The 280,402-nt window shown below is 40.6% G+C and overlaps 2 protein-coding genes and 1 long non-coding RNA gene across 4 annotated transcripts; all 3 read right to left on the bottom strand.

The window, feature by feature from the left end:
• Positions 1 to 15,242: 15,242 nt before the first annotated feature.
• On the bottom strand, positions 15,243 to 102,306 carry EPC2 (enhancer of polycomb homolog 2). Its single transcript, XM_065413208.1, has 14 exons — positions 102,154 to 102,306; positions 71,465 to 71,624; positions 58,868 to 59,013; positions 53,857 to 54,063; positions 51,148 to 51,296; positions 50,724 to 50,856; positions 46,600 to 46,791; positions 45,527 to 45,616; positions 42,009 to 42,154; positions 41,548 to 41,891; positions 24,232 to 24,368; positions 21,682 to 21,841; positions 19,420 to 19,753; positions 15,243 to 16,503 (listed from the first exon to the last, which is right to left on the bottom strand). Exons 1-14 carry the CDS (start codon positions 102,304 to 102,306, stop codon positions 16,431 to 16,433), a joined length of 2,424 nt encoding a protein of 807 aa, XP_065269280.1. The 3' UTR covers positions 15,243 to 16,430.
• A 56,405-nt stretch (positions 102,307 to 158,711) lies between these two features.
• Positions 158,712 to 236,832, bottom strand: MBD5 (methyl-CpG binding domain protein 5). 2 transcript variants are annotated; one of them, XM_065413627.1, is made up of 10 exons: positions 236,720 to 236,832; positions 231,022 to 231,124; positions 229,383 to 229,563; positions 221,837 to 223,972; positions 200,889 to 201,914; positions 198,982 to 199,193; positions 195,246 to 196,454; positions 181,276 to 181,349; positions 161,343 to 161,418; positions 158,712 to 158,964 (listed from the first exon to the last, which is right to left on the bottom strand). In XM_065413627.1, the coding sequence occupies exons 1-10, from the start codon at positions 236,830 to 236,832 to the stop codon at positions 158,893 to 158,895; spliced, it is 5,202 nt and encodes a 1,733-aa protein (XP_065269699.1). In that variant the 3' UTR covers positions 158,712 to 158,892. The 2 variants fall into 2 exon arrangements, with proteins under 2 accessions (XP_065269699.1, XP_065269701.1); XM_065413629.1 differs by having other exon boundaries at positions 201,588 to 201,914.
• A 433-nt stretch (positions 236,833 to 237,265) lies between these two features.
• Positions 237,266 to 271,239, bottom strand: LOC135885492 (uncharacterized). The gene is made up of 4 exons (XR_010561755.1): positions 271,122 to 271,239; positions 263,098 to 263,290; positions 257,001 to 257,058; positions 237,266 to 237,403 (listed from the first exon to the last, which is right to left on the bottom strand). It is a non-coding gene; the product is annotated as an uncharacterized LOC135885492 (long non-coding RNA).
• Positions 271,240 to 280,402: the final 9,163 nt, after the last annotated feature.

Here is a 280,402-nt window from a genome sequence, read left to right as displayed (position 1 = left end):
CGAGGGCAAAATTAGGCCCCAAGGAAGAGGAAGGCGGTGGGAGGCTTAAATGAAATATCTGTGCTAATGTTGGATGCCCGTATGTAACTGAGAGAATATTGATAAGCCTGGTCATTTGCTGTTTAAACAACAGGGCCGCCCAGAGGGGGGGGGACAAGTGGGGCAATTTGCCCCAGGCCCTGCAGGGGCCCCGCGAGCTCTGGCCCGGCGGCGGTCTGGGTCTTCGGCAGGGGGTCCTTCAGTGCTGCTGAAGACGCGGAGTGAGTGAAAGGCCCCCCGCCGCCGAAATGCCCCGCGAGCCCTGGCCCGGTGGCAGTCCAGGTCTTCAGCAGCATTTCGGTGACGGGGGGCCCTTCAGTCGCTCCGGGTCTTCGGCGGCATTTCGGCGGTGGGTCCTTCAGTGCTGCCGAAGACGCGGAGCAACTGAAGGGCCCCCCGCCGCCCAAATGCCGCCGAAGACCGGACCACCGCCGGGTGAGTACAAGCACTGCAGCTCCCCCGCTTTGCCCCAGGCCCCCTGAATCCTCTGGGCGGCCCTGTTAAACAATACTGACAGGGAAGCACCCTTAGGCAATCAGAAAAGGTAAACGAAGCTCAACTTGACAGGGAATGTGTATGGTTACAAAGGCTGGCATTTCAGGCTCTGCCACCTTCAATCTTAGAAAAGCAAACAAGCTTTACAATAATTACAAGCTAAGCAACTTTCTTATACTCAACACCCCACAAAAGGAGCTCGTCATGGCCGCTGAATGCTGTGAGCAAGAATCATTCTTGTCAGCTGGTAAGTAGAAACTGTTACCTAAACCTGTGCATGGACTCTCAACCTCTGCGGTCAGTTTCCTTCAAACAGAATTCCTACCAGATTGCATTAGTGTGAGGCTGAGTCACACTCATGCAAACAGGGAGATGGGGGGTGAAGAGGGACAGTTCATTTGCATTTCCTAGGAGATTCCTCTTCATTTCTCTCTTTAGATGGTGGTAACCTCATTATGGTGGGCTGACATCAACTCAGCAGGCAATTTAGGGTGGGTTCCCATACACTTCTGAGAAAAAGCAACTATATCAAAGGTAGTTAGCAATGTTTAGTGTGTGGTAGACTATTACTGTATAGTGTGATTTGTTCCTACAGATTATCAACTAATTAACATGCCTCCCCATATACTTCAAGCTTTTCACTAACCTCAGACTGCATATTTACAATTCATGATGAGTGGGTGATGTCTTATGAAAAACTGTTCTAATTTATATTTCCAGTTTCTTCATTACTAAGGAACTATTTTTGAGCAAATTAGGACAGTGTTTAGTTTCTCATTAGGATGGTTGTAGTTCCTACCCCATAATAAGACACACACTCTTCTGAAAACTTTTGTACTATAAAGCTTCCCCACCCTTTACCTTCCCTTTATATAGTATTGTCACAAAACAGCCAGAGTCCTTGCTAAATCTTACTTCAACATAGTCTCAACAATTTTATTTTCTCCCATGTTCCTACTAGGAAAAAAAATTAGGTAAATGGAAGCAGGCCAAACATTTACCCCTGCAGAACCAATATAGTGCTCTACATTGCTCTAGAACACAAAGCCTGCTATATTCTCCTTTGAACTGCAAACACCCTTAGGAGGATTAGACAGAGCCCCATCTTACAGCATGGGTGCGACCTGTTCTTTCTCTTTTTGTGGGGTATATAAGGGGTTGCTGATACTTATGTTCAATAAGGAGAACAAAGGACTAATCTTGGTATTAGAGAGAGATTGAGCTGTCCCAGCTCACTGTTCCATAAGAAGGGAGCAGCCCAGTCCCTGTTCTGTCACTTCTCACTAAGGCTCAGATCCTGCAGTGAGCTCCACATTGGTAGCCCCATGCAGCTCCATTCAGTTAGGCTCTGTATGGGGGCAGGGATTTACCCAAATAGATCATCTCACACTGACATGCTTGTCATCTGTCCTACTGGCTTCAGTGGGACTATCAGGGCACATGCCCAATTGTTTGCAGAATCAATTGGCCTACGCCATCAGCAGGAAGGCAGAGCAGTGGTGGTTCTCTGCAGGCAAATCACCGCAGCCACCTTGATAAAGAAGTTCACTGGGGAGGCCTGCTGAGGCCACATGCTTGGATCAGCTTAGAGAGTCAGGGCAAAAGATTGTTCTGCAAGCTGGGGCATGGTTGGTAATAGGTCAGTCTCAATTTGTTTTAAACTTTCTTTTATTGTCGGTGGCTATTATGGGCATCTTTCTCCCCCTAGAAGAGCTTTATCTCGGCTGATGCTGATGCTTGCCAGCAGAGAGCCTTGGCTGCTCCAGGTGCAGCTAGTGCGGGCCAAGCTCTCGCTGCTGCAGGCCCTGCCCTAGCAAAGCACATAGTCCCACACTGACATCAATGGGATTGCACCTATGAGTGAAATTAAGCATATAGTAAAACCTTAGCATTACAAACACCAGAGTTACAAACTGTCATGGGCAGTGCATCGCATAGGCTGGGGCAGTCTCTGCCTCCCCACAGAGCCCAGCATGGCCCTGCCCACACTCCTGCCCCAAGCCCTCTCCTGCTTGCCCTTCCCCCTTGGCCCCAGCCCAGGCAGGCTGCTCCTCTTCAGGGAAGTGGGCTGGGGCTGGGGATAGGGCAGCCAGGACTTGAGGTGGCTGGGGCTGCCCAGCGCTGGGGAGCCCCCAGGTGTGTGTGTGGGGGCATACCCCCTGACACTGGGGAGGGGACTGGAGGCGCTGGGGCTGCCTGCCCTGTGCTTGCGGGGGATGGGAGTGCTGTGGGGGGCCTGCACCACCCATCCAGTCTAAACTCTGAGTCTGGGGGAGCTGTGCACTGCCTGCCCGCCCACCCTGAGCTCAGGGGAGGCCACGCATCACCCACCTGCTCAGCAGTCTGAGGTGGGGGGGGGGGACTCTAGCAGGGGAAGGGGTTGGATCCACGGGTGAGGGCAGGGCTGACCAGGGGCTAGCCTCCCCCAACCAGTGGTTCACCTGCTGCCCATGCAAACTGACCAGTTAACCACACACCTCATTTGGAACCAGAAGTACGCAATCAGGCAACAGCCAAGCCAAGAAAGCAAATACTGTACAGTATTGTGTTCAAGGTAAACTACTAAAAAAATAAAGGGAAAGTTTAAAAAAAAGATGACAAGGAAGGAAACTGTTTCTGTGCTTGTTTCATTTAAATTAAGGTGGTTAAAAGCAGCATTTTTCTTCTGCATAGTAAAGTTTCAAAGCTGTATTAAGTCAATGTTCAGTTGTAAACTTTTGAAAGAACCACCATAATGTTTTGTTCAGAATTACAAACATTTCAATTATGAACAACCTCCATTCCCAAGGTGTTAATAACGTTCAGGTTCCACTGTATGTGTAAGTAGTTCAGAATTGGGGGCTATGGAACCTAATCCTGCAATTTGTTCCATGGAGGGAGACCCCTGACCCATGTGGTTTAATGAGGCTGCCTGCAGGCATAGAGGGCTAGCCCTGAATAATATGTTGCAGAACTGATCTATGTTAGGTCAGCTTGTTTTTTACATTCATTTCTGCTCCCCCATGTCCCCTCTTCCCCCCCTTCCCTTGTCTTTGCATGTTATGGTGACTAAAATTAAAGTACAACACATTTATCCAAGCCCCGAAAAAAGCCCACAGTCCCTTTGGTGGCCATATGAAAATAAATACAAACAATGTTCCTTTCCATTCTCACAGAGAGGTGCTGCTAGCTGTTCCCGAAAGCATTTCATACGAGGGGGTGTGAGGCCAATTTGTTTCTCTTTAGTGTATTTCAGAGAGAGGTTTAGTTGAAACAGCCTGGACCCTGCAATTCAGGGCACTGTATCTTAGTAAGAACACTTTCTGTGGTCAAGCATCATGAGCTTGGGCTTCTGCATTAACTATTTAGCAGAAGACTGGATCATGTGCACATGTAAAGGGTAGGCCTGCGCTCATTCCATAGGCTCCATTCCCACATAGAGTATGGCTTTCACGCTAGGTGATAACCCTTTATTTTTATTTCTTTTCTGACATTATGGCCTTTTCTCAGAGCTCCTATAGTGTAGCTCCAAGAAGCACCTTGACCTCCTGGGAGTTACAATACAGCTAGACCATACTTAGCTTGACTGAGGGAGGAAGCAACAGCATCTTCCTTCCACTAGCATGCTTAGGCCACTCCATGGCTCAGGGCAGGAGTGAGAGAAGGAGGTGGCCCTTGACTTCATTCCTTCCGGTCCCCACTGGAGTAATACGTTTCTGCAGTGACATATGGAGAGAGACGTCTCTGGCCCTTGGGGTATGCCACACACCCCCACCCAGGCCCCTGCAAACTTCCTCACCAAAAACCCACATAAGTCTCAGTCTGTTTATACAGTGTCTTAATGCCATTTGCTGTATTATTGTGACAGACTGTATCCCGATGTTTACCTTGTTTCAAGACTATGATAAATTTTGTACAAAGTATGCCTTGTGAGGTATCATTAGAAAACTCATAATTTACTGAGTATTGCCCTGGTAAAATATGTGTGGCAACATTGAATGTAAGGTTATAAAATTCTACTGTATGAGCTTGCTGAAACATACGCCAAATTTAGAAAAGCAGGCACAAACCCGTTCCTCAGAGACAAAAGGCAAACTAGCACTTCAGCCACGTGTCAACAAAATCAAATGGACTATCACCGGGTTAAGTGGCTATTCTTTGGCAGAAAAAAGGGTTTGAGTGAGAAATTTATATCTTCGCAAAGAAAACAGCTGCAAGTTCCCATCCCACAGACTTTGTCACCTACATCCCAGCTGGAGCTGAGTCTCAAAGAAGAGAATTGCTATAAGAAATGGGGCAAACTCCCTAGATTACCTCCCCCTTCATTTCTACTCACAGCATCAACAACAGCTGAAGGACAAAGGAAGCCTCACTGCACTGGGGAGGGATCCTGGCGGAAAGGATCAGCCAGTAAGACTGCTAGAACATGTGGTGAGAGAGACCCTTTTGCTTTAAAAGTTCACTTAGCTTGTTAAGGTAGGTATTAGTTTGTGTTTTATCTTTTATTCCTCATTACTTGTAATCACTTAAAATCTATCTGTAATTAATAAACTTTGAAGTGTTTGGGAAACTTCATTTGGGATAACAAGATTTGTGCATATCATTTTCTATTCATGAAATAATGGACTTCATAGGAACTTGTGTTGTCCAGGGGTGGGCTGGGCAGTACAAGACACACATTTCTGGGGGAAAGCCTGGGACTGGGAGTTTGCTGGTGTTGCCCACCGTGTAATTCATGAGTGGCTGGACATAGCACTCAGCTGGGATGATTTACATGCTGGAGGCTGTGTGGGCAGACCAGGAGTGGTTGCTTTCACAGCAAAGCAGTGTAAAAGGCAGCACCAGGTTGGAGAATTGAAGGGCCACAGCTGTTCATCAGTCTGGATTGTACCCTATGTAAAGTCACAATTATATATCTGGCTCTGGTACATGCTTCCAGAGATTCATTTTGGGGCCAAGCATGGAGCATTTCAAGTACTTTATCTGAGAATCTAACAAGCACGTGAAAGGGGGGAGAAGAAGTGGAATATAAATTGGAATTCAGCTTTTCCTTGAAATATGCACCCCTTGTTCCCATTTCACCAGAGCATGCCTGACAATTCCCCGGTCTAGGAGCTTGTGTACACTGAGCAGATGAGTGGTGCTTTAAAACATGTTGGTAATTAATAGGTTATTTTAATAACACTGTGCACCGAGGGCAGAGACAGACATTTGGCCAAGATCAGTTGGATCATTTCAGGTATTTCTACATTCAATAAAATAATAAATCTGCGCCATTTTTATACTTGGTAATTTCATTTATTTACTTTTTATTTTTGCATTTAAACAGTTACTAACAAACCATAAAATAGATTTATGCTGAAACGGGTAATTGTTTGTGTTGGGCTATCTTCCCCAAGTGCCAATGATTTACTACAGTTTATCTCAACAAAGGTTAGTATTGTAGTGGCATTTATCTATCTATTGAGAATACTTCTACATAGTTAACTGGCACTGGAAAAAATATTATTTGCATGGATATTCATATGCAATACATGAATAGTGCAATATATGATTTCAGGTGTGTGGTTTCCACTTTATTGTTCTAATACTATTTTTCAACAGTTACTATCAAATGCAAATGTAATTAGAGGATAAAATACTAACAAATACATATTTCATGTGCCTAAGTTTACCAAAATTATACATTTCTGATAAATTTAGTGAAGTGTTTCTCATCTCACTGTAGTCAGCAGGAGTTTGGTGAATTAAGAAACACTTAATTTTTAAAAATCTCCCATATTTCACCTAGAAACCAGACAACATGCTAACATAAGCCCTGATTCTGTAAACCCTTAGGTTAGCTTTACTACCGTGAGTAGTACCATTGATTTCAATTGTAGTAAAGTTAAGTGTGTCTCTGAGTGTTTGCAGGATCAGAGCCATGATTAGCACAGAATCATGTTTAGTTATTCTTCCAAGGCCCAATCCTGTGAGGTGAGCCACACCCTCAACTTTCTCTTATTTCACTGGGACTGGAGGATGCTCAGCTTTTCTCAGGATGATGTTTGAAAGCAGAACAATGGCTAGTTTCAAAAGAGAAATATATAATAAACCCAATTATTGGGGGGGGAGTGAAGTCTGCTGGGTCAACAGTTTTTGTATTAGTTTAAATTATTAATTAACATGAATAAACATTCTCTTAAGACATCTTTATGGGCTAGATGTTGGACAAAACATGCATTTTGAAAATTCCTACCTATTTTGTATGCTTCCTTCAGAGTTAAGGCAGAAGCTCTGTCCCTAACTCACTCCATTGTTCCTGCCCACTATAGTTGATCACTAACAGAGCTCTCAAGAAATGGGAGAGCTGCCATACCTATGATCTGCAATAGTTGTGTGCAGTAGAGTGAGTTAATGACAATTTTATCCGTTACTCCTAATTTCCTGGATTATATCAATTTAAACTAGGGAGTAGTTATGTTAATGTAATGCCAGTCCTGGGATCAATACTGCTTTTAGTGATAAACCACTTACTCCCTAGCCTCCCTTCCAGATTCCTGCCTTTCCATGGAGGAGGGCTGCATGCTGCTCTTTCCGAAGTCTGAGAACATTGTTGGATGTGTTTATTATTTACAGAACACCATAAGCATATGTGGCATTTAACAAAGAAAAAAGACCTTGCCCTGAGGCACTTACAGTCTAACATTAGCATTACACACACAATGAACACAAGGTGCTCCATCCCCCAGGGCAGAGCACATCCAATCCCAGGTCCTCCAAGTTAACAAAAAACCAACCTGGGTCTTGAACTCGAAATTTACCATACTGGATCAAAACAGTGGCCCTTTTAATCCAGTATCTTGCCTCTGTCTATGGCAAGTGCTTTCAGAGTAACGTGTGAGTTAACACAGCAGTAAGTAGTTGTGAAATAACCTGCTCACAGGAAAAATTTCTGCCTAACCACATAAGGTGTTGCTGTGTTGTTTACTTTTTTGTTTCTGAAAGAAGGGTGATAGGTTAGAATTTATCTCTATATCCGAATCACAGGGCGTTTTGATTTGGCTAATACAAAATACTTTAGTTATGTTTAAAACTGTAATCCCATGGAAGGCATAGAGCTGTGCAAGAACCATAACTTGTTTGGCAGGACATCCCAATGATTTTTACACTTCTTTTTGCTCCAAATTGGAATACAACCAAAAAAATTTCCTGAAAAACAAAATTTGCACACAAAAAATAAAATAAAATAAAATAAAAGGTTCAAATAAAAGTTTGGGTCCACTGAAACATCCCACTTCAATAAAATTGAAATATTTAATTCAAATTTTGACTTTACTATATTATAGTATATAAAATAAAAAATGGAAAAAGTAGTTTCAAAACAAAAAAAAATCAAAAATTCTGTTCCAAAATGCTTCATGTCAATTTTTTAAAAGAACAAAATGTCATTGAAATCTGTAAAAAGTCAAAGTTTAGATTTCAACAAAATGGAATTTTCCAAAAGAAAAATGTTCAGTGAGAAAATTTTTGAGCAGTTCTACTAAGAAACAAGTTAAGAAAAGCTACTTTTGGCCGATTTAGAAAAAAAAAAACCATGCAAGCATGTGCTTAACTTCAAGTTTGAATAAACCCATAAGCAAAGCACTTAACTATATGCATAAGCCATATTGAATTCAATGGGATTAGCCATGTGTTTAAAATTAAGCATGGCCATATGAGTTTTGCTGAAGTGAGGTTTGGTTATGTTGCATCTGCAAATGTGATTGTGCTTATTAAACACAACTGAGTTAGTTTAATTTTACTACTACTCAATCATTTTAGGATAAAACCCATTTAAAAAGTACAAATTTAAGTAATTTCATAAGCACCCCTAATACAATTTTCTTTTAGAGAAGATCTAGAACAGTGGCTCTCAACATTTCCAGACTACTATACCTCTTTCAGGAGTCTGATATATAATTATAAAATAAATCAACTGGAATATAAATATTGTACTTACATTTCAGTGTATATTATATAGAGCAGTATAAACGTGATTGTATGAAATTATAGTGTGTGCTGACATTGCTAGTGCTTTTTATGTAGCCTGTTGTAAAACTAGGCAGATGTCTAGTTAAGTTGATGTAACCCCTGGAAGACATCTGCGTTATCCCAGGCTACATGTATCCCTGGTTGAGAACCACTGACCTAGGAGGTACGAAAGAAGGCTGCCTCCTTTAATTTTCTTTCTAAACTATTCCAAAAATTTTCAACGATTATGCAAAATCTCCTGAGTTTTACTGTGTGGCAAAGTAACACTCTTGTTGGTTTTAAAAAGCAAAGCAAAATCCTTTTGGAGTAATGTCTACAGAGTGAAATACCATTGCGGGTTTATGGTGCCATCTTCTGGTGTCATTTACAAAGCTGCCTCGCCTAGTCACATATTTGTCATGCAAGTGCGTGGGATGATGGGTATTTAAAGGCATTTTACACTGAAAGCAACTTTCAGTGAAAAAAATATGAATTCAGGAATATTCATTCTATTATGGATAATGATAGTGAGAATCAAGCACTAGTGTTTGTGACTTTTCAAGTATTTATCCACAGTGAAACTGTTATTGGGGAAAAAAGAGGGGGAGAGAGAGAGAGAGACACTGTAGTCCAGTGGCTAGGGAACTCACATGGAAGACCCTGAGTCCAGTCTCCCTGCTCTAACCACTCTCTTGTTACTTATCCTGCCTGGTTATATGGTTTTAACCATAGTTTGAGGATGCACATGCAACTTTTTAATTAACATCTTAAACCCAAATTAACCTTCATCCCATACAAAGCTAATATTTGCATGTATACCATCATTGGTTCATGTGAGAAATGTTGTGTCATTAAGTGCATTTACTGGGTGCATTATAAATACCTAGATAATTTGATGTGCTAAAGAAACAAAGCCCATCTCCTATTATTTTGTATGGTATCCCTGCTCGAGTGTCTTTGTCCTACATTTTAAAGACCAGTTGGGTCGTAACAGCTTGTCAACTATATTGCCAGATCTGCTGCATGTGTTTCCTTTCCCACTTAGACAAATTTGTTTTACTATTAATTGCTATCTAGGAAGAAGGAAAAGGAAGGAGCAGGCTTGCTTTTGCTCACGAGGGCTTCTGAAATAGGAAGAGATGTATTTTCCTTCATAACTTTGAGAGTGGAGCTAAGAATATCTCCAAACAGTCTTGGGCCTATGAATGGAAGAAGCAGGAGTCTACATTTTGAAGACATGCCTCCCCTCCAAGGCTGAACCCAGAGAGCTGGAGATATGGCTGCTCTGGATAAATAGAACCTGTAGTCTTCTGTAGTTATTGGAATGTTTCCTTGGTCAAAGATCCTCCTTATAGCACCTTCCACCATGGGGCTGAGCACGTCCTTCTGAATAATACTGGAATCTAGAAGGGGGTCAGATGGTTTTGAATGGGAGGCCACTGCTGAGCCCACTTTGGAGTAGGCAAGTCACAACTCTTGGAAGGCAGCATCTAGTTGGCAGATATTTCTAGCAAACTGAGAGCCATGTCAGGAATTCATCTTGGAGAATGAGATAGGAGACACCCTTGATGTTCTCTACTAACTCTAGCACAGATGGCAGGGGAAGGGACAACCAGAGTAGAAGGCTCAGAGTCAGAGTTCTCTTCTCCTTCCAAAGTGGTCTTCTCTCCTGCAAAGGAAGGAAGGAACAAACCAAAACAAAGAAAGGATTGAGGAAGAGGGCTCATTAAGTGGAAGGAATAGAGCACTGGTTAAATTGTTTTTTGGGTCGGCAGGAAGAGAAAACGCCTACACCAGGAGAAAGAAGTAAGGTCGCATAGCCTTGTCCAACTGAGATGGGGGAGGGGGCCAAAGAAAGACTGGAAATCTCTTAACTGTTTCAGCTTGGAATCAGTCGAGGGGAATCTCTTGTCTGGCTCCACTGATCCAGGGTCAATTCCTGGCCTTTCTGCACAGCAGGGCAGGGACATGCAGTGTGATCACCTTTCAACCCAGTAGTACTTCCACTGCCAGCCAGCTGTTGAGGGCACTCAGTGTAAACAGGCCCCACAACAGGTAGCTGAAGTGGGTTGGAGCAGGAGAAGAAGAGCCTCTTCCTGGTTTCTTCTGCTGCTGCTCCATAAAAAATTAGTGACCATCTGAAGCAAAGGAAAAAGGTCTCAGGGAAGCAGGAAAATCTGGGTAACAAAGTCTGGGAAGAGTTATGAGAAAGGTTTGGCACCCAGACTTCCTTGATTTGCATACCTTCTTTTCTAAGAAAAAAGAGGAACTTCCACTGTTTGCTCTGGCTTCCCTACCCTGGAATATCTAAGTCAAATACCCACTTAGCTAGTAAATTTCTAGTTTAGTTTATATTATTAAACAGTTGGGATCTTGAAATTTCTGTTCTAAAATCAGGAATATTGGGACAATTGTCCTCATGATCCATTATGAAACTGATTATACTGAGATTCTGATTTGTTAGGTTTTGTTCATGAATCAGCATTTGGTTTGTGGTAGCTATAATCTGTTTCTCACAATGGGATACTTATCCACTGTGAAACTAAAGATCAGGAGGAAAGTCATGACCAGTGTACTTCGTATTATGCATGAGAGAGAGGTTCACAATACATCTCAACCTTATGTGAACATCTGACAAAACAGGTCAGGATCCCGTGTTTGTTTTCACTGTTATCGTCTGTGTCGGTTTTGATCTGCTTTTATTTATTTTTAATTCTCAAGTATAAAGTGGAGGATGCAGAACAGAATCTTTGAAAAAAACCACAAAAGTAGTGAGAATGGGTGGAACATTGCCCTCAGTTGAACAGATGCAGCTCCAGTGAAACTGGCACGTAACTGAGGGTGGAATTTAGCCCATTATGTTTAGGTGGTATTCCTCAAACTCCCATACACTACATTTGACATTTTTTGCTGATATGCTCCTTTACCACCTCTCCCTCCTGTCAGAATGAACACATGACTGATTTAGTACAAGTCCTTATTTATAATCTAATTGCTTGCCCCACTATTAGACTCAATTATTTGACAAATCTCATAACGCAGTTTGTGGGGTCAATTTCTGATCATCTTGAACCCAATTTTCAAAAATGATTATTTGGTGCAATTTTAGGGAATGGAATTTTGTCATGGAGCACAGGTAGTAATTTGAAAGAAATTAACATTAAAATGTATCAAACTAATATATCAATCAGTCAGTCAGTCCTACAGTACTTAACATATATGGATGGATCTTTAGATTGTGTTCAAAACCCAAAGGAAAAACCTGAAGTTGAATTACATTTGAACTATTTTTTGTTGCCAGACCACATCTTCCTTAATAATTAGTAACCATTAAAGCACAGAGTTATGCTGAGGATATGTCTTTATGTTCACAATAGATGTCAGAGGTAAGACAGATATTGTATCATTAACACACACTAGATTGCCATCACAGAAATATAACCCAGTCGGTAATCCCTGCTCCATTTAGGCATAAAGAGAAATTAAGAATAGTTTCTGACTAGAGTTCTGATTTAACTTTTTTGTAGATGCATGCTGGAATTCAATATTATTCGTCATTTCTTTTCTTTTTCCAATACTATTTAAAAGACAATGAAAGGGATGAAAATTAACCAAGTCTTCCCCCCCCCCCATGATTCATCAACATGGTTTTAAACAATTAATATGCATACTACATATTGATTATGAATGGAGTAATCAATTTCATAATTCTTGGATAGTTTGTTGGCTGCATGTGCTCATATTGGAAAATATTGTAGTATTTAGACTTATATATTTAAAAAGTAATATGCCTAGCTGCTGTACAGTTATCTACATGGTCAATTAGTTGAATACTAATTAAACTGACATCCAGAGGACAGTAGAATTTTTCTGGTTACTTTACAATGGACAAAGTGGCTATTAACCCCATTAGTTCCACTGCATGCTTTTAAAAAATTACATTGTTCCTGCAAAATCTAGAAGCATGTCAAAATGACGTTATAACCTTGTCTATACGATGTCAACTACAGTAGTAGATATTTGGCCTCTGGGTCAAGTTAAACATCTGTGATACCATAGAAATGGTTCTCTCAAATGTCTGAACAAAGGCATAAGGATGAGGACTTTCAGTAAAATTGACAGCAGTTTCAGATGGGACTGGAAGATACTGAATTCTGTTTGGCATTTAATGCCACAGCAATTTATGAGCCGTCAGTGAACAGGCTTTTTTTGGTAGGCTTCTCTTTCACTGTTGGGTGCTAAACCAAAGATAAATGTATTTGTGGGTCCTCTAAGAAGTTTATGGTTGACCTCACAGCAAACTGAAATAAAATTTCATTTTTAACACAGCTCAGGCTATAGCCCTAATAAGCCCTAATAGACTGTATAGCAAGAGTGGCATCTGAGTCAGACAGTTAAAATAATTTAATTATTCACTGCAAACTGTTAACAAGAATAGTGTGATCAGTTCTATTTTACAGTAAAAATAAGTTACATTACTGCTAATCCTACATGGAACAAACTCCAAAGTGTATAGTATTGCTTATCAAATAGCCTTTGGAGAATATAAAGATGCCCTCTTCGCCACCCCACCAAACACATTTGGCCATAATGCATTCTAGGTAAAGCTCCAGTCAGAGTTTTTTCAAGTAACTAAAGACCAACTCTTCTCTAGAAAGCCACAAAGGGTGACTGCTAGGTAACCAACACATTCTCAGTCTAATTTACCATGAAAATGGTCTAAATTAGTCATTTAAAATAGTTTGAACTAAATATCTTAGTTGTAATCTGCTAAATACAATACTTTCAATCTTCAGCAGGATGGCTTTCATGTGCTCACAATGCCCTGACATTTTTATGAACAAAAGAAGGCCTCTTGGGCTATCTAGACTAGACATAGAGGTAGAAATGATAGAATTCTCTGTTAGCTATGTACAAAACAGAAGACAAATGGTTCTGCAATATGCTCTCTAATAATCTGACCAATAACTCAAGTGATAAATTTAGCATTTGTACTTCAGACCACATAAGCTGTCTAGCTATTTACAAAAGTAACTCTAGTTCTACACAAAATCCAAAATAATTGTCAAAGGGTATGTATATGTAAAGAACAATTTATCAATCATGCAGGGCACTATGGCAGATGACTGCTAAGGGTGCAAGGTGAATGCTAAGGGTGAATACCCTGTGCATTGCCTACCCAAATCCCACATTCATCCTTTACCCATTACCATATCCAGTGGTACAGGGTTTCCAGGGTCTGTGGAGGAAATGCTCCTTGAAACCCCCCCAAAACCTACCTCTCTCTTCTTATGGCCCTTATAACTTTTTTAAAAGAGAAAAATGGTACTAGTTATCAGTAACAACAGGGAATACTTCTAGATTGCCTACAGCATCTCAGGCTGCTGGGTAGCTCTGTTATAATAGCTGGAAAATACTTCAAAACAATATCTACTGAATTACCTGTAACAGAATAAAACAGCTAACGGGAGGGAAAAGTGTCTTTGAAGACAAACAATATATCTTTATGAAACAGCTAAAAAAAAAAGGCATAAATTGATATCATGGCACACAGGAAGAATGACACGTAGACCTTGTTGAAGGAGAAAGCACTATTACCTTGTGTGTGTGTGTTTCTGTGCAAACCTGCAATATGAACTGAAGAACTAATTAAAACCAACCCTGAAAGCAAGGCAGAAGTCTAAGTTCTCATTTTACCTGCTGCTCTACATGCTGGCACTTCAATACACTTCAGCTTCAGAGAGAGAGTTATAAAACATCCATGAACTTAGAATAAACTAGATTTAATTGCAGGGCTTAACTGTGGATGTCACCCAATCACTCACCTGATGTAGTAGTACATTTCCAGTAAAATGGTTCTACACAAGTAGGTATGAAGCAACTCTTGCAACACATTAGATGGGAATTATTTCTGGGATTTCTAGTATACTCAAGTCTATGTAACGTATGTACAGCAGAACCCCAGAGTTACAAACACCTCGGGAATGGAGGTTGTTCGTAACTCTGCCATGTTTGTAACTCTGAACAAAATGTTATGGTTGTTCTTTCAAAAATTTATAACTGAACATTGACTTAATATAACTGAAACTTTACTACGCAGAAGAAAAATGCGGCTTTTAACCATCTTAATTTAAATGAAACAAGCACAGAAACTGTTTCCTTATCTTGTCAAATCTTTTTCTTAACAAAAAAAAAAAGTTTAAGTAATTTATGTTTAACACAGTACTGCTCAGTATTTGCTTTATTGGTTTCTGCTGCCTGATTGCGTATTTCTGGTTCCAAATGAGGTATGTGGTTGACTGGTCAGTTTGTAATTCTGAGGCTCTACTGTATATGGTTCCCATTACTCCAGCATTGGAGCACTTCACAATTTTTAATTTAATTCTCCTACTATTACCACCCCTGTGAGATAGTGAAGTGCTATTATCCCCATTTTACAGATGGGGAACTGAGACACAGAAAGAATAAGTGACTTGCACAAGGTCACACAAGAAGTTCTGTGGTGGAAACCCAACAGATTGAACCTGGGTCTCTTGAGTTCCACCACTGGACTAGTGTTTCTCTCCTGTTGTACTACAAATACATTAAAGTCAGGAAACAATCTCTTTCTCATAAAAGTGGCAGTTTTAGTGAATATACTTGGATTAAAAACATCTCCGAAGACTACCAGTACCACCTTAACATTCAAATTGTTTTCACATTGTGAAATAAACACATATGCAACATGTCCATGTTTTGATATGTATTTTTATTTCCCTGCAGTTTTCACTTATCAAGAACAAGTAACAGGGAAAGTTGTCTGAACTAGTGCATAAACAAACATTCTGAAACACCACTACACGTATCTAATTTACAAGAACCATATAAAAAAAGTCACTAAAACACTACACTACGAAGGTGTCCAACGCTTACAGTCAGACTTTTTCCAACCCGTTACTTGCCTTGTAGCCACAGGAAAACTCTCCAAAATTGAAAAGACAATCTTGCCACAACCCTCCCCCCTCCCACCACCTGGGATGGCTCGATATCTAGACATCCAATAATTATTGCAATGATATATAATGCAATACATACCTGGTAAAATATCCTTTACGTGGTGTGTTACAGTTTTAAAGCCGGTTAAAATATGCAGTCTTCAGATAAAATGTAATCAGTTGAAAATTTTTCATATCTGCACAGTTTAATGTGTGCTAGATGCATAATTTTTCCTAGTCAGTTTTTTCTGTGTAATTATCTTTTATAAACTGGTATTATAAATAGAAATATACATTCAAAATATATGGAAAAGTGAGTTACTACATTAAATTTGCATGTATCGATCCATCCCTTTCCCCTGCACAGTAATAGAAAATACTATTTTGCCTTGAACTTCATATTTGACAGTGAAATGCCACTAAAGTATTTACCAAAAAGTCCATCTAGTCAAATTGTGAAACAAAATGAACCAAGTGAAAACTTTACATTTCCTTTAGAAAAAAATTACAAGAATTTCATTTCCTAGCTATGAATCTTTTAACTTTTTTTTAGACACAAAGTTGGATTTATTTGTACAAGATACAAAATGTAAACATGGCAAAATAAATAGTTAAAACAAGTGATGCAGGATCTCATTTCATGCTCATGATCCCATTAAAGAATTATTTTTTAAATCCATTCAGTTGCAAATTCAAGTGCAAAAGCATGATGATGAATATCTACTATTCAAGTAACAGAAATAATATTGATGATACAAATAAACTATTTTACAAGGTAGTGATTTTCCCAATTTTACAAAATGTACATTATATATCGACTTAATATACGATATAATGATAGTCCATTTAGGTCCGTTTCAGTTCCCTGTGATCCACAGAGTGTTGTATTTTGCATTCAGTTGGAATATAAATGACTACACCACCAGCACAGGTTAAGCCACTGGTTTGAGGTTATGTCACTTCCATTGCTACTGTTGTCTCTGCTATGCCATTTAAACCAAGTCGTTCTGGTTCGTGGTTCTCTCTGTAATAAAATGGAATATGGAATAGTTAAAAGTAGGACATTAATATTTCTGTATAAGATTTCACAGTATTTTTGTTGATATAAGTGTTTCTGCACAGATCTCTTATTCGGGGTATGGAAAGACCATTAAACACATCAAACAAACAGGTAGGAACAGGGAAAGTTCTGCTTGAACTTGACCAGACTTCTGCTTGAAAACCAAATATTGTCTTTAGTCCACCAATACCATGATCCTATTCATGCGCTGCCGCATTAATAAAGTACTAACAGCTAACTTTGCTGAAGTTGAAAACCTATTGATGATTTCCTATAAGACAGTACTAAAGCAGTGATGGGCAACCTGCGGCCCACGAGCTGCATGCAGCCCATCAGGGTAAGCTGACTGCGGGCTGTAAGACATTTTGTGGATGTTGACCGTCTGCAGGCATGGCCCCCTGCAGCTCCTAGTGGCCGCTGTTCGCCGTTCCTTGCCAACGGGAGCTGCGAGAAGCACAACTGTTCCATGCATACTGGTGCACAAATTACTGTTCTAACATAGCCCATCTTTTTATCAGTTTAGTTAAATACTTTTCAGCACTAGCATAAAGAATTTTAAATTTTGTATCAGTCTTTATAAGAACATAAGAAAGGCCGTACCGGGTCAGACCAAAGGTCCATCTAGCCCAGTATCCTGTCTACCGACAGTGGCCAATGCCAGGTGCCCCAGAGGGAGTGAACCTAACAGGCAATGATCAAGTGATCTCTCTCCTGCCATCCATCTCCACCCTCTGACAGACAGAGGCTAGGGGACACCATTCCTTACCCGTCCTGGCTAATAGCCATTAATGGACTTAACCTCCATGAATTTATCCAGTTCTCTTTTAAACTCTGTTATAGTCCTAGCCTTCTCAACCTCCTCAGGTAAGGAGTTCCACAAGTTGACTGTGTGCTGCGTGAAGAAGAACTTCCTTTTATTTGTTTTAAACCTGCTGCCTATTAATTTCATTTGATGACCCCTAGTTCTTGTATTATGGGAATAAGTAAATAACTTTTCCTTATCCACTTTTTCCACATCACTCATGATTTTATATACCTCTATCATATCCCCCCTTAGTCTCTTTTCCAAGCTGAAGAGTCCTAGCCTCTTTAATCTCTCCTCATATGGGACCCGTTCCAAACCCTTAATCATATTAGTTGCCCTTTTCTGAACCTTTTCTAGTGCCAGTATATCTTTTTTGAGATGAGGAGACCACATCTGTACGCAGTATTCGAGATGAGGGCGTACCATCGATTTATATAAGGGCAATAATATATTCTCAGTCTTATTCTCTATCCCCTTTTTAATGATTCCTAACATCCTGTTTGCTTTTTTGACCGCCTCTGCACAGTGCGTGGACATTTTCAGAGAACTATCCACGATGACTCCAAGATCTTTTTCCTGACTTGTTGTAGCTAAATTAGCCCCCATCATATTGTATGTATAGTTGGGGTTATTTTTTCCAATGTGCATTACTTTACATTTATCCACATTAAATTTCATTTGCCATTTTGTTGCCCAATCACTTAGTTTTGTGAGATCTTTTTGAAGTTCTTCACAGTCTGCTTTGGACTTAACTATCTTTAGCAGTTTAGTATCATCTGCAAACTTTGCCACCTCACTGTTTACCCCTTTCTCCAGATCATTTATGAATAAGTTGAATAGGATCGGTCCGAGGACTGACCCTTGGGGAACACCACTAGTTACCCCTCTCCATTCTGAGAATTTACCATTAATTCCTACCCTTTGTTCCCTGTCTTTTAACCAGTTCTCAATCCATGAAAGGACCTTCCCTTTTATCCCATGGCAGCTTAATTTACATAAGAGCCTTTGGTGAGGGACCTTGTCAAAGGCTTTCTGGAAATCTAAGTACACTATGTCCACTGGATCCCTCTTGTCCACATGTTTGTTGACCCCTTCAAAGAATTCTAATAGATTAGTAAGACACGATTTCCCTTTACAGAAACCATGTTGACTATTGCTCAACAGTTTATGTTTTTCTATGTGTCGGACAATTTTATTCTTAACTATTGTTTCGACTAATTTGCCCGGTACAGACGTTAGACTTACCGGTCTGTAATTGCCGGGATCACCTCTAGAGCCCTTTTTAAATATTGGCGTTACATTAGCTAACTTCCAGTCATTGGGTACAGAAGCCGATTTAAAGCACAGGTTACAAACCTTAGTTAACAGTTCCGCAACTTCACATTTGAGTTCCTTCAGAACTCTTGGGTGAATGCCATCTGGTCCCGGTGACTTGTTAATGTTAAGTTTATCAATTAATTCCAAAACCTCCTCTCGTGACACTTCAATCCGTGACAGTTCCTCAGATTTGTCACCTACAAAAGCCAGCTCAGGTTTGGGAATCTCCCTAACATCCTCAGCCGTGAAGACTGAAGCAAAGAATCCATTTAGTTTCTCCGCAATGACTTTATCGTCTTTAAGCGCTCCTTTTGTATCTCAATCATCATCTTATATACTGCTCTTTGGGATTTTGCACCTGTTAGAACCATAAGGCTTCTCTAGAGTAGGAATAAAGGTGCTTTTTAAGAGTTAGCTAACATAACTTGAAACAGCTGAGCACCCTAAACTTTCAAAGGGGTGTTTCTAGGATGTTGGGGTTTTGTTGTTGTTGTTGTTTTTGGTTAAAATACCTTTTCTCTAGTCTAGACATACTTTGACCTATATCCAGTTTTATTTATTAAAAAACAAAAACAAGTAAGGAAGTAAAGGTGTGCAGGTGGGGATCCCTTTGTAGGACCAAAGTCATAGATTTTGAGATCTTTGAAAAAGGGACTATGTCTTACTTAACACTCTACTGAGCCAGGTACATTTATGGAACTATTCATATAATAATACCGGAATTTAAGAAATTCTGCCCCAATATACTTTATACACACCTTGCTATACTGCTGATGGCACTGCTGGGAGTAACCTTTGGCACCCTGTCCATACTGGCAGCAACTGTGGCAAGTTTTAAGGCTGTTGGCGATGGTGCTGAAGTCCTTGCATTGATATGTACATTGACTGGAGAAACAACACTGACATTGTTTAGATGCACTGCATTAGTCAGGCAAGAATTGTTCATGGGAAGTGTTTGAGGGCTGCTTGTGCACAAAGCTGGAATTAAGTGGTTTGTGGTGCTGTGGCCAACTGTCCTTACAAGTTGTACAGCTGAAATCCCTGGGCTGGATGATAAAGCCATGTTGGTGGAGTACAGAGTTTTAGAGGTTCCTGTTAGAAACAAAACATTTCAGTAAAAATTACACAATAAAAACACATGTAATTGTTTAGTTGCAAAACAGAAGTTTAAACATAAGCTTAAGTATAAGGCTGTAATTATCAATAGCAATAATTATCCCATAATCCCACTGCCTAAGTTACAGCTTGGGAACAAAATTACTAAAGTTTATTTGCAGTCACAACTTTTACAGTCTTTTCTGTTCAATGAAGAGGAAAAAAAGTTTGCCTCCAAGTCCCAGTTAGTGTAGGCTCCTCAGAGCATTGCCCTTTCTCTTGTATAACGTGCTAAGGAATGACCTGATTTACCACAACTGGGCTGAGCCACATTTCTCTCCTGGATCAGTTCCAGCATATTGATTTACTATATATTAACTCTCTTCCTCCCCACCAGTGCACAGGTTCTATAAACCCCATTACACCATTAGCTGTTAAACAAAAAACACCATAAAACCCCTCTGATTTATTATCTAAGACAAATCCTAATGTACTTTTGTCTCCACCAGTAAAGCAATAATCCAACCTGTCTGATTTTGTCATGATTGGTTTCTGATAAGTGGAGTTTCACAGAAAAATTGCCAATTTCAGATACATTAGGGCTTTGCAGCTAGGTTCTCTGGAAAAACTGCTCTAGTCTGTGCCAGTATGTACATTTAGGACTTATTCAGAAAATAATTTAAGCACATACTTAACTTTGGGTACATACTTACATCAGTGATGTCAATGGGATAAAGATAAGCATATATGTTCTATCCTGATTTGGGGCTACAGTACTAATTAAAGAATGAAATTTCATAAGACCGTAGAACCAATTATGGATTTGAAAGTTTTAAACACCAACTCCCTCCCCATAAAATCATCCAGAAGATCACGAGACACTGAATAATGGCTGTGACAAAGTTCCTCCTCTATCTTGGTGGGTCCTGCGCTTATTGGCGGATTTGTTCGCCTCAGAGATTCACCATGTGGGTCAGGGAACAGCCCAGAGACCATCCCCTCTGTTAGAACCCACAGTCTAGGTCAATTCCTCCTGTGTCTGATCAGGAGTTGGGAGGTTTGGGGGGGAACCACCCTCTACTCCGGGTTCCAGCCCAGGCCCTGTGGACTGCAGCTGTCTAGAGTGTCTCCTGGAACAGCTGCGCGACAGCTACAACTCCCTGGGCTACTTCCCCATGGCCTCCTCCCAACACCTTCTTTATCCTCACCACAGGACCTTTCTCCTGGTGTCTGATAATACTTGTACTCTTCAATCCTCCAGCAATATGCCTTCCCATTCCCAGCTACTCATATGCACACTGAAGTGAGGTCCTTTTTAAACTCAGGTGCCCTGATTAACCAGCCTGTCCTAATTGATTCTAGCAGTTTCTTCTTAATTGGCTCCAGGTGTCCTAATTAGCCTGCCTGCCTTAATTGGTTCCAGCAAGTTCCTTCTTGTTCTGGAACTGCCCATGTTACCTTACCCAAGGAAAAGGGATCTACTTAATCTGGGACTAATATATCTGCCTTCGAACACTCTCCTGTAGCCATCTGGCCTGACCCTGTCACATGGCATTTTAAAAAAATTGTGTGAATAGAGTGATAGACTGCACCAATCATAACCAATCCATACTTTACAAAGAGTTTTTATTACTTTGAAAAGAAAATGGAAAAGTTACTGAATTAGTGTTCATGATTTAAAGATAGGAAATTTTTGTTCTGAAGACGCTGTTAGATCTTCAACATTATCCAAATATAGTTTGTAGTTTACTAACATATCAACATTAGATAAGGCCAGGCCATTGTACAAAACTGTATAATTAAAAGAGTAATAATTAAAATCAGCACTGTTATTTATTCAACTCAAATATATTTTAGAAACTAGAAGTCCTTTGTTCAAAGATTCTGAACTCTCCATTAGACAGCTAACATTAAGAAATCATCACCTGAAGGCTGGACAACACCATTTATATTGTTGTGGCTGGTGTTCTGTTCCTTTGTTACCTCACTGCGACTGGGAGCAGGTGCACTGACCACTGCAGATGCAGCAAAGTGGGCGCTGGCTGAGTCAAGTGTTTTGGACATACAGTCAGAGGTGCTTGAGCCCTATGGAATTAACCAAATAGTGTTTATAATTCTGCCAGTACTAGCTGACAAAACACATTAAGACAATAACAACAGTACATACCTACTAGTGAATTAAGGGGAAGCATCTTTTGAACCAACATTATAACATGAAATATTTAAAGGTCATGAATCTAGTTTTATGAATCCCTCCCAACAACGGTCGATCTAGACAATTATAAAGAAAGTGGACAGGCTGCATAGGGGAGCTTCTTCAATCTTCAACTGTAAAAGGTCTCATTAAACTGATACACATAAAATTCATAGCGTGTTTGACAAGTCTTTTGTATCACAGACTTTGGGAGGCTTTTTGAAATCCTGAAGGTATTTTATTTATTTATTTTACGCATATACATGTGTGTCTAGGCAAGGTCCAAAACGTTATTCTGTCAGGGATTAATTTGCCTCATAGGGATCTTGCCTACTGAGCTCTGGAAGAATGTTTCTTCTACTAATCCAGCCACCTTGGAGACATGATAAGTACTAATATTCATTTTTTCAGCACTTGCCATCTACCCTTTGATACAGTACCCTATTGGTTGTATATGGCAGGGGTTCTCAACCTTTTTCTTTCTGAGGCCTCCCCCCCCAAACACACACCATGCTATAAAAACTCCACAGCCCACCTCTGCCACAACCGTTTTTCTGCATATAAAAGCCAGGACTGGCATTACAGGGTAGCAAGCAGGGTAACTGCCCAGAGCCCCGTGCCACAGGGGGCCCCACAAAGCTAAGTGGCTTAGGCTTCGGCTTCAGCCCCAGGTGGCAGGCTTCGGAGTCCTGGGCTTCACCTTTCTGCCCTGGGCCCCACCAAGTCTAATGCTGGCCCTGCTTGGCGAACCCCCTAAAACCGTCTCATAGCCCCTATGGGGCCCCAGGTCCCTAGTTGAGAACCACTGGTATATGGCTGCATATTTAATACACTAACTTTTCAATATCTAAACCATCAAATATCATTTTCTCCTCCTAATTAGAATCACCATTCCATATTTTATGGAAATAGACCAAAAAAACTTTGCAACCAATAATATATACAGGAAGATTATGATGAATAAATACAAAAAATGGTTGGGGGGTAGAAAGGAACACTGGTGTTCATGTACACCCTGCTCACAATAATATAGGGAAAAGGTTTTTCTAGTAATGTTTAATAAGATTTTTATAAATAAATAAATTAATGGAGATATCCTATCTCCTAGAACTGGAAGGGACCTTGAAAGGTCATCAAGTCCAGCGTCCAGCCCCCTGCCTTTACTAGCAAGACCAAGTACTGATTTTTGCCCTAGATCCCTAAGTGGCCCCCTCAAGGATTGAACTCACAACCCTGGGTTTAGCAGGCCTATATTTTTCTTATTATTTAGCAAAATACTGGCTATGTAAACCTGACAGTAAGTGCATCCTTTGCCCACAGTGGATATTACACTGGAAAAATTAAATTCTCGCAAAAAAATTCAGAACATAACACATTTAAAAGCTGTTTTTAACTCAACAATTACCAAAGGACTAAGTTGTTCCACTCTTACTCACACTACCCTACTCCAAAATAAGTCACACTGATTTCAACTAGACTACTCACACAGTAAGGTACGACTCAATGACAGTACAGGTGGCAAATTCTAACCCTAAACAAAGTGTATTTAATTTCTAAGAAATTTAAATACGAAAAAGAGAACAGATAATTGTGCAGGCAGTAAGACATCAAACATTTTCATATTCTATTACAGGAATACTTGTTAAGCAAATTTGCTTTAAAATCCAGTTTTGTTGTGTTTGGGGTTTTTTTGCTTTCCAAAAAAAAAAAAAAAAAAAAAGACAACAGCCAAGACCAACAGAAATGCTTTTTAGAGACAGTATAACAATATTTTTCTCCAATAAAAAAATCCCCAGCAATGTTTGCAATCCAAATAGTGCAGCATTGTGCATGAAACCCTGAGTGAAATTGGCAAACTGAAAGTGAAACTGGTTATTCTGTTGCCTAAGTGTTAAAAGTAAAACAAACATAAAAATAGTGAAACTATATTTTTAAAACAAACCATTTGCAACGTAAGTAAGAACATTCATACTTTCAAAATACGCACTCATTTAGCAGTGTCCCTTCAAAGTTTATAAGAAATACCACATTCTGAATTACAAGAAAAAATAAAAGCAAAAAAGTTATGGTACCTAGAGAGTTGTTCAGTTTTCCAACGCCACACAGAGAAATTTAAAAGGATTTTGGTCAAAATAATTTAAATGCATTTCACACAATCAGTACATTAACAAAAGGTTATCTTAACTTGTGACAAAGACTTAAAAAAAGTGAGCAAGTAGGAGGGGGAACCTACTGTGGAAGACGATCTTGGCACATCAAAAAGATTTTAAAGGAGTATTACCTGTGCTTTTGGATGCGTCTGTTGTGAGGAATGCTGAGACTGCTGTTTCTGCTGAAGCTGAGCAAGTTGCTGTCTTTGCATTTGAACTAATTGCTGTTGATGTGTCTGAAACTGCTCCTCTGTAATACCCCCTGTTACTGTGGAAGAGAAAAACGAAGCCAGAGTTTCACGTACTTGAAGAAAACAAATGTTTCTAGAACAAAAGTGAAGTACAAAGCAAACTGACATGGGACAATGAAATGTGAAAACAAGACGCATGAAAGGAGGGTACTGAACACTTGCACAGACCTCAATATATCTATGTCTGTAAAGGTGAAACCACCAGTGTAAATGCGTACCACTGGCCAATTCCCTTTGAGTATAAAGTCACCTATGATAAGGATCTGATCGTTCAGAAACAACAGCTTCTTACTAGCACTGAAAAGTGCCTTCAATGTGTTTATTCTCAGTAGCTCTGGCTATTGTACTAGGTAGGCTACTTTTTGGTAGGCAAATTAAACTGAAACTACATCATAGCCACACCCACTAAATGACATCCTTTATGAAGCTACAGCATTTCCCAACCAATGGAATCATAAAGAATTTTTTCTCCTGGCTTCTGGGAAATGAGGAGGGTCTCCCATATCATGGCTGGGACAGGGGAATGGCTAATTCACTTTTCTTTCACTATAACCACTCTCAGCTACTACCCTCTATAGTAGCCTCCTTCTACCTTTCTTCCCTCTGAGATGTGGAGACGTGTTCAGAAGGAGAGCCCCCTGGTAGTTCCAGCACCACCTAGTATTTGTGCTATGTGATCAGATCTCCACTCTACCGATATGTATTAGGCAATGTGAGTGGAGCACCATTCAGTGCACTTAAGCAGCAGGTTTAGAGGTGCACCGAAATCTTGAAGACCAAGGAACTGGAGTAGGATGAGAAAAACTGGCTCCCCAGGTCTAAAATCTAGCATATAGCTCCAATAATTTCATGAAGGATCACAGTCAGTGTTTAAGGTTAATAAGCAATTTCTATCCTGTGATTTTTGAACGCTCCTGTTATTTCATCCCCTCTTGTTATTTTTTAAAGAGTGTTGAAGGAGGACTTGAGCAGCATTTTCTGCAACTAGATAGTATTACATCAAGGCCTCATTAATGGGGGGGGGGGGGGGGAAAAGAGATTTCAAGTGAGATTAAAGAGTTTGCTGACTAGTAAGAAACACATTGAGGCAAACCTGAAGGATATCACCTTCTCACAGGGCATTAGGAAGGGAAGTGCTGTTTGCCCTAATGTCCATATCTACAAAATGAGGATGGTGGTGGCTATCTTCTTTTTATAATGTGCTTTGAGATGAGTGGGTGAAAACTGCTAGAAAAATAACTAAAACTCCCCACATGCTGTTGAATAAAGGCAGGGTGCAGGCCGTCATTATTCCTGAGGTTTTGATGCAGCCATAGGAATAATAATTAACCCAGTGATCAGTTTAATCCAGGGAGAGAAAACAGTTATAAAGGCCATCACCACCCCACTGATTTACTTTCCCCACTGGCTGCTATGACAGCTGCTACCTGTGTACTCATTCAGCCACAAAAGCAAATAAAGATGACATTCCTTATGCTGTTCCCATGGTGGGGAAGGATATGTCCCTCAAGACAGACAGCACCTGCACTGGCCCAGCCTCAGCACAATACAACAAAGTGTCATTAATTCTCAATTTAATGAACTCCAAACCTGAAAGTAAAATTTTAGCACAGGATTACATTTAGTGAAGTGCAAGACTGAAGAGGTTCTACTGTACTACAATGCCCACTGACGCAACATAATTGTTAGAAAATCTTAGTGCTTCGGAAAGGTTGTCAGTTTTCTTGTAGGTTACCATAACGAAAATATCAGTAGCCCTATGTTATAAAAAATGAATTGAAATGACCATAATGAATAGCAAGTTTTTACATTATATCAGCTTTTCACAAGGAGAAAAAACCTCCAACGAGTCTGTTGGGGGAACACATCTTACATTTGTAAAGGAATGGACTTTAATTCTCTCCCATATCCAATTACTGTATATGATCCTATGGCAACAACTATTGTCTACTTTATTCTCTGAAGACTCATGTAAACAGCTGCATATACAGTAAAAAGCTGTGTTATCCGGTACTTTATCAACTGGAAAGCTCTATTAACCGGCATTTCTGATATCTCCCAATACAAATCTTCAATCTAGTAACCGGGACTAGTATACTGCCCAGGAGGTTATGCAATTGCACATTCTGCACTCTACTTTTATGCAAAAGAGGCAGAAGACAAGTAAGCAAGCGGATATCAGGGATTTATTCAAAAAAGCAGCTTCCAGAGTGTCTCATCGGGTCATTACAGATTCAGCCCAATCTCCTACACCTTCTACAGCTACAATGATAATTGATAATGATGACTGTGAGGCACTGCACAATCCTGAAGTGCCTTCTGAATCATCAAAGATTAATTTATGTTCAGTATAGTTTTAGTGTTAAGTGTATTTTTAGTGATCTGGTGACCATTTAGTGACCATGCGCTGCCCATAGTGATATGTAGTGTCATAAGATAACCTACTGTATAGAAAACGTTACCTGTATACACTTAAGTGCTTCAAGAAACCAACCACTCTGCAGTGCAGTACTACTATTGGATTTGTGAGTACCCGTATACTATTATATACTTTATTCATTTTATTGATTCTAATTCTTTGAAAATTGGTATTCCGTTGGTAAGTATAACTCTTAGTTAACCGGAATTTTTGATTGAACAGCACCCCCTAATCCCCGAACGTGCCGGATAACAAAGCTTTTATTGTAAATCTGCACTGAACTGAAAGTTTTGTTAAGCATTTCATCTGAAATAGTGTTTCAATGCCAAGATATTTTTCTTCAAACCATAATAAGCAGAATTCAACACTCTGAAGGAAAACATAGAGCATACTGAAAGCTAAAAAAATGTAGGAAACATTGGTGTTTAAAGCAAAACTGAGAGGTCAATACAGAATTATAGATATGGGTGGGAATGGGAGAGAAACAGGGCAGAATGAACTCTCCCTTATTTCTCCTTCCCGTGCAACTCACACACATATAAACTGAAGATCATTCAAAAGAAGTCAGAGGCCAGAATCTAAGCTATGATTGCAGTAATAACCACATCAGAATTAACACAGCGTGAGGTGCATGTAGAATACTAGCTATTCCTAGGATAACAAAGCAAAACGATGCAAGACTATGCTTATTCTTGGTCATTTACTGGTTCATAGCTATGACAAATATACCAACCACCATTACAAACACTGAATCTATCTCCCCATGTAAGTATTCTCACACTTCTTATCAAACTGTCTGTACTGGGCTATCTTGATTATCACTTCTCTTACTTAATTGGCCTCTCAGAGTTGGTAAGACAACTCCCACCTTTTCATGCTCTCTGTATGTGTATATATATCTCCTCAATATATGTTCCATTCTATGCATCTGAAGAAGTGGCCTGTAGCCCACGAAAGCTTATGCTCAAATAAATTTGTTAGTCTCTAAGGTGCCACAAGTACTCCAGTTCTTTTTGCCACCAACTGCGTTACCCTTATCTATTGTTTCCCATATCTAATTTAGACAGAATCCTTATTTCCTCAACCAAATTAATTTAAAATACTGTTAACAGCTTAATGCTACCTGGATTTTATTCAGTCATAGAATTAAGTTCTTTTAAGTGCTGACAAAGAGCGGATTCGATATCCAAAGTTCCTGTTCACTAAACCTTGCAGCATCTCATTCTCAACTATAATTACATATACTCAATGGTATTGCAACCCCAACTTATATCTAGAATCTACATGAATAGTATCTGCTGAATGAAAAAACACCACGCTAACAATTAAAATATTAACCATTCTACACTTTCAGTGTTGGCTCTAGTTCATCTGCTACTTACATTTTAAGTAAGCAATGGAAGGAGGACTTTAGTTACAGTCAAGTCAGACCATACTCAGAAACCAATATGCAAATATTTTCTCATAGCGCTCTCTAATTAAGTGGGCTTCCAACATCCCAGGAAAACCGACTTTTCGAGTTAGGTACTAGTGCAATAGTAATTCTTTATGTATTGTTTAGAGGGATGCTGCAGGAAATAGCTGAAACAGGACTATACACAAGAGTAGAATAGTTCATTCTGACTGGTCTTTCTTACTACCCACTCTCAGAACACAGATGCTGGATCATCAGACTAGTAGTTTTTTTTTTAAACCAAGATTTTCTTTACATTTACTTCTAATGGCGCTAATCTGAGTAAGCAAGCAAAATAAATCTTTAGCCAGTTTATTTATTTTTCCCTGGAATGAAATAAAACACCCGTAGTTAAAATATAATGAGTACCGATGTTCACAATTAAATCTTGTTAAATTTGCTACACAAAATATTACCCATTTCACAGCAAAATCCTTTTCAAACTACGTGTTGTGTGTGTGTGTGTCTGTGGTTTAAAAAAAAAAGCTCCTTATTAATCTATAGGCATACACTTTATTGAGCTATGCCACCTTCTATAAAGATTGCTAAATCTGACTCAGGTATTCCAGTATACCACTTTCTTATGTTTATTTTTTTATTTGTAAAAGTGTCCCTATTAGTTTACATCCACACGTACACTCTTAAAACACAGTAATAAAGCAAATTAATTCAGTTATACATCCATAGACATTGCAGTTAGCTTTTTGGTGCTTTACCAACCTTTCCAACATGGTTTTAAAAAAAACTCTACAGTGGTAGTTTATGTTTTTATTTCTGCATGGTTTCTTTTCTCTTTGATTTCCTAAATTCCATACCTTGACTGAATTACTGTTGAAAAGGTATGCACAACAGGTTCAGTCAGTGAACAAAACTTTGGGTGAGAATCAATCACCTCACAACAGTCTTCTAAAATTAGCATAAATGAGGACAGTAAGGCCCAGTAAGGAACTGGGAAGATAAACCTATTGTTTTGTTCTTAAAATTTGGCAGAGTATGATTGTTATTGCCTGATTTTTTTTTTAAAATAAACCTAAATGATGCATAATACCTACTTAATTATAATTTATTTTTATTATATGTATTGCAGTAACTCAGGCTCCAATCAAGAAACAGAGCTGCATCTCGCTAGACACTGTACATACATGTTGTAAAAGACAGTCCCTGCCCCAGAGAGCTCACAAATTAGTTAAGTGTTGACCCATATATCAGTTGCACAAATATTTCCAGACAGATTTTTTTAATTACGTTTGACACATTGTTACAAATATGAAATATTTCAAGGTATGTAGGAGACTACAGAACCTAGGATTTTAGTAACAACAAACATTCTTAACTATGTCACTGGTATGAATCCTAGCAACATCCGTAGCTATCACCTAATGACTTTTTAGTGGTCAATCTGAAATTAGCTGGTGGTCTTAATCTGATGGTCACATCAAAAGTCACCATCATCTTTAGTATCCTTGTCAGTCTTAGAGCCCAAGAACTGAATGATGTTGCATTGTCACTCTCCGCATCGTGGTTAAAGCAAATTAAGGGGAAATGTGGAAGTTTGCAAAGTTTTAACGATTCCATTGTTTGAGGATTTTAACCTGTAGTGTTGCTATCTATTTTAGGATTTTCTAGGGCTGCCATCACGGTAGCATTTGAGTGCACATATAAATTAAATGTGCAGAGAAAGGTCCACAGTGAAATTAATGGTATCTTCTGCTTTTCTCCCTTCCTCAGTAATAATAATCTCTGCATTAGAGAATGTTATATATCATTCCTGCTATGGTGAGAAAGCTTATCATTATCTAATAAGAGGATTTTTCAGATTGCCCTAAAGATGGGTAAACTTTTCATTAGTCTAACTGCTTCATTCCACAGCCAAATCACTCATATGAGTGTGCTTATCTATGACTCTTACATCTTTCATTAGAATCATTGTCCCAGAGAAACACAACTAGTGGGGCGGGGGAGGAGAGGAGATGGATTGCAGTGCAGTTACTGATGTTCACTGAGTCCTGACTCACTCGTAATTTTAAAGATCAGGCCCAAGGAACTTGAACTAGCAATGAAAGTGGACTGGGAGCCAAGAGCAACCTACCCTGTCCTGCTCAAGAGGTGGACTGCTATACTATGCATAAACTAAAGCCTTTGCATGGCTTCCACCTTCAGCCCCACAAATAAGAACTTGCAGTTCACCATACATTTATCATCCCTAGACTGGATAAGTTGCCTCATAGTATCTAGCTACACATACCTATTTCTGTTACCCTCATTCAAACATTTCTTCCAATTGTCTGTTATACCAACACTGTTGTATCTTGCCTGAAAGTAGACTAAGTTCTTCAGGGCAAAGGTTGTCTTTCAACATAGGTCTGCACAGCACTGACCACAACCAGACCTCTGGATGCTACAGTGATCATAAATGACAATGGAAACTGCAGGAAGTGGTCACATTTCCTAGCAAACTTGAGGTAGAAGATATTTGTCACCAGCAATGTAACCTAATTGTCTAGGCTTAGCAATGGGTCCAGAAGGGCAATGAAAGTTTGCACCACTTTGATCTGAAGGGGCAGATTGCTTCAGTGGAAAACGTCTATGCTAATTCTTCAAACCACTTCCCCCTTTCCAACTGACATAACACGAAAAAGAAAGAAAAAATTAGTTTGAACCAACTGTTCTTTATTCATATGCTGATCTGGCACCTTTTACGAGCACTAGATTCACATATTTATTCTCTTAAAATCAAGTGCTTAGGAACAGACACCCCTCTTCACATATTTGTAAAGTAGCTAGAACATTTTGGGCACCATTGTAATACAAATAAAGCAATGTTATTAATAAAGCAGTAATATTAATAAATAAAATTGTGAGTACAAGGCAGGAGGGTTTTTTTTTTTTTTTTTTTTTTTTTTTTTTTACAGATTTCTTATGCACTGAAGATCACAGCAGGTAACCTTAAGACTTATTTTCAGTTAAGACAATAACCTTTCCAAAAATGGATCTTTACAGGTACTTCATTGTCAGCTCTTTAATGGTAGATTTGTGGTGCAAGTTAAACTCATGCTGTCACACCAACTTGGCTGACAATTATCTCCTGAATGGAACCACGAACCATGTGGTCCCTGTACACAATACTGATCGTAAATATGTGGTTTTATTTTTCAAATTCATATATTAGTAATTCTTGTCATTTTATAGATCTACAATAAATAAATCAAGTGCCTACTTCTGTGCTCTATACATTGCAAAATTAAAAATACCATCAGAAACATATTAGGTCAAATGTTTTTTAAAAAATTAGACTCCAGATTTGCTACATTGCAAATTCAGCAAATGTTATTTGGCAAGTGACACAACTGAGAGGTTAAAAAAAATTTCTACATATCACAAGCTGATGTTTCATTTTTAACAACAAGCGCAAGTAGTCTTCGTCCTTGTCTACACTTGGGTTTTTCACACCAGCATAAATGTACGGGTGCAAACCCCTTGAGTAGACACAATGCTCTGGTGTAACAAGTAACTTGCAATAGCGGTTTCTTTTTCTTTTACACTGTGTTGTCTCCTCCTCATTAGCAGTCAATCATTCTTCTGTTATCTATCAAATTTAGGGTCCAATCCTACACATCCTTGCTAGTGAGGAAGCACGTAATACCTTGAGTTGTCCCATGGGCACTGTGTACTACACTTAGTAGTAAGGGATTGCAGAACTGGGATCTTACATTTTAAAAATTATTCAGACCAGGACTATCTGGTTTAAAAAGTCTCACGTGCCAGGAAAGCCTGTGACACTATCAATACATACAAAAAGTTGTATTAGTACAATGTTAAAGTTGCAATGTTAAATTTATGAAGTCAGAAAATGTAAAAGTTAAGGTTCCTACAGCAACTTTAACTGGGTTGCATTGTACATATGTATGGTCTTTTCAGAGAGAAAGCAAAAAGCTTTGTGATTTATCCTAAGCTTCCATTATTAAAGGTTATTTCATATCTGCATAAGGAAAAGAACATTTTACAAAAATATAACCAATCTTTGTACACTTTAAGTGATAAATAAAATGGAATTTAGATCTAAAAACACTGTCACAGGTAATGCTGTGTATACAATCTTGTATTACAACTATAAAACATTAAATATGAAATTTAGAACATTTAATAAATATATTAACAATAAATCTTAAAATTGCAAGTACATAAGAATCCTCATCACTTTCATCTTTAGAGAAAATAATTTGTTTCATAAGTATTTGGCAAATAGTAAACGGTCTTAAAATAAAGAAATCCTTCAGTTGTAGTTATTATATGCACAAACTGGAGATTAAGTCCTGAATTTTGAAGTTGCTATAAATTTACATATAAGACAACAGACAGATACTAGGGGAGTACAAGGAAACAATGAGCCAATGCTGTTCAGCATGACAGGCAGTGGTTCCAGAACACCAGCAGCCCTACATCAAGATCTGTGTAAACATCACGGCAAAGGAAGTTTTAAGTAGGGATTTGAAGGAGGATAATGAAATAGCTTTGCAAATGTTTATCTATAGGCATATACTTTATTGGGCTATGCCTATAGATGGAGAACTCCTCCCAAGCATGAGGGGCAACATGGGAGAAAGCATGAAAGTGCTTGTTTGAAAATTTAACAAATGGAGACTGACGTAATTGGCAGACTGGAGGCGACAGAGTCAACATTTTGATACTGAATGGGAGGTAGGGTGGGGTTTGGCTGTCAAGAGCTGTGAAAGAAGACCAGCAGCTTTTCTTTGAGCAAATAAAAGAGAGGTGGGGTAGTTGAGGAATTTAAAATAGGTGACATGGTTAAAGCAATGGGCTCAGAGAACAATCTTTGCAGCAGCATTTTGAATGGACATGAGCAAGCAAGATTGCATTTGTCAAGGTCAGAGAAAAGGATGTTGCAGTAATTGAGATGAGAGCCTGAACAGGAATTCTGACTGTGTGGATGGATAGGAATGGTCATATCTTAGAGATGTTATGCAGAAAGAATCTGCAAGACTTAGACTATGTCTACAGGACCACTTATGTCGGCAAAACTTATGTCATTCAGGGGTGTGACCCCCCCCCCCCCCGAGGATATCAGTTTCGCCGACATAAGTAGTAGTGTGCACAGCACTGTGTTGGCTGGAGAGCTTCTCCTGAGGACATAGCTATCACTGCTCCTTGAGGTGGTTATATTATGTTGATGGGAGAACTCTCTCCAGTCAGCATAGAGAGGCTATACGAGCTGTGCCCCAGTAAGATCACTAATATAGACATGGCCTTAGTCTGGATTTGATGACCTAGAGAGTAGTCAGAGCTGAAGACGACATTCAGGCCCAATGGTGGTGTGTTGCCCAGAATGATCAAAAGAGGAAGAGGGGGAAAGGTCAAGTGCTGTGTTTTAGACACACTGAACACGAGCTGACGACTAGACACCCAGGAAAAAATGTCAGAGTGGGGCTAAGATTTTAGTTTAGATAGAAGGAAACTGATTTAGAGAAAAGAGGTAGATCGATGAATCATCAGTGTAGAAATAGTTGTTGAATTTATGCTTGTGGATGAGATTACTCAGAGATACAGAAGAGAAGGGGACCAAGGACTAAGCCCTTTGGAACCCCCTCAGAAAGTTGAAAGGGGGCATGCTGAAGAAGTGATTACAAAGGAAGGAGCAGAACTAGGAAAGGACAGTCATGGATAAGGTTGGACAAGATTGAGTATTGTTGGTGTCGAAGGCTGTTGACACGTCAAGGAGAATGCAGATGGAGTACTGTTTCTAAGGTTGGCTAGGAAGACTTTGGCAAGAGCGGTTTCAGTGGAGTGCAAGGGATAGAAGCCAGACTGGAAAGGGTCTAGGATGGACTTGGAGGAGAGGAACTCCAGAAAGCAATTACAGACAGTGCATTCAATGAGCTCACAGATGGAACATTCGCTGGAGAAGCAAGTAAGGTCACACGTGGGATTTTTTGTTTTGCTTGTTTTTTTTAAAGATGGAACAGACTAAAGCATACGTGGATTGAGAGGGGAAAAGGGCCAGACGAGAGTGAAGAATAGTAAGTGAGAGGATGAGAATGGGTGCAAGGGAGATCAGGAGGTGGCATGCAGTCACTGGGGCAAGTGGAGGGGTTAGAGGAGAACAGCAGATGAGAAACTTCTGCATCTGTGACAGTGGAGAAGGAGAAGAGTTGTAGGGGGGAAGGGAAGGCCATTTGGTCAATCTTCTCTTGGAAGAAATTGGCGAAGTGAATGATGGGGATGAGTCAGGGCTGATCTTGTAATGAGAGTTAAAAGTGGAGGACAGTGATGCAAGGAGAGCAGCGTAGTCAATGGCCCTTTAATGAGTGGGACAACTGGCAAGAGGTGCAGGTCAAATGAAGAGTTGAGGCCAAGGAAATATGCAGCTAAGGTGTCAGATGGGTCATGAATGTGGAAGCTGAATATGAGGAGATATGTGGGAGATTGTGAAGAGAGTAAGAGAGAGAGCCAAAAGTCAAAATGAGAGGGAAAGACGGATGGGGAAGAGTTAGGTGAATGGTAGTTGTCAGCAACTTGGAAGGGGCAGAGAGAGGACAGTCAGATGCAGAGCTATTCAAACAAGGAGATAGAATGGGAAGAGGGGAATGTTGGAAGCAGCCCAACACCCTCACCCCAGTCTGATCCAATGTGGAGAGCATGAGACGAGAGGCCTCCGTAAGAAAGGGCAGCTGCAGAGGCAGCTTCAGCCAAAGGAATCCAGATCTCTGGAAGAGCCATGAGCTGGAAGGAGTGAGATGTGTCTAGATTGTGATCTTAATAAAGATGAAGTGGTTGTTCCAAAGACAGAAAGAAAAAGGGAGAAGGGATAGGAGGAAAAAAGGGATGGGTGTGAAGTTAGGAATGGTGACATAAAAGGGGCAGAGATGATGACAGCAATGTGGGTAGGATGAGGAGAGTGTGGGCATGGAGGGAGGACCAAAATTAGGGTAAATGTCACCAGAGGTGAGGAGGATGTGCGACCTGGATTTGAGCTGGTGGGAAGTGGGGGGAGAGTGGGATGGAGAGAGGAAGAAAAAGTAGCAGGCAGAGCTAGTTGAAATAGAGAGCTAGTTGAATTAGAGATGAGTGGCAGATGGACAAGATTACAAAGGTTTTCTCCTGGCCCTGGGGCCAAGTCCTTGCCATCTGGGAAGGGTCCCCTGCTTTGTGCAAAGCTTCCCAATGCAGAGTCGCAGTTGATGGTGAGGGGCCACTCTAGGCTGTTTAATTACCATCAGCAGGTTGCTCTATGTTGTTACTTTACAGATCTCAGCTATTGATACATTTCTGAAAAAGACAGAAGATGCTGCCAGTATCTTGGTGGAGTATGCCTTAATGTTTGGAGATAGAAGTTCACCAGCTAACTGATAGCAGGTGGAGATACAATGTATGATTCAATTAGACGAGATGGCTTGGCTTTTCAACAAGCCTGATACAGCCACAAAGAGGCAGGGAGACTGTCTGAAAGGTAATAAAGCCAGGCTCTGGAAACATCCAAAGTAAGTAGCTTCTTCCCTCCCATCGAGGGTAGTATCAGGAAGAAGACTGGCAGGTTGATTGAAGTGAAACTCCAAGATTATCTTAGGGATGAGTTTAGGGTGCAGTCTGAGAATCACTCTGTCCCTATGAAATGAGATACAAGGAGATCCAGACATAAGAGTTTAGAGCTTGCTGACCCTCCACGCTGAGGTAATAGCTCCCAGAAAGCACATCTTAAGGGCAAGGTGATGATGCAGCTATCTGATAACAGCTTGAATGGAGGTTTCAGGAGGATGGTGTTAAGATCCCATGCAGGAGTCAGGTCTCTAATACGTGTGTATGTATGCATGCAGGAGGTCCTTGAAAAATCTGGATACTGTTGGATGACTGAAGACCAAGTAAGACTGCATCAGAGTGTGACATGTTGATATTGCTGCAAGGTGGACTTTGCGAGAACTAAGAGTCAATCCAGCCTGTTTCAAGTGTGGCATGTAGTCAACGATTTCTGGTATTAACTGGAATTAATTTATGCTGGATTCCCCATAGGAGAACCATTTCCATTTGGAGGGGTAGATTTTCTGGTAGACGATTTCCGGCTTTGTATGGGGTTTTCTTGAACCTGTCAAAAACAGTCTCTGTCAATAGAGCTCAACCAGCCTACACCCAAGCTGCCACATGCAACAACTATAGGGATGGGTGCAATATTTGATAGTGGTTCTGAGATATCTGGCACATGAGATTGCTAGTCCAGCAGCGAGGATTTTTAATACCTCTATCTACTTGATGGTAGCACCATGTGCCTGAAGGATAGCTAACGTCATACCTATACTTAAGAAAGGGAAAAAAGAGATCCAGGCAATTACAGATTGGTTAATCTGATCTCAGTAGTATACACAAACTTAAAACAAATTGTGATAGAAAGAATAATTAAATTCATGGAAGTAAATAGAAAAGATGATGTAATGCAACATGGATTTACCAAAGATAGATCATTCTTTAAGAAAATAACTTTTTCTAGGTAAGGGAAGTGTAGTAGTGCTAATATACTTGGACTTCAGTAAAGCATTTGACCTGGTAGTTTATGGGAAATTATTAGTTGAAGGGGAGGGGGGGGAGGAGGGGAGGAGGATCGGTACAAGAATTATAAGGTGGATAAGGAACTGGATAAAGGGGAGAAGGCAATGAGATGTGATGAAAGGTGATCTATCAGACTGGAAGGAGGTTACTAGTGGAGTTGCTCTTGGGACCAATCGTATTTAATATTTTTATTAATGACCTTGGCACAGAAAGTAGGAGCATGCTAATGAAGTTTACTGATACAAACCTGGGAGGCAGCATCAATACAGAGGAGGATTGGAACATTATACAAGATCTAGTTTACCCTGAAGGCTGGAATGACAGAAATGGGATGAAATTCAATAGTACAAAGTGCAAGGTCATGCACTCAGGGTCTAATAAGAATTTTTGCTAGAAGCTGCAGGGTCATAAGTAAGACACAACGGAGGAGGAGAGAGACTTGGGTATGTGGGTCAATCACAGGATGATTCTGAGCCATCCGTGTGATGCAGCTGTGAAAAAGGCAAATGTGATGTTAGAATGCATCAGGTCCGGCAATTCTAGTGGAGACAGAGAAGTGTTAATGCCATTCGACAAGGCACTGATAAAACCTCATTTGGAATACTGTGTACAATTCTGGTTCCCCAGGTTCAAGAAAGATTAATTCAGCCTGGAACCAATGCAGAGAACAGCTACTAGGATGATTAAGGGATGGAAGACACTGGAGAAGCTTGGCTTGTTTAGTCTAGCAAAAAGAAGAGAGGGGATAGGACTCCTCTCTATAAAATACATTAAGGGGGTAATACCAGGGATAGTGAAGAGCGATTGAAGCAAAAGGACAATGTTGGTACAACAACAAATGGATATAAACTGGCCATGAACATATTCAGACTGGAAACTAGAAGGTGGTTTCTAACCATCAGTGGGGTGAGGTTCTGGAACAGCCTCCCAGTAGGAGTTGTGAGGGCAAACAAACTTAAAACTTACTAAGAGCGAGCTAGACAAACATATGAGTGTGTCTATATGACTGGGTACCTTGTGGTGGTAGAGGGTGGACTCAGCTGCCCTGGGGCTCACTTCCAGTTTACATCTTTTCGTAATAAAAGCTCATGCTTCATGGTTTTAGCTGGCCACCTGCAGGGGTCAGAAAGAGACTCCTCTCCACAATATATTCTGTTTTTTGCTTTTATTTTAAAATCTCCTTCCTCTGAAGCATGTTATGGAAATGGGAGATTGGACAGGAAGGACCAGGGCTCTGAGGTGGCAGCTAGAATTCTCTCTCTCTCTCTCTCTCTCTCTCTCAGGTGGCTGTTTCTTGCTCAGGGGTCTAACTGATCACCATATGTGGAGACGGACGGAATTTTCCCTCATACCAGACTGGCAGTGACTTCACTGGGGGGCTTTCACCTTCCTCAGCACCATATGGATGCAGGTCACTTGCCAGGATTATGTGTGTGTATATATCTCATTTAATCATCTCCCTGCCACTGCACGGGGCTTGGGCACGAATATACCTCTGTCCTTTCTATCCTCAGCTTGTGGCAGATTATTAGTCTAGTCTAGTCTCCTGTGGGTGGAAATACTTTGGTCTAATTGTGGTTGCTGGGTTTAGTGTGCATGTGCTGGGTGGTGTTGGGGGTCAGACTAGATGATTTGATGGTCCCTTCTGGCTTTAAACTGACTCTGTATCATGTCCGAGAAGATGGGGGAAAAAGACAGGAGATGGAATAAATACATACAGGAAGTCTGACACCAAAAATTTCCTCTGCCAGTAGGGAGCTATTAGGATCAAGATGGCTTTGTCCAGGCTGATTTCTGAGATCACCTTCAGGATCAGGAACACTGGGGTGGAGGGGAGGGAAGATCTGCAGACCACTGTAGCAGGAAGATGTCCGGAAAGGAGTCTGAGCTAATACCTTCCCTGGAGCGGAAGTCTGGGCACTTGCTGTTGCCCTCTGCGATGAACAGATCTATTGTGGGAGTTCCCCACTGGTGCAATACGATAGACGTCTGCATTGACCATTCACGGTTGGTTACTGTATGCCTGCTTAAGAAATCCACCAGATTGTAACTGGTTCCAGGAAAGTGTAAATCCAGAGGGGTTATCCAGTGACACAAGGTCCACAGCCTGATGACCTCCTGGTAGAGGGGTTATGACCGAGCACTCCTATCTTGTTTATATAATGCACTGTTGATGCATTGTCTGTCGAAATCTGTGCTATGCAAGTTGAGACAAACCAAATCTTGATCTCGAAGACATGGAAAGATGGGAGGCAAGCATTACCACCTTCAACCTAAGATGGCGTAAGTACTTGCTGAGTCTTCTCAGGTCTAGGATAGGACAAAGACCGCCCTTTTCTTCTTCAGGATTAAGAAACTCCAGGAATACAGGCCTCTTCCCCTGAATTCTGGTGGCACCTTCTCTATGGCTCCTAGGCAAAGCAACAAGGCCACCTCTGCTTTTTACAGGCTCTTGTGCAAAGGGTCCCTGATAGGGAAAGGAGGGTGGATACAGGTAAAAAGTAGAATTGGCTGGGTAGCCATGGGCAATGATCTCCAACATCCATCTGTCCAACATTATGGCAGGCCACACCCATGGGGTGAGGTGGCTGCTGAAGTTCATGCTCTCTGGACTAGATGTGATGTGGCTCCCAAACATCCTGTCAAATTTGCTGAAATGCTGTAGAAGCACGATGCATTGCCAGGCATGGTACTCAAGTTGCTAGGAATGACAGGCTGGCACATGTTGTCTTGATGGGGGTTGAGGGTGATACAGCTTATTGTACAGGGTTGGGATGTAAAACCCAGGGAGTGCAGGATGGCCTTTGAGTCTCTGAAAGAGTGCAAAGCACTGTCCATTCACTCACTAAGAAGTTCCATGCCCTCAAAAGGTAAGTCCTGGATTGTGACCTGAATCTCCCTAGGGATGCCCAATGCTTTGAGCCAGGATTCTCTGCTCATCGTCACTGCTGTGACCATAGATCTGCCTGTGGTGTTGACAACATCCACAGGAGCCTGTATGGCCATCTTGGTCAGCAACTGGCCTTCCCTGATTATTTCTGAGCCTCTCCCAGTTGTCATGTGGGAGTTTTGAGAGAAAGGGTGTCGCTCTACCCCTGGTCAAAAAGTCATATCTGGACAGTAGGGACTGGCAATTTGCCACTCACAGTTGTAATGAGGCAGATTCTTCTCCATGATGCCATGTCCTTACTTGGCTTTGTCTTCTCCACTCTTGTCTTTGATGTCACCTATCTGCTAGACAGTGTGTCAGATGAAGCTAGCTTTTAATCTCCTCTGGGTTTGAAGAGACCCCTATATGTTGCTCCAGAAGATGAAGTTTCAATCGGGCGTCTCATAACTTACATATTCTTGCAGAAAATGGTAGGCACACCAACATATGGGATTCTCCTTAACAGAAGACGTACCTATGGGTGTCTATCTTTCAATGGAAATCAGTCCATCATAAGACAGGCAGGGCTTGAAGCCCACAGTTTTCAAATCTGCCATGTTGAGGAGCCCAATACAGGAAAGTGTGTGCAGGGGGGAATCCGTTCATCAATAGTCAGCACAGATGGGTAAGTATTATTCATGGTGGTCATATGTAAGTGAATCAGAAGAGTACTGAAGATTTTTTGAAGAATTTAAGATAATTTAGCCCAAGTTAAAAGCTAGTAGGTCAGACGCTCACCATGTTCTGTCTTGCTGTCACAGGCAACAAGACAGAACTGAGGGAGGGTCAGAGTTGCCCCACCCTTTATGCTGCCCTTGTAAGGTAGCATAAGGAGGCACAGGACACTTGCGCAGCTCTGACAGACTCTGTTATTCAAATGACTTGTGCTTGAGGTGCACTGGCACCTACACAGAAGGATCTGGATGACAACTCAAAAAACTAAAAGTTACATCTAGGTACTGGATGCCATTTATACATGTTAAAGTTTTTTTTGGGGGGGGGGGAGGTAGGGGGGGATTTAAAACAGAAGAAAGAATTCCTAAATAGTCAATAATTGCACACAGAATGTCCCATCAAAGACTACTTCACCAAAGTTAGTTATACAAAATGATGACCTTCCAAAAAAGCCATAAACAAACTGTCGCTTCATGGGAGGAAAATAATGCATCTGTTACTCATGACTATCATCAAGATACCACTGACAACTCTTCTCCTGTAGCTAGTGAGTGACAGTCACACTCTGGTACATGTAGATATATTATACTTCAAGAACTGGTATTCCCTCAAACAAACTTCCCACTACACATATACATTAATGGAGTCAATACACACACATAAAAATAGTTATTGCACTGCCAGTGCTTTATATCAACATATTTTTGCTGCTTTCTCTCTCCTTCAGCAGGATATGAAAGCCAAATGAATAAGCCCTTTAAAATAAATGCTGTTTTGCACTTACAAGGAGTATTTTTCCTTCCTTACACAGTGGTTCAGCTAACAAGATACGTTCAAAACTCTCAATCTCAGCAACTGGAAGCGTAGCACAGCAGCACTGAAACACAGGTAATTCCTGACTTTTTGATCCATGAATACCCAAATCTGCATTATCTAACACATTATCTGGCCTTTATCTACCCAAATTTTTTTTTTTTTTTTTTTTTTTACAGAAACTTGAAGTTGGTTTTTGTGAAGATTTTGTGCATCTCAAACCTTCAAAATGACTAGTTTTTACCTGTACTTGTTTGGTCACATATCCCCACTGATGACGTTGTCAGCCCAATCCCAGGGATAACATAGGAGATGTAAATGTCAAGTTCCACAACAATTCAAATCCTTGCCTACCTGATATGCCATTCTTGCTGGTGTTCAATAAAGCTACAGATGCTGCAGAAACTCTTTTATTATTCACAGTCTGCCCTGGTTTCCTTGAGGTACATTCTTCACTATCACTGTCCTGTAAATTTAGTAGCCTTGGCTGGAAACACTGCAGTCGACATGATCTGATATTGCTTAGTATTTCAGAAAGGGACAGTCTGTTTTCACAATGTTTATTGGAAGCATTGGTCCGTGAGAAATTAGAAGAAAAGTCTACAGTTTGGGAAGAGCTTGTAAAACTATTTAGCATTTCAGGGTCTATCTGTTTCAGGACAGGATCGTGTTCTGTAGATATTCGGTCCATTATAACCCTGATTTAAAAAGAAAAAAAAAACAAAAAACAATTTAATAGACATTAGTTATGTGATCTCTTTTTAAAGGATGGGAAGGTTAAAAGGGCCAAAAGAATCAACGCAATGCCACTCTACCTTCCTCCCCTGCCAATTCGCCTTCTTGCAAATCCTATGCATCTTCTTGGGACCGTAAGGGTTGTGAGGCAATGCCTGTACCTCAGCTTGTCCAATTCTGCCAGTTCCGAATTCTCACATGAATAATTAGTTTGGTCCAAACGAGGCTGCGGAGGAGAAGAAAATTCAATTTTGTACAAATTTATGGCATATGTTTGGGTCAAGAAAACTATGAATGTATAATACCATTTCTTAAAAGTATCTTACAACATTACCTATGACTGACACAGGGAGGAATGCTCTCAGTATAACTGGGTTCAAAAAAGAACTAGGTAAGTTCATGGAGGATAGGTCCATCAATCACTATTAGCCAAGATGGTCAGGGATGCAACTCCATGCTTGGGGCGACCGTAAACCCCTTACTACCAGAAGCTGGGAATGGAAGACAGGGCTGGATCATTTCATAATTGCCTTGTTCAGTACATCCCCCCTGACACTCTAGTACAGGCCACTGTCAGAGACAGGATACTGGGTAAGATGAACCACGGTCTGACCCACTTTGTCAACTCTTGTGTTTTCAAACTAGCAAAAGTTCAGATCACAAAACTAAGGGGTCAGACAACTCTTTCTGCGGGGGGAAAAAGTATGCCTGTGTGACAAGGAGGTGGGAATTTTGTTGGGGGGGGAGGAGTGCCCACAATATATCCCCTTTCTTGATTGCACCAGAAAAAAAAAGTGTCATCAAAAATCATTCATTTTGCTGTTGGAAGAGCTGAGGAGGAGGAAGCTGCAGCTAAATCTCTAGGGCTGAGTGGATCTAATGACTAAATTAGTGGCCAACCAGGGATGGCACTTGCTGCCAGCACTCAGAAAATTCAGCAAAACTGAAGAACAAAAACTAGGGAACCGGAGCTGGATGCAAATGTACAAGCCAACAGCCTGATCAATGGTAAGTATCTGCAAAGTAGAAGAGCACTAGAGTAATAACATCTGATAAGCCGTAGGAACCTGGAAATCACTAAGATACACCTGAGGCTACAGACCCATAAGATGCACTTAAGAAAACCTATGGGAGAAAAAGAGGAACAAATACAGAAAGCTTCATGACCCACAGTGTCCAAAGAAGGAACCAAGTCACTTGGGAGACTGCTGGGAGACTTGCAGACAAGACAGCACATCTGATCTACTTAGTCGAGACCTAAGATCCTCCAGTAGACTTTTAAAGGAGTACATATTCTACATTCTGGGTATTGTATAAAAACTTTTTTGTCCTCTTTTGTCCACCCACCAACCTAGTTCATTACAGGGAAGTTAATGTGATTAAAAATGATGTTTTTTAATTAAATATGTCGTCTTTTAAATACTTATTGTATTTTAAGATTAAGCTTACAAAAAGTGTGTCACTACCCAGCCTCTTATGTCTCAGTGCAGCAAGCAAAGAGAATGGATCACTCTGAATGTATGGTAACAGCTTGCCTGTGGGGTTCTCTGCAGTAGACACCTCACCAATGTTTGAGCAGCTGTTTGGTGAGTTCTCAATGCCACTGGATCTAAGACGATATGGCACTACAGGGTTAGTCTCAATCCAGTTCCACTATATGCATTCATGGCTGATTTTGAGAGTGTTAAGCATCTACAGCTACCACTGATTTCAAAAAGGAGTTTTAGGTGATCAACACTTATGACCAATGAAGCTATCAGTGTCAGGTAAACTGAGAGGACTAAAGATCTCCCCCACTGCCACAGTTTCAAAACCAAGACATCTGTCTCAAGCTCAGAGGACTGTCAGCCAGTTTCCAAATCACACTGGCCTCACATTTTCCCTCTGTGATGCAGCAGCCTGTGCACAGAGCAGGAAGAAAAGTGCAAAAAATTTCAGAGTAAAGCTTACTTCTTAAGATTGACAAAAGCATACAGAGCTTATGTAAAATAAATGCTTTCATATGTTAAGGATCAGGTTTTTCTTTTCTTGATATTTCAAGCCAATAAAAGCATAACAGAATTGTATTATCTTACTAATGTCCTTACTAAAATCCAGACTATCTAGAAAATCACAGAAGTATGCTTTGATAAAAGATATGCTATACAAAACAAGTGAATTTCTGTAGGCAAAGAAGAATTTCAGGACCTGAAAAATAAAATATATTTTAGCAGACGCTTCTTTAGTTTGTGCTGATGAGTATTTTAAATTCTAATTATGTCACTTATTTCTTCTTCTCCCATCCCTACACTATTGAGGTGGTATGGCAACACTTATGGTTGGACATTTTGCTAAACTGCTTCAAGTTTGAAGGCTGAAGCACTACCTGTGTCTGCGAGGTTATATTACACCTTCAAAGAATTTTGTACTCTTTAAGAATCTGGATTATCTCAAAGGATATTCACTAGGTATTAATACATTTTGCTGTAACACAAGAATGTACAAAAGGCATTTTTATAAACATATAAAAATGAATAAGTGTCTTTCTTGGGATGATAATTTTTCTGATGAATTTCACTTAATTTTTTTAAATAGTCCTCTTACAGCTCATTTGATGTGAGCCCCTCGAGGATGGGGAGAGAAAGACTGTAATTTAAGCTTGCCCAGTTACTGGATCATTCTGGGTGATCAAGAATTTGAGGCATAGTAATCTTCCTCTAAGTAAATTATCTGGTGCCTGAACTGAGCCAATTTTCACACTGTTTATTCTAAACAGTTAAGAGATCTTTTACATAAAGTTTTTGATATTTCCGTTTAGAATGTACATCAAAGACCTTTCAAAGGTAGTCTAGTTGCCTTCTGTATTTTAAAATTAAATTATTTCAAGCAAAAAAAAAAAAAAAAGAGCATAATTGATGAAACTGCACATACAGATTTTATATTAGCATTCAAGAAAGACCTCTGGTATAAAGGCAAAGTACTCTATTTTAAGTACTCAATGTAATCTATTTAAGCAGCATCTTGATATAAAAAAATAAATCTCTATTAACCCTAAGTTCTTTGACTCAAGAAGTATATTTATATAGCAGTTACAACAAATATCATTCTTTTTAGTAACTTCTGCATTTTACACTTAGATGACTCTCCATGGTTTCAGTTTAAATCTCTTTAGTTGTCCTAAATACTAATAGATCTAACCCACTGTTTCTTGGGGCTTGTCTACACAAACATTTAAGTGGTATTTGAAACAGGTCTAGACCAAAACACATTAACTATCAGTGCACATCAGCAGGGTCCACATGGACAGTTAGAACACAGCAGGCTACTACAAGATAGATTCACATCCCACCTTGTTTGTGCAGACAAGCACTTAATTAAATCATCATATTACATATCCAGGTTTATGTGCCACCTTAGAACCCTTGTTATTTGTGCCAGAACATGAAGGCTGAGAGGAAAAAGGAGCTGGGAGAACTAGAAAAGCAGTACTCCCTGTTTCCTAGCAGTGATGGTTGATTTGACTAGCTGGAAGTGCTATAGATTATCTTGAAGCACTCACTCCTCTTAAAATTAGCATGCTGCCAGTACGCTATTAAAAAACAGCAACAAAAATACTTACAGCATAATACTGGCATCCCGCTCTTCTTCTGAAAGCGCAAGGTCCATCGGGATCATTTTCTTCTTCAGGTTCCGATACTGGTGAGGGTACCTAAAGCACAAGCAAATTCACTCTCAATAATCATACTATCCACAATTTAGAGATACTTCACGGCCTCTTTAAAGCCACTAATAATTAAATATAGGTCATAAGCAATTAACTCTTTTTGACTGTATACTGAGTAATGCTACTCTGCATTTATGTAGTGCTTTGTATTCAGAGATTTTCAAATAGCTTACAAAGATGGATAAAAAATTGTAACTTTTTTTGGGGGGGGGGGGGGGGGAGGAAATGAAGCACAGAAAGGTAAAGTAACATCCCCAGGGTCATACAATAAATCAGTGGGAGAATCAGCAATAAAACCAGATCTCCTGACTCCCAGTCTTGTGCTTAATCCACTGAACCACAGCTGTCGAAACTGCCATCCCAAGTTATCTATTTAACACTTAAAATTGAGAAAATCATACCAGAAATATCGGGGGGGGGGGGGGGGAAATCTAGGACTGATGAGAAAGCGTTTCCAATATAATTTATAATATGCTATTTTGGTAGAAGCATTTGTCAGAGAAACAGATGGTGGAAGACGGTCCTCTAAAATGCAGGTGTACAAACACCCACATCGATTTCACTAAAATGCAGTGTATTTGAGATAAAAACTTGATGGCCACATAAGGCATTCACATACTTGGCATTTATACAGCTTTTCTTCAATGGATCTCAGAGCTCTTTAGAAAGTTGGGTAAGCATTATTAATCTATTTTACAAACAGCGTCAGGAATATAACCTCTATCTACCTCCCAGCCCCCTCCTCTAATTGCTAGGCCCCTCTATCTTTGTCAAAATAACAGAACCAACCTCAATTATTTTACATGACTATGCTATATAAGCGTTTGTCTCAACCCAACTATTCAACATCTCTTATCAGGAGAACCATATACCCACTTTTGAGGTTAGATCACCTAAACTCAAGTCAATTTTGATTTTTTCCCCCAGTTATAAGTAACTACTTGTATTTTATTTTAGTTAAAAATTACCTGTGGGAATTCGTCTTCATCTGAACTGTGGAAGTCATACTGTTTAATGTCACTCTTACTGATAACAGGTAATGGCTCAGTAGTGGGCTGCTGAGGAGTTATTACACTCTCTATTTTAGGCTTCTTTGGATACTTCTTCTTTTGACGGACAACGTCTGGCACGTCTTCCTTTAGAGATGGGTGGTGAGGATGCTGTTTGTAAAGAAGGGTTTTTTGGACAAGAGAAAGAAAACTTAATATTCCTTAATTCATTAAAACTACTCTCCTCTTTTCCTGAAACATATATTTGGGAAGCCATTATTGTTTGCAATCTCAGAGCTAAACAAAAGGAACACTGAAATATCTTTTATATTGAACAAATATCTTTTTTAGACTACAGAGGGAGTTGTGGTTTTTTGGACCAATCAATTCAATATCCTGTAGCTGAAAAACCCATTCTGGTTATTTTCAAAACTCAGTTTCCTAAGCCACAAGACGTGCAATTCTCTTAAATGTTTTAAATTTGCTTGGGATATGGAATGAAGAACGATGATTTGGGTTTATTCCATTTATTTCTCATTTCATCACTTTTCATTTTGTTTAGAATCCAGTGCTAATGGTTATTACTATTTCATCTTAGTAGCTTACTTCAGCAAGATTAATCTACAGTATGAAGCCTGATTAGAATTAAATCAAAAACTTTACTCAAGAATAAATGCTTATCAGCAACAGTTAAGCTTCAAAACTCTCAAGATACTTTAAAACTTTAACGGATGCTTATCCTCACTCTACTTTTCTGTTACAAGTAAGACACAGTTTGGCTGCTGAGGAAACTACAAGTTTTTCTAAGAATTTAACTTGTCAGCACCAATGTTGGATTGTAGCTAATGCAAGAAACGGAAGTAATTTTAATAACTGATAATACACAGTACAACGGATAGGTATTTAGAAATTTGGTCACCCCTTCTAGAATGCTCAGGAGGGCACCCTAGCTAGAAAAACAGAATCGTTAGCCAGGATCTTTGAATAATTAACCTGATCCTACGCAAGTAAAAGATGTACTATGTTTATGTTTTACTGTAACTTTGCCTTAATTAAAAAAACAAACAACACACACACACACACACACACAGTACAAGGCAAGTAAGTTCTTGTAACAGAATAAAGGTAACTGCCTGCAACTAACTTACCTAACCAGTAGGTGTCACCAGTGTTAAATAAAAACTGTAATTCATAGTCATAATGCTATAAAATCATATTCTGGAATGAATCTAGGAAGCAAAAGGGCAAACAACTTACAAATATCATATAAGTTCCTGCAATATGCTTTTGTCAATTCAATTTTTAAATGCTGTTTCATTATTATAAAATTGAAGTGTGCCCATGACCTATATACTTTTACAAAAGCAGGGTCTCTCTGACAGACATATTTCTTTCTTAACAGAAAAAAAACAGTTAAATGGTGGCAGCAATCTACCCCCCTTAGTCTCCTCCCCACACTTAAAAAAACCCTGAAAACAGATGTTGTATTCTACTATATTTTCAATGTGTGGATTCTGATGTCTGCCACTGCTTAATTTTTCTCTTTCTTGATGTGTCATTTCCTCTCAGAGCTCAGCAAAAGGAGAACCATCTGTCCAAATAACATTCAGCGCACAGTTCTGATTCTGTTTTGTCCCAAGTGGAAACAATAAAGCAAAAAGGAATTCCCATTTCCTTCCTCCCTCTGCTTTCACCTCTTTTCTTTCCCTGGCTTTGACTGAGGCTCCTCATAGAGGCCAACCACAGTTTCAGGAATTCAGAGTTGCTCCTGTTACAATGATTGTTTTGTTGTTGTTTTTTAAATCAGGCACATAGGCAATAGAAATCCCACGGTCCTTCCCTGCTTTTTTATACTGATCTTTATACTTTACTGTATTTAATTCTGTGCTTCACAATCATTAACAGTGATTTGGGACCAGAAGGACTTCTGGATTAAGAGGAAATATTAACACCCTCATCCTCTCCTGCATTACAATGGTGTGCTTCATGCGAAGACTGTCCCCAAGAGAACTGAGAATTGTTTAGCTTGGTTAAGTGGGAAGAGGTAAAGACATAACCATATACAATTATTTGAAGGGTGTGAGCATCAAGAAGGGACAAATTATTTAGGAACTGTTTTACCTCTTGATGAGATCCATTAGGTTCTGGAACAGACTCCCAATGGTGGAAGTCCCATCACATGGTAAGTTTAAAACTAGACTAGACAAACCATTCAAAACCTACAGTACATACTGTGGAGCATACTGACCTAATTGCCATTTCAATTTAAGTTAGAGTTATAGATGCTCAGCACCAATCAGCATTTGACACAGGACAAGGGGGGGGGGGGACTTAATTTTTTTCTCATCGGAAAACAAGGATAGCACTCTTTTCTTGAAGTAGTAAGACAACATTGTGCAGGAATATCTGAATCTCTCATTCTATTCATGGAGTAGCCCTGAGGAACTGTGTTTACTTTAGGTCCTTCTGTACTAAGTATTTTACTTCTATTGTGCACAAAAGGTCAAAACTATCCTCTAATGGAATATTCAGATAATTATTCTACAATCTTTTGGGGTTTTTTGAATACCTAATTTTTATTCATCTATTTTGAGCAATCCAATACAAAGGAGAGAGAGATCTCTACAGGATTTTTTTTCCTTGTTTTTTGAGCTCTGAGAATGTATTTTTCAGGAAACACTAAGGAAAAGGGAAGGATAAAGGTACGCACTAGGTAAAAAATGATCAGTGTAGGATGGATGTTTGGATCTAACTCCACTACCTCTTAGGCAATTTTGATTTGATGATCTGGCTAGATTACACCTGGACTCTTGATACGTTTCTTCTCTTCTGATGTATCTGGACCAGGAGTTTTAAAATGTTTATTTGTTAGAGAGCATTTATTTGGTGGAGCTTCTCCCACTAATGATTTAAATAGAGAGATCTCAAAAAGATTAATTATTTTATCTATTGCCTAAGTTTACAAAAAACTGTGCAGTGTGACCAGTTTGAAGGTGTCCAAAATGTCTAGCTATGGATGTTTCTAGCTATGTAACATCTACTTTTCTGATGTTACAAACACTCCCAAGTTCAGTAGGTATAAAAATAAAACTAGACTAACTGTGGTTCAGCACAGACAGAAGGAAGTTAAGGAACAACACTCTTCTGCAAATAAAGGATAACATTTCACAAAATTTGGCAGCCCACAGCTCTCCCGATCTCAGCCTGTCAAAATAATTAACGTGCACATGACAAATAGAGTAAATCTTCCAGATCTCTCCCTCCTGGTAGCTTGTGGTGCCTATGTAGAATTAAAAGGCTCACACCTTGTCTGCATTGTTTTCCACTAACAACACACAGTTTCTGATTCTATCACACTGTCAATAGAGGGAGGAAATCAGAATCACTGCTAGTTGATATCGATAATGCACAGCTCTCAATAATGTCAGACTACTGACACACAACCCAAGGAGTTTCCTGAAAATTTTGGTCGCTCAGTTTTTATTAAGCGTTGACATAATACAAAATAAATAGTAAAGCTTGTATTCTTGAGCTAGCTAGCTGCCTGGAAATGTTAACGGGCCTTGATCTCTGATGCATAATCCCTAGTTTATGCCAACCCCTAGAATTCTGTAGCTCTTTCATTGCCTTTTACTGACACCCCACATATCCCTAATATTCTCATCTTTGTGTCGTGGAATGATTCTGTCCAAAGCTATCAGTATTCCTGGACTGTGCTGCTGAAAAAAGTTCAAAGCTCTACTCCCCAAAGGAAGGCAAGAGAAGTAGTTCACTATATGTCTCAGTATATGGTATAGGCCCTTACATTCACATTTAAGTGTTTACGTATGTATCTCCTTACAACTAAAAGAGAGGGTAGTGAGAAAGATAGGAATGAAGAATACTATATTATTCTTATTTAAAGAAAAAACTGTGATGTCAGGTGTCACTGATACCTAGACATCTGAACCATGTTAGACTATAAGCTTTTCAGGCAAGGGAGAGTCTTTTACTCTCTTTCCCAACCCATGCACCTGCTCTGCACATTAGATTGACTAGCCAACCCAACTACAAGAGCTGTTCAAAGCAACAAAATGTCTCATTGTGGACAAAAACAAGTTTACCTTAACTTTACATTCTTGAACTTTGTGGTGGTTTCCATTATGAAGAGTTGCTGGAGTGGTGCTCATCTCTTTGTCAGGTCTATTAAGCTTGACTTCATTAAGGATTTCACCTCCATAATCACCCAAGTGGTACCTGAAAGTTATAAAAGGGGAACATTATACATTTTAATGGGAACACCATATTATCAAAAAAATAAGCTGTACAAACACACACAATTTTCAGTTTTATGAAGTTTACAGTGAGATTTAAGCCTTCAACTAAGCAAAAAAGTTCAAAAGTCATGTATACATACAGGAGCAGTAGCTTAATTTGCAAAATATGTTACTATGCATCTGAGATAGAAGGAAACGCCTTTATTTAATGCAGTATTTTATACATATTTAAAGTGGGGCTCTCATAGTTAATGTTGGATGGCAACTTTACCTTTTTTCAACAACTTCTAATGTTAAATGCAACAACTCCCGTTTTGTTTTCTCTCTTCTCTTAATCATCTCCAAAATTGTTATGGCTCTGCTAAACTCTCTTCTTAATTTCAACATCTTCTCATAAGAGGCTTCATCATTCTTTCGATTCTATTGAAAATGAATGGAATATTAGTCAGAGCATAAATCAAAAGCAAAATCTGGAAGATTTAAATTGCATCAGTTTAGCAAAATATTATACATTGCAGGCTTGTGGTCGGAAAGCAGAATCTGACCATGTGAATCGTAGCATAAACCTTTCACAAGAATAAACTATTCAATGCACCAAACCGTAAGTATGATTACAAGAAAGGAAGAGCAATATCTCTGTAAAGTCAAATCCTAAGCTAATTTTTTTCTTCAAAAAAGCTCCAATCAAGTCAATGGAAGTTTGTATAAATAAAGAGCTGAGGATTTGGCCCAAAAATATTTTGCTTACCTAGATTCTGCAAGTGATGAGTTTTGCTATACTAAAGCTTTAAGGATGATATCAAATTATGGAAAATTTAAGACTTTACAGTTCCAGCTATAACCAACTTAAGCTAGTGATTAGCAACTCAAACAGCTGATCTGTATTGTGTTGTTCCTCTGTCTCCCACAAACAGGTTCAAGTAAATTGTGGTACAAATCAGATATAAAGTCATTACTAGGTTGGTTTGACACAATTTGGTCTTGACAAATCCATGCTGACAGCTACTTATCACCTTATTATCTGCTAGGTGTTTGCAAATTGATTGCTTAATTATTTGCTCCATTTTGTTTCCAGGTACTGAAGTTAAGCTGACTGGTCTGTAATTCCCTGGGTTGTTCTTATTTCCCTTTCGGTACTATATTTGCCCTGTCCAGTCCTCTGGAATCTCTCATGTCTTCCTTGACTTTTCAAATATAATCGCTAATGGCTCAAATATTTCCTCAAACAGCTCCTTGAGTATTCTAGGATGTATTTCAACAGACATTTAACTTGTCCAAGGGTACGTCTACACAGACGACTTTAAAGCACTGCTGCAGCACTGCTTTAACATGGCTGTGTAGTCGCGGCTCCAGCGCTGGGAGAGAGCTCTCCCGGCACTGTAATAAAACCACCTCTATGAGGAGAATAGATACCAGCGCTATATCTACACTGCCACTTTACAGCGCTGAAACCTGCATCGCTCAGGGGTGTGTTTTTTCCCCTATTTTAGCCTCTGATCCTACCTCATTTTCATTGGCATTCACTGGCATGTTAGATGTCCAATCACTACCAATGTAAAAACCGAAATAAAATCATCCTGCTTTCTGAGGCATTTTAAGGTATAATTCTGTGGCAGCTTTGAGTAATTTTTTTTTTTTTTTTTTAAATGGAGGTGGTTTTTTTTTTAGTTAAATAAGAAAATAAATGTTACAATCTGTGCAGTATTCTATTCTAATATTAAATATAATTTATTTTACACTGCCCCTTAAATTTTTAATGCATTATACATTTTTGTACTGAAAATGCTTAGCTACATTGCTGAAGTTGTCTGGAGGAAGATGGATGTTAGTGGAAGATGGATGTTTAGGAACAGTTGGAGCCTTCGGCATCCAAAAATGAATAGGATATTGTTTGGGCTGTTTGGCACCCTGTGATGGGGCAGCTGCCCCTCACTGGCAGAAAAGGGGTTAAAAGCAGCCCTAGGGAGGCTGCGCTGGAGGCAGCCAGTTAGAGAGGGGCTGCAAGGAGCAGCCAATCATGGCCCAGCAAGCCCATATAAGAAGGGTTGCAGGGCAGAGCAGAGTTGATTAGCTGACTGGAACTAGAGAGAAGAGCAGGCTCCTAGCAGGGGGAAAAAGCCCCAGCACCTGGGACAATTGAGTGCTGTAAGCAGGAACTGGGGAGCTAGAGAGAGCTCCTGGCTGGCTCCTAGGGCCTGCAGACTGAGGCCCTCAGGTAAGAGCAGAAGAGGGTGCTGGAGCTGCATGGGAAGCGGCCCTGGAACAATGGACTGCAGTTGCCATTGAGGGAAGTGGCTGGGCGGAGATTGCAGGTCCCCCAGAAGGGGAGAACACAGAGTATGACACAGCTGGAGGGCAGTGTCATGAAGAGGATGCCGCAGTCCTGGGAGTGATAAGTCCAGAAGCAGAGGTGACGTTGGGCGAGGTGCCACCAGAAGAGGGTGCAGCGCTAAATTCCCAAGATAGCCAGTAGGAAGCGCCGCAGTGGTGAGTCGCACCCCATCACACACCCAAGAAGCAGTTGAGAGGATGCATCGCCCCTTTCCCTCCCACTTGTGGCCAGGACAAGGAGGAGACTTAATACTCTTTTCTTCAGCTCAATTACCAGTTCCATCATAACCCTCTACCGCTGCATCCAACAACAATGGATAAGCATGCTAAATACATTTCTACTAAAATGATCAGGTGCTGCACAGGAAACTGATTGTAAAACCACAGTAGCAGGAGTATGACCTTTAGCTACTTTTATTATTAGAAAACAGGCTAGATTACAAGTTATTGTGTCAGTTTAACAAGGTTTAAATTTACTCAGGACATTAGACAGACACTATGAATGTAATACAAAAAGACTAGTTGATAGATAACAAATTTAGGCATATTATGGAGTTATCCTACAAAGTGCTGAGCACTCTGGTCTTTGCTGGATTGGGACAACGGTGCTTAGCATGCTGCAGGATCCAGTCCTATATTCACAAATTACCTTTCGAGTCTGCATTTTCTCAGTTCTCCTCCGAAAAGCAACGTAAGGGTCATTGTTGGTGGAGCCGTCCCTTTTTTCTTGTTTGATTTGAGGGATAAGGGATGGCCCCCTGCAGTTCTTACGTTTTCTCACCCAGTAGTCATAGACAGCTTTAATAAGGTAATCATCCTCATTTAGCAGCAATTTAGCTTCCTGAAGTGTTACAAGCTGAAAGAAAACACAAAGATGTAGTTCAGTAAGAATAGCAATGAGAAAGTCATTTACAATCGTCATTCATCCTTCTTGCTAAAGCTTCTAGATAAACCTAATAATTCTCTTGCATTGAAAGGCTTGATTTGCACTGTAATATGAAGGTCATGTACTCAGCCTCAAAAGGAGTTCTGTGGCAGTGGCATATGAGGTAGTATTAAGCCTAGCATCCACACTAAAGTAAAAGAACATGATAAACATCAGCAGTGGCATTTTTTTTTTAAGTTATAAAATAAGTTATATCTCCACAGTAACCACTGCCACTTAGCACTAACACAGTAATTTTGTCTATTCTGACTGGAATGAGTACTAGCTATGTAATCTATAGTAGTGCAAGGAGAGCAATGGCAAAAAAAGGGAAGTCAGCAATTCTGTCCTTACACTACTATTATTCCCACAACACCAATATAGTAGTTTTGTGTCCATTCTGCCTGGAATGAATACTAGCCTTAGTGGCCACATGCACCTGCTCACATGCCCATACAGTATCTACAGAGAAAAGTATATGTACTTCATTTATATACAAATATATATACTACACTTTCAAAAAAAAAAAAAAAAAAAAAAAAAGCGCCACTCTGTCCATTACTAGGAATAACATTTTAGAAATTCTAAAATATTCAGTTTTTCTTCCTTTGGTTTTCTTTATGAATGAATATTTTTAAAATATCAATTCTGCACTGGGAACAGGATTCATTATTTAATTTTGTTCTCTCCGTAAAGGAAAGTGGACTTTTGGCCAACCCTACCTGCTAATTATATTCCCACAAGGGGCTCCATTAATATGGACATCGAGGGGCGAGAGGGGTTGTCCTTTTGCTTACTTAGGTAGCTCCTCAAATTGACTGACAGGGTCATTTGGCATCTTTCTTCTCTTCAGCTAGCAACTGACCCTCACTGAACAGCTTTTAACTTCATCAGCAGAACCCACATTCCAAATAAAACTAAAATACAAACTATGTACAAAGTAAGATTCTTAGGTGGATTCCAGAGTTTTGGAAGCCCTTACAGAAAAGCAATTTACAGGTGGGATCAAACTTGATTCTGCTTGTGGGGATCCAACAATCTAGAAATTGTTTTTTGCCCAGTGGTTCCTAACACTCAGATTCAGTACTCTGAATCCTATACCCCAAAGTATCAGCAGAAGCTCCAGCATCCACAAAATGGTCCATGAAGTTATGTAGAGAGCACCAAAAAGCTGCCTGACACATTTTCTCTACGCAGACACTCCCCACGAAGCAGTCACATTATAATCAGCAATTCCTAATGCCTCCATAGGACACACAAAACCCTCTGATATATATGCTTCCTTAACACGTACTCAAATCCATTTAGCAAGGACCAACAGAAAATGAATTGTTCTTTCTTGGCAAGAACACAAGAAAAACAAGGAGTCTGAAGCACTGACTTCTTTGATTTTGTGTAGGTAAGATTTCAGGACCTCAGTGGCATCTAGGAAATGCCAAGCTCTTTCATTATCAGAAGACAGCAGGGGCCTAAAGGGAAGGAGAGTAATCTCTATATTCCTGTGCAACTCAGCATTCATCTTCAACGTAAAGCTGAGAACCAAGAGATATGTTACTTTAACGCTGTGAAAAACTGGAAAGAGGAATCACCACGAGAGGACTGCAAGTTCATCCTAATTACGGTCACCAGAAAGGTCATTTTAATTGAGAGCCAAAATAAGAGTAACCAATGCCAGTGTTTTACAAGAGATAAATACTCAATGTTTGAAGCACTACAGTGGCCAAGGAGAAACAATTATTTGTTTAGCCAAAACCTGTTCCAACTGCTCTGAAAAAATCTGGCTACTAAGGGATGCAAACCTACCCAGTGTCTCTCCACAGCTCTCTCACTACTGAACCCACATAGGGAACAGAGCACCACTTTGATCTTTTACCTCCTAGCACTGGTGCAAACCAAAAGAGTATTCCAAGTGAAGCTGTGGACCATGGAGGTAGACAACTTTCTTAACCTCAGCTAAGTGTCTGCCTCACTTTGAGAGACAGCCCCAGATGTTTCAAGGTTTGCTTCTCACACACCAATCCTTTCAATGTAGTTTTCCTTCGGCAGTAAAATGAAATGGCCCTGGAGACATCAAATCCAAAAAGAGAGGGCCCTTGTTGATTAGATCATCAGTTAACTAGCTTGAATGGTAAGGCCAGGCAAGAGACACTAGAATCAATATTCCTTCATCTCCCTTTACTTTTTAACACAATCCTTGGGGGATCCACTTCATTTCCCTCCAAATCAAACTCATCAAGACTGATAGCTTTACAACTCAGTTAATCGTTTGCAAATTGAGGGCTCCTACCAGGACAGTTATTCTTAAGGCTCTGAGATTTTTTCCCCATTTATTCTAAGAGAACAGTCTTCTCTGACTCAGGTTCTATTCCTGGTGAGCATCTGGCACATAATAAACAAGACCACCATAGTTTTGTTAAATGAAGGACTGACTAGCTTGGAGACTGTGTCTCCTAGAACAACATTAATGCTAGTCTCACTGCTCTGAGCTCAAGGACTGACATATGCATCCCTTTCTTGCCTGGGCCATGTCTCCTGGGCTTTTTCCCAATTTCAAAAACTGGTGTTGCTGGTGATGACTGCCCTGTGAGGGGCTTTCAGTAAAATTCTCTGGGAATTCCCACAGGCAGAGATTTGTCTGATCATGTTGCCAAGAACAGAGGCATGCAGCTCTCCTAACTGAGCCCCCTGAGAGTCAGGAAAGCACTTAGGAGATGACAAGAGTGCTTCCAGGCCCATCGCACCAGTTCTATGAACAAAATCATAACTTAATACTTGTTCAACTTATGGAAACTTTCTCCCTGGACTTCCTTACTTTTTCACTCTCCTGCAAAGAGTACTAATGGCAATACTAAAGAGAGCCCCCAGATGTATAATTTACTGAGGTGGCATGAACTGTATTCAGATCCAGCTGTGAAAGGTACAGGGGATCCTCCTTTCCCTACCATGTTTCTCACTGTGGTTGGCCTCAGCTTCCCAGCAAGATCCAGAACCAGCTGGAGATCCTATCCACTGTCTACCCAAGGGTGGAAAAGGGTGATATGATCACTGTAGGCCATTCTGCTCCCTGGAAAGGGTACACACAGTCGATTCCACACAAGTAGCACCTCTTGAGTGTCCTCTTCTGAGGCTCCATCTTTAACCAGCTAAGAGATTCATTGAAGCATCTTATCCATGGCAAACGTAGAAAAGAGACTGGTTAATGAAGACGTTGCTAACTGAAGAGAAAAAGGAGCCAAAATCTTCCTTCGGTCCTTTGGTGGAGCTACCCAACTAAGCAAAAAAGGAAGAGCAACCCAACTTCCCATTTGCTGGAACCCCCTGTGACAAGGTGTAAAAGCACTCTGGCATGAGAGAGGTGATGATCTAGCCAGAGTTATAAAAGAAAAGCAGAAGCTGGTGCAAAAGAGGGAATTATAGAGGAAGTGCATGTTCTTTCTCCAACCAACTGGCTGAAGTGGAAAAGGTCACATGTGTTTATTACCAAGTAGTTTAAGTTGATTTGTTCTTGTTTTGAGTTTTATTTTTTTAAGTGAAGCATGCCTGAAAAATGGAATGTGAAGTGACCAGTCACTGGGATTTTTATTTTTCCTTTCCTGATTTGTAAGTCTTCACATCGTCTTACACTCCCTAAAAACAGAAAAGTAATCTGTGTCTATAACCTGCAAGATGTGAGGGTTTAAAAAAAAAAAAAATTTAAAAAGAGAAAGATGCATCTCAGTAACACATTAGTTTATTCACCTGACACTCCATCAGATTATATATAGTTTATTATTGTTAAGGTTAACTATGTCAGCAGAATTACCTTTCATAATTATAGTGTAATACAGATAAACTATTTAAGAAATTTCTAATACACGTTTTGCATATTTAGGGTAAAACATTAAAATAGTAAATCATTAAGGAATTTTTATAAAAGACACAGCTCAAATTAGAATCCAAACTCAGAGCTGGAGGGTTGTGCACCACCAAGTACTGAGCACTCAACTCCAATTGAAGTTCTATGATTTCCACTGAAGTCAACAGAAAGAGTGCTCCCCAATTCGCAGGATCAGGAACTAAGTTTGGAAAGTAAACTAAAGCGACTAAAGATCAGCCTGTAACAACAACAGAAAAATCCTGGGTTTAGCTTGTTTTGGGCTTTTTGGTTTTCTTTTTAAATTACAATACAAATTTAAAATGTCAGATTTTTTTCTCAAAGTAATAGAATTTAAAGCCAAAAGGGACCACTAGAGGATCTAGTCTGACCTCCTGGATATCACTGGCCACCACCACCACCCGCACACTAAACCCAAAATTAGACCAAAGAAAAGGAACGCTAAGGAAAATCAGGATGTGCAAGCAAAAAACTGTCAGCCTACTAAAGTTGATATCTCTTTAACACTGATATCGACAAAATAGGATGATAGCCGTCCTCTTCTATTGCACTAAATTTTGGAGTTCAATGAGGACATTAAAAAAACCAAAAACACTATTTCACTTACCATTTTCATTCTAGGTAATTAAACATTTAGTGACTCTACCTGCCTAATAAGATAAAGAGGAGTACTGTGGTTTTATGAACACACACTATGCATCTGGGGTTGTGTTTTTCAAACAACTAGTGGGATGCAAAGTAATGATACTCAAAGGTTAAGAAAAATATTAAAAGATTAAATAGAAGTGAAACAAAATCAAAACATTAATGAGAATGATTATCAGTAAAAGAAGAGGATTATTTCTTAAAAGAGTTCAATACCTGATTCGAACTGGCTTTTTCAAGCCTGTCAATCATAATTTCAAACTGTAGCGGCTTGATTTCCATCTTCCGATTGAGTCTGTTTAATAACGTCTCATCTTCAGAGTCCATATCGTAATCTGGTTGTTCATTGTCCAGATTAAAGGCTGAAACAGAAACATGTATAAAAGCTGCTTTTAGTTACAGAAGTCACTTATTTATGTTAAGGATTCCAAATTAAGATATTACAGTAACGTATCAGAAAACAAACAAATCACCATTTTTAGCTGCAAATTAACACCCTTCAAACTAGCTGACCTCTGTTATGTCTTTTAAGTGTGTAAGTTTCTCATTATCTGTTAATTTTAATGTTTTCCAATATTCTTATATATTTAATTTAAATTAAAACCTACTTTTCTTTAGTATGTATTCAGCAAAGGAGAAAAGGTCAGAGCCAAGTTATATTAATATCAGATGCTGAATTATTAAGAGATTGAGTCACTTTATACATCAGTCACCATAAGATTTACTAAAAAAAAAAAAAATCTAATTTAAAATTTGCATTAAAAATCAGGGTTATTTAATATTTTACCCAGGCCAACTTAACTAGTCTCCCTCCAACCCACAAAAGCAAAAAAATTTCAAGTGGCAGCTAAAATTCTGTCGATAAACTCATGTGCAAATTTTTCTGAAAGATTAAATTATTATAATTTTCAGATGCAACCCTTACTCAGACACAAGGCACATGAAAAATAGAGCTCCAATGTAACTTTTTAATTTACTATTTTTCCTATTTGAGATGACTTAGATAATTAGCGTATGTAATATACTGTGGGGGTTGTTGTTTTTTTTTTTTAATTTTTGTATTGTGTTTATAAAAGTGCTCGATCAATACCAATGGAAATTAAGGCACTATTAATGCCAAAAACAGGTACAGCATAGGAAGAATGAAAAAGCAGCCAAGTCTCTTTTCCCCTTCCCTCCCCAACGATACTGCCCTGATGACATGCCCGAGCCTGGACCTGGAAACACTGTTTCTCTAGAACTTAGAGCATAACTTAAGCTTCCACGCATATTAAATCTTTGTCTCGGTCAGTTAAGATGTAATCCAGCCAGGACAAGTATCAGGTAGATAATGCAGCAATGCCAATTCATTTCAGATAGATTATTAAAGTCCTAACAACTGCAAGAACTTTCAATTAATGCTAACATTCAATTAGTGAATGTTTCAAGCTAGGAACCTAAAAGGTTGAAAATAGGATAAGGAGTCCTTCAGTTCCCCAAATCATTTAATTTTCATGATTACTGCAGTAGAACCATTGAAGGCGTATGTTAAAAGAAATTTATTTACCTTAGGGTAACAAATCCATTCAAAAAAACTTTAGTATTTAATTCAGAACTGAATATAGGCGCTGTGCTATAAATACATAGATGATAATGAATAATATTGTTTATTAAGTACTGAATCACTGAAATTGTATTAAAAAATAGCTCCATGATGTGTCAAAAGTTTACGCAAGATTTTATTTAGATGGAAATCTGATAATCAATAGAATGTATTACTTAGAAAAAGACTTGAGAGGATGTTACAGCTCACAACATTAGGTCCTAGTTTCTCAATGAAAGTCTATAAGACTCCATCAAAGTCCATAGATTGAAAAGATGAAAACAGAACCATGAATTTGTAAAATATTATGGAAAATGGTACATATAAAAACTTGCAAACCTGCACCTTCGTTCATCCACACTAAAATAAAAACAGTTTAAATAAAAAGCCAGCAGTCTTTCCCATTTAGAGTTTTAGAATTGCAGTGATGATACTTCATGTTACCAAGATTTCATTATTTTAAATGTGTATTACAGTTTTTGAAGAAATCGTAAAAGATATGTAGGAAATTTCTATTGCGAATTAGCTGGGTCTAGAGTTGTTGGAGGGGAAAAAAGCCATGTTTTCAGTGTTGCCAACTCCAGAAATTTTACCATGAGTGCTGTGGTATTTTATGTTTTCCCTTAAATACCTAGCCCCTGGAGATGTATGTTTACATGAGACTCTCAACTCTCATGAAAGAAGTGTGTAGCCCTCATGGATGCAGAAAAAACCTGAAAACACAAACCCTAATGGTTCAGACATCAGAAGGCAAATAAAAAGAATAAAAAATTCATAATCTTATGATTTTTAAGACTCAATTTCTTAGTGGGGGGGCTGATGTATACATTTTGAACTGTTGGGGCTGATAATGCTCGGGTCTAAATTAGGGCCGTCGATTAATCGCCGTCAACTCACGCGATTAATTTAAAAAAATTAATCGAGATTTAAAAAATTAATCGTGATTAATCGCATTGTTAAACAATAGAATATCAACTGAAATTTATTAAATATGTTTGGATGTTTTTCTACGTTTTCAAATATATTGATTTCTATTACAACACAGAATATAAAGTGTACAGTGCTCACTTTATATTATTATTATTACTACAAATATTTGCACTGTAAAAATGATAAAGATAGTATTTTTCAATTCACCTCATACAAGTACTGAAGTGCAATCTCTTTATCATGAAAGTGCAACTTATAAATGTAGATTTATTTTGTTACATAACTACACAAAAAAATAATGTAAAACTTTAGAGAGTCTACAAGTCCATTCAGTCCTACTTCTTGTGCAGCCAATCGCTAAGACAAACAAGTTTGTTTACATTTACGGGACATAATGCTGCCCGCTTCTTATTTACGTCACCTGAAAGTGAGAACAGGCGTTTGCATGGCACTTTTGTAGCCGGCATTAAAAGGTATAAACATTCGTATGCCTATTCATGCTTCCGCCACCGTTCCAGAGGACATGCTTCCATGCTGATAATGCTTGTTTAAAAAAAAATAATAATAAAATGCGTTCATTACATTTGTGACTGAACTCCTTGGGGGAGAATTGCATGTCTCCTGCTCTGTTTTACCCACTTTCTGCCATAAATTTCATGTTATAGCAATCTTGGATGATGACACAGCACGTTGTTCATTTTAAGAACACTTTCACTTCAGATCTGACAAAACGCAAAGAAGATATCAATGTGAGATTTCTAAAGATAGCTACAGCACTCAATCCAATGTTTAAGATTCTGAAGTACCTTCCAAAATCTGAGTGGGGTGAGGTGTGGAGCACGCTTTCAGAAGTCTTAAAAGAGCAACACTCCGATGCAGAAACTAGAGAACTGAACCACTAAAAAAGAAAATCAACCTTCTGCTGGTGGCATCTGACTCAGATGATGAAAATGAATTTGCATCAGTCTGCACTGCTTTGGATCATTATTGAGGAGAACCCGTCATCGGCATGGACGCATGTTCTCTGGAAGGGTGGTTGAAGCATGAAGGGACATATGAATCTTTAGCGCATCTGGCACGTAAATATCTTGCGACGAGGACTACAACAGTGCCATGCAAACACCTATCACTTTCAGGTGACATTGTAAACAAGAAGAAGGTAGCATTATCTCCTGCAAATGTAAACAAACTTGTTTGTCTTAGCGATTGGCTGCACAAGAAGTAGGACTGAATGGACTTGTAGGCTCTAAAGATTTACATTGTTTTATTTTTGAGTACAGTTATGTTTTTGTACATAATTCTACATTTGTAAGTTCAACTTTCATGATAAAAAGATTGTTCTACAATACTAGTATTAGATTAATTGAAAAATACTATTTCTTTTGTTTTTTACTGAGCAAATATTTGTAATAAAAATAATTATATAAAGTGAGCACTGTACACTTCGTATTCTGTGTGGTAATTGAAATCAATATATTTTAAAATGTAGAAAACATCCAAAAATGTTTAAATAAATGCTATTCTATTATTCTTTAACATTGCAATTAATTTTTTTAATCGCTTGACAGCCCTAGTCTAAATGTTTCATTTATTTTTAATTTGGGGAAGGAGTACTGTACTTGCAAGAAAAAAAGAAAATACTGATTTATTCACTACACTTAATTTGTTCCAGTGCTTAACTACCCTTACAGTTAGGAAGTCTTTCCTAATATCTAACCTAACTCTCCCTTGGTGCAACTTAAGCCCATTACTTTTTGTCCTGACCTCAGTGGTTAAGGAGAACAATTTATCACCCTCCTCTTTATAACAACCTTTTATGAATTTGAAGACTGTTATGCACCCTCAGTCTTCTCTTCTCCAGACTAAACAAACCCAGTTTTTTCAGTCTTTCCTTGCAGGTCACGTTTTCTAGACCTTTAATCATTTTTGTTGCTCTTCTCTAGACTTTCTCCAATTTGTCCACATCTTTCCCACAGTGTGGTGCCCAGAATTGGGCACAATACTCCAGTTGAGGCCTTATCAGTGCGAAGTAGAGTGGAAAAATTACTTCTTGTGCATTGTTTACAATACTCTTGCTAATACATGCAGGATGATGTTCACCTTTTTTGCAACAGTATTACACTGTTGATTCATTTAGTTTGTGATCCACTATAACCCCCAGATCCTTTTCTTCAGTTTTCCTTCCTAGGCAGTCATTTCCCAGCATGTATTTGTAGTACTTTGCCTTTGTCCTTATTGAACTTCATCCTATTTTATTCAGATCTTTTCTCCAGTTTGTCAAGATCATTTTGAATTCTAATCCTATCCTCCAACATGCCTGCAACCCCTCCCAGATTGGATTTGTCCACAAACTTTATAAGTGTACTCTCTATGCCATTGTCCAAGTCATTTACGAAGATATGGACCCAGGACAGATCCATGCATGACCCCAACTTGATATGCTTTTCCTGCTCAACTGTGAACTATTGATAGCTACTCTGACTACTCTTTTCCAGCCAGTTGTGCACCTACCTTACAGTAGGTTCATCTAGAGTATATTTCTCTAGGTTTTTGTTTTGTTTGTTTTTGTTTTTTAAAACAGAAGGTCAGGTGAGACAGTGTCAAAAGCCTCACTAAAGTCATCCACTGCTTCCCCCCATCCATAATGCTCGTTACCCTGTCAAAGAAGGATATTAACTTGGTTTGACATGATTTGTTCTTGACAAATCCATGTTGACTGTTAATTACCTTATTTTCTTGTAAATGCTTACAAATTACCATATATACTCGATCAAGCCAGTTCATTTATAAGCCATTCCCCCCAGGATGGATAAGTAAAAATGGAAAATTTTTATAACCCGTTCATAAGACGACCCTATAATTCAGAGGTCAGCAAACTTTGGTTCCCGGGCCATCAGGATAAGCCGCTGGTGGGCTGAGATGGTTTGTTTACCTCGAGCGTCCGCAGGCACGGAGGTAAACCTAAGTAACAAAGTGTCCTTGCGGGCCGGGACAGCAACTGGTGGGGAAACTTTTTGGGGGAGGGAGAAGCTGGGAGTCAGGGGAGTAACTCCTGTGACCACCCCCCACATGACCCCACCCCTAACCTGGGACCCCCCACACTCTCCCCATCCCATCCCTTCCCACCTTATCTGGGGAGGATGTCTCTGGCCTGGCTGGAGCTGCTCCGGCAGGCTGGGCAACGCGGCCGCAGTCTACTCCAGCGGGCCATACTGAGCGGCGCGGCTGCAGCATGTTCCAGCGGGCTGGGCCGGGTGGCATGGCCACAGCGTGCTCCAGTGGGCCAGGTGGCGCGGCCACATCCTGCTCTGAGGGGCGGGGCCGAGCGGCACGGCTGCAGCCTGCCAGCCCCAGAGCTGCAGCTGCTTCGGAGGCTGGGGGAAGAGCAGCATGGCAAGAAGCGGAGAGACTCTGGCCCCGCCTCTTCCCTTCTGGCTCTGCTGCCTCTCCTTGCTCCCTCTGTTGGGGGGAGGGGTTGTGTCCCACCTCTCCCTCTCTATACCCATTCATAAGCCGACCCCCTTCTCTGGTGCATCCCTTTTTTACTTTAAAAAAAAAAAAAAAAAAAATCGGCTCATGAGCGAGTATATATGGTAATTGTTTGATTCATTATCTTTCCAGGTACCAAAGTTAAGCTGACTGGTCTATAATTACCTAGGTTGTCCTTATTCCCCTTTTTATAGATAAGTACTATAGTTGCCTTTTTCCAATCCTTTGGGATCTCTCCCCTTCTCAAATTCTCAAAATAATTTCTAATGGTTCGAAGATCTCTTAAGCCAGTTCCTTAAGTAATCTAAGATGTATTTCATCATGGTCTGCTGACTTGAAGGCATTTAACTAATTCTTTCCCTATTTCAGCCTCAGATCCTATCCTATTAACAATGATGTTCCCTATGTAGTCATAAAATCACTGCTACCTTTTTTGGTGACACTTTAGCCATTATGGCGTTTTCTGTTACTGTCTTTCCCTCCTCATCGAGTAAAGGGCCTAACCTCAACTTGGTCTTCCTCTTGCTTCTCACGTATTTGTAAAATATTTTCTTGTTACCTTTTACATTCCTAGCTAGTTTAATCTCGTTTTGTGCCTTGGCCTTTTAAATTTTGACCCTACATGCTAGTGTTGGTTTTTTATATTCATCCTTCATAATTTGACCTAGTTTCTACTTTTTGTATGACTCTTCTTTGAGTTTCAGGTCATTGAAGATTTCCTGATTGAGCCAGGGTGGTCTCTTATCACTTTTCCTATCTTTCCTCCGCACTGGGATAGTTTGCTCTTGTGCCCCTAATAATGTATCTTTAAAAAACTACCAACTCTCCTGAACTCTTTTTTCGCTTAAACTTACTTCCCACGGGATCTTACCTACCAGTTCTCCGAGTTTGGTCAAGTCTGCCTTCTTGAAGTCCATTTTCTTTATTCTGCTATCATTCCTTAGAGTCATGAACGCTATCATTGCATGATCACTTTCATCCAAGCGCCTTCTACCTTCAGATTCTCAACTAGTTCCTCCCTGTTTGTCAGAATCAAATCCAGAATAGCCTCTCCCCTAGTCACCTTCTGTAATAAAAAGATGTCTCCAATATGTTCCAAGAACTTCTTGGATAATCTGTGCCCTGCTGTATTATTTTCCCAATAGATGTCAGGGTAGTTGAAGTCCCCCATCACCAACAAGTAGGTAATCCACCTCCTAGAGAGAAACAGTAGCTAGGTTGATGGAATAATTCTTTTATCAACCTAGCACTGTCTACACTGGGGGTTAGGTCAACTTAACTATGTCACTCAGGGATGTGGATTTTTCAAACCCCTGAGTAACATAATTAAGCAGGCTTAATTTTCTAGTATAGTCCAGGCCTAAGTGAGAGTCTGGGGTGGCAATTTTATTTTGGAAGGAAAATAATCAAAGTATTTGTGGGGAAAATATTCTTGGGAAGGGAGAGGTATTAGGGGATGGGGGAACTAGAGGAAGGGAGTTTGGGGCTGCAGCAAAAAGAGGGTGGTTAATGGAGATGGAGGGTAGGGGAGGAAAGAGGTTGGGGCTCAGGTGAGGGAGGCATGGCACCCTCAGCCTTGCCTATGCACTGAACCCCCCTGCACCCCACAGCTCTGCCAGTGCACCCCAACACTGCATAAAAGCTAATAGTAAGTATTGGAAGAACATTAATTGGGAAATTGGAGGGTTCGTGGCTGACTGGAAACGATGTACTGTATGGCACCGAAACATTATAAGCTCTGAAACCTCAGTGTTTCTCGGAGATGGGATACATCTATTGGACAGGGGTCTAACTGCCAGTCCTTTGGAACGGAAACCCACGCCAACCCTGCCAAAAACGGCACCCTCCAACCATTGTGAAACAAAACTAGGACACTATTTCTCTGTAATACAGTTGTCTTTCACTCCAGGTACTACATGCGAGTCGGTTATAGGAGAGGAGGTATAAGAGAATAATGGCAACAGAAACATTTGTATATCAGGGAGTGAAGATTTCAAGGAGATTTGTCACCTGCTTGGTGGGGGGAGGTGTGAGTACAATAGTGGGGATGAGGCCAGCTTGGAGGAAGGACAAGGTGAATGGGTCAGTGGGATGTCTGGGGAGGTCTGAAAGCAAAGCAAGTGGGGTGCTTGTGCACAAGGGGAGAGAGGAGCGGCACTGGCTGAGTTTGCTAATTGCAAGACATTATATGTACACCTGCCTACATGATTACTAACTCCAAACAACGACATATCTATTCCTGTTCAAAAAACTAATAAATTCAATGGCAAAAAAGTATGTTAACGCACAGTTAAGATTGCTCGGTGGTACATCTTCCCACTGCAGAATGCTGAGTTGCAAAGAGCTCAAACTTCTGAAAAATCAGGAAATGCAGAGTTACGGTTGCCTTAACTCTGTCCTCTTTCAGGAATGTCCCAATATGTCTCATTAACACATACCCTTTAGTCTGCCAACCCCCAAGCTGCTGAAATGTACCATCTCTTCACCTTCTACAACCTATTTACTCTCACCCACAAGATTCCATTTAACACTATTAAAGGACAAAAAGGAAAAAGATTTTCCAGCCACCTTCTTTTTATCCTCTTTGAGCAATGCTTCAATATGCACATACTCACACTAGCCCTTCTCACTACAAGATTCGGATCCTGGCATACACTCACATACTTAGCCAAATACACAGAAAAAATTTATACATATGGTATTCTAAGAGTCACTTTGCAACCTTTTACAACTCCTTTACCCTGAGGATACATCTACATTTGAGCTGGGAGGTGTGACTCCCAGCTAACATAGATGTACCCATGCTAGCTCTGCTCGAGCTAGCATGCTAAAAAAGCAGCAGCGTACCCAGGGCAGCACAGGCAGTGATTTGAGCTGTCCTCCCGAGTATCTGACAACTAGCACAAGCCACCACTCGTGCTACTCCAGTGCTATACTGATATCTTTAGCATACTAGCTCAAGCAAAGCGTGTGTGTGTGTGTGCGCGCGCGCGCATCTGGGAATAACGCCTCTTAGCTCAAAGGTAGATGTCTCAACCTATGTGTTCACTTAACCATCATTAAAGCATTAGAATTATTTCATATTTCACCTCACTACTGACAAGATCCTTTGTAATAAAAGCCCCACCACTGGCAATCTCCACAATGCAGTATAGAAATTATGAATACTGCAACCTGAAATACACCTATTTCCTTTCCTCATACATGAGAGGGTGCAAAACATAGAACTCCTCATATCACAACCACAGCTCTGTCACACACCTCAAAGTAATCCACAGATCTCGCACACACACCTCTACCAAGCAGAGCTAACTACTGTCGGCACCATTCAGTTCAGCAACACCTGATACTGACCACACTCGTTTTACCTGGAGCGCATGCAGATAATAAATGCTCAGGCTGCTCTCATACCCCAGCTCACTATGGACAAAACCCTTTGTAATAAAACCCGTGCCCTACTAGTTATATAAATGTGCATAACTCTGCACTGAAATGATGCATGCTGGATCCCAAAGATACACATGCAGCTGTTCCCTTTGCTCACATACAAAAGGAAACCTAGAGCCACACATGTCCTCAAAGTAATCCACACATGTCCTCATCTCACAAACACACCTTTAGCAAGCAGGCCCAATTACTACTTCTCCCATTTAGTGCTGGTAACCCTAACACACTGACTGCACCTGTAGTGTATGCACATAATTCCCACTGGCTATTGAAAGCTCCAAAGGAACAAAGGAAAAGTGGCATGAGCAATCTTCTTCTTCCCCCCCTCCTCCTTCTCCTGTTTGTTCTTTAATAGTGTTATGTGAAATCCTGCAGGTGACAGAGAATACTTTGTAAAAGGAGGTGGCACATTGGCAGAATAAAATTATGTGTATTAACAGGGCATGTTGGTGCACTGCCTAGCTTTCAAAAGTTTGAGTTTTGCTCAACTCAGCATTCTGCAAGGAGACATCATACACCTCTACCCAGATATAACGCTGTCCTCGGGAGCCAAAAAATCTTATCGCGTTATAGGTGAAACCGCATTATATCGAACTTGCTTTGATCCGCCAGAGTGCTGCTTTACTGCCTTATATCCGAATTAGTGTTATATCGGGTCACGTTATATCGGGGTAGAGGTGTACCACCAAACAACCTTAACTCTGCATTAACGTAGTTTTTTTACCACTGATTCTCTTTTACATTTAGGCCTGGTATACACTTAAAACTTGAATCAACAGACATAACTACAGCGCTCAGGGGTGTGAAAAATCCACACCGCTGAACCACATAGCTATGTCGACCTAACCTCCAGTATAGATGCAGCTAGGTCAACAGAAGAATGCTTCTGTCAATAAGCTGCTGTTGCTCAGGGAGGTAGAGTTCCCACAGCAACAACAAAAAAAACCCTTTCATGCTGTATTCTGCATCTACACTACAGGATTACGGAGATGTAGCTACAGTGCCCGTAGCATAAACATGACCTTAGTCTGTTCACCCTATCCAACCTAAGTCACAGCTCAAGATTTATTAAACCATAATCCACTATCATAAGAGCAATTGTAATATGAATGGATTTCTACCTAAAAGAAAAATATTAATTGGTTAATGTTGATACATTTAACAAATCACAAAAGAGAATCAAAGTTCATTTTTCTATGAACTGCTTGCTGACAGTATCAACCATATGGATCGGGGTAGCCGCCCCTTGCAATAAGGATGGACTATGAACAGTTTTTGTACCAATATAGCTATTTTGGTTAGGCATGTGATTTTTTAATTTAATTTTATTTAAACCAAAAGGATTTTATTGATACTATTTCCTTTGGCTGGTTCCTCACACTACTAGCATCATCTCAGTCTTATCCAAAAGGGAGCTTCAGCCAACTCACCTTCATACAACTCCCAATTTTGGAAAAATACTATGAAAGACAAAAAAATACACCACCCAGGTGCAATGAAACAGAGGACCGCATCAGCAGCATGCTGATGACACAATTAAAAAACTAATTAACAGTACTCTTTGGGTTCTCCCCATGAGAAAAAAAAAAAGACATTCAAATTAAGTCTATCTCCACCTATATCCATGGACAGCTCAATGACACCTTGTAAACAACAGATTCATGGAGGCTGAAACATCTTCAAAGAATAAACACAAAGAATCAATAGAGGATCTATATCTGGCATAGGATGCAGATCAACAAAATCAACATAGTATGTATCATAAACAAGCCTAACAAATGGAGTCAAGGAGATCAGAGGACTCCTGTATTATCCAAGACACTTCAACGTAACTTTGCCAATAATCCTTCCAATTTTTTTTTTTTTTTTTTTTTAAATAAAAAGAGGGTCAGGGTGATAACCAGCAAGGAGGTCAGTGGCAAGAAAGGATTTCTTGAGTATTGGCTTAACAATCAACCATTTGAAAAGTGCTTAGTTTCTTGCCTTCCCAAAAAGGCATTGATAAATTCCACCAATAAGTAGACCCAGTGTCTTACCACAAAATTTTATTATTATTTTGATTTATTTGTAGTGTGGTAGTGACAAGGAGCCCCAGTCACAGACTAGCACCCCACTGTACTAAGTATTATACAAACACAGAACCTAAAGATGGTCTATGCCCAAAGAGTTTACAATAATACAACAAGTGGGATGAGTCCAGTTTACAAGCTGCCAACCTAAATACCTCAGAGAACATGACTAACCAAAAACAAAGCAAACAGTGACCTTACGTTTGTTCCCCCCTAAAATGCATCTATTACCACACAGGCAGTCAATCCCATCCAAATCAGGGCAGTCTCAGGTATGACAAATTGAAAATTCTTTGCAGTAATAAATACGCAATTCTACATTTTCGCAAAACCTACACATATTCACCAAAATTACCTATAGCCCAGAATATTTCTGCAAGTTGGAACTTCACATACACTACAGTGAAGAGCCCATTCTTTACCTCCAACACAATCTCGGCATAAAGTTTCAAAATCTTTTCATGCTACAATCAGGTGACAAGATACAGTGATTTCCACTACAGATTCCACTACAGATATTCTCCTATTTAATCTATCTTCTTGCTAAGGTGATCTGCGAGTAGAGATAAGGGGCACTCAGGAACCACAGCATCAAAAACTGATGACAAAAAAACAATCATCACAGACAACTTTTAGTATTCAGAGTAGCAGCCGTGTTAGTCTGTATCCGCAAAAATAACAGGAGTACTTGTGGCACCTTAGAGACTAACAAATTTATTAGAGCATAAGCTTTCGTGGGCTACAACCCACTTCTTCGGCTCCTTCAGTTATTCCATCTCAGAGTTAGGAAATCAAATGGATTCTATGATGGTGTGCTCAACACAACAGATAACTAGTAGGATTTGTCCTCTGGTTACTGTCTATCTTAAGCACATACAAAACGTCAATATGGGAATCCACAAGCCAGCCATACAAATAATACCTTCCTCTCTCCCTCAATCCCCAAATCCTCCTGGCTACTTCAAAGGAGAAACAAGGACTTAGCTACTTTAACTATTATACCTCTACCTTGATATAAAGCCAAAAAAATCTTACCACGTTATAGGTGAAACCGTGTTTTATCGAACTTGCTTTGATCCACCGGAGTGCGCAGCCCCGCCCCCCCGGAACGCTGCTTTACCGCGTTATATCCGAATTCGTGTTATATCGGGTCACATTATCGGGATAGGTGTACCAGGTTTTTTGCGGGTCCTTCCACCTACCCTATGAATACTTTTATAATTTTGCCTCTGCAATCATTAAGAACTTTCCCAAGTTAACTTAAAAGAAGACAGAACAACATATCCATGAACTTACGTTGAATGTGAATGAACTGCTTTGGTTGTTTAAACTCTCCTTTGTACAGGCGATTGTAATAGTTGACATTGCTCTCTGCCTCAGGAACTGGGATAACCATGCTCTCTTTCTTTTCTCTAAAGACTTGCTGTGCCGAAATAGCTCGTTGTAAATGGTGTTCCTGAAAGAGGAAAAGTTTAGAATTTATTTAGATGACAGTATTTATTTTTTTAAATATAAAAAATGGATAAAGTTAGTCTATTTTCTTAGCAATAGTGTTCTAAAGTGTCATGGAGAAGATCCTAGTAAAATTTTTGTTTTGTTGTTGTTGTTTTTTTTGCTTCCAGGCCAGCAGGGTACAGTAATGGGAGAGAAAGAGTCCTCTGCATTTAACACCAAGTCCTAGGCAAATTCAGCTATTGACAGGTTCCAAATAAGGAAAAAAATCTCAAGCCTCCATTAATGATATGGGGGACTCTAGATGGAAGAAAAAAATCTTCTAAGCATACCCACAAACCTTTTTTTAAAATCAGAAAAACAGACAGTAGGTGATCCAAGTTAAACAAAATAATCTAAAAGTGGGTATAGAAAGTGTCATGGCTCAAAACCAGCAATATATGCACATTAATTCCTTATAGTATGGGAAGCCCATGGTTCAAATCAAGATCATGAACAAACTTAATCCACTGCCAAATGCAAAATAATACCATGTTTTTATTTAAGATTTATGCACCGGCCAGTTTTCAGAATGGAGAGAGGGCAACAAAAAATGATTAAGGGTATGGAACAGCTTCCATGTAAGGAAAGATTAAAAAGACTGGGACCATTAAGCTTGGAAAAGAGACAACTAAGGGTGATATGACAGAGGTCTATAAAATCATGAATGGTGTGGAGAAAGTGAATAAGGAAGTGTTATTTATCCTTTCACATAACACAAGAACCAGGGGTCACCTAATGAAATTAATAGGCAGCAGGTTTAAAACAAACAAAAGGAAGTACTTCTTCACACAACACAGTTAACCTGTGGAATTTGTTGCCAGGGGAGTTTGTGAAGGCCAAAACTATAAGTGAGTTCTAAAAAGAATTAGATAAGTTCATGGAGTAAAGGTCCATCAATGGCTATTAGCCAAGATGGTCAGGGATGCAATCCCATGCTCTGGCTGTCCCTAAGACTCTGACTGCTAGATGTTGGGACTAGACAACAGGGGCTGAATCAGTTGATAATTGCCCTGCTCTGTTCATTCCCTCTGGGGCACCTGGCATTGGCCACTGTTGGAAGACAGGTTACTGGGCTAGATGGACCATTGGTCTGACCCAGTATGGCCGTTATGTTAATTTGTTACCTGCTTCTGTTTTTACGTTTTTTTTTAGAATACTATAATAGGCAAAAGTAACAGGCACATATTTCCCCACACAAGAACACACAGAATATTTGTGGAACTCCAGTTCCTCAAATATGCAACAGTGTTCATTATACTTTGTATTCTTACCCTACTGGAGACAGAATAACCACACCCAAGTCACAGGAAGTATGAATTACACTATCCCTTCATTAGGTTATAAGAATTCTTTAGCATCCATATATCTTACTAGTTATTTTGGTGCAAATCCAAATGTGGATTAGCATAGGATAATTGTGATTTTTCTCCTTCAATGGATTTTGTAAAACGTTCACACTATAATCCATGAGACAAAGAAAGAAAGCAGCTAGAAAACATAATATACAATTATATTTGCAGTGTAACTTTGCTTCAACAATTGTTTATGCAACCAAGGCTGGAAAAAATGTATGAAACCTACTAATCAGAGATTAAACCTCCTAGCAATAAAAGGTAAGTGGTGAACCCCAATAGCAAGACCCAGAGAAAATGCCAGATGAACAGTCCCCACACACCAGATTTGCAGCTGCTGGGAATGGAGAGGATGACATACTACGGTCCTGCCATGGAACCTTCTTGGGGACTTCATCTTTCATATCAGGCTAACAGGATTATGATAAACTCTCTTGCTGCCCTAAGGGAATTTTTCATCTCTCTGCCTCCACCACTGCTTTGCTGTAAGGGGTTCAGATTCTCTGTTCTACCTATTCCTTCACACTCCTAGCTATTGGAAGAAGGGGTGAATGGAAAAAATCTCTCATTACTCTCTTCCTCTCCCAGCATCTGGGGTTTGGGTGGTCTTTCCTCCCATGAATAACTCCAATGTCTGTCTCTTGTGCTCATAATTTCACCAAGCAGCGACACTGTGAAAATGACAATTACACATCTATGAAGAAGCGTTTTATTCTTTTAAATTTCATTTGATGCAGGTTGGCAGATGCAAGAAAAGTACTCCGCATTGGTTTATATTTGGTAAACTCTCTAAACAACCAACAGGAATAAAGGTTTCTCTTTTTAATTCTGCAAAAATCAGTTTTCATTCATCTGCCTTTACTTGTTGAAACAATGGATATTTCAAAACATACATATTTATTTAATAAATATTTTATTTTTAATTCAAGTTATTTCAGCAATGGGAAGGAAGTATCCACTACTAAAACAAACTGCAATGGCAAACTACAGACTTCACAAACTCTAGAAGAGGAGGACTAGGCATCTCCAACAGAAATAAAGTCAAAATTAATCGATTAATCAGGCTCCCAAGACTTAAGTGCAATGCTGTAGCTCAGACCAGAGAGTGTACATTCAAATATAATAATTTCAGAAAAACACACCAGATATCTTGTGCACATCTAATACTTCATCGTGTAAGTCTCTTTTTAAAAATAAAGACGAAGAATGCTATTTTGAGCAATTTAAGTAAGAAAATTACAGTTACTCAGTTCGTTTCTAGATTTCTTACTAGCTGTCAAACGGCCCCATAGTAGTCCCTAATTGATATCAATACAACACATCAAGTGGACCAGAAGACTGATCTACACCTGAGGTGGGAAAAATACCAAGTTTTTTTCTGCCATTCCTTGTCCTCAGATAGGCCACTGAAACTACGATTCCTGCATTTTATTCTAAAAACATAAATTTCTAGTATCCTTGCTCTTTCCCGAGTCTGTAGGACATGACCTTATTTTACTTCTTCAAAATCTTCTTCGTCCAGACCACTATTTTCATTGTCAGCACACCTTGAAGAATGTATCTCTCTCCTTACCTGGCTGTTATAACTCCTGTTTCCCTAAACATACTTAGAGAGGACTTTTTGTTTTAATTTATATGGATTGCAACATGCATCAATATCAAATCTGGCCCAAATGAGAAGATCAATACAGGAGACCATCAAACTACATTAAAAGTTTCACTGAAGTTTGGGAAGTAGAAGTAGAAGTAGAAGATTGGATAGTAAAGATAAACTGTCTAGTTCTCCTCCCAGATGAACACCCTATGTAACCTGGTGCCTAATCCCAAATGCTTGATGAAGTGGCAAGGGTATTAAATTGCTCTTTATGGAGAATCCGTGACCTTGGGAGTTTCTTATTGCAGACACAGCTTTGAAGTAGGCCTGGGATGATAGGATGACCACACACAGTCAGATTCTGGGTTTAAATTATAGTAACAGGCACCTTGAGAAACCCTAGTTTTCAAGGATTCCATGCACTGATCTTATTCCGATTGACACCACTTCATCTGTATCCAAGATTACAACTTTCTTGATGTACTTACTACCAATGTAGCCATTACTATCTCTCCTGTACTGCGAAGTAACAAGGATCTTATTGCATTTTATGGCCTAGCACAGCTTCCAGAAACCACTTGTTTGACTGACATGTAAATTTCTCCTATTCAGACCTTTATTTGATTTCTAGTCATTCCCAAAGCACTTGCTTTTCCCTCCTACACTTAACTTCCTGTGCTAACATTTCATACTTTCAGAAGCCATATAATTAATTAGATTTAGCAAGTTTTCCTCTGAGATTTTGTTCTAATACATTTAGTTAAATTCTCTTGCACCTTTTTTCAGTAAACATACTCCACAGTGTCAAAGATTTGCTCAATCTGTGCAATACGAATGTGCAAGGGCATCCGCGGTCAAACTTTGTCATGCAAAGGAATTCCTGTTCCTTTTTCAATTTGACATTTTATCCAAAGTAACTATAAATTTCTATTAAAAGGACTATAAAATAGATGCTGAATAAAGTGCTCTGAAATCCTTATAGGCAACACGCCTCAAGCTATTTTAGAAGTGCCATACCACAGATTAAATCACTTACATTTTAAAAACAAACTTTTTGAAAATAAAATAAAGTAACCCAATTTGTATAGAATCATAGAATATCAGGGTTGGAAGGGACCTCAGGAGGTCATCTAGTCTAACCCCCTGCTCAAAGCAGGACCAATCCCCAGGCAGATTTTTGCCCCAGATCCCTATATGGCCCCTTCAAGGATTGAACTCACAACCCTGGGTTTAGCAGGCCAATAAAGTAAGGAATAAAAATGTACTGATTGATGAAGGGATAGAGAAATTTGATCTGTTTGAAAGGGAAGGCATATAACAATTGAGATTCAGGAAACCTTCTTTTGCTCTAGAAATATTTCTATATTTTATTTAATAATGGAAATAAATTCACATTTTCTTAACAATCTTAAGAAATTTTTTCACTTCAAGGTCCCAGAAACAAAGGCAAGGTTTTCATCTCGAGGCCAAAAGACCAGAAACATCAAGACACTTGATCACGGCCTTGGATAGACCAAGAGACTACCTACACTTGATCTTAGCTCCAAGGAGCAGAGAAATACAAATAAGAAATAAAGTATACAAAGCGAGTTTATAAAAACTGAGAGGTAATTAAGGATTTCAGGCATTACTCTAGTCTTAATGAAAATAAACAAACAAACGAATTCTCAACTATAACCAAAAAAAACACAGTACTGAAACATACTATGATTTTCTGAAACAATTGTTCTTTATTTCAAGGGTCACAGACTAAGCAACAGGCTATCAAAATCTTCTAAAAATTCAAACTTCATGAAAAAAAAATCTATACAAGCTAAATGTTAATTCCTACAACTGAAATTCTGTTTGCTATATTAAAGACTTTCATATTAGACTCGATCTACTAAAAGGGATACAGCAAACTTGAAATATGATCAGTTTTCAAAAGGAGTTAAAAGTAGTCTTGGACATACTAAGGCCTGGTCTACACTACCCCCCAAATTCGAACTAAGGTACGCAACTTCAGCTACGTGAATAACGTAGCTGAAGTCGACATACCTTAGTTCGAACTTACCGCGGTTCAGACGCGGTCCACACGCGGCAGGCAGGCTCCCCGTCGACTCCGCGGTACTCCTCTCGCCGAGCTGGAGTACCGCAGTCGACGGCGAGCGCTTCCGGGATCGATTTATCGCGTCCAGACCAGACGCGATAAATCAAACCCAGAACTTCGATTCCCAGCCGCCGAACTAGCGGCTGGGTGTAGACCTGGCCTAAGACTAAGTAGTCTTGAGTATATTGCCTAAGATTTCTGCCATTTTTTGTGGTTTTACAAATCTGAATATCATATTTTTACAAGTATTTATCTCCCCTGTTGGTGTATGAAAGGCCCATACAAACAACTAACTGAAAGACAAAACAGTGAAACTGAAAATGCAGGTGCTGCCAAATGAACAAAGAAAGAAACTAAAAGGTAGAGAGACATTTTTCCCATTTCTAATGTCTCAAAAAAATCAGACAAATGTGATTTATACTGATATATCACTTTAATGCTAAAAACAAAAACTGAACGTTCAATCAAAAATAGCTGAGTTTAATACAAATTATTCTTGCAGTTTAAGCATATTTTGTAATATCCAAATGAATCACAATTTTCCTGAGAGTTAAATATATATGTAAACATTCAATTAAGCAATTAGTGCAGATTTAATTCATAGCATTAAAATACAGTCACAACACTGATGAAAGATTACAAATAATATAGCTCAGGGTCATTCACTTTAGTTACTAAAATAGACATATCAATGGTACACACGCAGAGCAGACTCTTCTAAAAAATAAATTGGAATGGAAGAGTAATAGATCTAATTTGATATAATCTTCACATTGAGAGGAAAGGTAGGTAAGAACAACTATTACAACAATCATCATCAAAAAGTGAAAACGGGTTAAATAAGGATATTCTGTTATCTATTCATCCTATAAATAATTAATTCGCACATAAAAACTGTTGCACAGGAGTTAACTACATATAAGTAATTTAAAGGTAAAAAATATTATAGAAATGTTGAAATTATCCCAAAAGGATATTTTACAGACCCAAGAAATTTTAGCAGGTAAGAAATTAGCTTTTCTGTGGTATGTCTTCACTAGCAAAGTGAAAGTGCTACCGCAGCAGCGTTTTAATGTGGCTGTGTAATTGTGGCACTAGTGCTGGGAAAGAGCTCTCCCAGCGCTGTAAAAAAAACCACCCCCATGAGGGGAGTAGCTACCAGCGCTGAAAGGCCTTGTCTACACTGCCACTTTGCAGTGCTGAAACTTGCAGCGCTCGGGGGGTGTTTTTTCACATCCCTGAGCAAGAAAGTTGCAGCGCTGTAAAGTGGCAGTGTAGACAAGGCCTCACAGGTCACCATAGTACTTCCCCAAAACTCTACAGAGAATTCCTAGACAGATTTATCTAATCAGATGAAATCCCTTCCAGGCCCACCCAGAGGTAAGCAGTAGTCTGCTCTATTTCCAAACCAAAACAAAATTAAGGGAAGGAGAAAGAGGGAATCCATAAAAAAGGTTACTACACTAAAGCCTGGATGCCCTACTGGGTGAACACTACATCTACTGAATTTAGGACATTAAAGTTATAGGTTGAGATTTTCAAACCTGATTTGGGGACTTAGATCCAGAACTCCAATTCAATTTTAATGGGAGTTGTGTCAAAATTCCCTCGTCAACTCTGAAAATCTCAACCACAGATTTTAAAGAAAGTGTGTAGAACACTGCAGTAACACCTCTGCACAACACTAACAAGATCCCTAATAGTTATGGAATCCAATGACAACCCTGGTCAAGTGGTCTTTAATCTTTTCAGGGCTAGGCCAATTTGCTTTCTTACAGATTTCCAAGATGCAAACACGAATCTATTTGACAATTGTAGAAAAGTCAATTTTAGTAAATCGCATTTCTGGTCTTCGAAAAAAAACAGAAAAGGAACACCTTTTGTTTTCTCCTGTGATTAGTCCATACATTCTGTAATTGCACTGAATAGTGCAATCCATCTGCTCAGCCAGTCTGCTATTTGGTTGATCTTTTTTTACAATATGGAAGGCTACAATGGAGACTGGATTCCTCTCTGTCCAACAGGATATGACAGTTTCTCTTAGGAAGGCCTTGTTTTGTGCTCCCCTGATTTATGCAGATGCATTCTCTCTTTTGGAAATAACATACTTCCCGTGCCTGCATTATTTTCCCACCCTAAAAGTATCTATCACTTCATGTTTTATAGAAGACCTGTCAGAATTCTCTTTGTGGAAAGAGCATAACTATAGTATTTCCATCAGCACCATACAGAGCCTCTGCACTGGCCCAAGTGAACTAGTAGCTAGGATTCTCCACCCCAAGAGATTTGGCCTCCCTTAGAATTCCAACAGAGGGAACTGACTGAAATAAGGAAGTCAGATATAGGACAGGAAGCATGCTTGAAGGCTGTCTCTTAATAGCTGAATACCTTGGGGTGGGGGGGGCGGGGGAGGATCATCTTAAAGTTTAATGGCTTGGTTTGTTTTTTGAAAGGCAAGTGTTTTCGTGCATTAAAGTATCATAAATATAACTAATGTTTTTCAAGGGACCTAGGAAAAAATTTTCCCCTAGGATTTTAAGGGATTGAAGTCCCTTCTTGATATTTGGTCTTTTAAAAGGTAATATTAGATATGCAGTTACATGGAGGATAGTCCAAACAACAAGAAATGCATTTAAAAGATTTCAACTCAATTTGGATAGAGAGTTGCCAACATCCAAGATCCTCCTTCATGAAGGGATTAGACTGGATTCAAAACTCTGATTTAGATGTCTCTGATTCTTATTGGTAGAAGCCAGAGAAAGACTGGTGCAATGGCCATGGCTCCTGCCTCTAGGGTGAGAAAGGATTGGTGGAAATAGTCCTTAGTTTCACTTCTAGACTCACCATATTGTTCAAGTATAATTAGCCCATTTCAGAAGGCCTTAGGAGGGAAAACTCAACCATTTCTACTGCTACTGACTGTTCATGTGGACCATGACTATCTAGAGCAGTGGTTCTCAAAGCCAGTCCGCCGCTTGTCCAGGGAAAGCCCCTGGCCGTGGTTCACTGCTTCAGGCCAATGGGGGATGCGGGAAGGGCGGCCAGCACATCCCTCGGTCCGCACCGCTTCCTGCAGTCCCCATTGGCCTGGAGCGGCGAACCACGGCCAGTAGGAGCCACGATCGGCCGAACCTGCAGACGCGGCAGATAAACAAACCGGCCCACCAGGGGCTTTCACTGAACAAGCAGCGGACCAGCTTTGAGATCCACTGATCTAGAGGGCACCAGAAAGAGTGGTCTTGGCTATACAGAAGAACTACCACCTCAGGAGAATCAAAAGAGCTAGGCATTTGGGGCAACCTTTTTTTCCCTTCAGTCCTATTTTTACTACTAGAGAATGGCTAAAAGGAAGAAATATTTTGTCAATGGCAGCATGAGCTACGCCATTCTGTTGCATAACTCAGCAGAACATCGACAGTAAGGTGACAGAGGAGTGTTAGAATAAGCTATGCCACTCCAATCCACTCACTGTGTATGTAACAAAGCTAGTGGCTGTTCAGCCATTTACTGCAGGAGCAGGCAAGGAGTTGAATGCTACTAATAGAGGGTAAAGATTTAGAAAAACCTTGGGCGCTAAGGGTATATGTCCAATGTATTATACTTCATTTAAAATTGCAAGATTCCTTGGGGAAAATGTATCAGCCAACCACAATAATCTATTCTCCCGTGTCTGCTTTTTTGGGGGGGGGGGAGGGGCGAGGGGAGAGAGAGAGAGACGAAATGGGGATAGAAGAGAAGAAACATAGTCTGCCAATGGGAGAGAGCTCTCCCATTGCCATAATTAAACCACAAGTGGCGGTAGCTATATTGGTGGAATAGCACTCCCGCCGATAAGGCTGTCCACACCGGTGTTTCTGTCAGTATAATTTTTGTCGCTCAGAGAGATGTTTTTTCCCACGCCCCTGAGCAGCATAAGTTATACCGACAAAAGTGCTAGTGTAAACATGCCGTTAGGGCCATTAGCTTGAACATAGCTGTGATTATTTACACCAGCTGAGGATCTGCCACTAGGGAATAACCATTCAAAACACGGAAATCCAGCAGAATGAAGAAAAATCTGTATTTTCAGTAGTAAATGTGAAGAAGCCATAGGAGCGATAATTAGGGCCCTTCTAAAGTCATGGTCCATTTTGGACAATTTCACAGTCATAGGATTTTAAAAATCGTAAATTTCATGATTTCAGCTATTTAAATCTGAAATTTCACAGTGTTGTAATTGTAGGGGTCCTGATCCAAAAAGGAGTTGTGAGGGGGTTGCAAGGTTATTGTAGGGGGGGTTGCGGTACTGCTACCCTTACTTCTGCGCTACTGCTGGCGGCAGTGCTGCTTTCAGAGATGGGTGCCCAGCCAACAGCCACCTCTCTCCAGCCACCCGCCTCTGAAGGCAGCACAGAAGTAAGGATAGCAATACTGCAACCCCCTAAAATAACCTTGCGACCCCCCTGCAACTGCCTTTTGGATCAGGACCCCCAATTTGAGAAATGCTGGTCTCCCTCATGAAATCTATATAGTATAGAGTAAAAGCAAACAAAAGTCCAGATTTCACCAGGAGGCGAGGAGGGGCACCAGATTTCATGGTCCATGACGTGTTTTTCGTGGCCATGAATTTGGTAGAGCCCTAGCGATAATGGACACCAAATTAAAAACACGAGTCTGCAAAACAATGTGACAGCAAATTCATCATACAGAGGCATTTACAAAGCAGAGAGACAGTAGACCCTCTCTTTGTGGCTTTGGTACAACCACATCTGGAGTAGTGTGCTGAATTTCAGGAATCAAATAGCCAGAAAGATAAATTGGAGGGACTTCAAAGAGAAGTAGTAAAACTGATCAGAAGCTGAAGGAATTGAATTATAAGGAAAAATGAAGAGAGTAGGCCATATATGCTCACGGCATGACTGGAGCAGGAAGGAGCAAGAGAACATAATTAATATTTGACCAACATAAATATGAACATTTAGATGGGCATAATGAGATAAAGTTAAGAGAGGAAAAATTTGCTGTTCATCATGAAAAACTTTCAAGAACTATATTTAGCAAGCTGGAAAATAGCCTCTCAAGGTAGAAATCCTAATGATTGTCAACAGTGATAAAACACTAGAAAACACACTGCTGGGGAAAATTCTATAGTAGTAGAAAGATGGCCTGGACGTTGTATAAAGTATGCCAAAGTTGAGCCAAAAGAACAGTTAGTTCCTTAATCACAAGCAGCACAATTCTGCCCTCACAGAGATGCAACTTGTGTTAACTGGGGGAAGATAGTCCTCTTTCCTCTTCAATTTTTGGATTTCTTTAAGAGCAGATGACTCTATCAGATGACCTATTATATCCACCTTTATTATATTTTAGACAGGCAGTTTTAAACAGAGAGCTATTTATGCTCCAGAAGCCTAAAGCTCTTTCACTCTCTGCCAGCTCTCTTGTCAGCTTACTTCTGGCAAAAGCAGATATAGGAAAAGGGCAGATATAATGAAGTTGTCTCTCTTTTTATTTTACATGGTTAGGCATCCTGTCAGTGTATATGCATTCATTACAAATTCCCACAGATTTCAATGGGACTTGCACCTGTGTAAGTAAGGGAAGAATTTAACTCAAGATTTTTACCCTGGAATTGCTGACTTTGTACTCAACTTTATACCAATGCTGCTGAATATGAGTACCGTATTTTTGGTTACAGCCTCAGTAACAATATAATATGGTTTTTACAAATTAAACAATTAAAATGTGCACTGAATACCATTTTAAATTTTGTGAAGCACCAGGAGCATGAGATTTGGCACTATACAATCCCCCGTCTCCCCCTTAAAAGTCAACTTGTCTGAGGAATCTCTTTCCATGGTTTCATTAAGATTAAAGACAAGGAAGCTTTAGTACATATGTTTGGGAAGCTCCAGTGTATTGAGGTAAGGATTTAAACTGGGCACAGAGAATCAGATTTTCAAATAGTTTCTTCAACTTTCACCATAGAATTAACCCTCAGCTTGAGTTAAGCCTGTGTTCTCATTCAACAGCACTTTCCTGACAATACCAGCAGTTAGGTTTGTGTGATTCTATCTATTCAGTTTTAAGCCTACAATGCCAGTACCAACAGGAAATCATAATGCACAAGTGAACTGAATGGTCATTTCTTCTGCTGTGAAGATGCTCTGCAGGTGGAAGACTGAAACCACTGGAAGACAAGAGAATGGTTGTTGATAACAGGACTGAAGTCTGGGAAAAGGGGATAAATGCTATGTGCTTGGGAGGAGAACAAGATGCAATGAAATAAAACCTCCCTCCTTATGAGAGCATGGACCGGGGGGGGGGGGGGGGGGGGGAGAGAGAAGGATGGGAGAAAGCTCTTACAAATAGACAAAACTGGAATTAAAAATCCTGTGAAGGATTGTCATTAACAAATAAATTTTAAAAGTCAATGTACAAAGCAGTGTTACGCTGTCTAGTGTTTGCCAAGCTTCAGTAACACAAGCAATTTCAGAACACTATATATACAAACTAAATGACAAAAAAAATTGTTAATACAAAGTTAAGGTTGCCCAGTGAGATCTCAGGCCCTTCCAGAACAGAGAGTTCTGCAAAACTCAAAACTTCTGAAAACCAGAAAATACAGTGTTAAGATAAATGCCCACACATTTTCTGCCCCCCTGCAGCTGGGAATAGCCAGTGGGAATTATCTGCATGCACTCCAGCTGCATTCACTGTGTTAGGTGTAGTTGTACTGAATGGTGGAGGAATAAGTAAGAGCAGCTTAGAAGAGCTGTGATTATGATACAGGTGCTCCCTGACTTATGCAAGCGTTCCGTTCCAGAACACCTTGCGTAAGTCGGGGACGTATACCCGACAATTACGCACAAAAAACAACAACAACAACAACAACAAAACCAGCTTATGAAACTTTTTCTGTGAGTGCGGGTTTGCGTAACCCGGGGAATGTCTGTATGAGGTGATCTGGGTCTGAGTCTCCCCCCATGCCTGTTACCAAAGGAAGATAATCCAGCAGAAGGTATTACCTCACCTGCCTTGTCTCATAAAGGAAAGAGGTGCAGCAGTACCTGGAGGTTCCTGTCTGCATCATTTCAATACAAAATTGTGTAAACCGTGTTAGTAGGAGGGCACTGGGGTCCTTTTGCCATGGGTATTGTCAGTAGTGTGGAGGGATATGAGAACAATCTGTGAATTTAATAATGGGTAGGAGAAAGTATAGGCTTAGATAGTATTCTGTGTGCCAGTGTGAAGGGGTTCTACAAGGGTATGAAGTGGTTGTTAAATTTTACAACTATGGTATTCTGTTGGGGGAGCAGCTTCAGTGTTAGAGTAGGGCAAGTGCAGGTAGCACCTGTCCATTACAGTGAAAAGGGAGAATGCGAGTATGTGTGTGATGGGCACTGTGGAGCATCGCTCAAAGAGGGTAGAATTAAGACTTCATGGATGTTTATCTTAACTCTGTATTTTCTGAAATAGAAATTAGAAATAGAAATTAATGGAGATATCCCATCTCCTAGAACTGGAAGGGACCTTGAAAGGTCATCGAGTCCAGCCCCCTGCCTTCACTAGCAGGACCAAGTACTGATTTTGCCCCAGATCCCCAAGTGGCCCCCTCAAGGATTGAACTCACAACCCTGGGTTTAGCAGGCCAATGCTCAAACCACTGAGCTATCCCTCCCGGTTTTCAGAAGTTTGAGTCTTACTGAACTGGATGTTGTGGATGGGTACAAACTATCACAGTGCAATCTTAACTCTGCTTTAACTAATTTTTTGGGCATTTTTTAAACAGAAATGTTTGTGGGTAGGAGTTAATGGTCATTCAGGCAGTTGTAGTTCCCACCTAGCAATAATCAAGAGATCTAGCTTTTTTTTTTTTTTTTTTTTTTTTTAAGATCAGTAGATCTCAAATGAAGTTTACATCACTGTCCACATTTTAGAGATGGGAAACTGAGGCACTGCGAAGTGAAATGACTTGCCTAGGGTCAACCAGCAGGCCATGGCAGAGCTAAGAACAGTCCCAGACCAGTGGTCTTTCCTGGCATCTATGCAATTCCTCAGTGCTCCTACCCCTCCAATACATTTTGTTATAGCAATACACGGATAATAGTCATGCTTTGAAATGGGTAGCTGCTAACATTGCCAGTGAGAGAAATCTCACCCATGGTCTATGTCCCAAAACCATGATAGTTTTATTAGATGGATGTTACAGTAACTTTAATCGTATGAGGGAAGACTGCTGTGTCACTTTCCTTCTCTACCCCCTACAACATAAAGCCCCTCCTGACAACATTTCCAGCTCTCCCGCCCCTTTCCATTAAGCCATTAGTTGGCACCATAGAGAAGCACTAAATATAAGAAGTTAGTCCTTGCTGTCTCCTACCCTATGCTGCTGTGTTCACATACCACGGGCAGCAGCTTACTAGGTTGCACGATACCTTGGTTACGTAGCCCTAGCCGTTCACTGAGTTAGCCCCTCACTCCCACCTCCAACTGGGAATGCTGCTGCTGCTTCAGTCAGGTTTACCCAGTCTATCCACTCCCCTACCCACTCTGGCCCACTCCCCTACCCACTCTGGCCCACTCCCACATACCACGCAGTGGGTAATGTGTATCTTAAATCATTTATTTTCTGGATTTCAGATGTTTAAACTTGCATTGCCTTCAGTCCACCCAACCGAGATCCAAGTTCACTTGGAGGGGCAAAAAGAGGGGCTCAGACACCCCAAGAACAACAGGGTCCCCCAGATTCCAGAAAATATAGCAAGCAGGAAAAGGGGCTCAGACCCCTGCAGAGGAATAGGGCTCCCAACACACACAGAGAAGATTTCAGGGCTGACTGACCCCCCACGCCCCTAAACCCCCAACTTCCTCTGCTACCCCCATATCCCCTACCACTCCCCCCTTACCTGAGCCCCTCCAAACCCTATTCTCTCCCCTACCACACATTTCCATTTATCCCCGCCTCAAATATCCCCTTCACTCACTGCAGACCCAAACCCCTCTTCCAATATTACCAACTACTCTTGCATCCCTAATCATCATCTCTCCTCTCTTCCAGTTAACATTTGCATGTATAATTTATTTTCTTTTCAAAAACTGCTTCAGCACCGTCCAAATATTCTGCCACACACACACACACACACACTTCATTCTCAGATTTCAGCCAGGCTGAGTTTCAAACTTTAAAGTTGCTAGAATCTGTGAACAATGAAATGTTGGTTTTTTTCCCACCTAGGGGCTGTTTCTTAAGAACTGCTTGCTCAAAAGGCCCACTAATTTGGATCACTGACTATATTCTGTGTCCCCAAGATGGGCACCAAATTTCAAGGCAATTAGGTTAACAATACGGATTTTGGAGCACTTAGAACTGAGCTTTAAACAGAAAGCTGGTCTTGACCTTAACTACGGCAAAGCTATGCTCTATGCTCAACTATGGAAGTGTTGAACTGCTATAGTACTGTTTGAAATTAGAGGGAGAATTAGAATTAGAGGGGCTCTACATATCCATCAGCAGGATAACAGGCTCAGAGGGGTGTGAAGTGGCCCATGTGTCTCAATGGAGATGCTCTTAGATGAAAGAATACCCAATAGAGATAAATACAGTCTGAACCAATAGCTCTGAAAAGTATTAATTGTTCCATTTATGTCAGTGGGTGTTCTCTTCTGCCCTCCCCAGTGCTGGAGAGTTTCTGGTATGTGTCAAGCAAACCCATTCTCAGCTTTTCAACCAGTCTCACAAGTGCTTTCTTGGTGCATGCTCTGAGCATGCCTGTTGTAAGTTTCCCACCCAGAGGGGCAGCGCTTCCCCAGATCCTGGCACAAACACAGGTGCAGGAAGCAGGCCTCAGGTCTGGTCTACACTACAAAGTTAGGTCAACGTAAGCCACTTTATGTCACCCTAATTGTGCATATATCTACACTTAAATTTGTCTCTCACCAATGTAAGCTCTCCATTGCACCACCTCACTGCGTGGCACTGAACCACTGTTGATGTATTGAGGTCAACAAAGCACAAATGTAGACACTGCATTACCTATGTCAACCCTAACAGTCCTCCAGCAGCTGTTCCACAACACCGACGCCGACCACCCTGGTCACAATTGTGAACTCCACTGCCCAGGAGTCAGAGAATGAAAAGTGCACCAGGCCCTTTAAAACCCCATGAATTTTTGAAATGCCTTTTCCTCATTGTCCAGCTTGGCGAGCACACCTAGCAGCTCTTCGGTGTTGACTGCAAGTGCCCAGGTGACCATGCTGGCTATACCAGATACACTCCAGCTTAGAGTACATAAGAGATGTTGGATCTGCTGGGCTTGTGGGGAGAATAGACTGTGCAAGTATAGGAATGGACCAGTTGTAGAAACATGGACAACTCCAAGCAGATAGCAGGGGGATGCAGGAGAAGAAGTACAAGGATCACCAGCAGTGCCACGTAAAGCCAAAGGAACAGTGGCAAGCACACCAGAAGGCCAAGGAAGCCAACAGTTGATCCAATGCTGAACTGCAGACCTACTGCTTTTAAAAAGACCTGCATGCCATACTTGACGGAAACACTACCACTCCCCTGCACACCACTGTGGATTACCTCCAAGGAGCCAGAGGTCCCAAGCCTGAACAACAAGGAGGTGGTGAAGGAGGAAGAGGAGGGCCATGTGACTCGGGGGCGAGGGGAAGTGGGATGGGGAGAGAAGAGTTCCAGCTCTGCCACGAGCCAGGACCTGTTTGAGACTCCATTGCAATCCAGTCAGTCTCAGCAGTCTAGCATGACAGGGGAAGGAACTTCAAGTAAGTTTGCACATTTATTTCCCATTACAGTGATGGCACTCCCAACTTCGCAGGTCATAGATATTGATTTTGCATTCATTTACTTGTACCAGAAGAGGAATCATTACAACAACAATACCTCTCTTTGTTATCTGCTTTTCATTCCCCTGTAGAGTTGGGCGGAGGGCAGGGATGCAGAGCAGTTTGTCCCTTGAATTCTCCTGAGAGATCTTGATGAAATTTTCATAGAAGTACCCTGCAATCCTCTCCTGAAAGTTTCTAGGGATGACTTCCTTATTTCTTTCTCCATGGTAAGGCGCTTTCCCATGCCAGTTGTTGATAACTTCGGCAAGCACCATTGCAGTAGACAAGCTAGCAAACATATAGCTTTGGGACGCCAGCAGCTGCTGTGTTCTCTATGCCTTTGTTAGCTTCAGAAATAAGATGTCACCACTGCCTGGGGAAAATTGTGCCTGTATTCAGTGCCACTGCTCTGTACTCATGGCTTCTAAGGCCGTGGCTACACTCAAAACTTCAAAGCGCTGCTGCGGGAGCTCTCCCAGCGCTGCAAGTACTCCACCTCCACGAGGGGATTAGCTCACAGCGCTGGGAGCACGGCTCCCAAAGCTGAGGCACTGTTTACACTGGCGCTTTACAGCGCTGTAACTTGCTGCTCTCAGGGGGGTGTTTTTTCACACCCCTGAGTGAGAAAGTTACAGCGCTGTAAAGCACCAGTGTAGCCATAGCCTAAGCAATTCCCTCCTCACTTCCCTCACCCTGGTGGGCCATACTCACCTGGCTGGAGCTATGAATGGCACCGTGCCTCCAAAGCAGGAGAGTCAATAAACCTGTCTTGTTTAAAACTTTAGGGGATAGCTCAGTGGTTTGAGCATTGGCCTGCTAAACCCAGGGTTGCGAGTTCAATCCTTGAGGGGGCCATTTAGGGATCTGGGGCAAAAATCTATCTGGGGATTGGTCCTGCTTTGAGCAGGGGGTTGGACTAGATGACCTCCTGAGATCCCTTCCAACCCTGATATTCTATGAACTTCTAAGGAAAGGGAGTTCTGAATCTTTATTTTTGCTTTCCATTGCGACTATACTGACTTTGTAACCTCTGTGTTTTATCTGTAGCTACTGCCATTGCTGCTTTGAGGGGTTCCCCTCCACACTCACAGAACACCTGAGCCAGATGAGGAGGTGGAAGAAAAGAACTCTGGATGATATATTCAGCGAGGTCCTGCAAGACAGTGCTGAATCAGAGGGCTTGGAGGATGAATACTGCAGATTGTATGGAGAAGGAAAAAGCAGACAAAGAGGAGATGCACCAGGATATAATGGGGCTTCTCCAGCAGCAAACACATATGCTGCAGACTCTTGTGGACCTACAAGTTCAACAATCCTCAGCTCGCCTATCTTGCAGTTCATGGAGAACTCCAGTATAGCACCTCCCTACACGAGCCCCTCAACATTCCACATGGTATCAGGGGCCACATCCCTACCGCTACCACTCCATTTCAGGGAACATTAAGGAAAACCACAGCTTCACATACATCAACAATGGCTCTCATAGGTCACTGTATGTGCCGCTAAAATGGACATGAATGCTCTTTAAGCTCCATTCCATAAATATGTTAAGGTTTTCATGTATTTGCTTTTAATTTGCACAGAATTTTTTGAAGTTTTTTTGTTACTCAATCAAACTCTATTGTTTGGAAAATAATTAATCTTTATTAGTTCCCAACATATACTGCAGAATGCCTGCCGATACTGAAAGCACCCATTTGTTAGTGTACACTTTGACAACTCTTAGGATCAGTGTAATAATCGAAGATTTACAGCAAGGACTATAAAATTAATAGATGCATTGTCAGTGTTATATTCATAGATGTGCACACAATTCCTAACAGCCCCCAAACTGTAGGGCCAGGGTACAGTACGCCACAACGCATTACTGTGGCTCGCTGTTAAAGTGCTCTTTCAAAGCCTCCCTGAATCATATAGCATCGCACTGAGCTCCTCTGATAGCCCTTATATCTGGCTGTTCAAACTGAAAAGAGAACCGCTACACCTCCGCCCTCAATCATGGCAGCAATTTCCCCCTCTTTGCTTCACAGATCTTATGCAGGACACAGCAAGCACTAAAACCATTTGGGATATTTTTCTCACTGAGATCCAGTCTGGTGAGTAAACAAGGCCAGTGCCCCTCCAATCTACCAAAAGCACATTCAACTGTCATTCTGCACCTGCTGAGCCGGTAGCTGAATCTTTCCTTGGTGCTGCCAAGGTAACCAGTGTTCAGCTTCACGAGCCAGGGAAATAAGGGGCAGACTGGGTCCCCCACAATAACTATTGGCATTTCAACATTACCAATGGTAATCTGCCCGTCGGGAAAGAAAGTCCCTATTTGTATCTTTCTGAATAGTCCTGTGCTCTTAAAGATGCAAGCGTCATGCACCTTCCCTGACCAGCCCACACTGATGATGGTGAAATGTTCCCAGTAATCCACTAGTGCCTGCATAACCATAGAAAAATAGCCCTTTCTGTTGATGTACTCTGTAGCAAAGTGGTTTAATGTTAAAACACATATATGCTCGCCATCTCTTGCTCCATCGCAGTTCAGGAACTCCACTGATGCAAATACATCCATTATGTCCTGAACATTGCCAAGAGTCACAGTCCTGAATAAGAGGAGACGATTAATGGTCCTACATGCTTGCATGACAACTCCAAAATGATTTCCCACTGACCAGCAGCAATCTGGTATTAGAAGTTTCTGTAGTGCGATCACCACTCGCTTCTCCACTACAAGTGCGACTCTCAGTTTGGTGTCCCTGTGCTGGAAGGCTGAGGCAAGCATGGAACACAGATATAGGAATGAGGCCCTGAACATCTGAAAGTTCTACAGACACTGCTCATCTTCCCATGCCTGCATTAAAATGCGATCCAACCAGTCAGTGCTTGTTTCTCAGGCCCAGAAGTGGTGCTCCACATCTGCATCTGCTTCATGAATGCCAACAACAACCTTGAATTGGTTCTCACTCTGACTCACAGCAATTTAACCTCCAGGAAATAGTGTCACAATCATAGAATCGTAGGACTGGACGTCAAGAAATCATCTAATCCAGTCTCCTGTACTCATGGCAGCACTAAATATGATCTAGACCACCCCTGACAGGTGTTTGTCTAACATGTTCTTAAAAATCGCCAATGATGGAGATTCCACAATGTCCCTAGGCAATTTTATTCCAGTGCTTAATCACCCTGACAGTTAGGAAGTTTTTCCTAATTTACCTAACTGCTCTTAGTTCAATTTAAGCTCATTGCTTCTTGTCCTATCCTCAGAGGTTAAGAACAGCATCTTTTCTCCCTTCTCCTTGTAACAACCTTTCATATACTTGAAAACTGTTATGATGTCCCCTCTCAGTCTTCTCCAGGCTAAAGAAACCCAATTTTTTCAATCTTCCCTCATAGGTCATATGTTCTAGACCTTTAATCCTTTTGTTGCTCTTCTCTGGACTTTCTCCAATTTGTCCACATCTTTCCTGAAATATGGCACCCAGAACTGGACACAATACTCCAGTTGAGGCTTAATCAGCGCGGAACAGAGCGGAAGAATTATTTCTCATGTCTTGCTTACAACACTCCTGCTAATACATCCCAGAATGATTTGGGTTGGTTTTTTTTTTTTTTTTTTTGCAACAGTGTTACACCATTGACTCATATTTAGTTTGTGATCCACTATGACCCCCGGATCCCTTTCTGCAGTACTCTTTCCTAGGCAGTCATTTCAGTATGTAACTGACTGTTCCTTCCTAAGTGGAGTACTTTGCATTTGTCCTTATTGAATTTCATCCTATTTACTTCAGACCATTTCTCCAGTTTGTCCAGATCATTTTGAATTTTAATCCTATCCTCCAAAGCACTTGCAATCCCTCCCAGCTTGGTATCGTTCACAAACTTTGTAAGTGTTCTCTCTATGCCATTATCTAAATCACTGATGAAGATATTGAACAGAACTGAACCCAGAACTGATCCCTGTGAGTCCCCACGAGATATGCCCTTCCAGCATGACTATGAACCATGGATAACTACTCTCTGTGAATGATTTTCCAACCAGTTATGCACCCATCCCATAATAGCTGTATCTAGGTTGTATTTTCCTAGTTTGTTTAAGAGACGGTCATGTAAGACAGTATCAAAAGCCTTACTAAAGTCAAGCAATACCACAGCTAACGCTTCCCCCCTATCCACCAGGCTTGTTACCATATCAAAGAAAGCTATCATGTTCCCTGCGGCTCTGTAAATACCAGTGAATTGTGCATCCCATGCAATGCTCATGACAATAGTGCAGAGCTGTGCAGGCTCCATGCTTCTGCCAGAGATGGCAAACAGCGACAAGTTCCACGCAGGTTTGTGGGATTTTCAAAATAGGTGCAAAAATGTTGGGATAGAGGTAGCATTATGTGATGCAGAAACCTGCACAATGGGAACTTGACCCCCCAGTCCCAGTCACCCCTGCATGACTTGTTTCTGCCTCACCACACATTGCCAAAACTTACCAAATGACAGTGCACTGGACGGAGAGTTGCATGCTGGGATACCTACCCATAGCACACAGCACTGTGCATCGCAACCAGTGCTCCTAGTGAGTACACACAGCACTGAAGTAAGGAGTCAAGTATGCATACACACAAGCAATATTCTATCTGTGACAGCTTTATGCTGACAAAATTTGTAGGATAAACATGCCCCCAGACAACCCCAGGGGTTAAGATCCCATGAAGGGGTTAAGGAGTAGGACTCACATAGCCCCAGATAGGAAAACTGCCTCCAGGCTCACATAAGGCTCTCCTGAGGGGGGCAAGGAAGGGGGTCCATACCCTTGTAGATTGGCTGTGGCTCCCCAGATCATTGCACACACATGGGATAGGAATGTGAGGCTGACAAGCATCCCTGCAGCATTCTTCCACAACCCCCCGCCACTAACCCTCATGTCTCCCTTCCCAGTGTCCCTCCCCTCCCACTCCCCTACTCTCCCATCACCTGATCCTCCAACTACGCTTCCTCTACTCCCATGGTTCCAACTAGTCTTCTACCCCAATACCCTCCACTCCCTGTGAGTATTTGTTTGTGTAACTTATTTTCTTCTCAAAAATTAGTTTCAGCAGCATCCGAATATTCTAGTATATTCAGACTACATATTCCCCAAAATAAAAACAGATAGAGGCAGATTAGAGCAATACGCCTGCTTTTTTTTAACCTCAGATTTCTGCCCTACACTGAATTTGAATTCACAGTGCCTGGGCTAGTGCTCAGATTCTCAGACCGTTACATGCCCTCAGAGCCACACCAGTCCTGTGATGCAGGAGTAGTTCTCCAGAGAGTTAGTCTCTCTCGCTGCATATACTCAGAATAATCCATTAGGCATGCACATAGGCATATGAACTTAGCTCATCTCACTGAAGCAGATTTTTTTTTTAAATAATGTTTTAATTTGCTTTCCCCCCAAGGACTTGAGGGTACTGTGCACTCTGTTGGGGTAACGCTCGAGCATCTGAGACCCTGGTGCAATGATATGAGCCTTGGTTTGCTCTCCAGCTCTGAGCAGGTGCCCTATCTTGGGAACCACTTGGTCAAATGATCCAAAATTTGGATCACTAACAGAACTCTGCACCCTCATCTGGAACACCACATTCCAAGTCAATCCAAGCAACCATACAGATTTTTAGAGCTTTAAACAGAAAGCTGGTCTTATCCCTAACTATAACAGAGCTGTTGCTCTGCTATAATACATATATAAATAATAAACATCTAGAAAACAGACTGCCAAAAGTAAACTTCTATGTAGAGACGCTTTCTTCAGCTTCTACCACATTTCTCCCCTAAGGAAAGAAATCCTGTCTTGACTGTACCTATGCTTAGAAGGATTAGGTTTTACTGGTAAAAGTTGGTAAACCATATACACAAAAAACAAAAACAAAAAATATTTCCATCAATAATAATCAAAATGTACAGATAGGCAACATAAAAAAAAATGTTGCTTTAGATGGTTCTCAAAATTTTGTACTGGTGACCCCTTTCACATAGCAATCCTCTGAGTGAGAGACCCCCCCTTATAAATTACAAACACTTTTTTATACATTTAACACCATTATAAATGCTGGAGCCAAAGCAGGGTTTGGGGTTGAGGCTGACCGTTCGCGACCCCCCATGTAATAACCTCACGACCTCCTCAGGGGTCCTGACCCCCCAGTTTGAAAACCCCTGAACTTAGTAGAGTTTGTTTTAAGGATATTTATGTTGAATATTTTGACATGTGATGTTTACAACTTGTGTTTTAAAGGTTATAAAAGCTTTAACTTTTTGAATCTCAATGCTTACTGGTCCACTGTCATTAAAGAATTATTGTCTGACCATGCCCATATATTTCTTGCAACTATGAAAATTTAAATAAAAAAATAAATGCCTAAAAATCAATACTACACCTCTACCCCGATACAACGCTGTCCTCGGGAGCCAAAAAACTTACTGCGTTATAGCTAAAACCACGTTATATCGAACTTGCTTTGATCCGCCGGAGCGCGCAGCCCTGTCCCCCCGGAGCGCTGCTTTACTGCGTTATATCTGAATTTGTGTTATATCGGGGTAGAGGTGTATCCATCAAAATAAAAAATAAAAATAGAATTCTCCCAAGCCTATCTATACCTTTGCACAAACTCCACTCTCTTGAGATACCAGACCTAGAATCACTCGTTCCCAAGTTCTGACCTACAGAATTTTGCATTGCCCATTTGTACTCTTGCTTCTTTTGGGTCTACTCTTCTTAAGTCCCTCCCATGGAAATGACTTTGGTGGATTCAGCTGCATTTCATCAGTGCATTCCCAACACATGAAACTTTCAACTTAAAACAATCTCTCTGGAACAGTAGGCCCTTACAGGGGGAAAAAATTCTTTTATTTATACAGGCCTAAAGCTATAAGGGCACTGACTGATTTGATTACGCTCTGCCCCCAATATTTCCAAACTGCACCACATAACACTTACCAAAAAAAAAAAAAAAAAAAATTACCATGACAATCTCTTTGCATATATATTTTCAACAAATCCTCATCTTACAAGGATCAGTAGACTAAAACCTGCTCACAGTAATTACACTTTTTATATTAATTAGTATCCAATACTATGAAGAATAGGAGTTAGATTTGTAGAGTATCTCATCTAACACTTAATTCCCATATACTGTAAAATAAGAATTAATAAAAAGTCGAGGCAGTTTATTTTTCACATAATTCAAGCTCTGCAGAAACAACACAATTAGATAGGAGATATCAATATCTACATTAAGCCAATAATGTATACTTTTTTTAAGAAATTTTGATTTACTTATTCCTGATATTACATGCACTTGGTAAAACTAATCTCTCTCTCTCACACACACACACACACTTACTTTACTGAGGGAGAGGCATATTTATAGAAAGGACAACAGGCACTTAAATAATATAAAAAGCACCAATGGTGTGCAGCACCTGGCATATATTCTAGTTAGCTGAAGAATGACTACAAGAAGCTGCTTATCACCTTACTTATTGAAAAAAGTTTATCAAGTTGTAAATGTAATATTAAGCATTCCTTATTAAAATCCAGAAGACTGAACACTACATACGATATAAGCCAAACACCTATGAAATGTTTCCTTCAGTTGAGTATTGAAAGGGCAAGGGGCGGGGAGGGGAGGAAGAGATCCTATATATGGTTAGGAAATCATAATTTCATATAGACAAAAAAGTACATACACATTATGTTCAAGTATGAGTACCAACTTTCGTATACAAGAAGCAACTCTTGGTAAGATATAGTTTTGTTGTTATAAAGACATTAAATAATTTACACTTATATAGCAACTTTCATACAAAAATATCAAAGTGTTTTCCAAACATTAATTTCGCCTCACAACACAGCTGTTAAGTATCAGCATCCCCATTTTACGAATGCAGAAATGGAGGAAGAGAGGCATTAAGTGACTTGCCCCAAATCATACAAGTCAACACAGTTCCAAACAAATATGGAACTTGGTGTCATAAACAAAGAGACGACTAAGGGGGGATATAATAGAGGTCTATAAAATCATGACTGGTGTGGAGAAAGTAAATAAGGAAATGTTATTTACTCCTTCTAATAACACAAAAACAAGAGGTCATCAAATGAAATTAATAGGCAGCAGGTTTAAAACAAACAACTAAAGGAAGTATTTTTTCACACAACACACAGTCAACCTGTGGAACTCCTTGCCAGAGGATGTTGTGAAGGCCAAGACTATAACAGGGTTCAAAAAAGAACTAGATAAGTTCATGGAGGATAGACCCATCAATAGCTATTAGTCAGGATGGGCAGGGATGGTGTCCCTAGCCTCTGTTTGCCAGAAGCTGGGAATGGGCGACAGGGGATGGATCACTGGATGATTACTTGTTTTTCCACAGTGTAAAGATGGAATCTCAGCCTTGAAGGCCTCGTGTCGTGGTCATTACCCTTGCATCCCATAAAGCAGTGTTTCCCTAAATGTGGAACATGCACTCCTGGAAATGCACAAAAGGACACCTGGGGGAGCTGTACCTCCAAAGTCTCAGCTTTATTGTAAAAAGGGGGGGAAAGGTCCTATACCTGTTATGGGTACAAAAAAACCTAAACAAACTTCAAAATGAGAAGTGAGCATACTAGATGCAGAAATATTTGCTTGAATTTGCAGAGAGCCTGAAAATTAGCTCTGAGCTGCCAGTGAGGATACTTTAAGTATCAGTATTGTTGACTATTTCACTGATCAAAGCACATAAGAAAATAATCTCCATAATAGGATACTACTTTAACACTACTATTTCCCAAAGTGGGGTGAAGGGTTGTGAAGAACAAGCAGGTATCATGTATAAATTAACCTGACAACAAGGACTTTAACAACATATGCAGGCATTAAAGGGAGAGAGGCATGACTGTTTTCATTTTCCTGAGGAGGGACTCAGTTTTCAAAAGTTTGGGAAACATTCCCAAAAGGAACAGTACAACTATCTTTAGAACCCATCAATGCCATTCATTAAAGCACTGCTGTCAAATGGAAATCTGGTCAATTTCAAAACATGAGTTAAAAAGTAGTTTAATGCTGCCTTTGACCCTACCACCAATGCTGGTGGTTATATGCTTTCACCACCACAGTATGAAAAACCCACACAAACAAAAGAGGAAAAATTACTATTGGCTCTGATCCTGCAACTGAATCTACAGAGAACTACACTCACTTCAGTGGAACTCTACCTCAGGTGGACCCTTATGCCTGAGCAATATATGTCTAGGATTGGGACCTAACTATATAAATAAATAAAAAGATGAAGAGACAAGTGGAAATGTCTATACAGGGAGTACTGTCAAATACCAAAGACAAACGAGGAAAAATATTTTTCTACATCTTTTTTGGTTATAGTAGTCTTCACTGTTGCTTGTAATAACAAAAATGTTCAGAATTAAGAAAGAAGTGTAATTTGTGCAAAATGAAAGCACTCTAGACCAGCGTTTTTCAAAGTTCGGGTCATGACCCAGTACTGGGTCATGGCATGTAAGGCACTGGGTCACTCTGATCAGCATCGCCGACCGGGACATTAGTGCCTACTTGTTCCGACACCGTGCTGCACCCCAGAAGCAGCCAACAGCGGGTCCGGCTTCTAGGCAGAGGGCCACGGGGCACCACGGGGCACCACACACTGCCCCCGCCCTGAGCACCAGCTCCACACTCCCATTGGCCAGGAATTGGGAGGGGGCGGTGCTTGCGGGCGAGAGCTGTGCAGAGCCGTTTGTGTACCTCCGCCTAGGGGCCGAGCCTGCTGCTGGCCGCTTCAGGCGCAGCATGGTCTGCAGTGCCAGGACAGGTGGGAAGCCTGCCTCTGCACCCCAGCTGCATCGCTGACCGGGAGCCGCTGGAGGTAAGTCTGCACCCCAAACCTCTGTCCCAGCCCTGAGCCCCCCCGCAAAAAACCCAGAGCCCTTCCTGCACCCCAAACCCCTCATCCCCAGCCCCACCCCAGAGACTGCACCCCCATCCCTGACCCCCTCCGACACCCCAATCACCTCCCCCCCCAAACCCAGAGCCCCTCATTCCCAGCTCCACCCTGCAGTCCTCACCCCCACACCTCAACCCTCTGCCCCAGCTCTGAGCCCCTCCCACACCCCAAACCCATCATCCCCAGCTCCGTTGGGTCACGGGCATCAACAATTTTCTTCAACTGGGTCCCCAGAAAAAAAGTTTGAAAACCACTGCTCTAGACCAATTGCCTCAGCTGGGGAACACGTGTGCTGCTTTGGAAGTACGACCAGTTCCAGGCAGCTAGGAAGTAAGATGATGAACTGAAATCAGGTTTCCAACATTGCAATGGAAGTAGAGAATGGAGAAAGACAAAAACAAGACATAATACAGAGACCAAGGGAATTCAATTTACTCTGCCAACACTCAAAATTACATGATGGTTTAAATGAGTACTGAAAGGAGTATCCTCAAATGACTGAATCAAAGACTTAAAAATGAAATGTACCCATTTCAATTTTAAGATTTCCCCCCCCCATGCGTACATTAAAAATATCGTGCATTTTAGCACCGTCTGACTAATAGCCTTACCTTGCTACTCTTGGGTTTCTACTCTGTATAACCTTTGACTTTAAATATGAAGTCATGTCTAGTTATAAATGAACGAATGCTCAAATCTAAATTTCTGAGTTAAATCTCTAATAGCACTTCAACTGCCCAGTCAGATCAATTACTGTGATGTATTTGTGTCTGTAACTACACAAAGGAAGTCAAATCCACCTCTTAAACCCTTTAATTACTCTTGATTTTGGCTCATCTTGTTATTAAAAATTAAGTTTTACCTAAAAGGTGTAACACAATAGCCTCCGATAATATGTATTTTAATTCAGATTTGGTAGTTAAGTGCTAGGAAATACATCAAGTACTAGTGTACTGTACTGTTTTCTGAATTAAGATTATTAAGTAGATTTTCAATATAGCATCTGAGGAATTTGACAATGCTCCCCTTCTCCGCACCTTCTAATACTAAACACACACAAAAAAGAGAGAAGTTCTGTTGTCACTTATGACATCATAAATCCAGATTTGTTCCATTTAAATCAAAATAGTTTCTCCATATTTATGTAATTTTAACTGAGAGCAGGATGTGGCCCAATAGCTCAATTCAGGATTAAAATTGTGAACATCAGTAGATTCAGATCTTGAAGTACAATCCTACACTCCCTGCACACACAGAACTCCCATGAAAATCACAGATACATGGAAACACAACACTGGGCCCCCAGTTTGTATAATGTCGTATAAGCAAGGGTACAAGCCTATTAGTAAAATACTGAAAATGGCAAGATATTTCCAGAATTTATTTGAAGATTCACTGGTAAAATGGTAATATTAAGGGTCAGATTGTGATACCCTTACTCACACTGAGCAGTACCTTACTACACAAATTTTTCCCAGTGAATTCAGTGGGATTGCTTTTTGTGTTAAGTATTTTTCAACGTAAACGGCATAACAATCTGGACAAAGTGTAGTAGTAAGACATAATACAATGTAGGAGTAGTAGAAATGAATGGTAAAATTTTAATAAAAAATTTAAACCTCCCATTCTAATAACAATATAGTATTTGTTATGTGAGAAGAATCTAATACTTCAAAATTATCAGAATAAAACACACACAGAGAATTTATGTAGAAAAATACCCACAAACCTTTCTTCATTACGGGTTAACAGTTTAATTTGAACCTCAGTTTTTGTTATGATGATAATAGTATAAAAAAATTGAGATGCTATGAAACATGTTATTTTTGGTGCAAATTAAGGTTCAGAGAAGTTCAGTGGCTTCTTATGAGCCAAAACCACACAACTTATTGCACACAAGAGGACCTCTGCACGCACATGGGTGCACTTCACTGAGGCTCTGCACTTCACTGAGGCTTCATACAAGGGAAGGGGTTCACATGCAAGAATGAGGCCAGAGAAACATCTCAGTTTGCTTGCTTGTACAGTGAATTTAACTATCAAGCTGTCCTACTCCAGCTCTTTTCAGTGTATTTCTTTGTAGGGGTAGTTTAGTACCTTTCCCAAACCTGAAGAACTCTGTGTAGCTTGAAAACTTGTCTCTCTCACCAACAAAAATTGGTCCAATAAAAGATACTGGATATCACCGACCCGGTCTCTCTATAATTTCTAAGTAATTAAACACAGAGTGACTAACACGCTTAACTGTCAAAAAAAAAAAAAAAAAAGCTGCAAAGCTGCATAAAGTAGATCTCTCTCTCTCTCTCTCTCTCTCACACTAGTAAAAACTGTTGCAAATGTAGTGACAATAATCTTAATTTAACATTAGACCTTGGAATTCAACCAGAAATGATGTTTGAAGTGGCTAGCATTTATGCTTATACATTAAGACATAACAATCTCAGTATGGAATGACCTTAGAATTGAAAAGTATACCAAATCCAGCCACATTTTTAGTGCAGTGGGGACACAAATTTTGTTCATAAAATAGAGATTGTATTATTTTAGTAGAACATTTACATATAAAAAGGGATTTTACAATGCATAAATTAGCTCAATACTTCCCCCCCCCCCTGATTTAATTGGAACACAGGCAATTTATTTCTTTCCCCCTCAATCACAGACTACAGAATTCAGAAAATGTATATCTGACTTTTACTTACTTAAAGTGTAATTTAACAAGTCACACTCTGAAAGTTAGAATATTTTAAGAGACATATTTAAAAAAAAAAAAAAGACTGCCACATATTTTTTTTAAATATAAATCAGGAGTCATGTTTGCCATTTTAAGAATTCCCATACTCCACAAACAATCAATATGTCACACGGTCTACTAATGGGTCTTTTAAATTACATTTTACTGCAAGGAAAAGAAAGATGTATCACCTCCAAGTTTGCTTTGTTAACATTAATGTTATATTGCTGTCTGTTTAAAATTACACACACACATTCCAGGGCTCTAAGATCAAAATACAGTAGAGCATCGTAAGTGCTGAGCACCATACATTATAATTTGTAATACAAGAGAAATACAATGAGGTCAGAACCATGAGTAACCAATGGAAGACACAAAAGAGTTCTTTCAATATTAATAGTTAAATGAGAAAGCCAATCAGAGAGAGTTGGAGCCTTCTTTTGACAGCCAGAACCTCTGAAAAGCCAATCCACAAACATAGTGGGCTGGCTACAAGGCGGAGACAGAAATTCATTGAAGAATTCTTATGGGTGCATTTACTCTCAACTCTGCATACAAGTACAGCCACACGAGGGGACATCCTGTGTGCCTGCAGTGAGCCGGATGCAAATCTAACAGCGCAAGTGTCAGTCTTTAAGAAGGACAGTGACAAGTTCAGACAAGCAGCACTGCAATCATGGACAGCAAGTATTCACAGTGCTGTCCTAATGCTCACAAGACTCACTTTAAAATTACCTTCTAGTAAAGATACAGACAATAATGTATCCTACCTACAGCACTGCAGAAATGGACAGCAAGCATTCTACAGGCAATAGGTTTCCTAATACTGACTAGCTTGCTTAAAATCATCTTAACACTAAACAGCATAGTGTACACTGTATAATCTAGGTCTAGTTATAGATCCAGCTACAGCTATGCTGTAACAGCAGGTATTTTACATGCACAACTGAACACCACTAACTCCTAGTTACTGTGTTTCTTAAACATTCAAGTACAAAGCATTCTTATAGCAGTTATATTTCCAACTATACGATCTGCAACAGCAGACAGCTGGTATTCTATTTGCAACATTTACAAAGCCCTTCCTCAAGAGTGCAGTAATGCAGGCTGCACCAGAGTGTGTATATGTTTTGCAGGCTGCAATATCACTCCAGTTTCAGCAATGAACAGATAACGCAGCTCCCAGTAGGTTATTTAAAAATCTTGAACTACAAAGCACAAAAGCTTTCCAGTATGATGCACACAGCAGTGTATCTTCAGTTACAGCACCGCAGCAATGGACAGCTGAGCTACTACATGGCATGCATGCTCCCTACATCGGATGCAACAGTTAACAACCAAACTCAGAACATAAGAGCAGTCTGTCTTTATATTTCCAGCTGTCAATGTGGGAATGGGGGTCCTCCCCCCCCCATCCTATTTCACTCTCGTTTAGTGTCAGTCCCATTACCCCCCATGGTAGGACAGTATAAAAGCAGGACGTTCCTATTTTACAATGCAAAGCCTTCCTGGTTGCACGGAAAAAGCACAGCGCACACAGCCCCCTCCACTCCCCTGCTGCCTTGGAGTCCCACATACACAACAGTGAAGAGTGCAGCAGCACAGGCACGCTACGCCAAGAGCGGCTGGCGCGCACACTCCCCCATTCAAGAATGCCTCTTGCGCCTACTTCTCTCTTACGCTAGCGTAAGAGCCTCCCCCGGCTAATCAAAACACTCGCGAGTCGGGACGCAAAGAAGATGGCGGAGCAGGGCCCGCTTACGGCGTCGGAGGGGAGTTTACGCTGCGCTACTTGCGCAGGACCCATAAGGAACATGCAAGGCTGCGGCGTAGAGCGTGCGTAGCGCGCTTGGTGAATACCAATGGCCTATTTCCCGGGAGGGGAGGGGGTGTCTGATAAACAATGGTGCCCCCCCTGCGCGGCTTCCTTACCGATTCCTCCTCCTTCTCCATGCCCGTGGGCATCTGCGGCACGGCCCGGTTGATGGAGACGCAGTCGTTGAGATCGGGCATGTCCTTGCCGCGGTAGATGGGCAGCGGTTTGGCGGCGTCTAGCGCCCGGGCTCGGAAGGAGAGTTTGCTCATTGTCTCCCCCTCACAATAACACCCCGGGGCCGGGCGGGCGGGGGGCCCCTCACTGCGGCCGCGCCGCCGCCTCCCAGCCGCTCCCGCACCCGGCCCGCAACACCATGGAGGGCCCCGCCGCCCCGGCACAGCTCCCCGCAGAGCCGCTCGCAGCGCACACCCCGCAGCCCTAGTTCCGCGCCGGGCTCGCTCGATCCGCTCCCTGCGCCATGGCAAACATGGCGGACATTAACCAAAGCGGCCAGCGATCCCGGCAGCCAACGCGAGAGCTGGCGGGGTGGGGGGGGGGAGAGAATGGAGAGGGAGTGAGAGGGGGCGCCGGGCTGCGCGCGCAACCAGCCCGTAGGGACAGAGAGCGAGCGCGGCGCAGGCTGCGCGACCCGGGCTGTGGGGTGTGAGGGCCGGGCAGGCGGCCGGGGACTCTGGCCCGCGGCGCAGCAGCTCGGCCGTACCGACCCTAGCGGCTTGGCGGCGGGACTTCGTGGTCAGATCCAAACCGATGCGTTCACCCGAACCCTAAGCACCTAAGCTTGTGTGTGTACACACGCCTGCGCCCACGTGCGCAAATACACCTTCGCACATGTACAGCTGCACTACTGCACACACCACCCAGCGCACCCACCCATGTAAACACCTGCAGTTTGCAGCAGTTAATGTAGAGGAGTTGGGGATGTGTACAGTCAGATGCACAAATACATTTTCCCCCCTACACACTACAAAACAACACCCACAACAGACAAGGAACTAGCTATCCTCCCGCATGAAATATATTTTATATATGTAGAGCTGCACAGTTCCCAGCACCACATACAGCTATAGATCTACACCCATTCAGGTGCAGATAATATACACATCAAATACACAGATCTACATACACAAAATATATAAGATGGCATTTTATAGCAATATAGCTCCCATGTCATTTAATGCATTATTAACATATTGAAAATGAAGGAACACTTTCCAAAGTAGAGGTTGATGTAATTGAAGCAAATGGGAGTTTTGGCTGTCAGCTTCAAAGAGACAAGGATTTCAAACATGGTTCCCAAAACTCACAGAGTTTGTCTGTAGTTTAGAGTTAGTTAGAGTTACCTACATGTGAGGTAACGCCTCATAGTAGCCTACCTCCAGTGAGATTCTCAACTGAGATCTGGCCACATTTATCTGATCCAACGCCCATTAAAATCAAGTGAGCTTTGGATTAGGTTCATCATAGCCTCTAATGATGTAGCACTTAGGCAAAACTCTCATCTACTTCTGTAGGTTCTATACATGTATCTGTCAAATATCTGAGTTCAGGATTCCATGTTTCTCCTACAGTAGTTGATAATATGACTCAGGAGACTAGCTAGCCATCTGAAATTTGGATACAAATTAACTAATGTGATGCACACTGTCACCCTACCCACCGATGGGAGAACATCTAAACTCCCAGAACAGAATATGTTTACTAACACACAAAGTGCAGTTACATTTAGATATCAAGCAATGTAATAATAGAAGGCATAATGAAGAATAAAAACAGTACCAGTCAGTCACCCCTAATAAAAGGAATGATCTTCTTCTAGTTAAGGCACTGGGGACTGCGACTCGGGAGATCAATTCCCAGGTCTGCTATAGACTCGGGCATGCAGAAGGGGGGGATGACCAGGGACATGGGCCTCCCCAATAATCAGTGGGGCCACAGAGCTCCTCCGGCCCTGGGGCTGCGGCGGGGTCACAGATCAGAGCTCCTCTGGCCCTGGGGAGGCATGGGACCCCCAACACATTGGCGGGGTCACTGAGCTCCTCCAGCTCTGGGGCTAAGGCAGGGTCAGCTCCCGCCGCAGCCCCAGGGCCAGAGGAGCTCTACGCCCCCACCGCAATCCTGAGGCCAGAGAAGCTCTGAGCCCCCACTGTGGCCCCAATGCTGGCGGAGCTCTGCACACACACCCCCCCTTTGTTATAACAAACCCCTGGCTATAAGGCTAAATGACTTGGATCCCCAGGAGTTCGTTATAGCGAGGGTGTCCTGTGTTTTCTCATAACATCAGGTGTTTAACGTGTCCCTCCAAAAACGGTCAAATTTAAATTCCTGCGTCCCTGCACAGACTCCTTGTGTAACCCTGGAAAAATCGCAATCTCTCCCTTCATTTCCCAACTTTGAAATGAGGATAAATACTTTTTCTCCAATCTTTTGTCTATCTAGTCTGTTTGGATTATAAACTCTTCTATTTGTACAGTACCTAGCACAATGAATCCCTGATCTCAGCTGAGTCATATAGGCACCACTGTAATTCAAATAGTAATCGGTATGCAACAAACAGGGAGAGGAGAAAATTGTGGTAGTGGGACAATTATATTTGCAGAAAATGGCATGCCAATGCTCCCAATTCAGACAGGATTTTCCCCAATTTTGAGGGGATTTTTTAAAATGTACATTTGTATGTGATGCCACAGGTTAATGGAAAAGCTTATCTTTAGCTAAGGACATGCAAAATTCACAATAAGAACTATAAAATTTGCAAGAAATTTTCTACAAAATTTAACTTTGGTCTTCCCACAGCAATTGCACTGATCTAACTATCTTAATTTCAACAGCCTTATGTGACCACTCTTCAATGGGTTTAAGAATAGCGGATATTGATTTAGTTTAGTTACCACACTATTTACAGTGTTATCAAATAGTGCTGCAACCTTGCAAGATCAAGAAGTAAGCATAATATAGGAGCATGGTTAAAACACAGTTTTTCAGTTCTAGCTACGTTGTCATGACTAAACCATGTTTTAAAGCCATCAGGCATGTGTTATTACCAGACCTCCCAGCATGGTAGAATTTAGTAACATTGATAAGACCTTTCATGAGACGCAATTAGGCCTGGTCTACACTAGAAAATTAAGTCAGCTTAATTATGTAGCTCGGGTGTGAACGATCCAGCCCCCTGAGCAGTGTATTTAAGCTGACCTAACCCCCAGTATAGACAGCGCTAGGTTGACGGAAGGGTTAGGGTTACCGCCTCTCAAAGAGGTGCATTACCTATGCTGAAGGAAGAATCCCTCCTGTCAGTGTAGGTAGTGTCTACGCTGTAGTGTTTTAAGTGTAGAAATATCCTTAATACTATACATGAAAATTACTCCCAACTCTGTTTTAGGTGCTAGTGATTTCCAGGGCAGACTCTATATGTATTAGTGTCATAGATGAAGAGAGGATACACCACTCACCAGTGGCATAGGCTGTATTTAACTGTAGTTCCCCTAAAGCAGTTTTACATATGCAGGTGGTTGCAAAGATAAATTAATGGCTTGTCTGCCCTGCAGGCTGGCCAGCCAATGGCATTGGTTCACCAGTGCAAACTTGTAGGATAGATAGTCAAAGGTGCTATTTGCACTGGTTAAGCTAACTCCTTTATTAAAACCAGGGTAAGCGCCAGTATATTTTAGAAACATAAATGGCTAGACACATGTAATCCATCTAGGATTTTTTTTTCCTATTGCCATTCTTACTGAGAACCTATGTTTTGTATGTCATCGCAGTGTGGTTCTAAATAGCCTGTATTAGGCCAACTCTATACTCCAGCGTTATATCGGTGCAGCTGCGCCACTGTATGCTGACGGAAGAGCACTCTCCCGCCGATATAGCGCCTGTGTGGACAGCACGAAACTTGCATCGCTTGGGGAGGGGACCTTTTTCACACCCCTGAGTGACATAAGTTATATCGACTTAGGCTGTAGTGTAGATCTGCCCTATATTAAGACCTCCTCAAAAATAGGGGTAACAGCAGATTATTATACTAGCTTTTCACCTCTGGTGATCTAGGTCCAAATGGGTTTTAGGACAACCAGAAAGAAGGTCTCACCTGATATTTTAGGGAAGAGAGGCGGACAGGGATTGAATGGTTTCAGTGTGATACCCTGGAGAAGATGGATGTTGTTGATTATAGTATCACTTTAGATTAAATTAAAGGTTATGGAGGCTTCCCAGGATGATAAGGCATGGGTTTATAGAAAATAAATGCTGGGTCATCACCTTTAAGGTCTATAGATGGACTTAGTCTCTTCAACCTCCATTAGGGTGACCAGATGTCCCAATTTTTATAGGGACAGTCCCGATTTTTGGATCTTTTTCTTATATAGGCTCCTATTACCCCCCACCACCTGTCCCGATTTTTCACACTTGCTGTTTGGTCACCCTAACCTCCATTGTGAACATTTAAATCATACACAGTTCCAAACAGAATTTAGAACCAATAACATTCAATCTGCATAGAGACAGACACTTTTCACATACTGCATCACAAGGGGGGAAAAACAGAAAAGAAACAAGTGTCAACCTTTTCTCAGGAGAGGTACAGGATTGGAATAGCAAAAACATGGATATTGACTAGTAAAAATGGTAGTGTCACCATTGCCAAGTGTGGAAACTTGCACTGTGTGTGCATTAATTTATTATTAAAACTAGCTATCACATCCTCATTTTGTGAGTAAATTCACCTTCTAAAAACAAATAGATTTAAAAATAGGATGCACACTACGACTGCCAACACAAAGGTACATATACACAAAGTAGGTTAAATAAGTGTCAGAGTCGATACATTTCAGTAGGCACTAGTAGCAACCCCTATAGTTAAAATTCAGTACTTTTTCCATTATAACTTCCTGTTTTCATATGCACAGAACATTTTGAAATGTTTGCCTTTTCAGCTGAAATTTTCTGTTTCCAGTACCTTCCCCAGTTAGTTGTTTAGGGAAGTGAGCTTTTTTTTTTTTATTATTATAGCAGAGTGAAAAGTAAATTTTATCCATTGTAAAACCCCACATTTGTGCCTTCTTAGAGGCCACAGGAAAAATGCCTAAAACCATAGCTGCTGTAAGAAGTTTTATTTCTGTGCTGCAACAGAGGTGTAAACTGCTTTCATTTATCTCAGTGGTATGCTAACTCTGTTGATGACCATATAAATATTAAGCTTGTTAATTATTTGACTGTTGATCATCCTTATTAGAAAAATTCACCATGACTGGATATCATACAATTTCAAAATTGGGAAAAAAAATATCTATTAAATCACATCTATTCCAGCCCCTGAAGCTAGTGGAGGACTGTATCTCACAGTATATTCTCCAGTGCTTTGTTCCGTGTATTACACACACACACACACACACACACACACACACACACACACACACACACGCTATTGCTGAGGTTCAAATTCTGTGATCTTACTCATGCAAGATTCCTGCAAACTTCAAAAAGTTTTGACTGAGTAGGGATTGCATGATTAGGCACAGAGGTTGGTATGTTTCTTTCAATTTTGTATTTTAGAATTGTAAGTAAAGCACCTCCTTACTATGGCAACAGTCACTGTAAAATTAAATGCATATTTAGGGACTTTTTACATGGAGATTGTATTATCTGATAGACCACTCCATGAAAACCATTACATTCTTGTGTGTGTCACACACAAACACACTTACATGAGGAGAATTTTTTGCATGTGCCCACACACAGAAATATTCTCACACATATACATTAATGGCATAGGTCCAATAGAAGAATCTACCAGGTAAATAATAGGCATTTAAAAATTCTTTACAATTATGATTACACATTTCTTGCACTTACTGCCGTAAGAACAAGGTGTTTTATTACAAAATCATTTAAAACCAATTATTACTTGCATGGGGCCAACCTTGTGTGAAGTATTTATTACATATGCCCACACATGGTGTATAAATATAAACAAAACACACACACACACACAGAGGTATGTATGTATAATACACACACATAACGTAATGTTTCCCTTGGAGCATCTATTATATGAAAATATCCTTTCATTTTATTTATGTTACCAATTTTTACATTGCCTATTATGATAGGGGATTCAATGGCATTTTTTAATTTATTTTTTTTAAATTATACTGCCATAGTGGCTGTCACCAGTCTACATTTAATAAATAACATATTAAACATTCAGAACAGCCAAAAATTAACAATCAAAACAAAACATGTAAACATAACACAGAATAAGCTCACAACAAAACTAAATCAAAACAAGGAGAAATTCAATGTTGATAAGTGTAAAGTAATGCACGTTGGAAAACATAATCCCAACTATACATACAAAATGACGGGGTCTAAATTAGCTGTTGCCACTCGAGAAACAGATCTTGGCATCATCATGGATAGTTCTTTGAAAACATCTGCTCAATATGAAGCAGCAGTCAAAAAAACTAACAATGTTAGGAATCATTAAGGAATAGATAAGACAGAAAACATCATAATGCCACTATTTAAATCCATGGTATGCCCATACCTTGAATACTACATGCAGGTCTGGTCGCCCCATTTCAGAAAAGATGAGGGATAGCTCAGTGGTTTGAGCATTGGCCTGCTAAACCCAGGGTTGTGAGTTCAATCCTTGAGGGGGCCACTTGGGGATCTGGGGCAAAATCAGTACTTGGTCCTGCTAGTGAAGGCAGGGGGCTGGACTCGATGACCTTTCAAGGTCCCTTCCAGCTCTAGGAGATGGGATATCTCCATTAATTTATTTTATTTAATTTTAAAAAAAGATATATTAGAACTGGAAATAATAGAAGGGCAACAAAAATGATTAGGGGTATGGAAAAGCTTCCATACAAGGAGAGATTAGAAAGACTGGGATTGTTCATCTTAGAAAAGAGATGACTAAGGGAGAATATGATAGAGGTCTATAAAATCATGAATGATGTGGAGAAAGTGATTAAGGAAATATTATTTACCCGTTCACATAGCACAAGAACCTGAAATTAATAGGCAGCCAATTTAAAACAAACAAAAGAAAGTACTTCTTCATGCAATGCACAGTCAATCTGTGGAACTCATTGCCAGGGGATGTTGTGAAGGGCAAAACTATATGTGGGTTCAAAAAAGAATTAGATAAGATCATGGAGGATAGGTCCATCAATGGCTATTAACCAAGATGGTCAGGGATACAACCCCAGGCTCTGGGTGTCCTTAAATCTCTGACTGCCAGTAGCTAGGCCTAGACAACAGGAGATGGATCACTTAATAATTACCCTGTTTTGTTCATTTCCTCTGAAGCACCTGGCATTGGCTACTGTCGCAAGACAGGATACTGGACTAGATGGACCTTTGGTCTGACCCAGTAGGGCCTAGACGGACCATTGGTCTGACCCAGTATGGCCGTTCTTATATTCTTAATAAACAAAACACTAAACAAAAGGCCATTCAGGCTTTAAAAGATAATCAACATCTGGAATTGCATCCAAAGGCATATAAGAGGCCAGTGCAATGATCTGACCACTGATTTTGTGTGCTCATAACATTGAGCCCTATGTAGAAGATGGGTCGCTGCATTCTACACCAGCTGAAACCCCATGGTGTTTTTCAGGGACAGCCCTGAGTGAATTACAGATCTGCTGTGAAAGACTTCCCTGTGTACAGGACCCCACAAGCTAGGGGAGGGGTGTACTGCTAATGTCACTCCTGGCTATTCTCTCAAAGGATCATAGGAATAGGTTACTTACATCAATATTGTATTTATTTTTATTTATACCAGTCTTTTTAAAGACATCCTCACTAATCTCATTATCTGTATCTCACACAGATATAAAATTAGAGCCCTGCGCAGGACTATTTTTTTAATCCAGCTCTCACCCCACAATATCCAACTGCTCCTGCATTTTTTCTTGCATTTGTATCCCATTCTCACCCACAAAAACTTTAGATCCCACAAATCCTGCAAGAGACAGAGATTCCCCCATGCTACTAAAAAAACAGTTTGCTAATATATTGTATATAAGTGGAATTCAGACAATTTTTACCACTAAAAGAATAAAACAAATCTTGCGTAAACCATGTAAAAATACTTTAAAACTTTTAATACTTAAATTTAAGTGAGGTTTAGAAAGAGATTTGATGCCTATTAAACAGGAGTTAAAGTGTTTCCCGCAAATTACTGCAGTCTGTTTTGTTGCCCACCCGATCCCGCCCACAACAAAGTACATTTTACCCGCTTCCGCTATTATTGCTATCTCTGCTCCAGCTGTCACTATGGGTCCCCCTGAACCAGTGCAGAAAACAGTTTAATGGTTAGTGTAGATGAGATAAAACCATTTTCAGCACCGTTACAGAATGCATTCTACAAACTAATGCTACTGAATCATCTTCTCTATGCTATACATTAAACTATTTTCAGTTCCAGTACAAGGGAAACCATTGCTGACAACCTTTGTCAACAATGGGTCAAATTCCTAGTGTAGACAGGATTTGAGGACCTGATTTTGGTTAGTGTTATGCCAATGACTAGTGGAGTTGCTCCTGATTTACATCAGAGTCCTGATCTGGGACTGGGATCCTGCAGGTCCCACAGGACCCGTTCCCCCTATTATAGCACCTGATAGGTGTTTGTCTAACTTGTTCTTAAATACCTTCAGTGATGGAGATTTCACAATCTCTCAAGGTAATTTGTTCCAGTGCTTAATTGCCCTTACAATTAGGAAGTCTTTCCCAATGTCTAACCTAAATCTTCCTGGCTGCAATTTAAGCCCATTACTTCTTGTCATGTCCTCAGTGAATAAGGAGAATAACAACCTTTTATGTACTTGAAGATAGTTATCATGCACCCCCTCAGTCTTCTCTAGATTAAACAAACCCAGTTTTTTCAATCTTTCCTCATAGGTGATGTTTTCTAGACCTTTAATAATTTTTTGTTGCACTCCTCTGGGCTTTCTCCAAGTTGTACACATGTTTCACAAAGTGTGGTGTCCAGAACTGGACACAATGCTCCAGTTGAGGCCTTATCAGTGCTGAGCAGAGTGAATGAATTACCTCTCATGTCTTGCTTACAACACTCCTGCTAATACATTCCCAGAATGATGTTCACTTTTTTTGCAACAGTATTACATTGTTGACTCATATTTAGTTTGTGATCCTTTTCTGCAGTCCTTCTTCTAGGCAGTCATTCCCAGCTTGTATTTGTGCAACTGATTTTTCCTTCCTAAGTGTAGTATTATGCATTTGTCCTTATTAAATTTCATCCTGTTTATTTCAGACCATTTCTCCATTTTGTCAAGATCATTTTGAATTCTAATCCTGTCCTCCAAAGCATTTGCAACCCCTCCCAGCTGTGGTATTGTCTGCAGATTTTATAAGTGTACTTTCTATGCCATTATCCAAATCATTTATGAAGATACTGAATAGAACCAGCCCCAGGACAGATCCCTGAGGCACCCCACTCGATATGACCTTCCAACTTGACTGTGAACCTTTGATAACTACTCTGAATACACTTTTCCAACCAGTTGTGCATCCATCTTATAGTAGGTTCATCTGGGCTATATTTCTCTAGCGTGATTATGAGAAAGTAATGTGAAACAGTAGAAAAAACCTTACTGAAGTCAAAATATATCACATCTATTGCTTTCCCCCATCCAAAAGGCTTGTTATCCTGTTAAAGGAGGATATTAGGTTGGTTTGACATGATTTGTTCCTGATAAATCCATGATGATATTACTTATCACCTTATTATCTTCTAGGTGTTTACAAACTGTTTGCTCCATTATCTTTCTGGGTACTGAAGTTAAGATAATTTACCTATAATTCCCTGGGTTATCCTTATTCCCCATTTTATAGCTGGGTACTATATTTGCCCTTTTCTAGTTCTCTGAGATCTCTCCCGTACTCAATGAGTTCTCAAAGATTATTGCTAATGGCTCAGAGATCTCTTCAGCCAGTTCCTTAAGTATTCTAGGATGTATTTTGTCAGGTCCTGCTGACTTGAAGTCATCTAACTTGTCTAAGTAATTCTTAACTTGTTCTTTCCCTATTTTAGCCTCAGATCCTACCCTATTTACACTCATGTTCACTATGTTAGTTGTCCAATCACTGCTAACCTTTTTTTGATGAAAACTGAAACAAAAAAGGCATTTAACACTTTGTCCATTGCTTCATTTTCTGTTATTGTCTTTCCCTCCTCATTGAGTAATGGGCCTACTTTATACTTGGTCTTCCTCTTGCATCTAATGTATATGTAAGATGTTTTCTTGTTATCTTTTATGTCCCTAGCTAGTTAAATCTCATTTTTGCCTTGGCCTTTCTAATTTTGTCTCTACATGCTTGTGGGTTTTTTTATATTAATCCTTTATAATTTGACCTAGTTTCCACTTTTTGTACGACTCTTTTTTGAGTTTCAAGTCATTGAAGCCTCCTGTGTAAGCCAGGGTGGTCTCTTTCCTTTCTTCCTATCTTTCCTATGGATTGGGATAGTTTGCTCTTGTGCTCTTAATAATGTCTCTTTAAAAAACTACCAACTCTCCTGAACTCTTTTTTCTCTTTGACTTGCTTCCCACAGGATCTTACCTACCAATTCTCTGGGTTTGCTCAAGTCTGCCTTCTTGAAGTGCATTGTCTTTATTATCTTCCTACCATTCCTTAGAATCATGAAGTCTATCATTTCATGATCGCTTTCATCCAAGCTGCCTTCCATCTTCAAATCCTGAATCAGTTCCTCCCTAAATGAGAACAGCCTCTCCCCTAGTCACTTTCTCTTCCTTCTGTACTAAAAAAGTTGTCTCCAATGCATTCTAAGTACTTACTGAATAATCTGTGCCCTGTTGTCTTATTGCCCCAACAGTTGTCTGGGTAGTTGAAGTCCTCTATCACCACCAAAGTCCTCATCCACTTCTTCTTCCTGGGTAGGTGGTCTATAGTAGACTTGACCATGACACCACCCTTATTTTTTACCCCTTTAATCCTTACCCACAGAGATGTTCAGCAAGTCCATCTCCCACTTCTATCTTAACTTCAGTGCAAGTTTATACACCTTTGATATACAAAATAACACCTCTTCCTTTTTTCCCCGCCTGTCCTTCTTGAACAAGCTATACCCTTCTATACCAATATTCTAGTCATATGAATTATCTCACCTAGTCTCTGGATGCTAATTATGTCATAATTTTGATTATTCACTAATATTTTTAGTTCTTCCTGTTTATTCCCAATACTTCTTGCATCAGTATACAGACATCTAAGATGTTCATTAGATTTTCCCCTCTATATTCCTTGTCGTCTCTCCTTTGTCCCTGCTATGATTGCCCATGTTGCCTCCAGATTGTGACCCTTCACCCAGGTCTCCATGTTCTGGACTTACCTGTGGGCTTTTGTCTCCTGCCCCCATCGAACCTCAAAGTCCATCTCTCTAGGTTAGCCAAGCTGTATTCGAAGATACTCTGTTCCTTCTTTGATAGGTGGACCGCATCTCTTCTCAGAACAGCATCCCATGACCGAAGAAGCCAACGCTCTCGCAACTCTACCCATGCCGCCATACATTCACTTCCAGGATGTGTCTGTCTCCAATTGGGCCCCTACCCCTGATCAGAAGGATCAATCAGACCACCACCTGAGACCTCAGCTCCCTCACCCCACACTCCCAGATCCCTGTAGTCACTTCTGATCTGCTCAGTGTTATACCCTGCAGTATCATTAGGGCCCGCATGGATGAGCAGCATGAGGTAGTAGTCAGAGGGCCAGATGCTCCCTTGGCAATCATCATAGTATCTGAATGCCTCCCATGAGGTAAAATGAGAATAGTGATTTTTCTGTCTTTCCCTGCTTCCTTTCTAGCAAGCAATAGACATCTCATACATTTCCATGACATTCTTTGTGTCTTCAATTAACACAAACGAAACAATAGATGTTGATAACCTTATTCCCTTTGTATGTGTTTTCCCTTTTTTCACTGCTTAAACTTAGAAAAGCAAACAAAATTAGAGTAATATATTCACACTTCAACATGGCTCTGGGTCCTAAACTCATCGCATTGTGCCTATGTATTGCAGGCAATGCCATTTTTTTAAAATCAGGGGCCCTTTACGATACTGGGTTATTTTATGTAATCTGAGAGCTGCTGTGCAAAGGCAGAAGCCATGAGTTGAAGAAAGTTTCAACTTTAAATTAGAACTTATTCTTGCTTTTTTAACTTGAAGCCAGATCCTTAAATTATTTTATTATATATTCATCTCTCTCTCTGTGTCTGTGTGAAATATTACAAATTTGATAGAACCCAAATGATCAAGTACAAACTGTTTGTACTTGACCCTCAGATAAAAGAACTGACTTCTGAAAGGCAAAATCAAAGAAATAATGTCTCAGGCAAAAACATTTGTTCAATAGTTGAATTGTCCTTACTTGTTTCTTTGTAATTGATGTGATAAATATACATTACTACATATGGGGCAAATCCTAAAGTACATACTCTGGTTTCACTCAGTCCTTATATCAATCAAGATTTGCTTGAGTCAGAATGGAGTGAACACTGAATAAGGACCTGAGGATATGGCTCACAGTAAGTATATGGATATTCATGTTTTCCTCTCAATAGGATTTATTTTTCTAATTTCTGTTTCTGAGACCATATTTTGTCCATATGACCAAAACCACCCATTTTATCATATATGCAGTTAACATTGTGGAAGATTGAGTTAATTTATAAAAGGCAGGGGAACTTAGAGGATGTAGTTATGGATACTAGGGAAAGGCATGCAGCAATGCCTAGATAGATATAGTTTGGGATGCTTATCAGCTTTAACTCAGAATGTGCTTGTTTTGGTGTCTAATCCTTGATGTTATTTAAACATTATTTGAGTTAAATGACATTCTTACCAGAAACAGAAAAAAATAAACATTACAGAAAACCCACCAAGCAAGCACACCAACAGGTTCTGATCCAACCTCTACCTAGCACTAACATCTTCCACCTCATCACCCTAACCCTAGACTTCTAAGCAAGACATTGATGCAAATTTTCCAGATATGTACATTGAGAATTCTCAGTGTACAATATTCCATCATGACCCAACTGTGAACATTTAGTATTCTCTTATTTTACATTTTTATCTGCATGTTTGTGATCTTGTAAAGAGACATTGGATTGAAATATAAAAAAAATGAATGAACACTATAAAGAAATGCATAGGGACATCAGCTGAAAGAATCCTAAAAGTCCTCTAAACAAGGTATGCTGCAATTCATTTTTTTAGGTGTGTTTACATAATTTAATTGTATCATATTAAAATACAGATTAAATGGACTTTAAGGATGCTAATAATTTAATTATGATAGGAGCACACAGAAAACATTATAAAGAGACAAGAAGCTTGTAAGAATCAGCTTTAAACCTGGATCTCCCACATTGCAATAACATATATTTCTAACATGCTAAGTAAACGCTACTCGAGTAGGTGAAAAAATGTGATTGAGGGTGTGATGATGGTTGTTTGTTCATAAAACAATCTCCAGATTCACAGATACATCTGTCATATATTCAGGGAGCTTTTCTTAGTGGGGGTAGAATGCTGCTCATTTTACAGTTTTTTGATCGTGTGTTTGAAGTGGCGCTTCGCTGGAAGGTAGCAGAAGAGTAGACACAAAACAAGTGCAGTATCTTCAGCACAAGGACAAGTGCTGAGCATTCTAGCAGATAGATGAATGGACTAGGAGTCTTTATAAAGGCTATGAAGTCCTTCTTTCTCCCTCTGTCTGAAAACTCTCATTGAAGTGAATGGAACCTCTGTCCTATGCATTTCAATGGGGGTTTTGTCAGGGGGAAAAAGCTTGATCAAAGTAGATATTAAGCAAGCTTAGTGTCTAATGTTCAGAGTTAAATTTATCAGCTGTTCCAAACCATTTCTATTTCAATTATGCAAAGAGTTTAGGTAACTAACTCTCTGCACATTTTCCTCTTTTGAATTAAGCCCCTGTTTTTGAAAGTTAGCCAGAAACCATCAGAAATCTACCATGGAGTAGTTTATATGCAGTTTATCAGATTTAAACCAATAACCAAAAAACAGAAAGCTCTCTAGGCTGAAAACTTCTAAGTTAAATGCTGAACACAATGGCAATAGGCATAACATAAATCCATAAATCAATGAAGTAACTGTGGAAATATCCAATACCAAAATTAGAGCATGAAGGTCATATGATGAAAAATAATCAAGCAATATTCAGTAATCTTACACCAAACAATGTATTTCAAGAATTGCTTTTTAAATTAAAAGGGGAAATAAGCTTTTTGAGTGTTAGCCAAAATCCAAGGTGTTATTCATAGGGGTTCCCAATCCCACTGAATGAAGCAGGTACAACTGTTTTCCCTGTACACATGTGTATGAAGTCATCATCAAAAGGCAAACTTATCCTACTGCTGTTATATTATACCACTCTAAAACCAAATCAACAGTAGTACAATTATAACACAGGATGAGTTTGCCTTTTCATTATAATACCATAAAAGTGTGTCTGCATGGAATAAAACTACTGCAACCTATTCCCTTCAATGGCATTTTTTGCATTCTATATATAAAGTAAATGGAGAACTCAGCAACATCTATGGTTAAGGTTACAAAAGCTTTTTCATTTTGAAAGAGGCATTTTCAGATGCTTATAACATTGTCAGACTTCTAGTTTACAGGCTGAAATTTATTCGTAGCAATCTGGGAGTGAATCTATTTATCAATATGGTATGTGGGGGAAAAAGCAAAAATATTAGGTGTTTTAAAGAATTCAGCACGCGTGCATAAGGAAGTTGAGTTGAATTGTATTTGTAACACATAAGGGAATATAAAATATGACCTGGTGATGATGTATCTGGAAGCAGGCAAGGTTTTATAGGACTCTTCCTTCCTCCCATATGGTATGCAATAATGAGTATATTCATAGAATATTCACTTTAAATATGATTAAAATTAGGACAATACATAAAACCCCATGCTTCAGGGCATAAGCCAACCAACAGCTGTAAACATTGCAAAATTAAAGTTAAGTCAAGAATATTTTGGATCTGTTATGGAGCATAATGTTTAGATGGTGGTTTTAGGATTTGGTGACTCTGCTGGACCTTTTGTGGTTTGTTATGTAAAACTTGCTAGGAGACTGCAGGAATGCATCACATGGCCCAGTCTCACAACCATGTGAGTAACTTTACAGTCTCACTGAAATCAAGTGGATCAGTTACATGCATGTTTGAAGGATTGTCCAACTGAGTATAAGCAGTGGCTTTTTCTGTGTCATTAAGTAGGGACATGTTGTTATATCAATACCAAGTATTACGTTTTAGATCCCTAAATTGCCCCTCTCTCTCAGTGGTTAAACCCCAGACTAGATTTTGTCTTTTGCTTTTTTAAAAACTGACTAACCAAACCAACCCACCCACCCATCCACCATCCTTGGTGTACTCGTTCGTTGTGCGATCACACTTCCTGGGCTACATTACTCTCTTCCCCATCATTATGAGTCACACTGGAGCTTTTTCTACCATGAGGGATGCACAACTCAGAGAAGTATCACATTTTAACATGCTTACATCCACAAAGAAAGGGTAACTGTTGCAATTAATTGACTTGCAGAGGAAAGGCTAATGACCATGATCAGAGCTAGGTGGCTACCGTTGTACTTGGGGCATCAATTCCACTCAGACTGACCAGGTGGAGTTACCTGGGAACTGAGGTTCTTGGAGGAAGGATGCAGAGTGCCCTTGGCTCCCTTGCAGGGTAAAGCTCTGATTGGAAAGTATATTTTAATTGTATGTTACTATTAATTATATTCATTGTTACAGAAAAAGGATTTTTTCACATTTAAAAAAGTTAATTAAATCTGGGCGGATTGTTTATTTGATTAGTATTCTATTTTAGAGGTAAGTGGAAGAGTATATGGGAACTATGGAAAAAGTGAGTTACTATATAGAACCCCTTAGTAACAATTCTCCAATTCATCTGCTTCCCTATAATTAACCATTACAGGAGGGGCAGGAACCAAATGAGCATATTAGTGTTGAGTTAACTGACCTTATTAATGAAGCATGTGGCAATACAGTCTAATAAAATTATATCTCCTATTGTATACTAGTTGTAAGTGCTCAGGAAGGAGTCTCCAGAACTGGATGATGTCTTAAATCCTGCTCACATGTATGTAGGCAGAGGTCAGCACTTTTCCTTTTCTGTGGATCTGCAATCCAGTGCCTCCTTGCTTGCACACAGTCACAACATTCCTCAAAAACTAGTATCCAAAGAAAATGATCAACCAAAACCAGAAACACTGCTGGCCAACTAAAATCAAATTAAATTATAAGAGTTATCCTGTCTTGAGGTGAATTGTTCTGGCTGTAGAGAACTGCTAACTACCTAATTTACAAATTAAAGGACTTAAAGTATTTCACCTGGAGGACTTCCAGGGATTTCAATGATCTCTGCCCAGGATTACTTGCATGATTGATTCCTAAATAAAAAATCATCATCTTTTAAAAAGTGCATCACACACATGGGAGGCAGAGTGGTTGAAACTAGAGAGAGTAGTGGCAGTGAGAAACTCTGAGTTTTAATCCTGGCTCTAACACTGACTCCGTGAGAGTTTTGAGGATGTATATTTATGTTTGTAAAGCACTCTGAAGGTAATGTGCGAAGTAAGTGTGAACTATTAGTACTACTGAGATATAAACATAAGAAAATTCCAAGTTATGCAGCCAGTCTGTGATAAACTTTCAAAGAAACCATGAAAAATGTGGTATGGAAAAACAGTCCTGCACAAATTAAATACATAATCCTTTCAAGAACAAGTCCATAGAGAAAAATAATATATATAAAACCTTAGACATTGACTATTTTTATGTCCTTCCACTTATCCTGACTTAGGCCTTTGACATCACAGATCTTTATGGACGATGAGGGGGCATAATTGTTTGGGTAAGCATCCTGCAATAATAAAGTTGAGCATATGCATTATTTGAAAGTGGAACTAATGAAAGCAAGATCAATTCACAGAAGTAATTATAGGTTTATATTCCCACTTTTAGGATTTAAGATGAAGCTGTCAAAATCAAGCTATCTGAAGTACTGCTATTCATTCAGGCACTCTGAAAGCTCTTGGTAATTGTCAGTAAATAATGTGAGGACAAGAATGAGGTGCTATGAATAATCTGTACGAGGGATCTTGACGGAATCTGCCCACAGCATAGGTGCAATATTTCAAAATCTAAGCATTCAAAAGTCATGAGTCAGGCCCCCAAAATCATGAGATTGGCTTAACAATTAGGAGTTGTTGTTTTGTTTGTTTGTTTTTAAGTTGGGTCCTTTTTATTTGTCTTCTGGTTTTTGAGTCTTGAGGATACTCTTGGGTCACTTTTTCAAGCTTTTCTCTGCTAGAATTTTTTTTTTTTTTAAATGAAAGCTGAGATTCTCATTAAATGACATGTCCCCAGGAGCTGGGACTTTAAAAAAAATCATGAGTCTCAAGATAATATCACAAGAGTTGCCAACACTGTAAGTGCTACAGGGTATTTAAAGTGGTGTGTCTTTGTTGTATGTTCAAAGTAGTCATCACATTCAGATCCCAGAGGGTATGTCTCTAATTAGAAATGTAATCTGTGAGAAATTCTGCCACCATCTGAAAAGGTGCTCTCTCTCCTCTTCCCCAAACCTGCAGAGTTCTGCTGAACTTTAAGATTAGTGTGGTTGCCAGGGTGCTTTCTACAAATGAGTTTACAGGTATATTTGTGAAAATACAAACCAGGAGACATCTGAAATGATATAGTGGGGTGTTAGTATTACTCTAGTTAAGGTGCAGATGGAATTACTGTTTAACTAAAACAACAAGGAGTCCTTGTGGCACCTTAGAGACTAACAAATTTATTTGGGCATAAGCTTTCGTGGGCTAGAACCCACTTCATCGGATGCATGAAGTGAAAAATACAGGAGCAGGTACAAATACATGAAAGGATGGGGGTTGCTTTACCAAGTGTGAGGTCAGTCTAACGAGATAAATCAATTAACCGCAGGATACCAAGGGAGGAAAAATAACTTTTGAAGTGGTAAGAGAGTGGCCCATTACAGACAGTTGACAAGAAGGTGTGAGTAACAGTAGGGAGAAATTAGTATTGGGGAAATTAAATTTAGGTTTTGTAATGACCCAACCACGCCCAGTCTTTATTCAGGCCTAATCTGATGGTATCTAGTTTGGAAATTAATTCCAGTTCTGCAGCTTCACGTTGGAGTCTGTTTTTGAAGTTTTTTTGTTGAAGAATTGCCACTTTTAGGTCTGTTATTGAGTGACCAGAGAGACTGAAGTGTTCTCCTCCTGGTTTTTGAATGTTATGATTCCTGATGTCAGATTTGTGTCCATTTATTCTTTTGCGTAGACACTGTCCGGTTTGGCCAATGTACATGGCAGAGAGTCATTGTTTAACTGTAACTATTTGTATAAGTTATCTAAAATCCACATGCTTACTTGAATTGTCTTGTGCCTCCTCTGAGTCCTGGGTAAGGTTAATGGCCCACATTTGGGGTCGTTTGAGCAAGGGGGTCCCCAGATACAGTCCCTTTAAAAGTCACAACATCAACAGTTTACAGTTCTATTTTTTTGCACACACCTGGAGCTCAAACCTGACTCTGATTCTTCACAGGTTGATATCACCTGCTTTGGATTGATATTAACTACTACCCAGCACCCACTGCACCTTTGGGGAGGCAATATTTAAAGAGTTATTCAGAGTAAAATTTGGAACCACAACGTGGCTCATGCCAAGCTGACAAGCCAGAGAAAGTCATTGCGCATGAACAGCAGAACTGTGCTTCCATTGTAAGCTGGAGTGTTTCTGGACAGACTGATGTTAGAAGAACAGGACTACTTGTGGCACCTTAGAGACTAACACATTTATTTGAGCATAAGCTTTCGTGGGCTACAGCCCACTTCTTCGGATGCACAGAATGGAACACACAGAAAGAAGATATTTATACATACAGAGAACATGAAAAGGTGGAAGTAGCCATACCAACTGTAAGAGGCCAATCAATTGAGATGAGTTATCATCAGCAGGAGAAAAAAAACCTTTGAAGTGATAATCGAGATGACCCATAGAAGATGTGAGGATACTTAACATGGGGAAATAGATTCAATTAGTGTAATGACCCAACCATTCCCAGTCTCTGTTTAGACCTAAGTTAATTGTATCTAATTTGTATATTAATTCAAGTTCAGCAGTCTCTCTTTGGAGTCTGTTTTTGAAGTTTTTTTGTTGCAAAATTGCCACCTTCAAGTCTGTCACTGTGTGGTTAGAGAGGTTGAAGTGTTCTCCCACTGGTTTTTTAATGTTATGATTCCTGATGTCAGATTTGTGTCCATTTATTCTTTTGCATAGAGACTGTCCGGTCTCGCCAATGTATATGGCAGAGGGGCATTGCTGGCACATGATGGCATATATCACATTGGTAGATGTGCAGATGAACGAGCCCCTGATAGTGTGGCTGATGTGATTAGGTCCTATGATGGTGTCACTTGAATAGATATGTGGACAGAGTTGGCATCGGGCTTTGTTACAAGGATAGGTTCCTGGGTTAGTGTTTATGTTGTATGGTGTGCGGTTGCTGGTGAGTATTTGCTGATGTTAGAGTAGCTGATACTCAAGGTAACACATTGTGGCCAGGAACTCTGTGCATTACTCATGTACTGTGAGTTCAAGTCTTGCCCTTGGCATCTTTCTGCACAAGTGGTTTGTGTGCTTTAGCTGCTCTCTGTCTGCATGCTGCAGGGTTTCCTTCTGTCCCGAGAACAAAGCTCCTGATTTATTTTTATTTTAGAAGTATTGTTATAGAAAATAGTATTAAACAGAGGGAAGCGGGAAGACACTAATAAGCAACATTATGGCAGTGTGACCATGACACATGCTCCTCACCCATTTGCTGAACAGTGGGACCAAGTGGGAGCAAAGCAAGCAAGTAGCTGTGACTTGTCAATTGTCAGCATGATCACAAGGGCCACTGGGCATCAGGAAACAAATACATATTAGAGAACCCTAGTCTAAGGACCAGTGTAAAGTTGGTAGTGGCAGGATACTCTTCTCAGGCCAAAGAGTAACTTTATGTTCATCATGAAAAATAAACACAGAAAACACATGTCAACTTTCTATAATAATTCACCCAATCTACACAACCTTAAGTTAACAACCTTAAGTTCACATCTATCAATTTTCTCCCTAAAACTGCTGTAGTTCCTTGGAGAAAGGTGTTTGAAAGGCATGGCAGACACTATCAGAAGTTTAGTGCATGGACCTTTCTAAAACAATCATAGCAAATCTCCTAGGATATCTCCCCCCCATCCCAAGCTGCTAGAGAAAATTCAAGCAGTGCACAAACTACAATAAACATTTTTAAATTATTCTCTAACCCAGAAGACAGAATTTTTGTAGACTTTTTAACTCCTGTTAAAATCCTGCTGCAACCTGAACTGTGGTGGTACTACTGCCCCACTATAATATTGCTGTGTCACATTAGGGTAGAGTTAGTGGTGCAATTTGGCATCAAAGGGTTCCCTCAGATCCAATACCTCATTAAGGAGCTGAGAATAATCAAATTGCTCTGAAATGCACCTCCATAGGGATATTGTCTTGAAAACTGGTATGCCAAAACAGGTCCATGCTGGGCCTAGGAACAGGCATGCTTGGTGCCTGGCACAGCCACACTAGGGCGGGGAGCTAGGAATAAGCATATCCGATGCATGGCCCAGCACATACCTTTGAGATTGTAGGTGTGAGTTGAGAATGGGCCGGCTTGAAGCATACGCCAAGCACTCAGTGCTGAGAGCAGCGTGAGGAGCTGAGAACAGGCATGCAAGGAAGAGGGTGGAAATGGTAGCTGAGTGGTGGTGATGGGAGGGGTGGGGCTTGGAGCAGCACCGGGGTGACAGAATCTGGCCCTTTGTGATTAAAAGTGTAACCAAAGATGTACTTCAAATCTTTAAAAGTGTTTGTATTTAAGCAGTAGTTAAGAGCATAAACCTTTCATAAGTTCAACCGTGAGCTAAGTATCTTGTAGACAAACTTTTAACTATTAGTCCTTAACTTGAGTAGATTTATAGGCAGATTCTGCTCTCACTTAGACCAGTGTAAACCCAAAGTCAGTCGATTGAACTTGTTCTGTATTTACACCAGTGTAACCAAAAACAGAAACTAACCCATGAAAGTGAAGTCTTTTCTATTGCTATGGGCCCAGTTGTACATCTGTTACTGGCACCGAGTAGTACTTAACATGAGTAGTCCCACTGAACTCAATGTGAGCTGCAGAATTGGGTCTTATTAAACCAATGGTTTTCAACCCCATGGGGATCTGCAGACTGTGCCTAATATTTCCAAAGGAGTCCCCAACTCCATTTGAAATTTTTAGGGGTCTGCAAATGCAAAAAGGTTGAAACCCATGGTATTAGACCAACTGGTCAAATGGTTTTCAAACTACAGTCTGTGGAACACGAATGGATGAAACATTTTGAAAACCATGCATCAACTTTTGATCTGTAGGCAGATCTTTTTTGACAAAGTGGTCTGCAAAATCCTTTATCTCATCTATCCTATTGGAGGCTAGTGCAGAGCTAGTATTTGTTGGTCTCCAGACTAGTCCAGAATATTGCCCCGCAATAAATAGATAACATCTACCAACACAAGTATGTATTAAAGGGGTTAATGGAGAGGAGACTATTGATATTTGAAGTTAATGTTCTATTAAGATTAACTGAGGAAATCCACACCTTTGCTAGTGCTACAGTGCATTGCTTCAGCAACAGGACAGGAGTCACTTATTTACAGGGAGCAAGGGTTGTCTGCACAGCAACATAAGCTCAAATCCCCTTTTCCCCCCATTAATCAAAGAATTCTCTTGAAGACGTAGGAACTGCATAATGGCTCTTTGGCCAGGTCTACATTACAAACTTTTGTCGGCATAGCAATATTGTTAAGTGGTACAATCTCTGACCGACACAGCTGTATCAGCAAAAGCTGCTAGTTTAGATCCAGTTACACCAGCAAAAGTGCATCTGCGCTTTGCCAGGAAGTATGCTGACATATCTATATTGGCAAAGCCTCCCAAGTGTCGACCTGGCTTTCTTCTGTTACCAGCAACATGGCAGATAACTAACAGTACAGCAAACCCATGCCAAATGATCATGGCAACTCATCATCATCAATAAGAAGAAAACTCTTTAGTGAAACAGGTCAGTTTTTTCCTGAAGATTTAAATAGGAACGTTTACTTCATTATCTGCTGTAGCTATTTTTGTTTTCTCATATATCTAGTTCAAAATAAGCAAAACCAACATTTGTGTTCCTCGGTGGCTATCGTTCCCACTAAGGATTCTGTGCAAACATCACTCTGGATTTACGGACATCTAGACTTTAACGGACATAATTTGAGCAGCCGTCAAAAGTTATTTTAAGGGAATTATCTCATTTAATTACATGTAATAAAATGCTTTAGAATGTCCAAGTGGGTAATGGTGAAGTCATTTATTTGAGTTTAAAGGTCACCTCCCATCTCAGAATTTCAATATGACTGCTCTGTATTAACTTCAGTTATAGATCAACAAATATTAAATCAAGACATACAGAGAAATAGAGACAGAGATTCTGAGATTCAAACTACTGGGCAACAGACAGTACAGTCTTAATATTAATCATCAGAGTTTTTTATAGACACACAAACGATAAAATCATTAAGGAGATTTAGAATTACAGAGGAAATTGCCCAGAATATCCTGTTTTAGTACATAAATATAACACGACTCAGTGTGAATGTTAGTTTCTTTGATAACGCTGAAAAGCAGTTACACAGCTGCCCTAGGAAGCATCCTGCAGATGACAGAGCAGCAAATACAACTATAGACTTATCTCTGTGTTAAACAACTGTCCTGCTGCAAATCTTTCAGCTGAAATAGTGCAACTTGTAATACAGTGTCTGACATCTACACTAGCCACCCTGTTTCAGGTGCACTAGTGCACTGCTTCCACACACTGCATGCTCCATTGTCGTGCAGGACACTGTGCATACCTATCCCACAGTTCAAAGCACACACAAAAAATCAGTGGTGTCAGTAATGCATAAAAATATTCTCTTTTTTGAAACAAGAGAAGCCTTAGGGTTGCATACATTGCAGCCCACGGAACAGAAAACTCAATGCAGAACATTACACAAGCTGCAGTAGCTCAAAAGTAATTAAGCATATATGAGACAAAGCACCCTTCATAGAGCGATTCCAAGAGCATTGTTGGACTGTGGGACAACAAATTGCAACAAGGTAGATACAACACTTTTTCACTTGCTGTCTATATTAACATTGCAATGATGCATGTTAACCCAATGCAAGATATAATGAGGATGAGGTTTGCTCAAAGCAGTGCAGTTATAAAGGGAATGGCAACACTTGTGCACTGTTGCAAGCACTTTTGTGTGTGAACACCAGGTGTGTTCCAGGCATGACAGGGATTTGCAACACCAAAATCGTGAAGTGTAGGTAAGGCCTAAGAGAGTCCATGCCACTAAATAGAAATGTGATTACAATCTCCAGGTGCTTCACACTTTAAATGATCTCTGGACATGCTCCCATGTTCAATTGCTGACAATACAGACGGCAAAAGCCAATGGACTTCATAATGTCTTGGGACTCATTGAATGGATAGTATCCCTGCTGAGTCACCATCTGAAATTGAATTTGATAGAGAAAGGGAAAATGCTTTCATGGTATGCATATGTAAATTGCTTGGAATAATGAAATAATCAGTAAATTTACAATAGTCTCCAAATTCAAAGGATTTCTCTATGATGCTTGGCTTTTCCAGGATCTGAATTAATCTATTTTCTTCAAACTCTCCCCCAACTCATGGCGACTGTTTGTTAGCTTAAGGAATTCTTTTTCCAGCTTTCCTTTGATTTGAACAAGAAAGATATTTTTTGAGAGTTTTTAAAAGATTTTTGCCCTTAAGGTTATATGTGGGATAACCCACTGAAAAAAGATTTATAATATCTTTTTTTTACCAGACAGCAAAATTGGTCATGTGAAGCTAGTCTAGTAAACAACAACTTTCACTGTGAGCAATCTCCACAAATCCAACCAAAGCACATCTACAAACAACAGGGTTTTAATTGTCAAGAGAATTACAAGGTAGTTAAAACTACAATGGGCAACTTCAATCAAAAAAGTACCATGGCTTAAGATCTGTCCAAAAGCAGAAAGAGAAAGGGAAAGAGCAAACTGACACTTCTGAGACTAAACAAATAGGTTTCAGTAGCTGCAAGGACACAGATACTGATGCAACAGAATCAGCCAAAGAAACTATAGCCACACATATAGTAGAAGAATGGAATGTGAATGGAATGAAACAAACTGCATTTCTGTCTGTAACCGTGAACATAAGAATGGCCATACTGGGTCAGACCAAAGGTCCATCTAGCCCAATAGCCTGTCTTCCAACAGTGACCAATGCCAGGTGCCCCAGAGGGAATGAACAGAACAGGTAGTCATCAAGTGATCCATCCTCTGTCGCCCATTCCCAGCTTCTGACAAACAGAGGCTAGAGACACCATCCCTGCCCATCCTGACTAATAGCCACCGATGGACCTATCCTCCATGAACTTATCTAGTTCTTTTTTGAATCCTGTTAGAATCTTGGCCTTTACAACATCCTCTGGCAAAGAGTTCCACAGGTTGACTGTGCATTGTGTGAAGAAATACTTCCTTTTGTTTGTTTTAAACCTGCTAATTTAAAACAGTTGCTGGATAGAATGGTGGATAAATTGGTTGATCATTCTGTGGAGCTGGAACAAAGAATCATCCTGGCTGGAGACATGTAGCAGAATCATGCAACAGAATCCATACTTTGGAAAATGACTCCCAGTGCTCCACTTACACACAGGACACCTGTGTAGGAAGGAAAAGGACTTTATAACATGGGGTGGGATAAAGCTCATCCAAAGCTCTTTCCAGTCCCTGGGGTCTCCACCTGGGCCTCATTCACAATCTGGGCACATGGTGCCAGGATGAGCTACAGTGGGCCGTGTGAATGGGTCAGCACTGCTCCATCCCCTTGGCAGGGGAGTGGGATGTAGGGAACAGTAATTAGCTGCCCTGGATCCCAGGTTACTGTGAGCCCGTCTTTCCTCCTCTGCCATACCATGACACATGCACTTGGAAGGGATGATTCTATTATCATATCTTACCAGGTGAAGCTTGAGGAAGCATGGGTCAGCTATTCTTGATGGCCAGCCATTAGCTCTGGAGTTACAATTAGTCAGAAATGCACCTTGATATAAAGGAGCCCATCTTTTCTTGTTTTAAAGCTATAATACACATCAACTTTACCTAGCATTCTGTGCCAGAGAAAGACAACTGCAAAATCAGCCACAGCCATCTAGCAAATAAGGTCCCCTTCTATAGGGACAAATACTACCACTTTTCAAAAATGACTAGTGATTTAGTGTTTTGGGTGGTCTTGATTTTGGGATGTCCAACTTGAGACACCTTAGGGGAGCTTGATTTTCAGAGGATGAGAGCTCAACATTATCTGCAAGTCAGGCCCATAATGTATAAAGCAGCCCACCAGGCTTTAATCTTTTTCAAGAGGTTTTCTCTGCAGTCAGAGTGCTTTCCTATTTTTTCTCCTATAAAGATGGACTCAGCTGTGGTTTTAGTCTATTATAGTATAAGTTCAGCAAAAGGTAATCCAGATCCTGAACTACAAAATTTCTACCTGCCCCAAATAGATAAAATTCTATTAACATGAGATTAATCAGTTAAGATCAAATCAATCAGTCTTTGGGTTCCATGACTGTCCCTGGCTACTTGGGAAAACAGATCCTGGAAATTTAACAGCTCTTCTATCATGTGTGTAACTACTACTTGTGAAATTTGTGATACACAACACCTCTGCGAAGTGTGGCCTTTGAAGTCTCCTATAATATGACATTGTGTAGGCGTAATCGGAATTTTGTTATGGTCTGTATATTTTTGACAAAGACTTTCTTCATTCCTCAGTGAGGCTTCACCTACATGTTTCTTTTACCAATTTGAGCGTATCATTTTAAATACATATAAATAAGAGCAAGATCTGAAATAGAAAATATTCCTAATAAAAACATCCTGGCAAGCAAGTAGTTCCTACAAGGTGACTGAAATAAAAATTTCTCTCCTGGAATATGAGGAATGCTAACAGGAAGAAAAAGAAGGATAATCCTTGTTTTGTTTTTGAAGGATTCTAACAACTCCAGATATTCCCTAATCCTTGCTCTTTCATTCAGATACTTGGCTTTTTAGGATTGTCGGTCATGGATTGGTAGGCCTTGATTTATTCAAATAGATATTCTTGCCAATCAGTGCCCAACAGCATATGTGTATCTTGTCTTCCCAACGAAATGTGCTCTGTTTCACTAGAAACTATTGCATTCCAGTTTGCTACTATATAACCCATAACAGTATTTAGGGCTCTAGTTTGATCTCTTATCCACACATCAATCACATGTAAGAATACTCCAAACCGTGAATCTTCTGGGACACCTCATATTTCCTCACAAAACATTTTGGGTCATAAAGGCATATCTACTGCACCTGTTCTCAAAGATAACAAAAGTATGAAGTTTCACCTAAAGCAGGAGTCAGCCCTATGCTCTGGTTACATGCATGCACACTGGTTACATGCAGACAAGAGTATTATGAGCACAATAGATTCCATGTACTGGTGGAATAAACTACACACCCTCTTCTCAAATGAACAGCCATTAGGAGAGCAGTTAGAAAATAAAAAGAAATAATCCTATCTATTTTTCTTCAACAAATACCGATGGGTGACATTTGAGAAGAATTTCACTCTGCAACCGTGTTTGAGTGAATAGGTGCTATACATTTATGTTCTCCAGAACACCACTAACAAAGTGGCGCAAGATAAAAAAAAAGAACAAACAGTTATGTTAACTTAAATATTCTTTCAGTATAGTCAGTAAGTAGAGAGAGATTCAACTGAAGAAAGCCAGATTTGGGGAGTGGAGAAAGGGAAAAGGAAGAGAGAACCTGGGCATGAACAAAACGGTCTTCCAGGAGCTTAGAAGGTCCAGGAAGAGACACTAACCAATTAGGAACCAGCAGGCAAATTAAGAAGGCTCACCTGCATCATCTCAGGTGAAGATGGGTTGGGAGAGGAGCTCCTCAATCCTAACCCTAGACTGAGTCATGGCCCTGTGCCCAAGCGGTTAGATTTTGTGTTTGGTGACAAGTTCAAAGATGCAGACAGTAAAATTTTGAGTTAACCTTGGGTAACTATTAAAAGACTGACACAGAGCTAGGTGCACAAGCCATGGTGCTCTGGGCTGCCACACTTTCTATCTTGGTGACCAATTGCAGACCTAAGCCAGTGAATGAAGTTACAGATTTTCCAGCAGGAACTTCACATGCTAACAGGCTGGAGTTTTCACGCAAACACTGTCAACCAATCACAAAGCCATTAACTAAAGCCAAAGCCTGGTTGCCACTGGCCCTCAGGAGTTTCCATGCATGCACTTTTTCTTGGAAGAGGTGTTAGGCTTTCATGTTCCTGTGGTAGAGTTGGCACTGACAGACCTCTGTGGCCATAGGTTTTTCTTGCTCTGTAGCTGGACTGATGGGTTTTACCTTTAACTGCCAATCCGTAGAAGACAAACTCAAATGATGACTCCGAATTTATTGTGCAGGTGACCCCATGTCATCTGTGGGTAACCATCCAGGTATTGGCCTTTTCAATGCTGCTCGCTTTTCATTAGCAGCTATTTCACAGTCTGATCTGTTCTTATTATCTATTTGCCCATTTAGTAGTGAGTAGCGGGGGCTAGATTTTGTGTGACAAAAATCATAGCTATTTGCAGACTGTTGCAATTCTTGTAAATTGTACCATGGACCATTTTCTGACAACTCCTCCAAGTATTCCATGTTGGGCAAAGGTTCCTTTATACTTACCAATCACTGGGAAATTTGTGTTTTTCTCAGTCTCTCCAGCTCAGAATAACAATGATAATAGTCCACCACAAGCAGATAGTTTTATTAGTCAGTGACAAAAGATCTGATGGCACCTTTTCCTGGGGTGAAATGGCATGTTTTGAGGGATCATGGGCTAAAGAGTTTAACTTGCTATGCTGAAGGCAAATTGGAGCTTTTAGATTCTCTTCATTTCTGTATTCACATCAGATCAAAATAGCAAATCTCTGGCCCTGCAGATAACCCATGTGTCCTGAGTGAATGATGGTTGGAATGTTCTATCTCACTGACTGTGGAACCACAAGTCTTTCCCCTTTAAACGACAGATCATTTGTAAATGCTAGTTCCTCGTGATACATCCAGAACCCTATCATTTGTGTCTGATACAAACATTTCTCTTTTGGCCAACCAGCAATGATAAATTCCACAAATGTGGAAAAGGTAAGGATTTTGCTTTCTTGCAACAGTTACTTCTGCCAATTTCTTGTCTGACATAGGCAAAATGGACAGGTCTAAATTTACTGGAATAACTCTGAATAAACAAAATGGTTTGAAATTAATTACAACGTGTTCCTCTTTTGAAATGTACAATTCATCTCTTATGTAGAAAAATCTTTTTTTCAATGCACAAATCATTATAATTTCTTCTGCCTTCCTTTAACAAGAGGCCACAGGTGCTTTGAAACATTTTTTTCACAAATGAATTCATTTACATGAGATGACAACACTGTTTTTTTCCCCTTCAAAACCTCAGCTATACCTCCCGTTCCTCCTCCTCTGTGGCTAGATAGACCGGTGAAATTTTAAAATCCATGTAAATAGCCATCTGCTGATTATTTTTCAGGAAAAAAAAAATCTGTGAAATCCACAGTGTTGTTCTAGGACTAAAAAACAAACAACCTCAAAAGCCCCCAGGAAAAGGCCATTTTACATCAGCAGTAATAGAGCACAGGATGTGGTGATACTAGGAACAATCACTACCACACCTACGTGTGGTTAGTGGCAGGGGGCATTTTAGAGGATCTCCACACCCTGTTGTGATCTGTCACTAATTAATTACAAAACACTAAAAAAGTAACTTGTAAACTACATCTAGCAAAACAGATTTCATCACATATGAATTCAATGGCTTTTTTTAGTCAACTTGCACATAACTTTTACACTAAATTCAACCTTCAAATTCTAATTGTGAAATCTTCCTACTCATTCGATTGCTCCTAAAGCCTGCTCTTGTTAGGGACCTGGAAAAGCTTTGTAATCTTTGACATTTTTAGTCTCCAGTTTTTCCAGTGCTAGGCTTTTCAGTCTCTCTGTGACCAGTGTTCTAGCCCTTGACCTGGTGTAGGAGTCACAACCCCCTGAGCACAGCCTGCACTGAGTGGGGGTTTGTGGTCCTCAACTGATGTAATCACAAGCAACTGATGACCACGTTCCTGCTCCTTCTTTGGCCCAGCCCAATCCCCATCACCCCCTGAGCCCAAATTTGCTGCGTTGGGGGGAATGAAGTGCTTTGTGCCTGCTCCTCAGCTCTCTTTCCCTTATGCTGTTCCAGTACATTGGGAGCTTTCCACTGCCCTAATATGATGGGTGATGTCCACCCTTACTGAACAGACACTCTGTGATCTTCCTCCTGAAGAGAAGACTCCACAAAGAACTCTATAGTGTTCTATCAGTTCAGCTCTGCTAGGTCAGCACACTCACTGGCTAGGTTTACATTACAAACTAGTGCTTGTACTCCATAACAACCCCCCAATGTTTTTAGTTCCTGGAAGAGCAGTGGTAACCTTCCCCCCCCCGGAAGCAAACAGTCAAACATAAACCATTCATAAATATAATACCATGATCCCCAAAGATACCAAATGGGATTGCAATATCTGTCACAAGGGCTATATCCTGCCAACACCTTGCAGGACCGAGTCCGTCGAGTATGTAAAGTGCACCCAGAGACCACCATCATGGGCATCTTATAAATACAACAATAATAAAATACATGCGTAATCAATAATATAATTATACACTTCCCACCAGACCCAAATGCAGAACTTCAGCATCACAGCACAGAGCAATAGTCTTGGTCTCCTATAATGATTACAAACAATTCTGTTGTATTTCATCTTACCTTGGATGATGAGTGCTAAAAACCATATTATCTTCAATTCATTGCTGCACACATTCATTTTCTTGGCATCAGTGAGTTTTGGAATGTTTTACTATAGCAATTTCAGAGGCTTTAATAGTAACGTTGTTTCCTAATTTGCCCTTTTTATTTATTTATTTTTTTAATTCAGAACTTTGAAACTTTTCACTGCTTCTTTGGAGTTGGAAACAGGGACCAGAATGTTAATTTCTGGTCGGTATGAGGCTGGTGGAAATTTCTGAGCTGTTTCAGCATGAAATCTCAGATAAGGCACTTTGATTTATGAGGCTCCCAGGTCCCTGACTTTCCCATAAAATATTATATCCATTAAGAAAACAACTCAAGAAAAAGCTAGGCAGACATAATAAAGAAAGGCCTTTAAGAGTCTAAGGTCTGAGCTCTCAACACCAATGCTTACACCTTTACATACAATCATGACCACATGGGAATTAATTTTGTTAATGAGAGTACAAAAGATACCTCCCATTCAGATTGCTTTAACATGCTCTGCAGGTGCGAGTCGTTTTTAAAAAGGATTCAAACTGTGAATAGCTATGAAATTTAATTGTGTAATATAGGCTAAAATTCGTCCCATCTTACTCAGGCACACTAGATTGTAGGATAAGGCAGTGCAGAAGACCTCTCTCCCCCTCACCCTACCAGTGTCACCTACTTAGCAACCCTGGAGATCGGTGATCTAGCAGTCTACTGACTGTTAGGTGGATGGTCTGGCTAACATGCATAGCAGTGTTTCTCAGCCCAAAGAGTATTTATTGCCAGTTAGCTATGTAGACAGGACCATGCTCACATACGTACCCCATACACAAACAGGCATTGGAGATTACACACGTCGTGTCTTTCTGGGCCAGACAAAGGAAGCGCCATTGAACACAATCATAGAAATGCAGGAAGGATCCCTCCAGAGTTCTTTTAGTGGCCCTGTACTGTGGGGCATGTGTCCCCCTCACCAGCCAACCTGTTATGACTCTCCTCTGAGCGCTCCTGCTTGTGACTACGGATCCCTGCCCCCTAAACCCTCAAGTAAGAAGAGTCAGAAATTAACCCTGTACCATTATATATTTAAATATGGGCTCATCAGCACCCTACACACTGGCCTCTGTGGCAACCTCCACCAGGCACATTCCCTGAAGCTTGATTCCCTTCCCTTCATGAGACCTCTCTGGCCAGAGCTCCTTTAACCAATTTTCAGTAAGTGTGGTAATATTCCTACTCAAACCATTTTAATGTATAAGGAAGTTACTCATGTAAACACAGCACATCTTACTGCATGGTCTTAATCTGGTTGTTTTGATTTAAATTTCAAAATTACCATGTTCGTCAGCTATGTTTGTTTTGTTTTTGTTTAAATAAACTTGTTGTGGTTTATACTCCTAGTTCCATTATCCTTCAGGTACGCAGATTATTTTCTCTTGTTGTCTGCCCCATTGTTTTACTAAGTAGTTAAGTTGGACTCACCAGATAGTTATTGCCAGGATCACTGCAAATGGTTAACAGCAACATCACTTGAAAATTAATTTCTTGGCATGAAAGATTCACGTCTTTCAGGATTAGTGTGATATGGCTCAATTTAAGGCCCATGCTAAGGAAGCACAAGAAATCACATTAAAGATATTCAGAGATTCTTTGATGTTCAGAAAGTGCTAATTGTGCTTACCGAATCTTCATATAGCATGCTCAGTATGCTCAGCGTTCACTTCCAAAAGTAAAACAGAGACGAGCGCTGAGGCCCTGATCCTGCAAAGACTTATGCACATGTTTAATTTTATACACTATGACTAGACTCATTGACTAAAGTTAGTGCATGAAGTTAAGCACCTGAATAAATCTTTGCAGGAGTGGGGCCTATAAATCCAATCCAGGAAGGCCATGTGCTCTCTCAACTCCCAGTAAAACAAATGAGAATAGTGAGTGCTCAGGCTCTCACAAGATTGTGTCCTTCAGCCTGCACAAAGCAACATCAACAGGCCAAAGACTCATTCTAATGATACACTTTTTGTTTTATTGGATTTGGCTTCTGGGACTTTTGTGGAACAAAGCAGAGGAATGCCGTTTGGTAGAGTAAAATGCTTGATAGTGCCCTGTTGTGCCGATTCCATAATTAATTTAAATTTACTTAATTAAAAATGAACTCTACTGGAGAAAAATGAACAAAGTTGCTTTATATCAATTCCCATTAAATTCTCATCCTTGAAACACACACAGTGATGAGTGATGTATAAATACCTAGACAGATTACATAAAATAGATAAGGCTCCCCCATTATTCAGTGAGGTATTTGCAGAATATTGGACATAGAACTTTTCTGGCTGGGTTCTCACTTGGATGTCCCCAGACTCTGTATTATATTAAAACTGGCTTTGTCTGAATTTAACTATTTGCATACTTGGATATTTGGATTTGATTTAGTTGGTGTTGGTCCTGCTTTGAGCAGGGGGTTGGACTAGATGACCTCCTCAGGTCTCTTCCAGCCCTAAGCTTCTATGATTCTATGATACACATTACAACAAATAAGTAATTCAGTCCTCTATATACACTTGGTCATTGTTAATATGAAAGAAAAAAAATCTACCAAATTGGAATAAATTGCCATTGTCTTGTCTGGGCGAGTCAATACAGATCAGAACCAAAAAGTAATATAGTTGTAAAATGTTTTACAGTTTGGTTGTAAACTACACTAATCACTGTGTTACTTAACACTATTTAAAAGTTGTAGTGTCAAGAGGACTAAACTTAACAGAGCCATGCTTTTTGGTAGTGGAGAAGATATCTTTCTTTAGTAAGAATAAATAAATTCATTCTTGCTCCTGTCCAGGCAGGAGCAAAGACTATTTCAATTGCTTTATCTCCATTCAGAGAGGATAATACGGCAGTATTACTAACTTGAGCTTTGTATCTAGAGTCTAACAGACATTTATATCCAGACTGAGTTTTCCCTGTGCAGATGTAAGAAATTCTAATGGAATGAAACTCTGAAAGCTAGCCAGCATAACAACACAAATGCCAATTTAGAAGACAATTAACTTAACACATGAAGAAATATCAATTTCTTTGAAGCTATTCAGTAAAATACTAGCACTTCTGCACTTCTTGAACTGAGGAGCAGCAGCTAGTTTAAACCTATCTGCCTTTGTGGGATTCAATATGTGGAGGCCTAGCTTTAGTACTAAAATTACACCTGTCTCCCTTAGATCAAATTTCATTTTTTCAGTTTAATAAAAGATTCAGACGATTGGGATTTTTACTACACCTATCTTGGAGTGGTTGCTGATCACTCTAACTACTGCCAGAAGAATCATCCCTATATTCTTGAGTATCAAATCAGCACTAAGTAAGAGAGATGGGGAAAACTGAACTACCAAATTTCTGATGTAGAAATAAAAATCATACTTACTAACTGCCACAAAGATGGAGAGAAACAACAGATTTGGGGTCAGATGGACTCGCTTAATGCCAAAACCTTCCAAACAATAATTCACTTCTAAGGTCACTATTGTTTACTATTCACTGCAGTTGTTATTTGCATAGAACCACACCCTCTTGAAGATTCTTGTTTTTTGTCGCTTTTTATTATTCGAAATATAGTGACACATAACAGCCTGGGCTGTATGAACACTGAACAAATAGATTGTCCCTGCTCCAAGCGTTCCCTTCTCTTCCTCTTTTCATATACTCGATCAATATGATTGTTTCTGAGTGAGTGAAGTGGATTGTTTCCTGAGGGCTTAGATATTCACTTTTGTTGTTCCCATACTTTTATAATACAGTATATATATATTTCAATTTATTTAAACATGATCTCAGCCAAAGCTCTGGGTGTAAAAGTACAAAACATTAATAACTCTACAGTATACAAACTAGATCAACATTCAAAACCTAAGAACCCTCCTACCTCTCAAAATTTTGACTCTGGGTGAAATCATGGCCTCATTGATGTCAATGGCTAACCTCCCATTGACTTCAGTGGCTAACATTTCACCCTCCAACTACACCTTGCCTATCCATTCAGGCCTCCCCATAAAACATTTAATATGCTGTTATTTGTTAATTCATTACACAATCTCACTTAAAACAATATAGCAGCTTCATTGAAAAACAGGATATTCCAGGTCAGAGTTTCCATGGGGAAAAATAGAGTCTGAAGGCAGAAGCATGATTTTTCAAAGATTAAGTCTCCACACCAGATTGAAACCTGAATGACAAATAGCTTAGTAATGCTTTTTAGCATTTGAAGTAGGACCTGAATACTAAATTCTGGACACCTTCGGTAAAGTTTCTATAACTTATCTTGTATGCAGAATTTGTGGAAATTGTTCAGGATTTACATAACTCAATTGTCTCATTAAAAGTCCTGACCTCTAAACAATTATTTTGTAAAAGACACAAGATCAGAAGAGAACATGCCTCTTTACAGAGATTTGTTCCTGCGGTTTTGTTAGTAGATATACCTTCCTAAACTGTTGGATAATGAGAGTCTCAAGCCATGATGAAGATGGCCTGGAAAAGAGGAACCTTTCGAGGCATCTGTCTAAAAAAAACAAACAGAGGAGGGAGATAAGTGAAAGGCAGGGTTAACATAACATTTTCTAAATCCCCCAATCTAATGCTAAACTGGCTTCTGAAGTCAGAACAACTGAGTTTTCCCAATTTGAATCCATTTTTTCTCAGAGGCAATGGTAAATATTAAAGGATTTGGACATGTCAAGTTTCTGCTAGACATGTTGGCAACTAAACTAATAAGGAAGCTATCACAGTAGGTATGTCCCATTGAGAGACACTTTTGGACTGTAACACTGCTTGACATTTTTGTAAAATCACCTCTTTATTATAAAATTGGAAGTCTGAGTTTTTTGAATAATTAAAAAACAAAATACTGATGTTTGTTATGGCTTCAAACAGGTTTCCTCCCCAAAATCACCAGGACTTTAGCTAACAGACTTCAAGACTTATATCAAGACCAGCAATTTGAATATCATCTAATCACATTAACAATATGTCTCCAAAACAAGTCAAGATGGCCATTACAGGACACACAAGCATAGTTCTTATACCTGCTGAAGTGACAAATCAAATGTTTCCTTCTGTTGATATACAATTACCTTCCATTTGAACCTGAGGAACTATTTCCAATTTGATGAGCTGTCTGTTTAGATATTGTGTGGCTAAAGGGTTACCTATGTAAGGGTATGTCTACACTACGGGATTAATCCGAATTTATATAATTTGAATTTTGGAAACAGATTGTATAAAGTCCAATGTATGCGGCCACACTAAGCACATTAATTCGGTGGTGTGCGTCCATGTACCGGGGCTAGCGTCGATTTCCGGAGCGTTGCACTGTGGGTAGCTATCCCATAGCGATCCCATAGTTCCCGCAGTCTCCCCCGCCCATTGGAATTCTGGGTTGAGATCCCAGTGCCTGATGGGGCAAAAAACATTGTCGCAGGTGGTTCTGGGTACAGCCTCACCCCTCCCTCCATGAAAGCAACGGCAGACAACCATTTCGCGCCTTTTTTCCTGGGTGAACACTGCAGACTCCATACCACGGCAAGCATGGAGCCCGCTCAGCTCAAGACAGCAGTCATGAACATTGTAAACACCTCGCGCGTTCTCGTGCAGTTTATGCTGAGCCAGGACCAGAAAAACGAGGCGAGGAGGCGGCGGCGACGGCAGCGCAGCGACAAGCGTGATGAGGACATGGACATGGACACAGAATTCTCTCAAACCGCGGGCCCCGGTGCTTTGGAGACCATGTTGTTAATGGGGCAGGTTCTATCCATGGAACGCCGATTCTGGGCCCGGGAAACAAGCACAGACTGGTGGGACCGCATAGTGTTGCAGGTGTGGGACGATTCCCAGTGGCTGCGAAACTTTCGCATGTGTAAGGGCACTTTCATGGAACTTTGTGACTTGCTGTCCCCTGCCCTGAAACGCCAGAATACCAAGATGAGAGCAGCCCTCACAGTTGAGAAGCGAGTGGCGATAGCCCTGTGGAAGCTTGCAACGCCAGACAGCTACCGGTCAGTCGGGAATCAATTTGGAGTGGGCAAATCTACTGTGGGGGCTGCTGTGATGCAAGTAGCCAAAGCAATCACTGAGGTTCTGCTACGAAAGGTAGTGACTCTGGGAAATGTGCAGGTCATAGTGGATGGCTTTGCTGCAATGGGATTCCCTAACTGTGGTGGGGCGATAGATGGAACCCATATCCCTATCTTGGCACGGAGCACCAGGGTACCCAGTACATAAACCGCAAGGGGTACTTTTCAATGGTGCTGCAAGCACTTGTGGATCACAAGGGACGTTTCACCAACATCAACGTGGGCTGGCCGGGAAGGGTTCATGATGCTCGCGTCTTCAGGAACACTACTCTGTTTAAACGGCTGCAGCAAGGGACTTACTTCCCGGACCAGAAAATAACCGTTGGGGATGTTGAAATGCCAATAGTTATTCTTGGTGACCCAGCCTACCACTTAATGCCATGGCTCATGAAGCCATACACAGGCAGCCTGGACAGGAGTCAGGAGCTGTTCAACTACAGGCTGAGCAAGTGCAGAATGGTGGGAGAATGTGCATTTGGCCGTTTAAAAGGTCGCTGGTGATCGTTACTGACTCGCTCAGACCTCAGACAAACCAATCTCCCCATTGTTATTTCTGCTTGCTGTGTGCTCCACAATCTCTGTGAAAGTAAGGGGGAGACCTTTATGGCGGGGTGGGAGGCTGAGGCAAATCACCTGGCTGCTGATTACGTGCAGCCAGACACCAGGGCGATTAGAAGAGCACACCAGGAAGTGCTGTGCATCAGAGAAGCTTTGAAAACCAGTTTCATGACTGGCCAGGCTACAGTGTGAAATTTCTGTTTGTTTCTCCTTCATGAAAACCCGCCCCCTTTATTGACTCATTCTCTGTAAGGAATCCACCCTCCCCCTTCCCCCAGCTTGCTTTCAAAGGAAATAAATTCACTATCGTTTAAAAATCATTTATTCTTTATTAATTGATTATAAAAAGAGGGAGAGAACCCGGGTGGGGTTTGGGAGGAGGATCGGCGGGAAGGAAAAGGCCACTAAAAAAAAGGTTAAAAAAATGACAGCCTTTTGCTTGGGCTGTCCACTGGGGTGGAATGAGAGGGTGTATGGAGCCTCCCCCCCCCTCACACGTCTGGGTGAGGAGGCTATGGAACATGGTGAGGGGGGAGGGGGCTTATACAGGGGCTGTAGCAGCACTCTGTTATCCTGCTGCCATTTCTGAAGCTCCACCAGACGCCGGAGCATGTCTGTTTGCTCACGCAGGAGCCCCAGCGTTGCATCCTGCCTCCTCTGATCTTCCTGCCGCCACCTCTCATCTCGAGCATCCCTCCTCCTCTCCTCACGTTGGTCCCTCCTCTCCTCACGTTGGTCCCTCCTCTCCTCACGTTCACTGGCTTCTTTCCTATGCTTTGAAACCGTGTCCTTCCACTCATTCAGATGAGCTCTTTCACTGCGGGTGGATTCCATGATTTCTGCGAACATCTCGTCTCGCGTCTTCTTTTTCCGACGCCTTATCTGAGATAGCCTTCGGGACGGAGGCTTGAAGAATTTGCAGCTGCTGGAGGGAGGGAAAAAAGGAGAGAATTTTTTAAAAAGATACATTTTGCAGAACAATGCTTATACTCTTTCACGGTGACCAACACTATTCACATTACATAGCACATGTGATTTCTGTGCAAGGTCGCATTTTGCCTCTTAATATTGAGTGCCTGTGGCTTTGCTGCTAGAGATCACAGACGCAGGTCCAGGCAACAGAATTCGGCTTGCATGCGGCCATGGTAAGCCATTGTCTTTCGGCTTCTGCGCCCTCCTTTCCCACATACCAAGCAAAGCCCATTGAGTGCTGCGGTTTTCCTGTTAACCTTCAGCAGCAGAAAACAAACTAACCTCCCCCCCATCCAATTCTCTGGATGATCGCTTTATCCCTCCCCCCACCGCGTGGCTGGTATCAGGGAAGATCCCTGCTAGCCAAACGCAAAAAGCTCTGGGCCAATTCCCCCCCCCCTCTGCGCTTGGCTAACTGCAGGGAAGGATTTCTTTTCAGCCACAGGCAAACAGCCCAGTAGGAACGGCCACCTCTGTCCCCTTAATTAAATTCCCATATTTCAACCAGGTTACCAAGAGCGATATCACTCTCCTGAGGATTACACAGCGAGATAAAGAACGGATGTTGCTTGAATGCCAGCAAACACCAGGACCATATGCTGCCAGGCTTTGTCATGCAATGATACCAGATTACTTGCTGCAAGCATGGCGCGGTCAAGTGTCCTACCATGGAGGACAGAATAAGGCTGCACTGCCCAGAAACCTTGTGGCAAGGCTTTTGGAGTATCTCCAGGAGAGCTTCATGGAGATGTCCCTGGAGGATTTCCGCTCCATCCCCAGACACGTTAACAGACTTTTCCAGTAGCTGTACTGGCCGCGAATGCATCCCAAGTCCTCAGGGCAAAGTAATCATTAAAAAACGCTTGCTTTTAAAACAAGTTTTATATTTTAAAAGGTAAACTCACCTGAGGTCCCTTCCATGGGGTCGTGGTCTTGGATACTGGCTTGGGAGGGTTGGGAGGGTACTTCAGTCAGGCTGAGAAAAAGATCCTGGCTGTTGGGGAGAACGGAGTGCTGGGTGCTCTCCGCAAGCTCGTCCTCCTCCTCCTCCTTCTCTTCCCCGTCCGCAGAATCCTCAGGTGTAGCTGATGAGATTATCCCCGCCTCGGAATCCACGGTCAGAGGTAGGATAGTGGTGGCAGCCCCCCCTAGAACTGCATGCAGCTTGGCGTAGAAGCGGCATGTCCGCGGCTCTGACCCGGAGTGACCGTTTGCCTCCTTTGTTTTTTGATAGGCTTGTCTGAGCTCCTTGACTTTCACACGGCACTGATCTGAGTTCCTATTGTGGCCTCTCTCCATCATGCCCTTGGAGATTTTTTCAAAAGTTTTCGCATTTTGTCTTTTCGAACAAAGTTCTGCTAGCACTGAATCCTCTCCCCATATAGCGATCAGATCCAGTACCTCCCGTACGGTCCATGCTGGTGCTCTTTTTCAATTATCAGCCTGCATGGTTACCTGTGCTGATGAGCTGAGCTATCTGTGGTCACCTGTGCTCTCCACGCTGGGCAAACAGGAAATGACATTCAAATGTTCGCGGGGCTTTTCCTGTCTACCTGGCCAGTGCATCCGAGTTCAGATTGCTGTCCAGAGCGGTCACAATGGTGCACTGTGGGATAGCTCCCGGAGGCCAATACCATCGAATTGCGGCCACACTAACCCTAATTCGAAATGACAATATCGATTTTGGCGCTACTCTGCTCATCGGGGTGGAGTACAGAAATCGATTTTAAGAGCCCTTTATTTCGAAATAAATGGCTTCATTGTGTGGACGGGTGCAGGGTTAATTCGATTTAACGCTGCTAAATCCGAATTAAAGTCATAGTGTAGACCAGGCCTAAGTGCTCATCTTTGACTCCCTTTCCAAGTATAGGTCTGCTGTGAAAAACATATGTGCTTATATTAGTGAAAAAAAAAAAAAGGCTGTTTTTTATTCCTGTTAGCCTTGCAGAGCCAACACATATACAGGAGTATGAACTAGATTCTATTCACTGTTGACCATCGTAGACAGAATTGTTCACCAAGGGCCAGATTACGAACTCTGTAATCACAATAGTGACCACTTACACACACACACACACACACACACGTAATTATGTAATCCACACACGATTTTGGTGTTCTGTCCCATCTAGTGGCACTGAGACCACATCGAGAGAGAGAGATTAATGAATCTGCTCTACAACCTTAGCTAACAGCCATATGGCTTTTAGCTCATGCAGTAGAGGTTCATGCATTTAGCTCCAGGGGTCCCAGGTGTGATCCCGCCCGCTGACAGATCTGTTGGTGTTGGTTCCACTGATTTTAATGGACTCCTTATCAACGTGAGAAAGAGGTTCATAATCTGGCCCTAAATTACCATCAGTGACCCCTGTGCACACCAATTGAAAATAATGGAGTTGCATAGGGTATAACTGAGAGCTTAATTTAACCTGTAGAATTTTTGTTTCTGGTGATGATACTTATGAAGGAAAGAACCCAGTTTGACTCTCAGATCCCAGGCTGAGTTTGCATTTATAGCAGTTTGGAAAAAATCTTATTTGTAAACTAAACAGATTTGATATGGAATTCATTGAAACAAATTTGGAACAGAAGCACTTTGCAGTAACATTTCAGATCAGAGCTACTTTGTAAAGACTTCCTCTTGAAATGATTACTTTTATAAATTTCCTGATTTAAAAACTTGCAACAGATTTTGATCTCATTTTAATTCCTGGGGCCTTACTGCATTTTCCAGATTCTTTATGAATTGTATTTTTACCCCTTCTCCAATTAATAGAACAGATTTATTAGATTGTACAAACTCAGACAGGATTGCAATCTCCCTGCTTGCCTTAGGTATTGAGCTGGTAGCAGCAAGCAGAGGGGCTGTTTTGCAGTTCGATTTTTTTTCTATTGGTCACTCAAATGAATACTCACCTTTAGTCACCACTGAACGAAACCTGCATCCTCTAGATGTAGGAAGAATATCCTTCTGTCTTGAACTTTGAAGAGTTCAGTTGATGAGCTAGACACCAGAGCTGGAGGTATTTTGGTTTAATAGAAGAGTGTTTTCAAAATTAAGGACTTTTGAAGATTTAAGGGCTCTTATCTATGCAGCACAGACAGAATTAATCTCAATTTAATTTTTTGTGTGATCAATTCATAACCCCACGAAAATCTGAGGATTCTTGCTACCTTGGCAAAGTGTGTCCACCTGATGTTTAGGCATCATGATGGTTGGTCTCCTGAAAACAGGAACATGAACATTTAAAAACTGATCCTTGTTTGTTGTTCTGTCTCTGATTGTGACCAGTTTCTCTGATGCTTGAGAGGAATGTGTGAGAAATGCTGTAATGGGTAATTATTTAATAACTTGCCCATAGAAGATATTTCTTCATAAACCCAAAGGCAAATAGATTGAAAGACTTTTCAGTCTGACCATTTTGCTTATCAGCAGACACATTGTCTAGAGCGCTAGACATCTTCAACTTCAAATGCCAGAATACATTTAATAGCAGCGCCAATCCATATTCCCCAGTTTAATTTTCAGTTCATTTCCTGTAGAAATACGTTTTTTGGTCATCAAAAAGGTGGATAATAGTCTTGAGAATATTAGAGACATATAATGAATTCAGACTTAGAACTCTAATACAAACTCTCAATTGATAGTCACATGCAAGATAAAGTGGATTACTAAAAGATCTCTTACAATTTTCATTTTTTTCAAGTTTTCCTTCGATACTAGAAGTCCATTTCTCCTTATCAAAGGTAAGTCTTCCTGACTGACTCTTCCCTCAATCTGACACTTTTGAAGCATACAATGGCTCCATGTAGCCTACCTCTCCTCCCATTAAAGTCAATTGTAAAACTCCAATTAACTTCAATGGGAACAGTTAGGCCAACACGGAGTGTTTTTGCAAATCCCATATCAGAACTTTTTCAGCTCTTTTGTTCTTTCTGTTTTCTTGAGAAGGTACCAGGTCTTTCCTATCTTCCAAGCAGGACTGCTTCATCTAAAAGTGTCTGTTTTTCCAGAGGTCTCTGAAACCCACAGAAATTAGAGAAAACATTGTGCTTGCCCCTAGGAATAGAAGGGGGAAAATCTTCCTCAAATTTGTGGCTCCTGAAGACTACTACCCTCTGCTCCTTGATCCAAACATTGCTCCCTGTCTTCTGAATATTGTCTCCGTGTTGAATGAGTCAGATTGCTGAGAGTTGAGACAGTAAAAAATGCTTTCATCTTCCAACTTGCAAACTACCCACTACTTGAAATAACCTGTCTTGCTCTGAAGAAGGAACAGACCTATCTCTTTTGAATCTATGCAATGCTCTTTGACCTCATTATACTCAACATACCAGGTGAAAAAAAATCTTTATTTCTCAGGGCAGAGAACTTCAAAATGAGATGTTTTAAATGGATCAGCATTTGAGGGTTTTCATGGGATTAAGCTCATTTATAAAAAAAGATGACATTTGACAAGTATGGAAAACAAGATTACCCACGACATTTGACAAGTATGGAAAACAAGACTTTTTTTTAATTCCAGGAGCTTTTCTAAAGCTCCTGTATCTATTCACATAGTTGTATATATTTTCTCTTGTTCTGATTAAAGGGAAGAAGGAATATAACAATATCTTGGAACATTTTTCATTTCCTTTGCCTCCCTTCTTTTTGTTACATTTATAACATGGTAGTTTGCTTGTAACAGTGTTGATTTTCTCCCTAGCTTACTTCTTTTCTTCAGGATACACTCACTGTTGGGCATTTAGGAAATAACATGCTCCTCAAACCTCAACTATTTCTTAGTTCTATTGATTTCATTCCAAGGTGTAGTTCTTGAAAATGTGTTCTCCTTTTAATAGTATACGTATCCCCCTAGCTGCTAAGGCTATGTACTCTCACCATCAGAAGTTGGTCCAATAAAAGATATTGCCTCACTCCTTGTCTCCCCCTATGGCTTAAAAACATAATTTCATTCTTAGAATGCAAAGTTTGAGTGGATTTTCTTTTGTACATAATAACATGCAGTCATGTTTTTTAAAACTAATATCTAGCTGGTAGGTAACTACCTTAATTAAAATCAAACATATTTATCATTTTAGGCACACATATTCCCATGTAACAAATTGTGGCCAACAGCTTTAAATCTGAGTGCCTAAATCCATATTTAGGCACCTGAATAAGGAAAGCTTTTTACAAGTCCTGAGCATTCAGCAGCTCCCATAGAATTAAAGTCAGGTACCTACATATGGATTTAGGAGCCTAACTTCAGGCATTCATTTCCGAAGATCTTGGGCCATACTATTTGTTACCATTTTATTTATTTGTGGATATTAAAAGACAATAAAATAAGGCTTAAAGATAGACTTATAATGGTATTTCGTATGTACATAACAATTTTGGCTGGGCTTTTCAAAGGGATGCTAGGTCAACTCCCACTGAATTTCAGTAGGAGCTGAGCACAGCTCTCAAGCTCATTTGAAAAGGCCAGCCTTTATCTTCAAAGCACTTTACAATCACTAATTCATACTCTTAGCTAAACCTGGGCCAAAAGATGTTGATGAAACATTTAAGTTGAAACCAAACTGTTTTGAGGAAACACATCAGTTTAGATGTTTGTTGGAAGGTTTCAAAGGTTGGGAGACCCACCCCAACAGAATAGCCTAGTGGTTAGGGCCCTTATCTGGGAAGTGGACCCGGGTTCAAGATCCTGTTTTGCCTGCTTCTTCTCTGGCTATCCTTAGACCCATCAAAGGGCCAGAATCCCCAACACTTCCATGGGGTGGGCCGGCAACCGCTCACGTTGACTGCAGAATTTGGGAGAAAACTCAGGGCCTGACCTGATCCAATGCCCACTGAAGTCAGTGGGAGCCTTTCCAATGACATCAATGATTATTTTTTCAGGCCCTCAGTCTCACCTCAGAATTTATTCTCCCTACACAGCTTATTCTCACATGGGAAACTAGGGTCCCACCTGAATGGCGCACAGGGAACCAGTGTCAGCTAGGATTATAAATGAGTTCCTGCCTCCATCCTATGCTCAAACCATTTCTCTGTCTTCTTAAAGATATTATTTCCCACAATCTTTTGTGTGTGGGGGGAAATTCTTCAGATGGAACAAATGTGCACTTGGCTATAGCTGTCACTCACACATCAACTTTCGAGATCATAACACCTAGGTGACTCCAACACACTTTTATTGCCAATTTGTCTACATCCATTATTGAGCTACTTCTGTTTAATTTATTTCTCTGTCAATGGGGAGACTGAATGGATAATCACGGCTTTTTACTATTACTGGAAAAAGACCTTTCTTTATATCCAAATTCTTTATATCCTTTTCCTGACCTGTTAGTTTTGGAATTAGATATTAGACCAGTTAAAAGTTTTTAGAAACATTTACATTTGTAGTTGAGAATAGATTCAGTGGAAAGCAGGTAAGGAAAACATATCAGGTAGGCATAATGTCATAGATGCAAGATTTTTTTTTTAAATGAGTAACTAGCATCAAAATAATAGATATTGAGCAAGGAAAGAACACAGTAAAAAAATGACAGTCCGGCACGAGATCAATAAACAATGAAAAATTGGGACTTTGATGTGAGGTCAAATACAAAATAAATGCATCTTGTATTGTAGAGTCCTTTGTAAAGAGGTAGAGACAAATTGCTTTATGGAGACTAAGGTTTCTGAGGCGTGGATCTGTCATTTCTCATGTCTAGCACACTTTTGGGCACCAAATAAATAAACAAACACAGCATAAAAGCTTGCTTTGAATTTCAGGAGCTTAATCCTCTTCTTCAGAAGTAGGCTCATCTTCCTCAGTTGATAGTGAATAATGGCAAACTTTTCAATGGTTTTTTTTATTGATTTTTATAGTCCTTAGATTTCAATGACTTATTTAACTAGAGAAAAATCAGAGAAATGAGAACAGGAAGTTACCTTGTACAGTAATGATGGTTCTTCGAGATGTGTCCCCCTATGGGTGCTCCACTGTAGGTGTATCTGCACCCCTGTGCCTCTAATTGGATATTTTAGTTAGCAGCGTCTGTTCGGTCCACACGTGCTCCCCCTCCCATGTGGTCTGCCTCGAGGCTATCTAGCACTGTGCAGGCAAACTGCCCTCAGTTCCTTCTGTACTGCAGAGCCCCTTGTAGAGAACTCCGAAGTAGAGGGGAGGAGGGCAGGTTGTGGAGCACCCGTAGGGATACATATCTCAAAGAACCATAGTTACACTGCACAAGGCGAGTAACTTCCTCTTCTTCGAGTAGCGTTCCCATGAGTGCTCCACCGTAGATAACTTCACAGCAGTATCCCCCATGTAGGGCTGGGGCTTCATAATGGAGTCGGTTATTGATGATAGTACTGTGGAACTGAAGAGTAATCGTGTAGTATTCTGTGAAAGTATTGGCAGAAGCCCAGGTTGCTGCCCTGCAGATTTAGGAGATGGGGACATCTTTAACAAGGTAGAAACAGATCTAGTGGAGTGCATGCGGATTCCTGATGGGGGCAGCAGGTTACATGCATGGTAACAGTGGTTAATGCAATTGGAGACCCATTTGGAGTCTTTGAGCTGATATTGTAGAGCTGTTGGATCTTTCTGCGAACGTAAGGAAGAGTATAGGAGACTTTCTAAAGTCTTTAGTCCTGTCCAAATAAAATGCTAGGGGTCTCCTAATATCCAGCATATGAAGTATTGCCTCCCTGTTGTCATGATGTGGTTTTGGAAAAAAGGTGGGGTGGTTAATTAGTTGGCTCACATGGAAGGATGAGGTTACCTTGGGGAGGAACTTGGGATGTGGCATCAGGGTGGCTTTGTCTTTAAAAATAAAGACCGTGAACAGTGGATGTACCATCTACAGTGCCATTTCACCTATTTGTCCTGCTGAGGTAGTAGCCACTAGAAATGCTGTCTTCATGGACAGGTGTAAGAGGGAGCAAGTGGCCATAGGTTCAAAAGGCTGGTCTAGTTCAGGTTTTCAGCACCAAATTGATATCCCACGTTGGAGTGGGTGGTCTGATGTGCAGGAAGAGGTTTCCCATGCCCTTGAGGAACCTGTGTCGTTGGATGGGTGAATACTGAGTATCTGTCCACCTGATGGTGGAAGGCCTTTATAAGAACATGAGAACAGCCATACTGGGTCAGATCAAAGGTCCATCTAGCCCAGTATCCTGTCTTCCGACAATGGCCAATGCCAGGTGCTTCAGAGGGAATGAACAGAATCGATATTCATCAAGTGATCCATCCCCTGTGGCCCATTCCTAGCTTCTGGTAAACAGACGCTAGGGACAGCTAATAGCCATTGATGGACCTATCCCCTCTATGAATTTATCTATTTTTTTTGTTATGGCCGCTAGATGCACATTAAGTGAGCTAAGAGAGAGACCTGACCTCTTGAGGTCTAGAATGTAATCTGGGATCAAAGGGAGGGAGGAAGATGTGGGAGCCATTTGTTTGGAATTGCACCAACTTTGGAAGCATTTACACTTTTGCAGGTATGTGTGACAAGTCATAGATTTCCTACTGTGCAGTAGGATCTCTTTCACCTCTTCAGAGCATTCACTTTCTAATTATTGGAACCATGAAGGAACCAAGCCTGGAGCCAGAGGAGCTGTAAATTAGGATGAAGGATCCATCCATCATTTTGGGAGAGTAAGTGGGGAATGGCCAAAGAGGAATTGGAGGACCTACTGCCAGCTGTGCAAGGTATAGGTACCACACTTGCCTCGGCTAGGAGGGGGCAATCAGTATGACTTTCACTCTCTCTCTCACTGTATCTTTAATAGGACTCTCGATATCAGAAGGAATGGAGGAAAGGCATATAGCAGTTCCCTGCCCCATGGAAAGATGAGCGTCCCTTAGAGACTGTTTCCCTAGTCTGATCCTGGAGCAGTAATGGAGACATTTCTTGTTCCAGTAAGTAGCAAACGGATCTATTGTCGGGGTTCCCCATATACCATGATGCGCTGCTGGGTTCATTACCCATTCATGACTGTATGAGAAATTCCAGCTGAGACTGTCAGCTGTCACATTTTGTACCCCTGGTAGGCAAGTGGCTGAAATGAGCACATTGTGGCAGATGCGCCAATTCCAAAGTGTCAGTGCTTCCATGCAAATGGAAGGTGATCTAGTGCCCCCTTGGTGATTTATGTAAAACATGCACATGTTGTCGTCTGTCATGACTTTCATGTGAATATCCCTGATTAGTTGGAGAAAGTGTGCACAGGCATTTCTGACAGCTCCCAGTTCCAAAAGATTGATATCAAGAACAACTTTGTGGGAGACCACTTGCCACTTTGCTGTCATTTAGGTTGGCGACCCAGCCTATCAGAGAGGCATCTGCTGTTAGAATCTGTGTTGATGGGGGTTGTATGAATGGAATGTCTGCATGCATGTTGGCTGGTTCTTTCCACCAGACCAGGGAGTGTTTGACCCTGGAGGGCATCAACAGCGGCTTGGTTAGCCCGTCCTTGTTCGGAGAGTAAACAGATCTGAGCCATATTTGTTAACATCTCATGTACAATTGGGACTGTGGAGTCACAAATGTGCATCCCGCCATGTGCCCGAGAAGTTGGAGGCAATTCCTGGCTGGAGTTTGTGGGCTGGCCTGGACTGTCTCTAAAAGACTCGTCAGGGCGCTGAATCTGTGCAGGGAGGAACATTCTCTCTTGTACTCCGTCCAGTTCGTCCCCAAAAAACTCTAGATGTTGTACTGGGGTCAAGGTAGATTTCTGGCTATTGAGCTGGAGCCCTAGTTGTGCAAATATATACATAGCCCTCTGGTGGCCACAGGGCATCTTTGAAGGAACAAGCCTCAAGAAGGCAATTGTCCAGGTATGGCTAGATGACAATACTTAATGTTCGTATGATGGAGAGGACCTTGGAGAATACCCTGGGTATGGATGGGAGGCTGAATGGGTGCACTCTGTACTGATAATGGTCCTGCTGAAAGATAAATCGGAGAAATTTCTGTGAGACAGCTGGATTGAGATGTGGTAGTAGGTATTTTATAAGTCAAGGGCCGAGAACCAATATCTTTGGTCCAGTCATGGAATAATGGCTGCTAGCGTGACCATCTTGAACTTTTGTGCCTTCACATATCTGTTTAGTGCTCTTAGATCTAATATGGGTCTCCAACCTCCCTTTCTCTTGGGGATCAGGAAGTATCGGGAATAAAAAACTTTGCCTCTGGGGTTAGTAGGGACTGGTTCTATGGCCCCTAGGCATAACAGGTGATCTATTTCCTGGTGTAATAGTCTCTTGTGAGAAGGGTCCCTGAAGAGGGATGGGGAGAGTGGGTGAGGGAGGGATGTGAAATGGATGGAGTAACCCTTTGAAATAATCTCCAAGACCCATTTGTCAGAGGTGATGTTCTCCCAACTCCTGAGGAAGAGAGTCAGGTGACTTCCGAAGGGATGTGGAAGGTCTATGTAGTAGCTGTTGTTGTTGCAAGGAGTACTTGGGGCCTTGATCAACGCATCAAAACTGGTGTTTGGAGGACGAGGGTTGAGAGGTTGAGGATTGGGAGGCTGACAACTCTGCTTCGCATTCTAGGTCTCTTTTGCTGTGGCTCATAATACCATTGTGATGGGGGGGAACTGAGGTGGCCAGGATCTGTGAGGTGGTTGTGAACTGAATTTCCTCTTCTGTCCCAGTGTATAGATTGCTAGCGAGCACAGTGTGGCTACAGAGTCCTTTAAGGTGTGGAGTGATGCACCTGTTTTGTCAGTGAAGTGTTTGGGTCTGTTGAATGGGAGGTCCTCAGCCATCATCTGCACTTATTTCGGCAACCCTGAGAAGTGTAACCAGGATGCCCGTCTAATTACCATTGACATTGAAACTGAATGGGCCACTGTGTACGCCACACCCAGTGCAGTCTGTAGCACTGTTCTCGCTACCAAGTGGCCCTGTTGGATCATGGCTTGAAATTGTTCCTTTTGTGCTTCTCGCAAGTGGTTAATAAAGGCGCTGAGTTTTCCATAGTTCACGTAGTCATATTTGACAATTAGAGCTTCTTGGTTTGAAACCCTGAATTTTAAAATCGCCAATGAATATGCTTTCCTCCCAAACAGGTTGAGCCACTTCCAGTCTCTATCATAGGGGGGTGGATTTGGTGTGATGTTGCTTTCCTCATGTGTTAACAGCTTCCATGAGAGAGTTGGGCTGAGGGTGCGTGAAAAGAAAATCTGCCTCCTTGTGGAGCACATAATACTTGTTATTTGCCATCTTGTATGCTGGTGCAATAGGTGTCTGCCAGATGATCTTGGCAGGGTCTAAAAGTGCCTTGCTGACTGGGAGGGCAATTCTCAGAGAGGAAGAGGTATGTAGTATGTCCAACAATTTGTGGTGTTAGTCTTTCACTTCGTCAAGGAGAATATGCAGAGCCTCAGACACCCTCTTAGTAAGATCATGGTAAAGCTTGAAATCATCAGCTAACGATGGAGGAGGGGGCATCACCACCTAATCAAGTGAGGAAGAGAAGGTGTTCATCGGTGGAGTAGTTTCCACCTACTCCTGGCCTCCTACTCCTAGAAAGTTTCTTCCTGGGGCTCTGGATAAAGAGGCTACAGGGGAACATCTGGTGGGCTCTCTGCGGGAGATACTAGATGCCTGATACTAGCCTACCCACAGATCCCAGTCGCCAAGGGTGACCATACCAGGAAGATTGGGGATTGGAGCATCCCAGATGCTTTAACGGAGTGTTGTGATATGAGACCAGAGGTAAGTTGTCATGTTGGTCATTATCTGAGTCCCCCTGGTGTAAGGTGGGGCTGATAGGGGTGCTGGAGGCAAATGTCCCGATGCTGATGGTGGTTCTGGGGATTGAGACATGCTTGGTACTGGAGCCCCAGTACCAAGTACTGGGAAACCTGGTTCCTCCACAACTGTAGGGTCCCCAGAGAAGCGGAACGCCTGTGGTACCGATGTTGCGGTAGTTGCCGCCAGGGATTGTCGGTATTGAGGGCTTTTTACGGAAGATACGTTCCAATGGGGGCTGCTTTGAAGCACCCGGTGCTGAGGATCTTTTTGTCAGTGCCAATTTTGTAGAGATGGTATGATTTGTATTCTTATCTTTGGCAGGTGGTGCCATCACTCCTGAGCCTGTGCCCTATGGGGTCTTAGGTTATTACTGCAGAGCTCTGGGTGGTGTGCTTTAGAGCCATCGGTGCCACTGGTCCTGAGGTGACCAAATGCACAGGGGATCCCCTCTGGCTGGTCAAGAGCTCGGTTTCAGGGCTTGCAGTCCTTTTTCTAGAAGTTTTGAGAGGGGAGTCAGCCGACTTTCTCTGCAATTCTCCCTCTCTAGAAGTTGAAGGCTCTGGGGACAATCTTGGTCCTGGAGAGGATTTGGAACTGGGGTCAGATGCTGGTTTAAGAGCACTCTCCATGAGGAATAGTTTCAATTCTTGTTTCTGGTTCTTTCAGGATCTAGCCTTCAGCTGTTGGCAGAAGGTGCACTTCTGTGAAATATGTGCCTCTCCTAGGCATCAGATGCAATACGAGTGTACTTCCATCACAGGGATTGCCTCCCTGCACAAAAAGCACCTTTTGAAGCCGAGGGAGCTGGGCATGCCCCTACAGGGAAGATCTCACAACAAAAAGTGGGAAAACGAGTTGAAAGAATTTTTTTTTTTAAAGAATTGAAAAAAACAACAACCAGAAGCTCTATAGGCACTACAAAAGCAATGGAAATTCTAAGAAAAACTATAAACTTAAAACTATAAACTAAACACTATCAATATGAAAAGAGGTAAGCAAGCTGGACTGCTACTCTCTACGTTCCCAAGCCAAGGGTGGTTGGGAAGGAAATGAGGGTGGTTTGCCTTCGCAGCAATAGATAGTCTCAGGGCAGTCCATAAGGGAGGGAAGGCACATGTGCGGGCCAAACAGACTCTGCTACCTAAAATCTCTGATTAGAGGCGCATATACACCTACAATGGAGCACCCACATGGACACTACTAGAAGAACCATAAATTCTTTTCCTTATACCAACAGGAATTAATTAATGCTTCTGCTTTAGAAATACAAATTGGTTTAGAGCTTGATAGATACTGCATGCATGCAAACTTCTAGAACTGGCAGGGGTAACCTAATATGCCCTCTCTAAACCCAGTTCCTTGCACAGGGTCATCCCAAATCTTTCTTTTGACTAGCTTTCTATCACTCATCTCAGCTTTGGTGCAGTGAGCTTCCCTTTCTCATGCAGATTAAAACTACCTCCCAGATCCTCAGGTAAATGTGAAACAGAAACCCAGTGAATAATAGGTTATCATCATATTATGTTTTGCCAAAAGTAGCTTTCCTTTCTCCCATGTTTTTGTGTTCTCTCTGCTGTCGCACCACCAAGTTCTGCTGCCAGTTCTGTTGCCATTTCTAATTTTGTTGACCCAACACTTTCCTCAGGACAGCAACATTGAATTCTTACCTGTCTGCACAGTACTATGGACACCACTGGTTCTAGATAAAACAGTTTATAAATAAATACATAATTGTAATTTTATCTCCTCACTGAAATATCTACACCACTAGGACTTACCTGCAAATTTTTTCATCATCCAATAACCCTGTCTCTCATTGACAGGTCTTGACCTATATAAATGGTTGGAATGGAGACCTTTGTATTTGTTACTACAAGTCTTATAAGTGCTATTCAAATCTGGACCCAGACTCTGAATTCAGTTCCAACATCCTTTGGTATGGATTTCTACTGGTAGGTTGTAAAGTATCAGCTAATACAAAATGTGTGTGTGTGTGCTCTTCTTTATCTACTGATGATCTATTCTGATGAATGGCCATTAGCCCGTCTTTCTAAGGTTTGCCTACACACGGAGTTATTCTGGAATAGATATTCTAATAACTCCATGTGTGGAATAATAGTGCCTTTTTCAAAGTGGATTAAGCTAAAATGGAAAAAGGCCCTCTCCAAATACGAATGTCCATACCTGGAATTATTCCAGAATAATTATTCCACTTTAAATTCACATCCTACGTTATCCAGAATAACTTCAATGTGTAGGCAAGCACTGAGTTCACAGCAATTAGACCTGAAAGGAGAAAAACCTCTCAAGGCTGTGCTCTCAGGGGAAAAAAAAAACAAAAACAAACCACAAACATTTCCACTTTTTGTTGTTGTTCTCATTGCTCAAAATGAACTAATAAAGTAAAGCCTGGTGAAGAGAGAGAGAGAGAAGCAAAGAAGCTGGGCCTGATTCTCCATTGCCTTGCCTCTTGTATACTCATTTACACCAGTGGAATGCAAGTACAACCTCCTCCCATTCTGACTGGGTAGTGGTTTACACTACCTTGCACACTAGTGTAAATGACTGCCCAAAGTGCAGGTCATTGAGAATCAGGCTCTTTGCCTTTAAACCACAAAGGCAGAACTTCTGTTGCACTTCTAACTGGGCAAGGTTTATTAGGGCGATGTCCTTTAGGGGCAAAGTTCTCATAATCTCTTTTGAATAAACCCAACCTTACAATACAGGACTGATGGATATATACTAGGTAAGTAACAAAGGAGCTAGCCTCTATAGCTGAGGGCTGTCATAAAATTTTTTTTTAGCCAGAGCTCCATTATCTTTTCCACAGACAAACCTTGCCCCTAAGGCCAGGGGGAAACATTGGTAGTACAGTTCCATAGGAACTATGCTGGCAGGGACTGGGAGGGGTGGGGCGCCCAGATCTAGCAGTTGAGGAAGCTGCTTCCCACAGAGAGCTAGAAATTTGCTAGGATTGGCAGAGGGGCCCCCCATGGCTTGTGTGGTATGTGTAGGTAAACCCTGGATGATCAGTGACCAATTCCATTACGAGATCTTTGTGGAGAACTCCTCATACTAGGTCTGCTCGTGTCTGTTTTTGACACATTGTGTAAATAACCCCATTGAGTTGAACTGTGTTTGCACTGAATCTGACAGTGTGTCTATTATGTTTTATATTTTACCAGTACACATCATCAGATGCTAATGCCTATTGGTTAAAGATACTTACTGAGGGAATTTTGAAATGTGAATTAAAGATTTCAGTTAGTACTGTTAAAAACACAGCAAAGGGAAATAACCAAAAACTCTGTTAAAGCCGCAGTTATGTTTTGACTTAAGACAGAATATCCTGGTTTTTGTGGGTAAAAGAATCAACAGCTGATCAGGCACCTATTTTCTAAACTTACTTGGATGATATTACATCTTTGTGGTAATAGTTGGGTACAACAGATAAACTAAGGATAAGGAATCTGATTTTCACTCTCATTTGTGAATTATCTTGGTTTTGTGTATTTTACTTAACTGTAACATTATTATCTAATATTTAATACTATGGTAGCAGCCAGTGACCCCATTCAAGATCAGGGTCCCACTGTGCTAGGAATTTTATAAACATAAAGGAAGACATGGTCCCTGCCCCGAAGAGAACATCACAGTAATTTTTTTTGGTGATTTAATCATATCGACAACTTTATCAAAAATTACAAAACTGATATTAAATTTTTTTCTAATTCTTAGTAAGACTAGAATTGATTTTTTTTTTAAATAGAAAAGCATTTTTATGCTAGTGCTCTGCTGGAATTCTCACATTACAACCCTACATAGCAAAATACAAACTGTAACTAAGAAAGGTAGTATTTCTAAGGTAATTCAGTCCACCACGAGCCCTCTATTTCCTCAAACTCCGGGACTCAGATGATAGCGCATTACTTCTAAACCTTCTGTAAAACTGACTTAGTAAATAACTTAACATTCAAAATTTTTTTTTTTAAAAAGAGCAGCACTTTAAATCTTAGACTGAATATAACAGACCTGGGACATCCCAAATGTGTTTGTTTGTTTGGGCTATGGGGAAAGCTATTTTCATAGCTGATTCCAGCAATAACTTTTTTGTCGGAAGCAGGAATATGAAGGAAGTCCATTGAAATGAATGAAAATATTTTTTCTTAAATGGTGTTTAAAAATGCACCATGATAGAAAGAGGAATAATACCTTTGAATTTTATCTCATTTGGAATGACTCAACATACTACAACCCATTTGATAAATAAAGCATAATAAATACATAAATAAATAAATAAATAATAATGAGAATACTTTGTATCCTCAAAAGACAATACAAATTTTAAATAATTAAGCTACCAGTAATTAAAAACTAATTCCTCTTGTGGACTCACTTTCATCAGTCACTTAAAGTTCACAGGGTAACGTGACTGTGCCAAATTAATGACAATTAAAATATTATTCCGCTTTCCACAATGGAGTATTTTGTCACCCTCTAAATATAGGAGTACTCTCTTAAATTAGAAACTAGGCAAAAAGTATTTTTAAAATTTTTCATTTTAAGTCTTCTATTAGAAAAAATATAGATTTTTTTTTAAACAAAAAATAATAATGTAGAAAGAAGGTCTGGGCCTCCATCAAAAAAGTATATTATGCTTTAATGCAAAGAGAAAGAAATGGCTCTATGGGCAAAATTCAAGTATGAGTGACCAGTTTTTTAATTGTAAAGTAGGTGCAACATTTTTTAAAATGTTACAACACTGCATGACCTGTAATGCTCACAATATTTACATTAACTGCTTACATGAAACCATAAAAACTCTAAAAGAGAAAAAAATCTGTATGGACTGAAACAAACTACTCCTAGCACCCACATCAATGCCATTATTAACCAATGAAATCAAGTGCACAAAAATACTTTACATAGTCTACTAATGTAAAGTATACATTGGTGAGAAAGTACAAACCTAATTAGTTAAAATGCCAAAAGAAGGGTTGGTCAATACAAACTCAGTGTTAGGACAGAAAAGCAAAAGGTAAAATAACCAAACTAAATATAAACAAACGCGCGCGCACATACACACACACACACACACACACACACACACACACACACGTGTATTTATGAATAAAAACATTGTGTAGACAAAACAGCAGAAAAGCAGGCTGATACGAAAAATGGACAACATTAACTCTTTAAACATAACAAACACATCAACTTGTAACAAAAAAGTGTTAACTAAACTACACAAAAGATCACTTCACATGAGTTTGCATGTAGGACCATGGCAGTCTGTCCTGCCATTACACAAAAGACAAATGAACCTACCCAGTAGAAGGAAGGGTTCCTGCCTCCAGGCCACTGTAGCTTAGTGTAGCTAATTGCATTCCATCAGGTTGGGGTGGGGGGGGAAAGAAATAAGAGCTGTCTGTATGAGACATGAAAAAGTAGGTTAGCCCAGTGGTAGTGCTATGTGCTGTGGCACAAGAAAGCTGAGTTTGGAAATGTCCTCAGGTCTCTTTATCCTCTGGGCCAATGGATCTCAGTCATGTCACACAGATAATTGAGTTTGGGTTCTGGGGAAAGTCAATGGGGAGAGGAATAGTTACTCACTGTACAAGTGCCAACTGGTGGTTATCAGTAGAGTGGCAATGTCATCAGCCTCAGAGGATGCTGATTACTAACAGTCTTAACTAGAGGACGCAAATTTGCCACTCCAGGGAAAAAGGAATTCCAGGTTAAAGACGTGGTGATTCCCAGATGAAGAGGTCCATTTTAAGGACTCCATCTCGGAACAAGGCAGGGCAAAATGAGAATTTACTTTGGGAAGGAGGGTGTACCATCACCACAATGTGAAAAAATTGAAAAAAATGATGATGTGCTACACTTATTAACTTTCTGTTATTTTTACAATGGCTCACAGCTTTAGGCTTGTATATCTGTAGTGTATTACTTCCTTTCTACATATGTTTCACATTATTCACTTAATATAACATAAATAATTTGGTTAATAGATTTAACCTGCACATTTCAGCCACATTAATATATATAAGAATCTGTTAATGGTATAAATAATTCTTTTTAAATAAAATAAATCTGATATGTTACATAATACTGATAAAATTACTGTTGCTAATAGTTTTGTAAGCCACCTTTAACTTCTAGTTTAATAATACTGTAAGAGGGATACTAGATTTTTTAGGAACGCTGTGGAGCATGCCCTTTTATTCCATTGCAAAATCAAATTGTAATCAACATTAACACTCATATTTTCAAAATAGGGCCATTCCCTCATATATGTAAACAGTATGTTTAATCAGGTTAAACAACCTTGGTTAACAAATATAGGGTTTGGGGGGAGTTCAAAGTCAATGGTGGTATAAATTGCTTAGTTTAGAAGGTGGCTATGAAACTTCAACTACAGAAATGGCTGACTAAAATATTCCATCTAAGCTTTTTTTTTTTTTTTTTTTTTTTAAATAAAAAATCTACAGCATTCTACTTTAAAACTTAAGTAAATAAAATGCAACCAGTGGTTGCAGCTTTTGAATTCTTAATTAGACCTGTGATCCCACATCCCTTTAGGAATCTGCAAGGTTGCACTCTCCTACAGAGACCTGAAATGGAGTACAGTACTTCCAGGCAAGGTTCATTCCAAACAGACAATATAAATGAACACTCAGTGGTGTGAAGTGTATGTCATAATTAAGGTATTACATAATCATGCCTTTTCTCTGCTGTTAAATACAAAAACAGCATCTTTTACATTATCATATAAAAGCATTTAGGCTGTATTTTTATTTATCACTTTACACTGGTAGTCTCTTGTATGTGTACTCAATAGAAACCAAAGAATTTTGTACACTATTTTTTTGTACAATAAAAGATAAAGTGTGCATTAGGTACGCTTGTACATGACAATATTGTACAATATTTACATTTCAGATATCACCATGAAATTCTGTATTATCTATATACACAATGAAAATGTATCAGAAACATTTGGACTATTTTTATAATCACAATTTTAGTATTATAGAAAAAATTCAGTAATCATCTGACATTTTTACTGTAATCTTTCAAGGAATCTGATTGGTTTATCCAGCATTAACTATCTGACACGATCAACAAAAATATTGTACCACTATTTCTCATAGCACCCTTTGATGGTATCTATCTGTCCTTGATATAAATATTGATATATCTATATCAATACCTATATACTGATTTATGTGCATGTTCAATTTGATAAGTACTGGACCAGTAACAAAGACATTCAATGTTATCTAGAGATCTTCCTCCTCTTCGGTTTTGGAGGCTTCACCTGTCTGTCTCCCTGTGGGATTTGGTGTACCTAGAAAATAAGTATATGAAAAGGTTAGCATAGAAAATTAAATAAAGCAACCTGTTAGTGATCAATCAATTACAGTATTGTTTGAAAAGTTATTATGCTTCCCTGGTGATACAGCTTTTAATTTCCACATTAAAAGCAGAATTAGAAGTAAACTCAAGAACATTAACCTCTGGACTGAAGGGAGTTGAACATAGCTGTCACAGTGTGGATACCTCAAGTCTCAGGAGAAAGATACCACTTACATATCACTATATAGTATACAAGGAACTGAAGCACAAAGTGGTAATAATGTTAAGCTCCAGGGGAAATTGTTTACAAAACTGGTATAACTACAGAAAGAAAGAAAGGGATATACTGGGAAAATAGAATGTGGAAACTGAGAGAGACTTATAGCACTACCAGAGACATGAATTTAAGGGATAAACTATTTTGAGCAAACTGTTTTCATCCAACATCATTAATTTCAAGTTGAACAGTAGATTAATTAGCATGTGAAAATGTTTTTAATCAATTATTTTCCATTCAATGTCTATTATTAGTTCTAAGTTCAAAGCTGGGAGGAAAGATCATGATCATATAAAACTATTAAAAACATTTCTAACACAGCTACGAGAGATGGAATGCAAAACAATGTACTGCTGTTTTATATGGAATACCACCACCATCTGTTGGTAGAAGTGAGGCTATGTATTCTGGAAAAAAGCAATCAGTAGGTTACAAACAACAGTTAATCAAAAATTACAAATCCTTAGACATTTTTTCATATTGTTCTTGTCATGATCATATATCTTAAATTCTAGTGGTCTTGAAGAATTTTATCATATATTCAACAGATGTTATTGCTAGCATCAGTTATGCTCTATGTCAATTGTACTGTACATGTGTTAAATTTTAAATATACTAGTCCTGCCTAAACAATGATAATTAAAAAAAAGCTTATTTCAAAATTTGTAAGAACTATATTTGGTGTCCTATGATTTTCTGACCCTATTATTCCCAACCATCATAGTATTTATGAAAATAGACCTCATCTTGATTAAGGCTTTTGTGACAAAGCCTGTCATGCAGCTCATGAGAGATTATTTTAGGATACAAAATTTGTTACATCAGGCTTGTCAACACAACAAAAACAACCTGGTCAGGGAACCTGATTACAGCACAGTTTCTCCCTGACCCAGCTTGCATCATAGTTAAGAGTTGTAGCATGTATCTGTTGCAACTGGGTTGCATAACTGGATGAAATGACATGGATACAATAGAAACTGTCCAGGCAAACATTTTTAACTGTGATGTAACAGGGTTAAAGGCCAACTGTATCATAACCAGATCACCTGGTTTGGTTATATTTGTACTATAGATGGTCTTATAGAGACCTATGATTAGAGCTTACCTCCCCCTGCAGTCAGTTGCAAAATTGCCATTGATTTAGATGAAAACCCATAATTCTGTATTAGTAAATCTAATCAAAATGTTCAGTTTTATCAACAATTCAAAGCAGACAGCAAGAGATACAGACAGTATCACTAATATTATTTCCAGATGGTACTAAAACCAAGTCTAAGGTGCCAATCCTGCAAAGATTTCTGCATATACTTAATTTTATGCACCATAAATAGATCCATTTAAGCCTTATTGATTGTGTAAAGTTAAGCATGTGCATAAGTCTTTTCAGGGTTGAGGTTTATAATATCAGGAAAAAATTCAATTTTATTTTAAAAGCTAAACCATTAATACTTACTAAAATATTAATTAGAAGTTTGAGTATTTTAATGTATTGCACTTAATTTTTAATCATCTGCATGGACTTCGGTTATAATAAGAGTACAAAAAAAATCTCCAAATATATTTTAAAAGTGTATTACATTATCAGAGATTTATTTTGTCTGTATGCCACAAAATAAAAGTGGAAACAAAAAATAAAACAACCACAGTCAGGTTCTGATATTAAGTTTGTTCATCTTAATTTACTTCCTATAATATTTTTCATTTCATGTTAGATTATTCAATGGAGTGTTACAGTCAAAAGATTTTTTTAATATACTTTCAACATCTTGATATACAAACTTGGAAAACAATTGGGTCTAATTCTTGCACTCCTTACTGAGGCAAAACTCCAGGCATATTAGTGGGAGTTTAGGCTCTGTTCAAAATATTGGTAGGCCTCACACATGAAAGATATGTCCAATAGTTATTCTGGGTGGAGAGCAATAATGCAGAGTAGTTACAATCTAACTGAAATTATAAATCTTTTTCAACTTTTAAGTTGTTAAATCATAATAATTACAAAAAGAGTGACCGCTTGAAAACGCCACAAAAATGAAAAAAAAACAAAAACCCACACAATAAAAACTATACAACTAGACAGCAAAGAGACTTACATTCCCAGACATTTTGTCCAGCTCACTCATGGCCTCATGTATAGCAGCTTCTAAATGGTTATTTAGCTTTCCGCTTCTAGAGTGAAAAAAAAATTACTGTCAACGATTGTTGTTTACAATGGAAATACCCCATTTTCAAAGACTGTAGATAATCAAAACACATACATAAATAGCCCATATTCTACTAACTTCATTCAGCATATAGATCTCCCATTGACAGCCAAGGAACCATTTGTGCAAATAACAAGTTATGGCCCATATATGTGTTCTCCTTTAAAATAAAGGCTTGTGTTATCACTTCGTTTTATTTATTTTATTTTTAAAGATAAGACTTTTATAAATTAAACAGGAATTATAATCTCTGCAAGAGAAAACATATCTATAAACAGAATGCAAAAGCACATGATATCACTATATTGATTTTCTGTGTTTAAATGCAAAATGTAGCATTTTGTGCTATTTGACTTAGCTGTCAGCGTTAAAGTTTGTTTTTTATTTTTGTTTTGTTAAGCGAGCAATAGGTATTACAGAACAGGCTCTCTTTCATGAACTTGACCCTGAGCAGTCATTATGCATGCCAAAGAACTGTCATTCCCTTAAGACTGAGTTATTTTGGGCTACTTCACAGAATGACAGAGTAACTGACTAACGCTTAATGATGGCCTGCCTTTACCTGCCTCCCATACTGCATTTACTCTGTAGCTGGAGGCTACATTAATACTTCTCAAGAGGGCTGTTGAAAAATAATACAGGCTGACATCCACCTGGAGAATGACACTGTTCTGCAAGGTTTTCATTTTTCTCCAAATACTTGGAGCTCAAGTGTGAATGTGTCTCTACCTTTAGTTAGCTATGGGAGAGAAATCCCATTGTTGCTCTGAATAGTGGCAGTCACACACACTGCCGCCCACTGTTTTTAGCCAAATCACTGTGCAGCTCAGTTCACTTCCGAATATTACACTCACTGATTCAGTTTATGTGCATTATATTTATTAAAAGTGGTTTTCCTTTTAAACACCACACTCAGCATTCTGGGTCATATTTTTGTGGCTTCGTGACTGCCACTCCCAGAAGTGTCAAATTATCAAACAGTATTTCAAGCACGTTATTAGGGTCATTCCCGCATTGCACCAAACATAATTTGAGGACAACTTTTTAAGCTCTAGGCTTATATGTTCAGCTGGGCTTTATTTTTAGTATCCATTGGAATAAATTAAAATTGAAATCTAGACACTGCACTTTGCATTCCTAACTGGAAAAAAAAATAAAGTGAATTTGAGAGGTAGCAGACTGATAGCCCTGGAGATTGGCCACTTGATCTATTGTTTATCTGTCTCTGGTACTTACATGGCCCCACTGCTGTAGTATCTGAGCACCTCACAGTCTTGAATGTATTTATCTTCACAACAGCCCCATGAGGTAGGGATGTGGTATTATTTCCACATTTTACAGATGGAGAACTAGGGCAAAGAGACTTCACTGAGTTGCTCCATGTTACACAGGGCGTCTGTGGCTGAGCAGGGAACTGCACCCAGGCAGCCTGAGGTCCTAGCTAGTGCCCTAAGCATTGGGATGATCCTTCTTCATTTCAGCAGTGCAGGACCAAGCCCATAATCCATGGAACAATCCCCTTTTACATTTCAGCATTTTAAAAAGTTTCACTTTGTTTTGTTTTGTTTGTTTTGCGCTTTAAGAAAGATAATTATGCTACCTGGGCCATGACTGGAAGCCCCACCCCAACCGAAGACAGACAAGGGTTCAAAAGGAATAAAAAAAAAGAACCATTCTATAGTAATTCCATCCACCCCAGCTAGTCCACATATTGAGTTCAGTAACTATCAAAAGCAACTGCTAGATCTCATATAAAGAGCAGGGAGAGCTGTGTCTCATCCATTACCTAAAGAAAATATTCCATGACACATACTAACATCTTCTCTGTACTATACCCAGGGCTTGGACCAAATGGAACGCATAAAAATTCCCACATTCCACCCATTTTTATTATTCTGCAGTATGCAAAAGCATGCTGGGCACTTTACAGAACAGACAGAAAGACATGACTCCTTCCTGAAAGACTTATTAAGACTTATCTACATGCAAAGTTACACCAGTTAACTAAATGTTTGATTTAAAAATTGATTTTGTTAAACCAGTGCAGAAAGCTATGTGGAGATTCTTAAACTAATATAAATCTGGCTTATATTGATTTAGCTTAAATTGATTAGGAACAGATTTAAGCAACTGAAATAAGCCACTTTTAAACTGAACTACTAAATCAGGGATTGAAATTGGTTTAACTAACTTGCTTTAAAAAACAAGTTTAACTTAAACTGGTGTAACATCTATTTGTAAACAAGCCCTTAGACATGATGCAATGAATATTTACAATAAACATGCACGGAGAGAATGGGGGAAGGAAGACTGAGGGTTAAAGAAACAAGACCATGTTGTTCATTTTAGATATAGGAACATTCTGATGGTTCAAGTGCCTCTGGGGTTGCTCTGTGACCACTTTCTCAATCACCTTCTGCTGAGGTGGGAATAGACCTTATGAGCCTTTAAATTAATTTCTTAATAGGACTAATGGTTTTACAATGAACACCAGCTAAATCATTTGGCATTTAAACAAACTGATATAGCAATAATTTTTAAAAAAGTGTCAAGCACGAGTATTCATTTTCACTGATACAATCTTGAATTCATAATAGGAAATCTACCTATATGGTAGATCTCAGGTTTCCAAACAATGTGTTCTTTCAAGCTGGCTTGGAAAGCAAGTATTTGACCAAAGCTGCAGCAGATAACTGTTTTCTCTGCCTGGAAGGTAGATCAGCATATGGAGGTACTTCAAAGATAAATAAGTGTTTAAGCCTCCCTCAAAGGCAGTCTCTCATCAATAGGCTGACTCCTTCCTAGACATGCATCTTTTTCTACCCAGAATACCACTCATTAACTATAGAACTTCCTAGAGAGGTAATAACATGTTTTCTGTCTAGAAGGCAGATTAGCATAGGAAGATGTTAATAGGTAACTATGCAACTTTAGCTACCAACAGGCATTCATTGTATTTCTTTCGGTCTACCTTTGCCTAAAAGAATGGACATTATCTTGGGAAATGTTAAACAAACAAGTAACATGCAATTTTGCATTGCCACCTTGGCGCAGACTAGATGACTTATTCACTTTCAACAGCTAATTTCTATGATTTTATGACTTGGATAATATATATTAATGTAAAAAAAAGGTTTTTTTCTTAGAGAAAGAGATGTCATTGTGTTAGGTAACTACTATATCAGAGGCTGATTAAAAGAATTGTAGAAGAAATTAAGTTTATTCACTAGAGTCAAGGAATGATGGATTTTTTAAAATAAAATGATAAAAATAAATTGCTTAAATGTATACCACCACCTATCAACAAAATATCCTAGGTGTTTCCAAAAACAAACAAAAACAAATAAAAACAAATCCAGATTAAAAAACTAAAAACATACAATAATTAAAATCAGATTAAAATTATAAATAAAACCAATCTGCTGTGCTAAAAGCCTTTTTATTAAAATAAAAAAAGGTTTAATTCTGCTTAACACAGAAACTAAACTTCATCTCACACCAAAAGAAAAGGCATCCCATAACTCTGGGGCTATAGAAATAAAACAGATGGACAATAGCCCTTCGTGTCAGGAACCGGGGCATGGGTGGCCAGGTGCTGTGGTTGGAGCAGGATTCAGGCCTAGTGGTTAGAGCAGGAGTCAGAGGCCAGGAAACAGAACTGAGGCTCAGGACCAGAACTGGAAGCAGGATGCCAGAGCTGAGGGTCAAATCAGAGTCTGAGCCAGGAATTGGAGTAGAGGGTCAGAACCAGGTTGCCTAGAGTTAGGGAAGGCAGAAGCAGAGATGGGTCCAAGACAGGAGCAAGGTGAGGACATGGGAACCAGGAACAAGGAGAGGAACCAGGAACCAGGCAAGGACAAATGAATCAGGCAGGGTCTGTCTCAGCAGCAGGTTCAGGGATGTGTCTCGTTGTACAGACTGCCTCTAGGTGTTTCCCCTAGGTCTTACCATGTCTCGGCCAACCAGGAGGGAATGCAGTAAGTTCTACCAATGAGGGCCTCTGTGAGTAGGGCAACTCGTGGTGCTTGGCCTCACGAGGCTCTTAGCCTGTCAACTTTAGCTCTATCAGGGCTGTTGGGTGGAAATGTGGATGTGGCAGTCACTAAGGAACCCACCAACCAAGGTTCTAGCCCTGCAGATCCTCACACTTTCTGCCCTTGGATGTGCCAGGCTACAAACTTCCTGATTCCTCCAGAACTCAGAGGATATAATGGAGTGCAGAAAGTTGTTAGCTCAGTAAAGAATCAGGGACACACTCTGTTAAGGGCCTTAAGAGTTAAAATCAAAACTTTAAATTCAATATGTGCCTACACAGGCAGCTCATGAAGTGAATGCAATAACAGCTAGACAGACCCCTCTGTTCACCCCCACTAATATGACAACTGAGCTGTCATATTCTGCTCTAACTGAAGATGGTAGATCAACCTTTTAGGTAGTTCACATCAGAGAGCACGGCATTAGTCTAACATCAACATTTTTAAGAGATCATGAATCATGGCTGTCAGGCCAGTATGCAGGATACATGGTTATAATCTGGAAACATTTTTAAAATAATGATTATTGCTTGACTAAATTATTTACTCATATAAAATGTTATGACTCTGTAGACTTCCAAAATAATCATTTTTAATCCATCAGTTTCTGCTACAAAAAAACCTTAGTGATACACACTATGAAACAGAACAAAGGCGTAACACTAAACATTTTTCAGTTTTGTTCATGGATAAGATAAATTGTATTCTGATCAGATTGGCTACTGGTCTGGTAGTGGATCTATGCTGATAGGAGACAAATACACTATATTATCAGTGATGTTTCAGTCTGTTTTGCTCACCAAGATTCTGGATGTGGTGGAAGAGGTTCAAGCAACTGTGAATTAGACTTGTTATCTTAACCTTGCATGTGCTCTCTCTCTCTCTCTCTAGCTGTAGCTACATATGTTCTCTTTGATTTTTCAATGCCTGGGGGAGACTGTGTATTCGACAAGAGCAAGTCTGTTGAACCTTAATACACAAGATGGAGATGATGGTAGTAATGCAGTAGGAATCACTGGGAGAGAGTACCAGTACTCCTTTCTTCATCAAGGAAGTTCATAATACAGGTATATTCCTGGATCATCAAGTGTCATCAGCAGCCATCACCATATTTTCAATTGCATTTAGCTTGACAAATAGCAATATGACCTAGAAGGACGAGACATGAGCAGACTCACATCTGGGAGCTCAACTGTATTGACTAACAAGGTCCTTTGTAGATTGGAATCTGCCCTGAGGAAGGTATGCTGATGATCCCTGGTAACGGAAGTGAGCTGCCACAACTGATAGCACCTTTATAAGTACCCTTGGCACTGTGGCAAGGCCAAAAGGTAGCATTCTCTGTGGACAGTGGTTCAGACCTACAGTGAACCTTAGGAATCTTCTGTGTGAAGGCTGGATGTCTATGTGGAAGTAAGCAACTTTCACATTGACAGCTGTGAACCAGTTGCCATTGTTCAGTGAAGGATACTGGGGTGAGCCATTCTGAAACTCAATTTGTGGATACATGGAACTTTCTGAGTCTAAGATGGGTCTCCATTCTCTCTTCCTTTTGGGGATAAAGAAATATTTAGAATAAAAACCCTTTCCCTGGTGTTGAGGAGGTACCAACTCTATGGCTTCTTGATGAAGGAGGGAGTATACCTCTTGAATGAACATTCTCTCATGAAAGTGGTCCCTGAAGATGGATGAGTAAGGGGGTTTTGGAGGACGAGGGGAGAAGAACTCTATGATGTAGCTGGTATGAATGATGTTGAGAACCCATTTGTGTTTCATCTGCCAGGCTTGAGAGAATGGGGAGAGATGAGCTAGAAAGCCACCAATTTGGGTATTGGGATCTTGGGTAGATGGATGCAGTAACTGGAGTGATTCACAGCTCTCAAAGGTCCCACTGTGCTTGTTCTGCTGCACCCTCTTCCGTGATGGTTCATATCCCTTCTGATGGAAAAAAAGAGTTGAGATTCTGCTCACTGTAAAGTTGTGGCCTGTGGTATTTCCTATTTGGCACTGGTGTATAGATCCCCAGTGAATGGAAGGTTGCCTGTGAGACCTTCAACAAGTGTAATAAGTCATCTGTTCTCTCACTTAACAGAGATTGTTTCCTTCAAAGGGCAAATCCTCAACTGTAGATTGCTTCTTTTTTGCTGATGCTGTGGATGGTCATGCTCCTGCACAAGGTGCTGGTCTCAGAGTACTTTTGCTCTTTGGAGCCAGGAGATCAGTACCAAGGCCCCTTATGAGCTCCTGACCCTCCTGTACTGAGGCATGGAGTCTCAGACAATTTCGATGGTGTTGGGGAAGTGTTCGTCTTTGAAATGGACCTGGAGAGGGATTTCTCTCCCTTCTTCTGAGAGTGTTTCCTACCTTCTTCATGTCCCTGAGTGGAGGAGTCTTTAGCTCTACTCCTGTCAGCCCCAGAACTGGAGGTCATCATGCTTGGAGGAACACTTCTCGATGCTGCTGTACACTGCACATGGAGGCTTACCTAGCCTGGGTCAGAGTGGGGCCCCACTGCTTGATCCATAAGGAATCTTCTAACCCGGTACTCATAGGTTTGATGGGTGTGGCTGGGAAAGTATTGGCAAATGCTGTTCTTCGAGGGAATGGAAGCTTCTACAAGGCATTAGAAGCCCTTTAGGTGGTCATCGCTCACTAGGAAGGCCCTTGTGCAGGAATCCCAGTTCTTGACTCCTGGGATCTTGGGCTTTCAGGCAACCGATACTGCTAGCAAAAATCTTAAGAATCTCTGGTGCATGGAGCGCATGTGAACCCACCCACAGTGAAATACAGATAGGGATCATCACATAAAGAAGAAGAGATAGTTATCTGACCTGGAATATAAAACACATCTAAAAATCTCATCAATTTTAATTAATTCTGTGTCTTAAAGCTGCAGAACTATTATTATTTTATTATTAAATATTTGCTTATGGTAACCCAGGTGCTGGGTGCTTTTCAGACATATAAGAAGGAATGGCTGCTTCCCCAATGAGCTTGCAATGAAAGGACAGATAGACCAGAAGATAGAGGGTAGAGGGAAATGGAAAACAACATATAACTTTCTCTCTTTTATTAATGTCATAATATACAAGTCAACTAGATTAGCTCCTCCAGAAGATGTGGGCCTTTCATACAGGCGTAAACTGTAGAGGGCAGACGCCTTGTGAATGCGTTCAAGAAGGTCATAATCATGCATGGCGCAGCATGGAAGAAAGCACGGAGGTGTTTATGTGAGAAGCTAAGAAATGAGTGGTAAAGGGTGAGAATCTGGGCCGAGTAGAAGGGGTGAAGGGTGATACAAAATGAGGCAAACTCAGATAAATAGAAAAGGGCAGAGTTACACTAAAATTTGAAGGTGATGACTGAATGAGAAGTAACCTTTTATTTCTCTTGAATTCCTGAAGGTAGTTAATGCTTTAATCAAAGAACTACATTTGCCAAAAGGTACAAGTAAACCCATGGTAGTTCAGTGAGGCTAAGCCCAATAGTCAGCAATTCCTCTGGCAGTGTTTGCAGTTTGTGGCCATTAGTCTGGGAACTTTAGAAAATAATAGAGAACTTGCCAAAATGTATTCACTTTGAGAAATTTTCTACATATAATTTACATGTTACAAATGAAATAAAACAATCTAATGTTTTATTGGCCACACAGAGGTCAACCTCCTTGATTAGCATGCCACTGTATTTGAATAATCATAGTAAAACATCATTAAAAGATATGTATGTGATGATCAGTTCTCTAATTATGATATCGTGTGCTTTTTACAGCTACGGTAGCCAACACATCAGGATAATATTTAGAGAAATATCACACTGTAAGATTTACAGTGTGTGTATCTGACACTTAAGGTAGGATTTAAAAAAAACCCAAACTCTCATAATTGAGTTTTACCAGTGATTTCAACGGGAACAAAGTTAGGCCAAGGAAGTCTTTTGAAAGTTCTGCTAATAAACTTCAGGAAGTTTATTTCTCTCTTTGTTTTTTTAACATTCAGATAAACACACATCAACAGTCATGTTTATGTAGAGGTTGAACTAAAAGCAACCTTACGTAGACAGGTAGAGCAATGGAGGTATAAAGAAAGATGTAGGGCCACATGAGAGCAAAGTATTTATGTTTACAGTTCAATTTAGAAATTGAGTATGGGTGTACAAATATTAATTTGATGTGATGCAGTTTTGCCTTTGGAAATGTAACTTACAACTGTGGTTTTGTAATGAATGTTAGTATAATCTGAAACTAAAATTAAAAAACTGTGTTTTTAGATGCCATTTTAAAATGTAACCGCTAACTAAGACTGTAATGCTACAAAGCGTTTACTCACATGAATAGAACCACTGTTGTCGTATGACTAAGGATTTGCAGGATCATGTGCTATTACTATTGGCTTGTTGTTTATTTTAAAAATATGTAGCCGATTTCAAGTTCCTTACATCTCAATAGATCATAAAATAGATGTAGTCAACAATAAGCATATTTATGTGTCTTCCTAAATTCTCTCTACTAATTCACATAATCCCATTTCTTCAGGTGGCTAGTCAAACAGTGGATGCACAGCCAAAACTAAACACTTCCTAACATTTATAGTGTTTATATTTTTAAAAGTCCAGTGTTAAGTTTCATTGCAGTTTTTTAAAAACATTATTGGACAAATTCATCCCCACTATAACTCCTTATTTGCATGCTGTATACTATAAAGACAAGAGGCAAATGTTTTTAATACTCCCTCAAACAAACCTAGCCATGTAGTATATTTTACAACTTCCAAAATTATGTGCTGAAGTCATAAGTTTGAACTTTATTTCAATATCACTCATTTTGAATTTATGTTTATATATGAAATTAACAGTAGAACTGCCTTGATAGGACTACAATTGCAGAAATAATCAATTCTCTGAAATATCACTTGTTCTAAAATGGAACAGCACTTTTGCAGGATTACTTTATCAGAATAATAAAACTGCAATTCTTCCTCAATAAAATGCATTTTTTCCCCATGAACATATAAGGAGAGCCAAAGTGCTAAATGATTCTGACTTAATCTTTTTATGGAAATAGTATCTGTTTGACACTATCACGTAATCTATTTGTTTTGAACATTTTAAATTGTGTGTGTTGTTCTTATGAAGAGAAACAATACAAGCAATTTAACATGTTCAAGACAAATAGATTACATAACATCAAGATACTATTTTCCATTGCTGTTTAAATATACTGTTTATATTTTTAAAATCAAATTATTAAAAACTTAGAACATAAGAACGGCCAGACTGGGTCAGACCAAAACTCCATCTAGCCCAATATCCTGTCTTCCAACAGTGGCCAATGCCAGATGCCCAAGAGGGAATGAACAGAACAGGTAATCATCAAGTGATCCATCCCCTGTCATCCATTCCCAGTTTCTGGCAAACAGAGGTTAGGGACACCATCCCTGCCCATCCTGGCTAATAGCCATTGATGGACCTATCCTCCATGAATTTAGTTCTTTTTTGAATCTGTTATAGTCTTGGCCTTCATAACATCCTCTGGCAAAGAGTTCCACAGGTTGACTTAGCATTGTGTGAAGAAATACTTCCTTTTGTTTGTTTTAAATCTGCTGCCTATTAATTTCATTTGGTGACCCCTAGTTCTTGTGTTATAATAAGGAGTAAATAACACTTCCTTATCTATCTTCTCCACACCAGTCATGGTTTTATAGACCTCTATCATATCCCCCCATAGTCGTCTCTTTTCCAAGCTGAAAAGTCCCAGTCTTATTAATCTCTCCTCAGATGGAAACCGTTTCATACCACTAATAATTTTTGTTGCCCTTTTCTGAACCTTTTCCAATTCCAATATATCTTTTTTGAGATGGGGCAACAACATCTGCATGCAGTATTCAAGATGTGGGCGTACCATGGATTTATATAGAGGCAATATATTTTCTGTCTTGTTATCTATCCCTTTCTTAATGATGCCCAACATTCTGTTCACTTTTTTGACTGCTGCTGCACATGGAGTGGATGTTTTCAGAGAACTATCCACAACGACTCCAAGATCTCAGACCCTATCATTTATATGTATAGTTGGGATTATATTTTCCAATGTACATTACTTTACAGTAACTCCTCACTTAACGTTGTAGTTATGTTCCTGAAAAATGCAACTTTAAGCGAAACGATGTTAAACGAATCCAATTTCCCCACAAGAATTAATGTAAATGAGGGGGTTAGGTTCCAGGGAAATTTTTTTCACCAGACAAAAGACTATATTTTATATATATATATATATATATATATATATATATATATATATATATATATATATATATATATATATTCACACACACACACACACACACACACACAGTATAAGTTTTAAACAATTTAATACTTGTCACAGTGATGATGATTGTGAAGCATGGTTGAGCTGGAGGAGTCAAAGGGTGGGATATTTCCCTTACTGCTAAATGATGAACTAGCAATTGGCTGAGCCCTCAAGTGTTAACTCTCTCATTCTACAAGGCAGCAGGAATGGAGGGAGATATGCGCATTTCTCCTTTAAGTACACTGCCGTATTAATTAGATCAGCTTGCTGAGACCAAAGCTGCTGCAAGCTCCCTCCGTCCTGAGCCCTGGTGTCTCCCCCCTGCTCTATGGAAGATGGGGTAAGCAGGGTGCAGGAGCACAGGGGAGGGGGACACCCTGACATTAGCCCCCCTTTTCCTTCCCTCCCCGCTGCACAGCAAGCAGGAGTCTTGGGGAGCAGCTCCAAGGCAGAGGGCAGGAGCAGCACATGGCAGTTGGGGGAGGGACAGCTGCAATTGCTAGCCTGCTGGGCAGCTGTTCCACAGGGAACTTAGGGGAGCAGGGAGCTGATAGGGGGAGCTGATGGGGGCTGCTAGTCCACCCTGGTTCCAAGCTCCCTCCAGCTAGCTGCAATGGGCTGCTCTTCCTGCAAGCAGTAGACAAAGCAGGCGGCTGCCAAAAGATGTTAGAAGGGAGCATTGCGCAACTTTAAATGAGCATGTTCCTTAATTGATCAGCAACGTAACAACAAAACAACGTTAACCGGGACGACTTTAAGTGAGGAGTTACTGTACATTTATCAACATTGAATTTCATCTGCCATTTTTGTTGCCAAGTCACCCAGTTTTGAGAGATCCTTTTGTAGCTCTTCGCAGTCTGCCTGGGACTTAACTATCTTGAGTAGTTTTGTATCATCTGCAAAATTTTGCCACCTCACTGTTTACCCCCTTTTCCAGATCATTTATGAACATGTTGAATAGGACTGGTCCCAGTACAGACTCCTGTGGGACACCACTATTTACCTCTCTCCATTCTGAAAACTGGCCATTTATTCCTAGCCTTTGTTTCCTATCTTTAAACCAATTATCAGTCCCTGAGAGGACCTTCCCTCATATCCCATGACAGCTTACTTTGCTTAAGAGCCTTTGGTGAGGGACCTTGTCAAAGGCTTTCTGAAAATCTAAGTACACTATATCCACTGGATCCCCCTTGTCCACATGCTTGTTGATCCCCTCAAAGAATTCTAGTAGACTGGTGAGGCATGATTTCCCTTTACAAAAACCATGTGGACTCTTCCCTAACAAATGTTCATCTATGTGTATGACAATTTTGTTCTTTACTATAGTTTCAACCAGTTTGCTCTGTACTGAAGTCAGGCTTACTGGCCTGTAATTGCCGGGATCACCTCTGGAGCCCTTTTTAAAAATTGGCGTCACATTAGCTATTCTCCAGTCATTTGGTACAGAAGCTGATTTAAATGATAGGTTACAAACTACAGTTAGTAGTTCTGCAATTTCACATTTGAGTTCCTTCAGAACTCTTGGGTGAATACTATCTGGTCCTGGTGAATTATTACTGTTTAACTTATCAATTTGTTCCAAAACCTCCTCTAATGACACCTAAATCTGGGACAGTTCCTCAGTTTTGTCACCTAAAAAGAATGGCTCAGGTTTGGGAATCTCCCTCACATCCTCAGCCGTGAAGACCGATGCAAAGAATTCATTTAGTTTCTCCACCATGGCCTTATCATCCTTGAGTGGTCCTTTAGCATCTCGATCGTCCAGTGTCCCCACCGGTTGTTTAGCAGGCTGCCTGCTTCTGATGTACTTAGAAATTTTTTTGCTATTATTTTTTGAGTCTTTGGCTAGCTGTTCTTCAAATACTTTTTTGACCTTCCTAATTATATTTTTATACTTCACTTGCCAGACTTTATGCTCCTTTCTATTTTCCTCACTAGGATTTAACTTCCACTTTTTAAAGGATGCCTTTTTGCCTCTTACCGCTTCTTTTACTTTGTTGTTTATCCATGGTGGCACTTTTTTGGTTCTCTTACTATGTTTTTTAATTTGGGTTACACATTTAAGTTGAGCCTCTATTATGGTGTCTTTAAAAAGTTTCCATGCAGCCTGCAGGGATTTCACTTTTGGCACTGTACCTTTTAATTTCTGTTTAACTAACCTCCTCATTTTTGTGTCATTCCCCTTTCTGAAATTAAATGCTACAGTGTTGTGCTTATATGGATTTTTTCCCCACCACACGGATGTTAAATTTTATTATATTATGGTCACTACTACCAAACGGTCCAGCTATATTCACCTCTTAGACCACATCCTGTGTTCCACTTAGGGGAACACAGGATCTGGAATTGCCTCTCCTCTTGTGGGTTCCAGGACTAGTTGCTCCAAGAAACAGTCATTTAAGAAACTTTATCTCTGTATCCCATCCTGAGGTGACATGTACCCAGTCAATACGGAGATAGTTGAAATCCCCCATTATTATTGAGTTTTTTATTTTAATAGTCTCTCTAATCAGCCTGAGCATTTCACAGTCACTATAACCACCCTGGTCAGTAATATATCCCTACTGCTATATTCTTATTATTAGAGCATGGAATTACTATCCATAGAGACTCTATGGCACAGTTTGGTTCATTTAAGATTTTTACTTCATTTGATTCTATGCTTTCTTTCACATATAGTGCCACTCCCTCACCAGCACGACCTGTTCTGTCCTTTCAATATATTTTGTACCCTGGTATTACTGTGTTCCACTGATTATCCTCATTCCACCAAGTTTCTGTGATGCCTATTTTATCGCTACCCCCATTTAATGTGAGGCACTCTAGTTCACCCATCTTATTATTTAGACTTCTAGCATTGGTATATAAGCACTTTAAAAACTTGTCACTTTTTAGCTGTCTGCTAATGTAATTGAATGGGACTTTTTTTTTTTTTTTTTTCATTTGACTGCTTCTCATCAGATCCTATCTGTATTTTATCATCTTCCATCCTCTCCTCCTTACTAGGACATAGAGAATCTCCATTAAAAGATCCTCCCCTAAGGGATGTCTCTGTCCAAACCACGTGCTCCTCTGCACCTGACGGCTTTCCCCCAGCCCTTAGTTTAAAAACTGCTCCACGATCTTTTAATAAATCATAATAGACCAAAATCATTATTGTAAGGCAATCTAGCCAGTTAAAAGAGGATAAGATGAAAAATACAATTATTTGAATTACAATTCTAAAAGATGTTATCCTCATTGTACTATGAAAATGTTGATGACAAACAAAATGTTAATTACAGGGAGTCCCTGGTATATGTCAGGGTTGTGTTCCTGAAAAGGGCGACAGATACCGAAACGACGGATACAGGGAAATTTTTCCCCATAAGAAATAATTGCTTGCCCCGCCTCTTCCTGACCCCCCCCTCGACCTCCACCCCGCCTCTTCCCACCCAGTTCCGCCCCCTCCTCTGAGCACGCCCCATCCCCGCTCCTTCCCCTCCCTCCCAGCAACTCCTGAATGCCGGGGGAAGCACCCAAAGAAAAGCCACGCAAAAGGTGAAGCGACGGAGATGCAGCTAGGGACCGATGTGAATCGGAACACGTTCTCCTATTGATGAGCGATGGATATGCAAAACGACGGATAAAGTGGAGACGTATACCGGGGACCCCCAATTTAATAGATATTTATTTCTAAAATGCCCATCAGTGTAGTACCTGGGCACTCTGGGAACAATCTCAGTTTAGGAACCTAAAATAAGATACCTAAAAATTAAGCACCTAAAATACCCATTTTAGGTGCTTTAGTATTGGCTGGATCACTTAAGTCCCTATTTGAGCATCAACCTATGAATGTTACCATCATCATCATCGTTTATTTAGGGGACTCAATCAGTGCTTGGGTGCTGAAACCTGTTATTCTGGTATGTAAATTTAAGTGCCCACATTTGAGAAGCTATGTAATAGACCACAATAGCTTTGGTCTACCTTAACTTGACAGACCATATTACAAATTAATTACAACACAGGGTATATTACTGGACTACTAGTGAATGCCTTGGGTGTATTTAAACCCTCTGCTTTCCACTACCGAAGAAGTGAACCAACAATCATCTAACGCAAATCACACTATAACTTAGTTATTAGAGAATGTTGAAAAACTGAAGAAAAATGAACAGTTTGGTATATTTATTAATGCACAATTATGGCATTTTCATTACTGATCATTCAATTTTGATGTTGCAGTTTTAACTTATGCACTCATTGAGAAACTGAAAATTATAGTCTTCCCTACAATTATAACGTGGCCATATTGGCTAAATTTACGGCTCATGCTATTGGTGGAGCTGGCAGCACCACCTATTAACATTGCCTGGCACTTCCCATTATAAGGCCCTATTTTCAGTTGCTTATAACTTTGTTAAACTAACTTCTTGAGCTGAAATTTTCCATGTTGGGGTGTCTATTTTAGGCTGAAATCCCCCCCAAATTTCAGCCAAAATGCTTCAAATGTTTCCGAGAATGAGGCTAGGGACAAAAACAACAAGGAGTCCGGTGCCACCTTAAAGATTAACAGATTTATTTGGGCATAAGCTTCTGTGGGTAAAAACCCCACTTCTTCAGATGCATCAGGTTGCACCTGAAGAAGTGGGTTTTTTACCCATGAAAGCTTATGCCTAAATAAATCTGTTAGTCTTTAAGGTGCCTCTGGACTCCTTGTTGTTTTTGTGGATACAGACTAACACGGCTACCCCCTGATACTTGACACCACGCTAGGGACAAATACATTGTTTTGCCCATGTTAAAAATTTTTGGCTATCTTTTTTTTTTTTTAAACCTCTCGTGCTCCCATACTTTGAAGCAGGAACTAGAAATTTGACAGGGGGTGGCCTTTGTGTCAGGGGTGTCTTTTGCTGTCCCTGTGAAAATCCACTCAAATTTGGTCAAGTTATAAGCCTTTGAAAAACTGCAGAGTACACATGCTAGTTTAACAGCTAAAATCTCAGAAGAGTTCATCCACATTGGGCATGCTCCAGCCTGGGGCCAAGCAAGACTTTCCCTGAAATTGCTGCTCTGGGTGCAAGTCCCAGCAATGGAACTGAAATCAGGGAGACGGTCTTTCCTGTGCTCTAAATGTCACCCTGGTAGGCTCAGGCAGTGTGGAGGAGGGAAATGACTGATTCAAATGTAGCGGGGACAAGAGAAAGACCTTTGAGAGCAGAAGAGTAGACTGGGACAAGGAGCCTAGAGTAGGTGGAACACTGGGACTGGAACACTGGGACCGGATGCTGACAGTGGAAGGAGATTGGGACTGGGAGTCCGGAAGGGAAGACTAGGACTGGACCGCTGAGGAGACTGGGATTGGAGTGAGGAACGAGAGGTGACAAGGAGACATGTTGGGGGAAACTGAGCAGAAAGGGTCAAGCTTGGAGGGGGGAGATGGCAGAAGCGTTTGTGACCAGTACAGCACACTCCCCTCCGGGGCCTGCAATGGAACACAAGATTCCTGAGTCTCACTCTTCCATTGCTGTCAGAAAATATTTGTGAAACTCATGGACAAAGTGTATCATCCTTCTCTAGTATTGATTGATAGAGGTCTGTGCAGTTGATCTAAAGGTTCCAACTCTGCTGATGAACCATGTGGGTGTCAATATGTCGTCACATGATGGAATTTCTGTTTTTTCAATTTGTTTTTTTAAAAAGCCTAGGAAATTATACACAAAAACTTGATTAAAAGAACATTATGGTTCTAAAGTCAAGTACTGAAAAGCAACAACTGCCTAATTAAGGCACGTGTGCAACCTTAATTTGGCCTTTTGTATATGAATTATGATACAGTCTTTAATTACAAGATCACTTAATATTTTCTGCACAGGACCCCTGCCTCATTTAGTGGACAGAATGGATCTGCTCTGGGAATGAATTGGGGCTGTGTAGTGAAGGAGACCATTGTCTGTAGGACCCCTGCCTCATTTGTTGCAAAAGCTGGAATGTATGTAGTGAATGAGACAGTGGATTGCAGGAAGAGAAAAGATGATCTCATGATTAAGGCAGTTGAATACTGCCTTGGGGAACTAGATTCTATCCCTACTTGTAACACACAGTGCCTACGTGATGCTGGGCTAGTCACTAAAACCAAACTTGTATGTTCCTCATCTTGTGGGTGCCTGACTTGAGACTCTAGAGTCTGATTTGCAGAAATGTCAAGCACTCACAGCTGCAACTGAAGTCAATGAGACTGAGTTTTTAACTTACACAGTGCTATACAATGCCAAGGACTTTGAAAAACCTGGTTCTAGGCATCTCAGAATGGGTACCCAAAATGAGGGGACACTTTTGACCTTAATCTCTCTGTGCCTCAGCTTTCAATCTGTAAAAGGGGGATAATAATACTCCATCTCACAGGAATGTTGTGAAAATAAATTAATGTTTGTGAACCAATCAGATACTGTTGTGATGAGCATCATAGAAAAAAGCCAATGAGAAATAAAAATTCTGTCTTCGGACTAGGGTTTGAATAGTGTGTAGTAAACAAGGCATGGGGCCACTTATTGAACAATGAGGAGAAAACAAAATATTGAAGAACCACTTATTGCACTGAAAGAGATAGTCCTATGGAAAAAATAACATGATCATGTAATATATAGCCTGTATCATAATGCATATGCACAAAGGAACCGAATTAAGAATGCACAGGCAACCTTAATTCTGGCATTTCCTAACTTTTGAGTGCTTGATTTTGCAATGTTTCAGAGTGGTAGCTGTGTTAGTCTGTAACAGCGAAAACAACGAGGAGTGCTTGTGGCACCTTAGAGACTAACAAATTTATTTGGGCATGCTCGGGGGTTAATTATGTTAATTTAACATGGATTTTTTGTGTGTTCCATATATACAAGTATTAATGATAACACCATAGATAGTAATACAAACTGCTACATTCATGAAAGGTGGTAGGCTGAGTCATGGTTGTTATGCGAATTGTAACTTTGAATTTCCTGACATTTGTATAACCACAGCATTTCACCAATGCACATTTTTGCATTTAATATTCTCTAATGTTTCCATATGTACAAATATTGAGCCAGATTCAGCAAGGTCTCTACTTTTAACTGATTTTTTCATAAGCTCTTTAAAGCTGTTCATTGAGTCATTTTCCTAGTGCTAGAAATTTTGCTTCAGGGACAACTAATGGCAAATAACTGAAATGTTGTCAAAGGCATTTTTATGTTTGCAGCATGCACTCATACAAAAAACCCAGAGACATGTTTCAGGATGGTGCTGAAAGGATAGCATTGTTAACTGGCATCAGCAATATTGCTCATGAAATACCGCACTAACAGAGAACAAGAAAAGCTTACACCTTAAAAGGCGTTAAATACAAGTACAGCAGAAACCCGTTTATCTGAGTTTCATTATCCGGCTCTCTCTAGTAACCGAACAACCAGTGCACACACAAGAATATGGGAAATTGACATCACCTGCATGGCAACACTACTGTAACCATCCCATCTTTTCAGCCTTGTAAAATGACTGCGATTACTAAGCGAAATCTCATAGTACTATCATTGGATGCTAAAATAGAGATTATTAATAAAATAAATAAAGGACAGTCACTGGCAAAAAATAGCCAAAGATTATAACATTGGAAAAAGCACAGTATCGCAAACTGTCAGATTTTTCCCAGCCATTATAAATGTGAGTGTTGCTGTGTTTACCATTGTCCTATATACAATACTGTATGTTAATTTAATACTTTATGCATATTACATATTGTTATTGTTGTTAGTTGTTACCATGAGTATTGGGATTGCTGCAACTTAAAATGATCATGTCTGCATTTTTAAAAACTGGCACTATTTATCAATAATGGTTTGTGTACGCTGTAAAGAAGGGGGCTATGTTTTTAATGCTTGAGTTTATCATTTCTGCATTTTTAGGAACTGGTACTCTTTACTAGAAGTAATGGTTCATATAAGCTGTAAATAAAGAAGGCGGCTTTTCCGGGAGGGGTCAGCTAGTTTAAAAGCAACTCCGCATCTTAAAACAACATATAGAAAACTCTTTGCCCATTCTCCTAATTATCTGAATTTTTGATTACCTGATCTAACTGGAACCAGGGCCAGATAGGATAAACGGGGCTCTACTGTAATTATTTGATTCCTTTAAGTCTGTATTTGTTGTTTTGAAGACAAGAATTATAAGCCTATAGTACTTCAAATTCCTGTTCAGATACAAGCCAACATATTGTCATTGTGACAGCAAGTAAACAATAGCACACTACAACCCTGCCAATTTCTGTATCTTTTTATAGCTGTCTAGGTCTTCTTCCCCTAAACTCAATTTACTTCTCCTCTTTTCTTCCATATTTTTTCCCTCTTCTCATATTTTACATCTCTCAAAATCTCTCCCCTAGTTTTGTAAAATCTTAAATAAAGTCCAAAAAAACAGATAAAACCAACTAGTTCAAATATACATAATTTGTTATATTGTATAATAAAAGCTTTGCATATGGCAGCCAGTCTGGTTAAACTAAACATAGCTGGGATTAAGGAATTCTGAAAAGCTTGCCAGCAATGACAAAATATACTGAACTAATCTGAAGTAACCCTTTCCATACCAACGTGGTGCTGTGTGGAAAAAAAAAATGCTTGTCACAAAGTCATATAGTATTTGTTCAGAATACTTTTGACTTAGTAAAATGCAATGAATGATTTTAGGTGTAAGTTTCAAATCTACATTTGAAAATTCATATGGGTGTGCTGGCATTTTCAAAGATTGCTGGTGTATCAGAAAATGCATACATACAACCCCCCAAATTACAAAGTTATAAAATTGCAAAATCCATAACCTGCATAAAATCAGGAATTCAGAAACTAGGCGCTCTATTTCTGCAGATCTCCTAAGCTCCTCAGGACTGAAGCTAGGATCCTTTGTTCCTCCTAATAATTGTAAAGCATGTCCTTCTTGTGTGGACTTCTGCAGGAGTCTAGCTTCAGCCCTGCAGAGCTGAGGTGCTCCACAGGAATGGTGCATTAGTCAGTGCAGTCCAGAGTTTTGGATCATCAGATTTTGGAAAAAAACAGTATTGCGGTATATATCATTTCGTTCTCTCTTCCTCTTTCCCCCAGGACACACACACAGACAGACATGCAGTAAAATGAAGAGGCAAATTATCTGGATATAAAACACACTAGAATAGTTAGAAGCTGCCACTGTGTTTTTATGCTACCATCATCCACTCTTCCCCTTGTAAGAAAACTGAGCCTAAATTGTCACATGTGCTGCCACAGGTTTCAGAAGCTTACTATTGTAGTATCAGAAAGATATGCATTCCATATATGTTGCAGGTTAATAACTAACAATCTAATCCTGAAATCCTGATACAGCCAAGATTCCTACTGATGTCAAGGATACTTCTGGGAGTGAAATGAGAGTCTCTTGGTAGACAAGAGGACTTCATGATTTTAATTAATTTGTAAATGAATAAGCATCTGCTTACTTTCTGTTCCTCTTCCTGGCTCGGTTGTAGGCTTCCAGACCTTCTGTTAGTGTCTTCAACTTCTCGGGCTCCACCTGAGTAAAGGTATGAACATCAAACTACATTACCCAGACTGTCAATTATTAAACTCTACTTTTACTTTACTGCTGGACATGCGGTTGTTTAGGCTATGGAGCCTAATTTTCACTGCATCCACAAAACATTTCTGTTCCCCACCAAAAGAAGAAAAGTAATATTTTTACAATTCCTCTGTATGCTCATACCAATAGCAATAAAAATGCAAAAAGTAAAACCATGGCACAGTCCTAAAATATTAGAATTAGGGACTAAAATTAGAATGTTACTTAAAAAAATATAATCCTGTTTTCTTCGTACCATAAACAATATAAACACTGTCTTTGCCAGAGGATGTTGTGAAGGCCAAGACTATAATAGGGTTAAAAAAAGAACTAGATAAAATCATGGAGAATAGGTCCATCGATGGCTATTAGCCAGGATGGGCAGGGATGGTGTCCTTAGCCTCTGTTTGCCAGAAGCTGGTAATGGGCATCAGGGGATGCATCACTTGATGATTCCCTGTTCTGTTCATTCTCTCTGGGACACCTGGCATTGGCCACTATTGGAAGACAGGATACTGGGCTAGATGGACCTTTGGTCTGACCCAGTATGGCCATTCTTATGTTTTTACTGTTGTCAAAGTCTCACAGATCCTAATTCTGACTGCACACACATTTAACTCTTATTGAAGTTAGCTGTGCTTCATAACAACCTTTTATGTACTCTGTTATTACAATATAATGTATTTTTAATATGTGCCATCAACCTTTAAAAAAAAAAAAGGTTACCTACCTTTTGTAACTGTTGTTCTGAGAGATGTGTTGCTCATATCCATTCCATTCTAGGTGTGTGCGTGCCCATGTGCACAGTTGTCAGAGATTTTTGCCTTTGCCATATCCGTAGTTTTGGCTGTGGCACCTTCTTGAGTGGCGCATTCATGCATTGGTATATTAGGCGCCGCCGGCCCTGCACCCTCTCAGTTCCTTCTTGCTGGCAATTCTGACAGAGGGGCAAGAGGGTGGGTAATGGAATGGACATGAGCAACACATCTTGAAGAACAAGTTACTAAAGGTAGGTAACTGTTTTTTCTTCTTTGAGTGCTTGCTCATGTCAATTCCATTCTAGGTTACTCAAAAGCAGCATCCATGGAGGTGGGCTCAGAGTTTATGGTCATGCAGCTTGCAATACTGCTCTACCAAAGCCAGCATCATCTTGGGCCTGCTGGGTAAGTGTGTAATGCGATGTAAATGTGTGGACAGACGACCAGGTGGCAGCCTAGCACATATCCTTGTGCTCTGGTTGAATGGGTGATTACAATAGCCGGAGGAAGCACCTTGGCCTGGTCATAGCAGCAGCGGATACAGGCAGTAATCCAAGACGAGATTCTCTGAGTCGACACTGGACGACCTTTCATCCTGTTAGCCACTGCGACTAACAACTGTGTCACCTTACGAAAAGGCTTAATCCTCTCAATGTGGAAGTCTAACGCCCTTCTGATGTCCAGAGAATTCAACCTGTGCTACTCCTCCGACTTATGAGGTTTAGGGAAGAAGACAGGTAAGACTATGTCCTGGCTCATATAAAACTGTGAAACAACCTTGGGTAGTAAGGCCAGGTGTGGTTGGAATTGGACCTTGTTCTTGTAAAACACCATGTAGGATGACTTTGAGGTAAGTGCCCTAATCTCGGAGACCCAGCGGGCAGATGTTATTGCAACCAAGAAAGCGACCTTCGAGGAGAGGTGGAGAAGGGAGCACGAAGCCAGAGACTTGAAAGGGGGGCCCCATGATCCACGACAGCACAAGATTCAGGTCCCATGGAGCAACAGGGTCCCTGATGTGAGGGTAGAGGCGCTCTAGGCCCTTGAGGAACCTGACAGTCATGTCCTGGGCAAAAACCGACCTGCCCTCGAGCAGGGGATGGAAGGCCGAAACAGCAGCCAAGTGGACCTTAAAAGATGAAAGGGACAAACCCTGGAAGTTAAGATGCTGGAGGTAATCCAGGATTAACTGCAGTGAGGCCTGCTCAGGTTGAATACCTTCATCTGAAGTCCAGCATGTAAACCGTTTCCATTTGCCCAGGTAGGTCGCTCTGGTAGAGGGTTTTCTGCTGCCCAGTAGGACCTGCTGGACACTGTCCGAACACTCCCGCTCATCTGCATTCAACCATGCAACAGTCAGGCCGTCAGGTTCGGATGCAGCAGTCTGCCATGGTTCTGAGACAACAGGTCCGGCAAGAGCAGTAGCTGTAACAGGGCGGCCATTGCGAGGTCCAGCAGCATGCCGAACCAGTGCTGGTGCTGCCAAGCCGGCGCTATGAGGATTACCTTTCTCTGTCCTGCTTGATCTTCACAAGGATTCCGTAGATTAATTGCACTGGAGGGCAGGCATACATAAGGGGTCCCGACGACAGGAGTAGAAAAGTGTCCAACAGGGAGTCTCTGTCAATCCCTCGAATCAAACAGAAAGCGTGGCACTTCCTGTTCTGCCTGGATGCAAACAAGTCCACCCAGGGAGTCTCCCCCCCCCCCCCCCCTCGGAAGATTAGGCTGACCATCTCTGGATGGTGACCACTCATGGCGAGATGAGAAAGTCCTGTGATGCGATCTGCCAAAGTGTTCTTGGTCCTGGGGAGGTGTGCGGCCACAACACACAGAAGTTCCAGAGCCTGAGAGCTGCTTGGCCAAGGGCAGAGGATCGGGCACTGCCTTACTTGTTGATATAGAACACTGCGGCGGTATTGTCCATCCAGACTTGAACCACCCTGCCTTTTATATGAGGCAGGAAAGCTTGACAGGCCAACCAGACCGCTCTGAGCTCTCTGAAGTTTATGTGTAAGGAGCAATTGTGACCCGACCAACGTCTTTGCATGCCAAGAACACTTAGAAGTGCTCTCCACCCCAGATCCGAAGCATCGGAGACCAGGGTAACCGATGGGGATGGGGCTGCGAAGGGGACTCCCTCCAGCAGTGATGCGGGGTCCAGCATATGCTTTTAGTATGTGTGACCATGCTTTTTAGTCACACACACACACACACACACACACACACAGTCCCGCCAGTCGATGTTTATAGTTACCAGTCCGGAGTCTGGATTAATTTAGTGGCCAGCCAGATTGGTTGCAAAGGGGAGCCGGGCTCCGTCGGTCACAATCCAATGCTCCTGGAGTAGTGGCAAGGCAAACCCAAATCCCTATGGCAAAGCACCTTGTTTTTATAGTTTTTGTTGTTGTTGAAATTTATGGATTTTGCTATGTCAGTTTATGACCTGTTACCCCTTAATTGGTGTTATTTTTTGATGTTAACATTCCAAAACACCTTTGAGAGGGTCATTCTGTCCCAGATTTGATTTAATTAATTATCTTTAGGGGTGCCAGCCTCTACCTCAGGGTCGTCAATCTGCCCTTCCTCAATCATGGATGCGCATTGATGGTTTTTTGGAGTTAATAAGTTTTGATAAGTGTTTTGCTTTTTTTTTGTGTGGACCATTTGGTTAATAATGGCCTTTACACCTTATTTTTTTTAAATGCATGCATTTTTTATTCACACAAACAGTCTTTTACAAAAATCTTTGTATTTTTAAACAGCAATATTTTATATCACACAAAATAACATTGTAAATTAAACCTTGCTAAATGTTATAACCAAAACAATTCACATTAAGGCCCAGGCCTTCAACGTTCCTTTAATTTACTTAACATAAATACAATACAAAATTCTGTCTCTTACTAACTAAACCTTAAAACAAAAAACTAAAAAAGCACAATTTGTAATGCCTATAAAAAACAAAATCCCATAGTCCCAAAGGGTCATTTCTTTCTGCTATTTAAAAAAAATGGCTAACAAAATAAAACCAAATCATACATTAATTCTCATAGTACAATTATAAAATCCTGCTCCTACACTTCAACTTTCTGAAATGTTCGTTGAGGCAACGCAGGTCCAGGATGGGTCTTAGGTCCCGTTTTGCTTTCGGGATTAGGAAATATCGGGAGTAGAATCCATTTCCCCTCCTATCCCGAGGGACCTCCTCTACCGCCCGCAGCCTTAGGTTTTCCACCTCCTGAGCAACGAGTTGCTCGTGAGAAGGGTCTCTGAAGAGGGATGTGGGAGGGAGGGGCAGTTGAGAACTGTAGGTTGTAGCCCAAGGATACTGTGTTGAGCACCCAACGGTCCGATGTTACTCGCAACCATGCCAACTGGAAGGGGTGCCGGCAGTTGAGGAAAGAATAGGAGGGTGGATCCAGGTACTTGATTGGGGCGCCATCCTTAGGCACACCTTCAAAACGCCTGCCTCTGGCCCCCGTGATGTTTCAAAGGGCCAGGTTGAGTCGGCGAGGGAGAGGACGAAGGGCGTAATCGCTTAAATCCTTTGTCTTTGTCCTTTCTCCTGTAGGCACCCTGCCAGGAAGACCCCCAAGACCTAGGAGGAGAAGGCGGAGGAGGCCAGAACTGCTTTCGGGCCTGCTGCGAAGTATGGAGGCCCAGCAATTGCAGGGTGGTCCGGGAGTCTTTAAGGCCATGCTGCCTTGCATCCATGAGCTCAGAGAAGAGCCTCACAAACTCAAACGAGGTCCTGGATCGTGGCCTGCATCTCTTGGGATAACCCTGAAGATTGTAGCCAAGAGCTGTGCCTCATGGCCACCCGTGAGGCAACCACTCTGGCGACCGAGTCTCTAGGATCCCAGGCCACCTGGAAGGCACCCTTTGCCACCGCTCTGCCCTCCTCCAGGATCATGGTGAACTAGTGAGCCAGGTTCTGTGGAAGGGCCTCCCTGAACTTGCCCGGGGAGACCCATAAATTAAAATTGTACCTGCCCAACAAGGCTTGGTGGTTGGACACCTGAAATTGTAGACTGGACGTAGAATAATTCTTTCTGCCAAAGAGGTCTAGTTGTTTGGCGTCTTTATTTTTCAGTGTGCCACTCACCTGTCCCTCTCATTAACTGCGGACACAACCAGTGACCCTGCTGGTGGGTGTGTGTAGAGATATATTCGAACCCCTTTATGGGGACGTAATACTTCTTTTCCGCCCTTTTGGATGTGGGTGGAATTGAAGCTGGGGTCTGTCAGAGCATTTTAGCAATCTTTAGGACCCCTGGGTGGACAGGCAGTGTGATGCGGGCTGGGATGGAGGACGGTATGACGTCAAACAGGTCATCTGATTGCTCTGCCAACTCCTCAGTTTCGAGGTTTAAGTTGGCAGCCACCTTTTTAAGAAGAGCCTGGTGCTCCTTAAAGTTGTCAGGGGGACTGCCAGCCTGGGAGGTCCACGCCACCACTTTGTCCGTTGACGAAGACGATGAGGGCATCGCAGGGGGATGGGCGGGTTCTTTTTTGGGGATAGCTCCTTGGGCATTGGCGCCTGTTGTGCTGCCCCCGCGATGGATTCCGCACCATGTTCTGAACCTGGTGCCAGCAGTGCTGGGGGTTTGTCCGAGGCGGCCAGGGAAGAGTGGTGGGAATATGGAACCGGCATCATTGGTACTCCCTAAGGGTTCCAACACGGCCATTGAGCAGGCCACTGGCCCTGCTGCCACGCCGCCGCCATGCTGGTCTTGCAGGCTGATGTGGATTCGTACTCTTTTGATGATGGGCTGAACCCTGGCTCCAATTTGGACCAGCCCCACTCTGGTGACCATGGTGGGGCTGTGGAGACCTGCGTCTGCCAAGTAACCCTCGTCAGAGATCCATATCTAGAGGGAGAGGATTGCCACCTGTCCCTCATCCGGTACCGGGGCAGTGGAGATCGGTGCCATGATGGTGGATGGGAACGGATGCCTAGGAGACTGCCTAAGCGATAGAGATCTGCACCAAGGAGATCGTAGGTGGGAGGCTGGCTGGTGCTGGGAATGCGGGGACCAGTACCTTGATTCTGGCGTTCTGTGCCTTGGGAAGGAGACCGCAGTGCTGGGGACCAGGGCCTTCTAGCCGGCAACCAAGGTTGCAGGACTGGGGTCCTAGGCCATGGGGACGGGGACAAACACCTGTGATCCGGGCACTGATGGTGCTCCCCTGCCCTTTGGGGAGGTCCCATGGCTGGCTTGCCCTTGGATTGCAGGGCCATAGCCACGTTCAGCGCCTGGCAAGGCATCTGCAGTGCCAACAGGCCCACCCGGCCTTTGGCCGCCTGGGCTGTCTTGGGCAATGAAGCTCCCTGACAGAGCTGGGATTCCCTACGGCTCCTGGGATTTGGAGGTGGATCCCTGGCTGGACTAGGGGGTCCGACCATAGCGGTACTCCCCTCTAGCTCCAGGATGGTCACGTGACCTGAACTAGGTCCTTTGCCCAGAGCTCCCTTCCCCTCCGTGGATGGTGCTGGGAAACCCTTCTTCTGCCGCTTCTTGGGCACTGGTGGGGGGAATGGTGCTGGAAGGATCGCGGTGCTGGTGGGGTGCTCCGCACTGATGCTGAAGTGCTGGGAGCAGAGTCCAGAGAGGAGGGCTCCGACGCCGGGCGAAGCATGGCCTCTATCAGGAGGCTTTCAGGCAGATGTCCCTCTCCTTCCTGGTTCTGGGACAAAAGTTTTTGCAAATCCTGCACTTGTCCTTTACATGGGATTCCCCCAAGCACTTCAAATAGCTGCTGTGAGGGTCACTGATAGGCACTGGCCTGTTGCATGACGAACCCGGCTTGAAGCCCGGGGAACGAGGCATGCCCCGCTCCAGGATGAAGTCTCAGCCGTGACTAACTACTAAACCAACAATTAACACTTACTTAAATTGATTAAGTACCTAAGAACTATATACAAAGGGAATAACAATGGGCACTTAACGCTCTTGCAATGCAAGACAAGGTGCTCCAACCAACCGTCATGGGCAGTAAGAAGGACCTGAGAAGGCATAGGGCGGGCAGCCTAATATACTGATGTATGAGTGCGGCACTCAAGAGGGTGCTGCAGTCGAGCCTACAGATACCGCTAAGGCAAAAATCTCTGACGACTGTGCACGTGGGCGCGCGCATACCTAGAATGGAATCGACATGAGCAAGCACTCGAAGAAGAATTTTATATTACTTCATAATCTAATATATTTAAACTTAAATTTGAGTCCCTAAGGCCCAATTTCAGAAAAGTAGTTAAGCACATGTTCAAGTCTACCCCTATTTAACAAATCACTTAAACATGTGCTTAATTTTAAGGATGTGCTTAAGTCCCTTTAAAGTCAATGGAACTTAAGGGCTTTGCTGAATCAGGTGCTAAAAGAATAATAATGAAAAAAAATATCTGCACTACTGCATATACAACTCTCATTAAAATCAATTGAAATTATGTACTCATACCCACTACTGAATTTAAGCCACTGGATATAAAAATCGGTACCACTTCACAGGTACTAACAATTATTGAAATAAAATAATACTAATACGAATACTACCACTACTACTAATTTTCTAGAGCTGCACATTTTCAAATTATATTAAAACATTAACCATTTAAACTTCACTTTTGATTAGCAAAATAGCTTTGAGCTCAGTTTAAATTACAAAAGCACATTTAAAACATGATTTTAAAAAATCTAACATTCATTTTCTTATCTTTATTAATAGTTTTATGTTTGTATTTCTTAATTTTTATTGGTGCCTCACTTAACAAGAGCTTTTTGTAAAGTTTGTTGAATTAATGATAAATATAAAGATTTTATGAATGCATACAGCATAATAAATCATTAAACAGAAATTAAGCACTGATATGAATGACATGAAAGATCTTGAATAAATTTGTTCTGAAAATTCAAAATTTCCCTCCTAAAACAACTTAACTGAATCACTAAAATTATTTAAATGCACTATGAAGCTGATTTTCCGGAGTGCTAAGTTGAAGTTAATGGACGCTGTAAGGTTCTCACCACCATAAAGCCAAATGTGATATATTTTTAATCCAAGTATAACATTTCTTAAGCGTAGATATCTAAAAATGAAATCTGGGGATATAGCAGATCCAGAACTTGACAAAATAAGAGCCATTATGGTGAGGTCTGCACATGGGGATCTCATTTCCATGAAGCAAGACTAAATTGTACAATAGGCTAGACTTTGGACACTTCCAAATAATTAAACAAAAAACCCCTCAGGTTGCTTTTTCTTTTACTATAAGACTAATGTTCCATCAGGAAATTGCTCAAGAGAATTTCTTTCACAATCTAACTTTATAATAGTATAAATTTCTATATAAACACATATAAATTACTTAATTTTAGTTTGAAACATCAAAGAACTACCTCTCTGGAGCTGTGAGCAAAAATATTTCTAAGGATGCGCTAATGCAAAAGGCATAAAACACTTACTAGTGAAAAAACAGCTCCAGCAACGCCAAAGGGGTTAACATTTAAGTACTATATTTATAATGCTTAAAATGTTTAATAATGCTAATGGAAATAATGTTACTAAATATGAAGTTAACTGGAGATCAAATTAACCATTTCAATCTTAATTTTATAAGACATTTGAAGAATTGCTATCTAAAAAAATCTGGCATTTTTCAGATTTAACAGAGTTACCGGGTAAAACTGTATTTTGTCTGAGCCTTCATCTCCTAAAACTTTACTAAATTATAGAGGAAAGAATGGACGCTGAGAGATATAGTATCTGTACCGAGGATATACGAAATAGTTTGGTATACACAACCTTCTGAGGACTGTATACCTTATGTCTCCCAGTATAAATGTAAACTACTTTAATGGTAAGCTATTTTTATTATTAAGCACTATTATTCAGTTTAGTGATTTAACTGAACATGTATTGAATAGTAATAGATCTTGTACTAAACAGTTAATTGGAATAAACTCCTTAGTGAGGGAGTTTCTTCCTGGTAAATATTAAAATGTGAAATCTATTAGCGTTTACTTTTCGGAAGAACAGTTAATATCAACATATGGTTAACATAACTGGTATTAAAGAAAAAGTTATGTTTAGTGAGGAAAGAAAGTTATTAGTGTCAGACACCTTTACCTTGAAATAACCATTTACATTAGTAAACAATATGTACAAACTTTTCAGAAGTACGGAGAAATCACATCTAGTGACTTCAGTTGGAGCTGGGAGAGCTCAGCCCCTCTAAAAATCAAGCATTGTACACATATCTGTGGGAAAATATTTATGACAGCATAACAGTTTTGTACAAAGTTTTTACGATGATCAGTAAACTGAATTTCCTAGAAAGTTCCAATAAATAGCATTTAAAAACCTCTGCTCTTTGAGACTGCAAACATTTCACTGTCAAATACTTATTAGCAAAGAACTTGAAAGTAATCTGAAAGAGAATAAGTTACGGTAGTATTTAAGCAATAAGGCATTTAAGACAGGTTGATTGTTATCCTGGTATGTTGGCATAGACTATTACACAGTAATTCAAATTTTGAAACACTTTGTTGGATTCTATTTTTTTATGCCAGATGACATTAAATCTGGCCCACTCCAATTAACTATTTGGTTGATTACATCCTGCCTTAGTCAAACTCAGGTCAGAAACACGAATCTAGAGCCTAGAGAGACAAGGTGGGTGAGGTAATGTCTTTTATTGGACCAACTTCTGTTAGTGAGAGAGATAAGCTTTTGAGCTTGTCTAGAGCCTAAGCAGCTAAGAGTCCTAACACAGTAAACCATCTTCATCCTGTAGTAACGTCAATATCTGAAATTCAATTCTGGATTTCTTCAAATCACTACCATAGGGCTAGCTATTGTTTACACCCTGTCTTTTAGGTGGAAAGTGGGTGATTTTCTACATTCATACAGGTTTTAGATCCCATGAGCTGTTTTGTTTTTACCATCCTGTTCTGAAAATCATCCTTCCTGTTTAGGTCTGGAAGGACTCACTTTGACATTCTTCATCACTGCCCTTTAACTATTTAGTGAAAACCACACCCTCCTGTCACTGGCTGTGCATGCAGCTTACACCATGCTCCTGGCCTTATTGGGTTTGAGAGAAAAAGTCAGAATTGAGAATCAAACTCTGCCCTGCACCAGTGCAGGAACTGTATGAGCAGTGGCTCACTGGGATGGTACTGTAATTCTTTTTTTAAAAGACCAAATTCAATATTCCATGCCCACCCCGCCTCCCCAAGCTCTAGAAGGATCCTTCCACTATGCAAATCATCATATGATAGAATAATGGTGTGTGAGCCTGGCCAGCACAATAGTTCTTTCCAGAACAATGAATTTCCTGTGTATGAGAATTACCTATTCTGGCAGTTGTGTCAGTAACCTCGTATTGCAAAGCAGCTTCTTGCTGCCTTAGTGATAAGATGTTACCCATCAGGCATAAAGAAAAGTTCTAAATTGTATATTCAAGCCTATTTAGACCATCAGTGCAACATGAGACAGCCAGCAGCATGATCTTTTCAGGTGGATTTCTCAGCAAAGTTTTTTCTCTTTTCTCACTTTCATCCTTATTCTGCTGACATCTTCTTTTACTTTCCACTTCCCTTGTTTTTCTCAGACACTAGTAACCTAATCTACATGATCATTCCTTATTTCCTCTATCTAGATGGTTTTGCTGCTCCCACTGCACTTTCTTCAGTTTGCTCCTTAATTTTCCAATTGCCCAAAACAAAACAGAAAACTTTGGTTAACATTCCTTCTTTCCTGATAGAGGAACACCATCCAAAAGCTTCCAGTTGCTATTTGAATAGAAACAGATGAAAAAAATGCCACTCCATATGTATCCCCTTAAAAGTAGTAAAATGCTGTTATAAATGGAAGTCAAGTCAAACAGGCATTTTCTACGTAATATACAACAGAACTCTTTGCAACATAGCAAAACTATTGCCATAGCGTGAAAAAATTAACATACCATAGGTACAAATGCGTATAAAGATAATTTAAAAGTTCCTCATACAATAAATTTTCAAAACTACTAATAGGGAACCATATTAAGAGTTCCATAATTCCAGGATTTCTCGGTACACATCATTCCTGAAGATCTTTTGCACTGCAAAATGAGTTGACTTTGCTGGCTTCACACTAAACTGCCAAAACATTCAAAATATGTGGCTGTGCAGCAGCTTATAGAAGTGGTTGGTCAAATGCACAAAAGAACGAGAAATGCAATTATGAACATCAGAGTTCTTCTCTATTTTCACCCAGAAATGGGAATATGTAAGTCATTTTTCTATTTAAGTCTTCTCTTCTGTCTTTCACATTCCTCTACTCTCCAGTATTCAATCTCAATCCCTATCCTATCCTTGTAACTGCCATTTACACCATCTTTCCAACTGGGGAGGCTAAATACATAACATCCTTCTGAAAGTTGGAGGGCCTTCTGATCCAAAGCTTCGTCAGTCAGCCATAGTGCTTGTTGACAAACAGTGGGACAGACTCTCTCTTACCAGGGATATGAGCTGCCTTGACAACCAGGGCTGGCTCCAGGGTTTTTGCCGCCCCAAGCGGCGGAAAAAAAAGCAAAAAAAAAAAAAAGCCACGATCGCGATCGGCTCCACTGCACCGCTTTCTTCTTTGGCGGCAATTCGGCGGCAGGTCCTTCCCTCTGAGAGGGACCGTAGGACCCGCCGCCGAATTGCCGCCGAAGAGCCCAACGTGCCGCCCCAAGCACCTGCTTGCTGGGCTGGTGCCTGGAACCGGCCCTGTTGACAACGTTCTGGGAGCAGCAAAATTTTGAACTACATAGAAACAGTTTAGAAGGTATTCAGCAACATATGCAATTTTCATTAATTTTGTTTGGGCTTCTGCATACATTACATTTCAAATCAATTAATATAATAATGTGCAATAAAGTTAAAAAAAAAAACCTAAGAAAAACAAAATGGAAGTACCGAGGCCTGCATAAAAACAAATATACTTTTGGTAGAAATTAACTTTTGATATTGTTCAGCTAATTGATGCAGTACTCTTAAGGAATGCAACTGATGATATATAGATGTTCTCTGTTGTTTATAAAGGGTACAAAGAGCAACTTCTTAAAAATTTACTGAAACAATCTTACAAAAAGGAACACATAATTACTGTTGTGAAGTTATCAAATAAATAAATATTGGACATCGATGTATTTTGAATAATGTGTTCTTTAGTACTATAACGTTCATAAAGGTACTGAGTGGCACCACAGCAGAACTCGGATGGAGAGTACCATACTCTCCTCTCCCTCATTTCACACTTATTTTTTCCTTTTCTTTTGAAGTATGTGGTCAACAATATTTGAAAAATTAGGCTTACATTTTCAAAATGGGCTAGTGATTTTGGGATCTAACTTTGTAGCTGAGTAAGTTCTTATTTATTGAATTATAATTGTTAAAACAAGTTCATTTATTTGAAGTATATAATCTTGTTCTGAAGATCAGTGTGCATCTCTTCAAAACCTATGTGGGGAGCAGAGAACAATGAACAAGCCATCTGAAGAATGAGAAGCTTTGGCTAAAACCATGCTAGCCAAACCATCCCAGACAATTTATAACAGTTTCATAACACGACTATAACAGTTTGAGGGGGAAAATCCATGTACAATCTGGTTAGAAAAATCCTACTAGCAGTAGGATCAACTGTGCTTAACTATGATAGTTTCTATCATAGTTTCAACTGAAGTAAATTAGATGGGGGCATGAAAATAGATAATAGTTTTTGGATTAATTTCTTAATGTCAGAAATTAAAAAAACTCTTTACCTAGATTTTGATTTGTTAATTTAAAGATACTAGCAGTATTATTTCCTGAATGAATGTTTAGTAAAATATTTTTTATTATATAATGAATGTGTGTGAGAGACAGTGAGGAGGCCTAACAGATGGGTCAATACTCTGACTCAATTAGTTTCCCTGGCGATGGTTGATTGCGGGAATAAGGAGGAATTAGCTAGGTTGGTGGGTGAGTTAAGGAACTAACTAGCCCATCAGCACAATAGCTTGATAAAAGAAATGAAGGGTCAGAGAAGGGAGGACAAGGCTAGATGAGCCCAGACTGAAGGAGTTCCCAAGGAAGGAAGATCCCTTTTCCTCCAAGGGCCCTGATGAACAGGGGCTGAAGGCAACAGGGTCATAGGTAATAGAATTACTGTACTGCATGTACAAGTGCTGGTGGAGAGGACTTGAATAAATTACACAGAGTGGACACTAAAAGAAGGGAGTCTGAGTGGTTTCTGCAGTGGCTCAGGATGGGGAGGGGCATACAGTATGAAATAGTTTTGTATTTATGAGGACTGCAGAAAAACAAAAAGTTTTGCAAACAGTAGAAAATAAGGATTGAAATAGTTTCCTTAATAAAACAGAATACACGGTTAAGTCATTGGTAACGATAAGAATTCCCTGCCAACAGCACACCTTGTGCTAGGGGACATTAAACTAATGCACAAAGGAGCAAACTAAAACCACTATCACTAGAAAAGGATCTTTCATGTTCTACTGTCCAGGCCAAATTTTTTTAATAGTTTTTCTGCTGCATACCAGAAGTATCAGTTGGGCAAGTCAGAGATAGGGTGAAAACTGCTTTAACTTATTTCAAATTCCTTATTTTGGTTAGATCAGCTTTACATTTTGCAATTTCTGCCATTTCTAGATACCCAACTCATGCCTTGCACATCAAGTCAGTAACCTTAGGCACAGCCAGAAGTTCAGAAGGCTCTAAATCATAAGTTAAACAATAGTGCATTAAAGCAAAATATTTTTTGTATAATAAAAGTCTTATGTGAACAAATGACTTAGCAGGACATAATTCAGGCCAGAATACAGCCTAATATGTTTCCTTATGGGATTTGTATAAGTTTCCATTGTGCAACTACAACAATATTTTTAGTGAAATAAATAGTTTCATAAGCTATCCTCATGAACCAGGGATCAAAAGCCCAATTAAAATACCAAATTCATACCATTAAAATAAGAACAGAACCCAAAAATAAATATTAGACCAAGATAATTCTTTGACTATATATACATATATATATACACAAAATATATATGCGTGTGTATATATACCTTCCCCTCCTCAGTGTTTTGTTGACATGAATTGTGAACTTCTTCTTCTCTTATTAATTTTCCAGGCCATGAAGTCAGTCCTTTTATTTGGCCCCAGACCAAGTCGCCAACATTAAACGTCCTCGGCCTGTAATGTATCAACTCATTTGAAGAAGGGGAATCTGGATTCCTTAGGTCATCTTCACTGCTGATGCTTTTAGCATCTGAAGGGCTAGGCACGCACCCATTAATGCTTTTGGCATTAAAGTCTCCATTATAATGGATATAGTCTTTAACTAGAGAACTTTCCAAACTATTTGAGGAACTTGGAGATTGCTCCTCCATGACTAGGTCTTGTTTAGAAGTGTTCAGCAACTCTCCAAACCCTCTACTTTGTTGAAGCCTATTTCCATTTATGTGTGCACATGTTTCCACAGTGTTCTCCAGTCTCTCTTTAAAACTCATCATAGTTCTTTTGTAATTGTTAAACCTGAAATTCTCCTCCAACATTTTATCACTTTGACAGTTTCTCTGTGGTAACAGTATCTGATGCTGCTCACCCTGTAACAATGGCAGTGTGGAGATGTGATTGGGCCTTTCATGGCAAGGACTGCTGTGGACATGGGTTGAATGGTCTAAAAACTCCTCACACTTCCACCTATTTATCTCTCCTCCAGGGTTTTGCTCCTCTTCCCACTGTTTTCTGGGTGTGTTGCAACCTGCTGACTTGTAATATTCAAATCCATCCCCTTCACTTGAATTTTTACTGTGTTCTGAATTCTTCAGTATTCGTGTCCCTCTAGTGTTTCTTATCCTACCATCGTGATCAGAAACACCAATGTTTCTTCCATGGATTACTGCACTGACAGCACTAGAAAGATTTAATGGGTCACCAATTGAGGCTGTGAAGGCACTCATGGCACTCAGAGCTGGAATGGGACTCATTTGTGTTGTACTGCTAACTGCAGTGGTGATTACTACTTGCATTCCTTTGCTTGCAGCATCTACGACTGCTTTGTAGATAGCATCGACTGAAGAATCACCCTGAGCAGCTACACTGAGGCCATCCTTTGCCTGTTGTCTTAGAGTTGGTTCAGTCCTTTGCTGCAAATCACAAGCTGTATCTTGAAAAGGAGGAAGGGTAGTGTTGGAACTCTCAGGAACTGATGTTATACCCATTTGAGTGATCATTCTTTTGTTTAAAAGAGCAGCATCTTCCTGCATTCTCACCTTAAAAATAGGAAGGAAAAATTATAGAAATTTATGTTTTCATTGAATGCTATATTTCAGAAGACACATTCATTTAATTCAGTAACTGTGATGGTTACACATCAATGACACATTTTGTCATCGTTGTACATAAGCAGAGAGCTACTTAAATCGTGGAGAAATCACGTTTTTTCCTCTGATTGGCATAATCAGAAAATTTCGCAGATGTGTTCATACAGTATATTCAATGCCACCTTCCCTACAGCTGCTGCTGGCAGTGGCACTGCCTTCAGAGCTGAGTCCCTAGCCAGCAGCCTCTGCTCTCCTGCCGCCCAGCTCTGAAGGCAACACAGAAGCAAGGGTGGCAATATCGCAACCCCCCCAATAGCCAAATGTCATGGTGTGAGACATGTTTTTCATGGCCATGAATTTGGTAGGGCCCTATACATAAGTGACAAAGATTGTCACTCAATGAAGAGAATCAGAAAATGAAAAGGCAACTCAAAACATAAAATAATATGCATATGAACACAACACTAGCTTTCACACTTTGTTCAAAAAGGCAAAGCTTTGTAATAACAGGTGGTATTTGAGGTGATAAAACTTTCAAATCTCTCCTTTTGTAGCCACATTTCCACCCACCTTTCTGAGTGCTCTCCTTTTCTGAATGAAGTCATTCTTACATTCAAAGTCCTAAACAACTTAATCCATGCTCATATCACTGTACCCAAATCTATTTCCTCCTATTCCTCCCTCAGTCTCTACTTTCCTCCCCAGTTTCACTCTTAAGTGCTCTTTTTGTCTCTACCCACACCCTGCTTTGTATTATTGTGGATGCAACCCACAGGCTTGAAATTGCCTCCTATTTGTCATGTGCAAGTGACCTTACTTTTCCCTTCTTATACACTTCTTTTGGGAAGTCTTCCTACTTTTATCCCACATCAACCATGTTGCCAACCCTTTGCACTGTAGCTATTATTTCATGCACTGTCTATTATAACTAAATTACAAACATAATATGCAAGGTTCCTCAAAATGTATTTGTCATGTACATGTCATGAGAGTGAAGTAAAGATAATAAGCAATATTAATACTTGTGAAAGTCTGAATAGAAAAGATGCTTTAACTAGTGAAGCCAAATATTTGTAACTACTGCTTTAAATACTTACCATTACTAAACACTTACATAATTCAGGACACAAAGAGAAAATATAAGATACAGCTAATGTAACTCACATAATTAAAAAATGTGAAGGGGTTAATAGGCAGTTAGATTACTGTGATTTTGCAAACACAGGGAAATTTCTAGTTGTCTAGACTGACAAAATGATATGTTGTCTTTTTTCTTCTTAAAGAATAAAAGCTTTTCTGGCACTATCACCTGCATTTCTGCTGCCTTCATGTTCTCAGTTCTGCAGCACTATAATAATGTTAAGTACACACTGTAACTATTTTTGTTCTCTATCTCAGTTGATACTTTCACTGTCATTCTGTTACTTTAACATCTGAATTTACATTATCAATAGAATTGTCTGTTTGGATGGAAATGTGAAAGGGAGATATCATTTTTTTCAAAATTTTTATTATATGTCTGTCCTAATCACTATAGGCCTGATCCAACATCCCCTAAATCAATGGTAGTACTTCCATTTACTTTAATGGGCACTATTAGAAAAAGTCAGTTACTCACAATCACCTCCTATTTCCTATTAGAATCATAGAATATCAGGATTGGAAGGGACCTCAGGAGGTCATCTAGTCCAACCCCCTGCTCAAAGCAGGACCAATCAGTTATTAGCTCTCCTTCTCCACTAAGTAGGGAACCTACATTTTCGTAGTCTTTCTCTTGCTCTTAATGTACTTATAAAGTCTCTTCTTATTGCCTTTTATGTCCCTTGCAACATGTAACTCAATTTGTGCCTTAGCCTCTCTCCTTTTGTTCCTACATGCTTGTGCTATTCTTTTGTAATATATCTACATTACTTATTCATTATTACATCTAAATAATTAGTGAGGATCGGACTCTTGTTTTCTACTACATCGTACGTTCCTTATTCAGGATCAGGTTAGTAGAACCTGGCTAAAGATTATGGCTTGCTGGCTGGGAAGGTGTCCTCCTCTGAGTTTGCTAAGAAGAGTAAGCACATTTTTCAATACCCATGCTCTTTTCGGTGCTTCTCTTACTGACAACTACTGTATGTTAACTTTTTACCATTCAGTCTCTACAATTTATTCTCAACCAGGAGTTTATGATCACACTTTAAAAGCAAATTAACAACTCCTGAAAGTTAATAACAGCTGTCAATAGATGCATATTATAAGTAGTTCCAATAAAATAAAAATGACACTAAACTTATAAGTAAAAGATATATAATTTCAGTAGCATGTGTTTCTGATTTGCAAATACAAAATCCATACTAAAAAAGGGCAACCAACTGCAATAAAACAAATTGTTTTAAACATTCAATGAAAAAGCAGAATATAGATACCAATTCTACTATTAGAAATTTTTAAATTCACTCAATATTGATTTCAGTATGCTTTCTACCTGAAAATTTTGAAACAGACAAGCCATGGGGTTTGAGTTGTTAGCTGGTCCAGGAATTGTCGGTTGCCCTTGAAACCCCTGGAGATTCTGGTACCCCTGGAGAAGCTGATGTTGCTGCTGATTTGAAGGAAACATCTGATTGTTGTTTAACAGTGACTGGAGATGAGTCAGTTGATGGTTATTCAAAGTAGTGTTTATTGACGATATGTCACCTGCAATTCCAAACATATGGAAAAGTAAGTCAGCATAGTTTTCAAGAGTCCGTGAGAGTTTCCTTGAGTCATATTTTAACTGAATGGTAAACAAATACTGACACTCTCTGTACAACAAAACTTTTCCCATGACATCTTCTGTACCACGATCTCAAGGAACATGTCTCCTACTATTTATTCCTTCATTTCTTCAGCATTCTTTCTTTCAGGTTACATCTATATGTGGACTCTTTCTAAAGGATTCTGGCATGACTGACTTTCATTATGGAATAGCACACAGCCAGGTACAGTAGAATGAGCATCAGTGGTATTCATTTTCTTGGAAATCCATTCTTAGCTTCCAAAGAGCGACTGCTTCAGACCATACCAACATCCTCCCCTCCCCCAACCTTTTGATAACTATGGCACTGCTGTTTGACTTGACTACACAATGATCCAAGGCCTCTTGAACACAAAAATACACTAGCTAACTCTACTAGTCCTCTCCTTTCTAGATACAGGAGAAAAATCTCATAAGGAAAAACGAGCTATAATTAAAAAAAAATCTGCATTTTGTATCATAAGAAAAATCTCCTATGTAAATTAAAATGTAAAAGAACAATATCACAAACAATAGGAAAATAAATACTTTGCGGCCCCTGATCCTATGAAATTATCAAATAAAAGAAGCCTGAAAGAGGATTTTGCTCTTGAGTTAACACAAACTAATGTTTTTCCTAAATTTTATGCTTGTGGAATCAGCTGATGAAAATCAACAGACATTTTATTTTAGAAAAAAATTAATCCTAATTCAATAACAATCCTAATGCTAAATTAAATGATATTATAAAAGTAGGGCTGAGTTCACAGTAACAATGTTGTAGCTTGACATAAGTAACAGAGTTGCAATGCTTTCCAGCTCTTTGACGCAATATTTTGGTCATCCTACTGGTATAGTTATTTGCTTATTGAGTCCAAACAGCACAGAACACAAAAAATATCACATGTTCTGAGTAAATTCATCAAGAGACTAGAGATTTAGGAGAACAGTTTAGGCTTAAGAGTTCATCAGTTATGTAAGGACTTGTCAGGTGTGATACCCTCAGTTTCTAAACTACAATGAAGAAATGAAAAACAAAGAAATATGAAAATAGAAATGTACAATCAAGGGCTAGAAGGGGCAACCTACTTTACTGAACTTGTGCAAGGCTTTACTTGGAGTGCTTTATGTACATATAGGACATGTGCTATGGTTTTGGCGTATTTTTGATTTAAATGGAAAAAATGCACTTGGCCATTTTTAATGGACTGCACAGCTACTCGTACTAACCCTGTGATGCCACATATATTTGAAATAAAACACCGCATCCCAAAGATGCACCTGTGCTTTTATTACATGAAAAATAAAAGGAGTTAAATTTGCCTGACTGTATTTAAGTGTATGTAGTAGGTTTGGTGGCATCAGAATGAGGGAATGGAAAATAAAATTATATCCAAAAACAGTATTAAATATTGCTGAATTTTTAAAAATTGCTATTTAAAATTTCTGACAGTAATGGTTGTTTTTCTCTAGAAGTATTCAATGACCTGTGACATACAAAACCCTTTTAGAAATAGTGCAATGAAATGGAGTCTTTAATAATATAAAATAGAATCAGAAACTCTCCCCCCAACCTTTTTTTTTTTTTTTTAAATCTGTGAAAAAATTTAACTTACCAAGCAGACCTGTCCCCAGTAGAGGGTTAAGTAGCTGTGGCACCACAGAGTTATTGTTGAGTTTAGCTGGACCAGATGTATTCCCAGCATTATTAGATATGTTCAGCAATGTTTCTGCCATTGACACCACTGCTGTCCCACCAAGTGTTGAGACAGACAGTGCTGTCACTGCTGATGATGTAGTGGTTGTGGTAGTGGTTGCCTGGGAGGAGGTTGCTATGGATATCTCTGGATGATTAGCAGTGTTGCCCGATGCGGAGTTCAGGACACCTCCCAACAGCTGGGGATTTAAGGCCATTAATCCCGAGGCCCCAGTGACAGCTGGGAGGAGCAAGGGGTTAGAAGTAGTGTCAGTGCCTGTAAAGCTTGGTATAGGGTTCCCCAGGGGGTTGGTTAAAAGGGTCTCTGCTCTGTTGCTGTCTGACTGATTGCTTGGCAAATGGTCTGGTGGGGCTGTCATCTGTGTTACTGAGGGTAAAGGGTTATTTTGCTGTTGTAACAAATCTGAGATGGTCAAATTGAAAGATGGTAGGGGAAGCATGGCAGCTGCTTGGGCTTGATTCTGAAGTAGGGCTGCTAGAAGCTGAAAATGAGCAGGTTGTAATACCTGCCCATCCATGTCACTGGAGAGAAAAGCTAGCGCAGCATTTACACTTGGGTTGAGTAAACCTAAAGGGTTGAGTATGACCTCAGACTTGCCTTCTCCTGCTGAAGGCTGTAGTATATTTAATAGATTCTGGTTTAAGAGATGTTGTTGATTCACTGGCAAAGAGATAGGTAGAGAATTGAGAAGGTTTGGATTCAAAGAATGCGGAAGATTGTTGTTTGAAGCGCAGTTCTGTGGAAAGTGAAGTGTGTGTTCGTGGCCAACAAAAGGGAAATCACTCCCAATGGGCAGCTGGCTCGGAAGTGGGTTTCCAGCTGCAGTAGTGACTATAACACCATCTTGAAGAACGGATGTTGTCTTTGTGATGGCAGGTTGGCTGGTTCCAGCTATGGCTATGGAAGATGATGGTCCTGAACCCCCTGCAACACAAAACAATACATATATTAATAATGTTTATTGAAGGACAAATACTATCATCATTGCAACAATAACTAGACTCATCCAAATTTAGCCATATTCAACACTCAGATGAAGAAAATTCAAACAGCATGATTTTAACATTTTTTAATAAGAAAGACAATTTGCAATGAATTATTTCAGATACTACACAGAAATGCCATTGCCACATCACAACTGGAATCCTGCTTAAATGAAAAACTTATGTTTCTTTTCAAACTCCTTCAGCAGAGAATTGTGTAAGAGGATTTCATTATTTTATTTAATATATTTTGGATTAGTCTAGGACTGAAAACTACCCATTTGTTACTATGTTCAGTCTTGAACCCACACTATATCCACTACTAAAATGATCAGCGACGGCCTTAAAACCTAATGGTAAAGAGTATGGTCCCAAGATTAGATCCATGAATCTTGGCTCCTAGTTTCCTGATTCTATTCCCAACTCTGATACTGTATTGCTTTTTCCATCTGTAAAATGATCAGAACATTTCCCATTTCACAGTATGTTTTGTGAATTATTGTTTGTAAAGCATCATTTCTGTCACCTTTGGAGGAAAGCATAATTATTAATTATTATTATTATTATTATTGTGAAATTTAACTGTCAAGTTCCAGAAAACGTTAAAGCCAAATACAAGTTGCCACGGAAAACAACAGAAGTTTTCTTGAAGGAAAAGGTAAAGTCATTTGGGTGGCCTGGATGAATCCTTTGCTTAGAGTGGCAGAGAAGTCCAAAGCTTCCCTGCTGAGTGGATTTACAATAAAGGCTGTTATTTATTCAAGACTGGTTATTCTTTTTCTGTTTCTGCATATCTGTCTATCAGCCTTAAACAATGTTGAACTCCACAAATAAATGATCTGTTTTCCCCTACCTGAAGGAGATTTCCTATTTGAATTGACAGTAGTTGTAGGCAAAAGATGTGTCAGAGGAGCAGGAGAAATAAAACAGAATGTAACCACCTTCGAACCATACTTTTCAACCTTATATGGTGACCAAAGAGATGCCCTTGGTCTCGGAAAACATAAACAGTAAAAATGCAGATTAATTTGATAAAATAAATCATTTTTTCTGCTATCTTCTATTGAAAAGCTGCAGCAAATTCCACTGTGTAGCCCGCTGATCAGATAAAAATCAGAGAGCATCAATTATAATTTAGCAAAACTCCAGAAACAAATACTATTGGAAACTGGGAGTTCAACTACCTTCAGAGAATTGTTAAAGACAGAATCCAATTTTTTATCTGACACCTCACAATACCATCATTCAAGAAGTGTAAAGTATTGACAGTTAAACATTACATATAGTTATATATATTACATGAGATGTCAACTGTTGACCTCCTTGGGCCAAGGATCATGCCTTCTTTTCTGGAAAGCAACTACAATATTATGGGACAATAAAGAAACAAACATAAATAAATAAATAAATAAAATATTGCAGCTGAAGTTGACAGAAATCAAGTTGGTAATCATAAGAACAGGATTTCACAAGCTCCCAGGGCTAGCATGTTAGCAGACTTGCATAAACGCTTTCATGATTAGTAAATTTCTCCAGGCAGCAGTCTGGAACCCATGACAAAAACGTAAAACAAAACACAAACTGTCCCTCTCCACATGGCTGAGTACACAGGAAGAAATATGTGGTCTGGAAATATATATCCAAAGTGGTAGGCAGCTTCCCCCAAAAAGCTAATTAAAAAGTGAAAATAAAACTAGTTCATAAGGAACCTTTCAAACACTGAGATGATGAGGATGTTGAGTGGCAACAGGATGACATGTAAGAGAATGAGAATTACAAGTTTGTTTTCTGTCAAGATAACTCTCCTATTGTACCTGTTTCTGCAGACTAAAAGTCTCCGAGAAAGTCTCTAAAACAAAATGTCAGAGAAAAAAAATATCTCTCTCTCACACACACACCCACACACCCACACACACACACTTGCATGGAACATGACCACATCAACATAATGGAATGGTATGTTAGAGGTTTGGGTTTTTTTTCTTTTTAATGAGAGTTTGGGATGGTCGCATTGGCTCCAAAAGGCAACAACATGCATGAAATGTGTAATTCATCCCAAATGAGTGGGGTGAATAATTTAGAAATAATTTTAGCATGTTTTATTGATACTATTTTTCATTTCTCATACCTATAAGCCAGACATCCTTAGTACCAAGAGTTTGATTGTACACGTCCCAGAGAACAGAAACTAGAAATAACTACCATATTTTAGAAACCTCTGAAAACATTCTTAAGTAACTTTTTCAAACATATTGTAGCATATTTTAAGGACTTTCCAGGGCTAGAAGCAAGTTACTTGCATTTCACTGGAAAGCAGGGAAATTTCCTTTTCTAATAGTATAAAACTCCCATTTCTAGCTCTGATATGTCAGGTAAATATTGGTATCTATTAGTAGTGCAGGACTGAATGGTGAAAGAGAAAAAACGATTACCCACTTTTTGAAACGGTTGTTCTTCGAGATGTGTTGCTCATGTCCATTCCATTGTAGGTGTGCATGCGCCCATGTGTGTGGTCGCTGCAGACTTTTGCCCTAGCGCAGGGGACCTCAAACTTCATTGCACCGCAACCCCCTTCTGACAACAAAAATTCCTACATGACCCCACAAGGGGGGACCGAAGCCTGAGCCCGCCCCAGGCGGGGCGGGGACAAAGCCAAAGCCCAAGAGCTTCAGCCCCAGGTGGGGGTCCTGTAACCGGAGCCCTGTCATCCAAGGCTGAAGCCTTTGGGCTTTGGCCCTGGGTGGTGGAGCTCAAATTTTGGCCTGGGTGGTGGGGCTCAAACTTTGGCCCCGGACCGCAGAAAGTCTAATGCCAGCCCTGGCGACCCCATTAAAATGGGGTCACAACCTACTTTGGGATCCTGACCCACTGTTTGAGAACTGCTGCCTTAGCGGTATCCGTAGGGCTGGCTGTGGCACCCTCTGAAGTACCGCGCTCATGCGGCAGTATATCAGGTGCCACCAGCCCTGAGTCCTCTCAGTTTCTTCTTGCCGACAACTCCGACAGAGGGGCAGGAGGGCGGGTAATGGAATGGACATGAGCAACACATCTCGAAGAACAACAGTTACAAAAGGTGGGTAATCGTTTTTTCTTCTTCAAGTGCTTGCTCATGTCGATTCCATTGTAGGTGACTCACAAGCAGAATACCTGGAGGTGGGCTCGGAGTTCATGGTCTTGTAGACTGGAGTACTGCTCTGCTGAAACCAGCATCATCTTGAGCTTGGTAGGTCAGTGCACAGTGCAAAGCAAACATGTGGACGGACGACCAGGTTGCGGCACGGCAAATTTCTTGGATTGTCACCTGAGCAAGGAAGGCCGGTGATGACGCCTGCGCCCTAGTCGAGTGAGCCGTCACGATCGCTAGTAGGGGCACCTTCGCCAGCTCATAGCAGTAGCGGATGCAGGCCATGATCCAGGACCAGATTCTCTGGGTAGACACTGGGCAACCATTCGTCCTGACCACGACAGCAACAAACAATTGCTTAGACTTACAGAATGGCTTTGTTCTATGTAGAAGGCCAGTGCCTGTCTGGGTATGCAGCCTGCCTTCCTCATCAGTCGTATGAGGCTTTGGACAAAGGCCTGTTGATGTCTTGACCAGTATGGAACTGGGAGATGACTTTGGGCAGAAATGCCGGGTGCAGATGCAGCTGGACCTTGTCCTTATAGAAGATTGTATAAGGTGGTTCCGACATGAGCACCCTGATCTCGGTCACCCTATGGGCCAAAGTTATGGCAACCAAAAAGGAGACTTTGCAGGAGAGAAGCAGGAGGGAGCAGGAAGCAAAGGGCTTGAAGGTGGGCCCCATGAGCCTTGACAACACAAGATTCAGGTCCCAAGATGGTACCAGGTCCCGGACATGCAGGTAAAGGCACTCCAGACCTTTCAGGAACTGCGCCGTCATGGGATGGGCAAAGTCCGACCTGCTTTGAAACAGAGGGCAGAAGGCTGAAATGGCCGCAAGGTGTACCTTGACTGAAGATAGCGACAGCCCCTGGAGCTTAAGTTGCAGCAAATAGTCCAGGATGTCCTGCAGTGGGACCTCTTCCTCATGAATGCGGAGATCCGAGGCCCAACACGAGTATCGCTTCCACTTTGCAACGTAGGTAGCCCTGGTGGAGGGTTTCCTGCTGGACACCAGCGGAACACCAGCATTCTTCCCCACTTAGCCACCCAGTAGCCAGACGGTCAAGTGCAGCGCCGCCAGGTTTGGATGCAGTAGAGCGCTGTGGTTCTGGGACAGCAGATCTGGCCGAAGAGGCAGCTGCAGCGGGGTGGGTGCCAAAAGACTCAGCAGCATGCCAAACCAGTGTTGATGAGGCCACGCTGGGGCTTTGAGGATGACCGTCGCTTTGTCTTGCTTTACCGTTAGCAGGACCTTGTGGATTAATGGTATCGGCAGGAAGGCGTACATTAGTGCTCCCGACCACAGCATCAGGAAGGCATCCAACAGGTAGCCCTTGTCTCCGCCCAGCAGAGAACAGAACACGTGGCACTTTCTGTTCTGTCTGGATGCGAACAGGTTCACCCAGGGAGTTCCCCACCTGTGGAAATCTAGGCTGACCACCTCCGGATGGAGCGACCATTTCTGGAGAGACGAGAAGGTCCTGCTGAGGTGATCTGTCCGGACATTCTTGGTTCCAGGCAGGTGGGTGGCTACCAAATGAATGGCATGACACACAAAAGTCCCAGAGGCGCCACCCTGCCTGTTGATGTAATTCATCGCAGCAGTATTGTCTGTCAGGACCTGCACCACCTTGCCTTCCAGGTGGGGTAGGAAAGCCTGGCAGGCCAGGTGAATTGCTCTGTGCTCCCTGACATTGATATGAAGGCCTAGCTCGTGTTGTAGCCAGAGGCCCTGGGGGTTGAGCTCGCCCAGATTGGCTCCCCAGCACAGATCCGACACATCGGAGACCAGGGTGAACGACGGAGATGGGGTTGCAAAGGGGACTCCTTGCAGCACCAAGTTGGAATCCCACCACCAGTCCAGAGACAAGAGGACGCGGCTCAGCACCATGACCACTCGGTCCGGGGGTGCCTGCTGGAAATATAGACTGAGGCCAGCCACGCTTGCAGAGGCCTCAGATGAAGCCGGGCGTGGCTGACCACGTATGTGCATGTGGACATGTGGCCTATCAGTCACAGGCATGTTTGGGCTGTGGTGAGTGGTTGGCTCTTTATGAGGGAGATCAAGTCTGTCATAGCCTGAAAATGCACTTCTGGCAGGAAGGCCATGGCCCGCGTAGAGTCAAGAACTGCTCCGATTAACTCTATGCGTCAGACTGGCATTAACATGGATATTTCTGTATTTATTAACAGGCCCAGGTCACTGCAGGTGGAGCACAACTAATCAAGGCTCCTGTGCACCTGCTCCAGAGACCTGCCCTTCATGAGCCAGTTGTCAAGATACGGGAAGATCTGGACCCCTCGACGCCTCAGGAAAGTCACCATCGGTGCCATGCATTTTGTGAACACCCCGGGCCAAGTACAGGCCAAAGGGTAGCGCTGGAGTGAACTGGAAGTGGCACCCAGCCACTATGAAATGCAGGAAATGCCTGTGTCTTGGGAATATGGAGACATGAAAGTAAGAATCCTTTAAGACAAGAGCGGCTTACACCCCCCCCCATCCCCCAGCGTTCCCCCCGAATCCAGGGAAGGGATGATGAAGGCCAGGGAGACCATGTGGAACTTCCAACTTCTTGAGAGACTTGTTGAGGCCCCGCAGGTCCAAAATGGGCCTGAGGCCCTCTTTTACCTTCGGGATTAGGAAGTAGCGGAAGTAGAATCCTCTTCCTTCCATGTCTCGAGGAACCTCCTCCACAGCTCCCAAGCTTAGGAGCTTCTCGACCTCCTGAACGAGGACTTGCTCGTGAGAAGGGTCCTTGAAGAAGGATGGGGAAGTGGGGGGATGGGAGGGAGGGGTGGCCAGGAATTGCAGGGTGTAGCCCCGAGCCACTATGTCCAGGACCCAGCAGTCTGACATAACCCACAACCAGGCAGAGCGGTAGGGGAAAAGGCTGTTGAGGAAAAAACTGAAAGGATCTGGGCAGTTGACTGGTGTGTCATTCCCGAGCGCACCCTCAAAATGAGCACTTCTGGCCCCCCGGTGCTTCTTTGGGCCAGGATGCGCAGGAGACCGGGACTACGAAGGGTGGCGGCGGCTGAACCCAATGTCCCGTTTCCTTAGAGGCCCTTGTCGAGGCTGCCATTGTCGAGGTGGCGGAGGAGGCCGGAATGGCTGTCTTGACACCTGAGGAGTGTGCATCCCCAGAGAGCAGAAGGTTGCCTGTGTGTCTTTCAGGCCGTGTGGATGCGCATCTGTTTGACCAGAGAACACCGTCAGATGGGAGGTCCTGAATAGAGGCCTGCATGTCCTGGGACAGGCCAGCGGTCTGGAGCCAGGAACTGCACCGCATGACCACCGCCAAGGCGACCACCCGGGCAGCTGAATCAGGCATGTCCCAGGCCATTTGGAGGGAGCACTCCTGGGCCGTCTCTTTGAACTTGAGGAGAGAGTCCCACAACTTATAGCGACCCAAGAGGGCCTGGTGGTTTACCACCAGGAACTGGAGCTGGCCGTAAATAAATTTTGTGACCAAACAAATCCAGCCTCTTGGCCTCCTTATTTTTATGGGTGGAACTGGTGGGCTCCCATTTGTCCCTCTCATTGGCCACCGAGATGACCAATGATCCTGGTGGTGGGTGGATGTACAAGTACTCGAACCCTTTTGCAGGGACGAAGTACTTCTTTTCCGTCCTCTTAAGGTGGGCGGGATGGAGGACGGGGTTTGTCAGACGGTTTTGGCAACATTCAGGACCCCCTTGTGTACCGGGAGCACGACATGGGCTGGGGCGGACGCTGAGAGCACATAAAACAATGTATTTGACTACTCCGCCATCTCCTCCGCCTTGAGGCCCAGGTTGGAAGCTACCTAAAATCGTCCAGCGGACTAGCTCTCGAGGGGCCTGCCACCACCTCATCTGGAGAGGAGGAGGATGATTGGATGACCAGGGGAGGTCCGGCGGTGTCCTCACCTGTCAGAGAGGGCCTTGGGGTGGATACCGGCTCCTCACCCGCAGTGGCTGCTGGAGCATCCTGCACCAAACCCGGTGCTATCAGTGCCATGGATGCCAACTTTGGCATGCCTGGCGACCGAGGGCTGGTGGAAGTGGGGCAATGGCATGATGGGAACGTCCTAGGCATTCCAATAAGGCCATTGGGTCGGTCACTGGCCCAGCTGCCAGATCAGCACCAATGCCACGGACACGCCCTCCGGAGCCCAATCACGATGCTGTCCGGACGAGGGGCTGAACTGTGCCTTCGAGCTGAAGAGGTCATCACCCTCCGGTGAACAAGGTGAGGCTGTGGAGGCTTGGGTCTGGCAGCTCACTGTTGCTGCCGGTGACCGGTGCCAGGAACGGCCCGACCGGCGTTGGGAGTAGGGTGAGCAGCGCCATGTCAGGGAGTGACCTCGAGGTCTCAGCAACGGTGACCAACAATGCGACGAAGACCGGTGCCAGGGAGATCGTCAACACCTGGCCCGAAGACAGGGATCGGGAGGGCGGTGACGATGACTCGTAGCAGCGAGCCAGAGACCTGGGCCGACGTGGAGACCAAGAATGTGGCAACCTAGGGCTCTGTCTTGGCTCCGGAGACCAGTGGCGCTTGCTTGTTTTGTGTGAGGCCTTGCTGGTGGGCTTGCCCTCGTGGGGAGTCTTAGCCAGTTCCATTGCCGCATGTGGTGCTGGCTGCGGCAGAGGCGCTCTTAGCTCACCAGGTGCCGGGGGCTCAGAGGGCATTGACTGCGCTGTCGGCTTGGGCCCTTTATCACTCCCTGGAGTCAGTGGCAGGTCCTTTTGGGAGGAGGAACTCCCCAGGGCTGAGCCCTTTTGCGGGGCCAGAGTGGGCATAAGGCCCGAGCAGGGTCCTTTGCCCAGTGCTCCTTGGTCAGGCTTGCTCAGTGGCATCTTCTTCTTTGGCACCGGCGAAGGGGATGCGCTATGCACCGAAGTGGACGTGCTGGGTGCCGGTTCAGGCCGTGATGACTCTGAAGCTGGGCGTAGGGCAGCCTGCATCAGGCGGGTCCTGAGGTGTATGTCACACTCTCTTTGTGTCCGAGGATGAAAGTTCTGGCAGATGCAACAGCGCTCCTTTATGTGGAATTCCTCGAGGCACTGTAGACAACTCTCATGTGAGTCACAAACAGGCATGGGCCTGTTACACAAAGAGCAGGGCTTGGAACCTGGAGAACGGGGCATGCCCCGCCTGGGGCAAAGTCCCTGCCGGGACACTATCTAACTAAATGCTTAACAGGTACTTAACTAACTAACAAATGATTAAACTATTTACAGCTAGAAGCACAAGGCTAAGATAGAAGAGAAACCGCTGACTGCCTGCAAAACAAGGGACAGAGGAGCTCCAACTGACCACCCCGGGCAGTAAGAAGGAACTCAGAGGGTACCGGGCCGACGGCACCTGCTATACTGCTGCATGAGCGCGGCACTCCAGAGAGTGCCACAGCTGATCCTATGGATACCGCTAAGACAAAAGTCTCTCACGACTGCACATACGGGCACGCACACACCTACAATGGAATCAACATGAGCAAGCACTCAAAGAAGATATTCCATATTTGGAAAAAAGGAAAAAGTTCTATTTTTTTAAAATGTCAAGTATTTAATGCTGCTCAGAGGGTGTGAATATTAGAAGGAGTCCTCAAGGCCAGGCTGAGAAATACTACGAGAAAGACATTCTCACATGGTTTTCTTTTAACAGCAGAACCTATCAACATAACATAAGAATGGCCATACTAGGTCAGACCAAAGGTCCATCTAGCTCAGTATCCTGTCTTCTGACAGTGGCAGATGCCAGGTGCCTCAGAGGGAATGAACAGACCAGGTAATTATCAAGTGATCCATCCAGTCGTCCATTCCCAGCTTCTAGCAAACGGAGGCTAGGGATACCATCCCTGCCCATCCTGGCTAATAGCCATTGATGGACCTATCCTTCATGAATTTATCTAGTTCTTTTTTGAACCCTGTTATAGTCTTGGCCTTCACAACATCTTCTGACAGAGTTCTACAGGTTGACTGTGCATTGTGTGAAGAAATACTTCCTTTTATTTGTTTTAAACTTGCTGCCTATTAATTTCATTTGGTGACTCCTAGTTCTTCTGTTATGAGAAGGAGTAAATAACACTTCCTTATTTACTTTCTCAACACCAGTCATGATTTTATAGACCGTTATCATATCCCCCATTAGTCGTCTCTTTTCCAAGCTGAAAAGTCCCAATCTTATTAATCTCTTCTCATACAGAAGCTGTTCCATACCCCTAATCATTTTTGTTGCCTTTTCTGAAACTTTTCCAATTCCAATACATCTTGTTTGAGATGGGGCAACCACATCTGCACGAGGTATTCAAAATGTGGGCATACTATGGATTTATATAGAGGCAATATGATATTTTTTGTCTTATTATCTATCCCTTTCTTAATGATTCCCAACATTCTGTTAGCTTTTTTGACTGCTGCTGCACATGGAGTGGATATTTTCAGAGAACTATCCACAATGATAGTTCTTGAGTGGTAACAGCTAATTTAGACCCCATCATTGTATATGTATAGTTGGGGTTATGTTTTCCAATGTGCATTACTGTGCATTTATCAACACTGAACTTCATCTGCCATTTTGTTGCCCGGTCACTCAGTTTTGTGAGATCACTTTGTAGTAGGGCTGTCAAGCAATTAAAAAAATTAATCGCGATTAACTGCACGATTAAAAAAATTATAATCACACGATTAAAAAAAATAATCGCGATTAATCACATGATTAATCGCACTGTTAAACAATAATAGAATACCATTTATTTAAATATTTTTGGATGTTTTCTACATTTCAAAAATATTAATTTCAGTTACAACACAGAATACAAAGTATACAGTGCTCACTTTATATTTATCTTTTATTACAAATATTTGCACTGTAAAAAAACAAAAGAAATAGTATTTTCAATTCACCTAATATAAGTACTGTAGTGCAATCTCTTTATCGTGAAAGTTGAACTTACAAATGTAGAATTATGTACAAAAAAATAACTGCATTCAAAAATAAAACAACGTAAAACTTTAATGCCTACAAGTCCACTCAGTCCTACTTCAGCCAATCGCTTAGACAAACAAGTTTGGTTACATTTGCAGGAGATAATGCTGCCCGTTTCTTGTTTACAATGTCACCTGAAAGTGAGAACAGGTGTTCGAATGGCACTGTTGTAACCGGCGTCGCAAGGTATTTACTTGCCAGATGCGCTAAAGATTCATATGTCCCTTCATGCTTCAAACACCATTCCAGAGGATATGCATCCATGCTGATGACGGGTTCTCCTCAATAATGGTCCAAAGCAGAGAGGACTGATGCATGTTTATTTTAATCATCTGAGTCAGATGCAACCAGCAGAAAGTTGATTTTCTTTTTTGGTGGTTCGGGTTCTGTAGTTTCCGTGTCTGAGTGTTGTTCTTTTAAGACTTCTGAAAGCATGCGCCACACCTCATCCCTCTCAGATTTTAGACGGCACTTCAGATTCTTAAAACTTGGGTTGAGTGCTGTAGCTATTTTTAGAAAGGTCACATTGGTACCTTCTTTGCATTTTGTCAAATCTGCAGTGAAAGTGTTCTTAAAAAGAACATGTGCTGGGTTATCAACCGAGACTGCTATGAAATATATGTCAGAATGCGGGTAAAACAGAGGAGGGGACATACAATTCTCCCCCAAGGAGTTCAGTCAGAAATTTAATTAATGCACTATTTTTTTAATGAATATCATCAGCATGGAAGCATGTCCTCCGGAATGGTGGCTGAAGCATGAAGGGGCATATGAATGTTTAGCATATCTGGCATGCAAAAATACCTTGCAACGCCGGCTACAGAAGTGCCATGCGAATGCCTGTTCTCACTGTCAGGTGACATTGTAAATAAGAAGCAGGCAGCAGTATCTCCCGTAAATGTAAATGTTTGTCTTAGCGACTGGCTGACCAAGAAGTAGGACTGAGTGGATTTGTAGGCTCTAAAGTTTTACATTGCTTTGCTTTTGAGAGCAGTTATGTAAGAAAAAAAAATCTACATTTGTAAGTTACACTTTCAAGATAGAGATTGCACTACAGTACTTGTATGAGGTGAATTGAAAAATAGTATTTATCATTTTTACAGTGCAAATATTTGTAATAAAAAATAATATAAAGTAAGCAGTGTACACTTTGTATTCTGTGTTGTAACTGAAATCAATATATTTGAAAATGTAGAAAAACATCCAAAAATATTTAATTAATTTCAATTGGTATTCTATTGTTTAACAGTGCGATTAATCGCAATTTTTAAAATTGCAGTTAATTTTTTTAGTTAATTGCGTGTGTTAACTGCAATTAATCGACAGCCGTACTTTGTAGCTCTTTGCAGTCTGCTTTGGACTTAACTATCTTGAGTAGCTTTGTATCATCTGCAAATTTTGCCACCTCACTGTTTACCCCTTTTTTTCAGATCATTTATGAATATGTTGAATAGGACTGGGCCCAGTACAGACCCCTGGGGGACAGTACTATTTACCTCTCTCCATTCCGAGAACAATTTATTCCTATCCTTTGTATCCTATCTTTTAACCAGTTACCGATCCATGAGAGGACCTTTCCTCTTATCCCATGACAGCTTACTTTGCTTAAGAGCCTTTGATGAGGGACCTTGTCAAAGGCTTTCTGAAAATCTAAGTACACTTTATCCACTGGATCATACTGGTCCACATGCTTGTTGACCCCCTCGTATTTATCATACGAGTGCCAAATGAAACAAAAAGCTGTGTGGACTCCTATCCACTCCATATAAAAACAAAGGGACCTTCTAAAATCAGGCTTGTGGAGAAGAAACTCACCTGGATGGGAATACAGTACAGGTATGTTAAAAAGGTTGGCAAGATAATTAGCTCATTGAAATAAAACTCGTTAGTATGCTTGGAAGGATTATCAGTTGAACAGCTGTACCTAGCCCCAACTCCTCTTTGTACAATTTGGTATAAGGTGGATCAGTCTAGATCCCTGCATGGAACTATTTTTTTAATCCCGCTCCCGTCCTGCCTCCTGTATTGTTTCTTGCATTTTTATCTTGCTCCCACCTGCAAAAACCATAGATCCCACAAATCCCACAAGAGACAGATTCCTCCATGCTACAAAAACAAACAAACAAAAAACAACCCCACCACACCATGGTCGGTTATTTATATATATATAAAAACGGAATTCAGGCATAATTTTTACCACTAAAAGAATAAAACAAATCTTGCTTAAACTATGTAAAAAAAAAAAAAAAAACTTTAGCCCGTTATAATAGATATCAAATCTCTTTCTATCCCTCGCTTAAAATATAGTTAATAAAACCTTTATTAAAAAAAACTTGCTTTACATTGTTGAAATTCTATTTATGAACAAACTGACAGGAAATATAGTGTTTTCCCGCAAATTACTGCAGTCTGTTTTTTTCCTACCCACTCCAGCCCACAACAAACATTTTATCTGCTCCCACTATTATGGCAGCGGGTTGTGTGGGATCCACAGGATCCCAGTCCCGCTGCAGGCCTCTAGATCAGTCAATGGAACTCAAAGCATATTCACTCTACAAACTGACCTCACTGCCACTAAGAAAATGAACTTCCATACAAGAAATGTAAGATCACAGGTATAGAGTAGTTAAAAACAGCTTTCCCCAGTTTAGTCTGGACCTTATTAATAACCCATGACACTGAAGACTCTTTAAATAGGGGTTTCAAAGGCATCAAGCCTGGCATGAAACAAGGGACCACATGGAAACTGGTCTACCTTCATCACACTCATAATAAGCTGAAACAGCTACCAAAGTAACATTGAGGGAATTTCTCTTTTACCTTTTTGCTTTGTTTTAAATCGAATTAAAACTGATGGGTGTCTAAATTAGCTGTTACACTCAAGAAAGATCTTGGAATCATTGTGGATAGTTCTCTGAAAACGTCTGCTCAATGTGCAGTGGCAGTCAAAAAAAGCTAACAACATTAGGAACCATTAGGAAAGAGATAGCTAAAAAGACAGAAAACATCATGTCACTATATAATTCATGGTACATCCACACACCTTGAATACTGTGTGCAGTTCCGGTCACCCCATCTCAGAAAAGATATATTAGAATTGGAAAAGATACAGAGAAGGACAACAAAAATGATTAGGGTTATGGAATAGCTTCCATAAATAAGAAAGATAAAAAAGACTGGGACTATTCAGCTTGGAAAAGAAATAACTAAGTGGGGATATAGTAGAGGTCTAAAAAAATCATTAATGGTGTGGAGAGAATGTATAGGGAAGTGTTATTTACCCCTTCAGATAACACAAGAACCAGGGATCATGCAATGAAATTAATAGGCAGCAGGTTTAAAACAAACAAAAGGAAGTATTTCTTCACACAATGCACAGTCAATCTGTGGAACTCATTGCTAGAGGATGTAGTGAAGACCAAAAGTATAACTGGGTTCAGAAAAAGAATTAGGTAAGTTAATGGAGGATAGGTCTATCACTGGCTATTAACGAGATGGCCAGGGAGGCAACCCCATCCTCTGGGTGTCCCTAAACCTCTGACTGCTAAAGACCGGGACTGGATGACAGAAGATGGATCACTCGAAATTGCCCTGTTCTGTTCATTCCCTTTGAAGCATCTGGCACAGGCCACAGTCAGAAGACAGGATACTGGGCTAGATTGTCTGACCCAGTATGGACATTCTTAGGTTCTTATGTTCCCTGTCTGAGGCTTTTTTCAACTCACTAATGAAAAAGCAGTAAAACGTTACCACAGCATATAAGAATTTAGCTCAGACACCTATTATAGGTGTCTGCCTCAAAACCCTATTATAAATCAAAAGGATTATACCAAAAGACCCTAAGGAAAATGAGTTTTTCTTGCCCATAGCTTTCAGGAGAGATCCAACAGTAAGGCATCCTTCCTTCCCGATCTTTCTCCAATAGGCCAAAGGGCAAGGTTTAAATACTTCCCAGAGAGCCTTGCTCTTGGCAAGGATTACATGCCACCCAGTAAACCTGTGCTCCTACATCTGAGAAAGAGGCCAACTGGGAACTGCCTATTGAGGGCAATCTTAGCCCATTCTGGTCATGTAACATGAGTCAGTAGCATGGGCCTTTTTCTTGTTTCTTTCTTTTTTTTTTTTAAACAAAAATCTTTTCTGAGACCCATTTCTCTCCCCGGACTCAGTGACCATGTCCTCATTCCCACAGGTATTAGAGATCCAGGAGAGTTCCTCTTGCAAACCTTAAAAGGGCTTATACACACTTTCATAGTTACTGTTTCTGTTGCTAATTTAAAAATATAAATCTGCATTACATGACTGTAATATCTATATATATGAATATCCTTGCATTCCTTGCCTCCAGTTCTACTGATATAACAGTTTTTCTCAGTTCAGCTGCCTTGTTATTATTTATTTGTATTATAATAGCACTGAGGAGCCCCAGCCATAGACCAGGACTCTGCTGTGCTAGGTGCTGTAGAAACACAGGACAAATAGTTCTTTCCCTGCTTTCTCTTAAGTATAAGAGAAAATGGATGGATAGACAGAGAGACAGGGGAGTACAAGGTAACAATGAGATAGTATTGGTCAGCATGACAGGCAGTGGTTTCTGCACTCCAGCAACCTAACTGTTGTCAGTATTTTGTAGGCTTCACGGTTGAGGAGAGTTTTAAGAAGAGATCTAAAGGAGGATAATGAGTTACTTTGGTTGATGCTAATGGAGGAATTTCTTTAAAGCATGAGGGGCAACATGGGAGAAAGCACAAAGGTGCTTGTTTGAAAATTTAACAAGTGGACAGCGAAGACTGGCATCAGGGGCTGATCGCAGGTGAGAGCGGGCCTTTTGATACTAAATAAGAGATGATAGCTAGGATGGGGATAGGTTGTGAAGGGCCTTTAAAGTGAAGAGAAAGAGGTTAAGTTTGCTATGATAGCAAAAAGGGAGCCAATGGAGAGATGCAAAGAGAAGGTGATATGGTTAAAGAGATGGGCTAGGGAAATGATCTTTGCAGCAGCATTCTGAAATAGATACAAGTGGTTCAAGATTGCATTTGTCAAGAGGTAAGGATGTTGCAATAATCAAGATGCAACATGATGAGAGTCTGGACAAGAGTTTATATTTTGTGCATGGATAGGAAAGGCTGTATCTTATGTTATGCAGAAAGACTTAGTCTGGATGTGAGGACCTAGAGAGAGGTCTGAGGGCTTGTCTTCACTACAGGGAGATTGATGCTGCTGCAATCGATGCAGCAGGTGTCGATTTAGTGGGTCAAGAGAAGACCCGCTAAATCGACGGCAGAGCCCTCTCCAGTCGACCCCGGTAATCCAGCTCTCTGAGAAGAGTAAGGTAATCTCTCCCGTTGACGCAGCGCAGTGAAGACATCGCGGTAAGTCGACCTAGGCTACGTCGACTCCAGCTACGTTATTCATGTAGCTGGAGTAGCGTAACTTAGGTTGAGTTACCCCAGGAGTGAAGACAAGCCCTCAGTCAACAACTCAGGGAGATGGGGGCTGGCATTCCTGAGTCCCTTTAAAATTTGTTAGCACTTATTAGGAATGAACATTCAAGAACAGAGGCACCTATATCAATATAGGGAAATAAAACCCACCTGCAAAATTCTTCACCTACCATAAACTTTACAGTAACAAATAAGTGCTTCCAGCTCACCCTATCAAGGCCTTCCTTTTTTAAGAGTTGTGGCCACATCTAATGGCGTAGACGATTGATGTGGTGATTATTAGGTCAATTAATAACACCTTTATATTCAGAGGGGAAGGATGGTCTTGTGGTTAAGGTATTAGACTGAACCTTAGGAGCTCTGTGTTCAATTGCTGGCTCTGCCACAGTTTTGCTGTATGACTATAGGCAAGTGAAGGTGGGTGAGGTAGTAACAGAAGTTGGTCCAATAAAAGATATTACCTCACCCACCTTGTCTCTCTCATACTCTGAGATCAAACACCACTATAGGCAAGTCACTTCATCTCTGCACCTCAGTCCCAGCTGTAAAATGAGTATGAAGATAATATTGTTTTCTACTATCCTTTGTCTCTTTAAATTGTGAGCTTTTTAGGACAGGGATCATCTCTAACTCTGTATTTGGACATTGCCTAGTTCAACAGGGCCCTGAACTCAGTCAGGACCTCTAGGTGAGACTGTTGCACAAAGAGTAAATGAATAACAACATTGACCTGATGCACATGGGTTAACTCTGGAAGAATTTGTTCTATCCTTCAAGCAGGAAGTTTCCTCTGAATCTTTCAGCCCTCATTTGTTAAGGATATTGGACAGTAATATGACCTGTTAACATCCTAACCAGAGAATATGTGACAAAATGTGGAAAAAGAGTTAAAAATGTGTAACACCACCTTTCTAGATGAGTGTAAATGGTTCCTCCTGGTTAGAATCATATTATGCACATTGCTTTCTTTAATTTGTTATATAAATCTCTTGGTGCATTCACATAACCACCCCGCACGCTCCCCTTCCACCCCCCCGGATGCTAGTCTCTTCCACCTTGTTACTATTTCAAACCTCAAACTTTTTCAAAACCTAAAGCCATTTAAAATGTTCCATTAATTGTTATGTTTCAATTGCATACAAAAACTACATTAAAAGAAAGTTATTTGGGTAGCAAAACCATTTAGAAACTAGGTAATGCCCCTTTATGCATATGGACTATGATGCAGTCTTTAATTATACGATCACACACTATTTTTTCCACAAGACCCCGGCCTCATTCAGTGCAGAGGATGGACAGTGCTCTAGGAATAAGGCAGTTATATTTTCTCAGTCAATATGTAGCCCGATGCATTATTCACTGCACACCATCCAAACCACATACTGAATATGTAATAATTTTTTTTCCAAATAAATTTAATCTTCACAACTCCCCCAAGAGATAATAAATTTAGCTTCACAACTCCCTTGGCAGATAAGAAAGTATTATCATCCACAATTTACAACAAACACATGCATCATGATCAGGATTTGAACCCTGCATCTTTAGTACTGCAGCACAGAGGTCCACAACTAGAGCTGCTGGACTAACTGTATTAGCTAGCAGCAAGAGAAAGCTGTTAGCCTGTGTGAACCAGCCACTATAGGAGGATGCACCACATAGTGATACAGTGGGTTATCTATGCCCTGTTTTACAGACACCATAGCCAAGGACAAAGATATGGTAGTTTATTTCTGAGAGGCAGTGGGGCTTAGTGACTGTAATTTGGGGCTGCCGCATTAGAGAGCTGGGATCTATCTTCAACTTGTGTAAACTCGCAATGGGGTAGGAAGCACTGATTAATAGTGAGAGATGTGATGTGAAGGGTATGGAAATATTAACGTCAGTCATCAGAAAAAGTGAATCTAGAACTCTAGTGTCCATGGCAAGTGGTGGTGAGTTCCTGCTCCAAATGGTATCCTAGAAAAGGGGGCATGTGCTGGAGCCTTCCAGGATGTGGCTTAGCTAGCAGAGCTCACTTTTCCCCTTTCTCATCCCTCCGCTCTTTCAGCCACAGTTGGGCAGTTTCTGCTTGAGGGTGGCTGTAGTGGCCCAGTCTTAGATTATACAGAGATTTTGTTATTCTGCAAAATTATGCTGAGCACCACAAATCAGAGATGGGAAATGACAATTTTCAACACCTTATAACAGCCAAATTTAAACAAGATTTCAAGGGATGAACAGAAAAGGCCTGGCCCCAGCCTCAAGGAAATTCCATGACCTAATTTCAAAGGCTTGCTCCAAGCAATGGAGGAGTTAGGAACTTTTGTAATGGAAAGTGATAGATAATCTATATGTAGGGGATTTTGCCAGCTCCCTCTATACTTCAGTTGCTTTTGAACAGTGTTTGCAATCAAAATATTACAGCACTGAGAACCAGAAAAATGAAATTGACTTAATTAATTTTCATTGCTCAAGCTGAGAGAAATGCAAAAAGGAAACAGCATGAATATTAAATTGGATTTTTTTAGATTTATTTCACTTTTAGAGCCAATTTTTTTCATCCTTATGCTTAAGAGTACCTTGAAATAAAAGGTGCTATTTGTGGAATAAGAAAACATGAGTTAGGGTGGAAAAAGCTGACCCCCTGTGATCTAAAGTATTATTAAAAGCACAGGCAAATAGCCAGCTATCTAGTTCTTGTTGATTCTTCCAACTGTTTACCACAGTAACTAGTTTCTGATTAGTAAACATTAGGACTACTCATCACTCAAACTGGCATATAAAACCAAGTTCGGAGTAACTGTTTCACAGTGAATTAGCAACTAAAATATGTAAAAAACAAACCAAAAATCCCCCACAAAACTAAACTCAAATAAAGCAGAGTATCCAAAATCCACAGCACACTTCTTTGGCTAAATCTCTCTTGTACATTGGTATAGACTGTATATGTCTGACACTTCCTAACTTCTTATACAATACTATCATCCTGCTGTGACTGACAAAAAACTATAGTGGCATGGTATGGTAGTGGGTGATCCTAAAAATAACACAGAAGTGCAGATGGACTACTAACTTTTAGTACCAGCTTACTAGTTATAGAACATGTTTAGAAAGTTCAGGTCTGTATAATTCCAAGGCCTGTCTGCTAAATAATTTAGAGGAAATGGAATTACTTCAAAATCAAAAGATAATTATCATACCCCAGCGAAACAACGTGTTATGGAGGATTGGAATTGGTCAATCATTAGACAAAGGACTTAATGCCATCAGTGCTCAATACATACAGGGAATGTTACTGAAAGGGAGGGATGGAAGTGTTTTCAGTTTGCTGATATTCGGCTCTCTATCTCCATTTTATCCAACACAGAAGATGCGGCTGAGATTCTTTTGCAGTATTGGGTAGTGACTGGGCATGGATTTGAATGAATTGGCAGAGGCTCAATCCAAAGAAGACTCAGATGGTGTTGGTAGGTTGGGAGAAGCAGCCACAGAATGTGAAAATGATTATGTTGGCTTCTGTTACTGAGGGTGCCGCTTGTCAGTTAACGGCAATTTTGGGATCTTGTTACCCATCCATGATGGTATTTTTTCCAATCTGTGTCTGGTCAGGAGGTTACAACCTGCACTCTTGGATATGGACCTTGCTACCTTTATGCAAGTTTTCATTGATTAGGCTACTTAAATGTGTTCTACATGGGGCTTCCTCTTAAATCAACCCAGCAACTGAAGCTGGTGTAGAAGGCAGTGGTCTGCTTATTAAGCATATCTTGCCATGACCATGAGCAGTGCTCCAGAGTCTGCTTTGGCTGCTTGTGGATTTCTGGGTAAACTTGAAAGGTGTTGCTTAGGACATATAAAACTCTAATTATATTGAGACCTGATCACTTGAGAACTCTCTCTGTCTCCTGTGCCATACTACCACAGCCCCATAAATTAGAAACTCACTCCCCTTGGTCTTAAATAGCCCAAATCTGTTGACCTTTTGGATATGCTACAAAACTGATCTATTTGGGCATATGTCTGGGGACAGCTGAGGTTTTTATCAGCCTGGACAGGTATATAGATTTTATCTACTGGGAGGATTAGAGTTTTGTAGGAGTTAATGGGGCAGGGGGCACTCCAGGTTTTGTGAACATGATGCTTTGGTGTAAAGAAAAGCTGATTTTATTCTACTGCTGTTTTTGTCTTAGTCTGATTGTGTTTTTATCTGGTAATCAGTCTGAGACAGGCATACATTTTATGCCTATATGATTAAATGAAAATATACATTTAGAAACAATTCATAACATAGTTCAAAACTGTCAGACATTCGGGTACTCTTTTAAAAGGAAACCTACCTGCTTCAGGACTTGTTTGATTACAGCTGCTAACAATGCTGTTTGGTATCAGTGGAGTGGAGGATGCGTGGATTCTTGATTGAGGTGGGTTCAGATGTAATGAATTTCCTAAAGCCATTCCTGACTGACTGAGCACCCCACAGTTCCCACTAGCCTGCATCTGATTTATTAAGCCTGCAAGGTGGTTGTTTGGGCCTGGGCTAGTACCATGGACAAAGTTAGTGTTTGCATTCTGGCAGTGCATACCTTCCCCTCTTAAAGGTAAGCTCTGTGTCAATGAATTCTGAAGAGTGCCAGAGTTCATATTGGTGTCTGTAAAATGCATCTGGTTAGCAGAACAAGGCAAAACAGTATTTGAGCTCCCACAACCAGTGGTACTATTGCTGCTCATATGAGAGCTTTGACAACTCATGGACTGAAGTAACTGAGACATAGAACTGATGGGAAATGAACCTTGATTTTGCTTTCTTATCAAATCAGATCCAGGTTTAGGAACTCCAGAACTATCCAAATGAGACTGTCTAAGCAAACTCAATACTGTGGTAGTTGGTTGTTTCCTTTTCCTCAAAGGGTCTTTTTGCTGAGACATCAATTTATCTCGTAGCGCTGCTCGACCACTTTGCCCTTCACTTGTTGGTAGAAGCATGTTGGCAGCAGGAGGAAACATGGTGTTTAAAGTGCTATGTCCTTCATTGTTGCCACCACTGGCAACAGCTCCAGAATTACTACTGCTGCTATTGTTGTTACCAGCAAGTTTATTTTGATTTGCTAGCTGTGCTTTGGCTGCTGCTGAGAGTAAACTACTTGCTGGAAAAGAGGCAGCATTGTGCTGATTCAAGATCTGATTTAAAGGCATTCCCAGCAAACCAGGCTGACTCTTCAGGGGACCACTTCCAGCAGATGCAGTAGGAAAAACTGCATTGCTTGGAGGATTTAGTACATTACTCATTCCAGCAATTATTGGGTTAGGGATGTCCTTGTACTGATGAAGTCCATCAGGCTTGGTGGAAGGGCTTGATGGCATAGATGGCCTTGGAGACCCTATTGTTGATCTTGGTGACCTGGGAGGAACTTTAATACCACTACAAGATGACTGTGGTCCTACTGGAGGCAGCATGAAATTTCCATGATCTGATGATGTGGAAGATGAACGTGATCTTTGGGGAGACGCCTCAATCCTTCCAATCCCAGATGCCATCATATGAACTGGGGATGTCACTGGTGAAGGAGAGAGGGAGGTTGAAGCTGAATGCTGAACTCTTTGTACATGACTTCCATGGTTCATGTGACCAGGTTTTACAGTTGGCAAAGGGAGATTGCTTGGCAAAGGGACAACAGCAGGAGGCATGCTTACATTCATTACAGGTACCTGAGAATGGACATTAGAATGGAAAGTAGTTGGGTTAATGATAACAGGATTCTGATTAACTGGCTTGCTAGGAATAGGGTCAAGAATGCCAAGTGGATCCTTCTCTGATGTTAATGGCTTTTTCTGAAGAGCACAAGAAGGTGGAGGAGGTGGAGGTGGGCCTTGGGGTGGTTTATGGTGAAACATTGCTCGTGGTAGTTCCATACTAGCTGAAAAATTACACATGGGTTTTTTCATTACTGGGCTTTTTGTGGTCAAGGTTGGGGAAAGAGGTATATTAGTCCTTCCAGCCATTGCACAGGATGACTGAACTGGAGAACCATGTAGCATTACTGAAGGTGGAGATAAAGGAGTCCTGTTCATGTGAACAGGACTAGAGTTGGGTGCTCCATGAAAATTGGAATTGTTCCTTGTGAAAACATCAGGGCTTCCAAGTGGATCAGTCCTAGGAGAGATTGAACCATCTCCATATATCTGTGATCCTGATGAAGCTGGACTAGGCATTCCACCATGACTGCCACGATATGGAGACTTCTGTCCATGATCATTACTGCCCAATCTCTGCCTAGGATAGACAGAATGAAGATCTTGTTGCTGGCTTCCAGTCACTTCTTGTACATAAAGCCTACCCATGGCATTAGATGTCCCTATCATTAACTTGAAAGGAGTTTTACATTCTGGGATCACAGAATTTGTAATTCCTTCATGTGATTTATTCCTCATTGATCTTGGAGTTGCTGCTCGAGAAGGTACTACTGGAGTTGCACCTGATATTAAAAAAACAGTAATTACTATTTTGAAATTTGTTTAAAAAATTAAGTTTTACACATTCATATACATCTATAGCTATCACATATAAAAACAAAGAAAAAGTTATTTAGATTCCAAAGCAAATATTCAAAAGTTAGGAAATCCCAGATTTACGGTTGCCTGTTCAAAAATAGTACACGATCATATAATTAAAGACAAAAGAAGCAAAACTGAGGTTGCATGGGCAATCAGTCATGAGTCATTTCCTAACTTTCAAGTGTTTGACTTTACTATTTAAATAACTTTCTTTTGGCATAGAAAAAACTACATCGTTTCATAATTCCCCCTCCCCCCCCGCCCCCAGAAGATAGGTAAAAACAATGTTTTGTGCAACTGTAACAACCCTCCCCCTATGACGCATCATCATTAAGGCTACATTTTAGTCACGGGTATTTTTAGTAAAAGTCATGGACAGGTCATGGGCAGTAAACAAAAATTCACAGCCCGTGACCTGTCCTTGACTTTTACAATATACCCCTAACTAAAACGGCGTCCCGGGACCCTTGCTGGTGCCGGGAGCAGGGGAGAGGGCTTTTGGGGCTGGCAGGCTCCCTACCCATCTCTGATCAGCATGTCCCTGACGCTCCTAGGGGGAGGGGAGGCCAGGGGGGCTCCACATGCTGCTCCTGCCACAAGCGCTGGCTCCGCAGCTCCCATTGGCTGGGAACGGCAGCCAATGGGAGCTTCAGGGGCAGCACCTGTGGGCGCAGGCAGTGCGTGGACCCCCTGGTCACTCTGCCTAGGAGCTGCAGGGACATGCCAGTGGGAGCCGGGTAGCCCCCCTCCCCCAGGTAAGCGCCACCCTGCACCCCAACCCCCTGCTCCCTCCCACACACCCAAACTGCTGCTGCTGGCCACTGTAGAAGTCATGGAGGTCACAGAAAGTCATGGAATCCATGACTTCTGTAACCTCTGTGACAGACACACAGCCTTAATCATCATCAGGGTTTGACCCCCAAACTTTCAGCACCTCAGCACAGGCTGCTACCACTTCAGCTACCAGACTAACTATCCTTCGGGGGGGAGGGTTAGCATTGGCTTGCTAAACTCAGGGTTGTGACTTCAATCCTTGAGGGGGCCATTTAGGGATCAGGGGCAAAAATCTGTCTGGGGATTGGTCCTGCTTTGAGCAGGGGGTTGGACTAGATGACCTCCTGAGGTCCCTTCCAACCCTGATATTCCATGACTCTAATTACAGGTAGGTTAGCTGGCAGCAGCAGAAGGTGGTTATTCCAAAGGAAAAATGGGCATCTGGCATCATGAGCTGGGTGCAGTGGGCATATGCTGTGCCCAGTTCTGCTCTCTCTCTCTCACACCCCGCTCCGCAGGAAAGGAGGGGCTCCTGTTCCATATGGGAGTAGGGGATGGGCTGCTGGAGCCATGTACTGGGCCTGAGGGGCTTACGGGGTGAGACCTGCATCTCTCTCTGTGTTCCCCTAAAAGTAAGGGTAGTTCATGGCTGATGAGGGAAAAATATGGGACAGAGTCATGTGCCAGCTCTGGGAGTATACTGGAAGTGGTGACTCCCAGTCCAGCTCTTCCACAATTGTTGCCACAATAGCTGCTCTTGCAGCTCCTAGGCATTCCCAGTACAGTGTATGGTTGTGTTGCTGCTTCAGCGGCGACTTGGGCTGAACTCTTTAGAATGTTTGTGTGCAGTTATTATTTTGCCATGATGCCAAAGTTTTCCTGTGGAACGCAAACAACTGAAGGGAAATGGTGATTTTTAAATAGTCTATAAGTCAGTTAAACCTGACTGAAATTTCAAAGGCCTGTTGCAAACAACAGACATTCAAGCGTCTCAAAAAAGTAAAAATAAAAAATCCCAAGAAACTTTTATAATGAAAAGCACTAGGCAACTAATCATAAGGGTTGCTTCCAGCTCCCCCTGAAATAAAACAAGAAACCATGAAAATAACCATCACAGGCAATCAGGGCTAAATTCTCTCCCCAATATGCAGCTTGATTAAAGTGGGCGTTATTCTGGAAAATCTCTAGGCCGGATATAGAATCTTCCCAGTCCCGCATCTGGCTGCTCTCCGAGCTGCAATAACCCATGGAAGCGCTGCATCACACTCTGTAAGGGACTATGGCCAATCATCTGAAAGCCCTTTTTCACACTTACTGCTCATGCGGTATGTCCACATAGCAGCTGGAAGCGTGCCTTCCCCAGGTAGACAGATTCACGGTAGCGCTGGTTAAGCTAGTTCAATTAAAATAGCAATGTGGATGTTCTGGCACAAGTGACGGCTTGGGCTTGCTGCCTTAGTCCAAGCCTGCCCAACCCTGAAGGTCTGAACTCAGGTGGCTAGCCTAAGCTGCATCCCTGCCGCAACATCCACACTGCTGTTTTAAGCGTGCTAGTTCAAGCAGGGCAAAAGTGAGTATGTTTGCCCAGGCCAGGAGGCAAACTTCCAGCTGCAACACAGACATGTCTATGTAGCAGAACAACCCAGGGCTTTCCATGGCCTTTATTTGGGCCATATGATTTGTCTCTTAAAGTGCTTCTACATTGATTATTAAATGTAAAATTAAAACGATAAGTTTAAACGTATCATCTTTTTTCATTAAAATTTGAAGTCACCTTTTCTGTTTCTAATTGTAATTGAGAAACCACATGGGTTTTTAATTATTTATATTTTAATTCTAGGCAATCATGTATAGCAATATTAGCTTTTAAAAAATAATATGCTGAAAGTACACAATGGTAGGACTAAACAATACTTTGAGTATATGACATTAGAATATCAAAAACACAAAAAGAAAAAAAGCAGATCAAATTATTTAGAATGAATGGATATATTACTATGAAAAAGATAATTAATTTTGAAAAGTTTTAAAAAAATCCTTTCAATTAAGTGAATATAAAATTATTTATTTTGCCTTTGAATTGCAGATATGATGTTATTGTTGTTGTCGTCGTAGTATTTATTTATTAAGGTTCTACAGCAAAGGTTGCCGATCTCTGCTCTACAGGGTCAGTATGTTAGGATTTGAGTTCCAGGTAGGGGGTTGGAAGGGCACTCTCTCTCTCTTTTTTTTCAGGGTGGGGGGGCCTTTTTAAAGTGTGTACACGTGTACATATACAAACTGTGTACTTTTGCATTACAGATATACTGTAAGTGCATAATAAATTAGGCAGCCCCGATTTCAGCCTCAGTACTAGTTCTCACACATAGATAAAGATCGTTTTCCTTTTCTACCTACCAATATCTATTTTTTTCTAAATCCTCTATTTCCTCTTTTTGCCTTAGGGATGGCATCATAAACAGCAGAAACAAGTATGGACGCCTTTCTGCCAAGTTTGCTTACTCTAGGTATTTGCACCTCAGACTGCATTCATTTCACCTTACCACTGCATTCTTGGCATGCAGCCTCAGAACATGCAAAATTTAATTTGGATAAGAGAGACTGCACATTCAAATATATGCAAAGGTGAATATAAATCCCCCCATTGACAAGTAGTAAATTCCCACCTCCGCAGCGACTAGGGTTGCCAACTTTCTAATTGCAGAAAACCGAACACCCTTGTCCCACCCCTGCCCCGAGGCCTTGCCCCTGCTTACTCCATCCCCCTCCCTCCGTTGCTTGCTTTCCCCCACCCTTGCTCACTTTCACCAGGCTGGGGCAGGGGACTGGGGTGCAGGAGGGCGCTCTGGGCTGGGAGGTGGGGTCAAGGGGCATGGAGTGTGGGCTGAGGGGTTTGGAGTGTGGGAGGGAGCTCCGGAATGGGGCAGAGGGTTGGGGTGTATGTGTGTGGGGGGGTGAGGGCTCTGGGATGAAGTTTGGGGTACAGAAGGGGGCTCCAGGCTGGGGTCAAGGGGTTCCGAGTGTGGGAGGGTTAGCTCTGAGATAGGGTTGGAGGGGTGAGGGCTCTGGGGGGGGGGCAGGGATGATGGTTTTGGAGTGCAGGATGGGGCTCTGGTCTGGGGCTGAGGGGTTCAGAGTGCGGGAGGGGGCTTAGGCAGGGGGTGCGGGAGGGGGTTCCGAGCTAGGGCAGGAGGTTGGGGCGTGGGGGGAGGGGGGTTCGGGCTCCAGGTGGTGCTAACATCAAGTGGCCCTGGCATTTCCCGGGGACGGAGGAAGTCTGCCTGGCTCCTGGGAAGTGGCATGTCCCTGTGGCTCCTAAGCAGAGGGGCAGCCAGGGGGCTCTGCACCCTGCCCCCACCTGCAGGTGCCGCCCTCTCAGCTCCCATTGGCCCATTCCTTGGCCAATGGGAGCTGTGGAGCCAGCGTTCAGGGCGCCGTCTGTGGGCGAGGGCACCACGCAAAGCCCCCCTGTCCACCCCTCCGCCTAGGAGCCGGAGGGATATGCTGGCCACTTCCTGGGAGCCACACAGAGTTGGGCATGGAACCTGCCTGCCCCACTGCAGCCAATCGGAGTTTTAGCGGCCTGGTCAGCTGTGCTGACTGGAGCTTCCAGGGTCCCTTTTCAAGTGGGCGTTCCAGATGTAAACCTGATGCCTGGCAACCCTACCAGCGACAAGACCAGCACACACACACACACACACACACTGCAGTGACAGGCCGGGCCTTCACCCTAGTTGCCAGTCTCTCCCCACTACACCACTATGACAAACTGTCTTCCACTACCCCTTAACAGCTGCAGAAACTAACCCAGCCTCCACAAAATATACGTAAATGTGTATGTTTCAACAGCAATCAGATGGCTCATTCAAATGCATTTGACTCTGACTAAATTACAAAATCAAATCTATGCAAGTACATAACATGGAATGTGGCCTATAGACATATATTAACATGTATGGAAGTGTGCCTATCTAAAGAGGCAATCTTCTTATATTTGCTGGGGCACTTAGTTTTGGGAGGAGCTGTGTATTGGAAAGGTTTCTTCAACTGGGAGATGGATAACAGTGTAGTCAGGAAGGAAAGTAGGGAAAACTGGGCAGCTAGGATTAGTTGGCTGGGGATAAGCATATCATTTTCTTTCTTCTTTCCTTTTATAGAAATATAATATAAAAACTACATGAAGAAAGCTACAGTACATTTATGCAATGATAAAGCTGAAAATAGAAATGCACAGCAGTCACAAAACTCCAAAGTTAAGGCTCCTAATAGCATTAGTTACATTGCACATATGTATTAAGGCAGACCTTTAAAATCATAAATGGTACTCCAAAAATACTAAAGTAAATATGTACCATGTACAGTTGTGTCTGTTAACATCTCTGTATGTATCTTAAATTTGGATTTTTTGTTACTTTTCTACTTTAAAACTCTCCTCCCTAAGGTTTCATCAGCATAGGGGGTTGAAATTAGTTATTTACTGTTTTAGAGAAGTAGTTTCTAATTTTTAAAAATCATGTAGTCAAATTAATCTTTTTTTTCTTGAATAATATTACTCACTTGTTCCACCCCCAGGACTAGTAAGAACCAGTGAAGGATGTGGAGCTTCCATGCTTTTATGAAGTGTAGCCACAGCAATAATTTTCCGTTTATGGATGCATAGCTTAGTGACATCTTCATCTGCTTTAACATCTTCAGCAGTTCTCTGTTTCACAGCAGCTCCAGGATCAAAATTAAATACCTGAAAAAAATAATCCTAATATTAGATACATTCATAACAAAAGGTAGCAAACTCCAAAAATATACCTGAACTGGAAATGCAATCAGGTTAAAACTAAATGTGCCTTAATTCCTTAAATAATCTCCCTCACATGTCTTACATTTCATGGTACATCAGCCTTTTAGCATGTTTTGGAGGATCTCTTGCCTCACCCCTAGACTGTCCTAAAATCTCCTTTATTGGATGCTGCTGGCGATCCCACCACTCCAGCTGCAGAAAGAGCCTGCTGAATCCAGACAGTGGTGGGTGATATATACCTTCTTGTTTTTCCTGCTTCCACCATGGAGGGTTGGTCCTCTCTCACTTCCACCCATCACTCACATCTCCTCCTTTCTCTGTCCACCCAACTAGGGGAGACTGATCGAGAAAATGAATTCCTAAAGCAGTTCAACTAGCCAGCCACTAATCAAGAGAGGACTGGGTTAGAGAGGGCATATGAAAGAGCACCATAGTTTTGGAATGATTCAAAAATGAGTGGATGCCTAAGGCTGCTTGCAGTAGTAATGAGGCTACGTGGTAAGGGAGGATGGAGGGAAATAATTTACCACATTTCTCTTTTGAGGTGTGTGTTTCGGTGAGTGGTGGTGGGGAAGGAGAAAGAATCTATGTCCCAACTGCACTGCAGCATTGATTACTGTTAAACCAATGATAATTTTGATAAATATAGAAAGCAAATAAAGGTATGCAACCTGCCTTTTATTTTATTTTAACAGAATTTTAAAGAAAACAGCATTAGTGCACTATATATCCAGCTTAAAAAAAATGAGATCCCATAGGTGGCTGGGATTAAGGACAATAGTGTACAATCGTACACTAATATCAGTATTATGATTTTCAGGATTTTACCATTACTTGACCTAATTTCCAGATATTATATGAAAGCTACTCTTATATAGCTCTTTATTGCATGTAAATATAATGAAGAGCTATATAAGAGTGGTGGCATTCAATGTATATTAATAATTTATATTTTATAAGCAGAAAACAAATAAATTATGGGCCAGAACCCAAAGGTGTTGAGAATCCTACAGAAGGTGCTGAGTGTCATCAGCTTGCCTTGAAACTACTATATTAGTCAGTTTCATTTCCTGGTTCTCATGCACTAGTACAATGCTATTGCATTACGTTTCCAACACTACAAGCAAATGTTTAAACAAATGAAAAATTGAAAGAAAAATAAAATCATGAAAAATATTTGTATTAATATTGTTTTATACTCCCACTGCCATGACTCCTTTCCTCCAACCAACCAACATCTGTACAAAAACAAAAATATCCTATATTTTGGATCTAAACTGCATGATATGTCCTCATAAGCGTACCATTTAAATAGGAATAAAATTATGGCATGGCAGAAATAATGACATAATAATTTATTTGATAGGCACTGTAGCATACACATTTAAAGCTACTTTTTACCTTGGGAAGAATGAGAGGACATTCCAAGCCACATTTGCAGGTTCCATCAGTCAGCAGGTATGTCTTAACCTGCTCCAAGCAGGATAATAAAGACCCACTGGGACTGTAAAGGAATAATATAAATGAATTAATATTTTTAGGTAACGGTTTCAATGTACAGTTATGTGAAAAATAAAAAAAATTAAGATAGTAAATGGTTTACATTTTTATTATGTTTGATAGCTTGTTTTTCCATCAGGAGACAGTATTTTATTGGTCAAAATCACACTACAGAAAAAAAATGAAGATGCAAAGTGGTTTGTGCCAGACACATTATTTCTGAGAAAACCCCTGATTTTAATGCAAAAACAAAAAGGTGGCCCCACAGAAAACCCCCCACAAGGTAACCAAATTTATCAGTATTTATTTATTCATATTGCAGTAATACTTTAAGGCCTCAAGCAGAATTAGGGTCCCATTGCGCAAACACACTTATGGCCCTGTTACAATATAAGATCCACAGGTGGACTGTAGCAACCACATAGATTCCCCACTATGAAGTCAATAGAGCTCCAAGAAGGTGCAGCAGTCCACCTGCACACTGTACTTCACCTGATCAGACCCTAATTTAAGGAAGGATGTCACAAGAGGATACATAGGTCAGTTAAGTGTACATCTTGATTTTGCTGAAACTAAGTTTACAAGCAAGCGATGTTACTCCAGGAGGACAGTCGTTATATATTTTTTGTGCTTATTATAGGTTGGCTTTTTCTTAAACACGGGGGCCCAAATCTCTTTTTCTGATAAACTGGACAATTACTACACACTTGGGGTTCTATAACTCTCTAAAGAAGATCGTTGTTTCCATAGCCAAAAAAGAAATCATGTTCCATCCAGACCAGTAATCCATGAAAGGAGGAAAGATTGTATGACTGAGGTCTCTGCTCCCAGGCTGCTCTTTGTTACTTGGTTATCTAAGCTTTTTATTAAGAAAAGACTAACATTACTAGAGTGGGATGGCTGAATTTTTGGTGAATAAAAGAGTAAAGAGCCAACTATAAATAAAACTCCTATTTTGAACAAGCCAACAAACCAACCCTCTCTACTATATTGATATTAGGATCTATGAGACAGCCAGAATTCGAACATTTAAAACAGATACATGAACAACTAATTTTAGATGATAAAAATATTAAGCTACACTCAGGGTCAACAACTGCATATGACATTTCTATATGACAGAGATTTAAATCATTAATTTTTCTTTTGAAGCTGACTGGAGCATTCCAATTTATGTATGAAATAATTAATTAAACTTAACAATACTTTAAGTTTTTGTATATAACACAATCATATAAGATCTGAAGTGCATGGGATGTTAAACTTTTAGATTAAAGTTTCATGTGAAGAAAAATAAAATTAAACAGTAATTTAAAAAGCATACAACAAAGGTATGAGGTATAAAAGTTAGGTTGGAAAGAAAAATGCATCCTCCTCTAAACTGAAACACTCTAAAACAGCTCTTACTCCTCTGAAAAGACTCCGGCATAATTTTACTATAGGATGATTAAAGCAAGATCCTCTCATTATTACTTCTTCACTCAACAAGTATTATCCCTAGTTTTCAATATTGTCTCTGGAATTCCAGAACTAACTAGTCACGTAGCGCTAAATGGAACCGTTACAATCTGTTCTGAATAAGCACACCACGGAACAAATTGTCACTTAGGTTACATCTACACTGCTGAGTTAATTTAGGTTCTTATTCATGTGTTGCCCCAACCCCCACTCTTGTCCATATACAAAACCCTCTCACCTGAGTTTAGTGGTGCTTTAAATACAGATTAGTTGGCACAGTTGGGGGTACGAGTTAGCTCTAAGGCATGGAGGCCAGGGAAACATTCAAGAGCTTATGTGGGATCTCTTGTAGGTCCTCCACTGGTATCTTAAGGAAACTGGCTACATGTCTGAGCAGACCTTGAAAGCTCTTGTAATCATCTGGGTGAGAAGGTATAGATGGGATGATAGTAGCTGGCATCATCTGATATTGAGCCTGAGGCTGCTCCTCCTCAAATAGTTCCTCAGGGAGATCAGATTCATGGGCTGAAAACTGAGACTCTGTAGTTTTCCTGGGATGGTGTAAGGGAGGAGGTTCTCACCCACAGAAGTCATGCAGAAATGAGACATCTTGAGTGGTGAAGACAGGACAATGTTGGAACACTACAAGCAAAGGGGTCTGGGGACCAGGAAGAAGGATACTAGGGTATATGCCTTCACTTATACCCCCTATGAGATCTAAACATGTCTGAAGCCCTTGACACTTCCTCGTATTCATAAGGTTCAAAAAAGGGGGTCCCATGGAGAATATATAGGGGATCCCTCCATGCTGTGTTGGGAATCTGAAGATGAAAAAAAGCATTGTAGATCTGAAGGGCAGCGAGGAGCTGCCAAAGCTGGGGTTGTAGGTTGCATCATAGTAAGTTGAGAGATAACAATGCTTAGCCAGGAGCTCAGTGCTGATGAGGTAGAGGGCATTGCTATCATAGTGGCAATGTTTAGATCTGTGGAGTGCAGTGGAGATCACAACTCATCTAAGACCTGAAGATCCCTCAGTACCACATACTTCCTTGGTACTGAGAGAAGTGGTCCCGTAAACCTTGGGGTGGGAGCAGACAGCACTGGGGTTCACAGTGCTGATGAGTCTAGTTTCACACACTCATGCTGAAGTGAGCAGCACCAAAGAAACCAGTACCAATGGTATTGGTACCATAATAGCCAGTGCTGAAGTGCTCAGCGCTGAGGTAGCCCCTGATGCTCTGGCCTCAGTATCATACACAGTTAACTTTCAATACTAAAGCGGTGAAGGAGTCCCGATACCATGCTCCCAGGGAGCTCAGCGTGTGGAGACTCCTTTCATTGGGAGCAGTGGGGTGACCTGAACTTCGTTTTTACTGGAAATTCCCAGGTGGCATTTGCCTTTGCTTTTCTCAGAGGGGTGATGCTCCTTCTTCTCTGAAGACTTAGCTTTAACAGTCCTACCTACATCCAAAGCTGGTCTTTGAAGATGAAGCCTGGGAGCCAGAACTCACAGAGGCACTTCTGGACAGAGGTGAAACTTCTTGAGAGGTGCCTGCCGTACCCAGATCAGACCCCAGACCAACAAAAAACAAAAAAATGTTTAGACATGCCCTCTTGCCTTTTAAAGTCTTCTTGGAAAAGGACTTGCACACCAAGCCTTTGTCAGGGATATAGACTCCCCAAGACAAAAATGGTAACTGATATTTCCCATTGTTTAATGGAATTGCCACAGCACAAGAATGGCACAATACTTAGAGTTGGACAACTTTGTATGGGGCATCTCTAAGCCCCAGGACTGGGAAGACGTTCCTGATAAGATTTAAAAAAAAAAAAAAAAAAGGAACGATGGAAGGTAGGTAAAACTTCCAAAACTTAAAAAATAATCAAAAATCTGTCAACAGGTAACTCTCTTAACTAACCATACCTTTCAGTAACACACAGAATCATCTACAAGAGACTGTGAAAAATGTTGCACCCAGATGCAGACACTAAGAAGCTCCATTACATAGTCATGGGAAGTAAGAGGAACTGAGTGATGGTTGAGCCCACTCCAGCATTTCTAACCTTGGTATGGGGGCACGAGGACAGTCAGGTTACATGAGTGGCCCCAAAGGACACTGCTGGCCAAAACACTCTGACCTCAAATGCCTGGAGTGTATGCACACCCAGAATGGACAAGCACGTGAAGCAGCAGCAAAAATTTGGATGCCTCCTGTTTATGGCTGACGGAAAGGAACTTAGCGTGGCTGGGGCTGTGGTCTCTTGTACTGTATTAACTCACCTAACATCTGGATCTGCAAAACAGTACTGTACATGGCATACAGAAAGTTGGGACAACTGTGGCCAGGAGCTGGAGAGCTGCAGAAGCAGTTCTTGATGTTTACAGCTATTACAGGGATTATCCTCTTAACTTCCTTGCACAAGGAAGTTTAGAAAAGATGTAAAAACAATGGATATTTGGAACAAGACTTGTGGTTGGGAGGAAGCGGTAAACGTGGTATATCTTGACTTTAGTAAAGCTGTCTCACATGGCCTTCTCATAAACAAATGCAGGAAATAAACCTAGATGGTGCTACTATAAGGTGGTGCATAACTGGTTGGAAAACTATTCCCAGAGAGTAGTTATCAGTGGTTCACAGTCATGCTGGAAGGGTATAACAAGTGGGGTCCTGCAGGGATCAGTTCTGGGTCTGGCTCTGTTCAGTATCTTCATCAATGATTTAGATAATGGCAGAGAGAGTACACTTATAAAGTTTGCAGATGATACCAAGCTGGGAGGGGTTGCAGGTGCTTTGGAGGATAGGATTAAAATTCAAAATGATCTGGACAAACTGGAGAAATGGTCTGAAGTAAATAGGATGAAATTCAATAAGGTCAAATGCAAAGTACTCCACTTAGGAAGGAACTATCAGTTGCACACATACAAAATGGGAAATGACTGCCTAGGAAGGAGTACTACTGCAGAAAGGGATCTGGGGGTCATAGTGGACCACAAGCTAAATATGAGTCAACAGTGTAACACTGTTGCAAAAAAAATAGTGAACATCATTCTGGGATGAATTAGCAGGAGTGTTGTAAGCAAGACACGAGAAATAATTCTTCTGCTCTACTCAGCACTGATTAGGTCTCAACTGGAGTATTGGGTCTGGTTCTGGGCACCACATTCCAGGAAAGATGTGGACAAATTGGAGAAAGTCCAGAGAAGAGCAACAAAATGATTATAGGTCTAGAAAACATGACCTATGAGGGAAGAAGGAAAAAACTGGGTTTGTTTAGGGTGGAAAAGAGAAGACTGAAAGGGGACATGATAACAGTTTTCCAATACATAAAAGCTTGTTACAAGGAGGAGGGGGAAGAATTGTTCTTAATCTCTGAGGATAGGACAAGAAGCAATGGGCTTAAATTGTAGCAGGGGAGGTGTAGGTTGAACATTAGGAAAAACTTCCTGTCAGGGTGGATAAGCACTGGAATAAATTGCCTAGGAAGGTTGTGGAATCTCCATCATTGGAGATTTTTAAGAGCAGGTTAGACAAATACCTGTCAGGAATGGTCTAGATAATACTTAGTCCTGCCATGAGTGCAGGGGACTGGACTAGATGACGTCTCAAGGTCCCTTCCAGTCCTATGATTCTATGATAAATCTAAGAAGACTAAGGCAAAAGAGGTAAATGTAAAATATTTTGAGTTTGTATTAAGTGGTCTGAATAATTAAAAATGTATGTGATGTTATATCTGACATAGTTATCAGCTATAAAAATCTATGTGAACAATTCAAAACCACAGAAAAATAAGAAGCAGCATAGAATTATTCATGCTACTTTATATCAGCCCTAGTTAAAAAAGTACAGTAATTAAAACTGGATACTGGAATTTTTAAAACAAAACGGCAACAAAAAATGAACGATAGGCCAAATTCTCTGCTGGTCCAACCAGGAACAGCTCAGCTGATTTAGACAGAGCTGCACCAATTAACACCAGCAGAACATTTGGTCTAATATTTCCAGAAGGAAAAATACATAAAGTTACTGTATATCATCAGGAGAGTCACTGCCTTAAACCAGTATGTGCTTTCTGTCATGATCAAAATAAATAAATAACTAAATAAATAATAAAAAGAGCACAGAATTTACATAATCCTCACCTGATATAGAGCACTCCATTTTGATCCACTCGACGTTGCCAGCCAACTGGAACTTGTACCGCTGGCGGACCTCCATCTTTGTCCCCTCCGTCACACTCCTTTCCGCCATTCATTTTTCTGTTTCTGCTTATGACTCTTCAAAGATATCAACAGTAAGATGATATCCTTATATTACATGTCATTATGGCCTTCAAAAGAAGGCCATTCAATACATCTTTTCCCAGATTGTACAAAGTGCATTGGGAGGCTCCAGCTCAATTTGGAACCAAGGCCTTAAAATTTGCCATTTTTTTTGCTAATGAGTCAGTTTCCCATTATAATGCACATTAAATATGCAATGTTTATTATGTATTCATAAGGATGAACTACATGGGTAAAAATGAATGCTTCCAATTTAGGAAAATCATAATTCACCAATGCTCTATTACCTGTCAGAAAGGGGAGGGGGGGGGGTGAATTTCTTAGTTTGACAGCATGACTCCAAGCTTGATGACTAAGATAACTTGTATTTTGTGAGAGCTAGTCTCATTTTTACAGATATGAGTCAGAGTTAATACCTCCAGGTATTACACCCTTTATATGCCACATTCTTTTTGCTTTCTCTTTATCTTCCACTCATTATCCAAGGTGCTGAGGGTATCTTCCTGTGATTCTTTCATGACTTCACAATTCCAATAAAACAACCTGAAAAAACACATAGCTGTGTAAAACACATGCAGCTAAACAAATGTGCAATAAAATTATCTGAAAATTCAAATACCATAAGCCACTTATTTACTCTCTCTCATCACCCAAGGCATGATTTTGTAACTGTTACTCACTAATATACCCCATCTATTTAAGGCGCTCAGAATCAAACCTTTAGCACTTAAAGAAATTTTCAAGTAAACCTGAGAGGAAGTGTAAACTTGCAAATGTATATCGTTTACATATAAATGCCACGGAAGTATTCATATATTAAATCTAAGAGTGTGCGATGTTAGTCATTAAAAGGTTAACACGCAATTTGGATCAATGAAATAGCCCATTTTAACTCAATGGTAGTACAGAAGTATTCTACTGTAAGTTACAACTGAACCATTTGCCTCAGTTAATGACTTAAAAAAACTTATTTCTAAAATGGAATTTAATTAAATGTTTTTAAACTGAAAAATTACTGCAGAACAGGCTAATATATTTGAGCTTCAATTCTACCCAATTCAAACCAAAAAAAATCATAGCAAAAAGTAAGACAGCATCACTTGATTTCTCAGTGCAGATGTGGTATCCTAGTTTGCACGTTCTTCTGCATGATCTCATCAGAGCACCTACTGAACTGCCTGATTGGCACAGGAAAGTAATAAACTTGTCTCATAACATTATATTGTATGAGTAAGCCCTATTAAATATGCTCACAATGACATGAACTCCTGTTATCTCCCCAAAATGAAGACATACAAGTATTTCAAGAAGAATTAACTCTCTAGAAAGCAAGTTTTATTAAGGTGAAGCTGAATAGGAAAGATTTAGTTCAAAATATATGGTAAAAGCTATAAAAAAATAGTTCTAGAAATCAAAAGGTAAGACACTGATGAATCTCCACAGCAGTAATGATGCTGTTAGAACTTTTATTTTGAATTAGTTTAATGCTATATCTGCTCTATCTTTCCTCTTGCTAACTATTATTTTTCAAATACAATACTTTGCCTATTGAACCAGCTGATTGTAACAGGGAATGTGCTTCAAGAGAGAAAGAGTTCAAATGTACTGCATTTAAAACATCCTATGCTAGATCAACATTAAGGTTACAGAGAGAGAGAGAGAGAATGCAAAAATTAAAATTTCCTACACCAACACCGTCTTGTCTATAATGCAAATATTTTGTGGTATATACTTAAAAGCAAAGCAGTTATATATTAAGCTATGGATTTAACAAGAAAAACAGAACAATCCACCTCCCACAAACAGAACATTGAGCATACACATCCTATAGAAACACATACATTGCTTGTATCATATGGGTTTACTTAAGCAATGCACATTCTTTGAACTGTGCTATTTTTAAATATGAACATCAAGAAGTTTACACTTTCTTTCTTTCTTCTAAGACCCTTGTGTGATATTTACTAGAATGGCGTGAGCTAGAAAGACAAGGATGCAGGCTGGACACTGTCTTGGTTAAGGTTGCAGAGACTTGGGAGTAAACCTTCAGTTGGGATAAGGGAGCCAGATGCTGGTTTTGGGACTTGTTCCTCAGCCATGAAGAAGGCCCAAGGAATAGCTTGTAATCTAGCGCTGAAGGAATCCATTTAACATTTCCCCCACTCTGGAAGTCCCTTATGGGGATGTAAGCCTTGAAAACACACAGAATTTTAAATAAATACAAGTTTGGTGGAGAATAAGGGGCTTAAGGATTGGTCAGGGAAGGTCCTGGTTAAAAGACAAAAGTCAGGCTAAATCCAACTGCTTCTTCAAACCTCATGAGCTGCCCAACATATGCAGGGCATCTTGCCTGAAGCATGCGCCTCTTGAGTTTACATTTTGAACTGTAAATGCATGCCTTTTAATTTTTAAGTAACATAGCTTATTTTATTACTAAATTGGGAGGTCTTACAAGCACCAGTGAACACAGAGAAAGGATACAAAGGAACAGAGAGATTAGATACATGGGCAGGAAATAAATGTAAAAACTTGGAAAATTTTATACTAATTTCTCTGATGAATAATAACCCACGGATGTTCAAATTATAGGGAGAAGCCTAGGATTTAGGTGTCCGGTATCGTCAGCAGTGCACTCTCAGATGAACGTCTCTGCCTTTGGAACTTCCTACCTGCCACTGCCCATACAAGCCTGAAGGTGGATGACTACAATGGAATTGATCTAGGAGTCACCATGAAGGTCATACAGAGGCTTCAGCTGACACAACATGCAGCCTCATGTCTCTTTCAGAACTATATGTCAACAAGCGCATATTACATGTCCTGCCATGCACTACATTGATTTACCACCTGATATCAGACCTTTTTCAAGATCCTGGTCTTCCTTTACAAGTCCCTCAATGAGAAATAACTTGGAAGCTACATATATAACCTACTGACATTGCAATGATGGACAAATACACTGCAGCTGATGGAGCCTAAGATGAGCTTCATGGAAGTTAGAAGCAGAGCTCTGCACTATAAAATTCTCTTCCACCACAGATCAGATTGAACTCATATCTTGTCACTTTCAGAGTTCAATATCTTCTCTCTTCTTTTCACAGATCTTTCCTTCCTATCCCACCAATACAGGATGCTACCAAAGAGCATGAAGACACTTCTCTCTCCCCTAGAGTTCATTCACTGCAATTTTATATGCTATAACTGAGGGAGCAGCAGAGATTATAGTCAAACAACTAAAATATAGTCAAACAACTTGCCTAGTGTCAGACAACAATAGACCTATCTTTTAATCTCCGGATTTGGCAATCAGAAACCATGGCGATAGGGACATTAGAAATACAGGGATATGATAGACTAGCTAGAGTTTGGCAAAGTGCAGGTCACACCGCAAGACTTTTTTGTGCAGTCAAGATTTAGCGGAACATTATTTTATTATATGTTTGTTTGCTTTGTTCTGATTAGTTGGATGTCTTAGGCCAAGTCAGTTTTTATGAAGAGCAAGACTGAGTTAGTTTTTAGCTCTGTATATTATTACTATGTGTACTTTTGTTATAGATTCTGTATTAGACAGTGAAATAAGTCAATATTTCAGTTAGAATTAACTTTGTATAATAACATAAAAAATCATCAAAATTTAGCCACATTGAAGCACGTGGGATAAATATTAAGGAGAACTGCCATCTCTCACCCTGCTAATAGGACTACTTTGCTTCCTCATGTTGCTATTGAATGTAACCATATTGGATCCACTACCAGGAAATTATAGACAATATTTGAAGATATATTTCAAGTTATTTTTAAGTAACCCTATTTTATTGGTTTTGCAATGTATTGTATCAGCTAACACTGATCAATACCATGATATTTAAAAACATCTAGTGTTGATCAGATCAGCCATTTCCTATTATACATGGCTTGAAAAATATGATAAACAGTGAGAGTAATTTGCATAACTGCCTGCATAGAAATTTTAAAAATATTTTTAGCGTGTACAGTAAGGAGGCACAAAATGCTTGTTTCAGCCAAGAATATCTTTTTAGACTAAGGCTTCTTTCTGTCAAGCCTTTTGACCTTGAGAAATGTTCAAGGCTGAAGGATATGCAAACAGCAACAGTAGGATTTTAATAACACAAAAATAGGAGCATATGTATGATTTAAATACATAGGCCACATGGCATTAACATGTGAGTTTTTTTCAGATACAAGTATTGCATACAACATACTGCAGTGAAGGCCCTAAACAGAAAACACTGAACTGTGCTACTCAGCTTGGCAAACATGGGCTTCTGATCCTGCAATTTACTGCACCCGTGTGGAGCACCACTGAAGCCAGTGACCCCCCATGTAGTGAATTGCAGGAATAGGGCCTTGGTTCTTGTCTAGAAGATCTCATACACAGGAGCACATAACATTATAATTTCAATCTTTGACTAGTCACATGCATATGTCTGTGCATATATATGTTGGGGAATGCTAGTGGAAAGTGTAATATACTACAGCAGCATTGTATGCATTTCCACTATATTAAGTGTAATGATAAATTATCAACAATTATTTATTGTAGCCATTGCACATTACTATCAATGTATAATTAATAAAAATAAGCAGCTGACATGAACATTTTTGTACAAATCTTTCATTAGCTACATTGGTGTGGTGGCAATCTTCAATTATTTTATTATGTAGAACCTATAATAAGATATGCATGATACTAGAAATTTACATTTTAAACATCTGATCTTACAAAGTGTTGATCACTGCCAAAGCAGCACTCAGCATATCCCTAGTATCAAGCCTTCAGGCAGGCAGTAAAAAATGATAATGAAATCCAATGACAGACAAAGGAAAGGGGGAAGAGATATAATTCAAATTGTTTAATCATGGCACACTTTTTTGGTCATAGATGTGTTTAATAAAAAACAACAACAACTGAATTATAGAATCATAGAAATGTAGGACTGGAAATGACCTCGATTGGGAACCTAGTCCAATCCCCCTGCACTGAGGCAGGACCAATTTTATTTAAACATCCCTGATAGGTGTTTGTCTAACCTGTTCTTAAAATCCTCTAAGGACAGAGACTCCACAACCTCCCCAGGTAATGTGTTCTAGCACTTAACTACCCTTGAAGTTTGGAAGTCTTTCCTAATGTCTAACCTAAATCTCCCTTGCTCCAATTTAAGCCCATTACTTCTTGTTCTGTCCTCAGTGGTTAAGGAGAACAAATTTATCACCCTCTTTATATCAATGTTTTATTTAATTGAAGACAGTTATGTCCCGTCCCCCTCCCCCTCCCCTCAGTCTTCTCTTCTCCAGACTAAACAATCAATCTTTCCTTGCAGGTCATGTTTTCTAGAACTTCAATAATTTTTGTTGCTCTCCTCTAGACTTTCTCCAATTTGTTCATATCTTTCCTGAAATGTGGCGCCCAGAAATGGACACAATACTCCAGTTGAGACCTTATCAGTGCTGAGTAAAGTGGAAGAGTTACTTTTCATGATGTTGTTTTTATAATAAATGTTATATGAAAGCACAGGGCAAAGGATTCTAGGTGGATAGTTAGTAGTGCAGAGCTAGACAAAAGCAGTAAGTTCTTAGGAGAGAACTGAAGGAGGAGGGGAAAGAAGGGCAGTGGTGTGGCATCACCACATCAGTAAGTTAGTGAACATTTTGGTGGTTCAATGTAGATTTCAATGCCAATAAGGATCAACAAGTGAATCATGAAATCAAAGAGAATGACAGCTTCCAAGGTGAAAGTGTGTCACCCACAGAATACGTGGCCTCGACCTAGCTTCTGAGATCCCTACTTTTCTCACCAACTCAGGGTCTTCTACTAAATCAACATCAAAAAAATGATTGCTCCTCCTGACTAGCAATTTTTAAAAATATCTTGTCAAAAATCTCCATATACTCGCTCCATCCTAAGGTAATGACTCTCAGACATCAGGGCCACCCATTCTAATATGTATATTCTGTGTGTAACCTCTTAGCAAATCAAGAGATGGGGAGTTGCTCTTCTGTTTATGCTGTCCTATCTATCTTGAATGCTCTCCCACTCTCCCCACACCAAGTCACTGCCTCTCCTTATACTGTGCTTTAAACCATTCTTTTTAGCTTTGTTTTGAAGTTAACTCAGGGAAATATGTTAAAAGATATTTCATGTAAACACCATATAAAAACACTGTACTGGTATTTGTGTTATCACTTTTAAAAAAAGGCTTCCTCCAATTATTACTTTATGTGCTTTAGTTTTTAATAATCCATGTTCTTACTTTTTTGTAATTCTGCATTTTAGGATGTACGAAACCTGCCCCTCTCCATGCTATGTAGTCAATGCTTCCAAGTAAAACATTATCAGTTCTTTTTAAACCCATAGTAAAATGGGAAAATTTAGTGCAAAACAAAAAGTAATTTAGAAACTAAAAACAACAGTCTAAACTTGTGCATTATCACAAAACTACAAACATAATATTTATTTCACTGAGTTCAACTAGTAAGAGCTAAACTCAGCTAATTAAATTTTGGTGACCTAATATATCCAAACTAGTCTATACAATTTAAAAAAACTAATAACTCCATGAATGTCCAAAGCATCTACTGTGCAGCCAGAGAAAGGATACTTATAAGACTTGATGGATGTTTGCTGACTTGTGTGTGTGCAGGAAATAGGGCTTGCTTTTTCTTGGAGAAGGGCCCCAGACTCTAGACTTAACTTTCGCAAGAACTAAGAGCATCCACAAAACTCCCACTTTATGATCCAAAGACAAACCTCACTTTTTTTATACTTTGCTTTCCCTTACAGAATTACTTATTAGCTTTCTTTATAACTAAAAACAAACACCACATGCACCTTTCCTTCCTGTGGGGAGAAGTTGAGAGAAAAATTTTACTTGCCTGAAAGTCAATTTATTTATTTTTAACATTGGAATAATTCTAGATAACACAGTGATGAGTGTCACATAAGAACACAGAACAACAAACAAACAGACTAACTACACGCTAACAAAATAGGAAATGCCCTTATAAAAGCATAGCTCTGGGAATGGAAGCACAACAGCAATTTTTAGCTTCCCAAAGTAAATAACTTGATGTTCAGGCTATGCAAAGTTAAAATGAGACCTCATTTGGCTATTACTTGCTAATTATTAATCTCTGTTTAAGTATTTCAAAGCAATTAATTAGGATTCTCAACTGTCATCTAATTAGACAACAATGCTTGTTGCTTTAATTTATGGAGTGTTTTTAATTTTTAAAACTCTGTATTCTGCTGACTAATGAGATTAATATTGAACATTTTGTGAAGTGCTATTTTCACTTAAGCAATTAACTTAATCACAACAAATGTGAGGATAAAGGTTTCCTCTCTCTCCTGATCTTACTTTGTTGTACTGAATTCTAGGAGTAAAGTATTGCTGCACATATCATGACATAATACATTACTTTCTATTTTGAGGGAGACCCCCCCCCCACGCAAACCTGCCCATAAATGGGGAAAACAAAGGATAGACTGTGGCAATCTTAAAACTGAGCTATGATGAATTGAGGAGTTGAAATGATACATTTTTAAACTGCACCAGCTTGGCGTGGGGTTTGAACTATTGCTGCTTACTTTGTTATGATACTGGCCTCAATTGTATCAGTGTGTGAGCTCTGCTTTGTGCTGGTGCAGTATTTCCGCACTGGGGGTGGGGGGTGGAAGGGGCAATAGTGTAACTACATTGGCCTAGTTGCACAGGTATGAATTTCCTTAGAGCAGACAGACTTTGATTTAACCATTCTGTAAAATGCAATAATGACATCTTGCTTCAGAAGGGTCTTATGTTTAATTCACTCATGTTTATAAAGAATTCCAAGATGCTTGAATGAAAGGTGCTATAGAAGTGCAAAATATAATAGAATACATTTTTTCCAATATACGTGGTATTCATAATGTCTTTAAATCAAGATTGGGATATCTTCCAAAAAATGTGATGTTGTTAACCAGAAGTTATGGACTTGGTGCAGGAAGTAGGTGTGAAATTCTGTGGTCTGTGTTCATAGAATCATAGAAAGGTAGAGCTGGAAGGGATCTTAAAAGGTCATGTAGTCCATTCCCCCGTGCTGTGGAAGGACCAAGTATACCTTAACCATCCCTGACAGATGTTTGTCTGACCTGTTCTTAAAAACCTCCAATGATGGGGATTCCACAACCTCCCAGTAGTTACCTATCCTTAAAATTATAAAACTTTTCCTAAAACCCATTCTAAATCTCTCTTGCTGCAGATTAAGCAGATTACTTCTTGTCCTACTTTCAGTGGACCTAGAGAACAATTGATCGCCATCCTCTTAATAACAGCCCTTAACATATCAGGTCTCTCCCGTTCCCAGTCTTCTTTTCTCAAGACTAAGCATGTCCAATTTTTTTTAACCTTTCCTCTTGTTGCTCTCTTCTGGTCTCTCTCCAATTTGTCCACATCTTTCTTGAAGTGTGGCACCAAAAGCTGGACATAGTACTCCAGCTGAAGTGCCGAGGGGGACAATTACCTCCCATGCCTTACATATGACACTCCTAATAATACACCGCAGAATTATATTAGCCGTTTTCACAATTGCACCACATTACTGTCTCTCATTCAATTATGGTCCACTGTAACACGGCTTCTCAAACTTCATTGCACCATGACCCCCTTCGAGCAACAAAAATTACTGTATGACCCCAGAAGGGGGGACCAAAGCTTGAGCCTGCCTGAGCCCCACTGCTACGGGTGGGGTGGGAGGCAGGTGAGGGCAAAGCTGAAGCCCAAGTGCTTCAGTCCCAGGCAGGGGGCCTGGAACCTGAGCCCCTCCGCCCAGGGCCAAAGCCCTTGGGCTTCGGATACAGCCCCAGGCGCTGGAGCTAGGGTTTCAGGCCCGGGCAAGTCTAAGCCAGCCCTGGCAACCCCATTAAAATAGGGTCACAACCCACTCTGGGGTCCTGACCTAGAGTTTGAGAACCTCTGCACTATAATATAGCCCCTAGATCGTTTTTGTCAGTACTACTGCCTAGTCAGTTATTCCATATTTTGTATTTGTGCATTTGACTTTTCCTTAAGTGTATTTGTGAGACAGTGTTGAGGAACAGCAGCTGTACCAACACTCTCATCACTGTGTCACCAATTACATCGCCCCAGAGTAAACCTGAGAGGCACAGTTGTGCCAAATTGACAGATTGGGAATGGGATGGAGAGAGCTCCAAGGCTAACTAACCTATTAGCCCAGATAGTAGAAAGGCACAGGAAGGAAAGGGAGGGTGGGGGGAGTCTGGCGGCTTCTGAGAGTCAGAGCCAGGAGATATCTCTGAAAGGGAAGATACCTTCTGTCTCCACTCTCCTAGGCTGTGTGTGCTAAGGGGTCTATGCTATTGTAAATACAATTCTGCACAATTTGTAAGGATGGTGGGGAGAACACTGTAAATAAATTGCAAAAGGTGTTTGACCAGAAAAACGTTTCTGAGTGGTTTGTGGTTAGAAAAGAGATAGGAGTTGGATGACACCCTGTCACTTTTAACTTTTCTTTATGGAATTTCATCTTGTTGATATCAGACCAATATATTTTCCAATATATCACGGTCATTTGCTCCCCAAAGTGCTTGCAACTCCTCACAGCTTGGTATCATCTGACAATATTATAAACATAATCTCCACTCCATTATGAAAGTCACTAATGAAAATATTCAACAGTTCTAGACCCAAGATAGATCCTTAGAGATATCCTCCTAGCTTGAAAACAAACCACTGATAATTACTCTTTGAGTGTGGTTTTTCAACCAACTTTACATCCACTTTACAGTAATTTAATCTAGACCACATTTCTCAAGTATGCTTACGAGAATGTCATGTGGGACGGTGTCAAAAGCTAAATCACGTCTACCACTTCCCAGCACACAGTAGGCCAGTATCCCTGTTGAAGAAGGAAATTAGGCTGGTTTGGGGCATGTTTTATTCTTGAGAAACTCATGTTGGTTACTGGTTATTTATTACTCTGTTATCCTCTAGGTACTAATTTATTGTTTGATAATTGATTAACAATTTGTTCCAGTATCTTTCCAGGTATTGAAGTTAGCCTGACTGGTCTATAATTTTCTGGATCTTCTTTGTTCCCCTTTTTAAAGACAGGTACTATATGTCTGCCCTTCTCCAGTCTTCTGGGACTTCATCTGTCCTCCAGGAGTTCTTTTAATTTAAGACAATTGCTAACGGTTCACAGATTGCTTCAGCTAATTTCTTACATACCCCGGGATGAATTTTGTCAAGCCCTGCTGACTTGATTACATTTAACTTATCTAAATATCCTTTAAATTGTTTCTTTCCTATTCTGGGTTCTGTTCCTTCCCCCTTGTTGCTAATAATAATTGTGTTAAGTATCCGGTCACAATTAACTTTCAGTGAAGACTGAAGCAAAATAAGCATTAAACACCTCATCTGTTATTGGCTCTCCTTTCAAGTGGTGGACCTATACTTTCCTTCATTTTTCTCTTGCTCCAAATGTATTTGGTGAACCTCTTCTGATGGTCTTTTATGCCCCTTGTTAGGAGTAACTCTTTTGTGCCTTAGTCTTTCGATTTTGTCCCTACATGGTTGTGCTATTCTTTTGTACTCATCCTTAATAATTTTCCCATGTTTTCACATTCTGGCCTCTTACTTTTCCTCCTATGTTTCCTTTGCATCGGGATAGTCTGCTGTCATACTGTGTTATGCAGGTGGTCAGTCTAAATGACCACAAAAATCCCTTCTGGCCTTAAAATACATGAATCAACGAAAGCGTAAAGTTTTTATCTTGTTTCAAAGATGGTTAGGGGAAAAAAGATAAAAATATTTAAAAAAATGTGATTGATAATGTGAAGGGTACATTACCTATCAATTTCTTTGAATACTGAACATATGATACTATAGGTACTAAAATGATAAACTAATAATACTGCCTGTTTTGAGTGGGGAGGAAGAGTTGATGAATCTTTACGTGCAAGTACAAGGAATTTAATGGTGTAAGCCAAGCCTTGTGCCAGATCTTCCTACCAATGCTCACCGCATCGGAGGAGAAATAGTCTCCACAGAATTGTGGTGTCCCTCCAACCATGCAGTAGCCAGGATGGTGCACTGGCCAGCATACACTGTGCCAGGTATAGATTGCCCCAGAGAGTTTCCTCCTGTGGAGCAAAGAGGGAGTTTGTGACTCTCTAATGCCCTTTATTCAGGGCAATTTACTTTTCATAATCTAGCACTATAGTCAGTGAACAACAATTAACTTAATTTTAAAGAAAGAGTAAATTATGTATCACCGCATATTGCCAAACTGAGTTTAAAAATATAATGAAGCAAGAGGTTGTATCTGAACAATCCATGACAAAGATTGAACCATTGGAAAATTCACTGTAAATGTAGAATTTACAGTCTGCGGCTGTAAAATATTCACCTGTACCAACACTATTTCAGAACTATCGGGAAAGAACTAGGTTCCCATCATGCAACAGGTGCACACTGATAAACTAACTAAGAATAGTAGAGCTGGTGTATTATTAGTTTGTGAAGAAGTCACCAATCAGGGCCAGATTTATTTCAGTTTATGCAGGATCTGAATTGATAAGCAAAGGGGCCTGTGTGCCAGTTTTACACTTCCAGTCTCAGAGCCTCTGACCCAAAGGGTTGTTGTACCAGCTAGCAAATGCTGGAGGGCAGCAGTATTCTGACCATGTCTCATTCACTGGTTAGGGACTGCTGAGGTGGGGTTTAACATAGGACCAACTATGCAACTCTCTTTATAGTATAAGACTTGGTACCATATGACATTTTGATTAAAAAACTACTACAATATAAAATTAAGATGGCATACATTAAACGGGTTAAAAACTGGCTAACAGATAGGTTTCAAAATGTGGCTGTAAATGGTGAATCCTAAATCAACCAAGTGTGTTTCTAATGGGGTCCCGCAGGGATCAGTTCTTGGCCTTATGCTACTTAACATTTTTATCAATGACCAGGAAGAAAACATAAAACCGTCAGTGATGAAGTTTGTAGATGACACAAAAATCAGGGGAATGGTAAATAATGAAGAGGACAGGTCACTGATACTGAGCAATGTGGATCACTTGGCAATCTGGGTGCAAAAAAACCGATATGTAGTTTAATATGGTTAAATGTAAATATATACTTCCAGGAACAAAGAATGTAGACTATACATACAGGATGGGGGACTCTATCCTGGGAAACAGTGACTCTGAAAAGGATTTGGGAATCATGGTAGATATTGCTGAACATGATACTATGATCAAAAAGGCTAATGTGATCCTTGGATGAAAAAGCAGGAGTACAGAAGTTACTTTTCCTCTGTATGAGGCACTGGGGCAACCAGTGGAACCATGCTGTGTCCAGTTCTTGTGTCCGCAATTCAAGACAGATGTTGATAAAATGGCCTCTCCATTTTCAGAGAATAGCTATAAGAATGATTAAAAGTTTAGAAAGCATGCTTTATATAGTGATAAACTTATTAGGTTGAGCTCTTTGAGTCTAACAAAAAGAAGATTACAGGGTGCCTTGATTACAATCTATAAGTACCTACATGGAGAACAAATATTTGATAATGGGCTCTTCACTGTAGCAGACGAAGACATAACAAGATCCAAAGGTTTGAAGTTGAAGCAAGACAAATTCAGACTGGAAATAAGGTGCACATTTTTAACAGTGAGGGGTAATTAACCTTTGGAACATTTTACCAAGGCTTGTGTGGCTTTTCCATTATCAGCCATTTTAAAATCAAGATTAGATGTTTTCCTAAAAGATATGCTCTAGGATTTTTTTGTGGGAACTTCTATGGCCTGTGTTCTACAAGAGATCAGACTAGATGATGGATGGAACCCTTACTGAATGGGGGAGGCAAGCTAGTGACAGATGATGTGGAAAAAGTAGAAGTACTCAATGCTTTTTTTGTGTCGGTCTTCACAGACAAGGTCAGCTCCAAGACTGCTGCACTGGGCAGCACAGTATAGGGAGGAGGTGAGCAGTCCTCAGTGGTGAAAGAACAGGTTAAGGACTATTTAGAAAAGCTGGACATGCACAAATCCATGGGTCCGGATCTAATGCATCCGAGGGTTCTGGCTGATGTGACTGCAGAGCCATTGGCCATTATCTTTGAAAACTCGTGGAGATCGGGGGAGGTCCCGGACGATTGGAAAAAGGCAAATATAGTGCCAATCTTTAAAAAAGGGAAGAAGGAGAATCTGGGGAACTACAGACCAGTCAGCCTCACCTCAGTCCCTGGAAAAATCATAGAGCAGGTCCTCAAGGAATCCATTTTGTAGTACTTGAAGGAGAGGAAGGTGATCAGGAACAGTCAACATGGACTCACCAAGGGCAAGTCAGGCCTGACCAACCTGTTTGCCTTAACTGGCTCTGTGGATATAGAGAAGATCGAGGGAAGTGATTATTCCCCTCTATGGATGGACTCAATTCCCCTCAATTCGGCACTGGTGAGGCCACGTCTGGAGTATTACATCCAGTTTTGGGGCCCCCACTACAGAAAGGATGTGGACAAATTGGAGAGAGTCAGTCCAGTGGAGGGCAATGAAAATGATCAGGGGGCTGGGGCACATGGCTTATGAGGAGAGGCTGAGGGAACTGGGCTTATTTAGTCTGCAGAAGAGAAGAGTGGGGGGGAGGGGGATTTGATAGAAGCCTTCAACTACCTGAAGGGGGGTTCCAAAGAGGATGGAGCTAGGCAGTTCTCAGTGATGGCAGATGACAGAACAAGAAGCAATGGTCTCAAGTTTCAGTGTGGGAGGTCTTGGTTGGATATTAGGAAAAACTATTTCACTAGGAAGGTGGTGAAGCACTGGAATGGGTTACCTAAGGAGGTGGTGGAATCTCTATCCTTAGAGGTTTTTAAGGCCCGGCTTGACAAAGCCGTGGCTGGGATGATTTAGTTGGGGTTGGACTAGATGACCACCTGAGGTCTCTTCCAACCCTAATCTTCTATGATTCTATGATCACAATGGTCCCTTTTGGTCTTGGAATCTATGAATCCTCAGTTGGCCAGAGTAATGAAAAGCAGAATTAGTGGGGGCCAGTAACTGGCCCACAATGTCTAGACAACAATATACAGTAAAAGAATGGAGAAAGCTGCATGTAATTCCTCTGGAGATCTGGTGACAATTGTTGGCTGCTACCATCACTGACATACCTCTGATAAAAGAACTTTTCACCTGAATTTCAGTAACCAGACAATCTCAATGGAAAATGAAGATGCAAAACCATAAGTAGTTTTCTTATAAAGAACTAAATGCTACTCTGTAAAGTGATCAATATTCTTATAATTATGTTCTTTTGTATGCTCCATACAAGAATCAAAGTGGACTTAAGATACCTTTTCAAACACCCCACAACGTCTAGACTTTAGAGAGAGAGAGAGAGAGAGAGAGAGAGATGCCCTGGCTATGAACAGATAAGAAGGTAACAGCTTTTCCTTCTTTCTTTTAAAATATCAAGAAATAAGTACCCACAAATTAATTCTTATATATATTTCTAATGCATACATTAGAGCTACAGAACAATTTCATCAGTTTAGGTTTGTTTTTCTTTTTAAAAATAAAATTTGTATTCAGTCTAACAATTTACATTCCAAGTATGAACCTGAGGCAATTTAAAACAGTGAATTTACTCTGTAGAATGGAATTTTAAGTCATTATTATGAATACAATCCACTTGTGTCACATTCAGGATGGACTCAATGTACATTACCAAGTGCCTCTGGCTTGAGCACCATACAGATCTACCAAAGGTGACCTGGACAGGACCACAATGGTTTGTCTACATTTTAAAATGGCTGAAAGCCATTCCTATTATTTTCAATAACTGGCCTCTTTTCAATCCACAAACACGAAACTCTAATGAACCCACTTCCTAATTAAAATTGATAGAACTTGTTTTCGAACTTTAAAGAAGCAAAAAAACAAAGTACTATATAGCAAGAACCTGTCTACATAATAAAGATTCCAGTCACACATTTCAAAATATTCTTTGTTATAATGTTATTTAGATGTCTTGAAATATTTTAAGACATTCTAGCACATAAAGAGCAAAAATATTTATAACTCTCTTTCATAAGGTTCCTTTTTTTAAAAAACAACAACAACCCAGACACCATGGCTAACGAAGACAAGCCTCCAAATGGCTGGGGAACATTTCCCCCCCCCCCCCCCCTTGCTTCTGTTGGAGAGGATTTTTCTGTCTCCCCCAACATTTACTTTGCTATGGGAGAATTTCCTGACCCTTACCACACTAACTTCTAGAAGAGCAGTTTCCCTCTAGATCTTAATTGTTTGGGGCGAGAATAAGTGGCTGATTTTCTGGTTGCATGGCTTTTAGCTTAATTCTATGTGGCTGATCTGTGAGATGGATTTATCAGTTCATAAGAGCTTATTTCAGGTCACGGCTTCAGCAAAACTTTCCCACAGCTCATTGACATTCAGTTAGCTCTGGAAGACCCCACCACTGATGGTATTACATACTAGTAAGAATGACAGATTCCAAACCAAGAAACAAGGAGGCTTCAAAAAGCCAAACACAACATTGTGCAGCTGAAGGAGAGGGAATTTGAACTTCCAAAGTAAAATAGGCACAAGAAAGGACCTTTAATATTTAAAAAATGTATTCAACATGTCACAGGCTTAAATGCTTCTCTTGATGACCAAAGTTAATAAATCTGTTCACCGAAAGTTATCAATGTAGTTTTTGAATTCTGTCAGATCAAGAGAGAAGGAAATGAAAATAAAGTTAAGAAAATCTTTGAAAGTCACATTCTGATTATGACCTCACATCTAATTCAGCTTCAAATATTTTTAAAGCACCGGAACAATGTTGCAAATACAGGAACTAGGAGTTCAAAGGTTGATCCAAGGACATAACATAGAAAGATCAAATTTATTCACCCAAACTCCAGACCCTTGGTTCCCAAAGGCCAAATCACTTAAGGTGAACTCAGTTTTCATCAGTATTTTTAGACTATAGACTATATGGCCAAACGATTAAACAAGTACCTTTTTGCTGTACACTCTAGAGGCACTTAATAAGTAAGTGCAGAAAATACTGACCCAATAAATATCAAATTAACTATTTGTAAATTTTGCTTTTATCTGACAGCTTCTCAGTAGATCATTTTGCACACAGGTCATTAAGTTGTGATAAAATACAGAATAATAATTAAAAAACTAATGTAAAAATGGAACTCAAAGTCTCCATTAGTTTTTACTTACATGCTTTTTTAAAAATCAGCCCGCTGGAAATAAGGTCAGTGAATATGATCTGTTGGTACGACACTCATCCCTTGCTTAAGATGACCCCAAAAGTTCATTAATTGTGCAGTGTGTGAATTCAAAAACAAAGCATTTGAGAGTAAAAAAAAAAAAACAAATAAAAAAAAAAATCACACTTGTGCAGAAAGAATGCAGAGATCCAAATTGTATAAATTACATTAAATCATCTTGCTTTGTACTAGGAACCGAGCACTCAATGCAGAGAAATATTAAGTCATTTGAGTCATTCAGACTGAGCTTCTGTGCAAGAGAATGTCAAAAATATAGTGGGATTGCAAATTAAACCTGTAAATTATGCTTTTGTGCTAAAGTACTAAGTCATGTGACTAAGCTATTTTTAGAGACATGAAATGTTTTTTTCCCCAAGTGCTGTTCTTAAAATTGTTTACTGAAACATTCAGCAAATAATCAACAATTTCCCTAGTCTTTCTTGAGAAGAATACTCTTAAAATAACAAACTATGTTAACATAAAATTAAATATTCAGGCACCTTAATGCAAGCTCTGTATCATTACTTGGTCTAATAAAACAGTGTTTAGTGAGCTCATGCTGGCTGTCTGCAATGTAGTATGCTGCAGATCTGTACAGAATGATTTATGAATGTTTCTATTGCAATAATACAACATCTTTCATTGTTTTACAAAATCTAACAATTAATTCTAGTGGATTTTTTCCCCCAAAAAAGTGATTCTCAATAGACTGAAATGGAAGACCAAACCTTCTTTTATTGTAAGAAGATAAAAGATAAAAACCCCTTGATAACTTTATTGAATGTTTTGGTTTGAATATTGAAGCAACTCAGTAATATATGTTTGAGTACAACAGCAGAAGTTGAAATCCTAATATTTTTGGATCAGCCATATTGGTCATGAATGCTTTAAATTATTCTTGTTGTCCAATGTGAATTTGTAGATGAAAACTTTTGTAAATTAAATTCAAGTATTTAGATAATGTGGTGCTCACTATGAACAAGCAACAAGAATCAGAAAGAAGGAAGTAAATCAGCATTTGAGTATGTGTTCAAACCACCCAACCATAAGAGTCTACTGGTTATTTTAAATAGGCCATAGACCTAATTATACTTTTGTGTAATATTAGCATTTAGCAAGTTTAAATAAATACTTCTTCAAACACATATGAAGTTGTTACTCCCAAAGGACTATATTTTTCCCTTCTGTGCATGTAATGCTTTGGTTAGCATTAATGGGACTTGTGCGTGCAGATGGAAGAAAGACTATATCCAAAATCTCTGTTCCATTTAGTTGTGAAGATAAATGATACTAAATCAATGCTCTTTATTTTGATAGATAAAAATCTTACCCTAATGCTTTTTCTCCCCTCAGGGAAAAGTTTCTTTGACTTATTTTTCTTTTAAGAAAAAAAACCTATGGCAGATTCAATATTTCAAACAATTTTATTTGTAACATGGTGGATGAGCCACTTATAGCATGTTTTGAAAACTAAAACTAGCTGCTACAAGTATAGAAGGTTTGGCATTCTTTTTGAAATAATTTAGGATAACATTTAATGGTGTTTTGGTGCCAACCTGCAATTATCATGCAGTAAAATAAAATGAATGTCTCTTTAGGATTCTAATCTACGTAGATAAAGACATTAAGATCAGTTCTTATATTTTGAATTTGAGTGATTCTGAGCCCTGAAGAGATGTTTGCAATTTTTGGACATGATCCTGCACACACTTACTTACATAAATATTCTTACTGTTTTCAACAGAGTTGCATGTGCAATCAAAGGGTATTCATAGGTTTAAATGTGCACAGGATTGGTCCCTTAAAGGTAAATTAAAAACAAACAAACAACTGCCTAATCTACGTCAATGCTGAAATATTAGGGGCAAGCCAAATATCATATACCAATTTCAGCTTACTTTTGTACTGGGTGGTAAAGAGCTGACATGTAACATCAGTTTACTATTACTAAAATTACATTAATAGGAAATTTAGATATAAACAAAAGACCAGATGTGGATGATAAATTATAGAAAATTGCTGGGGTAACTTCACACCACATGTGCTTACAGTCTGCTTAGCCATACATATGGAGAATTCCCCACAGTGTAGGGAAATCCTTGGGTGCATAGAGCTACTGTAGGGGCTCCAATGTCGCCTCCCACCTTCCTGAGCTGCCATTGTAAGGGCTATGCCTGTGCAAAATGGAACATGCCTGGCTGATCAATGATTGCTGGAACAACCCTTTGGGGCTGTGACAGTCAGTGCAAATTTGAGCAGCCTCTACTTACATTGTTCTAATTTATGCTTGGTATTTGACTGTTGCATAGATGGTCCTGGGATTAGGACAGTGCAAGAAGGGCGTAGAGCCATTCATGCCACCCTCTCTCCCTTCCTCCTGCTCCAGTTTCTATATATTAAGATGTATGCCATATAATTTCTTCTCAGAGGTATGTGGTTGTGGCTTTTTTTTTTGTTGGGGGGTACAATTACAGTATTATCTGATTATCATCACTTTAAGGGACAGTATTTCAGATGTGTAGCAGGTACACTTGCATCAGTATGAAATGCTCTTGCACTTACTCAGTTAAGTATGACAGCTTATGTTTTAAAATACGTGGCAATACTTGTCACTCATGTGGGACTAAAATGTGGCTCTTATACTTTTTGGACTGAATCCTGGTCCCATTGAAGTCAATGGCAAAAAATTCTCTGACTTTCTTGGGACCAAAGTTTTGCCCTTAAATTGTGTAGGAAAATATAGATATAAAGTAACTGTCAATAAACAAGCAAACAAAAGAAAAACCATTTTAACTTCTGCAAACTCTCTCACGCATGAGTAGTCCCCCACTTCAGTTAATGGGTATCCCATTAATAAACATAAGAAAGAACTACTTGTGTACGTAAGGATTTGCAGGATTTGGCCCTACTGAAACATTTATAAGGTATTCTGTATTAAGTTTTCCCATTCTTAGTCAGTTATCTCTACACCTGACAGATGGTCTCCTGAAAAGGGGTCCAGAAGCTCAAGCATTTCTATAACAACAAAAAAGTGGGTGATTTTACCCCTTTTATTTGCCTCCACTCCATGAACAATTACCACACATACATCTTTTTTGGCCCATGAAGCCCATTAACTATAGGGGTAATAATTCAATAAATAAACCATCCTTGTATATATGACCTTTTCTTATATCTTTAGCTTCTCCATCTGCTAGAGCCAGTCAGAAAATAGAAACCCCTTCAGCAAATAAATTTTGCAATGTGTGTGTGTGTGTGTGGATCATTCCAAATTGGGACAAAAAGCCAAAAATGCAACCTTTTTTTCCAGGAAGGGATTTCTAGAAAAATTCAGTTTTGGAAGAACCAACACAGAATTCTTCCATTTCCCATCTGGAAGACTTGTCAGTTTCACTTTCTCACAGCAGACAAAGTGAAACTGATAAGATGCAGAGAGAGGCATGCTCAGCCAGAGAGTTAGGACACAGCCTCTGGCAGGCTGCTTGGAAGCCATTATTTTGATTTTCCTCAGGGAAAACAAACTTTTCAGCAAAATTGAAATTTTCCTGTGAAAAATTTTATTTTCTGATCAGGGCATTTTCTATTGGAAAATCATTCAGAAAGAAAATTCTCAACCAGCTCTTCCATCTACATTATTCAACCTGAGTGAGTTGTTTAGGGAATACACTTCTCAGTTACAAAATTCTCTCTCTCCCCATCCCAACATGCATTATTTTGGTTTATTATACAAGTCATGTGATCAGAAGTGGTCCAACTAAAAAGTACTTATTGCTTTTCAATTAACAAAGTAAGGTACAGTATTTAATTGTAGCAGGAAGCAAAAACTGACCTTTTTCCTTGCTAAGGATTAGACATAAGGTGGGTATGTTCATCCTGTTCATTCTAAGCTGAAAAACAAAGGACTAGTTGATAGAGAAGATACACAAATGTATATTATAATAAAAGTTTAACCTTTAATAATTCTCAGTTTACCCAAAATTTTTATAAACTCACTTGGGTAGACAAATTTCGTAGTCTTTTATTTCTACTAGCAAATGACTTTGAAGCAACTGCCTGCTTGTTAACACAAAGGCACATCATTTTGTTTAAAACACCACAAGCATGGCAAAATAAATCTGATGTTTAAGTCTGTTCTAATCAAGATTATTTTTATTTTAGCAATAATATTAATAAAGTGCTCAACTGTGGGTTTGCCTTTACTTCAGAGTAAGGGGCAGTGTAGTTTTGTGCTCCCTGAATCACAATCTCTCTCCTATTCCAGCAAGGGATTAAAATTATGCCAGGTTTATTCCTACTCTCTGTTGCCTGGTGTATTGACAGTGGGGGTGACAGACTCAAGGCTCCACCCAGTGACTACACTCATTGGGCCCCCTTTCTGTTCATTTGCAGGAGGGAGGGATGCAGCAGCTCTTTGGTCTCTGCTTACCCACTCAGGATAAGCTGTACTGTAAAGACACACTTTGCACTCCCTTCCTCTCATGTGCTGCATTCAAGCCAGGGCAAAATTTGGCCCCAAATAGTAATTATTTTGGGTATTTACCCCATCAAGTCCCCAGTTGCCAAATAAATATTTATAAGCTGCAGAAGTCTCTGTCATACTTATAAATATTTAATCAAATCATTTTTTGTATAAAACAAATAAGAACTCAGAGGTAGGACTCTAGGTCAGAGTGCTGTTATTGACTCTTGGGGATAAATTCATGGGATTAACTGTATCACTTCCACAGCCTCTCTCTATTAAATAAAAGGAATTTTAAATAAAGATTACTCTACATTTGTGTGTTCTTTTATCCAATCACCAGTCAGATTACTGGCCAATCAAGAATTTTTGAAAATTGGCCTTAAAAAAGAATTTTAACAGCCAGTAGCAAAAGACAAAAATAAATTAATAATAATAATAATAAAAAAATCCTATTAGTTTTTGTAAGTACATCAGAAGCAGGAAGCCTGTCAAACAACCAGTGGGGCCTCTAGGTGACTGAGGTGTTAAAGGAGCACTCAAGAAAGAAAAGGCCACTGTGGAAAAGCTAAATGAATTCTTTGCATCGGTCTCCACTGGAGAGGATGTGAGGGAGATTCCAGTACCTGAGCCATTCTTTTTAGGTGACAAATCTGAGGCGTTGTCCCAGATTGCGGTGTCAATAGAGGTGGTTTTGGAACAAATTGATAAATTAACAGTAATAATGATTAGAAGTATGGAACAGCTCCCATGAGAGGAGAGATTAAAAAGATTGGGACTATTCATCTTGGAAGAGAGAAGCCTAAAGGGGGGATATGATAGAGGTCTATAAAAATCATGAATAGTATAGAAAAAGTGAATAAGGAAGTGTTATTTACCCCTTCACATAACACAAGAACGAGGGGTCACCCAATGACATTAGTAAGCTGCAGGTTTAAAACACACAAAACTAAGTGCTTCTTCACACAACACACAGTCAACCTGTGGAACTCGTTACTGGGGACGTTGTGAAGGCCAAAAGTATAACTGGGTTCAAAAAAAAATTAGATAAGTTCATGGAGGATAGGTCCATCAATGACTATTAGCCAGGATGGTCAGGAATGCAACCCCATGCTCTGCGTGTCCCTAAGCCTCTGACTTCCAGATGCTGGGACTGGACAACAGAGGTCAGATTACTAAAAAATAAGCCTTATTGTGAGGGTATAAGGGGGAAGTAATTGGTGCAATGACCTTGTGCTGGCTCTTTCTACAGGGATGAATTTAATCAAAAAAGCTATGAATTTTTGAGAAATCACATAACATTTAACATGAGGTATCTACTTGTCTGTGTATAATAAGGATAAAAAGTAACTTTGCAAATGTGGTATTACAGACATTTACCAAAGTATAATGAACAGAATAGATGTGTTGCTACTGCAGCAATATACAAGAGTTTTCTACTAAGGAAGCTCAAGACGAGAAGGCTGAAATATTTTTACATCCAGTGAAAAAAAAATGTACTCAGACTGAGGTCTCAGAGGCATGATTTCAGAATAAAATTGAGAGAGAGAGCCAAGAACAATCATATTTTCTTCATTTTTTAGGTTATGGACAACATAACCACAAAAGTCTATTAACTGTTTTACTAAAGAGTCCTCATGAAATAGCCATCTGAAATTTCAAACACAAACTGTGTTTCCAGCCAGCATCATACAATTTTAATAAAGCATTTTCATTCTAGTCCCTAATTGGCCTTGGGGAAGTACTGTGTCAAGAAAAAATGGAGAGGAGTACCCAGATATCCTGTTTTCAGCATGTGTGAGATAGAATGTATATACTCTACAGTACACTAGGTCAGACAAGAAAGGGTTCTTTTCATAAGGAATAAAGGAAGCCAAGGGCCTGAGCCACCCCAGAAAAACTGCTCAGTCTACCAACTGGAAAGAAGCAATCTACCTGGGGTCATCAAGAGAGTGAAGACAAAAAGGAGGGTAAGAAGCATATGGATGTGCAGAGGGAGGGAAGAAGTGTGCTCTCTCTCTCTCTCTCTCTCTCTCTCTGGAGGCAATAGAGTGAGGAAGATGCTAAATCCTCCCCAAAAGGATGGAAAACCTGGAAATCTGATTGCTTTGTCACAATCTAAGAACTATACTTCTTGCCAGAAACAAAGTTAAAACTCAAGTGAGCTGGTTTGAGTCTTCCCTATGAATGAAGCTGAGAAAAGCTGTGGTCCAAACTCTCAGCAAGACCAGAGAGCTCCAAAGATGTGTACATAAAAGAGATGATATTTTGTTTCTCCTTGTGTTATGTTTTCTTTGATATTTGAGACTATGTAACATCTTGTGTGCCCTTGTACCTAATGGTAAATGAGTCCTATTAATAAATACTAATAAGGAATATTTGTATTTCTTAAAATTTAAAAGTGTTTTAACATGTTTAATGCACCATAAAGACATTAATGGAGTAACAGAAGTGTACTGTGTGACACAAATAAAGGTAAATAAATGCAGCTCCCTGCTTCATTTTAGGTGTTTGTGAGGTCATCAACTCTTGCAGGAAAAAAAAAAATCTCTGAATTCAGGCTTTTTTCAGATAACACACCTTTCAGTAAAAAGCAACAGAGGGTCCTGTGGCACCTTTAAGACTAACAGAAGTATTGGGAGCATAAGCTTTCGTGGGTAAGAACCTCACTTCTTGCATCTGAAGAAGTGAGGTTCTTACCCATGAAGGCTTATGCTCCCAATACTTCTGTTAGTCTTAAAGGTGCCACAGGACCCTCTGTTGCTTTTTACAGATTCAGACTAACACGGCTACCCCTCTGATACTTGACACCTTTCAGTGTTATTTTTAAAATGTATGCATTTCCAATGTTTTCGCTACCCAGGCATCTTGGCTCCATTGAAGCCAATGGCAAAGCTTCCATTGACTTCAACAAAGCCAGAATTTCACCCTGTTTTGGATGTAGTGTCTTTCACAATGTTCATTTACTTATGGGGAAAAAAATTCAGTTCACTTTTATATATTAAAAACTCCCATCAATGAAGATAGACTTTAAATACCTGTACCACACATTGAAAACTTTTTTCACACATAATCAACAATAGCAATAACTTTCAGGAAAACACACAGTGAGGATAAAACAACACCAACAATTTGTGTGCTTATGCAAAATTAGAATCTACTAGGATTGGAAGACCTGTGATCTAGATTTTTGTGTGTGCTCGGTTCAGTTTCCTCCAGAGTTGGGTATTCAAGGAATACGAACAGGAACACACACATGGTTTAAGATTTCTGGAAATAGTACAATTTCCTAAAAGTATTACTCAAACAAAACAGAGGTGCAGGAATCAAAAAGACATTTTATGAGTGGGGAGTTCTTACATTTTAATTAGTCTGGATTCTGTCTGATCACTCTCCAATGACTATTGCATTTTGCTAACTTCAATAGGGAGTCCTAAGAGACTCTTCATCCTTACAATTTCATGCTTTTTGCAGTTAAATATCAGGCCCATAAAATCTCTTCTTTCTTGGATACACATACAAAAATAAAATTAGCTCTGAATTCAGGGCTTCTCTTAGTGACATCCTGTCTTAGGGCCTATTAACTATTATAGGGATTCTGTGAACTGGCTAAAGTCTGCTACAACAGTAGAGTAATACACTACTTAGCATGGCCTTTCTACTGGAACAAGACAAGCAGTCATTTACTTTTAACATACTACACTGTAGAGGCATCAGAGTTTGGAAACCTGAAAACCATGCAGCTTTGGTGAGTCTTGCCACAACAGTGACTGTGACAGAAAACATCCATGACTTTATGGGCCACCCAAGTCTTCATGAAACTCAGCCAAAAGGCTGGCTGTTATCACCTATAAAGCAGAGGTGAGCAAACTACGGCCCACGGGCCACATCTGGCCCGCGGGACTGTCCTGCCCAGCCCTTGAGCTCCTGGCCCGGGAGGCTGGCCCCTGACCCCTCCCCTGCTGTTCCCACTCCCGCGCAGCCTCAGCTCACTGCACCGCCGGCACAATGCTCTGGGTGGTGGGCTGCGAGCTCCTGGGGCAGCGCAGCTGCAGAGCCTCGGCCTGACACAGTCTCTGTGCTGCGCGGTGCCTGTCCTGGTGCAGCCGCACCGCCAGCCACTGGTGCTCCAGGCAGCGCGGTAAGGGGGCAGGGAGCGGGGGGGTGGATGGGGCAGGGTTCCCGGGGGCGAGAAGCGGGGGAGGGAGGGGGGGTCAGATAGGGGGTGGGGGCCAGGCCACGCCTGGCTGTTTGGGGCGGCACATCCTCCCCTAACCGGCCCTCCATACAATTTCGGAAACCCGATGCGGCCCTCAGGCCAAAACGTTTCCCCGCCCCTGCTATAAAGGGAGAGCTTGACCACTGAATCTCAGATTCAAAGTGAGTTGAGGAACACAGGAGTCTGAGTTTTCTGGTGGAGCATTTCACACAAGCGGAGATGGTTGATTATATACAGTGATGTACTATAGTCACAACATTCTATATTTGTTTCTCCCCTCCATCTTATGGATTGTTTGATTGAAACTACCAAAGGAGGAAACAATGGGTGAGCAAGGAGAAATCTAGAACAAAGAGATATAGAAAAATGATTTCACACAGTAGGTGCGTTTTAGGGACAATATCTCAAGGTAGTACCCTAAATAGGCCTATGGAGGACTAAGACAATCCTTAAAAAAAAAAAAAAAAAGGTACTACCAATAACTCCCTCCCGAAAAGATTAAGGAATGCTCTAAGAAAGCTTTGGAAAAATATTGAAACTCCAGAATTAGCCTGGTATTTATAGCATAGCTTCCGAGTGCATTCTTTGAACTTCCTAGCGTGTTGTTTTTTCCATCTGCTGTCAATATGGTATAATCTTATATTTTGATTATACAAATGTACAAAAAGAGCTTTTTAAAAAAAATTACAGTAGAGTTTTGGCTTCATTTCTTAGTGCGAGTCAGCTACTCTGGCATCAAAAATATAATCTAGGTCAGAGATAATGCTGAGGCTTTTCTCATGTAAATAAGTAGCATTCCACTGTTTAATTATGTCAAAGTATAGTATAACCATTTATGAGTAATGCCTATATGAATCACATTGTCACAAAAGATGTTAAGTTCTATCACATGAAAATATTCAGCTTCATATACTATCTGAATGAAATCAATTAAATCCAGGTCAAGAATGTATTTTTCCCCTCATTTAATTAGCAGCAAAAACATGTAAGGCGTGCCCTGCTGGTCTTAAACAAAGAGTATGAATTGCAAAATTGTTTACACTTCCAATTCATTTTGGTTAAATACTGAAATTCTCTTCTCTATGCCGCTCTCTTGATTAGTTTTCTAATATTAACTCAATCTTTTGTAGAATTTTATTGCCTGAAATATATTTAGCAATAATCTTTCCCATCATAGCCTACTAATATCAAAATAAAATAAAGTATGTCTCAGTATAAAAATGTATTGATTTTTAAAAAAATACTTACTTATAATGCTCTTCATGGCCTTGCTTCTAGTTACCTTAGGGACCTTTTGGTTTCTTAAATTTCAGGGTGCACATTCAACTTTGCTTCAGAGACTCTTCTGTCTGTAGTTTGGCTATGGACCAAGGTCACTGGGGCTAGGTCCTTTTCTTATTATACCCCTCATCTGTGGAACTCTTTGCACCCCAAGTTACATCTGTTGAGTCAGTAATATTGTTTACATTAAACCACAAATCAAATCTTTTTATTTCACTTTTTCACTTTTCTTGGCCGTTCTGTAAAAATTCTCAAACTACTTTATACTCTGTACCATAATTTTATTTATTAAAAGAAAAAAAGGAGGAAGGGGTGGAGAAAGAAATAAAGATATCTTTTGCTAAATCATGGAGGCTATTACAGTCTACATCCAAGAATCAGAAACACTGGATCTGTTAAAAAAGGGTAATTAAGGTTTGTGCAATGATAGTAATCGTATAAAAAGGTGTACATTTAAAGAAACACTTTCTCAAACAAATTCAGTTATATTACCCATCGCTGGTATGAGCTAAACACTCTAGGTTTTACGTATCACAGCGAATAATCCTAATAATTTAAAGACAATACTGTAGTTAATATCACAAAATAAAAAATGTAAAAAATATGCATCATGCAGTAGTATTTCTCTCTCTCTCTGTGTATTGCAAACCTAAATGGCCTCAATTCTGCAAAGCGATCTGCCAATACAGGTTGTGAACCATTCATTGAGATTTTGTGCAGATACATGAATGCTGGAACATTCCATTGCAGAAACAGTGCCTGGATGGCACTCAATGCTGCTATCTCTTAAAAGAAGACAGCACTGCATTGTCATTGAGGTATTTACCTCAGCTGCAACATAGTGTGCTGAAATCAGTAAGTTTCTCTAGAGCAGACTTTTAATGTGGCAGTTTCAGTTTCTCTGCCACTGAGAGCAACTAGGAGTCATTGCATAGCCCTTTAATTCAATTAGCTGGTTTCTTTTAAAGGAGAAAGGCATTGGATCCAATCAGATTGAAGGCAGATTGAAAGGAGAGCTAACGTAGGGCATGGCTACACTTGCAGATGTAGAGCGCTGTGAGTTAAACCCGCCTTCGTAGAGCGCAGTAGGGATTCCGCTGCAGTCTGTCCACACTGACAGCTGCTTGTGCACTGGCGTGGCCACATTTGCGGTACTTGCAGCAGCATTGGGAGCAGTGCATTATGGGCAGCTATCCCAGCATGCAAGTGACTGCAACGTGCTTTTCAAATGTGGGGGGGTGGGGTGGAGTGTGATAGGGAGTGTGTTGTGTGTATGTGGGGGGGAGAAGGAGTGGGTTTTTGGGGGGCTGAGAGCATGTCAGCATACTGTCTTGTAAGTTCAGACAGCAGCAGACCCACCCTCCCCCCCGCCTCTCTCTCTCTCACACAGCATTCCACATTAATCTGTCTCAGAGCAGATAAGCAGCCGGCTGTCAGAAACTGAGCTTTCAAACGGCATATCCGCATTACTACAGCGAGTTCAAAACAATGAGAAGAGTGGCCACTTGACTTAAGGGGATTAAGGGACGCTTCCGGAGACAGATCAGAGCACAGTAATGCAACACCTCGTCCACACTGGCGCCGTGGCGCTCCAGCTAGGGCACAGCAAACGTTATTCCACTCACTGAGATGGAGTACCAGCAGCGCTGTAGCCGTGGAGTCAGAGCGCTCTACGTGCCTTGCCAGTGTGGACAGGGAGTGAGCTAGTGCGTCCGGGGCTGCTTTAATGCGCATATTTTTGGGATTTTACAGAATGTCTGTTGAATCAGTTCTAGTTTATAGACTATATAATTAGGATCTTAGGAGGGAGCTGGTACAATTGGGTTTTACAATCAACAAATAACACCCCCCCTCACATACCCAATCCCACTCCCATAAAACAAAAAATCTACCAGGTTTACTGGATCTTCACTGTAATATGAAGATTCTCACAAGGTACAGTGTGGTACCAAATCTTGAATATATTAAATTACAAACTTAATCCATTATATTAAATATTATTACTGAATGTCTTAATTAAGCATGTGAACAAAACTCTTCAATTTTCTTGGAGAATATTTCATCTTTAGTTTTTATTAACTTCATTAGTGCTGGTAATTGATAATCATGAGATTTTATTAGTTGAAAATAGTACTTCCTCAATGTAACAGTAAAACTGAGCCAGCGTTTAATAAGAAAATAGGTATCAATATATTAAAAAAGAATCACATTATTTACTAGGTCAACTGAATCTCTTATGGAGCTGTTACAGTCTTTCACAGGCAGAGGATTTAAATATAAGCTTAATGTGTTCATCTAAACAGTATGTTATAAATTTATGTTATTGTAGGGCTTTAGCATTTAGGTTTTCTTAAAATATGGGACACAGTCTATATATACATACATACATACATACACACATACATATACATATATATATATACACACACACATATATATATATATACACACACATATATATGTATATGTATATATATATATATATATTCATGAAAGGTGATAGGCTAAAATCTGTTTACACTGGATGCTTCTATCTATGTACAAAGCAGGTATGGACAAGATAATGGCCCTCCAATATGCCTGAAACCTTACCTAAGAAAAAGATCACCTCTAAGGCTAAAAACAGGTCAATCTTCACAGCCTTTAAGCCCATGGCCTCTATTGAGACGGCAGATGATACCAATCAAATATGGTAGCATCTTTTGTCATATGGACTCTTTAGATTTCATACATAGGTAGCTGTCTACCCATTAAGCATTTTCAATCCCTAACTCATGCCAACGGTTCCAATGAAAGCTTGTGTGAATATGGTTTTACAGGATTGGGCTCTCAGCTGTGGACTTTAACTGCTAGTTTGTGGGTATCCAAGAAAATGAATACTGTAGAATTTTCAATACAGAATTTTCAAATCTTAAATACAGACACCACACTTTACTACATAAGGATTTTTTTTCCCCGAGAGAAAATATCTGAAATCTGCAACAGCAAATTCATTCCTTTGTGTATATGCTACATGCAATATCTTTTTCATTCAAAGAATGAAACTTTAACCTTACAATGGCATTTTATTGTAAGGCACTCTCTGAAATAACTAAAATTTCTTAAAGAAATTGGTGTATCTAAATAAACCATTGCATCACGCATAAAGAGCCTGTGCACCAGAGGTTTAACAACACAGCATTTGTTTACCCAAGCAAAATAAATAAAGCTCTAAAAAACATGCTATAACAGTGTTTAAAAATTTATTATGCAAAATATTTAAGCCATGCATCTTTATACGATGAATACAATACACTAGAGTAAAACTTATTTCTTAATTTTGTATTTAAATGTATTCCTAATGTACAGTTGAAGTAAATGTAATGTTTACTTACAAAAAATGTACATATCCTCCCTTAACCATATAAGTCTAATCAATGTGCATATTACAGAACAAATTTACTGGGAACAGCGTATTTCGATGAATACAGCTTACTTCCACCTAGGATTTCAGTACCTACATCACATGGACAATTGACAATAATCTTAAGTATAAAAAGTCTCAAAGTCACCAAGAATTCTGCAGCACATTATTTTCTAATCTCAGCTTGAATGTATACATGATTTCTCCACTAATAATTTCTAAACCAGATAATGCCTTATGCTATAAAAAGTGACTTTTTGAATACATGGAAATGGAAATGTACAAGACAGGTTATTTTGCAATAAAAACTGTAATGTTAATTACTTCAGACATTCATATTCATTATACATACATGTACACGTGCTCATCAGCATTATAAATGCCGTTGAACAGCTATGAAGTGTAATTTTATAAAACACATTGCTCACCTATAGTTGATAAACAGAGCATCCCATGTGCACTGGCTAAGGGCATTGTTGTTGTTCACAGGTATCAAACAGACACTCCCAACTATTTTGCTTCTCCATTACCAAAAAGGCCTCCCTTTTTTCCCTGTCTCCTTCCATCCAGCCTCTCTATCTTTCTTCTCCCTCTACCTCTCTTGGTCAAAGATTTATCTTTAGTCTGATCTGTGTTCTCAGGGATTGGGTTCTAGACCAGTCTTTTGGTTGGATGGCTTGTTCATGCAATACAACTCTCCCAGAATGACATCCACATGAAATGTGGCACACTGAGCAGCATCTAAATTATGACTAAAGATTCCCTGGTGATCAGGAGCTGTTACTTTCCTTGGTAACAATAGGAAAATCAATTTCTATAAAGATTTAATAACTCCATTATTTTGTATTGGACATCTAACTTAATGAATGCCTGTGAAAATGAGGTAGGATCAGAGGCTAAAATAGGGAAAAAACAAGTTAAAAATTACTTAGACAAGTTAGCTGTCTTCAAGTCACCAGAGCCTGATGAAATACATCCTAGAATACTCAAAGAGCTGACTGAGGAGATATCTGAGCCATTAGCAATTATCTTCCATGAAAGCATATAATTAAGCATTTTATTTTTCCATCACCTAGATGATAATAAGGTGCTAAGTAACAGTCAGCATGGATTTCCTGTCAAACCAACCTAATATCTTTCTTTGACAGGGTAACAAGCCTTTTGGATGGGGGGGAAGTGGTAGATGTGGTATATCTTGACTTTAGTAAGGCTTTTCATACTGTCTCACATGACCTTCTCATAAACAAACTAGGGAAATACAACCTAGATGGAGCTACTATAAGGTTGGTGCATAAATGGGTAGAAAACTATTCCCAGAGAGTAGTTATCAGTGGTTCACAGTCAAACTGGAAGGGCATATCTCGTGGGATCCGTACACTTATAAAGTCTGTGGACAATACCAAGCTGGGAGGGGTTGCTAATGCTTTGGAGGATAGGATTAAAATTCAAAATCATCTGGACAAACTGGAGAAATCATCTGAAGTAAATGGGATGAAATTCAATAAGGACAAATGCAAAGTACTACACTTATGAAGGAACAATCAGTTGTACACATACAAAATGGAAAGGACTGCTTAGAAAAGAATACTGCGGAAAGGGATCCGTGGGTCACAGTGGATCACAAGCTAAATATGAGTGAACAGTGTAACACTGTTGCAAAAAAAGCGAACGTCATTTTGGGATGTATTAGCAGGAATGTTGTAAGCAAGACATAAGCAATAATTCTTCTGCTCTACTCCGCGCTGATTAGGCCTCAACTGGAGTATTGTGTCCAGTTCTGGATGCCACATTTCAGGAAAGTTGGCCAAATTGGAGAAAGTCCAGAGAAGAGCAACAAAATGATTAAAGGTCTAGTAAACATGACCTATGAGGGAAGATTGAAAGATTCTATGATTCTGTGTTTTCTGAATCTAACCCTTTTGCTTTTATTTTAAAAATGTGTCCGAAAACTAAACAAAACATTTAGTTTTGGGTCAAACAAAATATTTCAGTTGACCCGAAATGAAATTTTTGTGAACTTTTTTTAATTCAATTTTGGAATTTTCAGGTTTAATTTAACCAGAACCATTTTTTTCCGCAGAACTGCCAGTGAATGGAAAATCAGTATTCACCCAGTTCTACCTACCATTCCAGCATTTTCATATAAATATATTGATGAAAGCCTGCCTTAGAGAAAGTAATGAATTTTAACTTTCCAGTTGGAGAATGGGTTGCTGTGTTACTGGAGAGGAAGCATATTAAAGCATAGAATCGTAGGACTGGATGGGACCTTGAGGGGTCATCTAATCTAGTCCTCTGCACTCATGACAGGTCTAAGCAGACCATCCCTGACAGGTGTTGTCTTACCTGCTCTTAAAAATGGAGATTCCACAACCTCCCTATGCAATTTATTCGAGTACTGAACTGCCCTGACAGGAAGTTTTTCCTAATGTCCAACCTAAACTGCTCTTGCTGCAATTTAAGCTCATTACTTCTTGTCCTATCCCCAGAGGTTAAGGAGAACAGTTTTTCTCACTCCTCCTTGTAACAAACTTTTATGTACTTGAAAACTGTTATGCCCCCTCTCAGTCTTCTCTTCTCCAGACTAAACAAACCCAACTTTTTCAATCTTCCCTCATAGGTCATGTTTTCTAGACCTTTAATCATTTTTGTTGCTCTTCTCTGGACTTTCTCCAACTTGTCCACATCTTTCCTGAAATGTGGCACCCAGAACTGAACACAATATTCCAGTTGAGGCTTAATCAGAAAGAATGATTTCTCGTGTCTTACTTACAACACTCCTGCTAATACATCCCAGAATGATGTTTGCTTTTTTTGCAACAATGTTACACCTTTCATTCATATTTAGCTTGTGATCCACTATGACCCCCAGATCCCTTTCTGCAGTACTCCTTTCTAGTGAGTCACTTCCCATTTTGTGTGTGTGCAACTGATTGTTCCTTCCTAAGTGGAGTACTTTGCATTTGTCCTTATTGAATTTCATCCTATTTACTTCAGACCATTTCTCCAGATGTTTAAAAAAAAGAACAAAAACAAAAACAAAACAAGTAAAGCAACCACAGAATTGGAAGGTAAGAAATAGGGTTTATTTAATAAGGAGAATGAGTTCTTGTGAATAAGCTCCCTGCCATCCAGTCAGCAACTGCTTGCAATTCTGCGTCTGGTTCTTTCTCCTCTACTAAGGAAAGCTATTACTGGCTAGGGGCTGCAATAAACTCCAGACGAACACCAGGGAAGATATGGAAATAGGTTGCCTCGTTTTATGTAAACATCACCACTCCAACTTGTGACAGGGAGCTTCTCTCTCTAATGATGCCTGGAGAGAGGTAGTTATGCAAACTCTTCCCTTACATCAGTGGGGGTAGTTCCATCCCCGCAAGACTGTGATCGCTATAAGTTACACTTGTCACCACTAACTAGTTGGCATTGCATCACACATGGTAGCATCTGAAATTACCACAGTTTCCCCTCTACTTAGAAAATAACTATGATAATTACGCAGTGATGGTTGGCACAATGTTTACCTTTTATTAGTTTCTACTATATATACACACAATGGAAAACTAGAAGGAAAGTTGATTTTTATATTTACTTTTATTATCATTCTGCATTTTGTAAAAATGTGTATGACTGAGTAACCTGTTTGTGAAGAGAATTTCTGGAGAAATGTTTGGCATTTCAGCAAATCTGCTTTCCTACTTGCTTTGTGTACTGTGTGTTTAGCTTACTAACACTGTTCAAACAGTATAAAAAAAAAGCACCTCCTATCCCATTCTATTCTATTTAGATTAACATAGTTTGACTAATGAGAAATTCAGCACAATTTTCAGAAAACATAAACATGAATCAAATAATGCCAAAATGTTATCTACAAGTAGCATTAAAGTAACCAGGGTAAGAGTGACATTCAGAAAATTAGCTTAGAATTTAGCTTTTAAAGACTATTTTAAATTCAATATCCAGCATGCACTGTGCTGAAATTTGGACATCTTTCTAAAAGATATGCTCCAGTTCAACCAGAATTTGTGGGATTGACACAGAAAACACATGGTGAAATTCTGTGGCCTCTATTTACAAAGGTAACCTAAGTCCTCTTTTTATTTATTTTTTGGAACACTTAATATTCTTATTTTATTAGAGAGTTATTAAAATAAATCAATTACAAAGTAAGAATATTAAAAAAGATTAAACTCTTACACAAGACTATAACCAAACAGGCTTTATTTTATGGCTATAGGCTGGCTATACTTTCCAGTGGAGTTCCAGGGTGGGAGTCGCATCAATAAAACAATACATCCTGAAATGCCATAGATAACAAGAGCCATCCATAGCAGTGCTATATATGGTGGACCCAAGAAAAACATATAGTTATTAAATTAATGAGCTGAATTGTCCCTCTTACCCTTGTTACCTGGGGCACTCAGCACAAAAATCTAATGTTGTTGGATTATATTCAGGTTATCTTTAAGAGAAAAGGAAAAACAGAAGAGAACACTTAACAAATAATTCTGAAAGATGCATCAAGTATCTGTAGGTGGGGGTCAGGGGAGGGGGAAGAAGATAAAGGTGTGAGAGAGAATTTACTTACCTAAGATTAGGTAAACTGGTGGAAAAATCCACCAACCTTGGGAAGTTCACTGAACTCTTGCAGAGAATTAGTGTTATAATGCTCCAAGAAGCCTCTATATTTCCTTGTCTTTTTTACTAAGATGACACCTCTTCTTCCTATAACAAAACATCCATTGTATTAAAGTCATCTTTACAGAGACACAAACTACTTCAATTATCAAATAGCTGTACTTCATATAATATGTGTGATGTGGCTCTGACAAACTGCTCCACAGCATAAGGGCGATGGCTATATAATGGGAATTTGTAGAAGGAGACCTTTAAAAAAAATGGAGGTCATTTATTCGTAGGGCAAGAAGAGGGACAACTGCTTTTTATCATGTTGTTTAGAGGAACTACCAATAAAGCTTAGAAGAGTTAAAATTTTTGTACTGTGATTCCCATCCGTCAGCTCATCAGCAACAATGGGGCTAAATAAATTCTTCCCACTCCTGTCCGTCTTGTACCAGCTTCACGGCTTTGTCAATCTTAATAATCATTTTTGTTCTGTCATTCTTTATCATGTCTATACAATGCATTCTTGATTTTCCTCTATTTCTAGTTCCTTGCACTCCATGGTGTGTCTCACCATGTATGGTATTCTTTCCAGGTCCATTCTTGACATATGTCCAAACCACCATAGTCATCTTTCTTGAATCTCTGGTGTCTTTGCCGTGTACATTATAAGTTAACTATATACGTAGGTGAAAGTTTTAGAAGTGCAAAAGTGATTTTAATGAGACTTGGGTACTTCTGAAAATGAGACTCAGGCTCCAGAGTCATTTATATACTTTTGAAAAATAATAATGGCTAATAAACAATTTACAAACTTATTGATAAAGAGGTATTTACGTTTTCTTCCTTGCTGCATATTTACATATGCAAATATTGCATATTTACCTACCAATAATTTCTGAAATTACTAAAAAGTTGAAATAAAAAATAAATCAATATGTGATGAAAGCCACATTATGTTGAGCGGTAAATGATATAGTTAAAGTTGTAGCAAAATTTTCATTTTTACTGCAGTAAATTAATTTTTATTTTATAGAAATGTAGTTAAAAAAAACAAAGAAGTCAGAATATTTGATTTTTTTCATGTTGGTTTGGTGCAGACTGGTTGATACACATAGAATCATAGGACTGGAAGGGACCTTGAGAGGTGATCTAGTCTAGTCCCCTGCACTCATGGCAGGACTAAGTAGACCATCTCTGAAAGGTGTTAATCGAACCTGCTCTTACAAATCTCCAACAATGGAGATTCCACAACCTCCCTAGGCAATTTATTCCAGTGCTCAACCACCCTGACAGTTAGGAAGTTTTTCCTGATGTCCAACCTAAACCTCCCTTGCTGCAATTTAAAGCCCATTGCTTCTTGTCCTATCCTCAGAGGTTAAGAAAAACAATTTTTCCACCTCCTCCTTGTAACAACCTTTTATGTACTTGAAAACTTATCATGTCCCCTCTCAGTCTTCTATTTCCAGACTAAACAAACCCAATTTTTTCAATCTTCCCTCATAGGTCATGTTTTCTAGAGCTTTAATAATTTTTGTTGCTCTTCTCTGGCCTTTGTCCAATTTGTTCACATCTTTCCTGAAATGTGGCACCCAGAACTGGACATAATACACCTCTACCCTGATATAACGCAACCCGATATAACATGAATTCTGATATAACACAGTAAAGCAGCGCTCCAGGGGGGCGGGGCTGCGCACTCCGGTGGATCAAAGCAAGTTCGATATAACGCGGTTTCACCTATAACACGGTAAGATTTTTTGGCTCCCGAGGACAGCTTTATATCGGGATAGAGATGTACTCCAGTTGAAGCTAAACAGCGCAAAGTGGAAGAATTACGTCTCATGTCTTGCTTACAACACATCCCAGAATGATGGTTGCTTTTTTTTTTTTTTTTTTTTTTCCCCAACAGTGTTACAATGTTCACTCATATTTAGCTTGTGGTCCACTATGACCCCCAGATGCCTTTCAGCAGTACTCCTTCCTAGGCAGTCATTTCCCATTTTGTTTGTGTGCAACTGATAGTAACTTCCTAAGTGGAGTACTTTGTATTTATCCTTATTTAATTTATTGAATTTCATCCTATTTACTTCAGACCATTTCTCCAGTTTGTCCAGATCATTTTGAATTTTAATCCTATCCTCCAAAGCATTAACAACCCCTCCCAGCTTGGTACTGGCCGCAAACTTTATAAGTGTACTCTCTATGCCATTATCTAAATCATTGATGAAGATATTGAACAGAATCTGACCTAGAACTGATCCCTGCGGGACTCCACTTGATATGCCCTTCCAGCATGACTATGAACCACTGATAACTACTCGCTGGGAATGGTTTTCCAACCAGTTATGCACCCATCTTATAGTAGCTCCATTTATGTTGCATTTCCCTTGTTTGTTTATGAGAAGGTCATGCAAGACAGTATAAAAAGCTTTGCCAAAAAGTATAACTTGACTTTAGTAATGTGCAAAAAGACCACTTTTGAGCCTCATCTTTCTTTGAATCACGTTTTACGAAAATGTTTAAGCTCCTGGGATCTAATTTTTACTTCATGTTATTCTACATATGATAAGTAGGACAGTACCAATAAGTAGGAGCTCCTTCTATTTTGTGTTTTTTCTTCAATTTTCCAATCACTGTTTTTGAATACATTGATATGAAACAAAAATATTAAATTCTGCCAACAATATCATCCCCATAGCAGTTTATATGATAAAGTGTTGTCTGCATAGGACTTCAGACCACACAATGTTTCCAACTGCAGCTACACAGCATAAAAAGAGAGACAGATACAGTTGAAATCTCACTTATACTAATGGAGGTTTACATGCCAATTCTCTTTATCAACTGAGGCCATGGTTACAGTCCTAGATGTCAATCAGCCACCGCCACATACTTCTTTACAAATAAGTCAACATAGAGGTTACATGAAGTCACAGTTAGGAATAGAACCCAGGTTTCTAGTAGCCCCAAATATTACCCACTTAGCAACAATGTCTTTCAGATATTGTTTAAAAACATACATCCTTTTGTTACCCTAGCTCTAACTCAGGGATCTCAAACACACGGCCCGCAGAGTTATTTCCTGCAGCTCGCCATAGGCGCCAACTCCGTGGGTGCTCCCTTCACCCACCGGCAGCCAAGCTCACCTCACCCCCCGCACTCCACCAGCACGCCGTGTCCCTGCTCCTCCACCTACCTCCCAGCATTTAGGACTTTCCAGGGGGGAGGACGCGGCACGCTAAGGGGAGGAGGCAGAGAAGAAGCGGCGCCTGGGAGGGGATTTGGGGAAGGGTTTGGAATAGGGGCAGGGAAGGGGTGGGAAGAAGCGGGGCGGGGCGGGGCCCCATGGAAGGGGTGGAGTGGGGGTTTTGCAGTCTGTTACCAATCAATTTTGAAGTTCTCAGCTATTTTGACTTGACAATTGGTGTACAACTACAGAAAGGTGTGTATCTGTGCTGTGCCAAGAGTACTAGACCATTGTGATACGAGAGATAACTCAACCAATCACCACCCTTAATCAATAGCTAATTTGCATGCTACAGTTTCATTGGTTGTATGAGGGAGACTTCATAGATGGTGGATTACACCCTTGTGCCTAGCTGCCACCTCACATATCAGCACAACCACCTACACAACAACACAACCAGCAAGTCCAAATACAGATAGCCCCTCACCCCAGGACACACCCCTTATTTGCCACCAACACAAATCCATCAAAATTTCCCAGCACAAAACAACCCAGGCACAAATCAACACAGCTTCCCATCACAACACACATTTGCCCACCCTCACTCATACTTCCCATAAACTAAGTGGCAAGTCTTTTGGTAGTAAGCATATATTGGGCTACTGTGACAACACAATAAAAGTCAGTAGAAAAATCACTGTAAGATGCTATACAATTTAAGGGTGTAGAAAAAAGGTATATATTATATGAGAAACAGTATGTGACCCTGTAATTTAAAGATTACATGATAACACAGTCTCAAAGGGGCAGAGAAAAAGTTGTGAGTGCAACCCTAATTTTGGCATGTGTGCTTAACTGTGCAGTCTTAACATTCTCTTAGTGTAGTTTTTTGTATGGAATGGGATACAATTTGCAAGCAACACTGAGATTGGTTTCGTCTCAGGATATCAAACCTAATATTGATGCTCTGGTTGATGCAAAATGCTGCCAGCTAAGTGACCAAAAATGAAATGACTGTCAAAATTAGCACTGACTTTTCGCATTACAGTTTTAAAAAAGTTAATACATTGACTTTTAATAGCATACTATATTACTCTTCAATTTTTTCATTTTTGACTATACTTTTGTATCGTTGTATGAAAAGGTTTCAGTGATGCTGCCCTCAGGCCAATGTACTAGTCCTCATGTGGCCCTCGTGGTGATTTGAGTTTGAGATCCCTGCTCTAACTAGTATACTACACAGCCCTCCGAGAGACAGGATTCCTGATTTCCACATTGTCTAGTGCTGTCTAGCAAACAGACATATAATGTACTAGAAATGTGTGTGTCAACTCCTTCTCTGGTGACTGGTCCAGAAAGAGACCTCGATGGCGCCCTATATAGGGGCCCGCCGACCCTTCACCCCCTCAGTTCCTTCTTGCTGGCAATCCGACAGAGGGGCTGGAATGGACATGAACAACACATCTCGAAGAACAACAGTTACTCACCCTTTTGTAACTGTTTTTTCTTCTTCAAGTGATTGTTCACGTCCATTCCAAGCAGGTGACTCACAAGCCTGAGTTTAGGCGGTGGGGTCGGAGTTCACTGCAGATTGGAGCACTGCCCGGCCGAAGGCTGCATCGTCTCTGGCCTGGTGCGTGATGGCATAGTGCAACGTGAATGTATGGATTGAAGACCACGTGGCAGCTCTGCATATTTCCTGTGTCGGGACCTGAGCCAGGAATGCCGCGGAGGAAGCCTGAGACCATGTGGAGTGGGCTGTGATCGGCAGGGCAGGCACCTTAGCCTGATCGTACCATTCGCGGATGCAGGCTGTGATCCATGAGGAGATACGCTGTGATAAGATGGGGAACCCCTTCATCCTGTCGGCCACAGCAACAAAGAGTTGGATTGATTTCCTGAACGGTTTGGTTCTTTCAATATAGAATGCCAGGACCCTGCGAACGTCTAGGGAATGCAGCCTACGCTCTGTGCTGGAGGAGTGTGGTTTATGATAGAACACAGGGAGAAAAATGTCCTGACCCATGTGGAATTGGGAGACCACTTTAGGAAGGAACGCCGGGTGTGGCCTGAGCTGGACTTTGTCTTTGTGAATAACAGTGTATGGAGGCTCGGACGTCAGGGCTCTGAGCTCCGATACCCTCCTGGCCGAGGTGATAGCCACGAGGAATGCAACCTTATAGGAGAGATATAGTAATGAGCACGTAGCTAGGGGCTCGAAGGGCGGCCCCGTGAGGGCAGAAAGGACCAAATTAAGGTCCCAAGCCGGGACAGGTTGTCGAGTATATGGGAAAAGCCTAATCAGGCCCTTGAGGAAGCGACTGACCAGTGGGTTTGCAAAGACTGAACCACCGTCAGCTCCTGGGTGGAACACGGAGATGGCCGCCAAGTGGACCCGAACCGAAGAGAGGGAAAGGCCTTGCTGTTTCAGATGAAGTAGGTAGTCAAGGATGAGTGGGATCAGGGCGAGCAATGGAGCCTGTCCCTGCTGTTCTGCCCAAATGGAAAAACGCTTCCACTTGGTCGTGTATGTAGCTCTGGTGGAGGGTTTCCTGCTACCAAGGAGGACTTCTCTAACCTGCTGTGAGCACTGCCTTTCTACCGGGTTTAGCCATGGAGCATCCAGGCTGTGAGGTGGAGCGACTCCAGGTTCGGGTGCCGGAGGTGGCCTCGATCCTGTGTGATCGGGTCCGGGAGCAGGGGCAACATGAGGGACACCTGTTTGGACATCTGCAGTAGCGACGTGAACCAATGCTGGCGCGGCCATGCCGGCGCTATCAGTATGACTTGAGCATGATCCCTGCGAATCTTGAGGAGTATCCTGTGGACCATCGGAATAGGAGGGAAGGCGTAAAACAGGCCACCTTCCCACGAGAGGAGGAAGGCATCCGTGAGAGACCCTGGACTGCGCCCTATGAGGGAGCAGAACCGTTGACACTTCCTGTTGTCCCTCGAGGCAAACAGGTCTATCTGGGGATAGCCCCAGAGACAGAAGATTGAACGTGCCATGTCCCGGCGGAGGGACCACTCGTGACCATGGAACGAGTGGCTGAGGGCGTCCACTAGGCCGTTCTGCACCCCCGGGAGGTAGGATGCCATTAGGTGAATTGCATTCTGTACGCAAAAGTCCCATAATACGAGGGCTTCCCGGCAAAAGAGAGAGAAGCGTGCACCCCCCCGTTTGTTGATATAGAACATCACCGAGGTATTGTCCGCCTCATCCGTCGAGAAAGAGGAGGAGATCACTTGCAGAGGACCTTCCTCACTACCCTCAGCCTCTGCAGGGTCCTGCGGCACAAGGTACTCTGGTTGCATGGCCGGTGTGGATATAGGATGTGGCACTACGACTGGTACCGGGGTCGACGCCGAACGACGAGGCGTGCTGGGCGGTGCCTGCGGCGTCGAAAACATGGCCCCCATCTGTGCCGGTGTCTGACTAGGCGGTGCCGGATTCTGTTGCGGCACACTCCTGTCGGACGGCGGTGCTGGTGGTGGAAGCATTTGCACTGGAGCCACCGACGTCAAGGAGACCTGGAGCGGGGACCATGCACCTGTCCCAGGGTTTGATGGTAAACCCAAGGAGTCCAGAACGGCCACTGGGAGGGCGGTTGCCACTGCTGCTGCCACAGCGCTGGGTTAGGTCATTGGCTTGCCTGTGAAGCCGACCTCCTGCTCCTTGATCTACAGGAGCAGAAGGATTCCGACTCCGATGTTTCTGAATATGAAGACAGAGGAGGGGCAGTACCCACTGTCGCCGGCGAGTGGTGCTGCGAGGCCGGGGAACGCTCTCTCTTTGCACCGGTACTGCCAGAGCGGCACGGGGCGGGGACTGTGGCGTCATCATGGCCGGCTTGCCCCTATTGGATCGGGGGTCGGGTCGTCCCTGGCGGCTCTTCTCTCTGGCGCGGGGAGGCTGGCACCGGGAGGCTTAATAAGTCTGAGGCCGCCTCAAACGCTTCCGGCGTTGATGGGAGGCGCACATCCTCGCTGAGGTCCGGGGTCCTAGACCGGTCCGGACTCAACTGCTCCCCCATGGGGGCAGGAGTCAATGGGACCGTGGGAGGATGTGGCTGTGGCACAGCTTGTTCCACCACACTTGTGGACGCCGCCAGCCTTTTAAGGTCCTGGTGGGGTGATCAGCCCCTCACTGGCCTCTTCTTTTTCATGGGCACCGGAGATGGTGATCGGTGCCGCATGGAGGCCAATTTTCTATGTCCTGATTCTCTCCGGTGCCGGGACTTAGAGTTCTTAGACCAGGCCTCCTCACTTGCTAATGGTGCCGGAGCGCTGCGCACCGAGGATGAGGTGGTGGGCGCCGGGTCGGCAGGCTCGGGGTCCGACTGTGGCCATAAGGCCGCCTCCATCAGGAGTACTCTAAGTCTCTGCTCTCTGTCCTTCAGAGTCCTGGGACGGAACCCCTTGCAGATAGTGCACTGGTCGCTTTGGTGGCTCTCCCCAAGGCATCTCCAACAGGCAGAGTGCGGGTCACTCTTTGGCATAAACTTTCCGCAGTCCGCGCAGAGTTTAAACCCTGGGGACCCGGGCATGCCCCAGGACAGGGTGATGATTACGTTGGGGGGAAGCCCCCCCAACAGCTATTAACTATCTTACAACTAACACTAACTCTGAACTATAAGAAAAAACGAACTATATACACTTAATAGAGACACTGCTAGGCTTGCTGCGAGAGCAAGCAAAGTTCCAGCTAGCCGTCACCGGTGGTAAGAAGGAACTGAGGGGGTGGAGGGTCGGCGGGCCCCTATATAGGGCGCCATGGAGGTGCCACTCCAGGGGACGCACAGGCCGACCCTATGGCATTGCTAGGGGAAAATCTTCCGGCTGGCATGCACGCGGCACGCACACATCTGCTTGGAATGGACATATACAATCACTCGAAGAAGAACTCGGCTTGTTTAGTCTGAAGAAGAGAAGAGTGAGGGGGGATCTGATAGCAGCCTTCAACTACCTGAAGGGGGGTTCCAAAGAGGATGGAGCTCGGCTGTTCTCAGTGGTGGCAGATGACAGAACAAGGAGCAATGGTCTCAGGTTGTAGTGGGGGAGGTCTTGGTTGGATATTAGGAAACACTATTTCACTGGGAGGGTGGGGAAGCACTGGAATGGGTTACCTAAGGAAGTGGTGGAATCGCCATCCTTAGAGGTTTTTAAGGCCTGGCTTGACAAAGCCCTGGCTGGGATGATTTAGTTGGTGTTGGTCCTGCTTTGAGCAGGGGGTTGGACTAGATGACCTCCTGAGGTCTCTTCCAACCCTAATCTTCTATGATTCTGTGCTCAAGCTTCTTAGGTACACACAAGATTCTATTTGTTCTAAAACTTCATTGCTGCTCCCTTTCAATGCTTTATCTAGTTTCCCTTTTCCAAGAAACAACCACTTGACTTCTTGGCATTGACTGTTAGTCCAAGTCAACTACACCAGTTTTCCAAGGTAGTAATATTATCATAACTAATTCCAACGTGTCTGCCAGTTGTATGATGCACAAACTAAGGAGCTTAACTCTAGATCATCCAATGTCACACCCTCCAATTTGTCTAATATTCTTAACATCCATTTTAAGAACAGGATGAAAAATTATGGTGATTCCATGCCCCCTTGTCTTACATCAAACTTTGACTTGAACCAGTTGCTTAATTTTCCACTAATTCTTACAGCACGGCAACAGTCTTCCTACATAGCTATTATAATTGTAATAATCTTATCTGGAACTTCATATAACTGCTACTTTCCATAATGCTTCCCTCCAAACAGAATCAAATGCCTTTGTAAAGTCAATGAAAACAGCAGTCATCTTTAATCTCCATTCTCCATCAACAGTTGGCGTGTGAATATGTGATCAATGCAACTTTGGCCTGGTCTAAAGCTTCCCTGTTCTTTGCCTACTACTACTTGCCTGCTAGATGAATGGGGCAGCTTGCAATGCAGAATGGATATCAGCAATGAACCACCATCAAAAGAAGAAATAGAAAGAGCAGTGAAATAGTTTAAAAATGCAGGTATTGACAATATAACAGCGGAGCTGCTAAAAGCTGGCATGACAAGT

The sequence above is a fragment of the Emys orbicularis genome, chromosome 11 (genome assembly GCF_028017835.1).
Source record: "Emys orbicularis isolate rEmyOrb1 chromosome 11, rEmyOrb1.hap1, whole genome shotgun sequence".
In the NCBI taxonomy this organism is placed as follows: Eukaryota; Metazoa; Chordata; order Testudines; family Emydidae; genus Emys; species Emys orbicularis.
The sequence above is the reverse complement of the archived record's forward strand: the minus strand, read 5'-3'. Positions and strand labels throughout refer to the sequence as shown.

Coding starts and splice junctions, on each gene's coding strand:
- EPC2 (XM_065413208.1), bottom strand. CDS start 102,306: ATGAGCAAACTCTCCTTCCGAGCCCGGGCGCTAGACGCCGCCAAACCG. Junction 59,014..71,464: donor GCAGTTCATTCACATTCAAC/GTAAGTTCATGG, acceptor TTTCTGTTTCAG/CCTTTAATCTGGACAATGAA. Junction 24,369..41,547: donor CAGCAAGAATGGCATATCAG/GTAGGCAAGGAT, acceptor TCTCTTCCACAG/TAACAGGGGGTATTACAGAG.
- MBD5 (XM_065413627.1), bottom strand. CDS start 236,832: ATGAATGGCGGAAAGGAGTGTGACGGAGGGGACAAAGATGGAGGTCCG. Junction 201,915..221,836: donor TCAAACAAGTCCTGAAGCAG/GTAGGTTTCCTT, acceptor TTTGTGTTGCAG/GGGGTTCAGGACCATCATCT. Junction 158,965..161,342: donor TGGACAAAATGTCTGGGAAT/GTAAGTCTCTTT, acceptor CTTATTTTCTAG/GTACACCAAATCCCACAGGG.